The following is a 288,358-nucleotide window of genomic DNA, read 5'->3' as shown; positions in this document are numbered from 1 at the left end:
AATGAACTTAATTAAACTGTAACCTTGCCATTTCCCATATTTGGGGTGGTGTGATAAAATAATTTCTTACATTTTTTTATTCCATTTAAAAACGCTTTAATAAACACTTTCGAACTTTATACAGTAGTAATACATTTCAAAGGAATAACCACGACATCGAACATTTTGCTTCAAACCCTTTTCAAAATGTTGCCTCCTTCTAATGCCTACTGTAGTTAATCGGGGTGAGTATCAGTAAATGAGGGTGTCTACGTAGTGAATTTTGCCCCTATGAGGAATCCATGCAAAATTTGGTAGCAGTGAGCTCAACATTGTGAATTTGTACAGCCGGAGTAACATACAGTCACACATCCAAATATTATTTTCCATATAAGATTTTTGCATCCAAACATAATCTACGATCTTGACCCAGACAAAAGAGGAATCCTTGCAAAACTTGGTAGACATGGGTTGAACGGTGTGGATTTGTGTAGCACGACAAACACACACGCATACATACATTCTGCTTTATATATAAAGATTGGTAAATTAATCAAATTCAAATTATACAAAAATCTCAGCATGGCAATTGTGAGTGCCAGTGATGTTCCTTGATTAATTCTTTCTCAATCAATATACACACAAGAGTGATCATGCACAATACGTGAAACATGCCAATCTGTAAATTATGGGGCGATCCACATTTTAGAACCCAAATCCTTGAGGCTTTCAAAAGAAGTCTGTCAATAACTACATAATGCATAGGCCGGATCCAACCTGTCTCATCTACTCATATATTCCCTTGTATATAGAATATTGAGCCTAAACCTCAAGAGTGCCTATCTTAGGTTTGGTAAAGGACCTTTTTGAAGATACAGGAGACCTATCACAGGTCCTTTTATAATTTCTTTCAAAATGGGAAAGCCCTTGCACCTGCATGTCTCACACTAAACTGCTTCTCGGATAATTTGTTTAAAAGTCTGGGTTATTATTGCTAGAGTCACCAGATTGCCATTGTCCAAACAGAGAATATAATGGCGGTGTTATCAGATTTGTGCACAGTAACCGTCGTATCCAGAGTAGACTCATATTTGCAGAGGATATTCCTAGTTCAAAGCGGATAATTGACATTGGCATCCCCTTAGGCACAATACCTTCCTTCAAATAATCTCTTCAAATGTTGATAAATCTACATCTCTTAATTGGTGATGTTATTCAATGCCATATATATGAATGAGGAGATAACCTTTTTTCTATACATTTTAATTGCAGGCAAAAGGGAAAACCAATCAAATCTGTTATTAAAATAAGTTTGTAGAGGCATAAGTTGTAGGGCTTTCTTTTTGAGTCCTGCAAATAGTACGCTTTTATTGAGGTGTGCTGTTATAATGAGGCCCACGTAGTTAAGATCATCAACTGTTCCTAGCTTTTGATTTTTAAGCTATATTTAGCCCTTCTTCTTCCAGGCCTAAAAAGCATAATTTCTTTTTGTGCTTATTTATAACCAAATCATTCTTAGTCTCGTAACCTTGAAAGGCATTCAACAAACATTGGAGTACTACCGACGTGTAGTCGAACAATATAATAGCATCTGCATATGAAATCCAGACTATCTTCACACTGTTCACCTTAGGGGAAATAAAAGCGATGCTTTCAAAGGTTTTCCCATATCAGCCAAATATAAGTTAAAAAGGGGGGTCCCGGGGGGAACGCGAAGCGTTTCCCCCTTGCGAGGTTTTTGGCGCTGCACATGGTCAGCGAGTGGCCGTGGGGGCAGAGTGCCTCTCCGGGGTATTTAAGGGGCCAGGGAAGGTTCGGGAGGCAGTTGACGGTTGGACTTGGCGATTGTCAAGTCCTGTTGCCTGCTCCCGAGCCTTCCCTGTAGCTGGGCCTAGTGTGGCGAGAGTAGAGAAGGTGAGGCAGGGTCTGGTCAGGAGTTAGTGGCGGGTGGGGGTTAGGTATAGTGGTAGGTGGAAGTTTAGTTTCGGCGGACATATAAAAATAAAAAATTAAAATTAAAAAAAAATAATTGGGTTTTGGGGCAAACATTTGAATATTTGGGGGTATCGTAAATAAGTTACACCCCCCCTTACCGGAGCCGCCGCCAGCGTTTGCTGGGGTCCTGTTGGGCGGTTTGGGTTGGTAGCACGGCGTTGCCCTGCCCGGGTTTTCGGTGTCGGGGCGGGGAATATTCACGGGGCTTAGCATTACTCTGGTGGTCGGGGGGGGCGCCTAATTGTCCACTCACCTGGTGCCGGTTCTGCCCCGCACAGGCTTTCCTGGTTTGTGGGGGTTGGCGGCAGGGGGGCAGTAGCAGTGCTCGTGTGGCTCGGGAGTGGAAGGGTCCTGGCGCGCGGTGGCTGCCTTCTGACACAGGGGGTAGAGCAGTACCCTTAAAGGGGCCGCGCTTATTTGTTCGGATGACTGCAAGGTAGTGCGGTTCACCGCGTGAGCCACCAGGGGGCGGGCCGGTGCTGCATTTAATTTTTTGCATAGGGGTTTCCAGGTTTGTTTATAAAAAATAAAAAAAAGAGAAGGGGATTTGTTCAGGGTTCCAGCATCGGCAGTGGGTGGCTCCAGGGTGGGTACTATTGTATTGAGCAGGAGTGGAGCTAGGGGTGGGGGTTCCCTTTAGGGCAGGGGTATTTTCTTGGTGGGGGGGTAAATAAAAAAAAAATAATAATATAAAGGATAGCCGGTAATTTTGAGTTAATTAGCTCTATTAGGTTATTAGTGTTATAGGGCAATTTTCTTTGGTTCTCCCTCTGCTAGGGGTATTTTTTCCCCGGGTAGGTACCGGCTCAGGGGCGTAGTTAGCTAGGGAGCGGCTAGGTGCATATTTTAGTGCGCTATCAGACTAGTTGTGCATGATGGTGGGCCAAGGAGCAGACAAGAAGGGGCTGGTTGATGCTAGGGCTCTGAGGGAGGCCCTGGAAATCATCAGCAGGGCAACTAAGGCCCAACTGGAGGGGGCGGTGGAGGAAGTCATGGGCGAGGGGGAGGTAAGGGGGGGTAGACCGCAGCGTAGAGCTGCAGCTGATGGGGCTATCGCGGCAGTGGTGGCTTGAACCCCCGCGGCGGGGAGAGGGGAGGTGTGGGTACCCAGGGGCAGGAAGATGAGGAGGGAGATAGACATGAGGGCGTCCGGGGGAGAAATTATTTCGGGTGGGCAGCCATCGGGGGAGGGAGTGAATGATAGCCCTAGGGAAACTGGGAGTGCCCAAAAGGAGGTGGCTCTAGCGAACGACAGTGGGGCCACTGTTTGGGCGCAGAAGGGGGTGGCAGGGCAGAGGGTAAGAGGGGGAAAATACCTGCAGAAGAGTGCGTGTGGGAGAAGGAGAGAGAGGTCCACATCGATTGAGGAGGATGGGGGGGCGCGGAACGGCCCCCCCGGGTAGGAGGAGTGAGGTCGGAGGGCGCTGCGCAGCCCCCGCGGGTCATGTGGAGGTAGAGGGTTTGAGAACGGCCCGTCATCGGTCAGTGCACGGAGAGCCTAGAGGGTGCAGCACGGCTCCTAGCAATGAGGACTCCAGGGTGGAGGTCAGAACGCCTCGCCCGAGAGAAGAGGACCAGGCAGGGGTTTCCGCGGCCACGCAGAGAAGACGTCAAAGGAGTGGTGGGGCGGATGCCCCGGGCTCGCAGTAGGAAGATCAACTCGACTGGGGCACGAGCTTGCAGCCACAATGGTATTTGAGGGGTGATGAGGGTGGTTTGGAGGATTATGTGGGGCAGTGGGAGGTGGAAGGTTATAGGGCGGTAGGGGAAAGGGAAGATGGGAGAAGAAATTGGTGGTGGGATATGGAAAGGCAGGTGCAGTGGAGTCGGGGGGCAAGAGGGAGGGGGAACTGTTGGCTGGGTGAATCTGCTGACATGTTTTGTCCCCGCAGTAGGAGCCCTCTAAGAAAAGAGATGAGGAGCATCGGTGTGGATGCCAGACCACAGACGGCAGGCGTGGAAAGAGGTGAGCGGGAAAGGGAAGGGTCATCTGCATGGCAGAGAGGGGTCCCAAGAGGGGGGACGGGAAATGAAGTGCCTGGTTTGCAAGGGTTAAGGGAAGACGTGGGGGTACAGGCCATTGGAGCCTTGGGGGCTGAAAAGGGCATTTGCTCAGTGGAGGTCCAAACGGACAAGGTGGTGGAGCCATTGGTGCTCGAGGGGCAAGCTGGGAAATAAAAGGAGTTGGAAGTGAAAGGTAAAGAGAAAAAACTGCCATACATGGGGATAACAAAACCGTTGGGGGTGCACTTGATGGCAGCAACCAGGGAGAATATTCAGGCGGGGGAATTTGTAGACGTTTTTAAATTGCTCCATAGGGAAGTGAGAGCTAAGGAGGGGTCTAAAGAAGAAGAGAGGGAACTGGCTGCGCGCCCAAGGGTACCGGTGACTATTGAGAATTGGACGTCGGCATTTATCATTTATGCCAGTGTTTATTGTGAAAAATTCCCGGAGCGTTGTGTGGCCCTGCTTAAATATATGGACGTAATTAGGAAGGCTTTCACGAGTTTTGGGGGCTTTGCCTGGGTAAGGTATGATGAGGAATTCAGAGCGAGAATGGCGGAGGACAGTCAGGCGGTCTGGGGGGAGATAGACATGGATCTTTGGCTGCAGTGGATGGCCCCAACGAGGCCTGCCCCGACATTGCACACAGCAAGTGGGCTGCCGGTGCCTTTCCGGCCCTTTCTTGGTCGCCCCGCCCATGAGGGGGCAGGGGGAGGAGGCAAAGGGCAGTCCTCAGCAGCATGTTGGGCGTTTAATAAGGACGGCTGCACAAGGACCCTGTGTAGGTTCAGGCATGAGTGTAGCAAGTGTGGAGGAAAACACCCTCTTACTCAGTGATTCCAGCAGGGAGATAGGGGGAGAGGTTCAGGCAGAAGGGTTGTGGGGAAAAGCTTCTACGCCAATTAAAGTGGGGGTGCTGCTGAAATGGTTGCAATTTTACCCAGACAGAGAAGGGGCAAAGATTTTGAGTGAGGGGTTTAGTCAGGGTTTCAGATTGGGGTACCAGGGACTAAGGGTGCGCCGGTGGGAAGAAAATCTGAAGTCAGCCAAAGAAAATGTGGAAGTGGTAAGGCAATAATTGAGCAAAGAAATAGCAGCGGGAAGGATGGTAGGGCCATTTAATGACCTGCCGTGTGACTTAGTTATATCCCCACTGGGGGTGGTGCCCAAGAAAGCTCCAGGGGAGTTTCGATTAATGCACCATTTGTCATGGCCGGAAGGCATGTCAGTCAATGATTTCATTGCCTCGGAAGAATGTGGGGTTGTATATGCAAGTGTTGACCAGGCAGTGTAGATGGTAAGGAAAGAAGGGCGGGGGGTCTTCATGGCCAAGTGTGACATCAAGGCGGCTTTCAGGTTATTGCCGGTGCACCCGGAGGATTTTTGGTTGTTAGGTTTGCAGTTTGAGGACCGCATATACATAGACAAAGCCTTGCCAATGGGGTGCGCAATTTCCTGCGCGCTGTTTGAGTGATTCAGCTCCTTCTTACAGTGGGTTTTTTCATTTAACTCGGGTTGGAGGAGTGTGCTGCACTATCTGGATGATTTCCTGTTCATTAGCGGGGCAGAAAGATAGGGGGAGTGCAAGGGTATGCTAAAGTTGTTTCAGGAGCTAATGGAGGATTTGGGTGTGCCGTTAGCAGAGGACAAAACAGAAGGGCTTGCAGTGGTGTTGACATTTCTGGGAATAGAACTGGATTCAGTGGCTATGACCTCACGCTTGCCCCACGACAAGGTGAGCAAACTGTTGGTGTTGCTGGAGAGGGCGGTAGGGGCCAAGAAGATGACGCTGGTTGACATGCAGAGATTGGTAGGGCATTTGAATTTTGCATGCAAGGTGGTGGCCCCAGGTCGGACGTTTTGTAGGAACTTGGCGAAGGCTATGGCGGGAGCAAAGTGCCCACATCATCGGATAAGAGGATCGGGGGCAGTGAGGGAGGACTGCAGAATATGGCTGCGTTTTTTGGAGAATTTTAATGGGGTGTCAATGTGGTTGCAGGGAGACCCGGCGACATGTGAAGTACAGATATTTTTGGACGCAGCAGGAGCAGGAGGTTTCGGAGTATTTTGGGGATGGGGGGAAATGGTGTACGGAGAAATGGCCTGATCTGTGGTTGAAGGAGGGAAGGAGTATAGCATTCCTTGAATTTTTCCCATTGCTGGTGACATTAGAGTTGTGGGGGAAGGATCTGCAGGATAGGAAAGTGAATTTCAATGTTGACAACGAATGCGTGGTCCATGTGGTAAACAGGCAGTCAGCAAGGGATCAGAGGGTGGCAAGACTCATGAGAGAGTTTGTGCTGCGATGCATGGAATTTAACGTGGTGTTTAAGGCAACACATGTGCCAGGGAAGGATAATGGCATCGCTGATGCATTATCTCGTTTTCAATGGCAGAGATTCCGTGGATTGGCTCCAGATACGGATCAGGAGGGGCAGCAGATTCCGGAGGAGCTGTGGAAGATAGGAAGATGAGAGCGCTGGCTCTGGTGGAGGGTTCATTGGCCGGGGCGTCTAAGGAGTCATACAGAAGGGCCTGGGAGGATTTTATTGGAGGGGGAGCGCGTAGTTGGAAGGGTAGATGGGATGCGGAAGAGCGGAGGAGGGATGATGTCATGAATTTCCTCCTGAGGTGCATGTACAGGGGCTGGTCAAGAGCAACTATAGCAGGGAAGTTAGCAGGAATTGCTTTCTACGGGAAATGGTTCTGGGGTTTTCAGCCGAGTGGGGGGGAAATGGCGAGTAGGATGTTGGAAGGATGGGCAAGGAAAAGAAAGAGGGATAAGGACAAGAGGAGGCCGATATCGGCGGAATTGCTGGAGAGGTTGGTTAAGGCAGTAGGGGGAGTTTGTTGGTCGGTATGGGAGGGGGAGCTGTTTGCGACCTGTTTTACGTGGTTATTTTTCGGGGCTTTTCGGGTTTCGGAGTTGGTGGGGGGAAAAGAGGGGTCTGGGGGATTGCAGTGGGAGGATGTGCAAATTACAGAATGGGGGTTGAACATCAAGTTTAATAAATCCAAAACGGACCAAAAGGGGAAGAGTTCTTTGGTTTTGTTGGGTCAGGGGAGCAGGGACTTATGCCCAGTGCAGGCAGGCAGGTTGTGGAAGGAGCGGTGTGGGGGTAATACGGGCTTGGTGTTTAAGCATGAGGATGGGTCGCCGGTTTCAGCGTCACAAGTTTTGGGGGTATTACGGAAGGCTCTGCTAGTGGTAGGAGAAAAGGGAGAGGATTTTGGTACACATTCATTCAGGATGGGCGCAGCATCGGAGGGTAATAGGTTGGGTTTCTCGGAGGATAAGGTGAAAGGTTTGGGCCGTTGGAGGTCTGGGAGATACAAGGGGTATGTCAGGGAGTTTCATAAAGGGTTATTTTGAGGGAAGGTGGCAGAGGTTAGTTGGCAGCAGCGTGTGGAGTGAATGTATTATGGTAGTAATTTTGTAATTTCTTTTTCAGATGCTGTGCGAAAGGAGGGGGAGTTGGCGCAAGTGTGGATTGTCGGCCATTCAATTGTGAAATGGGCTGGGAAAGAAGCGGAGAAAAGGGTTATGGGCAGGCAACTGGGGTGTAGCTATAAGGATGTGGTGGTAACATGGCACGGGTTAGGGGGCCTGCGCTGGGACCAGTTGCTGCCTATGCTGGCAGGGTTGCGGGAACGATACGGGGCGCCGGAGGTGTTGATTATTCATGCTGGGGAGAATGACCTGGTGAGGGATACGGGGGTGGTTCTGCTAAGGAAAATGAAAAGGGATTTAGTCTGGGTGCGGGAAATGTGGCCTTAAGCAGAGGTGTTGTGGACTAAGTTGTTGCCGTGCCGCACAGAGTGTGGAGGGGAGCGAGGTGCGAGGGAGCGATAGAGCGGGCTAGGAAGGGGATCAACAGAGAGATGGTGAAGTTTTGTGCCTCTGTGGCGGTGCAGGTGATGGAACATAAGGAGATAGTGTATGAGGGCTTCATGATCTTTAGGGAGGATGGTGTACACTTGTCGATTTATGGGAACAATCACTATCTGGCAGACTTGTGCTCTTGGCTGGGTGATTGGTTAAAGAGTTGGAAATAAATTAAAGTGGTGGGGGCGGGGCAGAAAGAACACCTCAGGGGAGGGGTTTTCTGGTGCCGGGGGCATGGCCCCTTTTGATGTGGGGGGAGGGAAGCACAATGGGGGAATGACACGGGAAAGGATGGGGTGGTGCTGTTTGCACAAGCGGGCCACCCCGGGGGAACAGGTATTGAGCCTGGAGGGGCATGGCCTCAGGGAGAAAGCGGGACGCCTGGAAAAGGGGTAAGGAGACGGTAGGGTCCAATGGACAGTTAGGGAGGAAATTGTTTTATTTAATTATTTAATTGTTGGGGGAAAATGGAAAATGTGTAATTAGTTAATTGGTTGTTTAAATAATTTGTTAGTCTGTAAGGCCATGGAGCCAGGTAAGCGTTTAATTGTAAGCATTGGCCTGTCACATTAAAGCAACCTTTTCCACTTTTAAATGAGTCTGGGTTTTTGTGCAGTAAGCCAAAAGGCGCAGGGCCAATATACAACCCTGTTGGAGGCCTCTAAACATTTCAATTTCCTCTGTAAATCGCCCTTGTACATTCAATCTTATTTTTAAAAGGGTTGTTTTATGGAGAGAAATTAAGATATTAAGTCGTGGATGAGGAAGACCCCAACTTTTCAATTTTTCTACACAGTAAATGTCTGTTGACCTTATCAAACACCATTTTAAGATCAATACTAGCCATATACTTGGTCAGGGAGGTTTTTACACCATGGAACCTGTTGTATATAATTAATGACATAGCCATTAAGATTTGTACCAAGTCCCTTTTGGAATCATGTTTGCTGGCTTTTGAGAATGCCTTTTTCTAAGACCCACTTGGCCAACTCTCTTAAGGCAGTGCCGGGAAGATCTTTGTGTCCGCATCTAACATTGCGGTTGTCCTATAATTAATAGGACCTATACGATCACCTTTTTAAAAAAATGGATACTACGTACGTCGATATTTTCCAGGTGCGCGGGGTACGCCTTTGGGTCACAATCTGCAAAAATAATATATATAAAATATTTGCCCAAATAATTGGGTTACTCTTAAGAATCCTATCACAGAGGCCCTTAGGGCCTGGAGCTCTGGAATGACTGCTCTTCTTAATAAAATGTATAAGGTCTTCTATATCAAAAGAAAAATACCAACCCCCGGCAGGCTCTGTTCTAATATTTGTCCCCGGGGGAGGGGAATAAAGCTTTAAATAATAATCGAGCCATGTGGCCGAATTCAATTCTCCTGAAATACTGCTTGTGAGGATTTTACAGAATTAATAATTTTCCAATAGATTACCTCTGATTTGGTAGTCAAGGGGTTAATCATACGTGCTCGATCAAGCTGACTACGCAGGCAGCAATGGGCCTTAATCTTATTTGTATACACTTGTCATAGTTTACAAATGATTTCTTTCGATACAGTTGTTCCTTGGGCTTTTGCAATATGCCGTATCTGCAATCTCATATCCCGCTTTAACCTTTGTATATATATATCAAAATCATTTGCTCGATTACTCCACACATTTGCCTTAACACAACTCTTCCCTAAGTTATATCGGAGAAAGGTAATAAACCTCTCTGGAGAAAAACGTGCACATTTCCCCTCACAGGTCGCAGGTCTGGCTTAATTAAAATGATATATATCATTAAAATGCAACATTAAATGATTACCTCCAGTAGAAAGAGTTACATTCAAGGAGGAAGCCGAACATTTGTACGAACAAGGTCTTTGAAAACTGCACATAGCACGCTATGATCACAAAGATCCTCCACATTAATGGTAAATAACACACAACTTAAAAAGGGTCTCCGTTGAGATTAAATAAATTCCAATCCTCAAATAATTCTTGTCATTGTTTCCCTTTCTGAATTTGGCTTAGATCTTGTTATTAGAAAGACCCCTCCCCCCACCTTAAGTGTTTTTGGTGGTCTATTTTGGGTGGTCAAGTGTTTTTGTCACGCTCTGAAGCACTTGTGTACGAGCGCGATATAAATAAAATATTAATATCAATAAATAAAATATCAATATTAAGCAACTGCTATTAAGGTCTCCCCCAATTTGAACATTAAGTTCTAAACCAAGATCTGTGCCAACAATGCTGTGCGACAACCTATTGACGATGATTAAAAAAAGGACCAAAACGCTGCAATTCATCTCTTTTTAACCTTATTAGATCAGTATCCATAGCACCTTTTCGCAAATCCCTCTGGTGTTTCCCAGCATGGAGTAGGGCCTTTTAGATGCTTTGTCTGTTTTGGCATCCAAATACTTAAAAAACAAAACAAAAAAATAACTTGTTATTGCTTTAATGCAACAAAACAAGACAGCAGTGCAGCAGACACCAACATACTCGACACATACTATTTAACCGGATACACTGTCCCATACTCTTCGCTTTGTAAATATGGAGCTTATTCCCTTTCCCAAATTCAAGCTGAAATCATGCAGTGATGGAATATTTGCAGTGGTAGGAACCTGCTTATGGAATCTACGACCTCTGGCACTGCATCCGTCGAACAACTTGCTCACCTTCTTTAAATTGGAGAGAACATTCATTTTCTGTTACTTCCCTCCAACTAAGACACTTGGGCTTGCGCCTTGATGTATTTCAGCCAGCGTGCGGGGCGGTATAAATTCCCTCCGAAATTCAGGGAAAAGTGATTGCAAATTAGGGTAAGTTTTCAAATGTACAAGAATAATAAAGACCTTGGAATGGAGCCACATTAATGAGCACATTCCTGAGCTTTAGATCCCTCTTCGATCACAACAGAGAAGTAGGCACTTTTAAGGGCGTTTGTTGCGCTTCCTTCTCCGAAGCCGTAAACGATGTGTGAAATGCATGCAAGGTGTGAGACTGGCCCATTGTAACCAGGACTGACTGTGCTGAAGTATTTGCTTGAACAACAGCCTTGCCTCAAGTTATCCCCACTTTACTTCACCCAGAAAGCTTTGTCAGCACTTACCTTGTCTACATTTACTTCGACAGAGATTTACTTTGCCATGCATTTACTTATTCATGCCTTTACTTTGTCTGCATCTTGAAGCTGACAATTGATGTGATTATGGTTAGCTTAACTTTAGTGTTGGGGTCAGGGGGTCTCCCCCTTTAATGATGAAGTGAATACAAGGAGAAGTGAAAAACGGATCTAGGTGATCCGACCGCGGCTGATTTTGCCGCGGCCGAAATGTTTGCATGTGAAATGTTCGTAAATTTCCCATGCAAACACACGTTGCAAACCCCTACATACCCACACCCCCACCCACACCCACGACACACACCCCACCCACACCCCTAAAATACCCACACCCCCAACATACCCACACCCCACTTACCTGTCATTGCGTCGTGCTGTGTCCCTGCGGCGCCAGTTCCCTTTCACTTCCGTGATCGTGAAACGGCGCGCAGGGTCCTTTTTTTTCTTCTTTTTTTTTCTGGAGCTGCAGGGGTTTCCCCCGCAATCCCTGCTCACTATACTGTTAAGTATAGTGAGCAGGGGGTTGCGGGGTGCAATGCTACCACCAAAGGTTCGAACTTTTGGTGTTCGAACCTTTGGTGGTAGCATTTTTCAGTCTTCTTGTACGTTCGGACCTTTTGTTTTCAGTCCGATCGTACAATTCCATGAAAAACAGGAGAAGTAAAGGTATGGAGAAGTGTCGATGTGAATGTATGATTGAAGTGAATGCAAGCAAAGTAAAGAATCCTTCTGCCTCACGTGTTTCACAAGATGAGGAACTGTTGGAAACAAGCCTTCTCTATACAGGGTCTATATTTCTATGTCCATGATCAAGTTGGTTGTGTTAGGGGCAGTCTTAGGTCTGATCACCTGAGGGGGTGACTTTGCAGTGTGCTGATAAATAACTACCTCTCCTGTGCGATCGGAGTCCTCTATGAGAGAGTCCATTGGTACATCATAAAAGCTCTGAACAGGGACTGCACCGAATGAACAGGTAATCCATCTAGGTTTCAGATTGTAGTCTGCAGGAATTACTTTTTGACCCCTGGAAAGAGCCTGAATGAGAACGGTTGGGCTCTTTCTGTCAGGTTCTTTAGGATCACTCTAATCTGTCACGTCTGCAACAAATCCTGGGTTCACTGGCCCTTCTTCACTTGCATATAGAGACTCAGGCGTTGGGGTGATTTTGCCCCATCACTCCAACAACAAGAAACCAAATAGTGGAAATGGAGGCCTCCAACACCTGTTCCACTGGCCTACTTACACAAACCTCGACGCTTGACATGGTGAACCATTAAGCCATTTAGTCCCTTGGCTCTAACAAACCATCAAAACCCCATCCAGGAAAATATTGCGAAGTCACAATAGGATGATTCTGACTGCTAATGATGACAAAGTTCCAGAGGAAGTGAGCAAATACAGGAATATGATTCTCTAACATAACCCAAATCCAGAGGCATGAACTATTGGCTATTCACCATAATAAGACCCCATCCTGGATAAGGAAAAGCCAGTTCCAGAAATGGCACATTCTTTGGATTTGAATTATTTACAGAGTCCACACCCCAGAGGCAAAGATGACATCCTTATATTGGCTTGTGGAGGAGACCGAACAGGGATTCTGCTGAGAAATACCACTCTGCAAAACATATTCCAAAACATTAAAACAGTCCTGAGAACAGCATTCACTTTCCTGGTCACTTTAGTTCATCATGCCGCCATCTCGCCCCTAAGAATGGCTAATGGCCATTGATTACAGTGCTTTCTATTAGCAACCTATTACCCTCAGCACAACACTTTAAGGGACACAGGCCATGTAGCAAGAACTGTGTTTTTATCCCCTTTTTCGGCTCAAGTCCCAAGTGAGTAATTCGTAAAGAATATGAGAACTCTTGGGAGGCTTGTACAGGTTGTAATCCAGAATATGGGTTGTCGGGGGAAAGCGGCTTAGCAGTCTTTTGCAGAATGGTGAGTCTCAATGCTATACTGGGCTGTAGCACACAGAAGATCACTCCATAGAGTTATTAGAAATACAGAATCATTAGATTAATTGGGACAAGTTTATTGTGGTACCTGAGGATAGTTGTCTTTGCTCCCTAGAAATAGATCACACCCGAATTAACTTTTTCAGTATTGCAAACTGACATAATACAATTGCATGAGAGAAGGAGTGTCCAGGTCGGATTGAGCGGCATCGGCAACTGTACTAAAGAAATACCTACATATAAGGATCTGGAACAAGGATGTGTGTTGGCACCCATGTTGCTCAATCTATACCTGGCACACCTTCCCTGACGACTGGCGATTGCCAAGAATGAACTGCCAAAAATAGGGCAGGAGCACATTCTGTGGTTCGCATACACGGATGATGTGATCCTTTTAGATCACACATTCATGGGCCTAGTGAGAAGTGCATGTGAATTAAGTGCTTTCGCAAAAGAGAATGGCGTAGAATAAAACTACGAGACAACTAAGTACATACACTTCGTTATTAGCCAAAGACAAAATCGGCCATTGATTTTTTCAGACAGCACTTTTGAACAGGTTTTTTCCTATGTCTAGATGGGGCAAATTATTAGTGTAGGGAAAAAAAATCACAGAACAAATAGAAAGAAAGTGTAGGAAGGCTATGTTATTAATGGCTACTATTAATAAAATTAGCTGAAAGAACCACAGAATATAACCTAAAAGGTATTATACTGGCACATAAACAATGCGTAGCATCTACCATCCTTTATGACTTAGAAGGAAGTTATGACAAGAACTACACTTGGCTAATTGTTTTGGATAGGGCCTGTAAGGGTGCATAAGGACTCTGACACAAAGGTGGCATATTTGGGGCTATAAACATTTATTAACAAATAAAGCAAGAGAAAACCTATCTTTCCCTATTCTTAAGAGGGGATTCCCTGCCTCAACGAAGGATCTAAGGTGACTGTCAGGATTTCTGTTAAAGTAAAAGTGTCCACAGTCCTGGGCCAAGATAATTGTACTTCAGGCCCTTACACTATAAATTAAAGAATGCAATAGTTCTGTTCTGATCCCACAAGAATGGCTCCCTTCTCCTGTGTTGTGGTCGAAGTTACACTCAATGTTTCCTTGGTGGGCCATGAGAATGCCTCCCTTCTACTGGCGTTCTCTTTCAAACAACTTGTGGGATGACTCCCGTCCCCAGGTCAAAAAGTTCAAAAACAATCCAAAACAATGTTTACTTTGTAGGCCAGGTAAATGCCTCACTTCTCCTGGCGTTCAGTCTCAAAAGGCCTTGGGGAATGACTCCATTCTCCAGGTCACAAAGTTCCAAATAATAATCCAAACAGCCTGTGCGAAATGAGTCCTTTCCCCAGATCAAAAGGTCCAAATAATATTTACTTTATCAGGTTGGCCAATGGAATGCCTCCCTTCTCCTGGCATTTGGTCTCAGTCCCAAGAAAGACCTGGGGGCATGACTCCCTTCCCCAATCCGTTTGGACCTTTCCCCTGGTCCAAGTTACCACGAGAATGACTATCTTCTCCTGGTATCTCACCGCAATCTCTTACAACCAGGGGGAATGACTCCCTTCCCCATGTCTTCTCCTCCTTAGGTTTCATACTTGCAACACCCAGCTCTAAGTGTTAAACTCATCTCAGGAGGATAGTTCAGGTGCAACGTGCTCGCCTTGGTAACAAGATGACACGGAGCAACACAGGTTCGATCCCCGGGTCTGCGCTTAGAAACTTCTGGGTATTAAGCGCGTTATAAATAACCTATCAAATAAAATAAATAACCTACCATTATGAGAGCCAGCGACCCTGGATTCTCTCTCCTTCTTTGGTTTAACCCGCTTGATCCACTTCCCTGCGAGGTAGTGCCACAAGGAAGATTACTCGTATCGCTCTTATGGGTTTGGGATCCCGAACAAGGTTTCTCTCCTTCTTTGGTTTGGCCCACTTGGTTCACTTCCCTGCCAAGTACTGCCACAAGGAAGAGGACTTGTATGACACTCTTGGTTCGGGTCCTCAACGTTTATTACTCTCGCCTTCCCTTTATGTCCCATTGGCTGCCTCGATTGTCAAGTACTGATGCAAGGAAGATGGTCCTGTTTGTTATATTTGTACAGGTTTTTTTTCCTCCTGTAGCTTCCAGCCCCTACCGGCCCTAGTTCCTCTCCCGTTACCTTCTGTGATCTCGGGATGCGTGGCCGGTTCTTCCTGGGGTCTCTATTCTACTCCTTGTGCTGCGCGGGCATGGCCGTGTCTCAGTGCCTTCACCTAACGGATCTCCTGCCTGGCCCCTGGAGTGATGGTCTGGACGCTGCCTCTTGCGTTTGCATCACCGTCGGCCAGCCTTGCGCTACCGGCTGGAAGCTGTTGGGCAAAGGAGTCCAGTTGTCCTTTTGACTCTGGGAGCGGGCTGCTCCCGTCTATGTCCTGGCCTTCTCCCCATCTCATTCGTGCTTCTCAGGCTCTTGTCCTGATTGGCTGTGTCTCTGCGACAGGCAGTCCTTCCTTGGTGTTTATCGCATAAAGGGAGCCAGGACTCTGCGGAGGTCTATACTGCTACAGTTCCTTCTTGTTATTGATCTCCATTGATCCTGTGTTCCACCTCATCTCAGTACTTGAATTACCCATGTTCCTGATCTTCTTTGTCTCAGTGCTTTTCAGGACCTCCAGGTAGTCTACTTTACAACAGTACATAGGTCTACTGTGTACAAAGAGGTTAGCAGAAGAAGAATAGGTGGGAGTGTGTGGGGATCTGATGTTCCATCAGGGCTATAGCCTAAATGGTCGTCCTTCTTCCGGGATGGGTCCCCATGAGATCCTCCTGCATTATACCACTCCCAGGGATACAATCGGCTCCACCTCTCTGGCCTCATGGAAAGGGGCTTCCTCCTAGGGAGAATTGACGCCAACCAAAGGTTTGTCACAGGCCATATGGAGAAGACTTCTAGGATTACCACAATGTACCCCAGTAGAGGTGGGGTTGACCTCTTTAATGGGCATGACCATTTTAAAAAGGGGTATTTTATACATAAAGTCCATGTAAGAGCCAGTCTGCCCGCTGCTCAGATTATTGGGGAACACTATAAAGAATTCTGCAGAGTATACTTCATAGGAGTTTAAAGACTGAAATGAAAAAACATTTTTGAGGATTGGATGGAGCCCTTCATGGAAACTGGATGTTTTTAATTTGAAACAAAAATTTGCTAAAAAATTGAAACTGGAGGATTGGCAAAATAATTAGGAGCACATAATCACTTTAAAAAGCTTGAATGAGTGCTCTGGTATGACATTACATTATTTACAACCTCAGAAATATTTGGTACAATGCCCGTCACCACGTGCAAGGAGATTCGTCATGTTCTAAGGCTTAATCAATTGCAGACACTGACAGCATGTGGCCTTCATCAGGGTATCCCTTTATCACTAAGGTTTTGTGGAATGTGCAAATTAGAGAACCTAATGGAAACCAACAGCCATCTGATGACCCAATGCTGTATACTGGGGAATGGGTACTATGTGATAATCTCGAATATTAAAGGCCGTACAAAGAAATAAGACTGTTTTTTTCCGGCTGATTTTGTGTGTGCACCCTTTAATTTTCTAAATACATCAATTCCTCCCCCTGCCCTTTGAAGTGACTTGCGGTCTTTCTAAATCGGTCTTTTTCATTTTCGGAAAAAAATTAAAAAGACGATTTCACTTAATATTGCGAAATGTGTATATGATGCACTTTGAGAAGTTCGTACCTAAGCCGGATCATATAAAAACTAATTTGTTTTTGGTGACGCTGTATATCGGGAAACCATATATCGCTATCAATTGCACTGTTTAGATTATGCCAGCAAATTGGGGGGAAATGAAAAGTTTACATTAAATTAATTAATTATGAGGACACTACTACAATATATGGTGGACTAAAATGTGTTGGGATTTGTGCAAACTGTTATTAAGAAGTGCACTATCTACACAGAAATGTGTAGTATGTACGTCGAGCTGTAGACAAAGGGAATGCAAATATGTTATAAAGGTCATTATTGGATTTATTCTGTATGGTTGGAAATAGATGAAATAATGAACGAAATGCTGTACCGTAATTAGTTGGATGAAATATTGCATTGTTTAAGAAACAAATTAATTGTATTGTTATAAAATTATTTGTATTGTTGTGAAAAGTTCGATTGAACTCGAACACACTAATTATAAATAATAAACCAACGTATCCACATTTTAGTGTTAACACATTTCTAGTTTTAAAATTGCCCAGGCTAATGTCAGTGCCTCGATGCCCTGGGGTTTTGTGTGCTTAACAAATGTAAAAATAAAATATTAACAATGTCAAAGCCTAAAATTCCTTCTTTGGCCGAAGTATGTTAAGTGGAAACTTGCCAAGGTAACAATACAACCATCAAAACAGTGGTACGAAAATGGCCAGGGGGACAAGAAGGCCTTACCCTGTCTCATCCCAAGACATGCAATTCTTTACAAGTGTCTTAAACGGAGTCTATCGTGCTTTTCCTACCCTTAGTGATGTGGCTTCAAACGCAATGCCTTTCCTCACTAGAGGTCTCCTTGTTGCTGTACCTGTCACAGGAGCGGGTCAACACTGATATCTTAGCAGGTTGGAGTGAATTCTTCATAGAGTACTAGCAGAGTCAGACACACTGCCTCCTTATGTCCCCGTCTAAGACATTGCAGGGCAACGTTATACAATGGTACCAGTTCACCCTGTTGGACTGTGAAGCATCTCAATGGATTTGGAGACAACACTCGCTCATTTAAGAATAGCAGATTCCTGCCTGTCTCCTTTTTTAAAAATTTATTTTGGGTATTTGAGCGTGGACCTAGTTCAGGATGCAACAAAGAGGTTTACATTGGTAGGGGTTACAGATATATATATATATATATATATATATATAATGGAGATGAGAAGCTGTCAATTCAACAAAATATTAATGACCAGCACGCCACTTACGATAGCAGGGAGTAAGTAGCGAACATTTACTCTTTGTGTGTAACATGTAACCGTGCTCCAAGGGAGTGTGGGTCTCTTGGATAGTGGGGGCCACCACAGGTCCATGTTGCAGGGAGACCCACCTCCCTATGTACCACGGGGCGGACAGAGCCCTCAGCACTCTCACATTTCTAAAGTCTTTTCCAAAATCTCTGGCGGCAGCGGGCAGGCTCCGGCTCCACCGTACAATTTAGAAACCAGGAAACTGTCCGTGAGGAGCGTGGGAGCCAGAGGCCTGGAGAGGAGCTGCTGGTTGGGAAGCAGGTAAGAAATAAAATGTATATGTGTGTGTGTGAGAGGGCTGTAGATATGTATGTATGTATGTATGTGTGTATGCATGCAAGGGTGTGTCTATGTAAGTGCGTGTATGAATGAGAGAGAAGTGTGTATGTGTGGGTGTGAGTGCACATGTGAATGAGAATGGAGTGTGAATGATCTGGGAGGGTAGGCCAGTGAGGAAGGTGTTTCCTCTATCCAGGTGACTTATACGAGGGTGGATCTGAAGTCCCAGTCTAGTAGGTAAGGCTGGGTTTCTGCAGGAGGGATAGCTGGTAACATGATGTCCCCTTTTCCTTCCTTATGTGTGTTTTGAAGGAGAGGTGGCTGTCTATGTGGAATCCCAGAGATTTGGAGCAGGGTGTCGTTTTTGGGGTGAACCCTACGAGGTTCATGGTGGACAATTGGGTCTAGATTTATGGGTGTTCGGTGGTGTTGGTGAGGAGAGTGAAATATTAAGTCTTGTTCGGCTCATTTCTCTGTCTTCTTAACCTGCCACCCCATCTCACACGTGCAGTGGTGATGCTAAGCACCCACAGCTCTACTTCATATAGGCTAAAGAGTGGGACTCAAACCTATACAACACTTAAAACACAGTTCTAGGGATAAGATAAACACAAAGCTCCAACCAGGTGGCCAGACTAGGGCAGAAGGCGCTCAAGGGTGAATCAAGTGGGAGCCCCAGGCATAGCACAGAGATCATCAAATGTTGAGGAGATGCCTAAAGAAGCCAGCCAGTGGGGGAAGCTCATGTTTATGGGTAAATGAGAAAGAGAAACATTTCACATATTTCTTTATGCTGGATTCCTCTTGCCTCTACATACTTTATTAATAGATGATATATAATGCATTGACATAACAGGGAAGAAGCACTGAGTCGGGGTGTGCACTCTTTTTAAAAAACTTTATTTATTGATAGTGGTACACGTCGCCTCATCAACACAGCATTCCATACTTTTCAGTAATTTAGTTATCAAGTACAGAAACACAGTAAGACACAACGTTTACATAGCCGGTTCATTTCCAGGCCCTGCCGGGCTGCTACCAGCCAGCCCCAATTCGCACAAATATACTCTGAACGGAGCCCAAATGTATTTAGGTTTGCTTGTCCTCGGGAGTGATATAACATACTGTTCCTCACACTCATTAACATTCGCCAGTTCTTTAAGAAAATTATTAATGCGTGGCGTGTGTGTACTCTTCCATTTCTGTAATATACATTTTTTAGCCACTATACACGCAACGTTAAATAGTGTTCTAGTGACTTCTGAGATCTTCCCAATGTCCCCAAATAGGTATTTTTGGGGTGTTAGGTCTGCTGGGACTTGTGTAATTTCTACTAGAACGGTCGCCACTTCTCCCCAGAATCTGTATATGGGTGGGCAGCTCCAGTACATGTGGAATGAGTCAGCATGGTCGCGCCCGCATTTCTGGCAGCTGTCAGGGCCATTCCGTGTAAATTTAGCGATTTTCTTAGGTGTGTAGTGTAATTTATTTAATACCTTAAATTGGATCAGGCGGAGGCCTGCATTGATGGATACCCTCTTGGTTAGATCACAGTATCTTTCCCACGCCTTGTCAGATATGGTGGTTTCCAGGTCAGCTTCCCAGGAGGCTTTAATCTTGTTTACCGTTGGCACGTTTGCCTGCAGAACTGCGTAGAGCCCCGAGATACTGACTCCCGCCTGGGTGGACAAAGTCAAGAGGCATGGGTGTGGAGGAGGTTCGTTGGGGAATAGAGGCCATCTAGCCTTAAAAGCCATTCGCATCCTGTGATATTGCAGTATTTTCAACTGATCTCTCCCCATCCCAACCTTGAATTCCTCGAGTGTTATGAATTTGCCATTGGGGAAGATGTCTTTAATTTTGAATTCTCCCTTTGGGTCCCATGTTTTCTGGACATCAGGGTCATAAGATGGTGCGATGCCGGGAAAGTTCCCAAAGGGGGCTTCCGAGTAATAAGGAGTCTCTAATTGGAGCCTACGATAGATCTTAGACCATGCGTGCACTGTTGTGCTGACTGGGTCGAATGGGCAGTCATCTTTATGCTTAACTTTAAAGATGATGGAGCGTAAGTCGGTTGGGCGTGCTGCGTGTCTCTCTATACAGATGTGGGGTGAGGTGTTCAGGTCATCATTCCAGAATCTGCAAACTGGGCCTGCGCAACCAGGTAATATAATTCAAAGTCCGGGGCTGCTATGCCCCCTTTGTTGTATGGCTCAACCATTTTTTCCCATTTCATTCTGGCCGTCCCCCTGCCCCACACAAACTCTACAGCTAGAGATCGGAGGGCTGCGAAAAAATGCCCACCAGGCCATATTGGGATGTTAGTGAATATATATAATAACTTCGGTAGAATTACCATTTTTAGTATGGCCACTCGACCAATAAGTGAGATAGGGAGTTTTGCCCACAGCCGAAGTTTGGTGGATATAGTACTCAATAGGTGTTCATGATTGTCAGCGTAAAGAGAGGTTTTTTCCCCGGACACGATAATTCCCAGATATCTTATTTTAGTGGGGGACCATTGCAGGCCATGTGTGTTGTTCGGACACCGCGTAGTGGGGGTCAAGGGAAAGATCTCAGATTTAGATCTGTTGGTTTTATATAACCTGAGTATTCAGCAAACTTGTGACAAGATGTACATCGGGTTCCCGGATATACAGCAATGTGTCATCCGCATATAAGGATATTGATTGGGTTAGGCCGGCCATCTTTATGCCCCTCTGTCCCTGATGTTCCCTGATGGCTGCTGCGACTGGTTCCATTGTGAGGGCGAATAGTATGGGGGAAAATGATCATCCCTGTCGCGTGGCCCTACCCAACCCAAACCAGTTGGACAGCGTACGGTTAGTCAGCACTCTAGCCCCGGGGTCGGAGTACAGCAGCCCGACGCATCTCAGGAAGTACGGGCCAATCCCAAATTTCTCAAGCACTGTAAACAAGTACATCCATGACACTGAATCAAATGCTTTTTCAGCGTCGAGTGATACAGCTACCGCCTGGGCTTCAGGTTTTTATCTGGGCCATGATTCCAAACAGTCTCCTGAGATTTAGAGCCTTAGATCTGGTGGGAATGAAGCCACACTGATCTGGGTGTACTAATGTAGGCATATGTGGCAGGAGTCTCGTGGCCAGGATTTTAGCAAAGGTTTTGGCATCACAATTTATTAGGGACAGGGGCCGATAGGAGGACATCTCGTTGGGTGGTCGCCTAGGTTTCAAGAGCACTGTTATTATAGCCTCTCTCATTGATGGTGGAAGGGTTCCTAGTTCTATAGCTTCCTCCCACACCGACAGCAGCACCGGGGCCAGTTCCTCGTTTAGTTCCTTGTACAACTCTGCTCCTAAACCGTCTGAGCCCGGTGCTTTGCCACTAGCCAATGACTTGATTGCCTCTGTGATCTCATCAGCGGTTAGGGGTTGCTCAAGCGTAAGTTTGTATTCTATGGGTAGCGTCGAGAGAGTGATATTGTCGAGGTATTTTCTTACATCCTCAGCTGATCTCGAATCATGATTGGAGTAGAGTTCTGAATAAAACCAGGTAAATTCTCTATCCCCTCTTCGCTAGTGGCCACTGTGCGATCCCCTGTTAGTATGCTGGTGATCGGTGTGTGCTGTCTCTCGGCTTTTAACAGGTTAGCTAAGGTACGACCTGCTCTATTCCCTTCGCCATATCTGTGTGCTCTAGGCGGGGTTGACATATAGAGCAGTTCCCTGGTTGCTAGTTTTATGAATTCCAGTAGGCTGCAGTTGATGTCTGAGAGGGTTTTGTCATCATGTGTAGCTGTGTATCGCGCTTCCAGGTTTCCCAGGTGTTTCTCTATCTCCGCCAGTTCTACCCTGACTGACTTCAGCATACCCGAGGACTTAGAGATCAACATTCCTCTCACCCATACCTTAAAGGTTTCCCAGAGGGTGGAGTTCCTATCCACTGAACCCCTGTTGGTATCGAAGAAGTGTTACACCTCTATATGCAGTGCGTCGGCTACTGCTGGGTCCTTGAGAATGTCTGGTGGCATCCTCCATCTCTTAGTCGGGGGTTTTACGTTTACTAGTGTCATTTCCATTGTGATGGGTGAGTGGTCTGACAGGGTGCGGGAAATTTCTCACAGTTATCGATCTGGTGCATGAGGGTTGTGGAGACCAGCCAATAATCTATTCTAGACTCAGTGTCAGGCACGGAAGAGTAAAATGTGTACTGTCTCTTATGGGGATGTAGCGATCTCCAGGCATCAACCATTGTCAATTGTGATAGGATTTGTTGTAACATTGCTGCAGTTTTGGAGGGAGTCCGGTGTTTGGTAGTGGAACGGTCTAGCGTGATATCCAGGATTGTATTGAAGTCCCTCCCCATAGGATCTTTTCACACCCCGTGTAACCTATTTCATGCACCACCTCTATGTAGAACTCGGGGTCATCTAATTCAGGCCATAGGTATTTACTAACACCATCTCCCTCCCAGCGATGCTACCCCATACTATGACATAGCGACCCTGAGTGTCTACTTTGCTCTTGCCAAATCGACAGCCTACAGAGGGATGAATCAGAGTGAGAACACCTCTTGCCTGTGTATAATATTCAGTGTAATATCTATGTTGCCCCCAGTTCTTCAAGAAGTCTGTGTTTACCTTTCGGAGTGCATGAGTTTCTTGCAGCATGATCACCTGAGGATGATGCCTAGTGATGTAGGCTCCCACCTTGCTCGACTTAGTTTGGTTGTTCAACCCTCGAACATTCCATGTAAGAAGTTTCAACTTCGGCCCCTGACTCATTGCTCTAGTGTGTACCATGCCTGTGTGTTATTACCGTGTTTCTTGTTCCAGTATTTCTTGGAAGCATGTCATGTACAGCGGCGCGACCACCAATTTGAACTTGCAGGACCCCTCCAACTGGGTCCCTGAACCGTATCCCCCAAACTCAAATCCCATACAACTCAACATAGCGAAGTCTCATATGGCAATATAACCCCCCACCCGCATCATCTCCCCCAACATGATGATGCTGCCCAATAACTCTCAGAACCTTCCCCATGGGCATTCCCCAAAACTGATGGAGCTTTCCTTAGGGTAGCCTGCTGCAGCCATCCGGCTTACCCTATCAGTGGCTCACGGCTTGAAGCTACAATAAACCTGTGTCCAGAGGCCGTTCTCTGCAAGTGTTCCTGTCCTTCTGTGACGGGGGTTAGATGGTTTACTCCGGTCAGTCTGCTGCGTCTCGCCTCTCCTCTCCCTGTTGTAGTCCGGCATTTTGATCGACTGCCCTGTCTCTGGGAGGCAACGGGATAGAAGCCTCCACATATGTCATGGCTTCCTTGGGGTTTTCAAAAAAGTGGGCTCTACCACCATGTTGGATTCTGATCTTCGCAGGGAAGATGAGGGCATAAGGTACATTGCGCATCCGCAGTTGTTTTTTAACTGATTCGTAGGATCGTCGCTGCGCCTGTACACCAGCGGAGAAATCTGGGTATATATGAATTCTGTTATGCTCAAAATGTAGAGTGCCTTTCTCTCTGGACAGTCTGAGTATAGCATCCCTGTCCTTGTAGTTGAGGATACGTGCTATTATGGTGCGAGGTGGTGCCCCTGGTTTCGGCGGCAGAGCCAGAGTGCGGTGAGCCCTATCGACAAGGAAATGTTCCGAAAAAGATTCTGCTCCCAGGATATCCTTCAAAAGGTTTTCCACTTGTCGCTCCATGTCGCCCTTGCCAAATGTTTCTGCAACTCCAACAATCCGGATGTTATTCCTTCGAGATCTCGATTCTAAATCTTCACACTTACTTTGGGTTTTGCCTAGTTCTGTTTGGAGTTGGGCTATGTCGCGGCCATCTTGTGAAATTGTGTCTTCGTTCATGCTGATTCTATTCTCCGCTTCCGTGATACGCGAGCTCTCCTTCTCCACTCTAGCTTTCAGGGATCTAATTGTTGCCACTATGTCATCCAGTTTTACATTAACTGCCAGGAAACCGTTCTGGACCAGTGTTGCTAGGCACTCCAAGTGGTCTTCTCCCTGTCTGTCGGGTGCCTGTTGCATTCCATCGGCCACTCTGCATGGTTGGGAGCTGGGGAAGGAGTACATTGGGCCGGTTTTTTTCCCTCCTGTGCCCTTCCTCTCGGTGCGGCCCATGTGTTGTAGTGTATGGCCTTAGAGTGGACTGTGTTCTCTCACGTATTAAAATCAGCCTCGTATTGTTCCGTGAAAGGGAGCGGATAGTGTGGAAGCACTTCTTCCTCTACACCCCCTACCTGCACCAGGTATTTGCACCTTGCTTTGTTCCTTCTGTTGGAGCGGAGATCTCTGCCAGGCAGACCCCCACAGTCTAATCAGGATAGTTATCTCAATGTGGTCCTCAGTGGAGCGCCACCCTGCACCACTTTGAGGGCGAATGGAGTTTAGTCCAGTCCCTATGATTCAGAATGTCTTTAGGGCATCAGTAGCCACACCACGCCACAGCAGGGGTTGTTATTAACCAAGCAATGTTGTTTCACCATGTGTTGGGGGTGCTGCCCTCGGCGTCGTCCCTGCAGTGCCAGCGCTGGCCCACAATGGCTACTCAGGGCACTCCCAGTGATCCCCCACCACGTTTCGTGTGTTGTACACCCTGGGCTTTGTGATTGTCCGGTAGTTGTTTTAGCCCTTGCTCAAGGCGCACAGTAAGGAGCTTCCTCCGTGACCCTCACCCCGTCGGGTGCAATTCCCGCCTTGGTGTTTATTGTAGTGGCAGGGGGGGGGTCCCTTCCACACCTCGCCCGACTTACTTGTTGTGAGGGACAGGGTTGTGTCCCTCCGCGTGTCCCCGCTCCGCTCCAGGGTGTCTCGGTCGGAGCACCTCGGTGGGGAAGCAGGCCTGGTCCTCCGGCAGCGGCTGCAGCTTCCCACGCTGCGCGCCAGCTAGAGCCGTACACAGCTCCTCTGGCGGCTTCCTCAGGTTTCTGCTTCTCCCCCTTACTGCTTAATCAACTTGAGTCTCTCGTGTCGTCCTCCCGCAGCGGCTCCACGCACCAGTCTGGGGGGCCGCCGCCCTATGTTTCTTCCCGGGGCTCTGCAATATGGCGTTCACCGCGATGCCCCTCCCCCACTGCAGCCTGGTCTTCCTCGCCACACCTCCGACCCACATTGGAAGTTCTGCGGAGCCGCAGGGCGGCTACGCTGTTTCCTCACGGCCACAAAGCTCTTCGGGCAGGACAGCACAGCGATCCCGCCACCTACACGTCCAGCTTTTTCAGGGTTTGTGCGGGAGACCTTCGGACACAGGAATCTTCCTTCATTCAGCGTTTAGAACAGCATTGGAAGGATATATTTATACAGGATTTTCATTCGAGCCAGAGCTCGCCTTTCAGGCAGCCATGCTTGATGCACGCAACAGCGCCCCCCGGGGTGTGCACTCTTGACTGCAGGTTTAACACACGCATCTCAGAATGGCTAGACTAGCTTAGTGTCAAGGTGAAGGAGAGAAGATACTCTGCATTATGCAGATTCAGTTTTAAGAAGCAGCATTGCATGCAGTGTTGTGAGATTTCAAGATAGCCCCACTGGTGCTGGATCTCAGCCTGAGATGACAACCTTCAATTCAATGGAAGTCATCGGCCGCCCCCGGCCTTCCGATGGAATGACTTTCTCCTCAGAGCTCATAGATCCGACTTGGAAGGTCACATCCGGACAAATGCAGTATGTGTGGATAAACAAAAACAAGCATCACCGAGGCAAGGCTGGGTGGTAAATTCCCCCTTTTAGCCTCTTCTGGGATTCACACTATGAGATCTGGCCCTGTTGAGTGTTAAATAAGCACTCACCTAGTTTCTTATAACAGCGGCCCTCACTTATCCAAGGGGCTTCAGCTGCTGTCCTTAAACTCACCCAGTGCAGATCTTGAAAGCCTGTCTCTCTCCTCCCTCCTGTGAGGTGAGGACAAAAAGCAATTCTTATATTTCCTGAACGTTGCCCCTTCCAGAGAGGATAGAATCTTCTTCAGGAAGGAGTCATTATAATTTATAGGTGCTTTTTCAGGTGTTATGCAACATTAGTCTTCTGTTTCAACGGTGGGAGAACAGAACACCATTTACAGGTTACACATTTTCTGGTGAAGGTAAGCCTCGGGTGAAGAGTCGCTGCCCCGCCCTTAGATTGATCTTGGTAAGATAGCTCAGCGAGTTAAGTACCTGCTGTAGAGATCTGAGTGCAACCTACAGTCACTGGTTCAAACCCTGAGGTCTATACATGAGGTTAGGTTATAATTTCACTGCGTAGACACTGGAAGAATATGGTCAAAAGCACAATATAAAAATGCAATTTACTATAGTTTTCTCTAGTTTTTAGGATATTTTAAATTTTAAATAGTTGAATTTGTTGATTGAATTGCAAATGATTATGTTTAAAGTCTTCTCGTTTTTTCTTTTTCTTTCTTTATATTTCTTTGTTTTTCTGTCGTTTTTACTTTAGATGTCTGTATGTACTACTTAATGATTATATACTGTAATTTTTGATTAATTTATGTATAATTTATTTTGTAAAGTTGAATTGTTTCAGCTAAAACAAATAAAAAATATATTTAAAAAATGCAATTATTCCAAAAGAGCTTCTGAAGCCCTCTGCTCTCACAGAGGCTTTTTTTCTTACTCCGATTACGTGCACATTTCTTAATGAACAAAATGGACACGTTTAAACAGGACATCCAAAGATCCTCTGCAATCCCCTCATGTCTCCGTCACCAGGGGCTCCACTTTTCACCTATTGATTTAGCCAGTATTGCTAAAGACCTTTCCAGCTGCCTCCACACCCCTGGGCTTTATCCAGCTGTCTTCACAAAGGGACAGGTCCACAAAACAGCTTCATTCATTTGGGATTCAAGAAAGACGTCTATTGGCATGGCCACTCCAAAGGCAGTGCTCGCCGTGCTCCTGAGAAAATCTGCTCTCGCTCCCTCCAGGTGCCTTGGCCGATCTCCAGTCTGCCTTTGTTGGCCGAGATCCTGGAAAAAGAGAACCACTCAGATTCAGCTACTCCCAAAGAAGCTGCTGGACAATTATAAGTAAGCCTTTTAGGCAGCAAAAGCAACTGAGGCTACTACAGTGCAGGGCGTTATCCCATGGTTCTTGAAAAAGGGAAGGAACTGTGGCCGCCTGGTACTTCCAGGGCGCCGAATGGCTGCTGTATTGCTGAATCCCCTATGCAAGCATCCATAGTAGTCTTATATTATGGACAGGAATCAGTAGGAATAGTCAAACCCTGGGACCTTTCTCTTCGCAGACATCAAGCACCCAGTGACCATGATAACGTTAGGGTATTAGGATGTGTACTCCTCACCGCTGCCATAGGGGCTCTGAAAGGGCGTGCTTGGGGTTTGGTTAGTCAGGAAAGCTCAAGGTTGCTGTGCTGTTGCATTGGTGAATGCAAAACTTTGCATGTGAGTTTCTAGGTGTTTTGTGTTAAGAGTATCAAAACCTTTGTGTCCACAAAGGATACATTTTATGCACATAGTGCTACAATGCATTAGCCTGAGGGTTGTGGCATTTAAATTGGTTGTAGAGGTGTGAGTTTCTGTTTGTCAGTTGTTGAGAGTGGTGTTAGGATGTCATGTATGCTGGATTTAGTTGGTGTGTGTGTGTGTGTGTGGAGTTTGTGCATGAACATTTGAATGCTTAGTGAGAAAAAAGAGAGCAAGCATGGATTCCTAGGCAGTATTATGTTGGTCCCCAGCACCAGTTTGGACTAGGAGGGGTATCTGGTGTTGCATTTGGGACAGTCCTGCATAAGAAGTAGTGAAGAGAGTGGTTGTGAAGGGAGTGGTTGACGCCCGTCGTCGGGTGGCTGAAGTATGGTATGCATTGGGCAGCCAGGAAAGAAAGTCCCGTTGTAGAGTGTGCTGCATAGTGGCGATGGGGTGGAGTTGATGTGGCATTCCCCTAAAGTGGTGGAGTTGGGAGGGACGTTATGTCTATCCCATGAAAATTAGTCGTGGTCCAGGTTCGGTGGCTTCTTCTTATTGGACGGTGGTGTTGGTGGCCAAACATTCTGGGCAGCAGGGCGACAGCACAGTGCCCTGGTGGAGTCAGGTGGCCGCCTGATTCCAAATTGATGGGCCCCTCTCCTACAGCTTTGGACCGCAGTCCACCTAAAACGCTTCCAGAGATTAACAGTTCGGGGGGAGTTCCAGGACAAGCACCCATCCACATTTATGAACATTGCAATTAATCAGGTGTTTCCACTGTGGCCCTGATTGACCTAATAACAAAACGTGCTGATATGAGAAGTGTGTCTTCCCTATGGAGGTGTGGGGGTTAATGAACCGATCAATAGGAGTGTTCACAAGTGGAGAGAGAGTGCTCTAGAGGAGGAACATGAGAGAGAAGGGAATTAGGTGAGTAGGAGATGGAGGACACATGCGGAGATAGTAGGGACTAAGAGTAGCAAGAATTGAGAAGGAAAGGAGGCAAGGGGAAGTAGAGGCAAGACAGAAAGACACAGTAGGGACAAGGAGGAGCAAAGAGATCAATAACAGGGGAACCAATACAGAACAGGTCGTAAGAATGAAGGGGGACGGGCTGAGAGAAGAAAACACATGGAGGAAGGCAGCAAGGCAAGTGAAAAACTGTGCGGTAGCAAGGAAAGGGAGTGAAGGAGGCAGGCAGACAGATGAAGGAGAGGTGGGGGACGCCAAACACCTGAAGGAAGGAGAAAGGGCGGCAGGATAGGAAGGAAAGACGTAAGTGAAGGAAGAAAGAAGACAAATGAGAAGCAGACAAAGGAAAGCACACGAAAGAAGGAAAGAATGATGACCAAGTAAGAAAGGGAGAAAGGGGTAGAATATTTGAAAAAAGAAAGGAGGGAAGTGGAGGGAATAGATGGAGTGCAAGCTAGGCGGCCAACATCAAAAAGTAGATAACTTGGAGAAGAGGAAGATGCTGCACCTGATAACAGGATCAGAGGACTGAGGAGGAGCTGGGCACACAGGACGTTTCAGAGGCTGACGAGCCATTTGCAGTCTTGGTGGCAGAATGGAACCACCCCAGGGGCTGAGTGGGAGAAGCTCCAGCCGATCGCCAAACTTCACAGTTGTGATGGAGTTTCCTGCCTGGTTCTTAGAGTGGAGGGTTTGGTGACAATGTGGGATGAGGCGATCAATGGCTAAGTGATGTAGGATTCAGGGGTAGTATGAGGATGATCCCCTGGTCCTCCTACTACTACCCGCACCCCTGCCCAGGCTGCATGTCCGGGACCTGTCACCTGCTGCTGGTAAAAGATACTGTCGCTTTAAGGAATTCCTATAATGTTGTGATATGATATGATATGGCATTTATAACACGCCTATACACAAGTGTTTCAAGGCGCGACGAGGCAAGGGAGGGGGAACAAAGGGAAGACAGACAACGATCTTACTAGGACAGGTGTCATTCATATCGCGCAAGTGCAAGAGAAGGAGGAAAGGGAAAAGTGCGTGGGGGAAGGGAGAGTGGAAGTGCAGTACATGGGATAGCAGAATAAATAAGATAAATAAAAAGCAGCTAGCTGGTGGCCAGTGCAGGTTAAGTGCAGACATAGGTGCTGGTAGGGGGACTGTAGGGATACAGAAAGCAGTCCCCAGGTGCAGGGGTTGCCAGGCAGGCAGTGCAGGTGTGCAACTGTTGCTAGGCCTGGGCCCGAGATCAGGAAGGGTGGCCAGGTATCTAGTTTCAGCCAGGAGTTTATCAGGGGAGAGGGGGAGAGAAAGCAGAAGCAAAGAGGAAGGTTTTGAGGTGCTTCCGGAGCCGGAGATGGTTCTCCTCAAGTTTCAAGGAGGCAGGAAGGCTGTTCCAGAGGGAGGCCCCAGCCGAAGAGAGAGATCTACCACCAACTCGTTGCTTGGAGAAGCGACTGACCCTGAGGTAGTTGGAGGCGGATGAGCGAAGAGCTCGAGAAGGGAGATATTTAGGAAGAGAGAGTTGAAGGTGATGCAGCCCCAGGCCCCAGAAGGCCTTGTGGACAATGCAGAGGGTTTCGAACTTAATCCTCACAGCCACTAGGAGCCAGTGCAGAGATTTCAGTCCTGGAGAGATACAATGCCTGGGCTTGAGGCCAAGGACAATACTCGCAGTCCTGTTCTGGATAAGTTGCAGAGGGCGGCGAGTAGAGGTAGGCAGATTTAGAAAGAGGCTGTTACAATAGTCCAGCCTAGAGAGAACCAGGGCTCTGGAGACAGCAAGCTTCTGGGGGAAGGAGAGGAAAGGAAGAATACCTCTGAGGAGGTGCAGCTGGTAGTGTGACTTCTTAGAGACGTCAGAGATGTGAGAAGAGAAGGAGAGTGTGGAGTCGAAGATAACCCCGAGGATTTTAGCCTTGCAGGTGGGAGCAGGAAGAGGGCCAGGAGAGGTTGGCCAGAGAGCTGCAGGGAAGGAGGGAGAAGGTGTGCCGATGAGTAGAATCTCAGTCTTACTGGCATTGAGGCAGAGGTCACTGGCGGCACACCACTTCTGGATAGCAGACAGACAGTCAGAGATGAGGGAAGGAGAGGAGTAGGCCGAGGGTAGCCCTAAAATGAGCTCGGTATCATCCGCACAGCACTGAAAATTGGGGCAGAGAGCGGCGATGCGGTGGGCAAGGAGTGCCAGGTATTGGTTGAACAGCCAGGGAGAGAGGTTGGATCCCTAGGGGACACCACAGGTAGAGAAAAAGATATCGGAGAGGAAGGACCCAAGTTGGACCTGGGAGGGTCGGTCAGAGAGGAAAGTAGTCAGCCACGCCAGTGCCTGACCAGTGATACCCAGGTTATCACGGGGACGGTTGAGCAGGATGGCATGGTTGACAGTGTCAAAGGCAGAAGAGAGATCAAGCAAGATGAGGACGCATGGGGTGTTGGAGTCAAGGTTGGAGAGCAGGTCTTCACAGATGTTCAGGAGAGCAGTTTCTGTGCTTCTGGCAGCTCTGAAGCCAGACTGATGGTCATGAAGACAACCAACAGATTCAGTGTGGAGATTAAGCTGGGAGATGGCCAGTTTCTCCAGGAGCTTACCCAGGAAGGGAGTGATCGAGATTGGGCGATAGTGAGCCGGGCAGGCGGGGTCGGCAGAGGGTTTCTTGAGAAGAGGGTGCACAAGGGAGTGCTTCAGGGGGGATGGGAAGACTCCAGTGACGAAGGAGTAATTGCAGAAATCAGCCAGGCCAGGAGCCAGGGAGTCGATGTGGTCCTTGATAGATTTGGAGGAACAGGGGTGAACCTGTTTCGATGAGACTTTCATAGATCTAACTTATCTAGAAACCTCGGCTGCAGAAAAAAGAGGAAAGGCAAAGAAGGAGGCAGGGGGGGTGGCTGCACAAGGGCCAGAGGAGGAGCAGGGAATCGAGGGAAGGAGGCGATAGGAGAGTGAGGACAGGTTGTCCTGAGTTTTTTAAATGAAGTGAGAAGCCAGTGCCGTGCAGAGGGCCTGGGAAGGGACAGGAAAGGTGGAGACTGTGGCAGGATTGGCCAGTTCCTTGCAGATTTTAAAGAGTTCAGCCGAGTTGTTAGATGCAGCAGAGATGCAGGCTTGGATATGAGCTCTCTTCTTGGTGAGGATGAAGAGCCGGTATTGCCTTTGCAGCAGGCCAGTTTGTCAGAGGATGAACATGAAGCACGCCATTCCCTCTCGGCCACCCTGCACTTGCGTTTTAGGGTAACGAGGTCTGAGTCATACCAAGAGTTACACTTGGCTTTGGGCTTCAGGTGGATTCTCATGACAGGGGCAAGGATATCAAGAGTATCAGATATAGAAGAGTGGAGCGTGGAGAGGGCTGTGTCAGGGTGAGAGTCAGCCAAAGGTGGAGGAGGTGGTGAGAAGGTGGCGGCAAAAGCCTCAACTGACACGCGCTTCATAGGTCGGATGACCGAGAAGGTGGGTGGCGTGCAGGAGGTGGTTTGGCCTGAGCGTTGCGAGGGTGAGGTGGGAGGACAGGAGAAAGTGATCACTCCAGGAGAGAGGGTCAGAGAGGGGAAGATCTGAGGAGATCAGAACATCGAGCGTGTACCCTGCAGAATGAGTCGGGCCGGAGGGGTGAATGGTGAGTGAGAGAGAGTCGCAGAGGTCGTAAAAGAGTCCAGAGGGGGGACAGGAGGCATCCAGGTGGATGTTGAAGTCTCCAAGAAGGAGGAGTTGAGTGGTTGAGGCCAGGAGTGAGGAGGAGAGGTCCGCCCACTCAGAGAGGAAGGAAGAAATCTGACCAGGTGGCCGATAGATAGTAGCCACAGTAAGGGAATGGCTAGGGGAGAGAAAGAGTCTGCATACAAGGCATTCAAAAGAGGAGTAGGGCTGCGTAGGCCGGTCTAACCTTCTCTACACTCCGTACATTGTGCCCAGATCACTCGCTCGATAATAAGATCAAAACCGCAGTACTGCAATGCCCTTTATGCAGGTACAACAGAATATATCTTACAACATTTACAGATTTAGCCTAATACTGCTGCCCGTATAGTATCAAACACTTCCAGAGATGCCTGCCTCCAGTACTTCGGCATTTACACTGGCTTCCAATAAAGTGCAGAATCTGTTTCACACGTTTGACTATCCTGTATAGAGATAGTATGCCTCATTACGAATGTGGCGGTACAGTGACAACGGCGCCGGTTAGTGCTACCGGCACCGTTGTTACTGTACTGCCACATTACAAGTTATGCTCGCCGGTGCCACTCTGCATGCCTGGTCAGACCAGGCGTGCAGAGTGGCACCCACAAGCAGATCCCGTGGTTGCACTGTTATCAATGGTGCTGGTGCAACCATGCTCCCGGCCCCCATTCTGCCCTATGGGGCAGAATGCGGATCGGGAGCCCGCCCACACCGGCACCTGCGAATGGGCAATTACCGGCCCACTCAACTCGTAATGGGCCAGTAATGGCCCATTCGTGGGTGCCAATGCCGGTAGTGAGTTCGGCAGTAGCTGTGCCCGTAATACGGGCACGGCTACCGCCAAACTCATAATGAGGCCCAATATGTCTGCTCTGGAATATCTTAGACAAAGATTCAAGATACGCCTCTCTTCTCAACCATAAAAAGGTTTTAGTAGCTACACTACCTTTGTTAACCGATTCACAAAGTCTAGAGTATTTGGCAAATCTTAGTTATTTCTGCCAAACATTTGAACAATATACCAGTATGCATTCATTCCATCAATGATCTCCATACTTTTAGAAAAAGTGTGAAAACACTTCTGTTCTAAATTATGCCTTTCTTCCTTTTAGTATTTGTCGGTCTAGCGCTGAAAGACCTTCGGGTGGTTGAGCCTTTCCTCCCCCATTCAATGGAATACAATACTATACATCAGGAGGAGATGGAGGAGGGGAGAGGTGGTGACTCGGGAGGAGGCAGAGATGAGGAGGTAGAGCAAAGAGAACATAGAAGAAAGGAGCATGTGGTGAGGTATCAAGAGGCATCAGAGGATGGTAGTGAAGACCAATGTGTGTCACAATGCTTGCGGGCGTTAAAAGTATATAGAAATAAATAAATAAATGTTCGCGGAGAAAGCAAGGTGAAATAGAAATGGATCTATATAGGATTGTCCTGGCACGGCAAGAAAGGTAAGGAATGTATTGGGAAACTGAGATAGGTCCCCTACACTCAGCCATTTAACCGGCTTCAGTGGCCCAGTCTTTGGTGGAAGCTCTGAGGCCTCAACTGGGAATGGACATCCCACCTTCCTGCGGCTGCTTAGCCCAAAGGTGCACGCAGGACCATTCTGACTATATCCCTAAACTGGCATTTGCGTGTGCGTTAAGCCCAATGAATCCCAATGAAAGCCCTGTATCGGATGGGAACAAAATAGTACCCTGAAGTTCATGCATCCTAAAGTGTTGGACACCTAGATGAAACGGGGGCAAGGGAGTCACATGCCTAAAAATCACCAACATCCAAAAAAAAGAACCGCCCTGAAGCATTTTAAACCAAACCACTGTGCACTGCGAGTGAGTGACTGACCTACCCAAGGTGCTATAGCCCTGACCTGAGGATAGGACACACTCTGGATTTCAATTGTCGAGAAGCAAAGACCTCAGAATGTGTGAGGACCCTCGACCTGACCACTCTTTTGTTTAGACAGCTCTCCTGTTCATTTCTCTCTTATAAGGAGCCCCACACCATACTTCCGACGCGAGAAAATGAAAGTCAAGCAAGGATTGTGTAGAGGCGTCTGTTAAGCACACAATAGCTGCACTCCACCCTCTATGTATTAAAGGCTACTGAACGCTTCACCCCATGGTGTCACGTGTTCTTCCATGACTCCCTTCTTCTCTTCCCTTTTCCCCTTACCCTTTTCTTTACCTGCATCTGTTCTTCCCTCTCATTCTCAACCACTCCTGTCATTCACCGGAAACTGCTTGCATGAATGTCTCCAACTTCATCACCTCGGCTGACCACCCCAGCCTATCCCCTATCCTTATTCTCCTTGCCCTGTCTGCTGACTTTGAAACTATTGATCACTCTGGTCTCCTAAATACTTGCCAATTCTCTGTCTTTTGGAACAACAACACCTTTCAACTTACTCCTTTAACTGTAGGTGTCCCACAAGGCTTGATCTTGAGTCCCCTCCTCTTTGCACTCTACATCTCTGCTCTCCTCCTTTGGGTTCTTGCATCAACTCTTCATAGATGACACCAAAATCATCTTCTCCTTTCCTGAACTCTCCTCTGATCTCTCAAAATGTTCAACTGTCTGCCAATAAATATTGGATGGCTTTGCACTCTATGATGTTAAACTCTACCAAAACCGAGGTGCTCTTCTTCCCAGCCAACTAATTTCTCTCATTGCTTTGCCTGTCTATCCAGTTTCCACCCGACACTCTCCCCTACTCTTCTTCAGCTACAAACCTCAGCATCATCTATGACTGTTTTCACACCTTCTCTACGTTCATCTCCAAAACTGCAACGCCACCTCGCCTCAATCTCTGAAATATTAGAAAAATCAAACACCTTCCTTTCAGCACCGCCAAGCATCTCTTAATCCCTCTTCTCTTCTGTAAACTGGACTACTTTGCCAGCATAATTTTTGGTCTCCCCAACTATGCCTTCTGTCCTCTCGACAAGATCATTAACTTCGCTACCAGGACTCTCTTTGAACTCTCTCACTTCACACATACTTTCTCGTGCCATCAACAGGCTGGATGGCTGACGATGCAAAATAGGTCAATTTTAATGTCTTCTTCTGGTTCACAAATCTATCTATCCTCCTCTATCCAACTTTACAAGCCGTCTCATAATCTGCACTCTGCCTCCTCGACTACAGTTGTGGCTGCTCACCCTCGCTGTGCTTCCCCTCGTTTCCACTCTTTCTCTCTTTTTGCTCCACTTGCATGGCTTTCTCTTCCCATGGATATCCGAAAAACAGTCTACATCGGTTTCTTAAAAACTAAAAAACCTACCTCCTCACTGCTGAATTGACTTTTTAAACTACCTCTCATCTGCCTTCTAGCTAATATTTTCCCTTGCCTCTACCCTGCCTCTATCCCTCACTTTCTCTGCCTCCACTCTAGCATCATCCATTATGATCACATTCATAACACAGCTGGCCGTACCACCTATCTGCACTTAGAAATGTCTAATATTGATTGTCATGCATCTTTGTAAATCCGCCCATGTATTGTCCGCACTGACTGTTCCATTTAATCCCTTCCATAACCTGATCAGAATGTCACTTGAACTCACCCCATTGTAGGAAGCTCACTGCTTTCTGTCAAATCTGATTTCGTATCTATTGTGCACTCTTTTGTGATCAAAATACAGGGTGAGACCACAGATCAGGGAATGCCAGAGTGATCAGGCAACATGTTGACAAAATGGTCACCCCTCTTGAATGTTTTCCATGCCCCAACCCAGTCTCTCCATCATTAAGAGAGCACACCTAAAGACTGCCCTGTTCTAAGAAGACTTCCAGTTCCTAGCAGGCTGGTGCTGGGACCACTCAACCATCTCCTTTAAGTAGTAACCACACATTGACCCTTGCATCATAATCAACCAGTCATCCCGCCAAATGGGGGTGTCAGAGGGCATGTCTGTCAGGTCTGAAACTCAATGGATATTTAGTACTATTTAGTGAAGCCCGAGTTCCTTTATACGGTCAGGGAACTCTACGTGATTTGTAGCATCCTTTTAAGATATGGTCTGGGGCTGTTTGTCCTAATACATGGTGACACCATCATCCTTTTCAGTACTTAATCTCATACTTATTCTGTTGCAAGTTATTTCCCAATTGTTCATGCGCAGTATAGAACCTGGTAGGTTGACAAAACCCACCACCAATTAGTCCATTATGGGTGGTAAATGTAGTAAATGAGTCAGAGGTCGAACAGCTGGACTAGATTGGCTACCATCTTTGTTTTATATGAAATTTGCGATTTATGAGCCTCAAAATTGGCCAGCCATTTAACAGTTATTCTGTGGTGTTCTCTTTACTTTACTTCATTCGATTTATAACGCACAACCAAGGACCCTGAGGCTTACGGGGGCACATAAAGAGGTCAAACATAGATACATATGCAAGAGTCTCATATCATGGAGGAAAGAGGAGGTAGTCATCAACACTACGCCGGGGTCAACAATTCAGGTTAGTCCTTAGAAGAATAACAGCGTTTTTTGCTTTTTTTGTTTAAAGCGCTGATGTATTGCATTCCTCTTCCACCGCATCCATGGGGGAATCTACTCATAGTTTAATACTTAAACAGTTAAGGTCTCAACAGACTGGCTTGTGCCCGATTGCAGAGCTTAATTACAATGCCAGGATCGAGTTTAAAATTCTGGTGACCCGACTAATACCTTTGCTTCCTTAACATATAGACTGTGATCAGGATTTGTACCCGGAGACAGATCCACAATAACATCCGTTGGCCGATGGTTCTCATCGAACTTCTCAGAAAGACTCCCTTTGCCTTGCTGGCCTTGCAGAGCAATCTGAGTTGTTATAGAGATTGAGTTCCGAAGGGTGGACGCATGACATGAGAAGGATTGTGTGGTGGATGGCTCGGGCTGCGGCCCGTGCCATTCTAGTGTAGAATGATATGATATGATTGTTTATTTATATAGCGCCTATACACAATGTGTTTCAAAGCGCTTCAAGTCAAGGGAGGGAACAAGGGAAAATACAACCACATTCTTACAGGCCATGAACAGTAAGGATGTGAAATTAACTATCGTACTCGGCCTGATGACATTTCAGATAGTGCAAGAGCTAAGACATAGATAAGGAAGGGAGGGGGAGAGTGGGAAGGAAATGGAAACAGACAGGCGACTACCGTACTAGGCCTGACAACATTTCTGGTAGAGCCGGAGAAAAACAAAAGGTGAGGGAGAGGGGTGCAGAAAGGGAGGTTAGGAACAAAACAAGCGACTATCATACTAGGCCTGACGACAGTTCAGATAGTGCTGGAGGGGTGGTGGGGAGGAAATAAACAGTAATGGGAGGGTGGAGGAAACAGACGAGGTTGCTATCAATTAGGTCCAGGGACAACTCTGATAGACTAAGTGCATAGAAGAAAGTAAGGGGAGGAGATAGAAAAAGGGAGAAGGGAAAGGAGGAGAGAAAAGAGAGTAAGCAGTCAAAAAGAGTGGAGAAGGAAGAGTGGAGAGCGAATACAATTGGAGAAGTCAGTAGTAACACATAATGTTGCAAGCCAGGATAAACGATGAAGATGGGAACAGCATGATTCAGGGCCACCATGAGTATAAGATGCAAAGGAAGTCCTGCATGAGAGTTGAGAAAGAGTGACGCACCATGAATGAATGAAGTCCATAAAAGTCAAATCCAGCTTTGGCCACAAGACACTGATGGTGAAGGAAGGCACCAGGTGGGCGGGACTTGCTAAGTGGTGAAAAAGAGCAGCAGGCAGGAAGGTACCAGGTGGGCGGGGCTTAGGCCAGGTGACCTAGAGCCACTTGCACCTGCTCCCCATCTGCAAAGGAAAAGAAGCTGGAGGACTCCTTAAGTAGGGAAACAGAGCAGCAAGCAGGAAGGCACCAGGTGGGCGTGGCTTGCTAAGTGGTGAAAAAGAGCGGGAAGCAGGAAGGCACCAGGTGGGCGGGGCTTGCTAAGTGGTGAAAAAGAGCGGCAGGCACGAAGGCACCAGGTGGGCGGGGCTTAGGCCTGGTGACCTAGATCCTCTTGCACCTGCTCCCCATCTTCAAAAGAAAAGAGGCTGGAGGGTTCCTTAGGTAGGGAAACAGAGTGGCAAGCAGGAAGGCACCAGATGGGCGGGGCTTACTAAGTGGTGTAAAAGAGCAGCACGCAGGAAGGCACCAGGTGGGCAGGGCTTGCTAAGTGGTGGAAAGGAGCGGCAAGCAGGAAGGCACCAGGTGGATGGGGCTTGCTAAGTGGTGAAAAAGAGCAGCAGGCAGGAAGGCACCAGGTGGGTGGGGCTTAGGCCAGGTAACCTAGATCGACTTGCACCTGCTCCCCATCTGCCCATCTGAGTGGAAAATGTGGGAGGTGGCAGGCCGCTGGGAGTTGGTCCAGGGGTCATTGTGTCTGCTGGTTGTTTGCTGCAGGGTTTCTGCAAATAAACAAACTTACCTGCTATGTTAATGTTTTTTTTTAAACATATTTTATAGGTTTTCACAACATACAAACATGACCAACACACCCGACTGTTGCGGTTGCTTCCAGCATGACATTCGTTTCATTTTACATTTTACAGTCATCGCCCCTCTATCCCCTTTAACTCGAGCTTCCCCTCATTGCCTCAAATTTCTATCATCCGGGGGCAAATCCTCCTCGTCATGTCCACTAGTATCACTTTCGTTGGAGTCGACGATGGAAGATCCCGCCAGTGTGGCAACCATTTACCTCCAAGTGATAAGTGGGCCCACTCCCCCCCCCCCACTGACTGCATCATACCACGCCGTGGTCTCAGCGTCAGCCCATTTCAGGAGGTCATTCCACCACAATTCCACTCTGGGCCTGTGAGCTGCTTTCCACCCCATGGCTATTCTCCTTTTGGCCAGGATATATGCCAGGTCCTTGAGTTTACTAACGCGTTTTAAATTCCACGGTCTCGCGAATCCCCCCAACATGCACGCCCAAACAGATTCCACATCCAACTTAATGCCCTTTTCGGATAATCGTTGCTTGACTTCACCCCAAAAACTCCCCACCTCCGGGCTGGCCCAGAACATATGGATAATCCCAGCATCCACCTACCCGCACCTGGGGCATTTTTGTACGTCTGGGCACCCAAATCTGGCAATCCTTAAGGGGGTCATGTATTCCCTGTGGGTGATGTAAAACTACATCTGCTGCAACCTAGCATTTCTAGACACCTTTTTGTGGTATCTCTGGGCTCTGTCCCACTGTCCGTCTAGCATGAGTTCTCCCGCATCCTCATCCCACTCTTTTCTGAATTGGGGAAGCTCCTTGCTCACTCTGGACATCAGTACTTCGTATATTCGAGATATTTCATGCCCTCCCTCCGAGATATTATACATCGTCCCAATGGCTGCATCCGGCTGTTCCGCCAGTGCTGTCTCGGGCCATGTCTCCATTACCAGTTTAATTATTCTAGTGTACGTAATGTACTGCCATTTGTCTACCCCCGTATCCTCCACTATCGCATGAAAATCCAGTACCTTCCCCTCCTGCCATATATCTCTCAGGGTCACCAGGCCCACCGGCTCCCAGTATTTGCGGATCCCTCTCCTTAGTTGCTCATCCGCCCCACATAGCAGGGGGTCAGGGAGCAGGGGGTCGGGTTCCCCACCGCCCGGCATGCCTTCCGTCACGTTTCCCAGCCCAGTGCGAGTAATCCCGGGCACCCCCAGAGCTCTGATTTAGGTAACCATATTAGTTCTTTTAGGAAGTAGGGTTCGCATTCGCCCCTAAGTAGTCTAGATTCTGCCGTCTCTTCTTCCGACAGCCATCTGGCCACGTATTGTAGCAGCCCTGCCAGGTGGTACATCTCGAAGTTCGGCAGCTTAATGCCCGCTCTTTCGTACGTATTCTGCAGTTTCCTTAAGGCTATTCTGTTCCTAGAGTTATGCCAAAGTAAGCCTCGGAACAGGCTCTGGAGTTTGGTGAAGAATCGTTTGGGCAACATGCTCGGGACGTTTGCAAAGTAATGTAACAGCCTGGGTAGGACCACCATCTTGAACAGGGCCACCCTCCCCACCATGGCTAGGGGGAGTTTTGGCCAGAACTGCATACTGTTCTTAATACCTTCCACCGCCCTGTCTGTGTTATATTTGTGCTCTTCTGCAGTCGTGTGATATATATATTAATACCCAAGTAGCGGAATGTTTTGGTCTGCCATGGTATCCGCAAAGTGGGCAAACTACCCTGTGGGGCTCTCGCATACCTGCCCATGGGGAACATGCATGACTTGTCTGGGTTAACTGCTATACCCGATAGGGTGGCATAGTTCTCCATCACCTCTAGGACATATTGCAGGTTCTCCTCAGGGAAGCGCAGGTACAAAAACATATCATCCGCGTACAACGATATCAAGTGCGGTCCCCCTTTAGTTTGTACCCCTATTTCCTCGTATTGCTGTTTTAGACAAATTGCTAATGGTTCGAGGGCCAGGATATACAGCATCGGGGACCATGGGCATCCCTTCCTCGTCCCTCTGCTGAGCTGCCATTTTGTCCGATATTATCGCCCCCATTTTAACCCTGGCTATTGGAGAGCTGTAAACAATTTTTACGCATCGCAGGTACCCTTGTCCCATTTATTTATTTATTTGTAGCATTTTTAAAGCGCTCACACAGCCCACGGGCATCGAGGCGCTGTTACAGGAATTGTTTGTTTTTTAATTGCGTAATTGTTTCTTTTGTCTTAGTTGCATTATTTGTAATGCGCTTTAACACCCAGAGGTTTCTAAGCGCGGACCGGGGGATCGAACCTGTGCTGCTCCGTGTCGTCTTGCTTCCAAGGCGCGCACATTGCCGCTGAGCTATCCTCCCGGGACAATTCCCATACTCTTTCTGGGCATCCAGCATCCATGGCCACCTCACTGAGTAGAAGGCCTTTACTGCGTCTAGTGAGACTATTGCTATCTCACCCTGGTCCTCCTTTGCTTGTTCTATGACATGGTGCAGCCTTCTGTGATTATCCATTATGCTCCTGCCTGGGACGTAACCCGTTTGGTCGGGGTGTATGAGTTTGGAAATCACCTTTTTTAATCGGTTAGCCAACACTGTCGTTAGGATTTTACTATCCTGATTTAACATGGACAGGGGTCTGTACGACCAACAATCTGTGCTTGGCTTGCCGGGTTTAATAAGCGGGATGATCATCGCCTCCCTCAGGGACTCCGGCAGAGTCCCCTCTCAAAGGCTTCGTTGAACATTGCCAGCAGTGGGGGAGCACTTCCTGCCTGTATGTTTTGTAGAATTCGCTGGGGTGGCCATCCGTCCCCGGGGCCTTGCACGTGGGCAGGTGTAACACCACTTTCTCCAACTCCTCTAGAGTTATGGGGGCATCCAGGTTCTCCCTTTCTTCCTATCTCAATTTTGTTAAACCTATGTCTTCCAGCGTTTCCTGTATTTCCAGCGCTGCATGCTCTCCTGAGTCCTCGTACAGACGTTTATAAAACCTACAGAATCCCTCATTCACTCCCTCCTGGGTATTCCAGACCTGGTCCTCTTCCCCCAGTATCTCTCTGATCGCTGGCATCGGTGTCTCATTCTTATATAGCCAGGCGAGCAGCCCCCCCAGTTTGTCCCCCCCTGCATGCTGTCTCTCAACGTATTTTTTGTAGTTCAGATTACAGAGCCTGTCCCAGAGTCCCCCGCACGCCTTTTGTAATTGGCCTACCCATTCAGCATCCTCCTGTGAGGTGCTCTCCTTCCCCATAATTCCTTCTAGTTTCCTCTCGGTCTCATGCAACTCTCGCTCTATACCCCCTTGGAGCCCTCTGGATTTAGATATGGCCACCCCTATGACCACCACCTTGAAGGCTTCCCATAGGGTTCCCTCTGACTTTACGCTCCCTGTGTTGTTGTCGAAATACCCGGTTATTTCCTACCTGAAGTCCTCACGGAAAGCAGTATCCTTCAGTGCCTCGGCCCCAAGCCTCCACTTGGGGATTCTGGCTCTGGGAGGCTGGTGCCACCAGGCCAGGACTAGAGGGGAATGGTCCAATAATGTGCATGCCTTGTATTCTGAGTCAGTCATTTCCCCGGCCAGTTCCTGGGTAGCGAACATATAATCCAGTCTTGTGTTCAGTTTGTGTGGGGCAGCATAGTGCGAGTAGTGCCTGTCATTTGGGTGTTGCTGCCTCCATATATCTACTAGCCCAAAATCCCTCAGCAAGGCCTGTAATGTTCTAGCCGCGGGGGTGGGTTTGTCTAGCTTTGTATCCGACCTGTCCATTTTGGGGTGCAACGTACAGTTAAAGTCCCCTCCCCATATGACCGCTCCTCCTACGTGGAGGCTAATTTTGTGGTATAGTGTTCTGAAATAGGCCACTGTGTCTTGGTTGGGGGCATATGTGTTTATGATGCACAGTTCTCTATTCTCTAGCAGCCCCCGTATCACTACCATCCTCCCATCTGGATCTACTGTAGTTTGGAGCAATTGGAAGGGCAAATGTGGTGCCACCCAGGTGATCACCCTCCTAGCGTAGGCTGCATATGTCGCGCCAGTGGTGGTCCCTCTCCACTTTCTTCCCACCACCTCTTGTCTCTCTCTAGTGAGGTGGGTTTCTTGCAGCAGGGCTATATATATGTTTTGCCTTCTCAGGTACATCATAACCTTGTTCCTCTTCAGGTAGCTGTTGAGGCCTCTAACATTCCAGGTCACTATTCTAAGTTCTCCCATCGTCATCCTTATTCCTCTCTTGACCTCCACCCCTCTCGACCCCTCCTCCAGTTGACTTGGCCTGAGTATTAGCTTGTTCCCCCTGCTTTTTCAACATAAGCTCCCCAACTCCCCACCTGCCCCTGATCTTCCCAACTAACAACACTGCACACCCCCAAAACTCCCCCCTCCACCTTCCCTCCCAAATGTTGTCCAGCTCTATCCCTGGATTTCAGGCTTGCCCGCATTTGGTTGTTTAACTCGGCAATGCCGGTCTCAAGAACCCAGCAGGGGGTCGCAGTTCTAACGGCAGCCCAAATAAACTAGTTATGGGGGTTTAAGAGCAAGCTCCTCACACCTCCTGCAATTTGCCCTATTTCGCCCAGCATGGGCTCTCTTGCATATGCCACCCGGTTCTTAACTATCACAACTGGCATCACCCTATCTTATATTCCAGTCACAGAGTCAGGTTGGGCTGTGCCTCGTGGCCAGCTGCCTCAATTCTACTTATCTGCTCCGGCTTCCTTCTGGTTGTCTGGTTCCGACGGACAGTTCTGGGCATCGAGCCACTCCGTTGCATCCCCAGGGGAGTCGAACAACAGGGCTCTATTGTCGTGGTACACCTACCAGCTTCGCCGGGTACATCAACATGTATTTGTAGCCCGCCTCTCGCAATCTTCTCTTCATGGCCCATAGTTCATACGTTGTCTCTGCACCAGGAGTGTATAGTCCGAGTACGCTGTGATGTTTGCCGATGCCCTTTGTATCGTGCCTCCTTTCCGGAAGTGTTCAAGGATCTTCTCCCTCTCGATAGTTCAGGATTTTGGCTATTGTCGGTCTTGGGGGAGCACCTGGTGGTGGCCTCCTGGCCAAGGCTCTGTGTGCTCTCTCAATCGCGAAGCCCTGTGAGAGCACCCCTCCTCCTATTTCCTGCAGCAGCATCGTCTCGACATATTCCGTTGGGTTAGATCCCTACACTCCTTCTGGTAGCCCCACAAGGCGCACATTATTTCTTCGAGCGCGTCCCTCCGCTTCCTCTGCTCTATTCTCCAAGTTGCTCACCCGTTGTTTCAGGATGTGGATCTCCGATGTATGAGACGCACATGCCGCAGTGTTCAAGGTGATGTCTTTCTCAAGCTCGCCTGTGCGCTCCGCCAGTGCCCTTACATCTTGTCTTAGGAGGTTCATGTCCTCCTGAAATTCTACTTTGAGCTCCAGTGCCGCTTTCAATTCCATCATGGCGGACTCCAGCTTGGTTTCCCACGTGAGTTTCAAATCTGCAATTGCTTCCAGGATCTGCTGGTCATTTCGTGCCGTGGTGGAGTATGTAGAAGGGGTCTTGTCTTTACTCCTAGCTCCTTCCGCCGCCTGCAGGTACCTAGCAAACACCTCCAGCGTTGGTTGTTTCACTTTGGTCTTGACCTGTCTGCCGGCCATCATGCCACTGCCCCAAAGCTGTGGTTTGGCTGTCCTGTGTGTGCCCTCCGGTGTTACCAGGCCTATGTATGGCCTGCCGTGGCACCGCCGGAAGGCTGTGGTTTGGCCCCCTTTTTCTTTCCACCCCCCCGCTGTGTGTTGGCTTCCGAGTGGGTTGTGTCCTCCCACGTTACTAGCTGCAGTCGCCTCTACTGCCTTAGTGTACCTTGGTATACTGGCCCGTATTGGGCCTTATGTTGGCTACTCCCCCAGTTCCTACAGCTTTCAGGTGCCGGCTCTGAGGTGGGGTCAGCTGTGCTTGTGTGCATCTGCGGTGCTTCCCCCTGGATGGGTGTCTCAGGCTTGCCCCACTTCTATAAGGTCTCGTGGGTACTCACTGTCCCGCTGTGATAGCCTTAATAGCTATTATGTGCCTCCCAGTTGTCGCACCGTGGTTTGCCCTTTTCCGGGGCTCGTGTCCCCACCGTTGCGCTTGTGCATCTGGTGCGGTCACCTGCTAGCTGTGCCTCAGGATCTTACTCTGGTCTCTGTCCCTCGCAGGTGCCAATCTGCACTCTGGTTTGTTGGGCAGCTCCAGCCCCGCCCACCTCCTTTGTTTGCGGCGTATTTAATTAAGGATTCAAAGTTTCTTCCTGTTTACTACATAGGCACCCCGTAGTGTGAGGGCTCATGTCCCCCGTGCGACCCGCCTTTGCTGCGCCCCCTTTCCCAGCTGGGGGCTGCGTGGCTTCTATACGGCTGCCCTGTGTCAGGCGGCCGTACACGCAGGGGTGGCTCTTTCTCCCCCACTTTGTAGTTATCCTGTTCTGCTCGCCACGTGCACTCTGCTCCACAGGCGCCCCACCGGGTCTACGGAGCCAGTGTATGCTCCCGATCCTGCAGCCCGCCCGCTTGCTCTTCACCCGGGCGCGCTGAAATGTGGGACGGGGCTCGTCCCGTCCTACAGTAGTATTCGCCTCCGGAGCTTCAGCTGGAGTGTCTGCTTCTTCTCGCTCGCTGACAGCGTTTCTTGGGTATGCGTGCGCCCTGTGTTCGCAGCATGCGCTGCGTTCTCGGCTGGTCGTGGGTGCTTCCACTCAGGGCGCTCGGCGTGACCTCCTCCTCAACATCCGTCTCGCTCCTTTGTTCGGCGGACGGGTCCGGCCGCCATCTTTCCCGGGGAGCACCATCCTTTGCTCCTGGACAGTTTCTGCCGTAGCTGCTCTGCTACTTTGCGGATTTCAGCCGGGATACAATCATTTCATGCTGATGGGGTTCCCACAGCCGCAGGTGTCTTGCAGGTTGCAAATGCTCGAGCTTAGGGTGTCCATACACCGCAGGATCATCACGGATCGGCAGGAGACAGTCTGAAGCACGTCTTATGCCATGGCTGCTTAGCTCGCCCCCATGTTAATGTTAATGTTAAAGGACATTTGTACCATGCACTATCACCACCGGAGTGGTCCCCTGGTGCTCTAGTGGCTCTGAAAGAAGGGAAAGGGAGGGTGCGTTAGTGGGAGGAAGCTGGACAAGTGCAAGAGAGCAGTAATATGCTGTTGGCAGCCTCAGCCTGGTGGGTCCGTTGGCTGTGCCTGGGGTGTTTGTGGCTGGTAGTCGTCATGTACTGTTATGCAAGTCTATGTGTGTTTTGTTTTGTTGTTGCAATGTAGTGAGGTTTGTGCAGTTTGTTGTGCTGTAGGTTTGTGGTTGTGTTTGGTTTGGAGTTTGAGAGGTGTAAGCAGAGTGGGAAATTGTTAGTGGATTGGTTAGTTGGCATTTCTGTCTCAAAGTGAGGCGTTGGGTTTGCGTAATCGCCCTAGGTGGGATGTGGGGGCATTTCTGCACCTATGTCCTGATCTTGGCTTGTCCGGTGTTCACACTGTGCTGTTCATATCTGACCTCCCCTTCCATCAACTTCCTTCATAAACATGAACCTTACCTGGCATCCTTTTCTATTCATACGGCCATCATTCTCCGTCTCCACTACTTCATTTTGACGATGACGGATTGTGGATCCACCGAGCTGCCGCAGGAGGAGACTGGAGTGCCGATGAAGCTGCCTTAATTGTAGAAGAAGAACAGGTTAGCGGTGAGCGACCCACACTCCAGGCGGGTCATGTATAAAACCGAGGATTGGCTGCAGGAACCCTGCTGTACATCTGCAGTGGCAGCTTTCAGTGCTGCTAAATTTTGGGCCTGGTAGAGCAGTGAATGAGGGTCTGAGAGTTTGTGGGTTGGAGTAAAGGACCCGCGAGTGTCAGAAAATGTGGCAGCTATCGTGGTTGCTAGGGAAACCAGTAGTAAGAACAGCATTGAAGACAGAGCAGATTACTGCATCTTCCTCGTCTCAGAACCAAGAAAGCAACTTGATATTTTTCTTAATAAAAAAAAAGAAAAAGGAATAACAATCAATTGCAGGCAAGGAATTAAAAACCTTCAACAGCGTGTTCTTGACACAGTGTGCCCCAGTGAAGCAACAGTGGTGTTGTATGGTGCAGTATGTCCCAGTGAAGAGACTGTGGAGTGTTTTTTCTGAATTTAAACCTGGGTCTGTGCAGGATTGTTACTGTTGGATTGCAGCAGAGATAGGGGGAGGATGTCAGTGACAGTGCATCCCCCTGAGAGTTTCTTGCCTAACCCATGGGCACCCACTAAACCGTGGTGTGATTGGAGACAATATTGAAATAACTACTTGGGCGCAATTGAGTATGATGGTATGACTGCTATGAAGAAAAAGATGTTGCTTTTGGATTCTCTTGAACAACAAGGGCAAGAGAAATACAGAGAATTGCCACAATAACAGATACTCAAGGAGGAGGTGGCTTGGATGAGTATCAGAAAGCTCTTCTTCAGTTGGACACTTCTTATGCTCCCAAGACGAATATAGCAATACATTGTTACAATTTCTATACTCGTAGACAACAAGAAAATGAATTGGTGGAGGACTATGTAAGCGCTCAAAGGACACTTGCAAGCACATGTGAATTCACTGTTAGGATGGGAACAGATGAACTCATAAAGGAATTAATTATTATACACACAAATAACCCAGTTGTTCGGGAGAGGCAACGGATGTGTGGGAACCCCACCCACGAAGAGGCAATTGCGATCGTGAAAAAGGTGGAGCACACACAATTGTGTTCCCGAATGATAAAGGAAAAGAAATAGAGTGATGTGGCAGAAGTATGCAAAACCGACCCAAGTAAAGAACAGAGTCAAGTACATTTAAATACAAAGAGAAACAAGAAAAGTAGCACGAAGAAGGAAGACCCCCAAAAAAGAGGGCGAAACCAAGGGGGGAAAGAAAAGGTCCTTGGTGTTCTCAGATGGTGAGAAAGGGAGGTGCTACAGGTCGAGTGAGTGATTTCGCCAGCTCTAAACTATGTCCTGCTCTCAATCAAAAGTGTTCAAACTGTGGCCTAAAGGGGCATTTTGCTGTCTTGTGCCGCAGGTTGCAGGAGGAAGAAAGTGTCATGCATTTAAGACGGTGAAGAGGACGAGAACTCAAATGACGAAGTCCACGTGGTGGTCGTGCAGGAAGCTAGAGAGGATTATTCTCACATGAAATGTCCAAGTTGCAAGATCATAATTGATGGCTTCCAAGTGAAAGTAATGGTAGACAGTTGCTCGCCTTATACAATTTTGTCTGAAGACGGTGGAAGAAACTACAGAAGGCGGCCCTGAAAAGTACGCTCAAATGATCCAACATCAAGGAATCTGGAGGACATGAGGGTTCTAGGATTGCCATTTAAGGGATGTTTCAGGCTGTGGTAGAATATAAAGGAAGGTTAGCAGTGATCAATGTGTATGTGGCAAAGAAAGGAGTGGACCTTTTAGGGTGGTGGGATCAAGCACTGTTGGGAATCAGACTTGATCACAGGAGTGTTGAACCTGTGTTGTTTGTATACAACAATGCCACTGAGGAAGAACAATTTCCAGAAGTATTCAACTATAAGATAGAATGCTTGCAGGGATTTGCTCACAGGATTGTGTTGAAGTCTGAAGCAAAACCTGTGTGCCACAAGCTAAGGCATATTCCGATATTGATCAGAGGAGAGGTGGAAACTGAACTGGAGAGACTGCTTGAAGGGGGCATAATTAAGAGAGTGGAGGCAGCAGAGTGGGTCAGCCCCATCGTGGTGGCATGCAAGAAGAGCAGAAAGATCAAAATGTGTGTAGACCTTAGGGATGTTAATAAGAACATTATAGTCAACAAATATCCACTGCATATGTTTACAGAGATGTTAAACAGTGTCAGAGATGATGTGATGTTCACGAGCCTGGACCTATCAGCTGCGTTAACTCTACCGCAGATTGATGGACTTTGACGATGTTCATCATGCCAGTTGGTCTGATCTGCTTTCGCAGAATACCGCTTGGCTTAGCGCCAGCAGAATTTCAGCGAGTGATGAATACCCAGGAACAAGGATGAGGTCAGGGTGTTTGTAGGCCTCGCAGAATTTTATAACAAGTTTTTCAAAAACCTTGCTGCATTGTCAGAATCCATTCTCAGATTGTTAAAGTAAAGGGTGGAATATGAATGGGATGGCAAGTGTTAAGAAGCTTTGGAGTTGATGAAAGAAGGAATTTGTAATGCCAAGAATCTGGGTGGATTGAAGGTGGAGGAAGACGGCATTATCACTGTGGATGCGAGTGTGAAATGGTTAGGCGCTGTATTCTCTCAAGGTGTTGAAAGGAGAAGACAATTTGTCATGCATCCAGAGCGGTAACAGAATACGAAAGCAGGTATGATGCAATTGAGAGGGTGTTGCTGGCATGAGTTTGGGGAATAGGGTATTTTAGGAGGTATGTGGGGGTATGCGCTTCTTGGTCAGAACAGATCACAAGCCATTGGTTGAGGTGCTCTATGTAACAGTAATGATGAGGGCTACACCTAGGATTGCTAGAATGTGTTTGAAGCTCCAGGAGTATAATTTCAGGGTGGAGTATGTACCCGGAATTATGAACTGTGTTGCTGATTTTTTTGTCAAGGGCGCCATTAGAGGAGATAAGTGATGTGGTGATAGTGGATGAATAGGGGTTAATAGTGGCCTTCCTTGAGGAGGTGTTTGTGGATGAATATGCTGTAGTTAAGAAGGAGTAATGGAAGAATGGCTTGAAAGGGGATGTTGTCCTCACTCGGGTGGTTGAGTGGATGAAGAATGGATGGGCGAACAAGAAAGGGGTCACGGATGAGATTTTAAGCGGTTCTGGGAGATCAAGGATCAATTGACGTTAGAAGATGATCTTCTGTTGAGAGGAGGAGTCTTGGTGGTGCCTATATGTTTCAGGGAGACATTGGCTAATAAATCCCATGAGGCACACCCAGGAATTACAAGTACCAAAAGGAAGTTGAGAGAGAGGTATTGGTGGCCTGTGATGGATTTCATGGTGGAGAGAGTGATTGGGGAGTGCAGAGCATGTTGTAATTGTGACAAGGCATTGAAGACTCATAGACAAGAATTGTCACTGGCTCGTTTGCCTGTGGGCGCATTGGTCACATGTGGCGATCAACATTTTGGAACCATATAACATTTATGGAAATTAGTGTAGGCATTTCATTGTATTGGTCAGTAATTTTTCTGGATGGCCAGAAGTGAAGTGGATAAAGCAGATCTTGAGTGGTGAAGTGACCATGTTCCTGGAGCAAGTGTTTAGGAGAGAGGGTTATCCATTGGAGATGTTGAGTGATAATGGTACACAGTTTAAGAGTGCAGAAATGGCAAATTGTGCAGAAAAGAGAGGCATTAAGTGGAAATTCACGTCATTGTATAGACCACAGTCGAATGGTTTGACTGAGCGCTTCAATAGGGTCTTGGTAGTTGTGATTGAACAAGCAGTGAGGAATGGTATAGAGGTGAGGGATACAGTTTGGAAACTGCTGTGGAATATGAGGGTGTCTTCCAATTAGGTCACGCATGTATCACCGTTTATGTGGGGCTGAGAGACCAACACTGGTCTCAACCACGCCTGAGTCAACACTGTGGCTAAGGGTGGTAGAGGAAAGGAGGTGCAGAGAGGGTCCCAGGAATGCCCCTCTTCACCCACATGAATATGACGGCCTGAAGAGTGAAGGATGCCCAAAGTCACTCATTATTCGGACAGCCCCAAAGTGCACCACTGACTGGCATGTATGTGGAGAGGTATTTCCCTCAGACAGCCATTGCAACCTTATCCAGTGCATGTCCTCACAGATACAGGTGACTCGACAGTAATCATGGATCCAAACACCATGATGGACTGTATCAATTAAATACCAAAGAAGCCACAGTGCTGATGTCATGAGTGACACCATGACATAGCTGCGTTAGCCACGAAGAACACTCTCACCCCTGCACAGCTTACGCAAACACTCACTCGTATACACAAAGAGCATGCTTACACAGTTCTGTAGATAGAGGACAGATACATACACATACTGTCAAAGCTTTTATTATTTTCCTCATTAGGTAAGTGCAGCAACGCCAAACGCAAGGCAACAAGAGATCCTGAGCAGGCTTGCAGATGGTTATGCCAATTAACTCTATGGGATTACAGGAGTGTATATGGAGCCTGGTAGGACCATGTACGACTAACCTATAGGATACAGAGCACAACATACGTGTGTAGAAAGTTATTATAACTCAAATGAAAATCACAGAAGGCCTTAAAGTGCCGGACACCAGACAAGGGAAGCTGACACTGTCTGCACGAAGTGAGAAGACCGAGCTCACAGCCAAGGTCAGAGATAAACAAGCGCATTCCAAGCACCACATGACAAGTGGCCAGCTACAGGAATAAATCCTCATAAATGCAGTTCCAAAGAGCTTGATTTTTTGGTCCACAACCACGTGATGTGGCGGAACTAGACAATGGGCATTCACCTGCGGTGGGAAGATGAGCAGTTCTCAGCAGCCCAGATGAGACAACAAATATTGCACCTTGGAGCGCACTCTCATAGGTAAAAGTGGTGTTACTACCAGATACATGTGGGACACATATTCACTTCACATCACCTTGGAGAGGTGCACAGAGGGCTGAGAAACTAACTGGGTTCCAGGCCTGGGGAGACCCGCCTAACAAATTAGGAGACAGGAATCTAGGGGTGGATGGCAGAGGGCAAGGGCCAATGGTAAATGTGCGACCCTGCAACAATGTAATAGATAGTTTCATGGGGAAGGGGTAGACTAGCCACCTGACATGAGAAGGCCAATCAACTACGATCCCTATAGGGTATCCATAGGGTATACTACTCTGAGCACCCAACCAGAAAAGGGGATATGTTTTTGGGGGAGGGCCTAGGTGATGACGCCATTTGGTATCAAAACTGTGAAGCGCGTCTTGTGAAATTGAAAATTACCGAAAGAATCGTGATTGTCCTGTATGGTCCCTGTTGGGTTTTGTAATAAACGACAGTTCCAACTTATCCTTGGCTGAGTCGTCCTTTTATTCTGGGGAAACGGTTCTTGGGCCCTTGGGAGCCGATCGGGTAAGCTCCAAACCATCCCCAGACTTCTGGCATACTGGGTTTCTCACCAACAAGTTGCTAGCAGAGGTTGGTTAGGCTATGCCCTTTTGGCACAAAGCCCAAGCCGCATCTCCCGCTGCAGTGCCTGGAGGGCTGCGGGACACCTCGCGGGTTTCAAAAAGACGGGGAAAGTGCGCCCGTGCAAAGGCCATCAAGAGCCAGCTTCGAAATATCCTGCCCGCGCTCTGTGAGGAGTCCAGCAGACTAGAAAGGTGGCATGTTTGGGAGCTCCAGCAGCCGAACAGCGTGTGTAAGTATTGACCCAGCCACATGGCAACCAAGGCAAGAGGGAAAGTAATGGGGGTGCGAGGGCAGTACTGTATATTGCTAAGTATCGATGCAGTAGTGTCAAGTATTGTCAAGTAGGGAAAGGAGCGGAGTTAGATGTCATTTTTTGTGGTTAGGGCACATTCGGTCTTGACGTAAAAGGTTCTGCTGAATAACCTAGACTATTGACTTAAGGGTACGGAAAACAGAAGTTGTGTGAATATTGGATTTCCTGTGGTTTGGGCATTTTAGCTCGAGTCATAGATGATGGTATCCTCGTAAGGTTTAGCAAAGGGAGCTGGCCTAGATTGCGGAAGGTGATCTGTCTGGTAAAGTCTTGCTGAGAAGTTTTATCTATAAGGTGACGCTGTAGGTACAGATCAAACACAAAGAATAATGGTATCCCATGTTAGGAGACGGGAAGACAGCTGTGGGTTCATGTGGGATTTTCTTTATAAATGTTTGTGAAAGTGAGATCGTAGCATTGTGCGCTCTGTAAGTGATCTTTAGCACTATCTTGTTCAGAGAGTTGGTGATGTAACCCGTTATGTTTGTGCATAGGACTTGGAAAGCATGAGGTTTTGTGGACACAGTGTTCAGAAATTTTAGATTGGCAGAGAAGGTTGTCCAGTGGTGGCACGCAAAGGAGCATGCCTAAGATTGGTGGGTGTGCCTGAGAAGGCGGAGAATTGTGAGAGGGCGGTGCATGGAGCACACCTGACAGGCTCAAAAGAAAGTTGAAAGAATTGCCATTGTGTTGTGTTTTTGTCCTCAACAGTGGAGTGTCAAAACCCTCGACAAGTAAGAATAAGCACAATGTATCAAGGGAAGTGTGGGGGTGACACGCCCCTACAGCACCTGTGTAAGATCCTTCCGCCCAATAAGGACAAGATTTGTAAATATAGCGCAGAATGCATGAAAAGCACTGTGAGGGTGACATGCCCCTACAGCACCTGTGTAAGACCCTTCCGCCCTATAAGGACAAGATTTGTAAATATAGCGCAGAATGCATGAAAAGCACTGAGGATAAATTGACTAAGCCATGGCCACAATGCAGAAGTTTCTCCAAGGATGTGCCGCTACCACTATTGACACACTTGCAGGACACTTGTAAGGGGAAGAAATTAGCCAATCGTATGGCTATATTCGTACTCTGGAGGATGTTCCAGGAGGGCAAGGGGTAGGCAGCGAAGCATCAATGGATGCCAAGCCAACAGGAGACATTGTGGTGAGCATCCTCACCCTCCACTCCTCCACCATCTCCTGCGAACGAAAAGGAAGGGGACACAGATGATGAGCAAGGGCTTTACATACTACGGGAGCTAAGAGCAGCAGAAGGGTATACAAATTCAGTATTTCAACCTCCACCATATACTAAGGAGGAGGGGCAGAGAGGAGTTGGGCAGACGGACAGTGGGAAAGGAGCAAGCAGAGATGCACAGGCAAGCACGAAGGAGGGGCTAGTGGGCATAGCATCAAATGAATGGGAAGGGGGGCAGATACTCCTGAAATTGGAAGGGAAGAAAACAGTGAGAGGCAGCAGGGGCGACTTAAGAGATGGAGGGCCTTAAGGGGTGTAGTGAAGCAAGAGACTGGGCAGAGATAATGGAAGAAGTGGATAGAAGGGAGAAGGAAGAAGAGGAAAGACGCGAAAGAGAAGAGGAACAAGAGCGTGAGCAGCAAGAGAAGAGGAGGAGGGAGCTTGCAGAGATAGAGAGACAATGGGAAGAAGATGAGAAGAAAAAGCAAGTTTTAGTAAAGAGGGAATGGAGAAAGTGGGATATAGAGCGACTTGCAAGAGAGCACACACGAAAGCAAATGGGTGAGGCAATTGGGAAGGTAATTTCAGGCAGCACGACTATGGAATAGCTTCCCGAAGGATCTATGTGCAGACAGAAACCTTACGACTTTTAGGAAACGACTGAAAACAGTGCTCTGCGAATGAATGACTCCCGACTCCGGTTACTGAACTGACTCTTCTGCATTTCTGCGCCCTGATGCCGTTGGGCTCCGGCATATTACAAGTAAACAAATAAATATAAATAAATAAGAGGAGGAGCGTGCGATCAGAGACATAAATACATGGTGGACACTGGGCATGGGAGATGACAGAATGGGAGGGGGTAGACGAACAGAGCCAGACAATACGACTACACAGGATAGGACTGCCGCCGTATCAGACAGGACAGGCATGGGGTCCTGCGGGGGGAGGAGGCAGGGAAGACTTGATTGACATCGACTTCACAGTGAAGCCCAACATAGACACCACCTCTAGGAGACTGAGCTTTATGGATGACTTTTGCAGTAATATGGACACTGATTCAGAAGAGGACACAAGGGGTAGTGGGGACGCGAGAAGCATGCAACACAAGCACCAGTCAACGGGGAAAAGCACAGACAGAAGTGTGACCTGGGACATGGGAAAATGCACAGGGGGATCTAAGGAAGGCAAGGACAACGAGCACCGCCGTCGGTTGATTGCTTGTGCAACCTAGATTACCTAATTCCATATGTACAAAGGCTTCGGGATCTCCCAGTGTGACAGACAGGGGAGCTTGGAAGAACTTACACTGACATTAAAGATGCTGACAGGCAGATCAGGCTGACACGAGGAGCGGATGGGGAGATCAGATTCACACAGTGGCCCCTACTGGAAAAGGGAGGGAGCGACCTCAATATATACCATGGAAGCACATAGACAAAGAAAACTTGAGGTGTAGGCTACCCTCGTTAATCGCGGGTGCAGGGATATGGATATATGAAATGGAAAGAATGACAGCAGGACAGAAATTAGCAGTGGGGGATGTAAAGGGACTACTGGTGGCAATCCTCCGTGAGGCCACTGATGACGTATGGAGAAAGGGTGGGGCACCCAGGAGTAACCACCCAGGACATAGCGCACAATGGTTCACCATTTTCAAATTGCCAAGCGGCCATATGGCAAGCTCAAAGGACACAATACCCAGACACATCCGACATTAGTGTGATTATGGCACGCAAAATCGGGAAGACGAAGACCCCTTACACTATATTCAGACGATTCAAGAGCTTTGGCGCCTTGAAACACGAGAACTGTGGGATAAAACAGTAGCATTATTCTACCACATATTGTGCCAAGGGTTACCAGAACCGGTACAGAAACATCTTAAGAAATTAGTAGGTATGGAGGCAAAACCGTGGCCAGAAATACAGCTCACGATAGTACACCATTGTAGGCTACTGCAAGAAAATGTGAGGAATAAGCGTGAGGAAAGGAAACATGAGGAAGCGAAGTAAGTGTAGAGGAAGCTATCTAAATATGCCATGGAAAGGACACTACTGACAAGCACGGGAGGGCAAGGGCCACCACAGCCACAGTACGCACCCCCACCCACCGGGGGAGGATTCATGGGGTGGGGGATTGTGCAGCATGGGTCCAAGGAAGAGGGGGGCCACCTACAGGATGCGGGTATGGACCACAGATACATCATAACTAAGGGGGATTTCCAGGAGGGTTTCAAGGATACAGGCAGCAGATGCAGCAGGCCCCAGTGAGATTTTCAGGGTGTTTCCAAGGGCAGGGGGAGGGAGCCACCACAGTGCTGAGTATGTGGACAGAAAGGGCACATTTCGAGAGTGTGCAGAAGCAGGGGAATGCCACAGAATGGGGGGACGCAAAACCAGCCAGCATACCAAGGGGAACAGGATGAGTATTATACACATGACCAAACAGCAACAAGGACAGGTACCAAACACATAAACAGAGCCACACTAGCCCATGACACAGGCAACGCAGATGCAAGTGCCTATACCGCAGTATGTGCAGTCCCCACAGATGTCTCAGGTGTTAGGTAACACACAGCATGCATACACAGCACAGCAGATATCGCAGACACAGAATAACGCACAACCAAATGACTGGACTATGGTACGTACAGACTCCAAAGCAACTTGCCCCACTAGGAATCTGGAGGGTCACCATGCTAGGGAACAACCCATTTCTGGGGAACGGGACAATCTTATACCCTCAATAGGACAGCCCACAGATGGACTTGATGTCTTCCATCCTGTCGATTACACCCAACCCTGCGGAGGAGCCACGCATAAGAGTGACAGTAGGTGACAAAACATTTTCCTTTCTTGTGGACAAGGGGGTGACTAAATCCTGCATCCAGGGGGGGAGATATAGGTTGTCAAGCAATGCCATTAATGCTCAAGGATTTTCTGGGGCTATGGAAGTGGTTCCTTTCACAGACAATATTACACTTTCTATAGGGGAACATAATCTATCCTTGCCCCTACTTTACTCCTGACTGACACTGGTAAACATACTGGGGAGAGACATTATGAGCAGACTTAACATGACCATTTCATTCACGGACCAGGTGATAATGCGCTCCACACCAGGGATACACCTTCTCAATGTGAGGGAAATCATTCAAGCTTATTGTGGACAAAAGGTACAGAGGGGGCTGCCCGTGGACAATACGGGAGTGAGATGGCAATAGCATGGCTCCCAGGGATTCAGGGGAAGATGTGGTGCATTCCAAATCAGTACTTGTTCAGACCAGAGATACCATTAGATGAAGAGGAAGGGACGATAGGGCCACTGAAATTAGAGGCAGTAATCGTGGGAGATGAGTGGATAGCAGTACATGCTATAGATGACACAGGACGGCCATGGCGAGCAGTGATCGCCGTAGCTGAAGAATACAGGTTGGCCACAGTGATAGACAAAGTATTGTTCGACAAAAGATCAGACCATGAGATGGTATTCGAAATGAGCGTCACCTACTGGGTGAGGCTACATTACAGAGAGGTACCAAAGAGAATGGCGATGGCGCTGAAGGCACCGCCAACCTTTCTCAATGAGGATCTGGGCAAGGTGCCCAGCATCTTATCGACCGCTAGTCCCTATGATGTGGGGCTTCTGAAGGGGGTGCGGGTCGTGAAGATAAAGCTGAAGCCAGGATCAATTTTACCATGAGTAAAACAGTAACCACTTGTGAGAGAGGCGGACAAAGGTATCTATGAAACCATTGCAGCACTAGTGAAGCATGGCTTCCTAGTACCATCAGAATCACCATGCAACACAGTTGTGTACCCAGTCAAAAAGGTAACCGGGGTATTGTGGCATTTTATACAGGACTTCCGCCCTCTTAATCATATTGTAGAAGCAGAATATCCTTTAGTTCCGAATCCAGCGACAATTTAGTGCAGCATCCCAACGGAAGCTGCCTGTTTCACGGTCATAGATCCGAAGAATGTTTTCTTTTCTATACCACTACACTAGGACTCACAAGACTACTTAATTTCTATATAAAAATAAGAAGTGGAAACATACAAGACTTCCTTGAGGGTACTGTGAATCACTGTACATATTCAACAGGGTCCTTCAGATGGACCTAGGTAACATACAGATGGAGAGCACAGTCATACAGTACATAAATGACATATTAATCTGTAGCAAGACAGAAGAACAGTGCAAAAATGACTTAGTACATATGCTGACATTGTTAGCAGACAAGGGATACAAGGTAGACAAGGCCAAAATGCAGTATTGCCAAACAGCTTCCTGTACATTGGACAGATGATCTTCCAAAATGGCAGACGAGTGATGCCAGAGAGGACAGAGACAATACGAAAGACAGAAAAACTCACCACAGTCAGAGAGATGCAGCAGTTCTTGGGACTATATAATTATTGCAGGGCATGGGTATTTGACTACAGCACATATACCAGACCCTTACTAACTGCACTAAAGGAAGCACAGAAGGGGGGAGAAAATCATACGATGGACAACAGAAATAACTGATGCCTTTAATGAGCTGAAGAAAGCAATCTGCACAGCTCCAGTGTTAGGGAGCCCAGACTATCAAAAGGAATTCTTCCTGTTTTCCAATTTTGAAGGAGTAGAGGTGACAGTAGTACTGACATAGAAGACTAGCCTAGGGCACAAGCCACTAGCATACTGCAGCGGGAAGCTAGATCCAGTAATGAGACAACACTATCCATGCGAGCGAGCATTGGCTGCAGCCACATTCGCAGTGGACAAATCAGTGAATATTACCATGGGATGCAGCACTACTCTTTATGTGGAGCATGCTGTCACGACCCTCAGCCCTGATCCCCACTGGCAAGCCCATTGGCCAGGTGGAATCAGGGCTCGGATCACTAATAAGGCCTGGCATCCACTTCTCAGGCCCTCTTGGGGCCAGTCCTGGCGCCTTTGGCGGCAGGCTCATCAGTAAGGAAAGACATCTGCTTGAGGAACTACTTTATTTAGGCTTTCAGCCAACATGGAGGCATCCACATAGCTTGATTCCTAGAACCAAGCTATGCGGTCTAGTGTTTTGGGTGTGGTGTCCTAGGGACTACTTTACCTGGACTACTTTACAGTGGCTATTTAAACTACACCCGAACAAGACAACACGCTTCGCATTACTTTGCTTCTAGCAACGTGACGCTCACCGTGTCCAGCTTTCTCACGAGCCTAGTGAATTCCGGACCTGCAGAAAAACCAAGAACATCGTTAACAGCAGAATCTTACCTACATTCATCATCCTTCACTGCTCGCAGCTCCTAAGCAGCTCTGTTGGTGGAGTTCCCCGCCCGGATCGAAGGACCTGAGAAAAGGAGGAAGACATCATTAAAGGAGGTAGTGGAGACATTACAACCACAAAGCGCTTAAAGACTTACCTGGTTGGTTGCTTTTCGGCCGGCATAGCTCCGGAACTCCATCTGCGCTGGGAACTCACCGCGACCTACGAAAAGAGAAAAGCACAGGTCAGTTAGGACAAGACATTGCTGTGCTACGCAAAGCGCCTCATTACCGCATCATAGCGCTATAGCGCGCCATCATCTCCCGGTGAGAACCAGCATATCCAGTTCTCCAAATGGACACTCCGCGCTCCTAGGGAGATAAAAAAAGAGACATTTAGAACAGAGAAAAGGCATGCAAGAATTACGACACTACAAGGGCAGCAGTCAGTGAAGTAACTGGACCGCCCGCGCCCACAAAAGACAACGCGCCCCTGCCCAAAGAGCAGGACGGAGAGCCCACCGATTCTGAGAAGAGAACCTGGAGGGGCTGGAAACACAAGGGAGGTGGGGGAAAACTTACCTTGGTCGCCCAGTCCTAATATAGTCTTCATTTCCAGGCGGAATCCCATCGACACCAAGACCACACCAGGGAATCATTGGGAAGGGCACCAACGACCAACTGGCTGGGTGGCGTCCCCAATACAAGAACAATGATACTAAAGAGGGATACAATATACTACAGCAACACAAATCATGGAGCTGCAGGGACTGCACCCAGGGAGAAGAAGGACCTGTGGCTTAGGAGGGGATGTAAAGTATCTCCGGCAAATGCCCTATGGTGACAAAATAACACAGGAAAGGTGGTTATGCCACTCACATTATTGCACACAGCACTGACACAGCTACATTATCAGACACATACAGGGAAGCGGGTGCTTGCCACCCATATTGGAGAAACATGTTTCTGTCCTAACTTGGTAGAACACGTGGCTGAATTCATGAGTAACTGTCTGACTTGCAAGCACAGGACAATATATTGAGAGTTGTGAGAGGAGCCATACCCTGCCCGGTTGGTCTGTTCCAACACCTTCACATCGATTATGTAGACAGGATCCAAGTCTGTGAAGGGTACCGCTACATGATAGTGGTTGTATACCCATTTTCTTGGTGGATCGACTCTGGTCCCTGTTCTCATTCTGACGCCTCAGAGCAGCAAAATCTCTGGTCTTGGAAGTGTTCCCATGATGGGGCGTGTGTGAGGTCCTGCGGTCTGACAATGGTCCTCACTTAGACAATGAGATATTCCAACATATTGCAACGTTGCTGGGCATCCAACACAAATTCTCCTGTGCCTATCACCCAGACGCAAATGGAGTATATGAACGACTAAACGGCTGACGCAAGGAATCTATAGCTAAGACTAAAAAGAGTCTCAATAAGAATTGGCTACACTGTCTGCCTCTAGCTCTGTTTGCATTGCACAAACAGCCCGGGTCTGACCACTCTTTAACCCCACACAAGGTGGTAACAGGATGGCACATGCAACTTCCCCTGGCTCCTTCCACTAGGGCAATTAAGGCGGCACAGAACACTGCAGATGTATTGGGTCAAGAAATGTATGATTTTGTGACTTCCTTGATTGCTAGTGCTTCTTTTACCTCTCGCCACATTCAACAACATCAGGAGTGGCCTGAAGTCGGCGGAGAAGGCAATGGCATCAACAACACAGCGGACTTACTTAAACCACCACCTGTATATCTCGGAGTCCAGGTTCTCCTCAGGAACTTTACTCAGCGTTGGGAGGCACCCAGGTTCACAGGTCCCCACACCGTCGAGGCAGTGACTGAAAAAGCAATCAAACTAGTGGGGAAGACTGTTTGAAATCATATCAGCTACATCAAGCCCTACAAAGCTGTGGCCTCAACTGGCAACAAAATCAACAGGGCCAGCAATCCTCAGCAAGAGCTAGGAGACACTTTGGAACCAGCACTGCCAAGCAGAGGACACCCAATGGTTACTCGCTCACGGGCAGCAGAGTTAGGGCAAGGACTTGCTACACATCCAGAGTGAGGGTACACTATCTGTTCATTATTGTTCTCGCTACAAACACTCTTCATGAAAATATGACTGTTGTATTGCATAATTTTTCATGCTGGCCTATGATTTACACACTGATACTTTCCAGAGCCAATTTGTTCACTTCATCAGAAGGTCCAACAGATTCCGAGCACCTCCTCCTAGTGTGTACTAGCACATTTTATAGCATATTTCGTCCAAGCTTACCCACAACTCAAACGAGGAAGCCCATATGTCCTTGCAGTACTGAGAGACCCTAGAATTAGAACTGTGTGGGAACAACTATTTATCTTTGCTTTGACGGATTACATGATCCACAGGGCTTAAACGATTACAATACTAAAACAATAACAAACAGTTTTTGCGCATTTCATGCAGGCAACTGATATCTTCAAGCTGCACAAGGATCCAGCAGCATAGGTAAATGTAGGGAGTAATTAAAATATGCTTATCTTGTCTTGCCTCTTATTTCTAAGGGGGGTTTTGCATTTCTCTTTTGGTGAATATCTCTTGTGTCTAGAGAAACTGCTTTATCCTCCACTAACATTACCCCAACCCCAGCAGGTGGAACGACCATGTCAGGTGGACAGGGGAGCACTGTAAGCACGATGAGGAGAGGTAAGCGCAGTGCTGACACAGAAATGGGAGTGAGGGTGGACCTATATCCCACTGACACTGCTCAAGTGTCTAACAGCATGTGTTATAAACACATGACCAAAGTAGTTAGGGACACAACTGGGGAGAGCTCCTATGTCTGCTCACTAATCCCCTATGGTATGAGTACCTGCAGAACGTTCATAGCAACTGAAATGCCAGCAACAAGAGCACAATGCCTCATGTACCTATCCATATTTACAACCCGTGGAAGATTCCAAGGGAAAAAAGCAACGCTGAGATGGATATCTCAATCAACATTTCCCTATGAAGGCAGCTACATAAATACTCTTGACATGATGAACAATTACTGGCAGTTAGACAAAGCTAAACAAAACATAACTGATGGCCCGCAGAAAGACGAGACCAAAACAATAAGAAAGAATTAAATAATGAAAAAACTACCATGCCCAAAGAGGGAGGTCAAGGAGATAGGAGGAAAACCAGGATGCTGGGAACGATCACAGATGCTTGTGTATGGCCAAGTATATACAGAGGAGGGATGGAAAGATTGAGTAGTAGGAAGCAAAGCACACACCCTAGTACAACCACCAGTGAACACAGTTCAGAGAGAAAATGATAAGCGTCTGAAGGAATGGGATGCAAGTGCCAGGTTGCTCACCTGGGTAGAAAATGAAGCTGGACCTATGCCCATAATACCACTGAAGAAACTAGCATTGTGCTACAAGAATGAAGGTGCAGTAAAGGTTGGAGATAACATAGACTGTAGGTACACAGAAAAGCATCCAGCAATGAAGGTCGGCAAAGCAGTATTAATGGACCACTATTGGGAGTGTGTATCCAAGGCATGCGAGAAGCTGCCACCCAACTGGGGAGGGGTTTGCTCGTTGGTACACATTAATATGCCATCACTGGTAGTGCAACAGAAAGACATGAAGATAGATGACTCCCTGAAAATGGATACTAACACGAGAAAGAAAAGGTTAGTGGAAGTAAAAGAAAAGGAAAGAACGAAATGATCTGTGGAAGTGAGTAGAGTGAAAAGAGGCAACTATTTTTCATCAGAGTCAGAAGCATCACTAGACGATGTACCACCTGTACATCGGTTACTCAGCAGGATAGAACTGTTTTTCGTATCCGTAGTACCAGCAGTCCAGGCGTAAATTAACACAAAATGGTTGCAGATAACCAGGTGGGAGCTGATGCAGACAATAAACTCTACAGTAAATGGCTTCAATGCGATAAAAAGGTTGATGGCACTCCAGAACAGATATGTTCTAGATCTCTGCATAGCAATGGACGGAGGAATTTGTGCCAAGATCTGGAGTTCCTGTTGCATATTTGTACCTGCCAATGACAGAGAGAAGGGACACTCCCGGCAGCAGTGACATGCCTATCGAAGATGCATGCCAAGTTGGAGGAAGAAGCCAAAGGAACCGGAAAAGACCAGAGCTGAGTGGTGTACCTATGGTCCTGGATGCTGTCGTGGCTGGCGGATGGACTGAAAGTATTACTAGGGGGACTAATATTAGTACTAGTGGGGCTGTGAGTGGTGAAGATCTGCATTACACAATGCCACAAAACCACTGAGAAATCAATAGGGATGAAGGTGATGGTGAACGTGAACATGGGAGAACAAAGAGACAAGATAGTTGAAGAAAATAAAAACTTAAGGACCAGGATAAAAGAATGCCCGATGTTCCCGATTGAATTCTTAGAACACTTCAAACACTGTGCCTAAATGTATCTCATTGGGAGCTTGATGCTAATATGATGGTAATTCCACCCGGTGGTATTACCGTTACTGCAGGGATGACCACTGGAAATACCGCTGTTTCATGACCTGCGGGCATGTGCCCATCCTCCACCCCCAGCAGTAACGGTAATACTGACCGCCGGTATTACTGCCGATAATGGGCATCTGGCTGTAATACTGCCCAGAAACAATGGTATTACCGTTATCACTGGCACATCTGTTGGTATAACCGTCAGCGGAAATAATGTCACTGCCAGAATGGCAAGAACGGCGGTGGCCATCTTCAAAAACTAAATACACTCTGAATCTCCCATTTCCTGTTGCCATCCGTACACCATGCTCTGTCTCATGTAGTTGTTGATCATGGAGAGGAGCTGTTCGGCAGTAGACAGTGAAAGACCTCTACACAGAGGAAGGCAGCAATATGGTCCAATATCAAGGACAAGGCGGCGGCTGTGGACAACGTTCCACATAATGCAGAGCACTGCCATAAATGTTGGAATTACTTGAAGTAGAGGGCCCGCAGCCTCATCTCATGCCACAGGAGGGAGAGTGCTGCCACAGAAGGTAGCACTGTGTAATCCCACACCCTCATGCCATTGGAGGAGAAGGCCAGCTCCATCCTCCACATGGAGGGCAGTGAGAGGATCGGGAGCGCAGAGACCGGAGCAGGAAGCCACGGCAATGGCGGTAAGTCTATCATACCCCATTTGTATGTGAATGCAAAGGACAATAGCATGCGTTCCCTAGCATAGATGAGCACAATGGGCAAACACATGGCAATCACAGCAAATGCACATACACTGTAGGTGAAATGTGCATGCCAACATATGGAAACATGCAAAACACCCATGTGTGCCATGATAGTTCATGTTGGCAAGTCAAGCCCCAGCGCACCCACAACAACAAGAGACCTAGGCAGGCCAACAGGCCCCATGCACATGCATGCACTCTGTGCACCCTCAGCAGGCACTACCTCCACCTAGTAGTAGCAGCACTCATTGGCCTAATACCACCCATGCCAATCATACAAAATGTGCGTATGTGGAATGCACACAATGCCGAAAGCCTGCAGGCATGTTTGCAAGATGACTGACAGCATGTCATTGTACTCCAAACAGGTGCCCAGTCCATGGACTGTGAAGAGGCAGACCCTCCACTGCTGCCATACCACCTACCTCCACACCTGCACATGCCAAAACCATAAGCAGTGGGAGTAAACGGTGGAGCAAGGCAGAAGGGCCACTACATACCACTGCAGTGTAACCTCCAGCAGGTCCACAGGATTACGGCATCCTCACAGTGATGCCCAGTGGCCACTCCACCAGCCATGCAGGTGGTACAGCTGCCACTGAAGCTGACACACCCAAACCACAGCCGGCACCTGTGGCAATCCACATGGCTGCAGTCCCTGCTCTGGCTCCCATACGTCAGGGCACCAGCACACCTCCTCACCATCTTGGGTAGTACAGCCCCAACACCATCGTGTCATGGGCAGTGTCCGCACCACTGACGAGGAGGAGGAGCAGGACATGGGCTTACGCTCCCCATGCTTCAGCCCAAACCCCACAGCCCACCACCGCCCATGTACAATATTGAAGTCATATGGGCATTGTCATGATTCAACGTCTCCGCCCCTTTTGGACTGCTTGGAAGGTCAGATGCCGCTTTGTGGCGTCCATCTTTACTTCCAACATGGCCACCGCTTACTGGAAGGTTGCAGTCTAGACACTGGGGCTTATTTACGGCATCATCAGATAAGCGCCGCTCGGTCCATGTGTCGGCGCGTCTCAACGCTTGGTTCTGGCCAGCCGTGCTCAGCGCTAGCTCTTGTTCTTCCATTCCTGGTAGCACCGCCCCCGGGTGGTGCTGCTGCTGCTTCTCCTTGTGTCTCCTGGCTTCGCTCCTCTTGGTTTCATCACCTATTTATACAGTTTACTAAACACCCTTGAACTGTGATCAATTGTGTCTGTCTTTACTGTTGCCACCATGTGTTCCTTACCCATGCTAACATCTTGGAGAAAATTGTGACCACACAGTTGTAGAGTTTACTAGAAACAAATAATGCCTTAGACTCCGTCAAGTCAGATTTTAGGCCAGGTTGTTGCTGTCTGGAATTACCTTCTGGAGACTGCTTACATGGGTGACATCAGCATGCTTCTCATGCTTGACCTGTCGACAGCTTTCGATACAGTTGATTTAGGCATACTCAAATCAAGTTTGTCATTACTGGCTCATGTTTCTGAAGAGGACATTCAGTGATTTACCTCTTTCTTGGCCGACCCCTGTTAACAGGTCAAGGCAGGTCCGTATGTTTCTGAAGCTTTACCAGTAACATGTGGAGTACCACAGGGTTCCTCTTTATCACCCCTACTATTCAATGTGTACATTCACCCGCTGCTCAACATTTTTGCCCAATTTTATTTGCGGTACCATTCATACGCGGATGATACACCGATTTTTATTCAGTTAAAGCAACCGTTGGAGGCAGTGGAGCGAGTTTTAAAGTGTGCAAAAAAAATCCTATGCTGGAAAATAAAGTTCAATTAAACCCTTCTAAAACAGAGATCATTGGTTTTGGCCCTAAAAAGAAGTTGGCCAATGTGTTACCTCCGATTCCCTGTCCAACCTTGTTTGGAATTGCAACTAAATACACTCATTCAGTAAAGGAATCTGGGGTGCATTTACCAGTCCAGTATGAGTTGTAATTTACAAGTTAATCAAACGATGAAGGTGGCCCGGAATGCAGCAGTGTGATTGATATTTTCCCTATCACGGAACACACTGATCTCAGATTTCCAGAGAGGTCTTCACTCCAGTACAGTATGCCAGTACAGCAGCGGATACAGTTCAAGATATTGTGTCTTGTCTTTAAGTGCATCCATGGCCTTGACCCATCATACTTGACATCTATGCTTGTAACCCACTTTCCCACTTATACATTGCGATCCATGCGACATGGCTTGTTACAAATCCCCCCTCCAGAACTACCACTTGGGGAGACAGACACTTTTCTTTCTGCCTGGAATGATCTTCCGCCACAATTACAGTAAATTAACTCTCTAGCCACTTTCAGGAAGCAATTGAAAACGCACCTGTTTAGATACATCTCTAGGCTAGTTCGAGGCAAATAATATCTGTCCACCTGAGTAATTGCTTTCCACTTGCGCCCAGATGTGGTTTCTGCTAGACTCGCTCTGTGGATATGCACGTTATAAATATAAAAGTCAAATCAAATCAAAATCAAATCAGCAGTAATACTGATTAGTCCCAAGCAGGTCCTTATATCTTTCTTTGTTTTTGGAGGGGGTGTATCCAGGAAAGACCTCACTGTTTCCTGTTGTGGTTGGACGGTGTCATTACCTACAAAAAAATTAAATATTTTACTGCTGATAGGGCCAATTTACACTTTCTTGGATTTGCAGTTAATCCGGCTTTTCTTAATACTTTCATGATGGTATAGAGGTGGTATAAATAATCTTTCCATGTCTTGCTGTGTATTACAATGTCGTCTACGTAGGCTCCGTAGAATTCTGAATATGGTTGTAAGATGCTATCCATGTCTATTGCTCGCCAAGAGTGCACGGACAATTATTTATCACCAGTACATTTGCAGAGCAAAGAATATATTTTGAACGCAGATAGACGGAGCAATAACTCACAACCAGATACGCAGTTAGCAAAATAATGAGCACTTATACGGCTATTTATTCATAGCTAAGAAGCAACAAGTGATAAAAAAGAAATAAATCACAGAGAAGATAGAGAATTCAAAAGAAAATACATCACCTTGGGTGTAACTGAATCCCTCATCTCGCCAGAAGCGGCTGGAAGACACCGGTAACAGCCAGGCAGAGAGCACAACAGCCCACAGAAAGGTCGGAACAAGGCGTACCCCCTCCGACTGAGGTCTTTGTGTTTTTTCCCCCACCTGACCTCTCCAGGGCTTCCCAATATATGCCCTCCTCAAAAGTGGTGGCAATTTCTCGAACCTTTTGGCATTAGCACTTGCGCATTACTGAGTGACCGTTGGTTGCCGGCCGGATCAACCGACAGTAACCCCCAAGGAGCAAAGCTTCCCTCTTCTGAACACCACGGAAAAACAATTCCATAACTCATAGCAAGACATAACAAAACCAGTTTTCCCAGCACAATGTCCTTGACTAAGGTCTGCATACCAGGCTCAGCAATGGATAACATTGAAAGCATGTCTTTTAGCAAAGCAAGTGCAGTTTTCACTGAGGCATGGAATAAATATCCATTATAGCTCTGAGTGCCCCCAGAATGCACTGCGCATCAGCGCCATGTTTTAGCTCAAGCATAACACCATGCAAGACTTAACCTTGGCCTCAAGCCCGGGGAATGCATCGCTCCAGCTCTGAAATCTCTCCACTTGCACCCGGTGGCCGCGAGGGTCGAATTCAAGACCCTCTGCATCATCCACAAGGCTTTCTGGGGCATGGTCCTCTCTATATCCAACACTTTCTTCTTAAATACCTACCTTCTAGAGCCCTCCGCTCAGCTTCCTCATACTGTCTGTGGGTCAGACACTTCTCCAAAGAGATAGTGGGGGTAGATTTCTCTCTTCTGCAGGTTACCCAATTTGGAACGGCATCCCTGCCCCTCTCAGACATGAGCCGGACCACCTCAAGTTCCGGAAGCTGCTCAAGAACTTCCTCTTCTCTTCTTCCTTCTCTCTCCCTCTCCTCTGCTAATCTACCTATCTGCTCATCCTGACTGGTGACGTGGTTGCCCTCAGATGCACACAGGGTGCCCCCCCACCCTTGACCAGTGACCCTGCACCGCCTTCTGGCCTACCCAGCCGTCACAACCTGGGACAGCACACGTTTAGTGCTCTGCTGTCCTCACACTTACTCAGAGCTCTGCTGTCTTGACTGCACTGCCTCCTTACCTCTTCCCTGCACTTCTTCTCTTACCCTCTCCCCTACACTTCCTCATGGCACTTGCACGATCTGAATGTCACAGAGCCTAGTAAGATCATTTGTCTTGTCATCCCTCGGTCTCCCCTCCTTTGTCTTGTGGCTCCTAGAAACACTTGTGTAAAGGTGTGTTATAAATACCAAATGATATCATATCATAAGTCTTTGAAATGTTGCAGGGACAGCATGTAGCCTAAAAGGTAGGACTTTGAATTGAAACAACCCATAGGGATAGCAAAGGCAGTTTTTACATTATCAGGCAAAGGAACTTGCCAATATCCCTTTGTGAGATTGAGTGTTGTAATATATACAGCATTACCCAGCCAATCTATCAGATAGTCGATACGGAGCATTGGGTAAGTGTCAAAGACAGAAATGGCATTTAATTTATGAAAATCTATAAAAAATCTCCAACTTCCATATGGTTTGGCTACTAAGACGATTTGGAAGGACCAAGGGCTGTTGGAAGGTTCAATGATGATGTTAGCCTCTAGCATGGTTTCGACTTCCTGAATTATGGTTTCTCTTCTAGCCTCAGGTAACCAATACGGTTTTAGGTGTAGCACTTTACCTATGGCAGTGTGGATATGATGATAAATACCCCTCACTCTCCCTGGTTCTTCCCAAAATACATCAGTATATTACCTTATAAGCTCATATAGATCTTGTTTCTGATTGTAATTGAGGTCAGATGAAATTAGGGCCTTTCTTTCCATGTCTTCTTATAAGAGACAAGATAATATTATGGCCGGAGACTCTGTGGGATTTTCTCTCCACTCCTTTAGTAAATTGACATTATAGATTTGTGTTTTAAGGCGGCAGTCAGGTTGTGAGATCTTATAAATGCACTGACCTCTTTTCTCTATAACTTCGGATGGTCCATGCCATTTGACCACAAGATTATTATCTGAAGTAGTCAAAAAAACAAGTACCTTTTGACGTATTGAAAAGGATCAGAGGGAAACCTTTTTATAGTAAGATGCTTTTTGTTGCCCTTGAGCCTTCACCATGTGAGTCTGTACCAAAGACTGTACAACCTTCATGTGTTCTTTCAATCTATTTGCAGTCTGGGAGATGGGGATTAGAGCCTCTTCTCTCTCCTTCCAAGTTTCCCACAACATATCCAGGACATCCGTGGTTCTTGTCCATAAAGGAGTGCAAACGGGGAAAATCCTGTCAAGGTCTGAGGGGTTATCCAAACTGCAAACAAGGCCCAGGGTATCATTTGTTCCAATTTTTACCATCTTGTTCAATTAACTTTCAGAGTACGGTTTTAAGAGTCTTGTTAAATCTTTCTACTAGGCCATCTGTCTGGGGATGATACACTGAAGTTTTTAGGGGTAGCAATGTACAATAGTTCTTTAACTTCCCCCATAAGCTGGCTCCTGAAAGTCGAACCCTGATCCGTTAATATTTTGTTCGATTACCCTGTTTGGGATAAAAAAGGGAGCAAAAGATCTACTGTGTCTTGTTGGCCCTCAGGGGGATGGCCTACTGGTAACGTGTGGCATAATCTACAATAACCAGAATGTATTTATTCCCCAGTCTCTAGGGGCCCCACAATATCCATACCAATCCTAGAAAATGGAACCTCAATTTGGCTCCCTTCAAAATGTTTGGTCTGTTCTAAAGAGCCCCAGTTCCTATGCCCCGCTTCCACAGATCACCTCTCTCTGCAGACCTGAGCGTCTCGGCATGTTCTCCGAATAAAGTTCCTTGCTGCTTGCACAGGCCTTCCTGCTGTTACGCTCACCTGATTCCCACGGGGGCGTCGATCTCGACTGGCCCACTGTTGCTTCCACCAGAGTAACACGTAGAGCCGAGATGACAGACTGGACAGACCCACTTAGCTTCATTTGTTGGACTTGTACGAATATCTTTCTGCAATGGAGAAAGGGAATTAACTTCCCGTAATCTGAGCATTAACCCGCCTTCCCACTCCCCTTGTCTGCCCACAGAACACTCCTGAAGTTCCCTCTTAATCTCACCTGAAGATTTGGAAAGATGAGCTCTCCATCCTGCGTCGAGCGCAGGGGCGCGTAGACGACCAGTTACTTCACTGGCGTGGAGGAATTGGTGAGTTCCAGTATTGACTCTAAGTCCAATTGTTCGTAAGAGTTCAAAAGTCTGATCTTCACTCTGCCAGATTCCTTGCAGGTTGCGGATTTAAACCACCAGAAGAGTTCCAAGTGGCAATTGGTAAGATCCTGGTAAGTCTATTGTGGTTCTCCCCTTTGGGGCCGGGGTACAGCGATGATGCAGAATTAACTGCGCCGACCCGAAATGAGGTGAGTACCCCCCTGTGGTAAATCAGGTAAGTCGTTGGGGTTAGGTTGTATTGTCCTTGTTTTTTCCCCTTAGGGGCCGGGGTGCGGCGGTGATGCGGAATTGACTGCGCCGACCCGAGATGAGGTGAGTACCCCCCTGTGGTAATCAGGTAAGTCTTTGGGGGTGATTTGTATTGTCCTTGTTTTCCCCTTAGGGGCCGGGGTGCGGCAGTGATGCAGAATTGACTACGCCAACCTGAGATGAGGTGAGTACCCCCCTGTGGTAAATCAGGTAAGTCTTTGGGAGTGGTTTGTATTGCCCTTGCTCACCTATCTGTTCTTGTCTCCCCCACGTGTTGAAGAATGGCCTGGAGATGCTGGATTTGCGATGGAGTAAAGGAATGCAGCCCCGGTTGGTGAGTTCAGCGCGGCTCTGCGAGGTGCGTGGCAATGCACCTGAGAAGGCTTCTCTCTTCCAGATCGACGATGTGCTGGATCAAGGATTCAGGTAAGGGTTTTGTTCTGACCTCTTCTCCTTCTCCTTTTCTTGTTCCAGGTGTTCCAGGGCTGAAGCGGGCGTGGCTGAAGACTGGAGCTGCTGAAGACACGGTGAGCGTTACGCTGCAGCAAGCAGAATAACGCGAAGCACGTGTGGCTGTCCGGGTGTGGCTTAAATAGCCTTGGAAGAAATCCCAGGTAAGTATTCTTCCACAGCCCCACCCGAGAGGAAAGGAGTCCCTGAGGTAAAGTAGTCCCTTTTAGCCTCATTTGGCTTGTGGCTTCGTGCAACATGGTCTGCATCAGGTAGGTATGCAGCATGGTCTGCAACAGGTAAGATTTCTGTAATGAGCCTGGCGCCCATGGCGCCAGGACTGACTTTATTCTTATGAGCCTGGCGCAATAGGCGCCAGGACTGTAGCCAAAGAGCCCCTAACTGGGGTTTTTGGGCATGCTTCAAGTGGCATGATGCCTGCTTGCGGGGTTGCTGGGCCTGGTCTGGCTTTCCGGGGGCAGGCATTGTGACACCTGCTGCTTCTACTGTCGACTCTTGTGCTGGTGGGTTTGTCTCCTTTTATACGCTTGCAGCTCCCTGACAGGCTGTAGGTATAAATGGGTAATCAGCCTTGCTTGACCACAATTAAAGGGACATGCCTGACCTTCACTGCACCTCTCAGGCATCTTTCTCATCCCAGTAGCAGAGTGGCACAAGATTGTAGTCTTCATTGCGCTGTATTGCCTCTTCTTTGTCCCAGTACTGTCAGGGTCTACATGTGGGGAAACAATGGGTGCTGACTTACAATAACCTATAAAGGTCAGGGAAGGGATGGGTTGGTCATCAGTAGGGAAAGGGGGATACCATGTCTCACCCAAGGGCTTCCCACCTCAGTCCCCAAGACCCTCATTCGCTTCTTCACCCCTAGTGTCTGGATCCAAGAGCGATGGCCTTTCTCTGGCCACCTGCGCAGAGGATGCAAGGGGTTTACGAGTGAGAATGCCATTGGGTTTCTCACAGCAGGGAGATGGGCTGGGAGACATGGCGCAGGAGTGCTTACAGCACCTGCACTAGCACATTTGAATTTGTGGGCTGGGACATGCCGTGCAGCATACCCACAGTATGCTGGAAGGTGCCTGCTGCCAAGAAATGCAGGAGCAACACAAGCATCAGCAGTGGTGTTAAGGCTGTCCTGATGTTGATCCTGCTCTTTGTTATCGTGGATTAGGGTGAGAAGCTCAGCGATGGTCTCTCTGTTCAGCCGGTGCAGGGTGAGTAGATGGTTGTCGGTTAAGGCCCAGGGTGAGGGCCTGACCGGGGGTATGGGCAATCGACTTACATCGGGTCTCCTCTTCCTCGTCCCACTCCTCCTCTTCCTCTGCGTCCTGCTCTTCCAGCCTCTGCAGCTCAATGCAGAGCTGGAGCAGCTGCATGTCCAGTGGCAACATGCTGGTGTTGGGAAGTGTGTTTGAGGAAGGTGTTGGCCTTAAGTACCCTTCCGGAGTGGCTTGGGTGAACCTGTGGCTTAATTTCCATCACCTGTATGCATTAACCTCCACCTTTTAGGTGGAAGTAAATTCACTGTGCTTTTGGCTGTATTACCACCCAATTTTAACAGTATTGCTGCTATATCCCAACTTGTAATACAGCAGTAATACCATTTTGTGGTTTCGGAGTAATACCGTCAGTGTTAATACCATCGCTGTTGAATTTCGACAACTGTATTTTTGGCAGTGTTACGTTACCACCAATGGTATTACCATTGTCTCTTAATTGGGTGGAGCTTTAAATGTGGCGGCAATACCGTTACTGCCACTTTTAACATATACCACCAGACTTGCAATGATCCCTGGGGTCTCCATTTTTCAAAAATGTCAAAAAACAACCACCCAAGTACTTATTATAGACCACAAGCTCTTAGGCATTTTAATTAATTTAAACATTTTGCTTTGTAATATAATATCCAAAACAAAGGCTATTTTAAGATTGTTGCCTCATTATAGTCCCTGCCTGGAAACTTTCCCTTGCTTTGTCCTCTTACCTCTGTTCTTTTCTAGATCTTTATCTCTTGAATTATGTTAGCTAGCAAGGTATTTTCTTTGCAGAAGATCTTCGAAATGTGGTTGGTAGTTTGGCAGGACTGCTTTGTTTTTTAGCTTGAAAAAACAAGTTATTTTAGATTGCAGGCAGCACTCTTTCAGGAAAGATATCCACGTGCATTCATAAGATTAAGAGATTTATATTTTAGTCGGATAGGATGTATATTTGAATGGCTTCTATTCCAGATGCTCAAGTGGTACAATTAATGATTCTTGATTTTTAAGGTACAAGTGAGGACGGTTTGTTCCCAACATCTTGATTTCAGCATGTTAGATGATTTGTTTAACTATGTTATCTTTTGTTATCATAGCTCTATATAGCGCAGCTATCACTCTAGGGTATCTTTGTCCTGTTCCTGAACACCAGGAAAGTAGATCAGAGAGAATAAGAGTGGAAAAACGATCTAAATCATTGGGGATATAAACAAGTTTTGAGAGCCTTACGAAAATTAGGGTAATCATCAATGAGTCTCAGAGTCGGGGACAGGGTGTTGCAGAGGCGGGACCCCACCACAGAGAACGCCTGACCTCCAACAGTCCTTTTTTAAATCTGGGGTACACATAAGCGTCGGTGGTCAGTAGTGCGCAATACCCGACCAGGGGCAAAGGCAGTACCCTTTTTTGGGAGGTACGAGGGCCCCTGATCATGGAGTGTGCAATGGATAATGTACAAAGCCTTAAATTCACTCTTCCCTCGATGGGTAGCCAATGGAGTTTATTCAGAAGGGGCAGGGCATGGGAAAATTTTGGAAGGCCCGCCACTAGCATCTGGAGATGATATTTGGGCTGATCAAGCAGAGTGGCATTGCAATAATCCAAAATAACCATAACTGCACTGGCAACCACTGGGCCCTTCATCTTGGCAGTTTCTTTGAAGTTTTCATCTTAAAAAATACAGAACTACGTCTGCTACTAATTTGTAGTTCAGGAGTGAGAGTGGCAGAAATCCTCACCCAGAAGTCTTTTACTCACTCAACAGGGAAGGAAGGTTGCCCAAGGAAGGAGGCCAACATTCATCGGTCCATAGGGACCAAGCCGACGGGGGGGGGGGGGGGCAAACCAACCACCAGGATCTGAGTTTTACTTCCATTAAGCTTGAGCCTGCTTTGAATCATCCATGCACCAATATCTGCTAGACATCCACGCAAGCAAATTGCCGGCTCCCTAGGACTAGGGTCAACTCGCTGAATGAGTTGGCTGTCATTGGCATATGCATAGAATTGACAGCCATGGTTTTGTATGGGTTAGCCAGGGGACGGACATAAAGGTTAAACAGCAGCAGTGATGTTGCCAAGCCCTGCGGGACTCCGAATGACAGTGCCACAGGGGGCAACCTGAAAGGGGACAGGGACAACATCTGAGAACGCTCTGATAAAAAGAATTTCAGCCACTCCAGTACCACCATAAGTAATACCGACCTCCATGAAGCGTTGACACAGAATAGTATGGTCAGTGGTGTCTAACGCTGCGAAAAAAGGTCGAGGAGGATTAGAAATCCCAACCCAGCCTGTTCCCTGATTCTAGCCAGGTCGTCCATTATTGACACAAATACACCTTCTGTGCCCATCAGGGAGTGGAAGCCTGGCTGATGAGGATGTAAGATGGCAGCTTCCTCAAAGAAGACTTGGAGATGTGGGGTAACAACAGCCTCCATAACCTTCATCAGGAATTTGAGGAGGGAAATAGGTCAGAAGTTGGATGGAAATGAGGGATCAGGGGTAGGTTTTGTTCAACACATGTGTTACGAGGGAGTGTTTTAAAATGGAAGGGTTTTCTCAAAGCATAAAAGAACAGTTATCGCTATCGCTATCGAGGGTGAAATCTCGCAAGTGACATTCTTCAGCATTTCATGAGGAATGGGATGGAAAGGAGAGCAGGATTTCCAGTGAAGGATAGTCTGTGTATCTAATCAGGAGTGACAGGGACAAAGGTCGAAAAAGTTGCTTGAATTGTCAGGGGCCCTGAAGATGAACATAGAAAAGACGGAACAGGTGACCCATTGCCTTGCAACGCGATATCTGTCCTGATGTGCAGGATCTTCTCCATGAAGAAATATGAGAGAGTATTACATAGGATTTGTGATGGGGGTTCTTTGGAAGCAATCGTACTAGTAGAAGAAAGCTCTCTTATTACTGAAAACAGCTCTTTACGTGGTTCAGTGCTGGCAAGATCCTGATATCTTAGACGACACTGCTTCATCAGAGTTCTGTCCTCGTCACAATATTTAGAGCACCAAACTCTCAGCTTGTCCATATAAGAGTCTAGAGGAGCGTAGAGAGGCCGTAAACTAGGAAGTAGATTTTTTTTGTCTGGAGTTCCCTGCATTAAGAGGAGCCAGAGTCTCGGCTGCCTCGGCAAAGGTTGCTTCTAAAATGGTCAGGTTATCGAGAGCAGGACTGGGTGTGGCCGCATCAAAATGAGATTGAATTAGAGTGGAGAGCCACTGGAATCCACTTTCCACCAGGAGCGCCTAGGGATGTTAGGCAGGCAGTCCAATAAAATTGACAAAGATAAAAACATTGAAAGAGGCGCTCAAAAATGGTCAGACAATATCACAGGAAGGCAGGTATGCAAGGTAATTGTGTTTTCTGCAGCAAACATAAGTTAAAGAGTATGGCCTTTAATGTGAGTATGGCCATTAACAAATTGGAACAGCTGTTGGTCTGCCAATAAACCAATTAATCTATTGTCATGAAGGATCGAAGGATCATCAGGCCAGAGATTAAAATCCCCCATAATGTAGAGGGAGGGATACTTCAGCCATAAATCTGTGATCCAGTCCGCAAATGCTTTTACGAACTGAAGATCAGAGCGAGTAGTGCAGTATATCATTAAAACGTACAAGGTCTGTATGGCAGAAATGGAATCTCTAATAAGCAGCCATTCTATCCCCGTACAGAGAGGGATAGCTATGCAGGCAAACTGAAGGTAGCGTTTAGGTAGAAAAGCAACTGGCCACCATGGTGGGCTGCTATTCTATCAACATGAAAGATCGCATAATCAGACGGGAGGGCTTCAATCAAATCAGAGCTATCCGAAAACCATGTTTGAGTAATACAAACTAGATCAGGATCATGGGTAAGTAATAGATCACACATGTGAAGTCGATGGCTAACAAAGGACTGATTGTTGATTACTAACCATATAGTGCTGGAGAGGGTTTTGGATGGATTGACACTGGAGAGAACTATCTTTTTACTGGGAGTACTTAAGGATTTTGATTCTGGGCAGCTCTCTACTAAGATTTCAAACCTTAATAAAATATCACTTGAAAACAACACAACACCAAAACACTTTGTAATGTGTTGCAAACAAAAATACTAAGCAAATTTCCTAAAAGATATTTTTTATGATTTCAAATGAGTGATAACATACGGATAGTAGACATTACTGTACTATGCCCTACTGTAATAAATTATTAGTACCCAGGGAGAAGGCACCAGCCAATCAGGTGCTGAGGAACGCTGGAAGAATCTCACCATACAAGGCTGTGTTCCTTCCTATGGCCGGGTCCTTCCTCCACGAGCCCCTGTTACTAGCCCCATGTCACGGTGCCCTGACAGCGTCAACCCTCCACCTTCCCCGCACTCAGTTTATGCGCCAGCCTCCGCTCTGCCACTTCTCGGCACTCTGCCTCCTGTCTTTATAGAAATGAAAGACAGTTTTTCTTTTGGTTGTCTTTTATTTCCAAGACTCCTCTGCAATCTGCATGCATGGTGTGGGACACCTTTTAAAAAAAAGACTTGCTATTATCATCTTGGACCTCAGGTCCAGGATGATAATGTTGCCGGCCACCACAGGGTTAAAACAAGCCCCACCCACTAAGGGGCGGGCGGCATGATGCATGCCGTGAGGGAGGAGGTTCAGGGAAGGCGCGGTTGGTGCCAGTTTTAGGTTGGAGTTTTTTTTTAAAACCTTTATTTAATTCTGACATGGCATTTGAACAATAAACAGACATAATATATTTATACTTTTGGATGTTAATATGCAACTTGCTGACAGACCGTTCTGCTAGTGAATAGAGTTCACAGTTATTCATCAATAAAGTCTTTCTAGTCGACCTCTTAGTCTGACCTTGATGATTGGGCTTGTAGGTATGATCTCAGTGGGGCCCATATGTCCTTGGGTCTGGAGTGGGGTTGTACTCCTTCTACATACATCTCCTCGTTTTCCTGCGTGATGGCCAGATGTCTAAGCCATGCTTGGAGCGTGGAGGAGGAGGTAGATTTCCAGTTCAGGAGTATTAGTTTCTTGGCTATCGCTCCTGCCACTGCGAATAGTCTGCGTGTCTTGGTTGAGGCTTTACCGATGTCTCCAAATAAGTATTTTTGTGGGGTTGCCGGTATGTGGATCTTCAGAATGTCTCTTATTTTCTCCGCCACGTCTATCCAGAACTGGTGAATCGGAGGGCAGTTCCAATACATGTGCTTTGCATCTGCTTCGATTGCCCCACATTTGGGGCATCTTGGTTGTTTGGTGCGATCAAATTTGGCCATCTTTTTTGGGGTGATGTGCAGTTGATTCAGGATTTTGTATTGGATTAGGCAGAGGTTCATGTTGATGGAGATGGCTTTAGTATATCTACAATAGTGTGTCCACTGTTGTTCACTGATCTGAGTGTTAAGATCTTCCTCCCACTAGGTTCCCATTGTGTTGGCTGAGGGGGTGTGCGCTTGCACCTTCTTGTATAATTCGGAGACGTTGCTGTTTAACCCTTCCGTGGTGAGAATATCTGTGAGGAATTTGTGTATCGGGGGTTCAATCGGAAATGATGGCCAGATTGCCTTGCATGCCGCTCTCAGTCGATGATACTGCAGTGTTGGGATCAGGCCTTTACCTGTTCTCTCCTGTAGTTCTGGTATAGTAATGAATCGTCCTTCAGGAAAAAGGTCCCCCAGTCTGGCTCCACGTTCCGGGTCCCAGCGGTTCTGTATTGTACGATCTAGGGTCGGTTCGAGATCGTGGTATGCCCATAACGGGATGTGCGGCCAGTAGGGCGTGTCGCATTGGACTCTTTTTAGCATCTGCATCCATGCTCGCGCTGTAGTTGACACAGGGTCCGCGCCTACCCTTTCTTCCTTGACTTTCGTGAACAGCATACCCAGTAGGTCATTTGGGGCCGCAGCAACTCTTCAGCGTGGATATGCGCATGCTGTTCTGTGTCTTTGAACCAGAATCTGGCAAACTAGGCTTGTGCCGCATAGTAGTAAAGCAAGAAGTCCGGTGCCGCTAGGCCCCCTGTGTCACAATGTTCACATAACTTGGTCCAGCTGGTCCTGGGTGTGTTTCCTCCCCATATAAAATGCGTGCTACTTCTTTGTAGGTTTTCGAAGAACTTATGGCCTGGCCATAGGGGTATCCCTCCGAAGAGGTATAGAACTTTGGGGACGATCACCATCTTAAGTAAGAATATTCGGCCGTACATGGATAACGGGAGTTTTGCCCAGAGATGAAGTTTAGTTTCTATTTGCATCAGTAGTGGGCCATAGTTATTTGAATATAGTGTGTTTTTATCCGTTGCCATGATAATTCCCAGGTATCTGGCAGTGGTGGGAGACCAGCGGAATTGGGTCATCGATTCTGTTTGTGAGACAGCTTTGGTTAAGGGTATTATTTCAGACTTACTTTGGTTTATCTTATATCCGGAGTATTTTGTGAATTCCGCAATGTCTTGCATGATCGGGGGGAGATGTGTTTCTGGGTCTTGGACATATAGCATGGTGTCATCTGCGTATAGAGAGATGAATTTGGGTCTGCCCATGATGCGTATCCCCCTCCAGGCGTGTTTGGTTCTCAAGAATGCTGCCATCCCCTCTATTGTAAGCGCAAATATCGGTGGGGACAGGGGGCATCCCTGTCTCGTTCCCCCCCTGTAGTTCAAAAATATCGGAGATGGTCGAGTTGGTTCTGACTTTGGCTGTGGGGTTACAATATAATGTCTGTCTGCATCTGATAAATCCTGGGCCAAATCCTATTTTTTGGAGTGTGGCATACATGAATCTCCAGGAGATGGAGTCAAACGCCTTCTCGGCATCTAGGGTTACTGCAATAGTTTTCTTTTCCGGATCCATTTGTGAGGAGATTGGAAAGAATATGCAGAGATTCAGGGCAGTAGAGCGAGATGGGATGAAACCGGACTGGTCCGGGTGAATCAATTTATTCATGTACAGATTCAGTTTGTTGGTGATGGCTTAGGCTATAATTTTTGCGTCCACGTTGATGAGGGAAAGGGGTCTATAGGAGGAGGGATCGTGGGGTGGCTTGTGTGGTTTCAGCAGAACTGAGATTATAGCCTCTTGTAGCGTCGGTGGTAGCATTCCCCTCTCCAGCGATTTCTCCCATACTTTCAGGAGTCGAGGTGTTAGTTCCTCGACGAATGCTTTGTATAGGTCTGTCGTGATGCCATCTGCACCTGGCGCTTTGCCCATCTTTAAGTCTTTAATAGCTTGTACTATGTCCTCTTCTGTGAGTGGTGTGTTTAGGGCTAATTTGTCTTCTTCCGTGAGTTGCGGGAGTGGGTAGAAGTCCAAGTGTTGCTGTAGTTCATCTGGTGTTTTCTGGTCTTTGTTCCGGTATAGGTCCTTGTAGTAATTGAGAAACATGTCATTCATCTCCTTCTGGTTTGTAAGTGTTATTCCCTGTTCATCTATGATACTAGTTATTTGCCCTTGTCCTATTTCTGCCCTAATAAGGTTGGCCAGCAGTTTCCCTGATTTGTTAGCCTCTCCATACCTCCTGGCTCTGACTGGACGCATCATGTAATGCACCTCTTGATCCGCTAGCGTTTTCAACATTTCCGTGGCTTCATGTAGGGGGTTCAGCGTGTTTTGTCCCGGGGCATTGGTGTATGCCTCTTCTGCCTCCTTTATGCGGGATTCAGTTTGTGTCAGATTTGAGCGTATCTCTTGCAGTTTACCGTGCACTGTGGCGATTAGTATCCCTCTCAACCATACCTTAAATGTTTCCCATAGCGTGATGCATGATGACACCAAAGTCTTCATTGCGCTCGAAAAATGCTGTTATTTCCGTGCGGAGTGTTCCCACCAGCCCCTCGTCTCGTAGGATTTGCGGTGGCATCTGCCACAGCCGAGGGGTTCTTGGTGTGGGGTCAAGAACCATATCTAGGATGACTGGGGAATGGTCTGAGAAGTTGCAGGGCAGTATAGTACATTCTTTAGTGTTTTGGATACTGTCCATGGAGCATAGCCAGTAGTCTATGTGGGAGCTCGACCCATGAACGTATGAGTGGAATGTGAACTCCTGTTTGTGTGGGTGGAGTACTCTCCAAGTGTCAGATAGTGGCAGTATGCGCATGGCCTGTTTGATAGTTGCTGCTGCCTTTGTCTCTTTTTGGTTACTGGTGGTGGTTCTATCCATCTCAGGGTCTAGGATGGTGTTAAAGTCCCCTCCCCAGATCACTTTTTCCTCTCCTACGGGTAATATTAGTGTTAGTATCTGGTGGTAGAACTCCGGATTGTCTATGTTGGGGCCATAGGTATTGAGGAGTATCATGTCTTGTCCGTGGATTGTTCCCCATACTATCACATATCTACCTTCTGGTTCGCATTTGGTTTTAGTTATCACGAAGCCTACCCCTCGGTGAAAAATTATCGCTGTTCCTCTGTTTTGTGAAGAATAGTCAGTGGTAGTCACCTGTTGACCCCAAGTGCGGCTGAGGGATGTTACCACCTTTTCCGTCACGTGCGTTTCTTGTAAGAAGAGGATATCGATGTGATGTCTAGCGGCTTAGGCCATGATTTTCCTGGATTTGATTGGATTGGACAGGCCTCTTATTTTCCAGGACATGAGCCTAGTGCTCTTTATCTTATCTTGAGTGGCCATTCATTCTGGTCTTCGGGATGTGTTTATCGTTTTCATTGTTAGAGTATAGGTCTTTCAGGTTTTGCCTTGTCAGGTTTTTATAATTAGCTTGAAGTAAACTAGGTTTTTGTGTTTTGTAACAAACTTTTATAACTTTGAACCCAACTCCTAACCTGGGTCCTTTGCTTGAGCTTCTTGGTGTAGATGTGCGTGGTGATTTAGAACCAGTCTTAATCAGGCACCAGGCCTGTAACATTTCCCCCCCTCCTCCCTCACCAAATCCCCCAATCGGGCAGTGTATCCCTATGAACTAATTGCGACATTGCAAGGTGTGGGGGGCTGTATGGATGTGATGTTTTCGCCTATGTCATCAAGTTTGGAGTAGATCGCTAAAAAGACACTCTGCATTGCTACCATATATGGGGTCATGTTTTGTTCTGACGGGTCTAGAGCGGGGCCCCCCTGGATGGGTGTTTGGGCAGGTTCTGTAGTTGACATGGAGGTATTTGCAAACGCTTCCATGGGGCCTCGTATTTTGTTTTTCGTGCCTCCCATCAATCTTGTGTGTTGTCCCTGGCTTCTCCCTGTATCCCGATGTTGGGGGGTGTTGTAGGGCGCAGTGTGAGGGATTTTTGAAAACAGCCCACTTCTGGGAGCAGTCACACTCGTTGTGTTGGAGTGTTTCCCCCTAATCTTGTTGGTGAGAGTCTGGGGTGCTGGTATTCGGCGTTATGTGTAGTGGTCTACGGTGGCAGCTGGAGCACCAATCCACCCCCCGTTGATAGTAACCTTCCCTTCACGTACCTCGTGGCTTCTGAGTCCGGTCTGATTTATCCCTCGTGGCTGGGGGAGTGCCGCATTAGGATTCCGTTGTTGTGCCGTGTCTCTACCCCAGGTGTTGAAGTCTCGTTGTTGATTATGGGTTGATTATGGGTGGAGGAGGACCGCCGTAGCCAGGGCCCGTCTTGCCCCTTCCAGTAGGCGTCGGCCCGGGCCGCGGGGGACACGGCACGCCGCGGGCTCGCGTCCTCGCAGGCCGTACCGCGTCTCACCCGCAGTCTGGGGCTGCTCCGTTTTCGCGCCTCCCTCTGGGGTCCTGTCTCCAGGTGGTGTAAGTAGCATAGGCACTGATTTTATTTATCTGCCGGCAGATTTTCAGGAGATGTTGGGCTGTTCCTCCGGCCGCAGTTGGGGTCTGCACTCACCCTCCCCCACTCGATGTGCCGTTGTAAATGCAGGGTCTGATTTGGCGCACAGCTTCCCAGCCGTTAACCAGGGTTACGGGCGTCTATTCTTCGGGTTCCCAGCACCGATTTCACCCCTAATTTGGAACGGGTTGTCCCTGAGGCAGCTGTTGGTGAATCGTGTCGGTAGATTTCTCGATATTAGCGCAGCAAAGCAGGATTTTCGATCAAGGATTTCTGTCAGCCACAGAGATCACGGGTTAAGCGGCCATCTTGTTCGGTGCACAACAGCAAAAGAAGGTTGATGCCAAAACCCCCCAGCGTGTGTGTGTGTTTATTCCCTGCCCGATCCCGGGCAACACTGGCGACGAGGACCATCTCAGCACACACGTTGGGGTCTTCCGTGCCGGCAATCCGCCGAGCTCCTTTGGTCCCTGCTGGCCGTTCCTCGTCCTCCGGGTGATGCCAGCGATCCCACTGAACCCGCTCTCCTGCAAGGGCAATCTGCCCACCCTCCGCCTCCTCCTGCACACGCCAGCGATCCAGCTGGGCACGCTTTCCAACACGGGCAGTCCGCCCTTCTTCCGCTTCCTCCAACATACTGATAAGCCCGCGGGGCACACACTCCAGCACGGGCAGCCTGCCCAGCCTCCTCCTCCACCTGAGCACGCTGGAGAGCTGCCATGCTATGCACAGCCACACCCCAGCGCTCTGGAGGCCCAGACCGCTCAAGCGGCCCCAGGAGAACAGCCGACACGCACAACGGAATACGACCATCCCCATGGAACACTAAAACGCCCGGCTCCCGAAACACATACACAGCAAACGGTGAGTGGAAGTCAAACCCTAATAACTCACACGTGCTGTCTTTCCACACCTCCAAACAAAGGAACTTTTGTCCTGCAGAGGAGATCCATACCCAAGACATCTGAACCTGAAAGGCCCACGTGATCCTACCCAACAGACACACGGCCATGCTGCCAATTTGGAGGCCCTGTCCACACAAGAGTCTGAGTCCAATAAATCCAACCCCGCACCAAGCACCACAAAGGACAAATCAGCCCTTTAAGATGAGCAACCCAGCGTCGCCCCAGCCTGCCCACGCAGTCAAGTCCATCCAGCTACGGATGCCGCTGCCATTCAACACAACACCGCAAGCCATGAAAGGGCCAAGGTGGACCTAGTGGATGGAGGAATTCTAACATTTCGTGAGAGGGTCAGGGGATGGCGACTCCCCCCACATACGGGACATCTTCCTCAACCTGGTGAGGGGGGATAAAGACCATTGTCAAGACCATCCCAGCAGCTGACCAAAATGACTTTGCAGCATTAATCAAAGCCCTTGACAAACTACTCATAATCGAACCGAACCGCGATTATGAAAGATACCTTTTCAACAAGTGTACGCAGAAACCACAAGAGACAGTGAACAAATTCATAACTCACCTAATTCGACGCGTTTTCTCTGGAGGAAGCAATATGCCTTAGAGTCATAGAAGGCTGCTTATCGCCCGCGCTCAAAAAGCAGTTGTTAAAGAAACCACTCACCATCCCTGAAGTCAGCGAGCTTGCTCGCATATTTGAAAGAGTCGATGCACAAGCCGCGTCCATGACCGGCACCAGCAACCCAAAATAAGATACAAGTGAACTCACAGTCGCTGTCCAACCACCTCGCCAAAACGACAGAGGATCTTATCCATACAGGCCACAAGCCCAGCAACTACCACGTCAACAGAGACAATGCTACCGGTGCGGCATGGCATTTCCACACTCAGGATCCTGCCCAGCACTGTCGCAAAGGTGCACGAACTGCGGAAGAGAAGGACATTTTCAATCACTATGCAGAGAATGGAAGCCTTTCCCCACGATACCACCCCAAGCACCGGTCAGAATGCCGTTCCGCCCGATGCTCCCTCAACACGGATCGCAAAGATACCACCAACAGAACCAACGGCGATATGTAAGAGCTGTTGACGAATATCAAGATCCCAAATATCCACAGGCATTTGACTACACAGACTGGCCGCAACATCTAATGGATGAATATGACATCCCTCCGGAAGGGTATAGTGAGGACGCATACTATCACGATCCACCAGCAACCGCACACAATATGCATTACGACCCACACAACCAAGACGAGTATGTCAACCTCGTGCTGGACAATGAGGAAGCCAGAGAAGCCCCGAAAATACCAATCAAAATGGAGAACTGCCTATTTCACTTCGTGGTAGACTCAGGCGCCACCCTGAACATTATGGGCGAACAAGAGTACATGAGAATCCCAAGTCCACCAGTGCTCGAGCCCTCACACTCCAGAATCTTTCAGTGGGGCGCAGCCACACCATTACAGACAATCGGACATTTCAAGCGCCATTTTCTCCTAAACGGACATCAAGTGGACACCACCATTCACGTCATCAGATCTCTCACCAACGGGAGATGCCTCCTCAGTTATCACACTGCCTCTCGCCTAGGTTTGATCGAGATCCACGTAGGAGCGGGTGACACCATAATTTCTACCACGATCCGCCAGGAGTCAAAGGAGCAGATCAGGGCGACAGTCCACGAGCAATCCCAAAACCTAATCTCAAAGGCGGACTTCGCACAAAAATTCCCAAACATATGGTCTGGCCTAGGCAAACTCAAAGGTCCCCCAATCAAACTACACATACACCCCAATGTGAGACCTGTGCCACAACACCCGAGGAGAGTTGGTTTTCTCCTCCAGGAGGCAGTGTCACAAGAACATGAACAACTACTCGCTGATGACATTATCGAACCACCACCAGGACCAAACCATGGGTTTCCTCCCTTGTCATAGTGCTCAGAGAAGGGGGCAGGCAACGCTTGTGTGTTGACAGGAGGGTAGCCAACACCGCCATTCAACGCGAGAGACACCCGGGTCCATGCATCGAGGACATGATAGTGCAACTAAACAATGCTCGCATGTTCTCCAAACTCGATCTAAGACAGGGCGACCACCAACTGGAATTACACCCTGACTCCAGAGCAATAACAACCTTTGCAACCCACAAAGGCTTATTCAGATATCGTAGACTAAATTTTGGCATCTCCTCAGCCGCTGGAAGCGGTGCGACAAATCATCAGGCCAATATGAGGAGCCCTGAACTATAGCGACGACATCCTCATTTTCAGCGCGTCAAAAGAAGCCCATGACGCCGCCCTGTTTGCCACCTGTGAAGCAATACAAGCCGCTGGTTTCACGCTCAACATCGAAAAATGCCGCTTCAGGAAGGCGATGCTCAAAGTTTTTTGGACACATTTTTTCCAGTGGAGGGATGATGCCCGACCCTGAAAAAGTGGACCTCACTATGAATCAAGAACCACAACTGGCGGCCGATGTCCGCTCCTTTCTGGGTATGACCGGATACTGCACTAGGTATATACCACACTACTCATCCCTCACAGAACCACTCAGGAAACTCCTACAAATGGAAGCAACATTCGACTGGACTCCTGGATGCCAACGCGCTTTCAACGACATCAAGCAAGCTCTCACCGAGGCCCATCGCCTAGCATATTTCAACCCGACCTGGCACACGGAAGTGATAGTAGATGCGAGTCCAGTTGGCCTAGGTGCAATTCTAGCACAGACAAGCCGAGCAGACGTCAGCCCCAGGCATGTGGTAGCACATGCAAGCAGAGCACTATCCAACCCTGAAACTGCCTACTCCCAGGCCGAAAAGGAAAGCCTAGCCGCAGTCTGGGCCTGTGAACATTTTCAGAACTTTCTAATTGGAACAAAATGTACCCTGATAACTGATCACCAAGCATTACTATTACTATTCGGCAATCCAAACACCAAGATGCCTCTGAGAATAGAACGGTGGGACATCCAGCTTCAAGAATACGATTACGACATCAGTCATCGACCCGGGGGCGATTTAAACCCCGCCGACTACCTGTCAAGACATCCAGTGGGGGCCACACTAACACGAAGAGGAGACGTCGCATACGTCAACTACATAGCGGCAAACTCACTACCTCCTGCGCTCTCTATAGACACGGTCGCAGCAGCATCGGCTGCAGACCACACTATCTCACTCCCCATCAGCCTGACATTCGCCAACAAGCCGAGAGACCACCGACAAGCGACGTTGGCCCACCTGGAGGCGTGCAGAGAAGAAATCGAGAGACTAGCGAGAGTGCACAACGAATTAGCTGTAAAAGACCACAACATCCTACTCAGGGGTTGCCGCATCGTAATCCCAGCTGCCCTGAGAAAAGAAGTTGTCCGCACCGCACATGAAGGACACAGAGGACCTGAAAATACAAAGAAACAACTGAGGGCGGACTGCCCGTGTTGGAAAGCGTGCCCAGCTGGTTCCATTCCTAGATGCCGCAGTAGTGAATGGGTAAAGAACTGCCATGCCTGTCAGTGCACATCCCCAGCCGAACCTCTGGCTCCTCTACAACATACACAAATACCAGACCACCCCTGGGAAAGAGTGGCCATAGACTTTTATGGACCCACAGAGTCAGGCGAATATTTCTTACTCCTGATAGACGAACACTTGCGATTCTCCATAGTGAAAAAACTAGCCACCACAGCTTTTCCCCAAGTGGCCGCAGTACTAGAGGAAGTACTCCGCGAATGGGGAATCCCCAGAGTGATTAAATCAGACAATGGGCCACCTTTCTGTGGATATGAATTCACAGCGCTGGCGAAACATCCAAGTTTCAAACACATGAAGATTACACCTCGACACCCGCAAGCAAATGGGATGGCGGAACGATTCATGGCATCAATAAAGAAAACAATCCAGAGAGCCCGAATCGAAGCAATCAACCCCCATCAAGCACTATGCCGGCTCCTCAGAGACTATCAGAACACGCCACACGAAGCCACGAACAAAAGACCCACGGAACTCATGGTCCGGTACAAGGTACACACACGCATCCCACGAAACCCGTCAGCTACAGAGGACCCAGATGCAGAAATACTACAGGGGGACGCTGAAGAGAAACAGAGCTCGAAGCAAGACCCCGACACAAGGCGTGAGGCGACTCCAAAAGACTTCCAGATCGGAGATGAGGTGCTGGTACAGCAACTCATGGTACGAAAGACAGATCCTCGGTTTGCTCCGAGACCCATGAGAGTCACGGCAGTAAAAGGAACAATGGTGACAGCACAAGACCACGACAAGGCCATCATGAGGAACTGCCAACAATTCAAACACTACATCAAAAGAAAAGAGTGCGAGTCTCCCCCGAGACCTAGCACCCCAGAGCCAAGGGCCCCACGAGATGACTTGTGAATTCCGCTGAAGGAAGGTCTCAGTGGAACGGATCGCGGCGAAGATGTCCGAAACGAAGGAGAAGCAGAGGTCTGCCACGAGAGACCACAGCGAGTCATCAAGAGACCAACACCACTAGTCGCAGAATGTTAAGAGTACGTTTGGACATTTGTCCGGGGGTGGTGTTGCCTGCCGCCGCAGGGTTAATACAAACCCCGCCCACTAAGGGGCAGGCAGCATGACGCATGCCGTGAGGGAGGAGGTTCAGGGAAGGCACGGTTGGAGCCAGTTTTAGGTTGGAGTTTAATAAAGAAGGTTGATGCCAAAACCCCCAGCGTGTGTGTGTGTTTATTCCTTGCCCGATTCTGGGCAACAGATAATTGCAATAATACGCATGGCGGCAGGCTGGATCGGTTTATAATGACACCAGGGATAGGGTTTAAGGCCCTTGCTTCGCTGAGGCCTATAACGTGGGCCCTGGGCTGTTACCGGCTTATCTAGCCTACTGACACATGTATTATTAATTTTCTGCAGTTATTACAGTTATTTCAATTTAAAAAATCATTGAGAAATAATTAAATACTTTCTGGATGACTGCTCTGAAACACATTGCCATCTGCTCAGGGTTGCATCAGGTCAGGCAACTGACCAGTCTGTTTACATGTTTTACTGTTTTACAGTTTTACTGTTTGCGGCTAAACCCACCAAACAGAACCCTTCTGTGAGGCTTAGAATAAACTACAGCGACATCGCCGACTCCACACGTTAAAATATTTGATTGAGAAAAACGGATAGATACTTTTTATAATAAGCAGTTTCCAGTTTCTTAAGATAAACAGATCTACTCCCCCCTTTCTTCTTCTCCTCCCCCCTCGAATAAGGGAGATACAAGACACGCAAAGGAGGGTGGACAGTGGAGATAAAAAAGTCAGACCCTCAAAAGCCACCAAGTCTGTGAAGTGTATGACAGCTCAACAAGACACCCGGCACCAACTCTACATCCCGTTCACTAATTCAGTTCACCAGCGGCAGCCATAGTGTCTCTTTTTTCGTAGTGCCATTTCTGCTTAGAATTTCTTAGAACTGCTCTTACCAAACGTAGAACCTCATTATAGGTTTGGCAGTATATCCGCGGATCCACCGCCAAACTCGTTTACTCTTGCTGCCACTCTGTCCCGTGACATTACCACGGGATCATGATTAGTTGTAAGGCAGTGCAAACCCTCATTTCTGGAGTCTATTGGATTCTCTGGAGATTTTTTGAGGATTTTTACAGGAAAATTGGAGGATTGAACACCAGCATTTTGTTGGAGGTGAATCTTCTATTTTGCCTCTGAACTAGAAAATCGGCAGCGTGTTTGAAGTGGCTGTGATTCTGTTACCACCCAAAAAAGTGGCAGTATCAGAATTAATCGCACCGCAGACCTCATAATGCGGTCCATAATATTTTCATGAGAGAAAATCCTTCCCAGTTCCTGAAACCGAGTTCTCTAACTTTTGCAGTATTATGCTTGTAGCCCCTTAAAACCAACTTCTGTGCAACTACAAAATCTCTTGCTGCCACCTCCTTCAAACCCCACCATAACTCCCAAACCTGCTTACTCCACAGCAATGGGCATCATCACAAGTCTGGCGGTAACCGGGCCCGTAAAACTGGCAGGTTGCCGCCGGACTTGCAAATTTTACCGGCGCCTGGTTTGTCGGAAACACCGGGGCATAACAGCTCCGGCGGTCCGGGAAGTCGCCGCGCGGGTAAAATGTTAATCCCCATTCCCATAGAGTCCCACAGAACTCTACGGGAGTGAGGAACACGGAAGCACCGGCACCGTTATTAATGGTGCCGGTGCTTCCATGTAAATCTGCGGACGGGTGCTGTTCCGCCCGCCAGGTCTGACCCTGGCAGGCAGGACAGCACCCGCCCGCAGAGTAGTACTGTGCCGCTCCGGTACCAACGCTGTCGGTAGACTTACCGGCACTGTTGTTGCCAGACCGGCACAGTCGGAATGAGGCCCAGTGTCATGATAGGAGCGGACAGCACTAGACACCACCCCTGCTAGAGTGTCCATGCATACGTCCAACCAGAAATGCAACACCTCCACAATCATAAGGATTGCCAACATCAATAGTCATGCAAAATGTATATATAGAAATTGCAAAGGGAACAGTTCATGGCAGTTTCCTAGCATTTAGGACTAGCATGCAGAGATTATCTACCCAGAATTTAAAGAGGAACTCCAGCCGTTTTGAATACAGAAACTTGGGGATTACCTGTGCTGCCACACCATTCCCTTCACGGGGTGGTTGAGGCGTCTGGCGGTATAATTAATATGTTGCACCTCAGAGCAGAGTAGAGATAGGTGGGGCACATGACATGTTCACCAAGAAGACTTGTTGCCTGTGTGCCCCGAGCGGAAGTCTCACACATGGTCCTAGCCCATATTTATAGGGAGTGACCCCCCAGCTGAGATACAGGGCAGACCCAGGCAAACGATTGCAGGAAAGGAGCTTCCCTAGATAAGGACAGTTTCAGGAATTGTGAATAGACTGGAGGAAGATCCACCTGCTCAAAATGTTGCCCAGGATCCTTGGTACAGTGCAATTCAGAGCATAGCTATGAAAAGAGGGGCCATGTGGAAGGGCTGATGTAATTTTGGGCTACATTCAATCAGAGCTAAATGTGCAAAGCAGCAGTATAGTAGTTTGAAGGGGCATCGGTGGTGTAAAAGATTTCAAAAGAAAAAGCTTCTACAAAGGACAAAGGGGAGGAAGGGTTTGGGTGAAAGCTGGGGTTGGCTAAGTAAAGCCTCCAAACTCCAAAAGTGGCAGTGCACAAGTAAATGACAAGACTAAACATCTAAATCTAGTTTTCTGGTTTTGGAATTGATGGCGAATATCTGTGCAAAACACGTTTGTGACAAGTTCATTTGTGTTCGCCAACCCATTGCCGGCAGCATGATGTATTCCTGAATCCGAGCAGGTACTCTCCATGACCAAGGAGGTCAGCATTCCAACCGTGCAGAATGCTAATCCCTCACGCACTTGTTTTTCGACAGTTGGTAAAAGTTTGGGCAAGACATTGAAACTCTATGGCAAGACCATTATGCTTCACTTTCTTTTACTACAACAGCAGCAGTACAAACACTTTTTTACAAACTGAAAACCAAACAGCATGAATTGAAAACATCTGAGATTCTGTAGATTCTCTTGAAAATGTCCTCTGCTGGGCACCGTAAGGCCGCTCCTTTCCATGGACCCTATACGCCCCGCCTAATGCTCAGACCTTCATCCTTCTTTGCTACTCTTGCAGATGTTAAGTGCATATTTGTTCTTCTCACATCTATCTGGATGAACATTAATTCAGCATTACGTTTATTATGCTTGATTAAGTTATTGCTAGGCTGGGCGAAGCGCAGGCTTTTATTGATAAGAGCGCAGCAACGAGATGCGAGACAAACGCACTGGGCGCTTCACGTACATAGGCGCTGCTGCTTCCACAAGAGGAGGTAACCGAGAACGGGAAAAGCTTGGTTTCACACTTGCCTAACAGCGCAGGGCAGAAGTGAGCACAGGGCGTAGCATGCCGGCGCTCCGCGACTGCCCTGCTGTACACAGACTGCTGGCGAACGGGCACTAAGACCTGTAAGGGTGTCGAAGAAGGAAGCTGACACAAGGATAGCATGATTGTTGCTATAGACCTTTATTTATGTAAAATAAACCCTCACTATCCCTATCTTTAAGAGGGCTTTCCCTGCCTCAAACTAACACTAAATGATCTGCCAGAATGGCTGTCAGGGTCTGGAAAAGATCTGGGTTATGCTAATGTCTGGACCGCCCGGACTCAGGGCTAGCTAGCTACATTGGTTGTAGCCCCTAAACTTCTATCCGGGGCTACAGTCAAAAGACCCAGGGCCATAGCTCCTTCAGCCCCCCTAGCAACGCCTCTAATGGCAGTCTGAATTAAAGTCTGCTGTCCTGTGTCACAACCTACTTCTATCCCTTACACTACAACTAAAGACTGATATAATCCAACAGAAAGTTTCTTCTCCAGGAGAATGACTCCCTTCTCCTGATATATGGGGGGCGTTCCCATAATGTTTTCTTGCAAAAAAGGTACCAGGGGGAATGACTCCCTTGCCCTGGCTTGCAGCAATCTAACAAAGTTCTCTCCCCAGGAGAATGACTCCATTCTCCTGGTATATGGGTGGTGTTCTGAAAATGTCCTCTTGTAAACAAATGCCAGGGAGAATTACTCCCTTCCCCTGGATGGTAGTTACAGCACTTGTACAGTCAACTCTCTGGACCAGGATAATATCTTCCTTCTCCCGACTCTGATCTGCACTCTCCAATGCTAGGGGGGAAATGTCATGATGCCTGCTCCCGAGGAGCCAGGTCAGGCCCAGCGTCCCCGGAAGCAGACTTCATACTCACCAAGCAGGACCCAGCAAACCCCTATAGGGGCTCTTTGGACCTTGTCCTGGCGCCTTTGGCGCCAGGCTCATAAAAGGCATCTGTCCTGGCGCCATAGGCGCCAGGCTCATCATGGCAGAAAATATGGTAATGCTTGGGTGAACTCACCTGAGGCAGACCATGTTGCATACTCACCCGAGGCAGACCATGCTGTCTGAAGCTCCAAGCCAACTAAGGCTGGGGAGGAACTATTTTCTTTCAGGAACTCTTTTCTTACTCGGGTGGGGCCAGTGGAAGAACACTCACCTGAAGCTCTTCCAAGGCTATTTAAACCACGCCCGGATGGCCACACGTGCTTCACGTTATTCTGCATCTGCAGCAGGACGCTCACCGAGTCGGCTCCTGCATCCTGGCTCCTGCCACGCCCGCCAGCACCTGGAACACCTGCAAGGAGAGAAAGACAAGCATTAGGACATTACCTACCTTCATCCAGCATCCGGATTTTTCACTCCGTCGATCCTGCAAAAGAAAGTCAAGGGTTAGAAACGCATCTCATCGCTCGCTGCAGCGCCGCTTCCACTTACCTTCACGTGGCGCTGTCTAGCTCTTCAGCGGTCATAGGCAACATCGGCCGCATCCCAGCACCTACGGAAAAGAAAGACAATAGTTAGAAGCGCTCCGCTTCTCACGCTGCCGCGCCGCTTCCACTTACCTTCACGTGGCGCCGGCAACCTTTTCAGCGCCCATAGGCGACATCGGTCGCATTCAAGACCTACGGAGAAAAAGGACAAAACAAGGTGAGCAACGAACTAGTTTCAAAAGGACAGATTACTCACCTTAAGTCTTACCTGAATTTTGTTGGGATCTCAGTTCCCTTTTCGGGTCGGAGCGGCTTTTCTGGCTTTTCCGTACCCCGGCCCCTATGGGGAAATAAGACACACTCCTTAAGGTATCGGAGCAAACCACTACGGCACACCTTCATTAAAAGTACTCACCTGAGCTTACCTCGGCGAATCCATTCCTCCACACGGATTCCTCACCAAGTCCCTAAACAAAGGCCAAGGGACAAATAAGACTTGATCTTTTGAACTATATACTTACGGCAGCATTTTGGTAAAGGCAAGCAGACATCGGACCCTCGCCAAATCCGAGATCCAGTGAAGTAACTGGAAATCTACGCGCCCCTGCGTCAGAAGCAGGATGGAGAGCTCGTCCATACAGAAATTAAGGTGAGAGTCTGCGGAAGGCACAGCTAGGGTTCGAGGAGGGTGAGAAGGGGAAAAAGGGGGGAATCTCACACACAATCTAGCAGACAGTTAACTCCCTTTTCCCATCTACAGAAGGATTATTCTACGGGCCAGACAGACGAGGTTTGGGGGTCCAGTCCAGTCCATCTTCCAAGCACTACGCTTTACCGTGGAAGAAGTTGTAGCAGTCCAGAACGGGTCGGCGCCTCCGTGGGAATCAGGTGAGCGTTACAGAACGTGAAGACTACCAATTACTTCCTACCCAGGTGCCATGGAAACTTCCGCGACAGACCAGCTGGCCCAGCTATTAGGGGAATTACGGGCCGAAGTTCATTCCGCTCGCCAGGAGACGAATGCCCTCAGGAGGGAGTTAATTGTGTCAAAGGAACGAACTGATGATCTTGCCCGCCAGCTGTTGCAGAGTCAAGCTGGTCAAACTACTCTACCAAGTTCAGGGAGTGGTTTCACCCCAGTGGCGTCAACTAATCCAGTGCAAATCAATCTACCTGGAAACGTGCCACTGGCCTCGCCTGAACGTTTTGCTGGAGATCCCAAAAGATTTGCAGTATTTATGAATCAATGCCGATTGCATTTCCTCTGCAGACCTGGGGCCTTCCCGAATGACCAAACCAAGGTAGCCTTTGTACTTCCTTATCTCAGCGGCAGCGCAGCTGATTGGTCAATCCCATTGGTTACTCAAGACGACCCGATCCTTCAGAACTTTCAAGCCTTCCAGACAAGTATGGAAAGACTTTTTGCGAGGCATTCTCAGGGACAGGCCCTGGACAACAAACTCCTATCTCTACGACAGGGTAATCTGGACCTCTAAACTTACATTGCTACCTTCAATAGGTTAGTTGTGGAAACAAGATGGCCCGACGATAAGAGAATTACGCTATTCCATCGAGGTCTACGTGGAGAACTTAAAGATGTCTTGGCCCAGGTCGTAAATCCACCCCAGGACTGCTCGGACTATATTGACTTAGTGGTCCAACTGGATCACAGGCTTCAAAACAGAAAGGCAGATCGGTCCAGGTTTGAAACCCGGGTTTTTGCCAAAGCCCAGGTTCACCCCAAGGGTGTCAATGCTACTGAACCTATGCAGATTGGAGTAGTCAAGGGACCTTTGACCCAAAGGGAGCGTGAAAGAAGACGGAAAATGCAATTGTGCCTCTACTGTGGAACTTCAGGACACCTCTTACGAGACTGCCCTGTAAAACCGCCCAAAAAGGCGGTAGGAGCCACGGATAAAGATCTTGTAGAATCTGAGCCGGGAAACGACCACGCCCGACAAGCGTAGAGGTCCGCTTGCCGAGCTTAAAAACCAACTCTTTGACCTCGCACTGCACCATGCCAATGGTCCTTGTAAATCCAAAGCAGCCTGAACGGTTGCATACAATTAAGGCATACATCGATAGTGGGGCTATAGGAAACTACGTGGATCGTGAATTGGCTTCTAGGATGAACCTCCCTCTTTGCCCTAAAACCAATAAAGATGTCATCACCACTGTGGATGGAACCGAAATCGCCTCTGGGCCGGTAACTCACTACACCACGGAAGTGACATTGCTGGGTCAAGACGGGCATCGGGAGGCAATGGTGTTTGACGTAATCAAGGCTCCGCAATTTCAAGTAATTCTAGGAATCCCTTGGTTGGAAACACACAATCCTCAAATTGATTGGCGAGCAAAGAGGATAACCTTTCCAGAGTGTGTACAAACCTGCTATTCACGAAATACAAGCATTGGCCTAGCTACCGTAACTCCTGTCAGTTTGCAAATACCGCCAGAGTACCAAGAGTTTCAAGACGTCTTCCAAAAGGAACAGGCCAATACTCTACCGCCCCACAGGTCATACGATTGCCAGATAGATCTACTACCCGGTGCAACACCCCCTTGCAGCAGGATCTAGGCCCTTACCGAGCCCGAGAATCTTCATATACGACAATATCTGGACCAGTACTTAGCCAATGGTTTTATTCGCCCGTCTAAGTCTCCTGCATCCTCGGCTTTATTCTTCGTACCAAAAAAAGAAGGTGATCTCAGAACTTGTATAGACTACCGCGCACTGAACCAGATAACTGTCAAAAACAGATACCCTTTGCCTTTGATCCCTGAACTCCTTGACCAAGTGAAAGATGCCTGCATATAGACCAAGCTAGATCTCCGGGGGACTTACCATCTAGTGCGAATCAAAGAAGGCGATGAATGGAAAACTGCATTCCGCACTAAATATGGGTTGTTCGAGTACCAAGTTATGCCTTTTGGACTGTGCAATGCACCGGCTGCCTTCCAATATTTCATGAACGATGTCCTCAGGGAACTCATCGATATTTGTGTTATCGTATACATCGATGACATTCTTGTATACTCCTCTTCAGAATCTGATCATCGAAACCATGTCAGGGCAGTCCTCGAGAAATTGCGCCAACACAAACTATTTGCTCAACTTGAAAAATGTGTTTTCCATGTCACGGAAGTCGAATTTCTAGGTTTTATCCTGACACCTAAAGGAGTCCACATGGACTCACGAAAAGTGGATGCTATCCTCAAATGGCCATCACCCAGCTCGGTAAAAGGTGTTCAAAGCATGCTTGGCTTTGCCAATTTTTATCGCAAGTTCATTCCGGAGTTTTCACGGGTGGTTCAACCCATCACTGCACTCTTAAGAAAAAATAAACGTTTTGAATGGTCTAAAGAAGCTGAGCAAGCCTTTCAAGAACTAAAAGCTAAATTTACTTCTGCACCCGTATTGAAACACCCGCGCCCGGATCTCCCTTATATCGTCGAAACCGACGCATCTAGTCTAGCTATGGGAGCTGTCCTTTCTCAAAGGGACCCAGAGACTAACCCACTGCATCCCGTTGCGTTCTGGTCCAGAAAATTCTCGGCTCCCGAAATTAACTACGCCATCACGGACAAAGAACTGTTAGCGATTTAATCTGCTTTTAAGGCCTGGCGACATTATCTCCTTGGCGCAAGACATACCATCACAGTGATCACCGACCATCGGAATTTACAGTACTTGAAAACCGCCAAGGCTCAGTCATCCCGACAGCTCCGTTGGGCTCTGTTTTTTGCTGAATTTGATTTCATAATCACCTACCGTCCTGGCTGTAAGAATGGCAAAGCGGATGCTCTATCCCGAATTGGAATGGGGGACACAGTCACTAACTCAGAGCTTGTGCCGATAATTCCCGAACAGAGGATCTTAGGTATGACTTCTTCACAATCGCTAGAAAATATCCAAACTAGAGTTAAACAACTCCTGGACCCAACAGACTTGCAGGACTGGGTTCAAAAGGGATCTGATTTTACTATAGATAACGATTTACCTTATTTCCGAGGACGATTATTTCTTCCACACACGGATTTACAAAAGCTAGTTGTTTCTTGTTATCACGATACACTAATAGAGGGACACCCCGGCATTGCCAAAACTGAGAAAAAAGGTGAAAAGACAATTCTGGTGGCCTTCTTGGCGAAAAGATGTAAAATCATTTGTGATGTCCTGTGGTGTGTGCGCCCAAAATAAAGGCCAAAAGAAAAGACCAGCCGGTCTTCTTCAACTATTAGACATTCCACCATCGCCCTGGCACACCCTGTCATTGGATTTTATTACAGACTTACCCCCCTGTTCAGGATATAACACTATTCTTGTTATTGTGGATTTATTCTCCAAGATGGCACACTTCATTCCATTAAAAGGTTTACCTTCAGCTTCGGTTCTAGCTAAAGAATTCCTTGAAAATGTTGTCCGGTTATACGGATTTCCGTCTGTACTGATTTCAGATCAAGGAAGCCAATTTATTTCCCACTTTTGGCGTAGATGTTGTCAATTGGCACAAATCGATGTAAGACTATCAACCAGTCATCACCCCCAGACCGATGGTCAAACAGAAAGAACGAACCAGACTCTCGAACAATATTTACGTTGTATGCTGCAACAATCTGAAAGTAACTGGAAAGACATTCTTTGGATAGCTGAATATGCATATAATAATTCTGTGCACTCTGGAACTGGGCAAAGTCCTTTTTACACTTTATATGGGCTTCACCCTCGAACCTCTGACCTGGATCCACCTCATGATCTCGGAACACCCGCAGTGGACCAGCTGCATACCGCAATTACCAAAGCCTTCAAAGAAGCAACTGAACATTTACAACAAGCCAAGAAAAGATACAAGAAAAGTGCTGATCGGCATCGAAGTGAGGCACCTCAGTACCAGATTGGGGACCAAGTCTGGCTGGCTACCAGACACTTATCACTCAAAGGACCTATTAATCCCAAATACCTGGGACCATATTCCATTACGGCCATAATCAATCCTGTGGCCGTTAAACTGGATTTACCAGCTCATATGCGAATACATCCTGTTTTTCATGTGTCACTTTTGAAACCTGTGCAACCTGGAACCAGACTAATCAAGCCTCCAGAACCCATTCAAGTGGAGGGAGAACCTGAGTTCGAGGTGAAGAACATTTTAGATTCTAAAATGATAAGATCAAGGCTTTTCTATCTAATCGATTGGAAGAGTTACGGGCCTCAAGAGAGGTCATGGGAACCCCATGACCATGTACATGCTCCTTGGTTAATTAAAAAATTTCACTGGACCTTCCCAGACAAACCAAAACCCCTGGGGAAAACAACCTTGGGAGGGGCCTTGGGGGGGGAGTGCTGTCATGATGCCTGCTCCAGAGGAGCCAGGTCAAGCCCAGCGTCCCCGGAAGCAGACTTCATACTCACCAAGCAGGACCCAGCAAACCCCTACAGGGGCTCTTTGGACCTTGTCCTGGCGCCTTTGGCGCCAGGCTCATAAAAGGCATCTATCCTGGCGCCATAGGCGCCAGGCTCATCATGGCAGAACATATGGTAATGCTTGGGTGAACTCACCTGAGGCAGACCATGCTGCATACTCACCCGAGGCAGACCATGCTGTCTAAAGCTCCAAGCCAACTAAGGCTGGGGAGGAACTATTTTCTTTCAGGAACTCTTTTCTTACTCGGGTGGGGCCAGTGGAAGAACACTCTCCTGAAGCTCTTCCAAGGCTATTTAAACCACGCCCGGATGGCCACACGTGCTTCGCGTTATTCTGCATCTGCAGCAGGACGCTCACTGAGTCGGCTCCTGCATCCTGGTTCCTGCCACGCCCGCCAGCACCTGGAACACCTGCAAGGAGAGAAAGACAAGCCTTAGGACATTACCTACCTTCATCCAGCATCCGGATTCTTCACTCCGTCGATCCTGCAAAAGAAAGTCAAGGGTTAGAAACGCATCTCATCGCTCGCTGCAGCGCCGCTTCCACTTACCTTCACGTGGCGCTGTCTAGCTCTTCAGCGGTCATAGGCGACATCGGCCGCATCCCAGCACCTACGGAAAAGAAAGACAATAGTTAGAAGCGCTCCGCTTCTCACGCTGCCGCGCCACTTCCACTTACCTTCACGTGGCGCCGGCAACCTTTTCAGCGCCCATAGGCGACATCGGTCGCATTCAAGACCAACGGAGAAAAAGGACAAAACAAGGTGAGCAACAAACTAGTTGCAAAAGGACAGATTACTCACCTTAAGTCTTACCTGAATTTTGTTGGGACCTCAGTTCCCTTTTCGGGTCGGAGCGGCTTTTCTGGCTTTTCCGTACCCCGGCCCCTATGGGGAAATAAAACACTCTCATTAATGTGTCGGAGCAAACCACTACGGCACACCTTCATTAAAAATACTCACCTGAGCTTACCTCGGCGAATCCATTCCTCCACACGGATTCCTCACCAAGTCCCTAAACAAAGGCCAAGGGACAAATAAGACTTGATCTTTTGAACTATATACTTACGGCAGCATTTTGGTAAAGGCAAGCAGACATCGAACCCTCGCCAAATCCGAGATCCAGTGAAGTAACTGGAAATCTACGCGCCCCTGCGTCAGAAGCAGGATGGAGAGCTCGTCCATACAGAAATTAAGGTGAGAGTCTGCGGAAGGCACAGCTAGGGTTCGAGGAGGGTGAGAAGGGGAAAAAGGGGGGAATCTCACACACAATCTAGCAGACAGTTAACTCCCTTTTCCCATCTACAGAAGGATTATTCTACGGGCCAGACAGACGAGGTTTGGGGGCCCAGTCCAGTCCATCTTCCAAGCACTACGCTTTACCGTGGAAGAAGTTGTAGCAGTCCAGAACGGGTCGGCGCCTCCGTGGGAATCAGGTGAGCGTTACAGGAAATTCTCCCTTCCACACATATCATTGCAGCGTACTTGAAAGGATTCAGTTTTCTCACTAGGAGAATGACTCCCTTCTCCTGGTGTTTAAGAGTTCTTTCCCAACTTGGGTTTTATCTCGGCACTCTTTCACTGGATCAGTAAATTCCCATATCAGGGTTCAAGACCCTTCTCTTGTGATTGGTGGACTTATCTCTACCACTGGTACAAGGAAGATTTCCTTGGATGCACTCTTCCCTTCTGTTGGGGTTCCAGATCCTTGATGGCCCTCTGATAGGCCTTTCACTTGGCCTGACATGAAGCAGAGACCTCCCTCCTCCCTACCGGCCTACCCGTGCTTCCCATTACCTTCTGGCACTTGCTTGCATGGTGCTGGTCTCTCCGGGAACTGTGGTTGGTCTCCTTCCCACTTCCTGCAGCCGTCTGACTCATTACTGCTTCTGCGGTGGCTCTGCATGTTGTGGCTCCTTGCAGTCTCAGCACTGTTAGGGGACTACACAGTCCACCTCCTCCTGGAGGTCATGCCAGTGCCTTGCCTGCTTCCCGCTGGGTTTGGTCCTGCCAATGCAGGCCCCATCATGCACTCCCTCAGACACTCGCCAGCGTCCTCTGCCGAGCCCTCTCTTTGGGTTGAGATCGCTCTTCAAAATTCTCGGGTTCTCTGATGAGGAGGGAAGATGAAGACCTTGGGGGTCATTACGAGTATGGAGGTAGCCATGGCGCTATTAGCGCCATGGCTGCCTCCAAACCCGGGTCCGGGTCCGTTCTCACTGAATGGGGACTTACCGGGACATTCTGACCTATGCGGACCCGGTAAGTCCCCATTCAGTAAACCATTCCCCATTCCCATTTGAGCCCCTTTGCGGGCCCGTTAGTAGCTCCAGGGTCCCTTAACGGGTCCCACAAAAAACGGCTGGTCAGAACAGCCGTTCCTGCTGGGACCAGCTAAGGGACCTCGGAATAGGGCGGTAAGGGTTTACCGGCACCAGCATCCTTACCGGTGCCCGTAAACCCTTACCGCCCGACTCGTAATGACCCCCCTTCAGTCCTTCTTCTATTTCCTCTTTATTGGGTTTACTCTGCCCTGGCGTAACATCAACACCTGCTGTTGATGGCTCCTTGATATTCCTCATACTTCCTGTCAGCCACCTCGTCTCATTACTAGCACAGTCAGTATTCCTTAGCTTTTCTGTGCTCTTCTTCGTCCTAGTACTTTCTGTCTTATTTGGTACCCTTGTACTGCAGGAATACATTGGTTTACTTTCAATATAGTGGTTTGAAATGGAGGGGGCGCGGGCTAAGGCATGTGGGGGTGTGAAGTTATACAACAGGTTATACCCAAGGTGGTCATTATTATCCCCAGAAGGGAGTCCCTCCCCACGAGGTCCTCCCACATTAAAGTACCACCAGGGGAACTATTGGGTAGCGGCCGCACATCCCCAGTTTTACAGGAAAGCACTCCCCCTCGGGGAGAAGTGATGATGCCTGGTGAATCGTCACAGACCCCATCTGGCCGGTGACGTCAGGCATGCGTGCCGAGGCCAGCTTTTTGGTACTCGTCTCAGTGTGAGTGGAGGTCTCAATGCAGCACACGGTGTACGAAAAGTAAAGTGAGTCTATTTTGTTGGTATCACGTCAAGAGTATTTGGAGGACCTGAGTGTGTTACAGTTACATGGGCCGTGTGTGGGCCTAAACGGTAACTGCAGGTGAAGTGGGTGATTGCCACTTCATTGTCCAAACAGCCTGGTGAGTCCCTTGAGGGCAGAAAAAGGCAAAGGGCGATGCCCTCAACAGGATATTCCCGCCTACCTAAGCTCTCCTATACCCTGTATGCTTGCATTGCAAGTACCTCTGGCACTACAAATAAAGAAATAAAGTATAACAAAAAGAGCATGGAGTGTTCCAAGCAGGAGGGTAGATTTTGGAGTAGGAGGAGGAGCTAGAAGAGAAGTATGGCTACTCTGACCTCCCTTCTTCCCTCAGCCTCCAGAGCGCAATGGCACAGACCCTGCAGGAGGCTATGAAGGAGGGATTTCATCCCATCCAAAAGAGGTTAGATTATTGAGGTCTGTCGTGGTAAACTCCAAGGGTGGAAGGGCCACCGTGAAAGGACATGCCAACCTTCAAATGCTAGACCGCTTACACACGAGGATGTAAAGGGGAGGAAGAAAGTCTGGGAGATGCGTGCCTCTCAGACCACATTGGACCTCGAATATCACAGGAGGCCTCGCCTTCCAGAAGCAGAGAGTGTAGTAGATCAGCTGCATGCAGAACTTGGTAAGTGCAAAGTGTCCAGCCTCTTGATGTAGTGGTAAAAAAAGATCTGGATCAGTGGGGATATAAACAAGTTTTGAGAGCTTTACAAAAATGAAGGTAATCATCAATGAGCCTCAGAGTTGGAGGCAAGGCGTTCCAGAGGCGGGGTCCCACCACAGAGAATGCCTGACCCCCAACAGTCCTTTTTTACAATCTGGGGTACACATAAGCATCGGTGGCCAGCTAGTGCTCAGGGGAGGAAAATATGGAAATTGAGGGCCCTTCAGCTCCGTCATAAATAGCCATAGTGCAGCTGGACTTCACATCAGGGGGAGGGTTATCCTCCTCTGAGGAAGAGACCAAGGGCACTAAATGGCGTAAGAAAGAGAAATATACGGATCAGACCCATGTGTAACTTTCTGAGTCGGATGACATGTTCGACGAGACCCTGATTAGGCACCCAAGATCCTCAGCATGGACCCCCTTGCAGAGAGTGGCGACATGTATGGGAGTCTGCCTGCATACACATCTGGATAAGACGGTCAGGCAGCGGCTAAGAGCAGAGTGCCCCAGACCAAATTTGACGGGCAAGGTTGCTGACACATCAAACCTTGACCCGAAGCTTCTGACATTCATGGCGAAGAGCCAGAAAAACCCTAAAAAGGGGATCAACAGATCATGGTGCATATGCCAAGATAAACAGTTTGTAGACTAGGTTGGGGAGCTAGATGTGGCAAGATAACAACAGGCAGGCGTTGGACGAAGCAGGAGCTGGGCTTGCACATCAACTGCCTGGCACTCCTAGCAGGTTCCTTCACGATCTGCTTTCCGATTAGGGGGAAGTAAGGGTCTGTGTGCGCCTGAAGATAGAGAACATCCTGGTGGTCAGATATATAAATCATCTGGGGAGAACCAGACTCAGTATGCTAGCAGCGATGGTGAATGATTTCAGTCATAGCGAAATACTTACCAGGGACGGGCAACATGGTTGCCAATTGGAATTCACGCTAGCTGATGGATTGCAGTGACTGGAAGCTGGACAGGATGATGTTCTTGTAGATAGAGAGAAGATGGAGGCCACTTCATGTGGTTTTATTTTCTTCAAGGATCAACAATCAAGTTCCTCGATACTTCAGTTGGAGGCCGGATACAAGATGCAGAAGCGACGGGTGCCTTCTTACAAACCTGGGAGGAGACAGGCAGTTACGCCTTTCCCCCTTCACAAGCTTGGTGACTGCTACTGATGAAGCTCCTGATGGATATGCCTCTGATTTTACCCTCATTTCCATGGTTGCTGAAAGGAGCAATGGGTGGGATTCACGCTTTAGTGATAGGGGTACGCTGCTACTGGTAGTCTGCAGTGTTTCAGGTCAATATGGAGTCTGCCAGGAATTTTGTGGCAAGCTTCGGAGTGTATCGCAGAATCCTGGGCGCCCAGTGCTGCGAGAAGTTATAGAGCTGGGTGGGCCAAATAGAGTAAATGGTGCATGGAGCAAGGTCTTCAGCCCTTTTCAGTGCCTCTAGTGCAAGTACTGAATTTCCTAGCAGGTCTTTTCCAGCAAGGCATTGGGGAATCGTAGGTGTCTACGGGTCTGCTATCTCTACAGGACACGAGAAATGCAAAGGGAGCCCAGTAGGGGAGCACCCGGCGGTATGCAGGCTAAAGGGAGTTACACTAATAGACCCGCGGAACTGAGATATAATTCTCTCTGGGATGTTAATGTAGTACTGAGAAAGATGAGGAATGACTGAACAGGGAGGCGCTATCTTGGTCAAACTGCCCATGCTGTTATACCTGCTGCCCAATGAGAGGGAATCAGACGTGAGAGCATTGGCATATAGAGAAATAGCTTTTCTCTGTACATACCCTTCCAAATTGTAACTGCAAGACCATTTCATATCCATATTTCACGGATAAGTCTAATCTGTGCGTAGCAAATTGTCAGAGAGCATACGAGAGGATAACTGCAGCGCATAGTCCAGCAAACGTGACGCAATTGATAACAGTGCATTGAGCTCCTTATGGGTCAGCTTCCACTGCCACCATTGCCAAATGGGTCAAGTGGTTTATGGCAGAAGCGAGCATTGACATAACTGAATTTGGAGCGCTTGCTGCAAGGGCACTAGGACGTACAAGGCTTTTTTGTGGGGGCAAGTCAGTCAGCGCACTGGTCAAGCGATGCAACATTTCAAAAATTCTATTTTCAACCATTAACGGACAGGAGTGGCACCTGCAGTGATCGATAAGCTTTGAACTAGCATAATGCTTGCCTGCGGTCTTGCCATCTAGTTAACTTTATCCACACTAGAATAGCGTAGGGAGTCTTTATTCTATCAAAAACACGGGGGCAAGCATTGCCCTTTATGTTCTGTTAATTTATGCAAAGTGTTTCAGTATTTCTGACTTTTGTAAATTAGACCTCTCCCTTATTCAATTTAATGTTCTGCTCCATTGATTTCAGGTGCAGAGCTGAAGCAAAATACATGAAAACTTAGAGATGAGAGTACCAGTTGTTCATGGAGTTGAATTGTTCAAGACAGTTTAGTATGTTGTCAATTTCGATGAGACAGATAATCTGTAGTCGAGAACAAGTGAAGAGAAGAGATGTTGTTGATCATCAAAGAAAGAGGAATGGCAGACCATTAGGCGGGGCCTATCGGGTATCGTGTCCTGCAGAGGATGTTTTTTGTAGAGAAACTCAGATCCTAAATTGTTTTCATTTTATACTGTTTGGTTTGTAGTTTTTTTTTAAAGTGTTTGCACTGCCGCTGTTGAGAGTAGTAAAGGAAAGTGACGCCTAATGCTCGCCGTTGTGTCTCAAATAGAATGAAAGCAAAACAAAAGAGTTGATGGCTGGAAGGTTTAGAATAAATCTTGACCTCTGGCATTGCTCTGGGCAGCCCTCCAGACCATCGTTCTTCGCCTGCCAAGCCATTACAAAAGGGGAAAAACCATATGCAAATCAGGCTTGGTCCCACCCCCAAAGGGGTAGTCCAGCCCGAACTGCTAGGTCACATCCCTTTTGCACGAGACCACAAGCATCCCCAGACATGTTTCAGCCTTGTTGGGCGTCATCAGTGAGGAGTAGCTTGGGTCTCTAGGCCCAGCAGGCAAGGGACCCACGTCTGGGCATACCCTTCCCACTCGGGGTGACAATAGCAAAACAAAAGAGTTGATGGCTGGAAGGTTTAGAATAAATCTTGACCTCTGGCATTGCTCTGGGCAACCCTCCAGACCATCGTTCTAAGATTAAGTCTAAACCTTCCAGCCATCACCTCTTTGTTTTTGCTATGTCACCCCGAGTGGGACGGGTATGCCCAGACGTGGGTCCCGTGCCTGCTGGGCCTAGAGACCCAAGCTACTCCTCACTGATGAGCCCCAACAAGGGCGAAACATGTTTGGGGATGCTTGTGGTCTCGTGCAGAAGGGATGTGGCCTAGCAGTTCGGGCTGGACTGCCCCTTTTGGGGTGGGGCCAAGCCTGATTTGCATATGGTCTTTCCCTTCTGTAATGGCTTGGCAGGCGAAGAACGGTGGTCTGGAGGGTTGCCCAGAGCATTGCCAGTGGTTAAGATTAAGTCTAAACCTTCCAGCCATCACCTCTTTGTTTTTTCAAATAGAATGAAGACACACTGCGCTATTCTAGTCTGGGTAATCTTTATTAGTAGGGAAATGGTGGTTGCAATTGTTAATCATGTACAGGGAAGATAACCCCATATGTATAGTGTAGGACCAGGGACCAGGTTTATTTGACCTTCACCGCACACATTCAGTGAATCCCCAATCCACCTCTGTCGTGTGCAGAGACAGATCAGATTAGTGTCAATCTGCCCAAAGATAGTTTACAGTTTATTTCATATGCGCATTCAACTCAGTTGGCTTTCCCTGATGCTCAAAGGGAAATCGAAATACCAAATAAACCATATATTGGCCAAATGACAGTGGCCAAGGAAGGTATTGCTTGATGGGGGGGGGGGTGACTTGCAAGCTTGGGGAAATTAGAAGCACCCAGGCATGGGTCAGGGGTGGCACTGATCAAGGGTTTGGGTCCTGGGCTTAAAAACCCCATGCAGAAATTTCAACAAAACGGTGTAGCCCTAACAGGATTCACACTGGGCTGAGGTTAATTGTTTGCCCAGTCTCTTAGTTTATTTTAATCAGAGAGTTCAGAAGGAAAAGGTATTTCTGCAACAGACACGTGTCCAATGAATAATGGTAGTAGCCAATTTCTTTGCCACGTCACAGGTCACTGGAACGCGGTCATTGGCATTTCAAAGGCCTTAGTTCAATTCGTAATGAGGAATTTTTTCAAAGTAAATTCATTCATGATCTTTATTTCTTTTCAAATTTAACAGTTCTCACTATTCGGTGATGTTTGCTTGGTTGACTCAAGAAAATGTGTTCAGATTTTTTGTGGTATTGCACTTTACAGATGTACTCAATCGGAGTGTTATTAGGAAGCCTAACCAATGCTTGTAGGCAAGAACGCCGTATTTTATCTATCTCATTGTTTAACTTTAATTGCCCATATTTCTGCACTGGTAATAATTGTAATAATCTTAGCCATGTAGACTTTCAATATGGAGTTGACTGAGTAACCCCCAGTTTGTGTGCAAATGCCCTAAGGGCTCCTATTTGCTTGGCTACTTTCACTTTAATGTTGTCTAGTTGTCGTTGCCAATTTAACTTGTTGCCAATAATTATTCCTAGATATTTGTATTCATTTACCACTTCTACCCTGGCCTCTTTTAAAGTCCATTCAGAACTCACTTTATTATTGCAACGACCCAGTCTAAAAACCATAATCGGAGTGCAGTTAGCAGCAGGGAACTGGGAGAACTGTGACTGCCATTGCTGGTGGGAGCCTCTTTTGTGGAGCACTAATCATCCTCAAGAACCACCTCTGTTAAGACGGAGTTCTGAACTCTGACCTGATGGGCAGAGGTTCAGAAGGTCAGCCTAGTTTCTTGGAACAGGGTACCCTTCTGGACAAGCCAGACCAATCAGGGTAGCTATGGCGGCAGTCAAGACTAGGGGCCTCATCACTAGTCTGGTGGTAACCCTTAAATGCGGTGGTAGCGCTATTACTGCCGCATTTAAGGGTCCGCCAGATCATGGCTTTGGCGGATTTCCCTGCCAGCTCTGAGCTGGGGGGAAATCCGCGGAAAAATTGCTGATTTTCAGGTGCAATTACCGCTGGCGGAAAAACCGCGGGCGGTAATAGCGCAAATTTTCCCCATTGGGCCCAATGTGGAATGAGGAATTCCCGAATGGGCCCAATGGGGAATGGGCAATAACCCTTCCGCCAAACCCCTGATCCGGCGCAAATAGCTCTGGGGTTTGGCGGTAGAGCTATTAGCGCTGGCAATACCGCCCGACTCGTGATGAGGCCCTAGGTCTCAGGAGGGGTGAGAGTGACTGAAAGACCTCAATGAGCGCACAAAGCAAAGGACACTTACAAATCACTATCAGTCCGGTGTATATATATTAAAAATACAAATAGATTTATTTCAACACACAAATCAAATCACAGTAATACTTTTAAGTCAACACAATCCTATCTAAATACATATATACAAGACCAATGGGGTCTAAAGGGTTAATGCATGAAATGGGTCCACAATCTAAAATGGGAAGGAAACAGGCAGTGCAAATAGTGTTTAGTCCCTTCTGCATCCAACACACTCCTAACTAAGAGGCAGTCCAATCCCTAAGAAGAGTGGAGCCTATTGCTCAAAGGTACTTGCAATGCTGGCGCATGCCGTAATGCAGATGGGCAAAACGGGGTCTCTTCAAGGGTCTGTAGCAGCTCAGGAAGGTGGGTGAGGTGATGAAGAATAGGTTACCACTATTAAAGGAGGGCTCCACGGGAGGGCAGAGTCGATTCCAAGAGTTGGGAATAGTTAGCTAGTTCGCACTGGAAGTGGAAAGGAGAGGGGTTCCCAGGGGCCATTTGTGCATATTAATGGATGGAGGCGCTAGGGGCCACCGGTTAGGGTTGTGATTAGTCACTGGCCCCCGTACACTGGAGACCAAACTTCGGCAGTCGAGTCCACTTCGGTTGCAGGTTCAAGTGTGGCAATTTGGCGGCTCTCAATTTGATGGCTCTGCGGCTTTCAGCAACGAAGATACAGTGTTTATTCCCAAATGGGACAGTGGCGATTTCTCCGCTCCTGGTGAATGGATCAGGCCAGTTTCACTTAAGCAGGCTTCAGGGGCAAGAGGGGCACAAATGCAGCGCACCTGCAAAGTTCGTCACAATGGTTGGGCGACACAGTAACCGTATATACTCCCGTTTGGGCGCAATCACTTTGCTCCATACCTTGGAACGCCAAGTGTATGAAATTCGGTGTGAGGGTGCCGTGAACACAGAGCTAGCGACGTACCAAGTTTCAAGTGTCTCCTCAGGGCAAAGAGCCTGCGTAAGCTGGTCAGCCCACTGTTTGGCCCAGGGACACTTCCGAGGAGGCTTACTTGCAGGGTTTGATGAAGGTGCCGAGAATAGTTGATCCCACTATTCCAATAGGTCGAAGCGTCTTCGCAGACCTTCTAGGATGACCAGATGCAGAGGGGTCCCACAGGACCACAGCGGGCTCAGGGTGCCAAACTTTACAGCGGGTCACCAGCGGTTCCTCGACTCAGCTTCTTAGTTTCAGTATACTTGGATCCTATCCTTCATTCAGTGAGAACTCCAGAGATCGACATGGTATGGATGTGTGGGCCCTTCTCTTATCCAGAATCTCCTTCGTGCCAAAACGAAGAGGACCCAATGGAAGATCTGCTCACTTTTAGGCACACCATACGTGGACCAATGACGGAGCACGTTGGTCCCAGGCATTCACAGCACCTCAGACTCTCTGGCACCCAGGATGTGTTTTGCAGCCAGACGTTCCAGCCCACATCCTGGAGGCACACACAAAAGGGATGTAGAAGCCCACGAAAGCTTGGCGTTTCGCGGGAGAATGCATGCCCAAACAAGGACTGACCCGGGTCGGCTCGACCTGGGGAAGATGAAGGGGCAAGATGGCCAAAGGACAGGACGAAGAACCTTGTGACATGGCCGTTTTGGAGCAAGGCCACATATTTGTGCCAAACGCGGTAATCACGGTATACCTGGCAGGAAAGGGTTAAAAATATACAAAATGATAAGCTGCCACTGGCCCTGTCCACGGCACATCTGCACTTCTCCTAAAAAATCCATAGAGAGTATTTAGGGCCTTTGGAAATTACTATTAGACCCAAGTGCACTGTACTGTAAGGTACATCGTACACTTGTTACATGTTGCTGAAAAGTTGCAACATTGGAAAGGACTAAGGGAAACAAAGTCTCCCAGTACTGACTGTCCTTAAGGGCTTGTCAGTTTCTCCATAATAAAGTGAGCGAAATGGCCAGAGGAGTGCAGCAGAAGGCTGGGCTCCTCTGGTAAAGTCAGACTATGGTGTTTAAATAAAGCAAAAAGTTGGGGAGTTCACAACTGGAGGGAAAATTACACATAAAATGGAAATCCTTTCTAGCAGCCACCAGGCACAAAGTACCAACTGAGTGAATTTAGAAGCAGGGAACTGCATGTACTGTGGCTGGTGTTGCTGGTGGGTGGGTCTTTTTTTTGCTTGTTTTTTTATATTTTATTTTATTGGGAGTTTACATGTATTAAAACGATGATATCAGAGAAACAGACAATTGAAACAATACATCAGGGAGGAGACAGCATTATGCATAGAATGTTAATCATTACATTTCATTGACAGGAATCAGTGATGAGCTGATATTGATGGTTTCTAGTTCATGGTTTTGGGTTTGGTTTGACAGTAGAGATGGGGACATATTAGGGGGCCTGGGTTTCGCCGCGTGGCTTCTAGTCTTGCGACCATTTGCGATGGGGGTGGGGTTTGCGAGGGACGGGAGATCAGTTCTTTGTGCACCAACGAAGTGCGGGTGGTTGGCGGACAATCCCGGGAATTGTTCAGCGTAGTCCAGAAAGGGGGACCAGGTGCTGTAGAATCTTCACATGTTTCCTAGGTGAGAGGAAGATATTTTCTTTGCAACTGCCGTGTCCCAACATTTCGTCCACCAGATAGTAAGCACAGGGCCTTCAGTTTGCTTCTACAGTCGGGCAATGGTGATTTTGGCTGCCGTGAGAAAGTGTGTGATTAGGTCCGCTAGATGCCCCGTCAGTGGGAAAGCTCCATTGCCGGTGTCCCCAGTAGTACAATTCCTAGATCCCATGGTATTGACAGCCCCGTGATCAATCAGATCTGTTCTAGGACCTTCCTCCAAAATCGGGTTGACTTCGGGCAGGTCCACAGGAGGTGGAGTAGTGAGCCCATTGCTTTACGACTCCTCCAGCACTGTGACAATAGTGCTGGGTTGCTTTAATTCAAAGTTTCTGGGGTAATGTACCATCTATAACATACCTTCACAGCCCCCTCCTTATTTGTAACACATTTGGAATCTTTATGCATACAGGCCCAGATGCGTCCCCAGTCCTCCAACCCCAGTTCTCTTCCCATCTCCCTTTCCCATTTAAGCATATAGTTCTCCTTCTTGGTGGGGTCGCCTTTCTCTAGGAGTCTGTAGAGGAGCAAGATTTTACCCCTCAATACCACTGATGCTAAGGTGCATTCTAGAGCGTAGAGATCCCTGTCCCCATGTGTTCTTGTTTTGTGTTGTGATATCCAGTGCCTGAGCTCGGCGTATCGAAACCTTTCTGTTTCTGGGAGTCCGAATTTTGCTTTACATTCCTTGAAGCATAGTGGGGTCCCGTTGGTGAAGAAATATGTGATTTGACTTAATCCCCCTTCCTGCCATTTACGGAACCCTGTTGGATTGATCCTGGGAGTGAAGTTCATGGTTGTTCCATACCGACACAGCGGCGCACTGCCTTACTCCAGCACTGAACCGTGTTTTTGGTGGATGTTAGTGGGCCGGTGCCCTGCAAGATGTTGCGTGGTGTGGTAGAGTTCCGAGCAGAGATGTGCTCCATGCTTCCTCTATTTGCTTCCACCGGGGTTGGTTATTGGTTACCGACCAGGCAAAGGATTGTGATAGTTGCGCGGCAAGGCAATACCTAGAGATGTCTGGAAAACCAAGGACTCCCTCCGCCGGGCCCCGGAGCATGACTCATCTGGCTATTTGTGTTTCTTTCCTGCTCCATATGCATCTCAGTAACCCCTTTTGTAACTTTTGGAGCTCTCCCGCTGGTATGGTTACTGGGAGGGCCAGGCTTTGGTAGATCAGCCTTAGGACTAAGTTCATTTTCAGGGCCGTAATTCTCCCAAGCCATGATACCTCTTGTTTGTGCCAGCGCTCCAGGTCATTCAGTAGGTCCCTGAATAGCTGCAGGAAATTAGCCCGGTACATTTGCTCGATTTTGTTCGGTATCTGAACCCCTTAATAGGTGATTTGGGATCTTGTCCAGGGAATGGGACCTGTGTTTGTCAGTGCTTCTCTGCGCCCCTGCGAGATATTTACCCCCAAGGCCTTTGATTTAGTGTAGTTAACCCTAAAGCCTGACGCCACTCCAAATGCCGAGACCTCCTGCCAGAGAGCCTCCAGGAAGCCATCAATCTGTGTTAGGGAGAGAAGGACGTTGTCCACATACATGGAGACCTGATACCAGATGCCGCCCACCGGTAGGCCTTTAATTTGTGGATTTTCGCAAATTCTGGCCGCAAACGGTTCCATGGAGAGTGCAAATATTAAAGTCAACAGGGGGCAGCCTTGTCATGTGCCTCTGGAGATAATGAGTTTCGAGGAACTTGCGCCGTTTATTCTCAGGGATGTGGAGCGGTGTTGGTAGTTGACAAGGACACATTTGATGAATCTCGGGCCAACACCAAAGTGGGTTACCGTATCGCTTATATACCCACAATCTAGTAGGTCAAATGCCTTGTGAGCGTCGAGCGATATTACCACCAGTTCTACCCCCATCCTGGAGGTGCTCTCAATTAAGTTCAGGGTACGTCTGATGTTATCTTGCATGGTGCGGCCTGGGATGAACCCCGTTTGGTCCAGGTGTATTAGATCGGGGAGGACCCTCGCAAGTCTGGTTGCCAAGATTTCAGAGAAGATTTTACCATCATTGTTCATTATTGCTATGGGTTGATAGGAGGCACAGTTCTCCAGTCTTTTCCTGGTTTTGGGATTAGCACTGTTAGGGATTCCTCCATGGACGGGGTAATACCCCCTGTGGTCAGGAAGGAGAAAAAGAGTATCACGGGATGAGGGTCTAAGATGTAGGCATATGCCATATACAATCGCACAGTGAACATGTCAGGGCCTGGGGCTGCAATTTTCAGGGATTTTATTGCTTCTGTCACCTCTTCTAGTGTGGACCTTGAGGGAGGCCAGCTGGGGTGGCTCATTACCTCTATGGGTAGCAGCCAGATAACTGGTTTGCAGCACTTTCTCAGTTGAAGCCCTCGAAATGACCTCCCTGTTGTGGTCCATCATTGCCCTCATTTTGTCAACCTCTGTGCACAGTAACGTTCCATCTGGGTCTCTAAGGGCCTCATTACACAGATGGCGGAGAACCATGGCGCTATTAGTGTCATGGTTCATGCCGGTAAAATACCGGCACCGCCTTGGCGGAAAGGGGAATTACCGCCCCATTCCAAGGTTGGCGGGGCGGTAATTACCCCTTCCACCATTGCCCTTCCCCATTCCCATTTTTGGCCCACAGGGCTCAATGGGAATGGGGAAGGCGCTAATTACGGTACCGCAAATTGCGGTACCGTAATTAGCTCCCTGGGTCCCTTTGCGGGTTGGTTTTTAACGCCTGCAAAAAGCAGGCGTTAAATCCCCCAACCCACAAAGGGACCTCGTAGTAAGGCGGTAAGGATTTACTGGTACCAGTATTTTACCGGTACCGGTAAATCCTTACAGCCATCCGTGTAATGAGGCCCTAAGTGTTTGGATGTTGTTTCGAGTATGTAACTTTTTTAGTTTATATACCAGGACCTGGTTCGCCTCATTGCTGTTCATATAATAGTATTGTTTAGTGTATACCAGAGCCCGAGCGGATTCGTCTGCTAGGTGCATTTCCAAACTTGATTTTGCTTTTTTGAGCTCTCTCCCTGTTTTTGTGGTTTGGTGCCTCTTGAATTCCTTTTCCAGTTCTGCCACTCTATCCTCTAGTCTCGCTTGTTTTAGTTGGCCAGCTCTCCTTTGCACTGGGGCGCAATTGATCAGCACTCCCCGCACAACTGGCTTCATGGCGTCCCAGATCATTGCCTCAGAGCACCCCAGTGAGGAATTTCCCCTGAAATAACAAACGAGGGCCTTAGATATTTCCTCTTTAATTACTGCATCTTGAAGTAATGAGTCTCGCAACTTCCAGTGCCTTTGTGGCTGCTTTGGGAGGCCCTGTATTCGCACCCGGGCCAATACTGGGGCATTGTCTGACAGCACTCTTGGTTGAATTTGAATCACTTCCAGGCAGGGGAACAGCAAATTGGACATAAGAATCAAACCTATTCTAGAGAGGTTTTTGTGGAAATGGGAGTAAAATGTGTAGTCATGGACTCCTTCATTAGAGAGTCTCTGTGCGTCTGCTAACCTTGTTTCCCTCAGAATTTTGGCGAATCCTGTTGCTCGAGTGTAACCTTCCCTTGAAGATGGTAGGGTTGTGTCATTGTTTGGGTTAGGGACCAGGTTGAAGTCTCCTCCTATGAGGAGTCAGCCTTCCGCAAATGTGATGATGTCTGGTATGATGGTGCGGAGGAAGCGGTCTTGTGCACTGTTTGGGCAGTATATGGAGGCAAAGGTCAGGGCTTGCTCAAGCAGATGACCCTTTACTATTTAATATCTCTCCATTGGGTCTCGCTTTACGGTAATCTTTGTCAGTGGCCTCTCCACGCTAAAAACGTAAGGTGACCTCTTCTTCATTTGCCCCGCTGTGGTGAAATAGCGCTTAGTGAATAAGCTAAAGTGTGTACGCTTCTCATTGGCCGCCAGGAGGTGTGTTCCTGTAAGCAGACTACATCGGCAGAGAGCCTGGCTAGTCTATGTTCTACCGATTTCCGTTTCCCCAGAAAGTTAAGGCCTTGCACATTCTAGGTCACCATGCATAGTTCTTTAATAGTCAGCTGCCATGTTTGTTTCCGTGTTGTCCAGCCCCTCAGCCCCCAACCCGGGCCTCTGCCCCATGGGTAGAAATTAGAACGCCCTATATTGCTTTTCATCCAGTATCGCTTGCCTAAGTGATTCGCTGTTGCTGCTCCTTCCTCTTAACCCCCCCCCAACAAATTTCTCACCAACAAACAGATAGCACATGAGCCCAGCCCACAACCCTCAGGGAAACCGGCTCAGAGGCCGACAACCAACCTTAATAGAGACAGCTTGTGCCTCTTGATGACATAGGTAAAACACTAAAGTTGCGCCAATACTGCTGATCGTTCTGCTGACCACCAGCTCTAGGTGCACTTCAGGATTACGTCTGCACCCGTTTGTGTCCCCTTAGCGAGTGTTCAATAGTTTTCAGTTCAGGCAGCTTGCTTGGCACCCGAGGTGGCTCCTGGGAGTTCAGTACTACAGCCCTTAGAATAGGTAATTCTTGTTTTCAGGTGAGTTATTCCATCTCAGTCTCTGTCGCTTTCCTTGCTTTTGTATGTTGGGCCATTGATCCTTTGCCTCCTTTCCACCTGGATCCAGGGCTTCGTGGTGCCTTTCGGTGGGGCCTCACTGGCTGCTGCACCCCATTCGTTGCTGCCGTCCTCCCGGGCTGGATTCAGGAGTTTTTCCCACCTCTATCATGGTATGTATTTGCCATTGCTTGCCCTCAAGATTGAAATTCAGTGTGGTAGGGAAACCCCAGCGGTACAGTACTTTCTTTTCCTGCAACCATTCTGTCAACGGTTTTAGGAACTTCCTTTTCAGCAGCGTGGTTGCGGCTAGATGTTGGTACAGTGTGATGGAGGCGTCTCTAAACCGGAAGCAAGTGTAGTTCCTGACTTCTTGCATTATCTCATCTTTGATCCTGTAGAAGAGAACGCTTGCTAGGACATCTGGTGGAGTAGTTAGTGCTAGTCTCGATCTGGTACAGCGCACCCTGTCCAGTTCCAGTGGGGTGCTGTCGGGAAGCATCAGGGTGAATCGAAAGAGGTCCAGGGTGAAATCGCCTAGCTCCGCATCCAAGATGGTATTTGGAATTCCACGCAGGCGGAGCGGTTTAATGAGTCCTCCTGCTTAAGTTCCAAGGCCTCACATCTGGCCTCCAGTGCAGTGATCCTGTCTTTTCCTTCCCCAATCTTGTAAGACTGGTCGCACAGTGTAGTTTTAATTTCAGTAGTTCTACTTTCAACCACATCCATGCGTTTGTCAAGGCTGGTGATTTATTCAGTAGCTTCTCAGTGCTTTTTTGGTATTCTTTGGTCATAGCTGCAAGGTGGTCCTGAAGGTCTGTCTTATTTACAGCTTGTGTAAGAGGAGTGTTGGCAAGCTCAGAGTCTCCTCCTTGGGTCAGTGCTTCAGTCCATTCCCCCCTTTTCGATTTCTCCATGGTGGTCGCAAGAGCGAGGTGGAGATGTCCACTTGTTTTGCTATTTTAGGGGTTTGTGCCATCTCTCCTATCGGTGTCAAAGGAACGCTCCCTCTGTCTGATACGAGATTGTATCTTGCATCATTACTTTATGGTAGTGGATCAGGTCATAACTGCCTTTAAGTGGCTTTGCTCCATGGCATTCTGTTGCTCCCCCTTATTTTCGTGCTTAGGTGAGCTTCATGAAAAGTTCATGCGGTCGGCTCAGCCTCCTTCTAGCTCCTGTAAGTCAGGTTTGGTGCATAATTCGCCCCAGGATAGCTGTGCTTTGAGGTGGCCTTCCACATTTGGGGAGCAGGCTTCGGTGTGCAGACGCTTTGGAGACCTTTAGGTGGCTTGTTGACATGGTTCAGCGTCCTCCTTGAATGGAGAATGTCAGGGATCGATGTTGAGATTGCTAACTGAGCTCAGCTGCCCCGTTGGCCGGGTCCCGCCAGATTGCCCCTGTTCCAGTTGGGGGGGGACTGCCTATGTCAGCAGGAGAGGATGTCCAGACCAAAAGAAACTCTCAAGCTTGTTCATATGTTAGCCCTAAAATGTCATATTCCTCGTAACGGTTGATCTCAGGCTTATCCACTTGGATAAGTGCACCACGATCAGGACTCTGGGTTGGAGCAGGAAGAAATGGGAGGGGTTTCACCTTCAGGTCTGCTCTGGGACTTGCCGCTGCTGCCTAGTTCTACCGTGCAGTCCTAACTCGCTGCACATGCTTTGGTGGGGGAGCCGCTCAGTGGTGTTGCGGTGCAGTCAGGGGATATGTACCTCTATAGGCAGGCTGGAAACCGTGCTGGGGGGTGGGGGCAGCGGATCTTAATTGGGTCTGCGATTAGTGCTGAGAGCGCTTCAATATGCCCTCCATTCGAGTCCCGTTCGCCATCTTGGGTGCCGCGTTAGAGAGCAGGAGTATGATACCGTGGCTCAGCATGTGAGAACGGGTCACCAGGGTGGTCCTGCTCCGTTACGCCAGTCTCTGTCTGTCCTCCGTCTTGGTGTGTAGTCTTAAGGCAAACCACGTGTTTTAACAGCTGTTAGCCATCTGGCTGTCGGGCTAGGCCCGGGAGCTATCGGGGAGCCATGCCATGCACTCTGGCTCCAATCCAAACTACGCCCCCCTGGTGGGTGCGTCTTTTGTCAAGCACTAATCATCCTGAAGAACCACCTCTGGGCACAGAGCGCCGGTTGAGTGCAGTCAGCAGCAGTTTGCTGCAGGCTCATGGCTTCACCTGTTTCATAAAGGGACATGCAGGTCCTTGGAAAATAAGCTAACCCGAAAGGCGGGGAAGCTTAGTTACTCGGCCGACCCACCTTGAACGGTATGAACTGTTTACCGTGCGATATGTTTATGCCTGGCAAAAGACGTTCAAGGTATAATGTGAGGAGTACACGACAAGCCCATGCTCCTAATTTACCTATGATGGGCAAAAGAGTACACACCAGATTGCATGTGGAAATGGGACAAAATGGAACTGATATTTTGACGAACGCTCAGCCAGACTTCATTCAATCTAGATAGTGCGTGGATTCGATTGACCCTAAAAAGCCAGGGAAAATGATGACATTCTTCCCAGTAAAACCTCCCTTTACTTGTGTCCCTCTCATAGTTACAAAAAATCATATGGTGTCAGTTCCTATTATGCTGCATCAGGCAGATATGTTGCCAGATGTACCTTTTGACTTGCCACAAAGTGAGCCAGACAACATGTAAATAATAGACAGACCTTTGGCTGAAATTGAGGATTAATGAGTGGTCAAGATGTAAGCAGATTATCCAATACCCTACAACTATTTATCTCTCGCGCAACGACGATTGAGGAATCTGGCCATAAGGAAGAACCTACATGTCATATGCAAAGTTTGATGCCTATCGGGGAGAAAGGTAGATTAATAGTGGCAGACTATAGCATCTCATAATCACATTTGGTGTTGCTTGGAGATAATTCTTCACTCCAAGCGCTATATACTTCTTCACACCAAGCGTTATATACCTCACGTTGCAAACCCTTGTTTGCTTATACGATCAGATCAAGGAGGACATTAGATACGGCTGTGTTGGGCAAAACCTAAAAAAAGGAAATCAACAAAAATAAGTTCTAGGACATTAAGGAGAAAACCTCCATGTGGAGTTTGGTGAACTAATGGCTATATCTGGGGATGAGTCGAATGATGAGAAGTCAACAAACAAAAATGGTCCATCGAAAAAGAAAAACCTTTCTCATGCCTTGGGGATTAAGAAGAAAAAAGGGTCAAAGTCATAAAATCAAACGATGGAGACACAGTCGATCTTCCCATTTTTACTAAAGGATTTAGTTGGTACAAATCATGATGCAAGTACATTAGTTCAGGAAGGTCAAGTAAACTTGAGTATCGTGCTGAAGAAGTGGTTTGTGGACTTGGGCAGTGATAGAAAGGGAGATATTGTGACTAATGGCGACAGTACACTGGTCGATGACCATTCCACATTCCACTTCTACTGATGCTTTGACAAAATCTCCTAAACTATCAAAACAAGTCCGTTCTTATCTTATCCCTACTAAGTGGTTAAGGATACGTTTTTAAAACAAACGTACGCCTTGGTGATTGAACAGATCGTTAGAGACTCTGGCTACATCAACAGTGCTGAAATTGTTTTTACGATCCCAGCTTTGAGAACAGTAAGGTCTACTGACATTAAGCTAGTTGATTTCTTTTGTCCAGAGAGTACTGATATTGTAGCGGTATATTTCAATAGCAGAATTGGGCGCAGTTTAATTTTGAAGGAGGCTGATTCCTTGCAGACTTTAGGTTTTGATGTATACAATCTCTCTATTCTAGGGGGCGAGTGTGAGAAGGAGGTTGCACACACATGAATTGAAGGAAGGACTTACTCTAAAACAAAGAACATAAGTGAACCTATTAGCAGTGATGCTCTGTTGCATCTATCGGGTCAAGGAGAGTTCTTTGGGGTGGTCCCATTTTAAGAGTGGGGACCAAGTCCGAAGACTGAAGCTGGATTGCGGCTTCACTTCCAGTTCGACCTAAGACATTATTCAGCCACCTGAATCTTTAATGACAATAATATTCGAATATTGAGTTGGAATTCTCGGAGCTTCAATAGTTTTCTCTCCAAAATTCTTTATTCCATCATATTTTTTTTTACAAGAAGTGTGGTTGACGAGTCCTCCCTTATTTGATGGAATTTCAATTGAAGTAAGGGAGCCAGGCGGAGATATAGTTGAAGTAGGCTTATAAGTATAGAAAAGGGTGACTTTTTCCTCTTTTTTAATTTTTTATTTTTTTAAATATATGTTTATTTTGATCAACAGTTGCATAACAAATACATTCAATTTTTGTCATGAAATATCAACTCAACACGTGATTATGTAGAAGAATTTTCCAAAATGTTTTGGTTAACAACAAAACTCCCACTTACCCGCCCTTGCCCCCCCCTAACCCATTCATGCCGGGTAGCAATGAGGCTCTGCACGGAGACGCTAATCGCCATCCATTGTATGTGGCGTTCCTATAGAGGATTGTTTTTTTGATAAATTCTTTTTATTGGTTTACAACAACAAGGCGGCCATACCCGCCGTCCAACAAACAACCAGATACGGGCTTGACACATTCAGACAAGAGGTATATCGGCCAAATCTAACCAGCAAAACATTGCACATGTATTAGACAGTGGTCAAGTGGATCAGGTCAACATGGAATGGTTGGGCACGGGCCAGTTCGTCGGGGGGGAGGTGGGCTGGTTGGAGAGTGGTTCCGCCGGAAGTGGGGCGAGGGAAACAGTCAATAGTTCCGGAGTAGGTGGTGAGTCCATCTTAGTCATAAAATGCCGGACCATTTGCCCCATACTTTCATGAATTTGCCAGGGCATCCCCTGGCGGCGTACATGAGTTTTTCCATGGACACACACCTGTCAATCTCATTGGCCCATCTGTTAATGGTGCGCCCATAGAGCGCCCCCCCATGTGGTGGTTACCAGTCTTTTAGTAACGCTGATGGGATGTTACTAGTAAAATGTTACTAGAAAATTCCCCATAGGGCCATAGGGCGCCCCCCATGTGGTGGTCACCAGTCTTTTAGTAACACTGAATGGGATGTTTCTAGTAAAATTTTACTAGAAATGTCCAGAAGGGTGATTTGCAGATAATTTCCAGGTATGCTTTCATTGCCCTTTTAAAAAATGGCTGTACATGTCAAATATGGCCTGGGGGCCTGCTGGGGACGCTTTCACACCAGGCCTTGTATTCTAGGTGCAGAAGAGCTGATGAGGCAGTTGGCACCCCTCCTGGCTCAGACGGCACCACAGGAAGATGCTAATTCTGATTCCCAAAGGAGACCGTTTCAAGGCTCCTCCCTTGGGCACAGGGCACCATGTTGATCAGTGACAGTCAGGGCATTGGCGGTGATAGTGGTTCCCGGCTTGGCAACTGGGTGACACACTGATTAGGCAGGATAAACCAAGTATGTGGCTGATTAAAGTAGAGGCCATGGGGAGGGGTGCCGCCGTGGTAAGGGTTGGGCCAACTGGCTTAAAGGCGCTCTGCTCTAGTGCTTACTCAAAATTCTATGGGCCTCATTACCACCCAGGCGGTAGGGGGTTAATGGCGCTGGTAGAGCTGGCGGCGCCGTTAACGCCCTACCACCTCATTATGAGGTCTGCTCGCGGGTCCTGCGAGCTGACCTGGATGCAAACAACAGGCTTGTCATTAACAGGCCCGTTGTTAGCATCCTCCCCATTCCCATTGAGCCCTATGGGGCTCAATGGGAATGGGGATGTACCGGATCCGGGTTCCTTGAATGGGGAAATACTGGGCCCTGCAAGGTCGGAATGGCCTGGTATTTCCCCATTCAAGGAACCCGGACCTGGAACCCAGTATTTGGGTAGGCATGCCGCTACAAGCGGCATGGCTACCTCCATACTCGTAATGAGGCCTAAGTTTGGTAAAATGTGCCTCACAAGTAATCTCCTTCTTGGGGACTAGCAGGCCACACTGACAAGAGGAGGTTGAGAAGGGGTGAAGATATGTGCATGTGGTGAACTGTTGAAGGGGTACCGAAGGATAAGTGTAGTGAAGAGGATCGGATAATAAAGAGAGAGTTTGCCTTGGGCTTGAGATTGTTGTAACTCTTTGAAGAGGTAGAGAAGAAAAAGGTGTTGGGGACTGGAGTCTGACTGTGAAACTGGAATGGAAAAAGTGTCACCAAGTCAGACCTGCAGCCCAGGGCAGGTGACCAGTCTCCTGAGGAATATCTGGGGGTCACCTTGGCATTACACAGCTCTCCCTGCTACTCCTACCCTGACCAAACAGGCACGGCCACGAGGAGCTTGAGCCCCTGGCGGTGTGACCTCCCCATGAGCCCAGGAGGACCTGAATCAATGGCATCAGAAGCCAAGAAACAAATGTAGGGACACTCAAATTCTGCTACAGACTGAGATTGATGAAGACTTGAGAAATAAAAGCTGCGAAAAGATTCCTGATGGATGCAAAACAAGAATCCAAAAATATTATCTTTAGTAGAGTCCTGAGATTTTGTGTTGAGTCTAGATGCATTGAGAGACGTTTGTTGTTGGAACCCTAAAGATATGTGACACTAGGTTTGAGTTACATTTTTCCTTAGTTTGACCTATCTTCATAACCTAGACAGATTGTCATATTCGAAGGGACACCATCCAGATTCTGAGACTGTTTTTGTCTGTGAAGAACCATGTTCCCAAAAATCGAGACCAGTCATTTAAAGATCGTTCCAGGGGAGTGGGGAGTGGGGGAATTGGAGTGGGGGAATTTCTAAATTATTTTGGCATCAGCAACAGCCATAAATACATATAAACTTAGCTTGTCTACTTCCGTGTCTGTGTGGCCTTGATCCTGCTCAGCTTCATAACACCCGTGCCCTCCTCTCTCCATGCACCACTTCATTTGAGGTATGCCCTGGCACCCTGAGGGCAAGGGTCACAGGGTACAGAAAAGGCTGGGCTATAGATCAGCTCCTCTCCGTTTCATCACCCGATGCTCTGTCCATGCCCTTGTGACCCTATTCATGTTCCCTTCCTTGCTTGCTGGCCCACTCTAGCAAACCAGCTGACTTGCTAGATCAGGCTATGGTGCGCCGCTGCTACAGCAGGACAGCACTACAAAGTGGTAGCAATGCAGCAAAGGATAGCGGGGGAGGGTAAAATCGTGTAGCAGCTCACCAGTTGTGCAACTCACATATTTCAGCCACCTGCCCTTCCCAGCCTCACCACATAACTGGGGATTGTCAGGGCTAGAAGACTGGAGGGTAGTGGGGTTGTTGGGCTCAGAAAGGTCTTGCCTAAAACTAGGCTAGTAGCAACAAAGGGCTCAGGAGTGAGTGGAAGTCGTAATGCTCCATTCCTCTCAAGTGATGTAGATATGAAATTAGCAGAACTAAAAGCAGGAGGGAGCCGTGCGAGCCGCATCTGTGCTTCTCAATGTCTGTCCAATTGCCTTACCAAGTGGACAAACAATTGATCTGACAATTGACGCAGATCCACCGCAGAGATCAGTATGTGTCCCTATGTAGCTTGGCAGTCTTTTTTTTACCATCATGCCTCCCCACTGTTGAGATACCCTTAGTACTCCCATGAAAGTGGATGCGTTGTCAGATTGCACCCACTCACATGCCCAAGCCCAATAAAACCAACGTTATCCTCGTAGGAGCTAAGACCGAATTCCACTGACAATTTACCTTCAGCTCAGATGCGGTTTGACATCCCTATAGTTCATGCCCGTAGAGTAAATAATCTCGGATTCTTCTGGCTGTACGACCTAGGCCTGGAAGGAGAGGTAAACCAGGTGGTGTGCCTGCCCACCATTTTAAAACTTTTTCACAGAGCGGCTCCATTCATTGATCCCGAGTATCTGCCTAGTGTAGTTGGCTCCTTGATAAATTCCCAAACTGTCTATGGTAAAGTTCCATATGTAGGCAGTCCAGCCTAACAATTCAAACAGTTACAAAACATTCCAGATTCAGCAGTTTATCTGATCTTCCACCTGTCTTGCAGTGATCCGACCTCTGTCTTGCATCAACCACTTCATTGGCTTCCGGTCGACAGACGGATTGGTTTTAAAATCCTCTGTCTCACTTTTAAATGTCTCCACAATCGTGCCCCAATCTATCTCCAGAACAACCTCAACAGATATATTCCCGATGTATGTTAAAAGAACGTATCCCAAAAGATCGAATTACAAAATTACAGATCCCACTTGCATTTGGTAATTCGATCTTTTGGGATTTTGCCTGGTTGTCGCCCGCACTGCCTTTGATTTATGCGGGGTACTCCCCTGCAACACCCGCAGCCCATAATACCGAACTGTGGTTGTGGGGGACACCCCTGCAACTCCCGCTCACCTGTTCGGTATTATGGGCTTCGATATAATCTGCTATGCCGAATGCACACTAAACGTGCGTTCAGCATTTTAGATTCGATCTTTTCGTCCATTTCCATATATTCCATCACGGAAGACAAGATTTTGTTGGTTACTCTTACTTTTAATTTCATGCATTCAGGACAGTGGCGCTTCTCGGTAGCCTATCCCAGATTATGAAACCCCTATCGCATAGTATTTGTGAGATGGGCAATTATGCAAAGCTACCAAGGCTTGGCTGTTCTGTAAGAGAGATGCTTTTTGGGCAAACAGCGTTACTATGGAGTAGTGTTGTTTTGTAGTGTCGTTTCTCACGCCTTAAAGCAATTTATGTGTCTGTGGTGCGCTATAAACCACTAACACAAACACAAATCCATTTAGCACAGCCTGGACCAGCCAATCAGTGTTGCATGTCACCCCTGTTGGGAGACATGGTGGCCCTGATTCATGGATTATTTGCGCCAAAAAAACAGGATCTGTGCGCCATTCTGCCCGCAAATCTCTTTTTAACAAATGGGGATTTGTGGGCAGAATGGCGCACAAATCCCCGTTTTTTGGCGCAAATAATTCCATAAATCAGCTCTGGTATCTCCCAGTGTTGTTGTCCTGGTCACATGGGGGAACCATGTGACCAAGCAAATATCAGGGACGGGCCATTTCCGGCTTGTCAGTCGATGCTAACCTGACTCCACTGTCGTTCCTTGGTGCACCCTGCTGGTACAGCACCGTGTGCAGTAGGCCCAAGGATGGGGCCCTACACAAGGTTGGCGCCCCTGCTGGGAAATGCCGCCCTCTCAATGGTCTAGCCATGTGACCATGGCTGAATGGTGCAACTCTAGCCTGAGTGCCCCCAGAGCCGGGGCTGCAGTGAGCTGGGTGCCCCCAGCCACGTGGTCTGCTCCGGTGACCCTGGGTGGGCAGGGTGCCCCCTGCTCCTTTGTTTGCTGCATAGGCTGTGTAGTGTGGGCTTCTCCTTGCTCTTGTTTCCTACCTCCTATACTATGGAATGACTTACAGACAGATTTGTTGTGGAAAAATGATTGGCCGTAGGCATTTATTTTCTACAGAAAATAACACAAACAAGAATCATGATAACAACATGTGTCTGTGCTTTTGGGCACACCGTGTCCAGGGTTAGCGATGCCAGCCTTCTCCTTGGTCAGTCTCGGTTACCCCTTCTTCCTGAAGTTTTGCAGGGTGGGTTGGGTGGCAAAACGCTTCCTTCTCCTTTGCCCAGGTCCCAAGACGCCTACCCGAACGAGGTGAGCGTCTTGCCTGGTTTGTTTTTCTCCCTTGTCCTTTGGCCATACTTATACCCCCTCTGTCCTTTGTTATTCTCCTGGGGGCTGGGCCCTCCCCAGCTCCCCTGCAGGTTTCCCCTCACACCTTGCCTGTTGTTGGGGGCTGTTGCCTGGCAACGCTGAGGCAGTGGCGCCAACTGGCTGCCCCTCCCCATGTTTCTTCGCGCCATCTCGCCCCCACCCCGCGCCTAACCTCCCAGGCCCTCTATCGGGCCGTACTTTGCACGGCCCGGGGCCTGGGGCATAGGCTGTGTAGTGTGGGCTTCTCCTTGCTCTTGTTTCCTACCTCCTATACTATGGAATGACTTACAGACAGTTTTTTTGTGGAAAAATGATTGGCCGTAGGCATTTATTTTCTACAGAAAATAACACAAACAAGAATCATGATAACAACATGTGTCTGTGCTTTTGGGCACACCGTGTCCAGGGTTAGCGATGCCAGCCTTCTCCTTGGTCAGTCTCGGTTACCCTCGGGCATCCGTTCCTGGACACGTGCCGCCACACCTGAGTGGGCGTTGCCTCGGCCGCTCAGGTTCCCCCCAAAAGTACCCGTGTCTACATCCCCTCTCCTCTAATGCCCTGAAATTAGTGTCTGCAAAATGCCCCCTCCTGTGTTCTATGTGGTATTGTTATTGACATGAAAATCTCTGTTTCCCTCAGCCTGGGATCCCTTTAGATCCCCTGTTAACCTTCCCTCTTTCCAGGCCATCCCCTGTTACAGTATTCCGGTCTACTGGCTCCCTTATTCTACCGGCCCTTTAATATGCTATCGCATCTTTTTTATCTGCCCCTTCCACCTAGCCCCAACCTTTCAACTTATACTTTATTAGTGGGCTGACTGTTGGGTCTATTACCCCTGCTATTTCCGTGGTGTATGTAGCTGCGACTAGGTGTGCTGCCTCCAATTTTTTCCCTTTGGCAAAAAAGCCCCTTCTAAGGATTCACATTTTTTGTTGTTGACCCTTCCCTTCATTTTTTTTACCCGTCTACAAAATTTACATTCTGCACATGCTATCTGCGCTGCTTACCTGTTTCGTAACTTTTTTGGGCGTTCCTGCCCAGGTTTCCTTTGGCTCGCCCTGTTTCCTTTAGCTTTACTTATTTCTTGGATATCTTTTTGTTGCCAACCTTCCCTTCTCCTCCAGTGGAACCCATGCCTTTACCGGTGTGGGTGTTTATTTTCCTGTCATATCTGTGGCCATAAACTCCTTTTTCAGTCAACCTTATGGCTAAACTCTTCCTTAATTCCGGTGCTTATTCGTGGAACCCATGATTTTCCTGGTCTGGGCGTTTATTTTCCTGCCATACACGTGGCCATATTTTCTTTTCCAGTCTGCCTTTCTGGCTAACCTTTTCATTTTTTCTGGTGCTTCTCTTGGAACCCATGCCTTTCCCGGTATGGGCGTTCTTTCCCTCTGCCATACGCATGGCTATGTTTTCCTTTCCCAGCAGCCTTTATGGCTAACCTTTTCATTCTTTCGGTGCTTATTCATGGGACCCATGCCTTTTTTGGTATGGGCGTTATGTTCCTGCAATACACGTGGCCATCTTTACCTTTTCCAGCCAGCCTTTATGGCTAACCTTTTCATTCTTTCCGGTGCTTATTCTTGGGACCCATGCCTTTTCCGGTATGGGCGTTATTTTCCTGCCATGCAGGTGGCCATATTTTCCTTTCCCAGTCAGCCTTATGGCTAACCTTTTCGTTCTTTCTGGTGCTTCTACGTGGAACCCATGCCTTTCCAGGTATGGGCGTTATTTTCCTCTGCCATATGCGTGGCCATATTTTCCTTCCCCTAGTCAGCCTTAATGGCTAACCTTTTCATTATTTCCGGTGCTTACTCGTGGAACCCATGGCTTCCCTGGTGTGGGCGTTCTCTGCCGTACGGTTGCCTGCTGTTGCCCCAGCGCCATCCTTTCTTCCTGGTTGATAGGCAATTGCCATATGACTGCTCTTATTGAACACCTTGGAAATTCCCCCTTTTCTGCCCTTCTGCTTATGCTCCATGCTCCCAGCTGTGTTTTTCCCCTGCCACCCCCTTATCAATTTATCAACATAATATATCGACATAATATTCGCCCTCCCAGTGCATGCATACCCACCTTTGTGATTCCCAGTTGACTGGCAGCAAGCGAAAAGCTGATTTTATATCTACCTTTGCCATCAATGCCCCTTTCCCTGCTTTCCTGTCCACCTGTACTGCATCCTGAAAATCTGCATGGGTCATTGATACTGCCTCTTGTGATATGTCATTGTTTACCGATGCACCTGGGGGGAATGATAAGTGATGAATCAGCCTGAACTCGCCTGGTTCCTTCTTTGGGACCAGTCCCAGTGATGAGCATATATATTCGTCAAAAGGGGGAGACCTGGATGGTCGTCCTATCCTTCCCAGTTCTACTTCTTTCCTGATCTTCTGGCCCACTAACACTCTGTTTTCTAAGGCGGATTTCAGGTTTTTCAGGATATTCTGGGAAACTTGAAGCCCTCCTGGAAGCCTCATCTGATTGTCTTTGCGATTTCTTTGTCTGGGAACACCTGTAGCCACTTTTCCATTCTTTCAACCTTGACTGGCGTGGCCCCTTTCTCCATGTTTTTCTCAACTCCGTTCTTCGAGAACCCTGTGTGCGCTGGATGTTGTTCTGGTACATTTTGCTGTGCTATGTTCGCCCCTACAATTTTCGCATCTGTGGCTGAATTTGCATTTCTTGCCCCAGCTGCATGGTACCCCGTTTTCAAAGTTTCTACATTGTGCCGCCTCTAACCTACTTGGCCCATTGGTACTCCCCCCCCCCCTTGTGCTTTTGGCAATATATTGTTCTGCCAACTTCTCTGTGTGTTGTATTGCCTGCTCCGAAAACTCTGCTCCCTTGCTCTGTCATAATTGCTCTCATATCTTCTGTTACCGTATCTATCATCGTTTCTGTAATCGTTCTGCTAATATTGCCTCCTTTGATAACCCCCCGAACTGCTCTGCTCCCTGGCGTCCCATTTTTCTTTTAGCACATTAAATATGTACAGATTGAAATTCTCTTCGTCCCAACCTATGTCTGGGAAGCAATCCATTTCCTTTCTAAATTCATGGTCGTATTCTTTCCATGCATCCCCCCCAATGCTTTGTAAACCTTTAACACCCTCTGTTGGTATGTTACCAGTGACAACCCGTCTTCTGGGTATTTCTGCAAGATAATGGTGGACATAATTTGGAAAGCTGCTGTCCAATTATCGAAGTTCCTCACTACCGGTGCCCTCCTCAGTAAGCCTTTCTCCTCTTTTATATCCTCTAGTGCTACGTTCTGACCTCTCTTCTGTACATCTAGCAATGAAAAAATATCTATAAATTCTTTCCTCCAAATCTTCACCTTCGCTTTCTCGTTAATGTACCACGCTTGGGCCTTCATCGAACGCCCCTGTGCGTCCTTCCCAAAAATATTAGTTGTTTTCGCTCGAACCCACGACCCTGAGATTAAGAGTATCATGCTCTACCGACTGAGCTAGCCGGGCTCCGACCTTGGCCCTGTCATATTTTGTCATTACTGTGGCAGGTTCTTGTACTGTTATGCTCGTGAACCCAGTCGGTGCCACCGGTATGCTGGTGTTCGCCCCCTGAGGGGTAGCTCCTGGTAGCACCCCTTGACCATCCCCCTGTGGGGTGGGTACCCCACTGCCTGCCGTGCCTGATCCCTCAGCTCCCTGACCGCCTCCAGCCCCTTCTGCCCTGGTCTTCTTCTGCCTATCTTTGCGTATTACCCCCTTCCATCTCACCCAAGCCTTCAAATGCTCTCTTTCCTCATCTTCGCTACTCTCCTCCTCCTCGGATGTTACTGCCGTTTGCTCGGCCCTAAGGTTTTTTTTTTTTTTTTGTCTTTTCTCTTTCCCCTCTTGAGCTCTGGGCGACTTACCCTGAACCGTGATGCATTCTTTTAACATTTTGACAATTTTTTCCCCAATGTTATTATCAATTTTTTCTTTACCTTTTTTGCTGGTTTTCTTTTGCTTCTTCTTGGGCTCCTTTGGCTGTTCCTGCGGCCCATCTGCCACTTCTCTCGCCCGCTTCTGGCCTTGTGGTATTGTTGCCTCATCTTCGCTGCTGCTGGACTCCTCCAGTAGCAAAGGCGACATTGCCCTTGCCTTCTCCTCCTTCTGCATCAGCTCCAGTACCCATTGTGCTCCATATTCCTTTTCTGCTTTCTTAGCCCATGCGCTAATTTCCTGCGCCCTTCTAACCCTTGCTTCAGCCATTGCTCCGCAGATTTTTTGATCTGAGATGTTCCTCTCTATGTTGCTCTTCTTTTCGTCCTGAGATCTTCCTCTCTATGTTGCTCTTCTGTGTGGAGCCTGCCCGGGCTGTTGGTCATTATGTTAATTGCCCCTTTTCACAATAAATCCTGCTCCCAGCGTGCCTAACAAAAACAAGCGGGGGTTATTAGTATCGCATGGGTGCTCCGGCGGGCCTTTCACAAATATGACCCCCTGCCGAAATCTGGGATCGAACCAGGGGCCTTTGGACCGCCCGTCACACGCTCTTCCAACCGAGCTATTTTGGAACCTTCCCTCGTTGCTCGTGCCTCGTAACCAGCCAACCTTTGTTGCTAACTCTCAAGTTGTGAGTGTCAATTCTGCATCAATTTCATGCTTCTGCAGAAATATTTCCCAAAGTGAACCTGTGACCTTGGCTTTACTATCACCCCGTTCGAGCCAACAGAGCTAATCAGTCAGCTCCTCTCCCAGCAATCCATATGGCCCTGACGTGCTTCGTGCACGCCGCCTTCCTATCGAAATTTAGGGGCTTGGCACTTACTGACTGTGCCACGGGAACTGGCGCCTGTGTTCACGCCCTTCCGACGCGGCACGTCTTGTTGCCGAACTCCGCGGCCGCTGGCTGCTGCTTCCGCTGGCGGACCTTCGCTGTCTTCCCGCCGCTGCTCCTGTTGGTCCGTCAGCGCTCTCCGCCTTCTGAGTCCTGCCCGCGGCTCCTGGAAAAACCTGCGGCTCTTGGTGAACTCCCCGCTGCTCCAACCCACTCGCAGCTGTCCCCTCCAGGTAATCGTCTCCACGCGGCTCCGGCTCCCGACACCAGTCTTCTCCCTGCGGCTCCGGCTCCTGACAACAGTCTTCTCCCCGCGGCTCCGGCGGTGTTCTGCTGTCCGCTCGTGGCCCTCTTCTCCCCGCGGCCCCGGCTCCCGACACCAGTCTTCTCCCCGCGGCTCCGGCTCGCGACAACAGTCTTCTCCCCGCGGCTCCGGCACCCGACACCATTCTTCTCCACGCGGCTCCGGCTCCCGACAACAGTCTTCTCCACGCGGGTCCTGTGGTATTCTTCTGTCCGCTCGGGTCTGTTGTAGCGCCGCTGTAGAGGGGGAGAAAACGAAATCCTGAAAAGCCCGTAGAGGCAAAACGACCAAAACGCTTCCTTCTCCTTTGCCCAGGTCCCAAGACGCCTACCCGAACGAGGTGAGCGTCTTGCCTGGTTTGTTTTTCTCCCTTGTCCTTTGGCCATACTTATACCCCCTCTGTCCTTTGTTATTCTCCTGGGGGCTGGGCCCTCCCCAGCTCCCCTGCAGGTTTCCCCTCACACCTTGCCTGTTGTTGGGGGCTGTTGCCTGGCAACGCTGAGGCAGTGGCGCCAACTGGCTGCCCCTCCCCATGTTTCTTCGCGCCATCTCGCCCCCACCCCGCGCCTAACCTCCCAGGCCCTCTATCGGGCCGTACTTTGCACGGCCCGGGGCCTGGGGCATGAGCGCAGCATTGGTGATCCATGTCGGGTGATCCTGACACATGCTGAGGCCCGTCCGGTGCTCTTGAGCGGGCCCCACAACAATGGCGACGAGGACATCCCGCCCGGAGGCTGGAGCTTGCGGGCTGGGAGCCCACGTGTGTGGAGGTGGCGTTTTGCTGCTCTGTGGTGACCCAGGGCCCCGTGCTCCCTTTGGGCACAGGCCGCCTGGCGTCCGCAGGTCGGTGTGCGGCATCGGCCGCTGAGGGAGAGGCGCAGCGGGTGTGCCGCACAGTGATGGTGCTGCCAAACAGCTGAGGCGGCCCCGTGGTCCAGCGGCATGGGCCGTGGCGCTGCGGGTGTGCAAGGGCCGCCAAAAGAGCAAGTAGCCCCACGGGAGGCGGGCCCGTCACCACCAGGGCCCGTGATCCAAAAAAATACAACATTTTTCAATCAGCTGCGGGAGAACAAAGGTCCCGCTTTGGGCCTGGGGCAGTTGCGTGTGTGAAGACGGAGGCTGCTGCTAGAGCGCTGCAGAACCGGCCCACATCGGCCCCGCACCTGAGAGGAGAAGCGGCCCCACAGAGACTTGGGTCGCTGGGTGAAAGTGCCTCGGTAATGCCGGCTTTGGGCCCGGCCCGGAGTGGGCCTGCCGGAGGTGTGGCCCCATCGTTGAGTACCCCTAGAACAAAGGAGGTGGGCGTGGCCCAATCAACCCGGGCCCGCGGCGGTGAACAATAACATGGAGGAAGAACAGGGGCACTGTGGCCCACGGCGGCCCGAAGAAGGGGGGGAGAAAGGTTGCATGCCCATCTGCCGCACAAAGAAACAAAGGAGGCTGCAGTCGCTGCAACCAGGTGCGTGACACGGGCGGCCTCTGCCGTGAAGAGAAGGGGGTGTGGCCTAGGCAATCCGGGCCTGCGGCGGTGAAAAACAAAGGAAAACACGTTGGACAATAGTGGGATGCAGCCCCGCAAGCAACAAGGAAGGTGGGCACGACGATGACCCTGCCACACAAGAGCACTGCAGATACCCAGCCCGTATCTTCAAGGAGGGTAATGAGAACATTAATGCCTGCAGCACCTCCATGCCTGCAGCACCTCCTCCATCTGCCATCATGAGGGAGCACGGGCAGCATCAAGCGGGCCCATCAACATCTGGGCCTGCAATAAAAAATTTTTTTTAAAAGTCGGAGCGTGCCCATCTCGACACCACAGGCGGCCTGGTGCCTGAAAGAAATTTGGTACTGTGACTGGAGCGACCTTGAATATCATGGGTGGAGCCTGGTGGTCCGGCCCATGTCGGCCATGTGGAGGAGTGTCGCAGCCGGCAGACGAGCGGGCGGGTGGGGCGGGGGTGCCTCGGCCCGCAGTCAGAGGATGGTACCGCGGATGCATCCGCCTGAAGCAGAGCAGGGAGGTGCGTGTGCCCCAACAAGCCCTGTATTCATCCAGAGGCCTGCAACAGTCACGGCCTAAAAGGGTGACAGCATGGAGGCCCGCAGCAGTGCAAGAGAAACAACGGGAAGACCGCGCGCCCTGTGATGAACAAAGGAAGCGTGTGGTGGCCCAGTCTTTACTTCAAACAGCAGAGGCCCATCGGGGATCCAGCCCCATGTTATCAAGGCCAGGTACCTCATGGAGAGGGAAGGCAGAATGCCCTGTGGCCGTACAACAGCAAAGAAGAGGGCCATGTTAGTATCACTGCACAGTGTCATCGTGCAGGCAGCCCTACAGTGTAATGCAAGACTTACTGTGCTGCCCTGTCACCAGTACCTCATCACAGGTGCCCCCCCCAGACTGTGGACCTGGCCGATGTGGCCCCTGGGCCTCCCCAGGGCCGGCTTTGCCGGCCTTTGTGACTGTAGTGTGACTGTCCTCAATGACCATTGGTGAGGATGCAGACAGGTCTCCTCTTACCCCACGGGGCACAAGATGGACACAGTAGACACCCCCAAGAAGGCTGGGAGCCGGCAGACTTGGACTGGCTTAAAATGGCCCAGTCAGTGGGTAATGTAAAGCAGGGAAAGTCCGGATAGGGGAAATGCGTTATGCGGTGCCAGGGACCTTCATTGGTGCCGTTCAGTGATATTGGACCCATTCACCCAGGTTAATAAAGGGTGCATATGTGTGGGATTTATGGTTTGTAGTGTTATGGAAAAGGAGGAGTGTTGCATGTCACCCCTGTTGGGAGACCTGGGACCTCATTGGGAGGTAGGCAGCCACGGAATGAACGGTGCCGTAATGGACCGGCATCGTTCATTCCGGGCCGCCTTATTACGAGGTCTGCAGTGGGTCCCACTAAAGAACACCTGGTCAGACCAGGCGTCCTTAGCGGGAACCGCTAGCAGACCAGGATGCTAACAACAGGCCCGTCATTAATGGGCCCGTTGTTAGCATCCTCCCCATTACCATTGAGCCCTATGGAGGCTCAAATGGGAATGGGGATGTACCGGGTCCGGGTCCCGCAAAAGGGATTTAACGGGCCCTCCAAGGTCGGAATGGGCCGGTAAGTCCCCTTTTGCGGGAACCGAACCTAGTATCCGGTATGGGGGTAGCCATGCCGCTAAAAGCGGCATGCCTAGCTCCATACTCGTAATGAGGCCCATGGTATCTCCCAGTCTTGTTGTCCTGGTCACATGGGGGAACCATGTGACCAAGCAAATAAAAGGGTCGGGCCATTTCCAGCTCGTCAGTCGATGCTAACCTGACTCCGGTGTCGTTCCTTGGTGCACCCTGCTGGTGCAGCACTGTTTGCAGTAGGCCCAAGGACGGGGCCCTGCACGAGGTTGGTGCCCCTACTGGGCAACGCCGCCCTCTCAGTGGTCTAGCCATGTGACCATGGCTGAATGGTGCAACCCTGGCCTGGGTTCCCCCAGAGCCGGGGCTGCAGTGAGCTGGGTGCCCCGAGCCACGTGGTCCGGTCCGGTGACCCGGGGCTAGCAGGGTGCCCCCTGCTCCTTTGTTTGCTGCGTGAGCGCAGCACTGGTGATCCGTGTCGGGTGATCCCGACACATGCCTGTAAAGACTGGTAGGGGGTGTCTGTACTTCTGCTCTCTATATGGTAGAGGAGAGGCACTGAAGACCCCAGCCAAGATTCTCTATAAGGTAGCAATGGACGAGCAATCAAGGCCTAGCTTCTCAGGAGGTGATGCGGGCTGGTTCTTAAGTACAGTGTAGTCCCCAAACCCCCACAAAGGAATGTCCACACACTGTATTACTGAAAACACAGTCTTTATATAATTAATATTCAAAAGTATGTACACGATCACAATAACGCACTTTGTATTTGGAAGTCAATAATGATAAATATATACACGTCTAGAGTGGTACCACTAATGTTATCAAATCTCATTAAAGTGCATCAACTGTACGGTTAAAATGTCACACAGATCAATAACGAGTAAACCAGCAATAGAGATAGGCAGGAACGTAAGATGGTTGAAACAATAGGCAGAATGCTGACCTCTTCCACTAGGCACAGTTCTGTGTGGAGATCCCCCCACCGGGCAACCTGTAAATAAAGATATATAACACAAGCCCAGTCCATATATTGTCCGATAGTCTTACTTCTTCCTATTAAGGTTTTACCCCCCCAATGTACTTGGTGGAGTAGAGTTCTCCGACAATGTGTCGACCGATCCTTCTTGAGTGCCTCCCTTTCAGGCGGGAGTCACGGATCGTCGAGAGGTGTCGGGGAACTTGGCATACAGTGTCGGGGAATCGACGGCCCTTCTTGAGTGCCCTCCCTTTAAGGCGAGAGTCACGGGTCGTCGAACGTCCGACGGTGAACAGAGTGAACTACGGCAAGGAAGTGGCAGCTTCGTTCCCAGCGGTGCTCGTCGACGACAGAGCCTTGGCGTCCTGCAAGGAAGAGGCGTGCGGGGCACCTCGGTGACGATAGTCCTGGACCGCAAAGAGATGATGAAGAACTGTGGCCTAGCAAGGGCGTCGAGTCGTCGGCGTCTCTGCGGTCTGTAGGTGGCGGGAAACCCACCGGTAGATGCTCCTCGGCGCGTCGATGGTCGGGCCTTCTTCAGCGGGAGACAAGCGGGTGATGATGCAGACGAGAGCGTCCGATGATCAATGGAAGTTCTTAGGCAAACGGGAGCACGGCAGCTCCGGTCAGCGATGGCGGTCGTCGACAGTGGCGGACAACAGTCCGGGTGCTTCTCCTTGGAGTTCCGCAGCAGTCCCCGTATCGGGTCGGCAGCCTGTCGAAGGTCTGTCGACAAGGGAGCGTTGGCAAAGATCAGCTGTGCACGATGGTCCCTCGTAGCTCGGGAAGAGGGCGCCTTACCAGGTCCTCTCTGGGTCAGTCATTGGAGGCACAGCAGCTTTCAGATTGTGAAGGAGAGCAGCAGCAATTCTTCTCGTCCAGCAGGGCTTCAAGGTCAAGCGTCAGTTAATCCAGTTACTCGTTGTAGTGGACTTCAGCTTCTGGCCATGATTCCTAGCAGTGAGAGGTCCCCAGATATACTGTTGATCTCCCATTCATTCCGCTGGGTCACACTCAAGCATCCAATCACGACTATGGGCATTCATGCAGGCAGGCAGCCAATCAGGCACACGAGGTATTCAGGCCATTCACTTCTCTCCAGACACTCACAACAAGTTATGTATATTGGGACAAGTGCTGAGCCATTCAACACTCCAAGCTGCATTCATACCGGTTTCGGGCAGGGTTGTCTCAGTCATTGTGTCAACCACCAGATACTAGACACCCATAACACAGAATGCATATTCGTCACAAACTCTATTCACCCAGGTCTCACCCACAGGAGGTACCCACAACATACATCACCGGGAAGGCTCCAGCTAGTCTGACTGGGCCTTCACAACAACACCATATATGGCACTTCCATCCAACAGCCAGTCAGGGGGAAGGGACAGAGTCAGGGCTTCCCAGGACTTTGGGAAAACAAGGTAATGGGTAATAGAAAGCAAGAGGCCACCGGGGCCATCTTGTTTTTCATCAGGAATCAACTGATCCCAATGGCAGGGCCGGGGTATCCCAAAATGGAGGATACTCCGCGCACCTGTCAAATTCAGCATGGAGCTGCCACCAGCCCATACCCTGCTCTGTGAGCCACCCACAGGTGCCCAAAAACATACACTAGGGGCACAGGGTTGTACCCCCACCCAGGGGTGCCATAAGGGTATCCCACGGGTCTGTTCACCAAACCAAAAGAAAGAGAGCTACACTGCCAGGAGTCCCACATGAACTCCTGCGCGGAAAACACGACAGAACACACGATGAAAAGCAGTAAAGGACAAGGATACGGAGGCCCTGTCCCTCCGATGCATTTCCAGCATCACAGTCGCCCCCCCCAGACTGAGGTGGAGGGTGCCTAATCTTCCACGGGATAGACACCCTCATCCATACGGTCAACATACCTTCTGGAAAGGCCATCTGCATTATCGTGACTCTTCCCTGGTCTGTGCTCTATGGTGAAGTCTAGCCCTTGCAGGCTACTGGACCACCTGAGCAGTTTCGGGTTCTCACCCTTCATCTGCATAAGCCGTTTTAGGGGCTTATGATCTATTTGGACCTTGAAGGTAGACCCCGTAAGGTAGGGCCTAAAACGCCTAAGGCTCCAAACTATACTAAAACACTCCTTTTCAACAGTAGCCCACCTAAGTTCTCTACCCTTGAGTTGTTTACTGATGAATATGATAGGATGTTCTCTCCCTTTGTCATCTAACTGGGACAAGACAGCTCCAATTCCGGTGTCGCAGGCATCCGTCTGGACGATAAAGGGTCAGCTGTAGTCAGGCGCACACAAAACGGGGGCCCGACACAGACTTTCGTTCAAGCCTTTAAAGGCCCTCTGACAGTCTTCAGTCCAATCGACCTTCCTAGGCTGCTTGGGTGAAGTCAGAGCTGTCAGTGGTGCAGCTATGGTTTCATAGTCCACCATGAAATTGCGATAGTACCCAGTGAGACCCAAAAAGGCTCTCACCTGGGTTTGAGTAGTGGAAGTCTCCCAGTCCTGTACATCCTGTACCTTACTGGGGAGAGGTTGGATTTGACCCCCTCCTACCTCATGACCAAGATACGTGACTTTCCCCTGAGCTATCTGGCACTTGGTGGCCTTGATAGTGAGGTTAGCCCTTTTTAAGGCCCGCAACACTCTACCCAGATGTGTCAAGTGCTCTTCCCAGGTGGCACTGTAGACGGCAATGTCATCTAAATAAGCCACACAAAAGGCTTCCAGCCCACTTAGAGCATGATTGACCAATCTCTGGAAGGTGGCAGGGGCATTCTTTAACCCGAAAGGCATGAGCCTAAACTGGTAGAGTCCCTCTGGGGTGGAGAACGCCGTCTTTTCCTTGGCATGGTCCATCAGAGCTATTTGCCAATAGCCTGAGGTGAGGTCAAAGGTGCTACTAATTTGGCAGCACCTATGGTATCCACGAGCTCATCAGCCCGGGGCAGTGGGTGCGCGTCAATTTTGGTGACGGCTTTGACTCCTCGGTAGTCCACACAGAACCTCCAATCCTTGGTACCGGCCTGGGAACTTGCCTTGGGGACAAGGACCACTGGACTGGACCAGGGACTGGTTGAGGGTTCAATAACACCCAGATCCAACATCTTTGTGACCTCAGCCTGGATGTGGTTCTTAACCGTATCTGACATTCGGTAGCTCCTGCTCTTGACAGGCACGCTGTCACCAGTGTCAATCCCGTGCTTACACCACGGTGTAAGGCCTGGCGTCAGCGAAAACAGAGAGGCATACTGCTGGAGCAAAGTCCTGCAGGCTCTCTGCTGCTCGGTTGTCAAATCTGGAGAGAGCTGCACCCCCTCCACTGAGCCATCCTGAGGGTTGCTATGCAGCAAATCAGGAAGGGGCTCACTCTCATCCTCTTCTTGCTCTGAAGCCAGCAAGAGACATGAGATTTCTGCTCGCCTGTGGAACGGCTTGAGCCTATTAACATGGAATACCTGAGGGGCTACCCCTGGGATTCCCATGTCAACCAGATAATTGACCTCGCCCATCTTGGAGACTATCCGGAAGGGTCCAGTCCATTGATCTGCCAATGCCCGAGGCTTGGTAGGCTCCATCACGAGGACCTCCTGTCCCGGAGTCCACTCCACTTGCGATGCTTTAAGGTCATGCCAGTATTTGTTCAATTCCTGGCTGGCCTTGAGATTCGCGGTTGCTAGTCCCATCATCTGTGTCATCCTCCGTCTGAGGCCTAACACATAGTCCCCCACTTGCTTGGCGGGACCGGGAGGGGCGGCTTCCAAGCCTTCTCTGATCAAGGCGAGGGGCCCCCTTACGGGATGTCCAAAGAGCAACTCAAAGGGGCTGAAACCAACAGCCTCTTGAGGTACCTCTCTGTAAGCAAACAGCAGGCATGGCAGGAGGAGATCCCATTTCCTCCTCAGGGGCTCTTCCAAAGCACCTAGCATGCCCTTGAGAGTTTTATTAAACCTCTCAACCAGACCATTGGTCTGGGGGTGGTAAGAAGTGGAGAACTTGTAGGTTACCCCGCACTCTTTCCACATGGTTTTCATGTAACTAGACATGAAGTTGGATCCTCGGTCAGAGACAACCTCCTTGGGGAATCCAACTCGGGTGAAAATGCCCAGGAGGACCCGGGCAACCACCTTGGCAGTAACAGTCCGAAGGGGTATAGCCTCAGGGTACCTGGTGGCATGATCTACCAAAACCAGGATGAACCGATGTCCACCTGACGTGGGAGGGTCAAGGGGACCGACGATGTTGATGCCCACCCTCTCAAACGGTGTGCCAACCACTGGCAATGGCTGCAGTGGGGCAATGACACTGCCTCCAGTCTTGCCAGACAACTGACAAGTTGGGCAGGTCCTGCAGTGGGACTCCACTTCTACTCCCATCCGAGGCCAGTAGAAATGGGCAGAGAGCCTCTGCTTAGTCTTCTTGGTACCAAGATGACCAGCCAAGGGCACCTCATGTGCCAACTGCAGTAGGAAGGGCCTGTAAACCTGGGGTCCCACCAACCTCTTGAGGGCACCAGGTTCAGGCTTAGTGGGCTCACTAACAAGGAGCTCACCCTCCCAATAAATCCCGAAAGTCCTAGGCACTTCGCCTTGTGCCTGGGACAGGGCCTGTTTCCTCAGACCCTCGAGAGAGGGACACTCTCTCTGTCCTTTACAGAAGTCTGCCCGGGAGGGTCCCCCTTCAGCTAACAAGCATTGAAGATCAGGATGATCCTCCGGGTTGAGAACCTCTCCCACAGGAGAGTCTTCTGGCTCTTCTCCCACAGGAGTTGAGACAGGGTTTACCACTGGACCCAGCCGGTCCGGAGGATGGATCCCAATGGGTGCTGTAGGAACAGCAGGAAGAGAAGGGGCTCCCTCCACAGAGGTGGCCTTCTGGCTCTTCCTTCGTCGTGCCTTAGGCCGCGCCTTCGGCTCGGGTACCTGACTCACAGCCAGACCCGGTGTCACCTGTGACCTAGTGACCGCAGCAGCAGTCATGGGAAGACCATCCGTGATCAATCCCAACTCGACTAGATCGTTACCTAATAGAATGTTAGCGGGGACGTTGTCCTGAACCAGGACAGGAAGCTTTGCTGTCTTGTCTCCAATTACGAGTGTGACTCGGGCTACAGGCGATAATTTGGGAGGCCCACCAGCTAACCTGGTGGTTCTCAGAGGAGCATCTACATAGTCCTCTGGCTTGAGCAGGGTCCTGTCCACCACTGTCATGCTTGCCCCTGTGTCTCTCAAACCAGTAGAAGGCTGGCCATTCAGGAGGACACTTCTCAAAAATCTACGGGTGTTCTGTGGGATAGTCGCCAGTACTTCCGCGTACTGGTCCCAGGCCCCAAGGGACACTAAGGAAATCTCTACGGGAGCACCAAAAGTGATCCCGTAGAGGAGGGGAGGGCCGTGGCCTCCACCTCAGACATGGGGTAAGGGTAGGTCAGGCTGACAGCCTGTACTCCGAGTGCCTTACCTTTACACTTGGAGTCACCCCTTTTGTCATCCAGAGCCCCACAGTCCCAACAAGTGCCGGGAGTGCGGGGTACGGTACTGGAACCACTGGGAGCCTGCTTTGCAGCAGGTGGACCACTACTCTTATTCCCACCCACAGATGACTTATCCCCACTAGATTTTTGGGTCTTAGGAGAGGAGGGTTTAGGTTTATTCGACTGTGACTGCTTTTGGGACTCCTCAGCTTTCTGAGAGGCCCCCTTTTCTTTGTCCTTGTCCTTCCCACTGGAGTCCTTAAGGGACACCCAGTGGGAGACTCACTTGTCAGCCAACCTATCCAGCTTAAAGGGATCCAAAATGTTCTGGTCAGCAACATACTGACGCAGCTCCGGTGAACAGGCTTCAGAAAAATGCTCAAAAAACAACAGGTGGGACAATTCAACAAAAGTTGTCACCTTGTAACCGTCAGTCCACCCCATCATATTCATGTGTGCAGCACTCACCCAGTCGACCCAAGACACATTCTCTCTTTTCTTAAAATCCCTGAACCTTTTAAGGTATTGGGTAGGTGTCTTGCCAAACTTGGCAATCAAAGCAGATTTCATACACTCATACTGACCCCGTTCTTCCACACTCAGCTTCAGAATACAGTCATATCCAGTTTGAGGCACTCTGCTTAGCAAACACTTAGCCCAATCTCTTTTGTCAACATCATGAATTGCACAAGCCATTTCAAACACTTCAATCCATTGGAGGATATCAGAACCCTCTGAAAACACACCAACCAAATCCTTCATAAATTTAGTGGCTGGGGACCTGACACTCTCACTGGGTTTCGCTGAAGTCTCCACTCGAGCTTTCTCTAGCTGGATTCTCTGACATTCAGTGTCCTTGTCTTTGAGTTCAAGATCCCTATTCTTGAGTTCCACTTATTGAGCCAGCTCCTCTTTCTTAAACTCAGCATCTATTTCCAACTTGCGATATTCAAAGGCCAATTTCATCCTTAATAACTCAAGTTCCAAGGTATTGCTGGGGTTCGGAACAGAGGCAGCAGGAATGGCGGCATTCCCAGAAACAGATTCAGTAGAAACCCCAGGGGCAGAGTCCTCATTGGTTGCATTCCCCCCCTCATCAAGAGTTTCACCATCGGTCTGGTAGTCCACCAGGGCAGCTATCAGCTCAGCCCTAGACTTATCCACAAAGTCTAACTTCCTGGCTTCACAAGCACTCTGGAGAGCCTCTAAGCTCATCCGAGTCAATTTACCATTTGCAATAGACTCCATTGCTTGTAATGCAGTTATTTTGTACACACCCAAACCTTAATCGAATAAAGTGCAGATATTGTGTAAGTGGCACGGTTATACACTGATTCTTAAAACCATAAGCATCCCACCGCTGCCACCAGTGTAAAGACTGGTAGGGGGTGTCTGTACTTCTGCTCTCTATATGGTAGAGGAGAGGCACTGAAGACTCCAGCCAAGATTCTCTATAAGGTAGCAATGGACGAGCAATCAAGGTCTAGCTTGTCAGGAGGTGATGCGGGCTGGTACTTAAGTACAGTGTAGTTCCCGAACCCCCACAAAGGAATGTCCACACACTGTATTACTGAAAACACAGTCTTTATATAATTAATATTCAAAAGTATGTACACGATCACAATAACGCACTTTGTACTTGGAAGTCAATAATGATAAATATATACACGTCTAGAGTGGTACCACTAATGTTATCAAATCTCATTAAAGTGCATCAACTGTACGGTTAAAATGTCACACAGATCAATAACGAGTAAACCAGCAATAGAGATAGGCAGGATTGTAAGATGGTTGAAACAATAGGCAGAATGCTGACCCCTACCACTAGACACAGTTCTGTGTGGAGATGCCCCCACCTGGACAACCTGTAAATAAAGATATATAGCACATGCCCAGTCCATATATTGTCCGATAGTCTTACTTCTTCCTATTAAGGTTTTACCCCCCCAATGTACCTGGTGGAGTAGAGTTCTCCGATGATGCGTCGACCGATCCTTCTTGAATGCCTCCCTTTCAGGCGGGAGTCAGGGATCGTCGAGAGGTGTCGGGGAACTTGCCGTTCGGTGTCGGGGAATCGATGGCCCTTCTTGAGTGCCCTCCCTTTAAGGCGGGAGTCACGGGTCGTCGAACGTCCGACGGTGAACAGGGTGAACTACGGCAAGAAAGCGGCAGCTTCGTTCCCAGTGGTGCTCGTCGACGACAGAGCGTTAGCGTCCTGCAAGGAAGAGGCGTGCGGGGCACCTCGGTGACGATAGTCCTGGACCGCAAAGAGATGATGAAGAACTGTGGCCCAGCAAGGGCGTCGAGTCGTTGGCGTCTCTGCGGTCTGTAGGTGGCGGGAAACCCACCGGTGGATGCTCCTCGGCGCGTCGACGGTCGGGCGTTCTTCAGCGGGAGACAAGCGGGTGATGATGCAGACGAGAGCGTCTGATGATCAATGGAAGTTCTTAGGCAAACGCGAGCACGGCGGCTCCGGTCGGCGACGGCGGTCGTCGACAGTGGCGGACATCAGTCCGGGTGCTTCTCCTTGGAGTTCCGCAGCAGTCCCCGTATCGGGTCGGCAGCCTGTCGAAGGTCTGTCTATCAGGGAGCGTTGGCAAAGATCAGCTGTGCACGATGGTCCCTGGTAGCTCGGGAAGAGGGCGCCTTACCAGGTCCTCTCCGGGTCAGTCCTTGGAGGCACAGCAGCTTTCAGATTGTGAAGGAGAGCAGCAGCAATTCTTCTCGTCCAGCAGGGCTTCAAGGTCAAGCGTCAGTTAATCCAGTTACTCGTCGTAGTGGACTTCAGCTTCTGGCCATGATTCCTAGCAGTGAGAGGTCCCCAGATATACTGTTGATCTCCCATTCATTCCGCTGGGTGGCACTCAAGCATCCAAACACGACTACGGGCATTCATGCAGGCAGGCAGCCAATCAGGCACACGAGGTATTCAGGCCATTCACTTCTCTCCAGACACTCACAACAAGTTAGGTGTATTGGGACAAGTACCGAGCCATTCAACACTCCAAGCTGCATTCATACCGGTTTCGGGCAGGGTTGTCTCAGTCATTGTGTCAACCACCAGATACTAGACACCCACAACACAGAATGCATATTAATCACACACTCTATTCACCCAGGTCCTACCCATAGGAGGTACCCACAACATACATCACCGGGAAGGCTCCAGCTAGTCTGACTGGGCCTTCACAACAACACCATATATGGCACTTCCATCCAACAGCCAGTCAGGGGGAAGGGACAGAGTCAGGGCTTCCCAGGACTTTGGGAAAACAAGGTAATGGGTAATAGAAAGCAAGAGGCCACCGGGGCCATCTTGTTTTCCATCAGGAATCAACTGATCCCAATGGCAGGGCCGGGGTATCCCAAAATGGAGGATACTCCACGCACCTGTCAAATTCAGCATGGAGCTGCCACCAGCCCATACCCTGCTCTGTGGGCGACCCACAGGTGCCCAAAAAAATACAATAGGGGCACAGGGTTGTACCCCCACCCAAGGGTGCCATAAGGGTATCCCACGGGTCCATTCACCAAACCAAAAGAAAGAGAGCTGCACCGCCAGGAGTCCCACATGAACTCCTGCACGGAAAACACGACAGAACACACGATGAAAAGCAGTAAAGGACAAGGATACGGAGGCCCTGTCCCTCCGATGCATTTCCAGCATCACAATGCCGAGGGCCGCCCGGTGCTCCGGAATGGGCCCCACAACAATCATGATGTTTACAGGGCCCTCTGGCCTGGTTTTGACAGGGGGCTGCCAACATGTTCCTCAAGAAGCGGCAGTGTGTGATGTGAGGCATTGGGCAGAGAGTCCCCAGGACCCTCATCACCGAATCCCAAAGTCCCTGCCCAATGTGGGCAATGAACAAAAATGTAGCTCCCCTGCCAACCCCTACCCTGCCCTCCAAGATGGCTTCCATGTTCCACCTTTATGGGTGCTTACGGCCTGCTGGGTGCCCAAAATAAGAGTATGCGCTGTGAAGAGAGGCGAAGGCCTCCTCTGCATGGTGCACCCACCCACTTTGTTCTCAAAGACAGCGCCTTGTGACAAACACATGGCTTGCTCCCAGGCAATGTCCTGTAGCACACCCGTGGTCTGCTCCTGGCGACGTCTCCTGTTGCTCACATGCGGTCTACAGAAAAGCCCCGTTGTGTGGCACACTCACGTGGGCATATGTTTTCTGTTCTGGCAGGCAGTGCCCTCTGGCACACACACGGAAATATACGCTGATCTGGTAGACACTGTCCTCTCCCGTGGCACGCATATCATGTCTAGTCAAAGAAGGGTATTTTTTCGCAGTCATGGATTTCACAGCATAAACAGCAGCAGAAAAGCTGGAGCACTTTAATATAAATTATTGATATGATTACTTTGTAAGCCAGACACAAACAGAGTGGAAAAACATGATGCGTAAATGAACATTTCACTCTGACTGCGGTTTCTATCGCTCATTGCCGTGAGCCCCAGAATGCGAAAAGCAAGCAGCAGTAGAGCACCCAGTCCCCCCTACCCCTTTCTACCCTTTAGACCAGGGGTCAGGCAACACATAGTGCTCCTTTCGCTAGCAATTTTTGCGCCAGTCAGTTCGGAGAAATGTGAGAGCAGCACTTGCCATAAATAGAGCACAATGTTTTTGTTTTCACTGGTATTTTGCTGCTAATGTCATTTTTTGCATGGGCCAATCAGGGAACACGTTGCTCTGAGCTTTACTGTCCTGCTTCACAATGACCTACCTCTGGTGGGAGTTGGGTATTGTAGTGAGTGGATGTGTAAAGTGTCGGACTGGGACATGCAATTGTTTCGGGAACCAATTAAAAAGTGGCCCACAGTTGCAAGTGGCAGTTCATTCCTTTTGTCACAGACTGTTTGAGTAGTGCCCAAGGGGAATTTTTTTGATAAAAAGAGATGCAAATTGTGCATTTTAACGAATATTTATCAGTAACAATGGTGAAAACTACTAGCCGCATGGTGATGTAACTCATCAAAAGTGGGCCACATTGGCCAGAAAAACTGGCCCACACTAGCATTTTGCGTTCAGGCATTGCCCTGTTACCCTACAGGCCAGCCCGAGCCTGCCTGTGTAGAAATTCCATTAGCTAGTCCAACACCTCAATGATGGTTTTTTCTCTCCATTTGTTCTGACATTTTTAAATCAAAATCAACTTTTAGCAATGGGCAGGGTTGTCATCAGTCTTTGACCACTGGTAATCGCTGGGACAGCCAGGCAGGGGATCCATAGCCTTCACTACTTTTGGGAACAATTTCATCTATTTAATATTTATATTTGCCACAGTGCCCTAAAACTGACTTCCCTTTGCAGTAGCAAGGCTGTATTTGTGTGAAGCAGAGAGAATAAGACTGGTAAGAAAGCCGGGTGAGTTAAGCTCGCCATTCGAAGGTTGTGTGCAAACTGCAACCACAAGTTAAAATTCCAATGTGGCGACCGATCATATGAGTACCAGCGAGTACAAAAAAACCTATTTACATACTTAGTAGTGTAAGAAAGGCATGGTATCAAAGCAAGACAGACACAAGTGATCACAGTTTAAGGGTGTTTATTAAACTGTAAAGTGGGTGAGATAAACGCCTCATCTAAACCTAAATCTAAGATGGGAGCAATCTTCGACCATCCAATATTAAGAATACAGTCCCAGTGGAGTCTAGACAATTAAAAAGGGCCTATTCTAGTGTAAACCCCATTTCCTGTGAGGTTTCAGCATGCATAGGGCTGAATGTCCTGGTACAGGGACAGGCTGGTGTTTTCATAGTCCTTTCTCTATGGCCGCACCCCTCGCCACGGTGTGTGGTATGGGCACGCAAAATTCCAGGACCCGAGATAGTAGGTTCCACCAGCAGGGGGAGCGGGGCCGCAAATAAGGTGATTCCACCTCAGGTGCTGAGGGAGCTCCCCTGCTGGTGGGCGAGAATGGAAGCGTCGAGCCTGTTCGGCAGAGTTGGCGTATCAAATAATGCAGCATCACTGTTCACATCTTTTCTTACTAATGTAATATCATTGGTGACCGTTGGGGACTTCTCTCCCAACCTGAGGTTATGGTCTGCATTGTCCCCCAAGGGTCTTGCGTTTCCCCCTTGTTGTTTATCCTCTTCATCATACCTCTTCATGATTTACTGATAGATCTGGGTGTGGTCCGACGAAAATATGCTTACGGCCTGCAGATCAAATTCAGTTCAGGTCATGATTGTCAGTTCATTACAAATACAATTAATTTTTAAATAGGTTGAAAGATAGATGATTGATAATTGGCCAGGGCTTAATCCACACAAGTCTGAATTTCCTTTACTTTCTATAACAAAATTCCTTCAAAAAGCCACCACTATCTACCCAGAAATATCTCTCTCAGGATTCTCAATCAAGATCCAACAGAAGGTAAAAACTCTTGAAAATACTTTCAACTCTAAGCTTTCCATGTTGACACAGATTAATACTATTTCTAGGAACACCAACTACCATCTCACGCTATTAAGGCCACTCCTAGAAGCACATTGTGCTACTATCACCAGAGCTGCTATACTCCCCAAGATTGATTATTGTAACACACTTTATGCTGGATCCTCTGAACAAGTAATCTGACATCTTCAAATTCTCCAAAACACTGCAGTATAAATAGTTACTAATACTTCCAGATGCTCAAATGTAACGACAATCCTGCAATTACTATGCTGGCTCTGGGATTATCTTCAAGCTTCTTTCCCTTACCCGCACAGTCCTATAAAGAAATGTGCCTACTTACTTCAAAGCATGGTTTAAACAGCATATCACCACTGGCCCTCAAAGAGCCCAACTCACGATGCACAGCACACATCCCTCGCTTCAAACGAACCTGCCGGTCCTGTCTGTTCATGGCGGCTCAACGCTGGATTGCCTTACAAGCAAGCATTCACTTTTACCGTTCAGTAAAAATTCCGAACTATCTTACTCTGATTTTCGCCATCAATTGTGATAAGCACCTTACTGATTCCCTATTCATTTTCATTGGAAATTCTACTATCATGAGCGCGGAGATACCCAGGGGTTCTTGCCCCTAATCGTAATAACAATAGTAATTTACTAATCTATGGTTTCATAAAATGCTGTAATGACACTTGTCACGCGATTATGCAAATTTTCAAGCCGGCATCACATTACATCTATGAGTTTGACGCCTGGAACAGAAATAAATATCAGTTTAGCGCCCACATTGTGTTGCTACACTGTTTTAACCACTGCCATATCTAGCATTAGTAACTCACCTGGACTGCGTGATAGTCATCCATGCAACTGGCAACTATGACATGGTGCACATCCATGAATCTGTAATGTTCATGCTAGTCTTTCTTTGTGTTTGCTTATAATGCACATGAAGTGACGTAGTCACTACTCAAGTGAGCAGCATCCCGTATATCGCTATGAGGTCGCTAATTGTTATCAGGTAGTCCTAACTGGTGTATAATAGGTTTGCATATATTATATAAGATTCAGAAAACATTTTGTAAAGCTGTTAGCCCGGGGGCCAACCCCCAATAAAATATATATAACATCTGCTTTGAAGATCGTGTTCCTCTATTGCTGTTGGCCTGCAAACAAATGATCCAAACTGGACCCAGAATCGTAGGGTAAAGTATGAGCTTTTCCCTTAAGATAGATAAGGAGCCTTGCCACCCAACTGGGGGCCCCATCAACAAATTAACATCAACAAATTACTCTCATGAATATGTATGTATTGTCCCTCGTGGCTGACCATTTACTCCCCTCCACAACCTTGTCAGAACGTCCCTCAAGCTCACCCCATTGTAAGAAGCTCATTGCCCCCTGTCAAATCTGATTTCTTATCTATTGTATGTTCTTTTGTGATCACAAGAGCAATGTTCCTCAGGTATATAAAAAAATGAAAATATCCAAACTCTGAGATCCGTGCCACCATCATTCTTGTGCTATGTATCACCCCTTTGGTTCTATCTTTGGTCAGAAGTGAACATCCTGGATTTGCGCATTTCATTAAAATGCACAGGAGGGTAACGCCATTGATCTCTCAACTGAGCATGACACTCTGCTGTCAGTGATCACCACAGATGCAGAGGAAGCATTTGAGTGTGCTTGGCAGCGTTATGTCTGGGCTGTTCTACAGCATATTGGCTTTCTAACTCAAGTTAGGAGGGAAATTCAAGCACTTCATAAAACACCACAGACAGCCTTTCTCATCAATAATCAGGCACAGCTAAATTTAACATCACACAAGAACACGAAAATGGTGCCCTCTGAACCCACTTTTATCCATTTAGCAGCAGAAATATATCATGTGTTGGATTTCCCAAAGCTGTATTAGAGTGGGGTGAATATATCAGTATGCCGATAATCTGGTGCTCTTCCAATCCCAGGTGAGATTTCTATATCGTTTTTTATGCTGTGAGAACTAAGAACTTTTGCAAAATTGCACTCCACTATCAACCAAATAAATGGGAATTACCATAGCATTTCTGCTGGACTGCCCATGTTGGCGGTACAAAGACTTATATGCAAATGGATATTTTCCATCTTTGAAAGGTATAGTGAGCAAAAAGTGATGGCTGCGAACTCTCAAAGTGGGAACAGAACACAGGACAGGTTATCATACCATGTTAATTCTAGAGAGGGGCGCCTGCTACCATTTTAAAAAATATTTGCAAGGAACTTGGGGTTGGTCACCCCAAGTTACCTGGGGGAACCCAGACGTGTACACCCTGCTCACTGTGCTTAGAGAAACACAGCTCCACCTCACTGATGAGTTCCACAAAGGCTGAAACACGTGTATGGGGTTGCTGTTGGTACTCTTGATCAGAAAGGAATTGCCATAGCATTTTGGTGCTGAACTGCCCATGTGGGCGGGACAAAGACTGATCTGCAAATGGATATTTCCCATCTGTGAAAGGTACAGTGAGCAAAAAGCGATGGCTGCGGACTCTCAAATTGGGAAAAAACCACAGAACAGGTTATCATGCCATGTTCTTTCTAGAGAGGGGCATCTGCTAAATTTGCAAGAAATAGCTGTTTTGACATGTGGTGAAATTGAGCCAAATGCGAAATGGCGGCTAATTTTTCAGCGCACGAAAAACACGATTACGGAAAAACTATAAGAAGTTGGAATCTGGTTATTAGTTTCTAGCATGTACGGTTCAGAAGTTACACCGGTTTTAGTAAAGGTCGATTTTTCTCAAAAAGGGTCAAGATTTTACAAATGAGATTGCGCTTTTGAAGATTTACCAACAAGGATGGGCTTATACTAGGGGCTATGAAGATGCAAGGGTTCTTGGCCAGAAGCTGCCAAAACAGCACAGCCAGGCTGTTGAATTGGTTAGGCCCTGTGGAAGTTTAGGGGTTAAAATCAGGTTGCAAGATTTTAAAGGCCCGCTGAGAAGAGTTCAGCTTTTGGGTTGGGCTTCTGCTTCAGGGTTCTGGAGTCTGATCTGGGTTCTGGAGTCTGGATATGGGTTCTTCCTGCAGAGCGCTTCACCGGTAGATCAGTGATGGGTGAATGTGTGTGTATTTCTGGGTCCTCAACATTCCCTATTTATCCATCTTCCAAAGGGGTGGGAAGGCTGATTATACTAAGCCCAACCCTCTAAGAATCTGATAGGTCAGAGAATTCCCTCTCCACTGATTTGAGAAGGGAACAGTGTGTCATGATGTGTCATCATGTGTCAGAGTGACACTGTGTTTATGGTCCAGAGAAGAACCCTCCCCTCTGTTTTTAACTGGTTAATAATACATATTTACATTACAGATTAACTTAAGGTACGTTTCTGTCAAAGTCTCATCCTCCTACGTGTTTTGGTTCACAAATGACAATTTTTCGCTCTTTTGGGCGGTTACTTAGTGTCAGTTCTGTACCAATTTTTACACATACCTGCACATATCATCTAGGCATATCCCTGTAACTTTTCATATTCCTAACATAATCACAATAGCTAGAATATGAACATTTCTGTGGTTTGGTCTCTGAATATCGCACAGATTCCAGATTAGTTTTAAACCGTGAGCAAACGTTTCATTTTAATAACCTATACATTCCATATTTTTATCAGTTCAGTACAATTTGCTATAAGTCTTTTTCTCAAACATATTTTCTGTGCTTTCTGAATCCACAAATGGTTTGTCCCCACCTCCAAGGTATTGGCTAGGCCAGAGAGTCACATGGGCTTGTCTTCCTGGGCAGTTGGTTTCTGTTCACACCCAAATTAGCATTTTCTTTCAGTTCAAGGAGCCCAGTGTCTCTTTCCCAGAGAAGCAGACCAAGTCTCCTCCTCTTCTCATTAGCATCCAAATGAGATATCCTCTCCTTTTGGTGGGAAGGAACAGGGTGGCGTGTTCTCAGTGGGGGAAAACCTCTTTGAAGTTTTAGCTGAATCAGGTTACCTTATAGTAACTTGTGATATTGTTCCTTGTTAAAATTAAAGTTACAATTTTTAAAATAAGCAAACATATCTTCAATTCCAGTCTTTTTCAACATGAAAATTAATAGTGGCACCCTATATTACATTTGATGGAAGTCCCTTCTTTAACCACAAGTTTAACATGACAGGTTTAGAGATCGCCAGCTTCTGACAGTAGCGGTATTGCGCCTATTTTCAACATATTTTTCCCAAGCAAGCACCTTTAAATATGGATTTTCTTCTGATAAATGTACTCCTGCTGACATTATATTTATGTGTATTCTTGAAGTAGAATGATGTTTAACCCCCAACAAGGAGGTTGTTTCTTTTGTGTGGTTTGTGAACCATGATTTTTGCAAATTTGACAACCAAGAAAAACGGATTTCAGAACAGCTCTGTGTTTCTTTTGCAATAAGCATTGCTTTTTCAAGTAGTTTCAGGCTGCTCTGTGGGTAGCCCAATGGTGGGTTTTGGCAGTGGTCTTCCTGTGTTACCACTGGAATAGGCAAAAGTGGATTGGCGGCCTATTTTTCAGGTTTTTCCTGCGCACTTCTGAGTGATTTTAGCACGCATCATGCTTTCTGGCTGCCATTCTGATGTTCCTGATGCAAGCAGCGCACAGGAATGTTACGGGGCCTGGACTAGTGGTTAAAACATCCCACACTTTTTTACAAATAAATCTGCCATCCTAATTTGAAGTATCTTGGTGTTTGTTTATTTTATTTATTTAAATGTTGTAAGGTACAAACATCAGCAAAGCCCTTTGATAGCACTCCGACAGCAAAGGGGGAAGGGAGAGGGGACTCTGATCTTAAAAGGCTTTGCAGACATTTGGATCAGTAAAGGTGATCAGTTCAACGAAGTCTACAAGAGGAACTTTGAGAAGAAACTAAAAGCAACACACCTGTACGTGACAATAACAAACTATGATTATTTGTGGCTGGCTGGATCATCTATATCAAATCATCTATATAAAAAGAAAAGTATTTCAAAAAGGACAGTTTTAGTTTTCTTTGCTATCGCTAGGGAGAATCTTCAGTCAATAATTTACACTTTTTTGTGTAGAAAAAAACAACATGGAATTGCATAAGCTAAAGTGATTGATATAAATCAGATGTAATTTCCTATTCGGCTAGTGTATTTAAAAATCGTTAAGTGTTATTTTGGGAGGAGGTTGGGTGGGTTCAACGTGACCATCGGTGAGGGCAATGCTGGGTGGGGTCAATCCAAGGCTGTCCCTGCACAGATATGGAAAGCTGATCTTTTTTAAAAAGGTGTGTCACCGTCATCACTTTTGAATCCGGGCCCCTGTAGGACTCTGATGTAAAAGTGAGTGCTACCCTGCAGAGTGTATCTATGTAGGGTAGTGTTAAGATGGATTTCTGAACTCTGACCTGGAGGGGCAGAGGTTCAGAAGGCCAGCCTAGTTTCTTGGAACAGGGTAACCTCTGGACAAGCCAGCCCAATCAGGGTAGCGATGGCGGCGGTCAAGACTAAGTCTCAAGAGGGGTGAGGGTGACGGAAAGACCTCAATGAGCACACAAAGCAAGGACACTTACAAATTACTCCAGACAGGTGTTATATTAAAAATATAGACATATTTATTACAAGGCCTTTGTAACATCGACCATAGCAAAGAATCACAATAATACTAAAGTACATCAACACATCACAATCAGTACAATATATATACAAGACCGTGGGGTCTAAGGAGTTAGGAGCACGTAATATGTAGACCACTTAGATGGGGAGGAAAACAGGCAGTGCAAGTAATCATTAGACCCAGTTCGACATCCGAAATACACCTAACTAGGAGGAAGTCTGAGCCCTACGAAGAGAGGAGCCTTATGCTCAAGTGTACCTGCACAGGCTGGTTCCAATGGACGAAACAGGGCCTCTTTGAGGATATCAGGCAGTTCAGGAAGGTGAATGAAGCGATGCAGAACAAGTCCCCACTACTGAAGCAAGGCCTCCACTTGTGGGCAGAAGCACGGTGAGAGTGCAGGATAGAGTCGCTATTTTGCAACAGCGGTAGAAAAGAAACAGGCTCCTGCGCGAGGGGCCACCGGTTAGGGTATGGACTACTCACCGGTCCCCGACGCAGGCAGACCCAGACTTCTCCAGTTCAGTTCACGTTGCTGGCAGGTTCAGCTGCGATGATCAGGACGTCTCGACACCGTGTAGATTCTGCGTAGCAGGATCGAGTGTGTCCCAGATGGAGCGGACGTGCATAGGTTGTTACCACAATAGGGCAACACGGCAACCGCGTTTACTCTGGTCCGGGCGCATTCGTCTCACTTCAGACCTGGGAATGCCAAGTGTACGAATTCGGGGTGAGGATGCCGTAGACGCAGAGCAAGCAGTAGACCAAGTTTCGAGGGCTTCCCCGAAACGGCGGTGGTGGCAGAGCAAAGCGTCCTGCGTAAGCTGGTCAGCCCACTGGTTGGCCCAGGGACACTTCCGAAGAGGCTTACTTGCAGGGTTTGATGAAGGTGCCGGGAATAGTTGATCCCACTATTCCAATGGGTTGAAGCGCCTTCGCAGACCTTCTAGGACGATCAGATGCAGAGTGGTCTCGCAGGATGACAGCAGTTCAGGGTGCCAAACCTTCAACAGGTCACCAGCGGTTCCTTGACTCAGCTTCTTGTTGCAAGATACTTGGCTCCTTATCCCGTGTTCGGTGTCAACTCAGGAGATCGACATGGTAGTGGTGTTTTCAGCCTCCTCTTATCCAAAGTTCCCTTCACGCCAAAACGGAGAGGGCCCAATGGGAGATCTGCTCACAAACACTCACACCATACGTGGACCTATCACGGACCACTGTGGTCCCAGGCATTCAGGACACTCTAGACTCTCTGGCACCCAGGATGTGTATTGGGAACAGAGATCCCAGCCCACATCCTGGAGGCACACACAAGGCAAAGCGTGGTGTTTCGTGGGAAAGTGCATGACCAAATAAGGACTGCCCCGGGTCGGCTCGACCTGGGTGAAGGTGAAGGGGCAAGACGGTCAGCGGACAGGACAAAGCACCTCGTGGCATGGCCATTATGGGGCCAGGCCACTCATTTGTACCAAACGCGGTAAGCGCGGATAACATGGAGAAAAAGGGTTCAAAACACAAGAGAAACGATAGCTGCCACCAGTCCCGTCCGTGACACACTTGCATATTTCATAATAAGTCCAGCGAGTGTTTCTAGGGCCTTTGGAATGACTATAGACCCAAGAGCGCGGTAATGTAAGTTACAGTGCACTCTTGTTTCATGTTGCTCAAAAGCTGCAACATGAGGAAAGGACTAAGGGAAACAAAGTCTCCCAGTACTGACTGTCTTAAGGGCATGTCAGTTTCCCCATAAGAATTGAGCGAAAGTCCAGAGGAGTGCGGCAGAAGGCTGCGCTTCTCTGGCAAAGTCTAGATCAGGGTGTAAAACAACAGCAAAATGTTTGGGGGTTGCCACATGGAGGGAAAATTACATACAATTATGAAATCTTTCCTAACACTCGCCCCTCCCAGACTAAGGACAGGGGGAACTAATCCACCCCTGGATGAGTTTCTTGTTCAGGTCGGTTAAACATTCTGGACAACCCATCAGCATTGCTATGTTGGACACCTGGCCTATGCTCAATAGTGAAATCAAAGCCTTGCAGACTTATGGACCACCTAAGCAACTTTAGATTCTCTCCCCTCATGTTCATTAGCCGCTTTAAGGGCTTATGGTCAGTTTGCACAGTGAAGTGGGTCCCATAGAGGTAGGGCCTCAGCTTCAGTAGGGCCCACACAACAGAGAAACATTCTTTCTCCACTGTGGACCATCTGAGCTCTCTGTCCTTAAGCTGGCGACTAATGAAACCAATAGGGTGTTCCTTACCCATCTCATCTACTTGTGATAGTACAGCTCCTATCTCAGTGTCAGAGGCATCTGTCTGCACAATAAAAGGTCTTTAGTAATCAGGGGCCCTGAGTACAGGGGCCTGGCACAAGGAGTCTTTTAAGCCATTGAAGGCCTTCTCACACTCTTCAGTCCAAGTTACCTTCTTGGGGTTCTTCGGAGTGGTGAGAGCAGTCAGAGGGGCAGCTATGGTGCTATAGTCTGCCATGAAATTTCTGTAATACCCCGTGAGTCCTAAGAAGGCTCTCACTTGGGTCTGTGTAGTGGGGGTAGGCCAGTCTTGTACTGCTTGTACTTTACTGGGTAGAGGCTGTATCCTCCCTCACCACTGAGTAGAGGCTGTATCCTCCCTCACCACTGAGCCTTGTCCATTCTGGCATTTACTGGCCTTTATGGTCAAGTGGGCTTTCTGAAGAGCCTGTAGCACAATCCCAAGGTGTTTCACATGGTCTTCCCAGGTGGCACTGAAAACTGCTATATCATCCAGATATGCAAGACAGAATTCATCCAACCCATTCAACACATGATTCACAAGCCTCTGAAAAGTGGCAGGTGCATTCTTCAACCCAAAAGGCATTACCCTGAACTGGTAAAGATCTTCCGGAGTTGAGAATGCTGTCTTCTCCTTGGCATGTTCTGCGAGGGCTACTTGCCAATAGCCTGCAGTGAGGCAAAACGTGCTGAGGTACTTGGAGGCACCCAAGGTATCCACCAGCTCATCTGTTCGAGGCAAGGGGTGTGCATCTGTCTTGGTGACAGCATTCAGAGCCCTGTAATCCACGTAGAACCTCAATTCAGAAGTACCTGCTTTTGGAAACAAAACCACAGGGCTGGACCAAGGACTACTAGAGGGTTCAATCACCCCAAGATATAACATTTTGTTGACCTCCGTCTTAATGTAAAGACATCCTGTATCCCCTACTTTTGGTAGGTACACTGTCTCCTGTGTCAATGTTATGTTTGCACCAAGGTGTCAAACCAGGGGACTGTGAAAACAGGGGGGAAAATTGCATAAGCAAACTTTTCACCTCAGCCTGCTGATCAGAAGTCAGGTGAGGGGCCACTCGGACACCCTCAAAGGAGCTATCTGAAGGACTGCTTTGAAACAGGTCAGGGAGAGGTTCAGACTCCTCTTCCTCAACATCGGAAGCCAATAGCAGTGCTGCGATTTCAACTGTTGGGATGAAAGCCTTCAGCCTATTTACGTGGAACACTTTTGGAGCCTGTCCAGGCCTTCCAAGGTCCACTAAATAGTTGACCACACCCAGGGGCTCCACCACTGTGTAAGGGCCTGACCATTTATCATGTAAAGCTCTAGGCCTTATGGGATTCATGATCAGGACTTGCTGACCAGGTGTGAAGTTGATGAGGGAAGCTTTCTGGTCATACCAATGTTTCACCAGGGCTTGTCCTGCCTTCAACTTGTCACTAGCCAGACCCATCAGGAGTACCATCCTTTTTCTGAGCCCTAACACATAGTCTACTATGTTGGTAGTAATAGGGGGAGTGGGCATCTCCCATCCCTCCTTGACTATGGCTAAGGGTCCCCGCACAGGGTGACCAAACAGATGTTCGAAGGGGCTGAAGCCAACACCCTCCTGTGGTACCTCTCGGTAGGCAAACAGTAAGCATGGTAAAAGAAGATCCCATTTTCTTCTCTGAGGTTCTTCCAGAGCCCCAATCATACTTTTTAACGTTCTGTTAAACTGTTCCGCCAGACCATTGGTCTGGGGGTGGTATGTGGAAGAGAACTTGTAGGTGACCCCACATTCTTTTCATGTAGCCTGCATATACTTCGACATAAAGTTGCTGCCTCTGTCAGACACAACTTCTTTAGGGAAGCCAACCCTAGTAAAGATGCTGAATAAAGCTTTTGCGACTGACTTGGCAGTCACAGTTTTCAATGGGATGGCCTCAGGATATCTGGTGGCATGGTCGATCAATACCAGGATGAACCTATTGCCTGAGGATGCTTGGGGGTCAAGGGGACCAACAATGTCGATCCCTACCCTCTCGAATGGTACTCCCACAACTGGGAGTGGTACCAATGGAGCTTGGATTGTTGAACCAATCTTACCAGATAACTGGCAGGAGGCACAACTCCTGTAGTGACTTTCTACTTGCACCCCCATCTTGGCCCAGTAGAAGTGCATGGATAACCTTTGCTTGGTCCTCTTAATACCAAGGTGTCCAGCAAGGGGCACTTCATGTGCCAGCTGCAGGAGGAAGGGTCTTACAGCAAGGGGAACCACCAACCTCCTATGGTCTCCTTCTGTAGACTCTGTGGGCTCACTATACAGGAGTCCACCTTCCCAATAAATCTGATGCTTCCCAGGAGGTTCACCCTCAAGCTGTGAGCAGGCCTGTCTCCTTAGGCCTTCCAGAGATGGGCACTCACGTTGGCCTTTACTGAATTCTTCCCTGTCTGGACCACCTTCTAGTAACAGATCGTTTAGTTCAGGATGGTCGTTGGGGTCAAACACTTCAGGCATCACCACCGCCTCGTCAGGTCCGGGTGATTGACCAACTACCTCCACCGCAGTGGTAGGCGAGTTAGGGGGAATATTCTCTTTCCCTCTTCTTGGTTTCTTGACTCCTTTAGCCTTGGGTTTCCCCTTTGGCTGGGGCACAGCATTGGTCTTGGCCAGTGCTGCCCGTGTTTGAGACCTTGTGCAGGGTCTGTCAGCAGTATCTCCCACAAGCCCTAAAGCTCTGAGATCGTTGCCTAACAAGACCTTTCCTGGGACACTCCTCTGAATGCTCACTGGAATCTTGACTGCTGTACCATTGATAGTAAGATTTACAGGTATTACTGGGAACATGAGAGGTGGACCGTCAGCCAACTTAGTGGGCATCAGAGTAGGACTGGCAACTTCCTCTGAGTCTACCAAGGTAGAATCCACTACAGTGCGACTGCACCCACTATCCCTAAGAGCTGGAGTATCTACTCCATTGATCAGCACACTGTCTTTAAAGTTGTGCTTGGTGTTATCTGGAATCCTAGCATAAGCCTCTGTGACTTTAGGCTCCCAGGAACCCAGGGAAACTAAAACTATCTCAGCTTCTATCCCACTGGGGAAGGAGTCTGAGGAGAAGGATGCTCCGGTAATCTCTTCTTCCTCGTAGGAGGAGAAGGCCAGATTAGCAGAGTGGACCCCCAAGGTTTTGACCTTACATCTGGGATCCCCCTTCACGTGGTCAATTGCTCCACAAGCAAAACACGATCCATTGGGTCTGTTTACATAGGGAGGCTTATTATAACCAAAGTTCTGTTTTGGAGGCTGACCTCCACTACCCTGTGAGTTCTCTTGTGTCTTACCCTTATTTTTCTTTTTGTGGCCCTTTTGGGAAGAAGATTTATCAGTTTCCCCACCCTCCTTATCTTTGGACTATTTCCCTTCCTCCTGCTTACCAGGATGATTCTTGTCCTTATGGCACACTCAATGTGACACCCATAAATTTGCTGCAATGGCAAGCTTCTTAGGATCTATCTCCTTTGAATCTGCCAAATGCTGCTTAAGCTCAGGGGAAGAAGATACAAAAATAGGTTCCAGCTTGACAGGACTTATCATACCTTCAAAGGTAGAAACCTTATAACCTTCGACCCAGCCAGTCAAGTTTTTTAAGGATTCAGTTACATAAGATACCTAAGTACCACCTTCTTTTTTCTTATACTCTCTGAATCTTTTTAAGTATTGGGCAGGAGTCTTTCCAAACTTTAAAATGAGAGTCTGCTTCAACATTGCAAAATCTGCTCTCTCAGCCTTCGACATTTCCATAATGGCACTGCAGCCAGAATGGGGCAGTCTGCTAAGTAACCAGATTTAAATATTAGGGCACCTGGCAAAACCCTGAAAGACCCAGGTAGGTATACTTTACTGAACAAAAAACACAATTTTTCAGGATGAGAGGTCCCTCAACTCCAAAATATCAAAATGTATACATGTCACTACACATACATTCTTTCACAATGGTGTATTTTAATAATCTTCAGATAGAGTACCTAGGGGTATTCTGGAGAAACAATACAAATGGGTGTGATCCGTAACAAGAGAGGATCTTAATGTACAAAACATACAACAGCAAAAGATTATTGTCGGTGCAGTTGTGCAATGAGGACAGAAATCAACAATCATTGACATAACAGAAAGAAGTCACAATAACAACAGTGTTTGAGCTGTACACTGTTCATGTGATGTTTAGTCGTTGACACAACAGTGTTTCGGCCTAGAAAATCTGTAAAGTGCAGCTAGGTGAGCAGGCCTTCATCAGGACGTGTGGTGAAATGATAGTAGTCCCGGGTTATCTATCTATGAAAAACAAAAAAACAAATGGAGTACAGTGAGTGGAGGAGGGCCTCAACGTTAAAATGATGATTCAAAAAAGCTCTCTATGGATGCTAAAAAAATATACAACCAAGTACTCTGGTGGAGAGGCTTGTGTCTTACCAAGGGTTAATCCACTGCCAAGGTAAGACGGGTCCATTCTGAGTACAGGAGCCCAACGGCCATTTTGCTGCGCCGTAAAGAACCAACCAGTATGTATCTGTGGAGCCTGGAAAAACACATAGGACACTGTAAGAATGCCATCCAGGTCATGGTATCTAACACCATGTCTAATGTAATAGGGTAAGAGTTTACCTCAAGTGGTAACAAGTGTCTTCTATGTTCCACTGGCGGAAACAAATCTTGCGTGAGTTTCCCTCCTGGTGTGTCTGTAGTGGACACGACATGTGTGCAAAACATATAATGCACAGTTGTAATAATCACCTATTCTATAGTCATTCAAATAAAAAATGGGCCGGTGCCGGCTCCAAACATTAAAGGTGTGTTTAAAATGAACATGCTGATCTCTCCATGCGTGTGCACCCAATCAAGCTAGCGTGCACTTTAGAGTGGCTAAAGCACGGCGGACAAACCAGTAAAACAGTAAAACAACAACTAATGGCCGCTGGATGGCTCAGTCGCTATGTATGTGGGAAGCAGACTGATACTGTCGGAAGTACTAAGACGTGCACAAGCGCACGTGAATTTGCCAGTGTGTGCTCTACGAAGAGTTAACACACGTAGAACAAGGCAGAACTTACTTCCTAGGAGTTGCTACGACTCGCGTAGAATGGCATCTCCTCTGCAATGGTAACGGTGAAAGCGAAACTGTAGTCACGGTGACCGCGGGTAATCAAACCCATGGGTCGCACTGATTGGCCACGCGGTGGCGCGCCCCTGGTTGCGCGTCATCGACCAAGTAGCCAATCAAGGTAGGTCGTGCTGATCCCGGGGAGAGGTGCACCCTGCACTACAGGCACGTAGTGCTAAACCGCCTGAGTAAAGTGTTAGACACGGAACAACCAAAAGAACATAGTGTGTGGTTGTCGTGTAAACACAGGTAAAAACAACATAACGTACACATGGATCGGCCCAGATTATGGAATACACATGTTGACCCACTGTGCTACCCATCTACTGTATGGTGTATCACTACGCCGACTCAGACGTACAACACAAGCCGGGGCGGAATTGAGAAACCGGTGTGGGTATAAGGGTTGTATTAGACCCGAGCTATGATTCACCACACATGTGCTGATGAAGGTGCCCCCTGTGGAAAAGCTGTGGTGAATCATAGCTCGGGTCTAATACTACCCTTATGCCCACACTGGTTTCTCAATTCTGCCCCGGCTTGTGTTGTACGTCTGAGTCGGCGTAGTGGTACACCATACAGTAGATGGGTAGCACAGTGGGTCAACATGTGTATTCCATAATCTGGGCCGATCCATGTGTACGTTATGTTGTTTTTACCTGTGTTTACACGACAACCACACACTATGTTCTTTTGGTTGTTCCGTGTCTAACACTTTACTCAGGCGTTTTAGCACTACGTGCCTGTAGTGCAGGGTGCACCTCCACGGAGGGCACCTCCCCCCGGGATCAGCACGACCCACCTTGATTGGCTACTTGGTCGATGACATGCAGCCAGGGGCACGCCACCGCGTGGCCAATCATTGCGACCCATGGGTTTTATTACCCGCAGTCACCGTGACTACGGTTTCGCTTTCACCGTTACCATTGCAGAGGTGACGCCATTCTACGCGAGTCGTAGCAACTCCTAGGAAGTAAGTTTTGCCTTGTTCTACGTGTGTTAACTCTTCATAGAGCACACACTGGCAAATTCACGTGCGCTTGTGCATGTCTTAGTACTTCCAACAGTATCAATCTGCTTCCCACACGCATAGGGACTGAGCCATCCAGCGGCCATTAGTTGTTGTTTTACTGTTTTACTGGTTTGTCCGCTGTGCTTTAGCCACTCTAAAGTGCACGCTAGCTTGATTGGGTGACCACGCATGGAGCGATCAGCATGTTCATTTTAAACACACCTTTAATGTTTGGAGCCGGCACCGGCCCATTTTTTATTTGAATGACTATAGAATAGGTGATTATTACAACTGTGCATTATATGTTTTGCACACAGGTCGTGTCCACTACAGACACACCAGGAGGGAAAGTCACGCAAGATTCGTTTCCGCCAGTGTCGCGTAGAAGACACTTGTTACCACTTGAGGTAAGCTCTTATCCTATTACATTAGATATGGTGTTAGATACCATGACCTGGATGGCACTCTTACAGTGTCCTATGTGTTTTTCCAGGCTCCACAGATACATACTGGTTGGTTCTTTACGGCGCAGCAAAATGGCCGTTGGGCTCCTGTACTCAGAATGGACCCGTCTTACCTTGGCAGTGGATTAACCCTTGGTAAAACACAAGCCTCTTCACCAGAGAGCTTGGTTGTATATTTTTTTAGCATCCATAGAGAGCTTTTTTTAATCATCATTTCAACGTTGAGGTCCTCCTCCACTCACTGTACTCCATTTGTTTTTTTGTTTTTCATAGATAGATACCCCGGGACTACTATCATTTCACCACACGTCCTGATGAAGGCCTGCTCACCTACCTGCACTTTAGAGCTTTTCTAGGACGAAACACTGTTGTGTCGACGACTAAACACTATTGATGAAGTGTCAGATTTTTAACATGCAGACATTTGGAGTAAGACCCTATTTTCCGCTAGCAACCCCCCAGAATACACCACAGTGTCCTAACACCTCTTAAAACATGCACAGAAAAATCACCAGAATAATGATATTACTTATGAACAGTGTACAGCTCAAACACTGTTGTTATTGTGACTCCTTTCTGTTATGTCAATGATTGTTGATTTCTGTCCTCTTTGCACAACTGCACCGGCAATAATCTTTTACTCTTGTATGTTTTGTACATTAAGATCCTCTCTTGTTACCGATCATACCCATTTGTATTGTTTCTCCAGAATACCCCTAGGTACTCTATCTGAAGATTATTAAAATACACCATTGTGAAAGAATGTATGTGTAGTGACATGTATACATTTTGATATTTGGGAGTTGAGGGACCTCTCACCCTGAAAAATTGTGTGTTTTGCTAAGTAATCAGGCAATCTTATCAGCATTGTCAACTTGTTGAACTTCACATGCATACTCAAATGTATTCAGCCAGTCTATAATGTCATTATTTTCCTCATACACACTGAGCAAATCTTTTGGATACCTTGGATGAGAGGAGGCCGTAGACCCATGTCCAGGACCCTTGGATCCATTGGTAACTTGAATCTTGGCCAGTTCCAACTGGTGATCCCTGTCTTTCTGTTTTTCTGCCTGTTCGATTTTTAGTTTGGCCATATTGAAATCAAGCTCCTTCTGCCTAAACAGCAGTTCTTGCTTCTTGAATTCAAGTATGGCCTCCCCATCAGCACTGGCAGAGGAAACATTGGACATTTCATCCTCCCTGTCCTCATGGTCGCGGTGGACAAGTCCAGCGGCAGAACTGTCAGTTCTACTAGTGAGAGCAGCCCCACCTCCTTCTGCACTGTCCTCTGAAGTTATAGCGCTAAGCTGAGCTTCTTGCCACGCCATGATTCTTTGGATCATTTCCATTTTTGTGCCTTGCGAGGAGACACCTCTTTCAGCACACATCTTTTTCAATGTTTCGGATTTAGAAGCATTTAAAGTTAACAAGGTACTTGTTTCCATACTGTTAGATAGAAATATGGCCTTTAAAAAGTTAGACTACGACAATTCACTACATATCCTGTTAGGAATAACTTGAAATGCCTTAGCTCGTGCGCAACGCTGGATACCTTCAGTCGTATCCCACCGTTGTACACCAATTGGTTAAGATGGATTTCTGAACTCTGACCTGGAGGGTCATAGGTTCAGAAGGCCAGCCTAGTTTCTTGGAACAGGGTAACCTCTGGACAAGCCAGACCAATCAGGGTGGCGATGGCGGCGGTCAAGATTAAGTCTCAAGAGGGGTGAGGGTGACGGAAAGACCTCAATGAGCACACAAAGCAAGGACACTTACAAATTACTCCAGACAGGTGTTATATTAAAAATATAGACACATTTATTACAAGGCCTTTGTAACATCGACCATAGCAAAGAATCACCATAATACTAAAGTAAACCAACACATCACAATCAATACAATATATATACAAGACCGCGGGGTCTAAGGAGTTAGGAGCACGTAATATGTAGACCTCCTAGATGGGGAGGAAAACAGGCAGTGCAAGTAATCATTAGACCCAGTTCGACATCGAAAAACACCTAACTGGGAGGAAGTCCGAGCCCTACGAGGAGAGGAGCCGTATGCTCAAAAGTACCTGCACGCGCTGTTGCCAATGGACAAAAGAGGGCCTCTTCGAGGATATCATGTCAAGGGTTTTGACCCATGTTGAATCCTTAGACTGGGTAGATGTGGGGATGAGCTGTCGCCGCCCACATTCACGCCAGAATCCAGGAGAACTGCGCAGTTGGCACAAGACCACTCCAAAGATACAACCTTCTTGTGGGGGGTTCCACATCATGCCATCAAAACAATGTTAAGCAAGGGTCCTATACTATCAAGCAAAAGACCACTCTATTGAAATGCAGTAATTCAAGACAGATCCCAAAAATTGATGCAATACCGGTACTCACCACTATCAGAAAGCCGGCGTTTTAAAACCACCAGACTTTTGTGTAAAACTGAACAGAGGAACCGAAACCAGGCCAAGGAAAGACTTGCTAAGAGGTGGATACAATGTAAAACTATATTCTGAAATGACTTGAAGGAAGTAATTATTTAATGTATATGTAAAAATTGGAAGTTTTGATTTAAACTGGGAACTAAAGTGACATTTAGCTGAATTCTGCCTGACAACAACCCCCGACAGGAGTTGAAACTTGATCAAACTGCATTCCCAGGCCTGGCTGCCTCCTGCTTCCCACCCAAAGGAGATGACACCTCTCTGATTAGATTAGGGGAGGGGCCCCTGCAGGAGGTTGAACAAAGCCTTGTCCTGGACTCAGGCAAATGTTATATTGGGGGGGCCGTAAAGTGGCTTCCTCTTGGGAGAAGTGGGAGGAGAAGTGCCTCTGGGAGCCACCCGAGCTGGAGGCAGGGACAGACAGAAGCTTCCCCCATGTGCTTTGGAACCTAAACCACACCCATCTGGGCCAGAGCATAATTTTAAAAAAAGATGGATAATTCATAGTACGGACTTGTCAGAATTATATAAGTAATATCATTATTCTGGTGATTTTTCTGTGCATGTTTTAAGAGGTGTTAGGACCCTGTGGTGTATTCTGGGGGGTTGTTAGCGGAAAATAGGGTCTTACTCCAAATGTCTGCATGTTAAAAATCTGACACTTCATCAATTAATGTCCATACTCCTTGCGCACATGTGTGTAATTTTTGGTAAATGTCAGATATTGGTAAACCAGTCAGAAAGTGCAAAATGTTGTCATTTTTTAATGCAAGCCCCCAGGAAGATCAGAGGCGTACAAGCATGGACCATAAGGAATATATAATGTGTCCATGTAATTTCAACAAATTGTGTATCTGGGAAATATGTATTTGAATCAAATATAGATTTGTGGGCAAATTGACCAGGGGAGGATCCTCTGACCCATAAACAGACCTCATCATGATGACAATCTATTTCCTTCCCCCAATCATGGTAGAGGGGAGAATTGGGCCAATGACAAGTAGAGAGGGGCAGGCTCAGTTATGCCACACACACACCCACTTCCAAAACACATAAAAAGAGACTGCTGGGACAGGTAGAGACATTAATTTTCCATTTCTGTGGAGCATTTTGACGGCCGACATCCCATCCAGACAGAGACCAGAACCAGAGACCCATAGACTACAGAACTTTGAACCTAGAAGGCCCACTGCAAGCAAAAGTATTCTCAGCAGGCCTTCAGAATCCAGCAAACCTAACCAAACTATTCAACAGCCGGGCGAGCTGTTTGAATTCTTTGCCAAGTACTTTTGCCGGAACCGCAGACCGAGACCCCTGTGAGCAGAACCAGAGATCCGGATCGCTGTCAGCAGAACCGGTGCCTGATTGACCCGCCGAGCAGAGAGAACCGCCGCTGGACGTGTTGACCAGATCCGTGACGAGGCCCATTCATTTCAAAATTAGGAGTGAGTATCCGCCAGAACTGTGCAGAACCCAATCTCTTAGTTAAAATAATCTAATCCAAACTATTTTAACCTAATTAGAACAGCCTCCTAGAAATCGTGTCATCTGTCATTTGTAAAGCTGCACAACTGTCACCTGTCAATTCTGCAGCTGCAAGCTGTCACCTGTCATTTTGAGTTTTATTCTAAATCCGAAAATCTACCTTTATTAAATCGTCCGTATCTCTATCTTTTCCCGCAATCGCGATTTACGCACTCGCAAAATTTGCCGCAATTTGACATTTTGCACAATTTCAGCCACGTGTAAAAATCAGCAGCTTCTTGTTTTCCTTTGCTAAAATTCGTTTTAACCTGCTGGTTACACATAGAGCATTGCTAAAGTGAGCCTGAACTAATATAAACTAGATATCACCCACCCTGAACCTCTAGAGGGAATTAAAAGCATTTTTAGCACATTTCTCACTTCATTGTCATCACATTCAAAGCATTTTGGGCCTGTGTTTCAAACCTCCACCTGTTTTCCTCTAAGCTTGCTGGGGGGGAACTGCATTTCGTATTGCATTTTGTTGGGATTCTTGAAGACTGTGTGCTCTCCTTCCATTTCTTACATTGCATAGGGGGGGGGAGTGAATTGTCAAGGAAAAGTGATTACGTTGTCTTTTGTTGAAGCCATATCAAGTTATTTTCTGTACTGCATTTCATTCATCATTGCGTTTCCTTGAACCATATAAAGCATTCTTTCCCACCTTATTCTTCTGTTCCTATTCATAGGTTACCTCTTGCTGATTACTGCTCATATTCACAAGTGTAATATCCATTATCAATTTATTTATAGAAGTGTGATAGATATTGTTATTTTTCTCAAATAAACCTTTTAAATTTGCAAAACAGACCTACTTCTTGGCTCAGTGGGGTTCAGGGGGATTCTAAGAGAGGGGTGTTATATAAGGGTTGTCATCCAGAGTACATGAACTGGACCTAAAAATATATCAATAAGGGTTTCCCTCAGCATCCCAGACTAGGCATTGACTTAGCTGTAGTGTTGAAGTGAAGCCGCTTAACAATCAGGTAGTTCAGGAAGGTGAATGAGGCGATGCAGAACAAGTCCCCACTACTCAAGCAAGGCCTCCACTTGTGGGCAGAGGCAGGGTGAGAGTGCGGGATAGAGTTGCAACAGCGGTAGAAAAGAAACGGGCTCCTGCGCGAGGGCCACCGGTTGGGGTATGGACTACTCACTGGTCCCCGACGCAGGCAGACCCAGACTTCTCCAGTTCAGTTCACGTTGCTGGCAGGTTCAGCAGCGATGATCAGGACGTCCCGACACCATGTAGATTCTGCATAGCAGGATGCAGGGTCGAGGGTGTCCCAAATGCAGCGGACTTGCACAGGTTGTTACCACAGCAGAGCAACACGGCAAACGCGTTTACTCTGGTCCGGGCGCACTCGTCTCACTTCAGACCTTGGAATGCCAAGTGTACGAATTCGGGGTGAGGGTGCCGTGGGCGCAGAGCAGGCAGTAGACCAAGTTTCGAGGGCTTCCCCGAAACAGCGGCGGTGACAGAGCAAAGCGTCCTGCGTAAGCTGGTCAGCCCACTGGTTGGCCCAGGGACACTTCCGAAGAGGCTTACTTGCAGGGTTTGATGAAGGTGCCGGGTATAGTTGATCCCACTATTCCAATGGGTCGAAGCGCCTTCGCAGACCTTCTAGGACGATCAGATGCAGAGGGGTCTCGCAGAACGACAGCAGTTCAGGGTGCCAAACCTTCAGCGGGTCACCAGCGGTTCCTTGACTCAGCTTCTTGTTGCAGGATACTTGGCTCCTTATCACTTGTTCGGTGTGAACTCAGGAGATCGACATGGTAGTGGTGTTTTCAGCCTCCTCTTATCCAAAGTTCCCTTTGCGCCAAAACGGAGAGGGCCCAATGGGAGATCTGCTCACAAACACTCACACCATACGTGGACATATCACGGACCACGGTGGTCCCAGGCATTCAGGACACTCTAGACTCTCTGGCACTCAGGATGTGTATTGGGAACAGACATCCCAGCCCACATCCTGGAGGCACACACAAGGCATGCAGAAGCCCATTGTGTTTAGCGGGAAAGTGCATGACCAAATAAGGACCTCCCCGGGTCGGCTCGACCTGGGTGAAGGTGAAGGGGCAAGACGGTCAGCGGACAGGACAAAGAACCTTGTGGCATGGGCATTTTGGAGCCAGACCACTCATTTGTGCCAAACTCGGCAAGCGCGGATAACATGGCGAAAAAGGGTTCAAAACACAAGAGAAACGATAGCTGCCACCAGTCCCGTCATGACACACTTGCACATTTCATAATAAGTCCAGCGAGAGTTTCTAGGGCCTGTGGAATGACTATAGACCCAAGAGCGCGGTAATGTAAGTTACGGTGCACTCTTGTTTCATGTTGCTCAAAAGCTGCAACATGAGGAAAGGACTAAGGGAAACGAAGTCTCCCAGTACTGACTGTCTTAAGGGCATGTCAGTTTCCCCATAAGAATTGAGCGAAAGTCTAGAGGAGTGCAGCGGAAGGCTGTGCTTCTCTGGCAAAGTCCAGATCAGGGTGTAAAACAACAGCAAAAAGTTTGGGGGTTGCCACATGGAGGGAAAATTACATATAATTATGAAATCTTTCCTAACATGTAGCACTTGCAATTTACAATAAATCTGGCAAGGGAACACAGGGCTGTTCTTTCTGACCGTCTTTCCTGTCTGCACGCGCCTCCCCTGAGAGCCTACTGGTCCGGGTCACCACTGCAAACCTCAAGATGGCTTCTTTCCCATCATTCTCTCCCGACTGGGAAAGTAAGAGGCTTGATGCATGGAAAAGAAAGATCTCTGGCTCAGGCACCCTGGGTCTGAGAGTCATCAACGCCTCCTGTGGCAGGCCAAATTCTCCTTAAGCCTTTGGGCTGCCATCTCAAGGACTGCAGAACCACTCACTGAGTGAGATATGAGAGCGGGATTTGAAGCAAGGCAAGGAGGAATCCCAACAAATGCCTCAGTCAGGTGTGGATACGTCAGATTGCGTGGCTCGTATGATGGCCACAGGGACGGTGTTGAGAAGGTACTCCTGGTTGAGAGCCTAAATTAGGGTAAGGCCCAAAGTTACTTTAATTATGCAAAAACAGAGGGAGGGCTGGGAGTGCCTCTGCCGGCAACAAGTCCCGGTTTTGTGAGTCTTACCCAGATTATTTAGCTCACTATCTCTTTCACAGAGGAGAAATATCCATAGCATATCAGTCTTTGTCCTGCTCTGCCATGGGGCAGTCCAGCATCGAAATGCCAGGCAATTCTCCTCTGAGGAGGGACACACAGTTTGTAGGTGTTGTTTGCCCACCCATTGACTGCCCATGGCCATGCTAATCCCTATGGTCAATCCCACCCAGTTTCTGCCCCTCACTGCCCAAAACACCTCCACATGTGAAAGCTTTGAGCTCCTTTTAATCAAGCCTTACCATCAACCTTTGCAATCAAAGTGCCTACCAGTGTTTTTCCAAAGGAGTCTTCTGAGAGTTAATGACTTAATTGTAGTTGTAAACACACGACTGGTGTAATACAAGTATCTTTACCATGTCTGCCTTCAGCAACTCGATTTATAAGCACTATGCTTGTCCTTCACTGAAGTCTTGTTCAAAACAAGCATGGCAAAGCCAACAGTTTTAGCTTGTGTATAGGTAGTAAGCATTTGCCAGGCACTGTTATTAGATTCCCAGGTACTCGCACCATTTTGCACCTGCTGCCATCAATGGCCCGTTAATACCACTACGGCAATGCCTGGTAAATGCTTTTCTGACACTTACATAAAAGCTCAAACTGTGGGCATTGCCATAGCTCTCAACTCACCCGCATTTGGCGGGTGTCACCCGCCAAAGCATCTACACACCCGCCCACCCGCCAGCTCATCTGTTTCACCCGCCTTGGCAAAGGTGGGAGCTACGATTAATATTTTTGCCGGGACCCGATTTCGAGATCCCGAAATCGGGTCCCGGCGCGACTCTTCCTGCGCGAATGGAGGCGTGAAAAGCAAGTGTCATGCTTTTCATGCCCCCATTTCCTCCCCCTTCCCCTCCCTGGTGCTCTCCTCCAATGAGAGGATTGTGCCTGGGAGCATTCCTCCCCACCCCCCTCCCGTAAAAGGTCAGCGACATAGAAGTAGGACTGCCGTTTCATGTTTTTACGGCAGTCCTACTTTTATGTTTATGGCCTTTCTGGGTTTTCACCCACCTTGGTATCAAAAAAGGTTGAGAGGTATGGCATTGCCAATGATTGTTTAAAGTGGCTTGTATAATTTACAAAGCTATTAACCTTGCGGACACCCACCTATCTGGCAGAGAATCTGCGTCTCTCGTTAGACCCATGGTGCTGATTTGTTGAGTATAGAAATTCGTATATCAGGGAAAGAAAAACACATAAACAAGGCTTTCCGTATTATGCTTATATATTCTGGAATTCCCTTCTAGTAGACATTATGCCTTTCTCCATCCATCTTGCCATTCAGGAAATAATGTTATTGTTCTGTGGTAAAAAGTGAATACTGTTTTTTTTGCCCTATGATGGCATTGTTCATTCTGTAAACGTATTGTACTTTTATTTATCATGCTCTTAAAACAATATTATGTGTTTATAGTACCGTAAACCAGTATACTGTATGTTGCTCCATTTCCCTTTTGGGTTAGGTTAGCGCCTATATTGTACTATTGGTGACCTGGCATCTTAGAAATTAGGCTGTAAAATGCACCATTTCAAGCCATAACTACACAAATGTTCTCGGGGGGGGGGGGGATTTGGGTGAAGAATCCCTCTGCTCCCAGACCATCCTATATATGTTTGGGCTCCTTCATTATGCTTGGTCGTGCACTTAATTTAGTGCAATATTTAGGCCCCTCCACTGAAATAACCATGACTGCCCATGAATTTAGAGTGCTGGTCATTGTACCGGCCCTTGTGCCGCCCACTTCCTCTGGCATCAAAATCTGTTTCTGACACTGCCCCAAGTGGAAAGAAAACTGGCAGTTAAAGAGACTAAATTAAGTCAAACTCAAGCAACACCGTTTGATAAAACAAACTGGCAAACTAAACTGATGCAACACCTAAGCCCAGGAGAAGGCTTTGTTGGTCAGATCTGCAGGAAAAGCATGGTGGCTGCTAAGTGTGTACAAAATTAAGCAGGTGCCTTGAAATGGCAGCCTTCCTTGACAATATCAAACTGTGGGCATTCGTCTTCCTCAATGGTTAATCCCTTCAATAAACCACAACTAGGTTTTCTACTTTTTACAAGAGGATGAGGCACGTGATGGACACCTCACTTCAGCCTCTGTATAAACCTCTAAATAGCTTCCAGCAATTTCGAGCTCTGTAATTACATCACCATATCCAACGATCTGCTAGCTCAAGGCAGTAAGTCTTAGTTCTATTAGAATTATTTTTCCACACATATGCATGTGGCTTAAAGCAACCAAAGCTTATTAAACTACATCTCCCATGGGGCTTTGCCAGCAGCGGTTTTGGTTTGCACACATATACAGACTGCGGTCTTCTGTAGCTGCTGGCAATCCTGAGGTGCTGGTGGCCACGGTGGATCTGCTTTTGCGTAAACCTTGTTTGCAGTTCCACTGATGATGGTGATCTCCCGGCAAATCATCTCTGAACAAGTGCAATTCAGGTGTCTAGCGGAAAGCCACAGAGACCAGGATAGTGCTCCTTCCCAGAAAAGGCGGAACCGCGTATGCATGCCCCCAGCACTTCCCAAGCCTTACCTCCACGTCCACTCTTCCTCGTCCCAGTACTTACTTCATGAGGCACCTGCCTCCGACACAGGACCTTCTTCTATTTCTTTAAATCTCTATAACTCCTCCCCCACATCCATGTCACTCAGTTTTAATTTTTCCTGCCTCCGGCAGGTTGGACTTTTTCTTCCCGGTGCGGGGCACCAGGGAGCACCGATTGCTGGCCCCCTGGGGGGGGCTGTGTGGCGGGGCCCTCGGCTCCCTCAGGTGCGGCGCTGCTCCTGGGCCCCCTGCGGGGCTTGGGGTCACAGTTGAGCTGGATTGCCTCGCTCGGTTCTTTGCTGGGCTCCGGACCGCAGCGTGAGCATTGTGTCCCGGGTCCTGCACGGCCCTGGGAAGGTAAGGAGAGGGGAGGACTGGGCTTGATGTTTTTCCCCTCTCCTCCTGTTTTGGCCGTCTTGATTCGACTTGGCAGTATGGGCTAGCCTTCCCTTTTGTTGTGAGGCCTCTCTGCTTCTTGTCGTGGGGTGACAGTGGCAGAGAGTCTTTGGGAGTGCGGGGGCTCTGTTCTGTCGCAGGCATGTCACATACCACCTGCTCCTCAGACACACGGCCCAGGATGCACCGGATGTTAGCTGCATTATCTGGGGGAAGGTAAGGAGAGGGGAGGACTGTGCTTGATATTTTTCCCCTCTCCTGCTGGTATGGCCATCTTGACTCCTTCAACATGCCGTTTTCCTCGTGCCTTGTGTGCACATCTTTATTGGAAATGATGGCAAGCACTTGGCAGTTTGGGCTAAGCCTTCCCTTTTGTTGTGAGGCCTCTCTGCTTCTTGTCGTGGGGTGACTATGACAGAGTATTTGAAAGTGCGGGGGCTCTGTTCTGTCGCAGGCATGTCACATACCACCCGCTCCTCAGAGACACACGGCCCAGGATGCACCGGATGTTAGCTGCATTATCTGGGGGAAGGTAAGGAGAGGGGAGGACTGTGCTTGATGTTTTCCCCTCTCTTGCTGGTATGGCCATCTTGACTCCTTCGAAAGGCCGTTACCTCGTGCTCTGTGTACACATCTTTATTGGAAATGATGGCAAGCACTTGGCAGTATGGGCTAGCCTTCCCTTTTTGTTGTGAGGCCTCTCTGCTTCTTGTAGTGGGGTGTCTATGACAGAGTATTTGAAAGTGTGAGGGCTCTGTACTGTCACAGGCATGTCACATACCACCCGCTCCTCAGACACACACAGCCCAGGATGCACCGGATGTTGGCTGCATTCCTTGCATGCTGCCTGTGAATACGGCGCAGATTTGGACACGTCTGCAAGCGGCCGGAAGGGTACCGGCCTGGCATAGTCTACACTTCGGGTTCGAGTATCAGCGGTGCTGACTCGGTCCTTCAACCTTCCTAGACCGACGCATTGGAACGATCTAGAGCATGGGGCTACCAGCTACTGGATACAGGGCTCAAGCCACCTCTCAGTCATGTAGCGTGTTAGTGGTGTGTTTGGGTCTGTGCTAGCTATGGACGCAGACTCCTTGTCCTGTCCTCTTCCTCTAAACTGCGCGAGGGAAAGTCGGAGTTGATTTGCTTTTCCCTTGTCCGGCATGGGATTATAGAAAATGCATCATGGAAGTAACGGCCATGCAGGGGGTTCCCAGTGTCTCTTCTTTTAGGACATAGGTCCTCCGGTGCCGACGTGTTGCTTTCACGCCTCCTCTCAGACTTGTGGGAAGTGATAGGGCACATGGTGGCACATGTCTGTGCTTAGAGGGGTTCTCAGAGCCCCTGGTGCCGGTGGAGGGGGATGTCACTTCAGTGGGTTTTCCAGTATAGGCATACCTCAGGTAGGGGGTTGCCTTTGATGTCGGCTATCCGGGATGGATTGCTTTGCCCCGCTTTGTGACAGTACTCTGCCCTTTTGACGCCAGCCTGGTGGCTCCTCTGTCAGCTGAGGGGGCCATAGTCTGCTGGACTTCTGGGCTGTCCAGTATCTTCCTTTTGATAGGTCAGATCTTTTTGTGGGCTGACAAGCATGCTGTTATATTGTGGCGCAGGCCTGTTTCAACGTCCTGTGATTTCCCTCTGGTGCAAGTGCAGTGACTGGCGGTTTTCCCTGGCTCCTCGTCTCTATCTTCTCGGAGGTGTATGGGACCGGTGGGGTTCGGCTTCCTGGGTAATGGGCTCCTTCTGGAGGGGGTATCAGTTGCCGTTCCTGTCTCCTCCTGTCCAGGTTTGCATGGTTAGGACTTTGGTACCCAGCTCACGGTCCAAGTAGTTGGCCATGGGATCCGTTCTCTCCGAACGGTTGTTGTGGGTTACCGTCTTGCCCGTTCCTCTCCCTGTTCAGGGTCAAGTTTTCTACTTGCGGGTGTTCCTGGTCCCTATGCCTTCTAGGATGTGTCACCTGCTTATGGGTCTCAAGACCCTGCACTGCTTGTCCGGACGTCTGGGGAGAGCGTACTCTGGATGTTGTGCAGGGGGGGCGCTTGCTGGCTGTTCTGGGCTGGGTTCTCAGAAGGCAGTATGTCTCGGCTCGCCTGTTGCTGAAGTTACGGGGCACGTGGCATCTTGCATGTTTTCCAGTTCCTTGAGCCCGTCTTCGGTTACGTCTCCTGGTGTCTTATACTCTCTCCCACTGGCTCCCGACATCTCAGCTTTCGTAGTTTTGTTTTCAGTGTCCCCAGCGCTGCGAGTGTCCCTGTTATGGTGGCGGGGGGTTTCAGGTCTACAGGCTGAGGTGTGCTTGGTCCTTCCTCCTGTGGCCTCTCCTACTACCAACACCAGCAGAAAGGGTCCACATTGGGGGTCCTCTCAGCTCAAGGGTTGTGAGATCTGGGGAGAGCCGGCGATCATCCAATTGGCAAGAGTTGTGCCATTGTCCAAGCTCTGGTGTACTTCGAGGAGTTGCTGGACGGTCGGCGGTTTTTGGTCCGATCGGACAATACGACGGCTTTGGCATATGTCAACTGCAAAAGGGGTTCCGGCCACTCCTTGAATGCTCTGGCAGCGCTGATAGGCACCTGGGAGGACTCTCATCTGGTGTCTCTGGTGGCCTCACGTATCAGAAGGGTGGACAATGTTCAAGCGGATCTTCTCAGACGCCGGTTTTCACTCCTCTGCGGAACTGGTCCTGTTGGCCCAGGTCTTTGCGGTGACCTGTGTCAGGTTAGGGTCCCAGGTTCTAGACCTGTTTGCATCCCCGGCCTCAGCAGAAGTTCCCCTCTTCTGCTCTAGGTTTCAGGCTGAGGGGATTGGGGGATGGACGCCCTCTCTGTACAGTGGCCTTGGGGTTTTCCTTTATGCCTTTCCGCCTATTCCCCTTCTGCCCCGGGTGGTTTGGCGCATCAGAGTGTCCAGGGTGACTGTGTTGTTGTTAGCTCCGTTCTGGTCCCGCCGGAGTTGGCTCCACTCTCTGTTGGAGCTTCGGTCCTAGGAACCTTGGCTGGTTCCGAGGTGGCCGTGTCCCCTTCAAGGGGATCTGCGGTTGGAATTCCACCAGATGCAATGGGCGGTGTGGCTATTGCTCAGTCTAGGTTGATATCTCTGGGGTTCTCAGATCCTGTAGTTGGGTCCAAATGGATGCTCTTAGACCCTCCACTCTGAAGGTGTTAGGCAGACTCTGGGGCCATTTCCGAGACTGGTATGGGCGGTCTGGGATGCCTCCCCTGCGTTCTGGCCTCTGCTATCCTTCAGTTCCTCCAGGAGGGGTTTTGACAGGGGCATGGCAGTTTTTCCAGGCTTCGCTCTCAGTGGGCCTCCATGAAATTACTTTTGGGGGACTCTGACGGTCACTTGGATGGGGAGGTGTTGGTGGGGAAATTGATCCAGGGTTTTTCTTTTTCCCGTCCTTGTGCTGATAAAGGGCTTTCCTCTTGGGATCTCCCTCTTGTATTACGGTTCCTTCACGGGCCTCCTTTTAAGCCCATTTCCGAGATTGATATCAAACATCTTACACTGAAATCCATACTTGCCAACCCTACCGATTTAGGCGGTAGGATACCGCTTTTTAAGCAGTCCTACCGCCTACCGATTTTTTGACATGAAATACCGATTTTTTTTTGTAAAAAAAAAAAAAAAAAAAAAAAATTTTTTTTTTACATTTTTTTTTTTTTGACCACGCCAGCTCGGGGAGTTTTTCAAGGGCTCCCCCGAGCTGGCGCACCGGGAGAATGCCCGGCATGCAGGCTTTTAATGTCAAAGGCACCCACGGCGGTGGGCTAAAAGCGCCCTTCCGCCGCGGGTGCCTTTGACAAAAGGCGCCATTAGCCCCCCACCACGCCAACTCGGGGAGTCTTTCAAGGACTTCCCCGAGCTGGCGTAGCGGGAGAAGGCGCAGCATGCAGGCTTTTAATGTCAAAGGCACCCACGGCGGTGGGCTAAAAGCGCCCCTCCACCGCGGGTGCCTTTTGGTCAAAGGCGCCATTAGCCCCCCACCACGCCAACTCGGGGAGTCTTTCAAGGACTTCCCCGAGCTGGCGTAGCGGGAGAAGGCGCAGCATGCAGGCCTTTGATGTAAAAGGCGTCCACGGCGGTGGGCTAAAGGCGCCCCTCCGCCGCGAGTGCCTTTCACAAAAGGCGCCATTAGCCCCCCCACCACGTCAACTCTGGTGAGTCTTTCAAGGGCTCCCCCGAGCTGGCGTGATGGCAGAAGGCGTGGCAGGCGCCTCATTGTCATTGAATGCACCCGCGGCGGCGGGCTCATTCAATGACAATGGGCTGCTGACGCGCCCTATTCCTATCATTACCTCCTCGACTGACTATTTTTGAAACTTTAAGATTCCTACAGATTTTTGGTCACAGAATGTTGGCATGTATGGAAATCTGCTTTTCTTATTGCCCTCACTTCTGCCCGTAGGCTTGGGGGAGATTGGGGCTCTCTTATGTCACGCTCCTTTCCTGAGGGTGCTGCCAGACTCGGTGGTGCCGGGGTGTGGTCCGATGTTTCTCCCTTCAGTTGTCTCTCGGTTTTCACACCTCTCAGGGTCTGGTTCTCCCTGACTTCTTTCATGATCCAAGAACGCCTGAGGAGGTGGCTCGGCTTAACATTGATGTCTGACGGGACGCGTTGGAGTATTTGGCTTGGTTTGCTTTTTCCACCAATCTGATAGTCTTCTGATTGCTTGTGGTCCGGCTGGGGCTGGGCATTACGCATCTGTGGTTTCCAATTTCCGGTGGTTCCGGGTTGTGATCTCTAGGGCCTATGTGGCTTCTGGCCTGCCTGTGCCTGCGCACAATCAGGGGCAGTCTGCCAGGGATTTGGCGGCTTCCTGGGCCGATGCAAGGAGGGTTTTTCTCTGCAAGAGATTTGTATGGCTGCCGCCTTGGCTGGTCTAGGCATTTTCATCAACCGCTATGGGTTGAGTTTCTCCCACTCGGGGGTTGGTTCCTTCGTGGTTGGAGTTTTGTCTGTGGGGATGTGATTTAAGAGTTATTGTGGGTGTGTTTTGCTGCACTGTTTTTGGCTCTGTCTCTCATTGGGACCTTTTCCCCGTTGCTGCTTTGGTATACCTCATGAAGTAAGTACTGGGACGAGGAAGAGTGGACGTGGAGGTAATGCTCTGATTACTTACCGGTAATCTTCATTACTCCTAGTCCTACTCTTCCTCGTCACAGTACTGACGACCCTCCTCACCCTCCCTCCGGGGAAGGTCCCATGCTCCGGCTTGGTAATATGAAACTGAGTGACATGGATGTGGGGGAGGAGTTATAGAGATTTAAAGAAATAGAAGAAGGTCCTGTGTCGGAGGCAGGTGCCTCATGAAGTAAGTACTGTGACAAGGAAGAGTAGGACTAGGAGTAATGAAGATTACCGGTAAGTAATCAGAGCATTACTGAATGGTGGCGTGCACCTCACTGGCATTAACTCGCTGAACTCTGGCACGTGACTGACTTGGGATAACCTTTGACTGGGCATCAGTGAATAATTGACCACCCGGTATAAAGGACTTGATGGAACACGTCATGGAAGTAGGACGTGACTATCATTAGCGTTCCGGATGAAAGAAAGCTACGCATTGATGACTTTCAGGGCATAGCACGGACTCACACAGTAGAACGTAAGGGATTAGACCTGATCACATGACATTGCTGACCCTTAGCGGGTGCACGCATGCGTTGTCTAGTATGTGAGTGTTCATGCATCGATTGAGCAGCGTGTACTTTAGGTGCAATTAGACCCGTCCAAAAAAGTGAATCGATTATTTTTTAATTTTATTTGTGTGGTTTACCCCCGATCCCCTTTTCCTTTTATGTATTCGCTATCCAGGTTATGCAGGGTGAGCATTGCTGACGGGGAAGTGGCGGGCAGCTGCTCGTCTCTCTCTGTTGTACCTATGGGGGTCCAGACTAGCCTTACATATATAGAGGTAGCTCTATACGTTCGTGCTTCTTCTGCAGAAAACATATCTTGCTGATGGATTTCAAAATGTAGAAAACCACAACCTTTCTGGTTAGGACATATTTGAAGAATTCAGTGAGAGCCACACACACAAACACACACACACACACGCACGCCCCCATACCTACCCCACCCCCTCTTCCTGTCCCCTCCCCTCCTTAGAAGAGAATGCATACTGTAATATAGCCAGTGGTGGATTAAGCCCTATGGAGGCCCCAAGGCAGTCGAAATGTAGGGGCCCCCTCGCAAATTATCTCCTAATACGTTTTAAATTTTCTGCACTTTTAGGGGCCCAAAGGCCAGTGCTTACTTTGCCTCTTTGGTAATCCGTCACTGAATATCGCTTGTGATGATATTACAAACTTAAAGTTAGGAGATGATGAGGCTGGGGAAACCATGGAGGCCAAGTGTCACCACCCAATATGTGATATAGGCATTGAGGCAGAAAAAGGAGGGTCCTCTTGTGTTCCCTAAACGATCTCTAACCTACTTCTGTCCCAGCGAATTTACTAGCAGCAGGACCAACCAATATTATCCACCGGTTTAGTGTGAGACAAACAGCATGCCATGTTCCTGGTATTGCGAACAGGAGCGTAAACGACATATCCATGGGGTCTGTTGAGCATTGAACTGAATGGCAGTGCTGTGGACAACTCGGCAGGCTGCAGCAGTTACCTGAGCTCTGTGCCTGGTAAGAAGGCTGGCACCCTAATTAATGCCTTGTTCCCAGAGGTACGCTCACAATTATAAACCAAGGAGACCGAGCGGAGAGCGTTTCTTTGAATTCCAACAGTGAATTGGCACGAAGTGAGCAACACGTAACAGCCATCTGTCATTCATGGACCAAGGGGTGGGACCACGGGAGGATAAAAGTTGCCCGTGGTGTAAGTTCAGGGTGGAGGGCATTGGGTCAAGAACTAGGGTGACTGGGAGACGTGAGGAAAAGATAGTAAAGCAGAGGGAGAGAAATTGAGGCCACTTGGAACTGAATGGTCAGCCCTAGAATGAGGGAAAGAGGGGAGAGCTGGTACGAAGCCTTGATGTCAAAAGCAGAGAAAAACAGAAGAAGATAAAGCCTTGTAGTGAAAGAGGAGACCCACATGTTGCAGAATAAATGTGGAGGTGAGAAGGGAGAGTAAAGGTGGGTGCATAAAGTGAGTAAAAGGTTAAGGTGGCAGCAAAGACCAGTGCAAAAGTTCAGGAAAAGGCCAGAGAGAGAGAGGTGAAAAGCCAGAATCGCCCTGGGGAGGAGAAACCAAGTTAGGAAGGGGGTGAAGCAGGAGCGATCATTGTCAGGCTTTGAGGAGAAAGAGAATGTTGAGGAGATCGACCAGAAGGACCAGAAAATGTGTCAGTCCAGGAAGATGATGAAGGCACTAGAGACAACCTACGGTTGAAGTAACTGTGTCCGGGGGATTTGCCAGTATTCAAGGGTGCAATCCTAACACCTTATGCCCTGATGAGATCTGGAGGGATATGACAAGAGTGTCACTCTCAGAAACTGAAGCAAGCCTGGATCCCACGTGTCAGGCACAGGTGGGGGTGGTCAGGCCACCTAACAAGTCCTCAGCATCCTCACTACAGAAAGTGCAACAGAAAGATCCAAGCCAACCTTCAAAGAAGCACCTTCAAAGAAGGACACTTAAAACCCCCCAGAGACTGTGAACAACTTTGCTTGACCACACAGAGCCAGAAATCCAAGCAAGTGAAGGATGAACTAATGACCATGGTCCTCAAGCGAGCTGGAATTTCTCATATTGTATGGGTCATTTTTGGAAAACCCCTCATTCTGATATTCAGTTCTCCTAAAGCCCTGGGCACATTTGAGCATTTGGGCATAACCCTGCTGTATAAACTCTCTGTTAACAATCAATGGGTTTCAACAAGTATATTTCCACCAGCTCAGAACCACATTCAGGTGTCTTCTACTGAAGACACAGGGGCTCATACACAAACCATATTGAAAGCATGAATGATCTGCCACTTTTCAATTGAATGGCTGATTTCACCAGCCCATTACCCAGAGGAGTAAAAAAATGGGTATCCTGCGAAGGTACATGGATATTTCAGACACTTCCTTTACTGACCCCGTAAAGTAGCAATCTCCTTCTGTTTGCTGTGACCTCTGCCATTCACATGTTACGATCCTGGATGTTGAGCAAAGTGCAAGGAGCGCATTGCTGGCAAGTGCAAGCTTGACTACTTGATTGCATCCACACAGCTGTCACCATTTACAGCTGCCTTCCTTCAAAATCCCCAGAATGATGAGTGATATCACTTGGAGCAGTGTGGGCATTCCAAGTGCATCACTACTAGTCACGACCGGCCAATACATCATGACCTTTAGAATGAACACATATACATACAAGTATGCATTATTTAGAAACATAGTCTTTCAGGCATGATGGCATCTTGGCAGCTCTAGTTGGAACACAGCAATTTGCACATAAGCACAGATGAGAGTCGGTGCATGGCACAAAGTGGTGTTTTTCAAAGATTAATGACTGTGTCAGGATGCCCTGCAATCGAGCGGAATGTCAGAGGGCTCAAAGCTGGTGGGTGGCAAGTCTTGATGGATCTTTGTAAACTCCTTCTGCTCTTTCTGCAGTGCTCATGATGAGCTGCTGATCCACGACTACACTCTGAGATTTCCTGACCAACTGGCACAAGGTAGAATGCCAGTTCCCCTGCCCTTAAGTGATACAAATGGTGGTTACAGAATTAGGACTAGTGTAGTATGCCCAAAACATGTGCTCCAAGACCTTTCGCCAGCAGGCCCCCCATTCACTGCCACTTTTAAGTAAGCGATTGGCCCATTCCATTGGTCGGGGGTGGTATAGAGTCCGGTGAGTCCTTGTATGTCTGATATCTGTAGTCTGAAGGAAAGACCACATTGTGAACAGCACCCTGTTGACAGTAATCATTTCACTGTAAAACCCCTCCGTAAAGATTGCATAATTTCCAAGGTGGTAGCTTCTTTTAATGCCTTCAATTATGATCAGGATGAATCGTGTGCCCCATCACAAGGCTTTAATGGCCCCCCCATTACAGCGACTACTACTTTGATTCAAGGCTCTGATGGAACCATGACCGTTCTGAGTGGAGCCTCCCTATGGATTGACTTATCACTCTTAAAACATTACACACAGGACCTGACCAATCTCGCTGCCAAAGTAGGAATACCAGTTCACCAGAAGGATTTATGTAGCCTTCTGTTTGTCAAGCTACTACAGCGCTGGCCCTGATAAGCAAGGCACACTATGGATTCCATCAAACCTTTTAGAGGAATAACTTTATTCTTGCACCCTTCTAGGTTTCCCTTCCATGATACACAGTTCATCTAGGCCCTTGTAAAAAGGCCACCACTTTCAAGGGTATTCTTGTATGGACATCCACTCACAGTCCATCCTCTTATACATTTGAGAATCACAACCTCTACTGTCTCACTGCGTTCCCACATGTCCTCAAATATGGCTACAAAGCCCACACTGGCAAGTACCACGTCCTGTTCAGTGGTATTTAGTGCTTTCTAAATCGTAAGAAGCCTTAATGGGGCTGGTGATAAACTGAAAACAAGACAATTACACTGAATAGAACTGCTTGACCCACAGTAGTCAGTATTTCTCAAATTGTGTGGCGGGGATACCTATTCACCCAGACAGAACAATTTAAGTCCCTGAGGTGAATGCAGGGATGAATTCTTCCATTTGGCTCCTTCACAGATGAGATCACGGCCATTCTGACTGTCAATACCAAACCCAACTCTCAGGTATGCTTCTAGGCGACCTTAACCTTGGCCTATCCGACACTAAGGACCACCTGACTTCTGAGGTCGCTACCACACTAGCTAACTTAGGCTTCCAGCAACGCATAGACAAACCAACCCACATCAAGGGCAGAACGCTCGATTGGATCTCCGATCTCAATTGTAACACCACCATAAGTGCCAATTATGCCTGCGCCTGGTCTGACCATCACACCATCATCTTCCATATACCAGCGACCAACCCACACACCATTCCTACGATAGCACCTGCTGTCCCCACAAGGAACAAAAAAGACATTACCAGGGATAAACTACTCCCTCTCATCCTTCGCATCTTAAATGACTGCGTGTCGCATTACAACGACCCCACAGTCCTAGTAGATATCTTCAATCAAACATTGTTTAAAGCCATTGACAATATAGCACCACTCAAACTACGGAAAGCTAAACAACAAGCCCACTTGAACTCCTGGTTCACCCCGCAGCTACGAACCTTACGTAAAGAAAAGCGTAAAGCACAATCACTTTGGAAGAGCCACTCATGTGACTCGAACAAAGATTGCCTCATTATCACCACCCACAACTACAAGGTTGCAATCCTTCAAGCCAAAAAGGAGACTTACAATCTACGTATCTCCCAAGCAGAATCCAACACTAAGGAGCTATTTAAAATCCTTAAAGAATTGGAATCCCCTCCCCTGCTCCTGATACTTGCATTAAAGACAGCGAGTGGTGCAACAACATCCAAAACGCCCTCCTCAACAAAATCACCACCCTGCAAGCAAAAATTAACGCCAAACAAACCACCTTACTCACCAACCTCCCTACCAAACCTCCCATAACCCCCTGGACCTCCTTTTCGCACACTCCTTTTAGCTTTACCCCACTCACCATCCTCGAGGTCGAAAACATCATTTGCAACTGAAAACCATCTAACTGCCAAGGCGACTCTTGCCCAGCACCTATCATTAAGGAAGCGGCACATGACCTTGCTCCTTTTATAACCACCTTCATTAACTCCTCATTCTTAACTGGAACGGTACCCAATAATTTAAAGGACGCATGGGTTATCCCTCTCCTATGAAAAACGACTCTAGAACCTGAAACACCAACCAACTACATACCTATCACTACCGTACCGTTCTTACTAAAAATACTTGACAGAGCAGCATAACTGCAGATTCAGAACTACTTGGAAACTAACAACCTCTTCGGCTCAAGACAATCGGCGTCAGACCTAAGCACGGGACTGAAACAGCCCTTTTAGACCTCAAAACCCAAATCGAGGACATTAAAGACAACGGTAAACTGGCCCTTCTACTTCTACTGGACCTATCCGCGGCCTTCGATTTGGTCAATCACCAAATATTATGCCGACATCTGAAGTCCACCACCCACTTTTCAGTCATTCCTTGACAATAGGAACATGAGAGTTTTCTCGCCGTCCTCATCGGCAGATCCCACACCAGTCCCTTGTGGAGTCCCTCAAGGGTCTTGTGTCTCCCCAACTCTCTACAATGTCTTCACCAAACCACTATTTGATGTGCTTGACTATCTGGGCGTCAGCTACACAAATTATGCCGATGACACCCAGATACTCATACCCATCACTGTTGACTACATTGCCGACTCCAAAGCCCTCAATGACATCTACCTTGTCATCCAAGCTTGGATGGCCCAACACGATTTGTGCCTCAACGATGACAAGACTGAGCTTCTCATTTTAGGTACGCAACAGAGACTCAACAAACTGAGTTCTCTATTCGGTTCCTTTAACATTGACGATAACCTAATCAAAGTATCCAAAGATACTAAAACTTTGGGCATTTATCTGGACTCCTCCCTGACTTTCACTAGACAAACCAATGCAGTAGCTACCACATCTGCTTACACCTGCAAATTGATCTCAGCCTGTCGCCCATTCCTTACCACCCAGAACTGCATCACCTTGGCCAGGACCTTGGTTATGTCCAAACTGGACTATTGCAATGTTCTGTACCAAGGCACTAACCAGGGTAACCTTAATAAACTTCAGATTACCCAAAATAATGCCATCAGAGCGGCCCTCAATATCCCTCGCTCGGCTCACAGTTCAGAAAATAGGAAGAATCTCAATTGGCTGTCAGTCGCCCAAAGAATCTCACTTAAAGCACTGGCCCTCACATACAAATGCGTAAACCATCAAGCCCCAACGTACCTCGCCTCACGATTTACACAGTATAATCCATTGCGAGCACTTAGATCGGCACAATCCGAAGGTCTTGCGATCCCTAGATTTAAGCTCCAATCTGCGGGGGGCACCAGCTTCCCAGTCCTGGCGGCCAAGCTTTGGAACACTGTTCCTCTTTCTATCAGAACCCTACCTTCATTCAACCTATTCAAACACAAAGCCAAGCTCTGGCTAGTCACTTCTCACTAACAATCGTTCCTCTGATCATGGCTGGACCAGTGGGTCCCTGTTATGCTCTGCTCCTTCATTACTGCTTTGTGTGCTGTGTTGCTCTGAATTGTAACGCCAATTGTATATTTTGTTCACAATTTATTGTAACCACTGCAAATATATGCCATGCCTGTAACGTTCTTCTAAGATATGCGCCCGGTTGCCCTTGGGCCTGGTCTGCGCTATATAAATAAAACAAATACAAATACAAATACAACATGACGATGGGGGGCTAGCTATTCTGAGCTCTCAATCTCCTGTATCACTCCCCATATAAGCATCATTTGTTTTGTTGCAATTATATTTATTTACTTAATACACTCACAGCAAATAATGCTGTGTATATACGACATAAAAACATCATCAATTAAACACGGATACAGACTGAAATAAAATACATCAAAGTACATAAAGGTAAAACATAAAATGGTCCACTCCTGTTAAGGACTGTCTCTCATCCTGTGTGCCTGGTCCTTACATGTTCTTAGTTCTCCTAGCTCATTGGCGAATGCATCCGGAAATTCCTTGCTACATGCATCAGAGGTCTCCGACACACTCACCGGATTGGCCACACTGGTTTCAACATGGATGTGGTATTCTTGTTGTTCTTCCTGTCGAAAGACGCATCTTTCTCTGCCACACATATCCATGCATCACAAGGCCTATCTTGTTATGCAATATCAATGTGGACATCCTCAATAAGTGAATTTGTAGCCCTCCTTATTGGACTCTTGAAGGTCTTCTATTGTTCTGTTTATCCTCAACGTGGACGTGTGTTTTGGTATGATCGTCCACTCGGAACCATAGTCTACATTCATTGCAATATCTGTGCCATGTCTATGAACAATATCAGTCGGTCTCTTGGTGCCAGCTCTGGAGAGCTCAGGTACATGACCAAGGTTCCCCCACGCTACTCTCCTCATCTGACTTCATGGTTTAGTCATCTTGATTGTCTGTCAGGAGCTCTCTGCATAGATGTGAAACATGTACTTGTTTTTTACACATACGGCAAATGGTACTTTTTGCGGGCACAATAGTCTACTGGCCAGATGGTGTGGGTGACCACATTTAAAACATTGGATGGCTTTTGTATTTTCTGTCCTCACAGCTTGCTTGGTTTTGCTCTGTTTAATCTTGTTTGCCACATTTTATTTGAGGAACATACATGGCTGGTTGCTCGATGCGCCGGGCAACTAACACTGCAGAGCCCAGCAAGTCAGCTCTGTATTTTGGGGATGTTAATTCATCTGCCTAGCTGGTCTCTGATCAGTGCTAGAAGTGTTGGGGGTGTTGCTCGAGCCACGGTGAGCTGCCACATACTTCACGTCTGGCTCATTGTGCCCTTGTGATCGCTGCAAAACACGAGTGTCTTTGGAAGCTGTTTCTACTTTGTGTCCCTATTGTTTCTCTAGCTAGGGGACTGCTTTCTGTTAATCACCGAACTCTCCTGACCTTATTCCTTCCCACTCTGGCAGTCATAGATGCTACATCCTTCAGTGCACATGTGTAATTATAAGACTTCCTTAACTGTTGGCAAGAATTTAACCAGAGTGGCAGTCAGGTCGTTATTGAACATCCCCTTTCACCTGTTCAAAAACACTGGGGGTGGACCTGGCTCAGGCAACAATGGGTTAGGTGGTGTCCAAACCTGCAGCTCTTTTTTAAAGAAGTTTGACCACTCTCCAATAACAGTACAGTGTGGTCTAATATGCACAGTTTGGAATTGTATTTATTCATTTACCCCCCCCCCACCTTTATTCCTTTAATATGTGTTGCTGATTGCTATAGAGGTCCAATTTGCTGTGCATGTGCACGCATGCTCTGTTTTGCTGCACTATACCACGTCTTTTAATGTTGCTGTCCTTTCGGTTTGAGTTGATGTCATTGCCAGTACATCAACATGCGCAGGAACGGGGACAATGTGTGATTGGCCTAGATTTCCACCAATATGGCCGTGCATATTAACGTCTTCATTCCCATTGGGGAAAAACTACGACAACTGCCTTGCAACGCAGTGCGTCACATGATCACGGCAAGGCCATATGGTCTCACTCTCCATAAAAACCTTCCTGGTGCATCACCACAGCCCGCTGGGGGAGCGCATGCCTCGTTGCCCCCAGAGAGACGGTCACAGGCCATAGTCACTGTTGTAACAGTGCCAGCACTCCAGCCTGTGTGGTGTAGGCTTGGGGCCAGGCTGCTTGGCACACTTTGAGTAGCACAAAAAAATCACATCCACTCAGTGTGTAGCTAGCCCGCAACTGCCTCTCTGTCACTGGAGGGTGTTCCGGCATTTATTATACATCACCATGCTCGTGTCGTCTACACAACATTCCTCTTCTTCCCCGTTAATCAAACGAAACACATAGGGCCTCATTACGAGGTTGGAGGTAGTCATGGCGCTAGCGAACAAATTACTCATGTTCTTTTGGAAGAATTATTCTTTATTTGGCTAGTAGTGCCATGACTACCTCCAATACCGGTACCGAGTCCGCCCTCGTTCAATGGGGATTTACCGGTCTAGTCCGACCTTTGCGGGACCGGTAAGTCCCCATTGAAAAAGCCATTCCTCATTCCCATTTCAGCCCCCATAGGGCTCAATGGGAAGGCGCTAATAACGGTACCGCAATTTGCGGTACCGTTATTAGCTTGAAAGTCCCTTAATGGGCCAAGTCCATAACGCCTGTGTCCAGTGTCCTTAACTGGTGTCCTTAACTGTGCCCGGTATCCCTTTGCGCCCACCTCGTAATGAGGCCCATATATTTTTACAGCGCGCCATTCAAGTCCTTATGAGTGCACATAGTCACCTAGCTTGTCTGGAGGCTTCAAAGCTGCTCTCAAGTGGCATCGGCTGTGCTGCCAGCCTGTTGGACCTGGATGAGGTCTGGCCAGCTGTGGCTCTGCTTGTTATCGGTCTGGGCTGCTACCGTGTGCTGATGTGGTGGTTTGGCACCCTCCTTCCTCCTGGTCTGGGTGTCTCGTGTCGACAGGGCTGACGGCCAGGTGCCAGTATCCTCCTTGATCCTGGTCTCTCACTGTCGACTCCTCCTCTGTTGTTCCTCTGTATTCTATTGGGTCTCTCCCTTCTTTCCAAAATGTCCTGGTAACTTTCTTGAATCATGATGCATTTCTGGTGATCAGTTTTCTCTTTCGGCTTGCAGTGATCATCGTTCTTCCATTATGTCACTGTCCAGGGCTCGGCCTCAAACACACCCAACAGCTTAGTCCTCGATGGCTTGCGTAAGACTAGCGCTTGTGACCCCATTTTGGTGTGCAACTTCCTTGCTCGTCGCTTGCGGCACATGTACTCATTTAACCTTACGCTCTTGTTGTGTGTCCCAATGCTGTCTATTGATTTAGTTTGATGGGGAGCAGGTGCAAGTGGATCTAGGTTAACTGGCCTAAGCCTCGTTCACCTGGCGCCTTCCAGGTTGCCGCTCTTTTTCCCAATTTAGCAAGCCCCGCCCACCGGGTGCCTTCCTGGTTGCTGCACTCTTTTTCCCTACTTAAGGAGCCCTGCAGCCTCTTTTCCTTTGCAGAAGGGGAGCAGGTGCAAGTGGATCTAGGTCACCTGGCCTAAGCACCGTCAACCTGGCCGCTCTTTTTCCCCACTTAGCAAGCCCCGACCCACCTGGTGCCTTCCTGGTTGCTGCTCTTTTTCCCGACTTAAGGAGCCCTCCAGCGTCTTTTCCTTTCCAGATGGGGGGCAGGTGCAGGTGGATCTAGGTCACCTGTCCTAAGCCTTGCCCACCTGGAGCCTTCCAGGTTGCTGCAATTTTTCCCCACTTAGCAAGCCCTGGCCTCCTGGTGCCTTCCAGGTTGCTGCTCTTTTTCCCCACTTAGAAAACCCCGCCCACCTGGCACCTTCCAGGTTACCACTCTTTTCCCCCACTTACCAACCCCGCCCACCTGGTACCTTCCAGGTTACCGCTCTTTTTCCCCACTTAGTAAGCCCACTTGCTTCTCCACTCTTTTTGACTGCTTACTCTCTGTTCTCTCCTCCTCTCCCTTTCTCCCCACTTGCTTCTCCACTCTTTTTGACTGCTTACTCTCTGTTCTCTCCTCCTCTCCCTTTCTCCCTTTTCCTATCTCTTCTCCTTACTTTCTTCTATGCACTTACGCTATCAGAATTGTCCCTGGACCTAGTATGATAGCAGCCCCGTCTGTCTCCTCCCCCCACCCTTTAGTTGTTCCTCACCCCCAGCACTATCTGAAAGTCGTCAGGAATAGTACGATAGTCGCTTGTTTTGTTCCTCCCTTCCCTTTCTGCACCCCTCTTTTTCCACACTTAACAAGCCCTGCCCACCCGGTGCCTTTCTGTTTGTTTCTCTTTTTCCCTACTTAAGGAGCCCTCCAGCTTCTTTTACTTTGCAGATGGAGAGCAGGTGCACGTGGATCTTGGTCATCTGGCCTAAGCCCCACCCACCTGGTGCATTCCTGGTTGCTGCTCTTTTTCCCTACTTAGCAAGCCCGGCCCACCTGGTGCCTTCCTGGGTGCTGCTCTTTTTCCCTATTTAAGAAGCCTTCCAGCCTCTTTTCCTTTGCAGATGGGGAGCAGGTGCAAGTGGATCTAGTTCACCTGGCCTAAGCCCCACCCACCTGGTGCTTTCCAGGTTGCCGCTCTTTTTCCCCATTTACCAAGCCATGCCCACCTGGTGTCTTCCAGGTTGCTGCTCTTTTTCCACTACTTAAGGACCCCTGCAGCCTCTTTTGCTTTGCAGATGTGGAGGAGGTGCAAGTCAATCTAGGTCACCTGACCTAAGCCCCGCTCACCTGGCACCTTCCAGGTTGCTGCTTTTTTCCCCCACTTAGCAAGCCCCGACCCACCTGGTGCTTTCCTGGTGGCCGCTCTTTTTCCCTACTTAAGGAGCCCTCCAGCCTCTTTTCCTTTGCAGATGGGGAGCAGGTGCAGGTGGATCTAGGTCACCTGTCCTAAGAGCTGCACACCTGGTGCTTTTCAGGTTGCTGCACTTTTTCCACACTTAGCAAGCCCCGGCCTCCTGGTGCCTTCCAGGTTGCTGCTCTTTTTCCCCACTTAGCAAGCCCCGCCCGCCTGGTGCCTTCCTGGTTGCTGCTCTTTTTCCCTACTTAAGGAGCCCTCCAGCCTCTTTTCCTTTGCAGATGGGGAGCAGGTGCAGGTGGAGCTAGTTCACCAGGCCTAAGCCCCGCCCACCTGGCACCTTCCAGGTTGCTGCTCTTCTTCCCCACTTAGCAAACCCCGCCAACCTCGTGCCTTCCAGGTTGCCACTCTTTTTCCCCACTTAGCAAGCCCCGCCCACCTGGGGCCTTCCTGGTTGCGGCTCTTTTTCTTACTTAAGGAACCCTGCAGCCTCTTTTCCTTTGCAGATGGGGTGCATGTGCAAGTGGATCTAGGTCACCTGGCCTAAGCCCTGCCCATCTGGCACCTTCCAGGTTGCCACTCTTTTCCCTCACTTAGCAAACCCCACCCACTTTGTGCCTTCCAGGTTACCGCTCTTTTTCCCCACTTAGCAAGCCCACTTGCTTCTACACTCTCTTTGACTGCTTACTCTCTGTTCTCTCCTCTCCCTTTCTCCCTTTTCCTATCTCCTCCCCTTACTTTCTTCTATGCACTTACACTATCAGAATGGTCCCTGGACCTAGTATGATAGCAACCTCGTCTGTCTCCTCCCCCCACCCTTTAGTTGTCCCCCCCAGCACTATCTGAAAGTCGTCAGGCCTAGTACGATAATCGCTTTTTTTGTTCTGCCTTTCCCTTTCTGGACCCCTCTTTTTCCACACTTAACAAGCCCCACCCACCAGGTGCCTTCCCGCTTGCAGCTCTTTTTCCCTACTAAAGGAGCCCTCCAGCCTCTTTTACTTTGCAGATGGGGAGCAGGTGCAAGTGGATCTTTGTCACCTGGCCTAAGCCCCACCTACCTGGTGCTTTCCAGGTTGCCGCTCTTTTTACCCACTTACCATGCCATGCCACCTGGTGCCTTCCAGGCTGCCACTCTTTTTCCCCACTTAGCAAGCCTGCCCACCTCATGCCTTCCTGGTTTCTGCTCTTTTTCCACTACTTAAGGACCCCTGCAGCCTCTTTTGCTTTGCAGATGTGGAGCAGGTGCAAGTGGATCTAGGTCACCTGGCCTAAGCCCCGCTCACCTGGCACTTTCCAGGTTGCCGCTCTTTTTCCCCACTGAGCAAGCCCCGACCCACCTGGTGCTTTCCTGGTGGCCGCTCTTTTTCCCTACTTAAGGAGCCCTCTAGCCTCTTTTACTTTACAGATGGGGAGCAGGTGCAGGTGGATCTAGGTCACCTGTCCTAAGCCCTGCTCACCTGGCGCCTTCCTGGTTGCCACTCTTCTTCCCCACTGAAGGAGCTCTCCAGCCTCATTTCCTTTGCAGATGGGGAGCAGGTGCAAGTGGACCCAGGTCACCTGGCCTAAGCCTCGTGCACCTGCCGCTTTCTGGGTTGCTGCTCATTTGCCCCATTTAGCAAGCCCTTCTACCCTGCTCCCCATCCACCCCCCTCCTCCAGCCTACTACTGCAAGAGTCTGTCCTGATACATTCTGGTTTCACCATCACTGTCTTGTGGCCAATGCTGGATTTGACTTTTATGGACTTCATTGATTCACGGTGTGTCACCCTTTCTCAACTCTCATGCTGGAATTCTTTTGCATCTTGTACTCATGGTGGCCCTGAATTATGCTGTTCCCGTCTACATCTTGTATCCTGGCTCGCAACATATGTGTTACTACTGACTTCTGAAAATTGTTTTCGGTCTCCCCTCTTGCTTCTCCACTCTTTTTGACTGCTTACTCTGTGTTCTCTCCTCCTCTCCCTTTTCCTATCTCCTCCCCTCGTCCCCTTACTTTCTTCTATGCACTTACTCTATCAGAATTGTCCCTGGACCTAGTATGATAGCAACCTCATCTGTCTCCTCCCCCTCCCCTTAATTGCCCCCCCCCAGCACTATCTGAAAGTCGCCAGGCCTAGTAGGATAGTCGCTTGTTTTGTTCCTGCTCTCCCTTTCTGCACCCCTCTTTTTCCCCCCTTAACAAGCCTCGCCCACTTGGTGCCTTCCTGGTTGCCGCTCTTTTTCCCTAGTTAAGGAGCCCTCAAACCTCTTTTACTTTGCAGATGGGGAGCAGGTGCACGTGGATTTTGTTCAGCTGGCCTACGCCCCACCCACCTGGTGCCTTCCTGGTTGCTGCTCTTTTTCCCCACTTAGCAAGCCCCGCCCACCTGGTGCCTTCCTGGGTGCCGCTCTTTTTCCCTACATCAGGAGCCCTCCAGCCTCTTTTCCTTTGCAGATGGGGAGCACGTGCAAGTGGATCTAGTTCACCTGGCCTAAGCCGGCCCACCTGGCGCTTTCCAGCTTGCCGCTCATTTTCCCCACTTACCAAACCCCGGCCACCTAGTGCCTTCCAGGGTGCCGCTCTTTTTCCCCACTTAGCAAGTCCTGCCCACATGGTGCCTTCCTGTTTGCCGCTCTTTTTCACTATTTAAGGAGCCCTCTAACCTCTTTTCCTTTGCAGATGGGGAGCAGTTACAAGTGGATCGAGGTCACCTGGCCTGGGCCCCGCCCACCTGGTGCCTTCCAGGTTTCCGCTCTTTTTCCCGACTTAGCAAGCCCCACCCACCTGGTGCTTTCCAGGTTGACACTTTTTCCCCACTTAGCAAGCCCCGGCCACCTGGAGCCTTCCTGGTTGTTGCTCTTTTTTACCTACTTAAGGAGCCCTCCAGCCTCTTTTCCTTTGCAGATGGGGAGCAGGTGCAGGTGGAGCTAGTCCACCAGGCCTAAGCCCCGCCCACCTGGCACCTTCCAGGTTGCTGCTCTTCTTCCCCACTTAGCAAACCTCGCCAACCTGGTGCCTTCCAGGTTGCCACTCTTTTTCCCCACTTAGCAAGCCCCGCCCACCTGGGGCCTTCCTGGTTGCGGCTCTTTTTCCTACTTAAGGAACCCTGCAGCCTCTTTTCCTTTGCAGATGGGGTGCATGTGCAAGTGGATCTAGGTCACCTGGCCTAAGCCCTGCCCATCTGGCACCTTCCAGGTTGCCACTCTTTTCCCTCACTTAGCAAACCCCACCCACTTTGTGCCTTCCAGGTTACCGCTCTTTTTTCCCCACTTAGCAAGCCCACTTGCTTCTACACTCTTTTTGACTGCTTACTCTCTGTTCTCTCCTCTCCCTTTCTCCCTTTTCCTATCTCCTCCCCTTACTTTCTTCTATGCACTTACACTATGATAGCAACCTCATCTGTCTCCTCCCCCCACCCTTTAGTTGTCCCCCCCCAGCACTATCTGAAAGTCGTCAGGCCTAGTACGATAATCGCTTTTTTTGTTCTGCCTTTCCCTTTCTGGACCCCTCTTTTTCCACACTTAACAAGCCCCACCCACCAGGTGCCTTCCCGCTTGCAGCTCTTTTTCCCTACTTAAGGAGCCCTCCAGCCTCTTTTACTTTGCAGATGGGGAGCAGGTGCAAGTGGATCTTTGTCACCTGGCCTAAGCCCCACCTACCTGGTGCTTTCCAGGTTGCCACTCTTTTTCCCCACTTAGCAAGCCCTGCCCACATGGTGCCTTCCTGTTTGCTGCTCTTTTTCACTATTTAAGGAGCCCTCTAGCCTCTTTTCCTTTGCAGATGGGGAGCAGTTACAAGTGGATCGAGGTCACCTGGCCTGGGCCCCGCCCACCTGGTGCCTTCCAGGTTTCCGCTCTTTTTCCCCACTTAGCAAGCCCCACCCACCTGGTGCTTTCCAGGTTGACACTCTTTTTCCCCACTTAGCAAGCCCCGGCCACCTGGAGCCTTCCTGGTTGCTGCTCTTTTTTACCTACTTAAGGGCCCTCCAGCCTCTTTTACTTTGCAGAATGGGAGCAGGTGCAAGTGGATCTAGTTCACCTGGCCTAAGCCCTGCCCTCCCGGCGCTTTCCAGCTTGCCGCTCATTTTTCCCACTTACCAAGCCCCGCCCACCTGGTGCCTTCCAGGTTGCCGCTCTTTTTCCCCACTTAGCAAGCCCTGCCCACATGGTGCCTTCCTGTTTGCCGATCCTTTTCGCTATTTAAGGCGTGAGGTGTCAACCAGTAGTTGTGGAGGAAACAAAATAGTTTGAATTCCCATTGGGCTGCTTGAACCTTTGCAATCATGAGGGCCTTATTTAGCCTTTTCATGAAACCTTCGGCAGCAGCATTCGCTTGGGGCCATCGCGACATGATGCTGTGTTGTCTAATCTAAAGTCGTCCATGTACTTTGCAAAATCAGCTCCTTGGAATGGCGGTCTGTTGTCACTTTTCAATTGCTTGGTCAGACCGTGTCTCGCACACATCTTCTCCATGGCTGGTATTACGACCTCAGGTGCCATTGAGTGCATTATTTTGACACCAGGGTAGCAGGAGTGTTGGTCGATGGCAACTAAGAGGTAGGTGCCCTCTTGTACTGTGCAGAAATCAGTGCCTACAGATTCCCAGCGTGATGTGCCTCTCGGATTATTTTGTGTGCTTTTGGGCCGTGGTGGGGCTCCCATGGACAGACAAGCGAAACAGGCTGTGATGACTTCCTTGACTTTTTTATCAACGTGGGGGAACCATACTCGGTCCCTGATCCTTACCTTGGTCCGTACCATGCTTTAGGGGCCTTTGTGTGCTAGTGCTATTATTCTTCCTTGTAGTTTGGGTGGCATCAGCAGGTGAATCCCACTCAGGATGAGGCCTTCAACCGTGATCGACATTTCATGGCCTATGGTAAAAATGCCTGACGGAAACTGCCTTGCCTCCGCGGTGTGGTTGCAGTTATTCTGAAGGAATGAGTTCCATGCTGCTCCCAGAATGTTTTTTTTTTCGTCAGGGTGCAGCATGGGCCATTGTTGGTGGCTTCGATCAGTTTGGATAGTCTCAACGTCTTTGGTTTTGCTGCTTCCATGACTGAGCATGTGTGTTCTTCCATCTCTGCTGATTCTGAGATTTCGACTCCAGTAGCCTCTGGTGGATGCCTGGATAAGAAATCCACTGGTTGTCTGCGCCCGGCTTGTATACAAGATCAAACTCGTACTGCTGCAGTTGAAGTAGCCATTTTCACTCTCGTGCTGGTGGGTGCGGTGCCGAGCCTGTGAAGATGGGGATTAATGGCTTGTGGTCTGTGAACGTGTTGAACGTCTGCCCATACAGGTAAAGATGAAAATGTCGACAATCCCACACGACGGTGAAGGCCACTTTTTGATGTGTGAGTAACGTTGTTCGGTGGGGGTAAGGTCTCTGGATGTATACGCCACAGGTTGTGTGTCCCCCGCTGAGGTGGTTTGCACCAATACGGCCCCTAACCCAACTGGACTTACATCCACATGCAGTTCTTTGTGCAGGTGGGTGTCATAGTAGGACATCGTTGTGCTGGTCGATAGTCCGTCTTTGACACTGTTGAATGCCTCTTGGCACTGTGTGTCCCATTGCTATTTTGTTCCCTTTCTGGTCAGGGCCCTCAGTGGCACTGATAGGGTGGCCAGTTTGTTCAACCTCCCTCTGTAGGTGGCCATCCCCAAGAAAGTGCAGACTTCAGTGGGTGTTGTTGATGGCGCCGCTTCCTTGATGTCATCCACTTTCAATGGGTCTGCTGACACGCCCTTGCTATTGAATATGCATCCAAAGAACGTAAGTTCCTCCTTAAGAAAATCGCATTTGTCTCTATGTATTTATTTTAATTTTATTTATGAGCTTATAAAGCGCTGAAAGCCCGAATGCATCGAACGCATAAAAACAAGAACACGAAATTACAACATAAAGTGGTACAAGACAAGGATACCAATCCTAGCTGACCTTCCTAAAAGGGTGGGTCACCCCTTACTTGAAAAGATATGTCTTTAGGCTCTTCCTGAAGGCCATATAGCTGGATTCTAGTCTAATGGCTAGCAGAAGGCTTGTGTATGGCTGGCCAGCTTTCTCCAGCCTGTCGAGAACAGCTGCCAACTAACCATGTGCTCTTCCTTGTCCTTGGTGTGTACTAGGATGTCATTGCTGATGATGAGGACTCCGAGGAGGTGTTGCAGGACCGTGTGTATTGTTTGTTGGCAGACTCCTGCCACGGATGATATCACAAAATGTTGTCACTTGTACCTCCTCAGCCCCAGGTGCTTCGAAAATGTGGTTATGTATCTCAAATCTTTGTGTAATTTAAGTTGATGATGACCTGCATTCAGGTCTATTTTGGAGAAAATGTTTGACCCTGTGAGGTCTGCGATTATCTCATTGAGGGTTGGAGTGATGTGTCTCTCCCAGATATTGGCTGCATTAGGGAGGCGCATGTCTATGCATATTCTGATTTTTTCAGGCTGCTTCAGTTTCTTCTTCACCCCCATTGGGGAGACCCATGGTGTTGGTCCTATCACTTCCTCTATGATTGCAGTACTTTCTAGGTTGTGCAACTCTTTGGCTACTAGGTCCCTCATGTAAAGAGGTTTCTGCCGGTGCCGCACTGCATGTGGTTGTATGGTTGGGTCAATGTGCAGCTTTATTACTTTTCCTTTGAGGCATCCGATCGCTTTGAATAGCTTGGGATATCTTGACATGAGCTTGTGGATTTCATTGTCTTCTGCTGAGAACCAGCTAAGTAAGCATTCAATCCCTGCGTCCACAACGTAAATTTTTGGTTGGATTGTCGGTCCCCCTGCTCTGCTGAGTGTGGTGCGGGTCTGTCCAACTACTAGGAGGGGTTTTCTGCTTCTGTATGTGTAGAGATGCGTGCCGGTGGATTCCAGCATTGGACGGGAGTTGAATGTGCGTATGGTGGGTCATCACATTTACTGAGGCATATGTATTAATTGTCATTGTGATTTCCCGTTCCCCCACCATAATGCTGCATCTGAGTTTTTCTTCTTCTTCTCTCCCTGGTTTCTTCGCACTAGTGCAGAGATTATGTCTACCTTCCCCTTCGGTTTCTTGGCCTAGTGGGCTGCAATAGCTGCCATCGTCCGGTCCGCTTCCTTTTCCGACTGTGCCGATGAGGAGTCGTTCTCAATCTCGACCAGGTTTCCCAGGGGGACGGTGTTGGCCAGTAGGGTTGCCCGAGGATCTGCAGACCCTCGCGTAGTGGTCCAGGGGGCCATATGCTCTGCACATGGTCCCTTGTGCTGGGCAGTTGCGATGTCTGTGTTGTTGTGCACCACACCCCCTGCAGTCGTTGGGGCCAGGGAGCCAAGGATAACTGTCGCAGTTCTCTTCTGGATGAGTTGCAGAGTGCCCAGGGCAGAAGCAGTGAGGTTGAGGAAGAGGCTGTTGCAGGGGTCCAGCCTAGAGAGACCAGGGCTTTAGAGACAGTGAGATGCGGGGGGAAGTGAGAAAAGGTAGAGTGCCTCTGTGGAGGTATAGTTGATAGACTTTTTTGAGATGTCAGAAGTATGGGAGGAGAAGGAGAGAGTGGAGTCGAAGATGACCCGAAGGTTTGAGGCCTCACAGGTGGGGGTGGGCATGGGGCCAAGGTAGGCTGGCCAGAGTGAGAGTGGGAAAGCGGGAGCACGGGTCCCAATGCGAGCAATCTCAGTTTTACTGGCATTGAGGCAGAGGTGGTTTGCAGCACACCATGACTGAATAGGGGACAGAGAGTCAGGTATGAGTGAGGAGGAGGAAACGGCGGAGGGTAGCCTGATGGATAGTTGAGTGTCATCCGCAAACCCAGGAAATTAGAGGTGAAAGTGGCAATAACACATACCAAGGTAGCCATATAGACGTTGAAGAACCAACCAGGGGGATGGGTTAGATCCCTGGGGAACGCCGCAGGTTGAGAGGGTGCTAGTCGAAAGAAAGGCTCCAAGTTCGACCTGGGATGGGTGGTCAGAGAGAAAAGAGGTTAACAAGGCCAGAGTCTGACCAGTGATTTCCAGCATGTCACGAAGACGTGTGATCAGGATGCTGTGGTTAACCATGTCAAAGGCGGAGGAGAGGTCAAGGAGAATGAGGACAGAGGGAGTGTTAGTGTCAAGATTTGAGAGCAAGTCTTCATAGATGTTCAGAAGAGCAGTTTCTGTGCCTCTGAATGCTCTAAAGCCGGACTGATGGTCGTGGAAACAACCGATTAATTCTGTGTGGAGGTGCAGCTGAAAGATAGCCAACTTCTCCAGGAGTTTGCCCAGGAAAGGGGCGGTAGAGATCGGGCAATAATTTGCCGGATTGGAGGTGTCAGCAGAGGGTTTCTTGAGCAGAGGGTGCACAAGGGAGTGCTTGAGAGCCGTTGGGAAAATTCCAGTGGAAAAGGAGAGATTGCACAGGTCAGCCATGCGTGGAATCAATGTTGTCTTTGATCGTTTTTTGAGGGGCAAGGGCCCACTACATAGACCAGAATTTTGTGGCAACCTCATCAGGCGTGATGGGTGAGAGAGAGGAGAGTGGAAGTGGAGGTGGGGCCAAGGGAGGCACTGATGTAGGTATCTGCTGTGATGTGGTGGGAAGGGAGGAAAGGATGTCTTGGGTTTTTGTGGTGAAGTGTGCTGCCAGGACCGAGCAGAGGTCCTGGGTGGGTGTAACAGAGGAAGAGGCTGCTACAGGATTGGCCAGTTACTTGAAGACTTTGAAAAGTTTGGCTGTGTTGTTCGATGCCACGAAGATGCAGGCTTGAATAAAGACTATTTTCTTGGAGAGGATGCAGAGTTCATATTGCCTTTGAAGGAGGCGGCAGGCCAGTTTGTCAGATGGTCCACCCAACAAGTTCCATTTCCGCTCAGCTGCCCTACACTTTCAAGGGCAGTCAGATCGGAGTTGTACCAAGAGTTTCACTTTTTGGAAGGCTTCATTCGGACCCTCATGACAGGGGAAAGAGTATCAAAGTGTTGGAGATAGAGAGATTAAGGTTAGTGAGGTCTGTATCAGGATGGGAGTCAGCCGCAGGAATGGGAGGATGAGAGTAGGTGGAGGCAAAGGCAGCCACTGTCACTTTTTCATGGGTCTGGTGACTTTGAAGCCAAGTGGCTATGCCGTGAGTGTTGCTGTCAGAGGAGAGGCGGGCTTCAGATTTGTTGATAGAAGAGAGTGGTTGGTCCACGAGAGAGAGGTAGTGAGAGGGATAGAGAGTGGGATGTCACTGGAGATAAGAGCATCCAAAGTGTGGCCTGCTTAGTGAGTGGAGCCAGATGGTAGGATAGAGAGGGAGAGAGAGTCACATAGATTGTGGAAAGGTCCTGAGGAGTCAGGGGAGTCACCCAGCAGGAGGAGTTGAGAGGAGGAGGAAAGTAGAGAGGAGGCCAGGTCGGCCCATTTTGAAAGGAAGAGAGTGGGCTTTCCAGGAGGCCAATAGAAGATGGCCATAAGGAGAGATGATTTAGGAGAGAGAGTCTGCAGACTAGGCACTCGAAGGAGGAGTAGGCCTGAGTAGGGATAAGAGACACAGGTATCCATTCAGGGAAGATCAGCGCTACTCCACCGCCTTTCTTCTTTGGTCTGGGCGCAGAAAGGATTTTGTATCCTTCAGGGAGGAGAGTGTCAAAGCTTGTGACAGAGCTATCCTTGAACCATGTCTCAGTGATGGTGAGCACATCAAGATCCATGAGTTCAAGACGATTGCAGATGTCCGTTGAGTGTTTTACAGCGGAGCAAGTTTAGCAATGTGGAGAAGTTTGCCATCCTTAAAGGTCCACCACAGGGGACAGTGTCCCCCCCGAGTGTGGCAAGAGGTCCAGAGGGATAATAGCAGGTGATGGGTGTCAAGGCCGACAAGGGTGAAGGCTTTGTGCCAGGCCGTTTGGCACGCTTCGCGCAGTGTAATAACATCACATCCACTCAGTGTGTAACTACCCCGCAGCAACTGCCTCTCCGTCACCGGAGGGCGTTCTGGCATTTATTATACATCACCACACTCACGTGGTGATGTCTACACAACAGTCACTTGAATGGAGTGCACCTGAAGCAAATTCATTATTTATTGCATCCACATAGCTCCCACCATCTCCAGCTGCCTTCTCTCGGGTCCCCAGAATGTAGTGATGTCACTTGGAGAGGTGTGGGCATTACAAGTGCCTCACAACTAGTGATGGCCCCACAGCACAAATGTTATATTAAACCCCCTTAATGGAGATCAACAATCTAATAACCGTGTGTTGTTCTCCCTTCGTCATTATTAATCACACTGGGCAAAGTGGTAACATTGTCTCAAATATCCTAAAGTATAGCCCTGCTTATAAAGTTTTCTGGTGTTTTCTCCCTCTTCCTTTCCATATTGAAGAGTACAGCACTAATCCCAATGTCAGATACATGGGTCTACAAAATTACCTTTTTAGTGCAATATGGTACTGTGTTTATGTCCATATTCATATTTCATATCACATATATATTATATCCCACGATTTAGCATGACCATGGCCGGGCCAGAAATGTAACCATTGAATCAAAGAATCTGCAATGATGCATACTCTATGCAGTGGTCGAAGTGAACGTGAACGGTCGGGAGCGGTGTTGCACTACTTTTATATTTTTACTGTTAACAGCTCCACTAGTTTCTGCAACAATTTTCACCCTTCCAGAACTTTTCATTTTATTTTTTTTGGAAAACTCTTTTTATTGAGGTTTACAACAAGTCAACTGAAAAGAACATTCCCCCCCCCCAATCGACAAGCATTCAAAAACAATAACCGCTTCATTCCGAGCGGGTCCCGTAGGTCCAAGAGTTTCAATCGTTGCGGGCACAAGATTACTCTGTAGTCCTCTTTAATAAAAGTCATTATGTCCCCCCAATAAGCAGCAAAGTTCTGCACTTTATCATCCATGGCGTAAGTTGCCCACTCCAGGGCCACTATTTCCCAAATTTTCCGTAGCCAATCCTGGCACAATAGGGTCTCAGGACTTTTCCACCTCTGCGCTATTAGCATCATAGCCGCAAGAATCAGGACCACTTTAGCTTTCTCCCTTCCTCTGCGTTCATCCCCCTCAGAGGCCCCACGGATGCCCAAGAGGATCTGTACTGGTGACCTACCATCCCTCCGACCAAAGGCCTGTTCCTGTGCCTTTTGTACCTCTTTCCAAAAAGGTTCAATCTTTCCTGTCAACCCGCATCCCCTACAACAGCTACTCGATTGCGCCGGAAACATCTGATGAAGCCGGGCGGGGGTGTAATGACACCCGAACAAAATCTTATACAACGCCTCCTATAGCTGGAACGCCCTGGCCAATTTAGGTATCCTCCTCCATAACCTCTCCCACTCCTCCTTACCGATGGCCCTACCTGTTCCCATTTCTGCATGTAAGCCCACTGCGGATCCGTATGTGAGCTAACTAAAATCTTGTATATATTAGAAATAAGGCCCTGTGTTCCGTCGTTAGTTAGCAGGAATCTCTCAAAGCTCGTGGGATCCCTTGTTGCTGCCCTTCTGATCCCCGGGTACAGAACCCAGTGCCTTATCTGTGCATATCTCAACCTTTCCCCCTCCTGTATTGTGAATTCTCGCTTACATTCCTCAAACGAGAGCAATTCTCCTCCATGAAACATATCACATAGCTTCCTACAGCCCCCTTCCTGCCATCTCGCAAACGCACTTTTCTCCTGACCCGGGGTAAAGTCTTCATTGCCAAAGATGGGGGTAAATGGCGAAGGATACGTAGTGATTCCCCTAGAACACACCAATATATCCCAGGTGTCCGCCATCAGCTTAGTTATTGTGCTTTCGTAGAGTTGCCGGGGTCTATGGACTTTTGGGAGCCAAAGCACTTCTGCCAACTCACGATGGGCCACCGCTCTATCCATTCTCACCCAGAGTTTATCCTTCTGGCTTTCCTCCCCTTTCAACCATTCCCTAATTATTCGGAGCTGAGTTGCTTCATAATACCTCCGAAAATTTGGTAGGGCCATGCCTCCCTCCCCCTTCGGAGCCATCAGTAATCTACCACTCACCCTGGATCTCTTCCCTTCCCAAACAAAATCTTTAGTCAGGGTGTCCACCTCCTTGAAAAAGCTCGAGGGGACCAGCTGCGGGATCGCCTGAAATAGGTACAATAGCCGAGGGAGTGTTACCATCTTTACTGCCGCCATTCGCCCTAACCACGATACCCTAAGACCTCGCCACTTTTGGTAGTCCCCCTTAATTGCTTTAAGGAGAGGGGGGAAATTTGCAGAGTACCTCCTCGCTTAGGTTGCCGTAATTCTCACTCCTAGATATCTAATCCCTCCTGGGCTCCACAGAAGTTGAGTGCAGCTCTTTAGCTCATCCCGTTCCCTTCTCCTTAGTGTAAGATTTAGGAACTCAGACTTGTTAGTGTTAATCTTAATCCTGAGACCTCCCCAAATGTGCCCAACAAGGCCATGCTAATCTGAAGCGATTCGCTCGGCGCTGTCAGCATGAGCAACATGTCGTCGGCAAAGGCTGTGACTTTCTGCTGTTCCCCCCCAAACGGGATGCCCCGAATCCCCACCGTCTCCGTTATTGCCTGCAGAAGAGGCTCCAGATAAATCGCGTAGAGAATTGGGGATAGCGGGCAACCCTGTTTTGTTCCCCTCTGGAGATTTACCCTTCTGGAAGGGGCCCCATTCACCATTAACCTAATGGAAGGGGCCTTGTAATTAGCTTGGATCATGGTCATGAATTGTCCCCTGAGACCCATCTTCTCCATCACTCAGAACAGGAAGGACCACTCCACGTGGTCGAATGCCTTTTCGGCGTCCAAAGCCACCAAGACCGCGGGAGTGTTCATTCTCTGAGCCTTTTCAACTAAATGGGCTACCCGTCTGATATTATCCGCAGTTTGTCTGCCTTTGACGTAGCCTGCTTGATCGGGATGTATCAGGAGAGGGAGAATGGTATCTAACCTATTTGCCAGAATCTTTGTATATATCTTTGCGTCAATATTGATCAAGGCAATGGGTCGATAGGCTGCCCTCTCTTCTGGGTCTTTATGTGGCTTTAGGACAAGGGTTACCTTCGCTTCTGCCATAGAGGGGGCAATTCTCCCCGACTGCCGAAATGAATTATACAGGGAGGTCAGTTGAGGGGCCAGCTGTGAGACAAACAATTTATAAAAGACTGTAGTAGAGCCATCTGGGCCTGGTGCTTTGTTGATTGGGAGGGCTCTAATTACACCTCTAACCTCCTCTTCCGTGATTTCCCTGTTAAGGGCCTCCCTTGTCTCCCAACCTATTTCCCATAACTGTACCGATTGTAAGAACTTTTCCTGCTCCTCACTACTGGGATTTTGGGATGCATACAGGGAATCATTATACTCCGCCAGAGCTTCCTGGATTTCTTCCCGCTTTGTGACTCTCCCCTCCGAGGCCAATTTCAGCGCTGAAATTGCATTTTTCGCCCTCTTAAACCTGAGTAACTGTGCTAAAAGAGTGTCTGCCTTATTTGCCTTGGCGTAGTATTTTCGTCTCACCGCCAACAATGCTCCCTCCGCGTTCTTGGTATGTAGGAGTTCCAACTGCCCCAGCACTCTCCTATATTCCCGCATAGCCACTCGAGAAGGAGTCCTAACTGCCGCCTGCCTAGCTACTTCCACCTCAGCTTCTAATTGGGCCTCCAAAACCTTCAATTGTTTCTCTCGGAAAGCAGCTGCTGCAATTAATTCTCCCTTAATGGAAGCCTTAAATGCGTCCCACCATACTCCCTCACCCGTATCCTCCTTCCTGTTGACCGCAAAGAAGACTTTGATCTTCTCTTCAATGCTCCCACGCACCGCCGGTCCCTTAGGATCGCCCTTGGTAATTTCCAGCCCCATACTCCTCTCACCCTTCGATCCAGATCCAGCACAGCCGAGACTATTTATGGTCCGCTATCATTATCGGGCCTGTGTTCACCTCCCGAATTCTGCCCACTAAACCTACCGATGCCCATATGTAATCTATTCTGGATTGCGAGCCATGAACTCCAGAGATGAAGTTATAGCCCTCCTCTTCCCCCTTTAATTCCCCCCATACATCTCTCAAACCCAACTCGCCAGTCTTTTCTTTCAAGCCGGTCGACATAACCGCCACTCCTCCCCTTACCCGATTGCCATCTCTATCCCTCTCCCTATCCCAATCTATATTTAAGTCCCCCATCAGTACAATCTGACCCCATGCTTGTTCTTCCAACACACGCAATAGAAACTGTTCTTGACCAGTATTGGGGGAATACACAACTGCAATAGTGTAAGGAACTTCCTGGTATCTCCCCCTGACGACCAGAAATCGCCCCTCTTTGTCCCTTACTATTGTATTAACCCTGAAGTAAACCGAATTCCTAATGGCCAGAGCGACCCCCCCTCGTTTTGCTTTGGCCCGAAGCATGGAGAATCTGATCAAATCCCTGCAACTTCAGTCTCCCCTGTTCCTTGCTCACGAGATGCGTTTCCTGCAGACCCATAATATCAGGCTTTTCTTTTCTCGTGAAGTGTTCCAGTTTTTTCCTCTTTAGAGGGAAGTTCAACCCCCTCACATTATGTGTTAGCCACTTAAGATGTCAGGACTAGATGACAAATCCCCCCTGTAAGCGTTTATTCTCCCGCTCTCCCCTCCCTTGAATGACTTGTCAACCCCTTCCCCGGTCTCTCCCTCAACTCCCCCCTCTAGTCACCACACTCCCCCCCTGGAAGGACAATCCCTTCCCGCTTACTCACCACTCCTACCTATGGCATTCCCGCCCTTTCCGTTCCCAACATGGCAGCTCCCACTATGACCCCTAAGGTCAAATCTCCTTTTAGAGGCCAACCAACCCTTTTAATACTAGCATGACTCAGGAGTCAGACACAGGGTCGTTTCTCTCTTCGCTTGGGTTTTCTTTTCGCAGCTTCTTGTCCTTGCCGTTTCTTCTCCTCCTTTTCTCTCCCACCATCGTCCATTCCCAGGCTTTCGGCCTGGGGCGAGCTGACCCACTCTGCGTTCCTGAGCTCGACACGGTTTCATCCAGGTCTATTTGGAGGAGATCAGCTCCTTCCTGCAGGGACGTGATGCGCCTCGGGGCCCCCTCCCAATCAAAGAGAAGGCCAAATGGGAATGTCCACTTGTATCGTATACCCTTCTCGTTGAGAACCTTCAACAACGGGCCCATTTGTCTCCTCTTCAACAATGTGGTACTTGCCCGGTCCTGAAACAGTGCAATTTGCTGTTCTTTGAACTTTATGGGTTCCCGCTGTCGTGCTGCGCGCAGCACCGCCTCCTTCTGGGCGTACCTAGTAAATGCTGCCAGTACATCCCTAGGCCTCGCCATCTGACCTTTAGGCATCCGCCCAGTTCTATGAACTCGATCTAACTCAATCTTCTCGGGGCTCCCTTCGTCCAGGATTTCTGCAAAAATTCCCTGAACCATCGCTTTCAAGTCCTTGTCCAGTACCGACTCAGGCAGCATTTTCACTCTGATATTGACCCTACGGGTCGGATTTCCAAATCTTCCATTTGAATTTCGAGATTTCGTGTTGCCACATCCAACCTCGCAATGGCCTCGCTATTGGCTGTTGTTTCTGCATCTACTTCTTGGAGGCCCCTTTCCAGCGTATCCGTCCTCTCCCCCAATTGCCGCATTTCCTCTCTTATCTCCTCTAGGGCTTCAGTCAGATCTGCGCACATCAATTGAAATTGAGCTTGAAAAGTTTTCGCCAGATTGGATTGTAGCGCATGCAGCTCCCCCAGGAATTCCAATCTAGACATAACAGTAGGTTCTTCCGGGGTCCCTCGGGCCGAGTCCTCCCCCAACCTCTCTTGAGAAGCCCCATGCCCCTCCTTTGATGTATGTACAGGCCAGATTGCAGGGAGAGTGCCTGACATGTCGCCCGAAGCTGGAGCCACCTTCCCCCCTTTTCCTTTGGCTTTCGTGGCCATACTGCTCCCTTCCCCGTCCCTTGCGCTTAAATAGCTCACTCAGAAGTCTATCCTTGACCAATTCTCGTCCCACGGACCCTCCTCTGGGTTGTGGAAGAGCTGTGATATGGACGTAAACCACCAGCAGACCGCAACCGGGGGGATGGGGGTGGAGAACTGCGGATCACCAACCACTGCTGCTCTAGTCCTCACATCAGAGTTCTCCCAGGTTGCACCAGTCACTCTCGCTCTGCGCCCAGTCTTCGAGCAGGCTCACGATGAAATCTGCTCCACTTCGTTGGGGCAGACCCAGCCCAGCACCAAGACTGTCCCAATGACGCCCTTCTCAGAGGCCTCCGTCACTCCACCTCTCCTGCTGCCTGACAGTACTCTCCGCTCTCCCCTATAAAAGGGCTTCGGCAGGGTGCAGGCCTCCACTGCCACCCAGACCACTCCCTTTGTACTTCAGCTTTTCCCTGCCGCTGTTGGTGTGTTGGTGTCCCCTCAACTTCCATGCTCTTCAGCGGCTGCCTCCTTTCCCCTGTTGTGGGGTTGTAAGGTGTCTACCCACAGCAGGGCTCTCCTCTCCCCTGCCACCTGCCCAGGGGAGTGGGTGTATCCTCCCAGAATGATCCTCGACTCACCCACTCCCTCTGCTCTCCTCTAGGCCCGCTCCGTACCTCTCCGTCAGTGGTGTCTCCTCTCTCCGAGCTGCGCTGCTCCAGCTCGTTGGGGCCTTGCCAGGCACTCCACCCCCTGACACCATACTCAGTGGGGGGGGGGCGAACAGCAGGCTGCATCCACGGGTTCACCCGCTCCTCCCGGCGGCCTTCCCCGGAGCCAGTCCGCTCGCCACTCCGTCGGCAGTGGCGATGGGGGAGGGGCAGACTGCCGAACTCCGTCTGCGGGTTCTCTCTCCCCCGCAAGCCGCCTCCGAAGCCCCTCGCGGCTCTTCCTCCTTGGGCGGCTTCTGTCTCTATTCCTCTTAATTACCCCCAGCGCTGTCCTCCACTGCCGGGTACTCCTCCGGCTGCTCGGCTCCCTGCGGCCGCACCCGCAGCTCTCTCTCCGGCTGTGCCGCTCCTGAGACCCGCTCCAAGCCGCTCTGTGAAGCCAGCCGGCTTCTCTCCTGATCACTAGGTCCCAAGACGTTTTCCCAGGCAAGACTGTGGTCCGTTAGCGGGGCGGTAGGCACTTTCCCTCAGTCGGGTCCGGGGAACGCCGTCGGCACGTCTACTCAGTGCCGGCGGCCATCTTGGAATCATCCAGAACTTTTCTTTATGACGTTAAAGCACACTTCTCCATTTTACCGCCGGATATCAGGTACAGCTAAACTGAAATCTGTTTCAACTTAATTGACTGTTAACCAGCATGACTGCAAACACTACTTTTTTGATACACTTCTATAACTGACTATGCAGTTCACTTGAAATGATATGGCATTTATAATGCACCTGGACACAAGTGTTTCTAGGTGCAACAAGACAAGGAGTGGGAAACTGAGGGAGGACAAAACAACGATCTTACTAGGCCTTGTGTCATTCAGATCGCGCAAGTGCAGGGAAGTGGAAGGGGAGAAGTGCTGAGGGGGTGGAGGGAGTGCAGGTAGTTCAAAGTGCGGCCAGCGGGTGGCTCACTGCAGGTATATCTGAAAGTGCAGCCTACGCTGGCTCATAAGTGGGGAGAGAAGGGACTGTAGGATTGCAGATACAGTCCAAAAGAGCTGGGGGAGCCAGGAGGCAGTGCGAGGTGCAACTGGACATGCAGCGACCTTGGGCCAAGTTCAGAGGGTGGCCATGTGTCCAGTGCGTGGAGCAGTCGGGACATCAGCAGGGGAGAGGAAGAGAGAAAGTGCAAGCGAAGAGGATGGCCTTGAGCTGCTTCCGGAACTGGAGGTGGTTCTGTTCAAGTTTGAGAGAGGCAGTGGGGCTGTTCCAGAGGGAGGCCCCAACCTAAGATAGAAATCTGCCCCCAACTCTCTGCTTGGAAAAGCGACTGACCCTTAGAGAGTTGGAGGTAGATGAGCGGAGAGATCTAGAAGGGAGATGTTTAGGAAGAGAGAGTTGGAGTTAGTGCGGTCCCAGGCCCCAGAAAGCCTTGTGGCCGATGCAGAGCGTCTTGAACTTGATCCTTGCTGCCACTGGGAGCCAATGAAGGGGTTTCAGAGCTGGAGAGATACAATTACTGGGCTTGAGCCAAGGACAAGTGTTGCAGTCCTGTTCTGGGTAAGTGGGGAGAAAGGTTACACCCCTGGGAAACACCACAGGTAGAGAGAGAGATAGAAGAGGGGAAAGACCCAATTCGGACCTGAGAGGGTCGATCAGTGAGAAAGGAGTTCAACCAGGCCAGGGCCTCATCAGTAATACCCAGGTTATCATGGAGGCAATTGAGCAGGATGGCATGGCTGACCGTATCAAAAGCAGAAGAATGATCAAGGTGAATGAGGACAGAAGGAAGGTTAGAATCAAGGTTAGAGAGCAGGTCTTCACAGATGTTTAGGAGAGCAGTTTCTGTGCTTCTGGCTGCTCTGAAGCCAGACTGGTGGTCGTGGAGACAACTAACATATTCAGTGTGAAGATTAGGCTGGGAGATGGGCAGCTTTTCAAAGAGTTTTCCCAGGAAAGGAGTGATGGAGATCGGGCAATAGTTAGCCGCAGAGGAAGGATTGGCAGAGGGCTGCTTTAGGAGTGGGTGCACAAGGGAGTGCTTAATGGGTCAGGGGAAGGTTCCAGTGGCAAAAGAGTGGTTGCAGAAATCGGCAAAGGCTGGAGCAAGCGTGTCAATGTGTTCCTTGATGGTTCTGGATAAACAGCGAAGAACCTGTTTTGATGAGACTTTCATAGATCAGACTTGTCTAGAAACATCATCTGGGGTGAACAAGGGAAAGGACGAGAACGGAGGAGGAGAGGCGGCCACAGGCAGGAGACAGGCACTTCTCTTTCATTGACATGCACCATCATCAACATTAATAAAAACAAAGTTACAAATAATCAAAATGTAAGCGTTTGCTATGGGATGTCATTTCACCAAATGCCAGAGGTAGCAGAAGTGACATCACATGACACTTGACCTCTGCTTAAATCACAGGAATTGATGTCATTTGACCTCACCCCAAAGTGACATCACGGAAAGTGATGTAACATGACCTTTCACCCATTGATAAAACAGTAAGTGGCACCATATAGCATTGTTTCTAAGTACACTACAAAAAATATGGTAATGATATCACTGTGATATACATTTCATACAAGAATGGATCACTATACGTATCGTTAATATCAGTGTGTATCGGTCCATATTACCAAATTACTGTGCATGCAAGCAGACGTTGAAGGCCAAATGATAATTATGTGTTATCATATAGCACGTAAGCTTAATATAGAACAAATATGCATACAATATCACCGATACTCATTTATTGACCTCAGAAGGATGAAAGGATGGGTTGGCCTTGCTGGTATTCAAACCTGTAACCTGCAGATCACACACACATTGCAACAGTGCACGCTCAATCCAATGACCTATTTTACCGGCCGGTAAAATGAGCAATTACATGACTGAATGTTCTCAAAACCAGGAAGCAAATTACACTCTATAGTGGATACCATTAAACTGGTAACTGAGATTTAATAGCAGGCCAGTTCATCTGCAGGTCTGGTGCAAAGTTGGCCACATGTCAAGCCTGCTTGGATCTACTTTTCAGGCTTTAGAGGTTGGCAAAATAGGGAAAGCAGCGTACTCACACAACATGCCGTACTCTGGGCACTCATTACCTCATACATGCAAACAAATATCACGAAACAGCATGCCAGGGAGATGGGAAAGATAGACACATTACAACAAAGCATTAATTGTTTCACAATGAAATCAAGGGCTACTTGATGTGCTATGGTCACATTTTTACACTGTACCCAAGCTTTTAGGCACAAGGATTCTGTCAAGTGACCGAAGACACTGAGATGGAAAGTCTAGTGATGATCATAACATAGACAATGGCAGAAAAAACATGGTATGATTGCAACTTTGCGAAAAGCAAAATACATAGTCCGAAATGGATGTTTATTATACTCTAAATGTTTTGGGGACGTTTTTTTTTCTGCATTGTGAATTTGAGGTGTTTAAGAACAGACTAAATCAGTGACTCACCCCCTCAAGTGTGTCTGAAATAAACATTTAATGAGTCTAGCAATTATTGTATAGAATTTCAGAAAGACAAATGATTTGTTATTTCTATTCTTTCTTACTTAGAGTCACTGCTCTGAGTGTTACACTTGTGGAACCCCCTGTTTTTTTTTAAAAGGGGACCAGAAGGATCGCAAGGGAGACCTCAGGGGCGATACCCAAATGGCGTCCCTGAGTTTGCTGATTTTATACAATAGAAATTACAATTAGAAAGCATTGCAGTTAATAAACCTGTAACAGGAAACACTGAAGCAATTTGTAGTAGAAAAAGTGGTAACACAAAACAGGAAACCCTGACTACACACTAAAATACAAAGTGGAATCATAAGTTCCCTATAAACACATGAACATACATTCAGACAAATGTGCCTAATACAATCAGCCAATTCAAGTCCACTGCTTCGTAACACTTTCTTTAAATATTAGGTTGCTTAAATCAGCAGTATTGTTAAAGTGAGTCTTGCGCAGTAATGGTGCTGCGTGATTTAAGGTTTGGTTTGTAGTGGGATGGACTTTAATTAGATTCTGAAAACAGTTCAGCTGATTGTTCATATCGAAATTAACTTTAACATACCTAATGCCTGTCGTGTTTACTAGCTGGTTGTTTTGGTGTGTTTGCAGTTATGTTAAAAGTATTATTATTATTATTATTTATTTATTTGTAATCAGTTCATAATTGAACTCATTACAAAAGCAACAAAGTGCTCATTCAAATCATTATTAATAACTTCATATACAACACGTACATAGAAAATAAAAAGGCGTAATACATGCAAATCTTAATTCATCACATATTCTAAAAACGTGTTTAGTGATATTGGTGATATTAACATTTCATAATTACACTGATTTTGATTTCAAAATGTATAAAATCTTTAAAAAATTTAAAACGTTCTTGGAGGTTGTAAGTATTCATATATTTCCACATCAGTATCAAGAGTTCTTCAACAATTTAGTTGGCACTTATTCAAAATGTTTTTTAACATGGCATCATACTCTATATAGGGCTATGTGCTTTGACCCACATTCTGTGTTTAAACAGTAGGTCCAAAATTCAGACGTTTTTATAGACTCGTAGTCATGTGACAGGTGGCCTAATAAAGTCATATAGATGTGTCCTAACTTGGAACATTCTGTCAAAAGATGTCTCACTGTTTCCATACATCCTGGCATTTTACAAACTCTACATATTCTACCATCTTTAGGAATGTTTCATTGCGCACCACGGATAGATCTCACAGGAAGCTGGTGTGTGCGCATCAACAGTTTAAATCGCTGCACGTCAGGATCCGGGCAAAGCAACACATATCTTTGTGGTTTCATAAACTTATGAGAAACTTGTGCCACAACTATAATTGTGAAGTGTCTGCAGGTGTTCGTAATTGTTGACCCAGTCCCATTTTTTCAAACGGCGTGTAAATGCCCCTTTCAATTTCAAAAGGTTTGAACAGGGACCGAAGTCGAGTTTCCAGTCTAATTTATGGAACAGGTCTTTTACTAATTTCAAGTACCTGTTATTTTTCTCAGGTGTATGCTCGAGACACTAGTTAGCACCTAACTTAGTATGAAGGGGGCATACTGGGGAGGTTTGGGATTTCACAAAAAGTTCCCCTCTACATTTAAGTGCCAAAACTTTTAGGGACAATAATCCTAGTTCTAACCGTATGTAGTCAATAGGCGCTGAAGAAGCAAGCCCTAGGACACATCGCCAAAAAAAAACCTTCTAGTACCTGCAGCCACTCCAAATTTTGCATCTCAAAGGCATCTAGCACGTATAATATTATAGGACAGAACCACTGTTTGTAAAGTTCAAGAATGCCTCCTAATGTGAACCCGGGATGGTGGTATGCAAATCTACGTACCATAAAAGATATATGTTTAGCTTTGTGGGATTTGCTTATTACAATTTCATGGTACCCTTTTTTATTGGACATTTCAATTCCCAGATATTTATAGTTTTGGATATACTCAATATGCCCAAGGTCAGTAATAAGGGGTTGCATCTTTATGTTACGAGTCGTAACAAGCATGGTTTCGGTTTTTATTAAATTAATAGACAACCCATGACCTTTGGCATAACTAGCAAGGGCGTTTAACATAGACTTAATGCCTGAGTAAAAATTCACATATGACCAAGCCATCAGCATAAAGCATGGCTGCGACAGTACATTGATCAATCCTAGGTGGACACTTTGTACTAAGAGACATCAGAGCCAGAAGGTCTGCAATATATAGGTTAAAGAGGAGGGCCGCCAGTATGCATCCCTGCTTCACCCCTCTCTCTACCTGTATGCATGTCACCCGACAAAAACTGGTGTCACCAAGACAAATCTGTGCAGTGGTGTCTGTGTGGAGGGCCACAATAATTTCTAGCAGTCACTCATAACAGCTAAGGGTCTGCATTTTGACTTGGTCAAATGCTACCCAAAAGTCAATATAAGTAATGTAAACTGATGGGTTGTTCTTAGATTTAGCACGCTCCAGCAATCAAACACTATGAGTGGCACACGAGCCTTGGCGAAAACTAGTCAGAAATGTATGCAAATTGTGATGTTCAGTGACCAATGCTTGTAAGTGCTTTAACACAAATCCAGCAAAAACATTTCCAGTAGAATCAAGCAAGGAAAGCAAACAGTAGTTTTCAGGGGATAATCGATTGCCAATTTTGAACACAGGCACGTAAATAGCTTTTTTCCACCTTCATAAACATGTTGCATAGTACATTGACCCATAATTTGTAATCACCTTTGAATAATGCAGCTGAGTGGCCTTTTGGCCCTGGTGCTCTAGAGTTGTTTAATTTAGTTAAGTGGCCTTTCATCTCAGGGATACCAAAGGTCATAGGCCAATGTACACATTTTAATTGGGAGATTGGTTCTGTTTTGTCATGTTTCTTCCTTTTTTCTTAAATAAAGGAAACCCATACACTCTCCGAAATCGGATTAATGATTCATCGATCAGTAATCGGTCTGGCAAAGTTTAGTATACCCCACACCTGTTTAGTGTTGTTACGATGCAATGCCTCGACCATCTTTTGCCAATTCACATTAGAACCCATTCATTTCCTATGTTTCAACCAGTTATGGCATGAAGTTTACAGCCTGTGTGATTCAGTGTGAACTTCTTGCTTTGTGGCACCACATCTTTTTAACCTACGAATCTGCTTGCGCAATCTTCGTTTTCGCTTTTGGATTTCAATATCAGAAGCGCGTGTATGCTTCTTTTCAGCCAAAACCAATGGGTGTCTCTTTGGTTTTCCACACTCGTAGGTGAACCCCTTAAGCCAATCTTCCATCTCATTCCCTGTGTGCAAACCCAGAATGTAGTCATCAGTATGGATTGAAAGTACCATCTCCTTACGCGCCTTTCGGATGTTTCTCTCTGACCAGACAACACGAGTGCCGCTCTGGTTAGGTATCAATCCGCTAATTGCTTATTGACGCATTTTCATTTGGTCTAGCTCTAGGGTCAGGCTAAGGGTGGCATGATCGCTAGACGGATTCCTGTTAACAGTTACATTTTTAACAGTGTTGATCAGTAGGGGATTACCACATAAATAGTCTATATTAGCTATTTTCGACCCACAACTCCAGGTAGTTCGCCAGGGGATATCACCAGGTGTGCACCCATTAAGTGCAACTATATCCCATTGCTTTAGAAAGCGGAGCCATTGTTTGCATTTACTGATTTTTGTACCATCACGTTCTTTGCTACAATAGTAGAATAAGACTCCTCATTAGAGTATTCTCCACATCTCGCATTCAAGTCTCCACCCAATAATATCAGATCTGTCTCAATGTTCTCGTACCAGTTAATGATAATGGAATCAATTAATTTGAATACACGATCAGCATTAACAACACCAGACAGATCATATACATTAATAATGAGGATACGTTGATTATGATACGGTTCTTAAGTGACATTTCTACTGCCAACACATATTCATTATCATCAAGGTTCAAAATCACAATTGATGGTATTTCTGGTCTTACCCCGATTATGACGGCACCAAATGGATGCCCTTTCACACCAATGATTGGTGAACTACATACCCATCAATATAAATAATCTGCATTAACCACGTTTCCTGAAGCATTAGTACAGAATATTTTACTAAATTGTTAAGTGAAGGACCCTTTTGTATAAAGTGGGAATGGCCATGAGTCTTTCATGAAATAACATCGAGATTTCACTTCTGGGTTATTTCGATTCCAGGTAACCACTTTTTTCAGCCATTGTCACCCTTTTTTGTTATCGTATTCATCAGTGAATTTTTTGCATGGGGCAGGCCTAGCTATTGTTACCCCTTTTAATGATTTTTTACAATGATCGCAGCAGGAAGTAGGAGTTTGGGGCACACAGGGCTGATCTACTTTGTAACCCAAGAATTCTAGAGCTTGATTTCTAATAAGTGTCGCTGTCATAGGTACTACACAATGGACAGAAGCCATCCCACCAGCCACCCCTCTTTCTGGAGCAGTCAAATCAAAATTGCACAATGTCAATATACATAAGGAGGGTATTTTTGCACAACTTTTAAATAACGTCTGCCTATTGATATGCATTTTAATCCTCACCTCGGTCCTCAATGGTGGGGAGTGATGACCAATCTCCACCTTGGATTCTCGTAGTTCAGTAGTGGCACAAAGTGGACTATGCAGGACAATGGACAGATCGATAGACGCATTCACTGATTCATTGGAAATCAAGTTAGTATTGTTGGAGCTGGTTATTTTAACTTTGTTCTCTTGCAAGAGCCAGCTCGTTAGGGTCCCAGTGTTTTGTTGACGACGTTTCCGTCTTCTTGATGCCTTTTTCTTTGCTTTTCTTGTCCGCTGTTTCTGGTTTACTACAGTCGCTATGGTGAAGTTCATTGGTTCGGCTGGGTCTTCCTCAGGTGGTGTGGCAGCCATGTCTGGTCAGTGTGCCTTCTCACCTTTATCTTTAATTCCTTATTTTGCCGCACCTGTTTGTGTGTAGGATATCTAAGGGGTCATTCAGGCTGTTCAGCCAATTGAGACTCCAGTACTATCACCTCTTGGGACTGATTTGTAATGGTGGCAGTTGAAGTAGATACAGATTCCTGTGTAGGGGATAGATGGGGTTAATTATTAATGGCCTGAGCATTTTTATTGTGCTGCAGTAATTGCACAGTTAAAGACCCTTGTTTCTGAACATCTTCATGTATCCGTCCACAAAGCTTCAAGAATATTTTAATAGCAAAGTTTAATACTCCCAACGCAGGGTCATCACTTAGATGTTCGCACCCAGGAGTTGATTTGGCCGTTGAGTGATCGTTAAACACCACAGGCTGTTTTTCCGGGTCATCGTGGATGGTATCATCGCCCACAGAGCGAGTAGTTAAAAACATTTTATGTGAGCCAGATAGTCATGTACTTATATTTGCTTCGGCTGCATTCTGACTTATATGTTCGTTTGCATCTTTTATGCTAGTCTCGCTTTGTGGAGGTGGTGCAACCGAGTTTGCGTTACACATGGAATAACACAATTCGAGCAACGAGTTGTTGTCAATGCCATCAAAATCCTCACAAGTAATGTTTAGGCCAGATTCTACTTGCGGCAAATTATTATGCTCCAACGAGTGCAAATCTGCTGGTAGAATAAACCTTATCGGAGTGATGGATGTGGCAAATATTTAGGAGTGAAGATGTATCCAGCAATACAATGCACCAAGGCACACTCACGCCACACTCCTGTCACGTGCGCTGCCCCGCTTGCAGTGCTGTTATAAGCACAAATCCTCTTCAGTTGCAGGTTAAAGCAAAGAGCACAGAGCAGGACTCTGCAGTCCAAAGTAGCAGAAAGCAGAATGGAGCGTGCCACTTCAGATAGCGCTCCAAGTTGAATCACAGAGCAAAAATAATGGATACAATTAGACTCCTGCACCAAGGCACACCCATGCCAAACTCCTGCCGAGCACACTGCTGCACTTGCAGTGCTGTTATAAGCACAAATCCTCCTCAGTTGCAGGTTAGAATTTAGAGCACAGAGCAGAGCTCTGCAGTCCAAATTAGTAGAAAGCAGAATGGAGCGTGCCGTTTCAGGTAGGGCTCCAAGTTGAATCATGTTCCAAAAACAACAGATACAATTAGACTCCCTCACCAAGTCACACTACCGCCACACTCCCGCCTGTAACCGTACCATTGCCAATGTTTGTAGACTTAACCTTTTTAAATAAAGGCCCTACCCTGTCTATGCTTCTGGAATAGTCACACTGCTAAGGAATGTTTTTGGTGGAAAAGGTGTGATTGCTAGACTCTTGTGCAAGCCTAAAATATGCGATGAGAAAGTGAGCATGCTAGGACGGTAAATGCTAGGGGGGGTAACTGAATAAGGTGATCGATATTTAGTAGTGCTCGTTAATAGAACAGTGTCTATGTTTGTTACGACAGTCCTTTTGGTTAGATATATCTGTTGCTGTTTGTAAAATTATAATAAAGTTCTGATTAAAGGACGGTGCTAATGAATGGTTTTATGTTCCGTTAGGTGTATTGTGATGATTTATAAAGCATCATGATGCCTTAGGAATAAAAGGCGACGGTGTATGCGTGGGTAAGCAGGGCCAGCCACAACAGACAACACCTATTGTCTATATGTACGTCACAGTGGTGACCGGCCCCGTGCAACATGCCCCACTCCTCGTGCCCCAAACAACTTGTGATGAAGGGTAGTATTGCGCTGGCACCCAATGGGCCTCATTGTGAGGTCGGCGGTGCGACCGGCGGGTTGCCACCGAGCCCCTAACGCTGTTTCCGCTGCCTGATATCCCGACGGCAAACAGTAACTCCCCATTCCTGTGGAGATAAGACTCCAAAGGAATGAAAACACTGAAGCACTGGCATCGTTATTAACGGTGCTAGTGCTTCAGTGAGAAGTCTGCCGGTAGGGCCATGAATTTTCAGCAGGTCAGGCCTGCCGGGAGTTCTGTGGCCCCTACCGGCAGACTCAGAGTTTGCCAGTCCAGAAAGGGTGGCAGTACATTGCTACCGGCACCATTATTTTCAGACCGGCAAACTCATAATGGGGCACAATGGCCCTCATTCCGAGTAGGGCGGTAAGGGATACCGGGCACCGGTAAGGGGACCGGTGCCGGTAATCCCTTACCGCCCTACTATGAGGTCCCTTAGCGGGTCCATTCCTTAATGCCTGGTCTTACCAGGTGTTAAGGACGGGACCTGTTAAGGGACCTGGGCGCAAATAACGGGCTTGGCATACGCCGGCCCGTTATTTGCGCCCTCCCCATTCCCATTGAGCCCTATGGGGGCTCAAATGGGAATGGGGAATGGTTTGGTAAATGGGGACTAACCGGTTCCTCCAAGGTCAGAATGGACGTTAAGTCCCCATTGAACCAAACTGGAGTTGGTACCAGTATGGGAGGCAGTCATGGCGCAAATAGCACCATGACTACCACCATACTCGGAATGAGGGCCAATGTCTCCTTAAGCCACTTCACTTTTCAACCGGCCCACCTACACTGGAAATATGGTCACAAACTGAAGGAGGTGCGTGACATGTTTCAAGTTCCCTATCTAGCTCAGTTTTGTGAGTTAGTGCCACTACACCCCACTTCAACAGGTAGTCGACACCGGAGCAAGCAGTGGACTTCATGAAAGGAAATAAAGAAAGGGAAAAAGTAGACCTGAAGTTTTCATTAGGCGAAATATTGGTATATATTGAAGCAATCTTGCCTGGACTCCTTGCCCAACATCATAACTACAGGGCTGAGGATAATCTGTCAAGTGCTTGCGCGCCCTTCATTTTAAATGTAAACAACTTGCTTCCTCTTCTGATCCAGCTCCTGTTAACGCCGGTCTAAAACTGCACACTGTTCGCACGCCTTGTACTCTTAATACCTGCCCGTACTGGTATATTCCATTTGACTTTCTGCTCTACCAGGTTCGCACTGGCCTATAAGGCAAAAGGCAATGCCCGAATCCAGGGGTGTTGCTAGGTCTGGAAAAGATCAGGGGCTAAGCTAATGTCAGGACTGGTGGGATTCGGGGCTAGCTATAGTCATTTGGTTGTATCCCCTGAGTTTCTATCCGGGACTATAACCAAATGACCCGGGGCTAAAGCCCCCTCAGCCCCCCCTAGCAACGCCTCTGCCCAAACCCAAAACGCTAGTGTGGACAGTTTTTATTGTTCAAATTGGACCACTTTCTTTGACCAATGTGGGCTAGTTTGATGAGTTACCCATGCGCCTCGTGTTTTTGACTTTAAAATTCACAATTTGCATCACATTTCAAAGAACTCCCCCTTGGGTGCTACTCAAACAGTCTGTCACAAAAGGAATGAAGTGCATTTGTAACTGTGAGCCACTTTTTAATTGGTGCCCGGGCCAATTTGATGCCCCCGTCCGACCCTGTGCCCTACTGATAGCGATCTTGTTGTCCATGACTCACTTCTTGAAGGTAGTTAGTTGGTCATGGGTTATGAGGAAGTCGGTCACAGTGAGTGTGCTGCTAAAGCAGGCCCCATTTTGGAATAGCACCAACGGTCGAGTTTCATGTTGCAGGTGCTCCGTCTTGCCAATGTCTGCGATGGGTTTTGTGGACACAAAGACTAGAAATGTATTTCACAGCAGTCAGAGAATATGACAGTGCTGCTGAATAATACATGCTACTTTACTTGGTGGGCCAAACCATGCATAAAATCAAGACATTACTGGGACAGACCATTCATACATGGCAGCCAAAGACGCTTTGGAAGCCTATTTCAATCTCATGGTCAAGGCTGATTGTGAACATTTTATGCTGCGTGAAGCCACGCGAAAGGACAAAGTTAACGTCCGGTTGTGCCACCGGGCACTTATTTGCACTCTGCTTTATGAACAGGATGCCGTGGATTGAGCTCAGGTGCTGCAAGTGTGCTATTTCGCTAAACATTGCATGGAAATACTACAAAAGTTAGCCAACTCTCTAAAGCAGATCCTGGAGCTAGTGAGCTATCATGAACCTGCCTCATGTGGCGCATTTGAAAGAGAAAAAGCTTTAAATCAATCAAAGTAGTGGAGGTGATTGAGATATCAAAACCTGTACCATTGAAACCAAGTTGTCGACCTCACTTGGGTGTTATGAAGGAAAAGGACGCAGCCACTTTAAGGGGAAAGAGACTGCGGCAGGAAAGGGGAGCCAGGGGAGGACTGGAAGGGGAGGGGTGAGGGGAGGGACATGGCAATATGTACATGAGTACTAAAGGAGTTGGAAGCAATGAACCGTTGTCCATGTGCTTCATGAATAGATGCGTGAGTGATCCGTAACAACTGGCGACGAACTAAGGTCCACGCCCCGCCGTATCGAGGATGAGGAACTTGCCACGACCGACCAGGGAACATTCCTGCGAGGAAATGGCCTAGTGGCCCCCAAAAGCCTAAGAAAAGCCCTGGTTATCGTTGCACATGAAGACGACAGGGGTATTGCCAACACAAAAAAGATACTATGGAACCAAGTGTGGTTCCCATATATGGATACAATAGTCGAGGACACGCTTAGGCACTGTATGCCGTGCCAAGACACAGCAGCAAACAGTCCCCCATGTCCGCTACAAACAGTACCCTTACCGAGGGACCCTGGTAAAGGGTAGCGCTGGACTTCTATGAACCTCTAAAATAAGGGAGTCATCTACTAGAGGCCAATGACAAATATTCACACATTCCCCTGGTAGCGCATGTCTAGTCCACTGCGTTCCACCAAGTGGTGGGAGTAATAGATGAACTGTTTAGTGAATGGGGGGTCCCGAACACGGTTAAAGCAGACAACGGCCCACCATTCCAGGGCAAGACTTTCGGAAGTTCGCAGCACATCTGGGGTTCCACCACCAAAGGATTACGTCACTTTGGCCGCAAGCCAACGGTATGGTGGAACAATTTATGGCCACCATTGTTAGGCAGAATCCTGTGCAGTGCCCGTAGGGACCACTACACACAATTAAGACTACAGGTGGTGATACAAGTTTTACCTTTGGTACAAGCTTGTACTACCATGTCATAGTGGTAGCAGTGGCGGAGCAGCCAGGCCTATCTCAAGAGTATATGAGCAGTAGCAGAGATTACACAAAGGGACCACAATTACTGTGACTCAAGCAAACACTGACTCAAGGTTTCAGGTAGAAAAATATAAGTACATTTATTTTTAAACCATTCGTTATAAACACAACACTTCAATAAAAACCACACGTTAAATATACTACACCTAACCAATTCACTTTGTACAGTAAGTCTCAAGGTAAGTACCCTGTGTTGGAATGAACCGGTGTTAGTCACAAAAACACGTTACCACGGACATGAATGCGATCACTTTTTGACAGTTCGGTCTACTAAACAAACGCGTATCCGTGACATGAAATGCTACCGGGGCAAAAACACACTTAGCACCTGAGATAGCCAGAGGGAGTTGGAGGCAAAAATCACAGGCAATATTTTGGTTAGGCAGGCAGAATCAAGAAACACTCAGAGACAGGAGTTCAAAAATCAAAGGGCCGGAGCCAGGGTCGAAAGACACCGGGGCCAGTTGCCGAAGATCCCACGGTCTAACAGTTCACAATTCAACAGAGCCAAAAGTACTTCGATATTGTCAATGTTCGGAAGCAAAAGTTATAAGAAGGAGGGAAGACAAGGTCAAGCCTTGGAAATGTAGAAAAAGGGATTCACCCAGTTTCCTCAACAGAACACAGTACCTTGTTCCAATGGTGCAGCTGGTGCCCTGGCAGTTGTTCCTGTTGGTTTCCCGCAGACCCACGATTCCTGGAGCTTCGTTGAGAAGGGAGGAAGTCTGAAGGGCGTCTGCACCACACAGGGATGAGGCCGGCAGCAGCGACACGGAATAAAAGGTGCGCTCCTTAAAACCAGGAGAGGCTCTTCAGGTGGCTATCTGGACCACTACAACAGTATGCAGCCATTTTGACCACGGAAGAGGATCCTCTGGCTGTAGAAGATGAGCTGGTTATCCCCACCAGGCTCAAGGGAAGAAGACTCCGGACTGGATCTTCTCTGAGTCGTTGAAGGGCAGATAGCTCAGGACTGCAGCAGGGCTTCACCGGGACGGGGTAGTTACAGCAGCCGTCGTTCTCTCTGCTTCTCTTCGGTTCCTTGTAGTTCCAGTGGTGACTCTCTGACTTCTAGCCCAAGAGACCTGCCTTTTATGCGGAAAAACCCCCATTCACGCAGCCTGGCTGTGAATCACCCAGCAGGGAGGTTGTCCAGCCCAGACAACTACCCTGGCCAATCATGACAAAGTGCAACTTGGGTTTCCTAGGATACCCTCTGCAGGGGGTGACTACACCCCTCCCTCACATTCAGCCCACCTAGACACCCAGGCGCCTTGAGGAGGGCTTCTGGGCAGAAGCCCGCCAAAAGACAGTGAACAAAGAAGGCGAACTTAGTTTGCCACACAAGAAGGACTTTAACAAAAAGAAATGGCGAATAAACCCAACCAGAGCCAAAAGAAAGATGATTTGGTCAAGCGGGTTTATGTTCGAGGCTAATATAATAGCCAAGAACAGTACCACGTTTATCTAATATAATCGCGGTAGAAAAGTTAGGGTAGATACCACTTCCACCAACCAAGTCTAAATGTTAAAAGAGCGAAACAATGCTCTAGGAGGTACAGATAAAAAGGGATACGAGTTAACCCTTTCCAGTACTCCATGGAAGATTGGGTGTACTGGATCTGTGGTAGATTGACTAAGTAAAGTTAATGGTAACTTTACCCTTTTCTGGGGGACAGTAGTCGCCTCAGAAACGGAGTCAAGAGAAGTCTCAAAGACAACCATGTGCCACGGCACTGAAGGTGCGGGCTCACACACACAAAGAAGGGGGCTACTGAAGTGGTGTACTTCGGAGTCCACAATCACAAAAACAGATGGAAACACATAGCAAAACACAGGTAAGAGTGGGGAAAAAGCTCTCACTCTTACCGGGTGGAAAAAAAAATAAACTCCATAAGTCCAGCAAAGCTGCTGGGGGACTCACTAGGTGAGGGAAATTAGCCATAAATGAGAATTCTCCCAAACAACTATCAAGAGGACATGCCAGAAAGCAGCCGCAGACCTGATGTTGATGCCCCAGGCCATCTCTCAAATGCTGAGGAGTTACCAGAACACGCCACACGAAACAACTGGATGGACACCCATTGAACTCATGATCAAGTACAAGCCAAGGACTCGGCTACCACAGAGGAAAGATTACACCCCAGCAGAAGATGCCCAGATTCGAAAACAGGAAGCCGAGAAAAGGAGGAAAGCCAAAGAGTGGACAGACCAGAAAAAGGAAGGCGACAGAACCGCAACTCCCGGTCGGAGAAGTAGTACTCACCAGGCAGAAGCAACAAAGGAAAACGGATGCGAGATACGACCCCCAGCGGCTGCTGGTCATCGACGTCAAAGGGCCAATGGTAATAGCCATGGGAGAAGGTGGGGAGATCACCTGAAATGCCTCCTTTTCCCGCAAGCTGTTCCATGCGGACTCCAAAGAGGACGCACACATGACAGAAGAAGAAAAAGTAGAAACCCAAGGAGAGGGAATTGTGAACCTCCCACTAAGAGCATCAGAGGGAGAGACACCGTGAATCGCCAGGCTGCCCACAGCAAACCATACAGAGGCCCCTCCGCCTAATCGAGCAGATGAAGGTCACAAACTTCCCTGATAAGTAAGGGTGGGTGTGTTATGAAGGAAAAGGACACGGCCCCTTTAGAGGGAAAGAGACTGCAGCCGGAAAAGGGAGTCAGGGGAGGAGGCAAAGGGGAGGAAAGAGGGGAGGGACACAGCAGTACGTGTATGAGTAATAAAAGAGTTGGAAGCAAGGAACCGTTGTCAGTGTGCTTCATGAATGGATGCGTGAGTGATCCGTAATATCGGGTACAGCAGCGCACTCCCCACAGTCGTTTGACTACTGTCGAGAAACACGACCCTATGCAGGACCATGCCCAGGCGAGGGATAGACCTACAGTATAAATGGAAAGCCAAAACATTCTGAAAGAGTCTGCATGTCACGGTTTCCACTACAATCCTCAAGAGGCAATGCAAACTCAGCCCAAGGAAGTTCAACGGTAGTGCAGATTGAAACATTCCCTAACGAACCAGGGAGAAGACACACAATAAGGGTAGGAAGTAGTGTTTTTCATTTCAGCAGTACTGTGTGCAGGGCGAAAACAACACTGGCTCAACTAAGATGCATAGCAGGGACGACATTAGCGGCGACAGCGCCACAGGCAGCACTACAAAAATGTGGCACCCCTCCCACATCTTCCTTCCATTCGCCCCTCACCATGCCGGTGTGGTGGAGGATCGGGGGGCACCAACCTTTTCAACAGGCACTGAGGCGAAAGCATCAGCTTTCTTGTATTATTAAATGTGCACCTCTTGCTAGAGAAAAACAAGTGACCAATAAAGTGAGAATGGCTGACAACGACCCATATGCTATACAAAGAGAAATGCTTGCTTATTATTCCTCATGCACTTGGAATGATGAAATAATAGTTCTGAAGCAGTGCTAAGCATTTCCCTTATACAAGCAATTCATTTAGCATGGAGTACACTTCTTAGATTATGTTCATTGACTGTTTATTTAGCTAATTTACATGTTTGTGCCTTATACATGCTTCAGTCGAATTTAATAAATGCTTAATTAATGCATTTTGGAAGCAGTTTAATTGCTTCGTCAATTATTAAAACATGCTTTATATTTTGACTGTGGTACCTACACTTTAGACGTGATAACGCATCAGAATTTTCCTACAGTGAGGGCAGTTCTATACAGTGTCATTTGAGTGCATCTCACCTCCCCCCATCAATTGTTTTGTAATATTAGTGGAAGATATAATTTAAACATATGCACAGCATGCAGACACACAAACAACAGCAGATCGTTGTGCATGCAAGATCTATCCAGGCTCTGTGTCATAAAAAACATGCAAACCCCTAATTTGCATATGCATTCACACCAAAAGATGTGGAATCTACAGGGATTCTGGAAGGAGAATGTGGAATGGTGGAGAGGACACTGAAGCTGGCGGTTGGAGAGACTGAAGCATCCTCCTTCAGAGACTCCTTTCATGTCCCCTTTTATATACATATATAAGACTCAAATGTATCAATAAACCCCTTTACTACTTATAACATAATTGTTCCTCTTTTATACTACACTTGGCAATGAGGAAGTCTGTCTTCAGACAGTTCAACTAAGTAAGCACTTGAAGAGTGGAACGTTTGGTGAAGAAACCAAAGATTTGCAGGTGAGCGGCAAGAAAGAAATCCAGTTAGTGTGTACAATCTATAAAGAAGCGCTGTTTAATTGCACCTGCAGAAGCTAGTTTAGACATTGTAAAGCACTCGCCATATACGTTAATGTGCAATTACCCACAGCTGCCGTTATCGATTCGTGTGACCGCATCAAGCCGTGTATTATATGTAAACACAGTGTCGAGCGGGTCGCAAGCTCTTAATGCAATAGCAAAGGAGACGCATTACAAAAAAGGATCCGCAATGTCATGAAGCATGTGATCTGCATGTAGCCATTTTGAATGGGTTGCTTTTAACAATAACAAATCAAAGGCCACTGGGAATAAGATGTACGGCGTAGTGGCACTGTTTATGAGCAAACAACAGGGACAAAAATAAACAATAACGCCGCGGATGGAAAGTGTACAATAACATCCGACCTAGTGCACAGAATTCTACTAATAAAGCGACTGTAAAAAAAAAAAATACACAGAGCATACAATAAAGAGCAACTAATCTGCTCCTACTCCTACTCGTCCCAGTACCTAAGGAAAAAGAGAAATAGTATGCAGGAATTTCTATAAATATATTCAGACTAACATTTCTTCAGTATAAGAAAATAGAAATTATAAGGAGGGTGTGACTCCTTTGTCAATGTAAGAAGTGACAGTAGCAACCATTGACAACAGAGGCACCGGTGATCAATCCACAGCCAGAAACATGACAATGCACACTGTTCCACCACCAGCCATGTTTTTGCTTGAAGCTGGAGAACCAAATCTACCATGGAAGAGATGGTTAAAATCATTTGAACATTATGTTTCAGTAGTCTGCGGAATGAACTACAGTGTAGAGAGAAAAAAGTCACTGTTACTCCATTGTTTGGGACCAGCTGGACAAGAAAAGTATGAAGACTTACCAAACCTACCAGATGAAGGGGATATGAATGAATACGAGAAATGTATTGCCAAATTGAATAAACATTACGAAAAGAAATTGAGCACAATTCTGGAAAGATATAAGTTTGGTAAGCGATTGCAAGAAAGTGGGGAAGTGTGGAACAATTTATAACTGTCTTAAGGAAACTAGCAAAGAATTGCAAATTCGGACCGCAATTAGATGAGAGACTCAGAGATCAATCAATGCTAGAGTGTAATAGTGCCAAGATTAGAGAAAGACTATGGGCTGAAGATGACCCTGATTTGGATGTAGTACTACGCATCGCTAAGGAAGTTGAACATATGGACAATTGTGCAAAGACTTTAGAAGATAGAGTGAAAAGTACTACTTTAAAACCAGAAACTCCTATCAATGCAATTCAGATGACAAGAGCTGTTAATGGAAACAGTCATGGGAACAGTCAAAGTTCTGTGATGAAATGGAGAGAAGAACCCAAGATGCAAAGTACATACAAGTACAGTGGTGATATGAAGAGTCGAGGGTTTGGACATGGATATGGAGGATATAACCAAGGGCGTTTCATAAATAGTCATCGACCTCAAATGAGTCAAAGAGGTAGAGGAAGAATCAGAACGTGTTTTAGATGTGACAGTCCCATGCAATGGGCTAACAGTCCTGAATGTCCAGCTATCCATATAATCTGCAAGAACTGCAATGGAAGGGGTCATCTGCACAAATGCTGTAGGATAGATAAAGGAAACATGAATTGGATTGGTGGTGCAGAAGAATATGAAGAGGAAGAATGTGTTTTTGTCGTTAGTGATGGTGCAAATAAAACTGAACTTGAAAGTCCCAAGACCATCATCATAATAAATGGCTCTCCAGTAAAAATGATGACGGATTCGGGAGCGAAATACACACTATTGCAGGAAGCAATTTGGAAAAAAATTGGTCCGAAATGGTTAAATGAACCGGACATTAATCCTAGTGCTTAGGGTGGTGTGAAAATAGACATTATTGGATGGTTTGAAGCAAAGTTGGCTTTCAAGGATAGAACCACCAATGGGAAAGTGTATGTGTCAAGAAAGGGAGCATCACTTTTACTCAGCTGGACACACCAAGCATGGCTTAAGGTTAGATTGGATGCAAGTGCGGAAGAATCTGTTTATGTGATTGAATCAAATGAAATGACTGCAGAGACAATAAAGAAGGAGGTATTCAAGGATGGAATAGGTTTTGTAAAAGGTATTACACACAGAATACAACTCAAAGAAAATTGCAAACCAGTCGCACAGAAGCTGAGGTATGTGCCTCTAGCCACGAGAGAAGAAGTTAAAAAAGAATTGAAGAAACTGGAGGAGCAAGGCATAATTGAAAGAATTGATGCTGCAGAATGGGTGTCACCATTGGTAGTAGTGAGGAAGAGCTCAGGAAACATCAGAGTGTGTATTGATCTTAGAGAACTGAACAAATGCATCATTCCGGAAAGACACCCACTACCCAACATTCAAGAGTTACTATCAACTATGGGGTCTGCCAGAGTATTTTTGACCCTAGATCTCACTTCTGCATATCATCAAATTCTGTTGTATAAGGACTCAAGGCCTCTGACTGCGTTCATAACCCCGGAAGGTTTATATCAATATCAGAGAATGCCATTTGGTCTTATATCAGCAGCTAATGTGTTTCAGAAGACCATGCACCACATATTTTTTTGGTGATGAAGGTATAGTCTTCTTTCAGGATGACATTCTTATATATGCCAATAATCAATCTGAGCAAGATAGTAGACTGGAAAAAGCATTGAGGAAATTGCACAAAATGGGCATGACTTTAAGCAAGGAAAAGTCAAAAATACATAGGAAACAAATTGAATCTCTAGGCCATGTTATATCAGAAGAAGGGATTGCACCAAAACCAGATTTGATGTCTGCAATCAATACTATGGCAACCGCCAGAAATAAAGAACAACTGAGAACATTTTTAGGAATGCCTGAATACTATTCTAAATATGTAAGGACATTTGCTGATCACACAGCCGTACTAACATATCTCACCAAGATGAATGTGAAATATGAATGGAATGAAAACTGTGAGAAAGAATTCAATTACATAAAGAATGCTTTAACAACTGTGTCAGCACTGAAAAACTATGTAAGAGGACAACGTACAATGATTACAACAGATACCAGTAACGTAGGTCTAGGGGCAGTGTTAGCACAAGTGCATGATGGAGAAGAGAAAATAATTGCGTTTGCTTCACGGTTGTTAAAGGGAGCGGAAAAGACATATTCAACGATTGAAAAAGAGGCCTTAGCTATTGTATGGGCAGTAAACAAATTCAGGAGTTTTGTGTGGGGAACACAGTTTGAGATACACACAGATCACAAACCACTTGTAAAACTGTTTATGAATAAAGGATTAGATAAGGAGATGGGTCCATAGAATGCAAGAATTCAATGTAGTGGTTAAATACATCCCTGGCATAAGGAATTATGCTGCAGACTGTCTATCTAGGCTTACAAATGTTCAAGAAGAATGTGAATGTGAAAGTGAAAGTGAAGAAAGTCAACAAGAAGCAATATGTATATTGCAAGACACAGCTATTTCCAAAGATGAATGGTTGGAAGAGATGAATAAAGAGACGAAAATGAAGTTTATGATAGAAAATATCAACAGTAAACATATTCCCATCACTAAAATTAAAGAAGCAGAAGTACAAGGATTATGGAGTGTCAGAGATGTGCTAAGTGTACAAGATGGATATTTACTTAGAGGAGACAGACTAATTCCACCAGAAGACATCAGAAGGAAAATAATTGAACTGGGACATGAAGGGCACCAAGGCATTTCCAAAACAAAGAGTAGAATAAGGAATACGTATTGGTGGGCAGGATGTGATGCACAAATTGAAAGGAGCGTAAGAGATTGTATCCTTTGTAATAAGTCAGACAAGAATTGTGTGAGTAATGAGTACCCTATGGTTATGACTGATATACCAAGTAGACCCTGGATGAAAGTAGGTATTGACATAATGGGTCCAGTGTGGAGTGAGGGATATCAAACATTTTGTGTGGTAATAATTGACATATTGACGAGATGGGCAGAAGTAAAAATGATGCTGAGTGTCACGACCAAGAATATCATTAATTTCATGGAAGAGATATGTGGTCGTGAAGGTTATCCAGAGGTTATTTTATCAGACAATGGGCCCTAATTTATTTCCAGAGAATATTTGAGAGAACAATCAATTAACCATATTACTAGTGCGATTTATCACCCACAAACTAATGGTGTAGTGGAAAGATACAACAGAATTCTCAAAGATGCTATTAGATGGGCATGGGCCAATGGAGTGAGTTGGAAAGAAGCAGTCAGAAAGGTGGTCATAGCACACAGGTTTACTCCACAAAGTACTACTGGTGTATCACCATTTGAATTGAGCAGAGGTAGAAAAGCAACCACTAAATTATGCCCTGGGTGGATGACTGAAGTGCTAAATATGGCAGTAATAACCAGTGATGCGGCAGATATGATTAGACAGAGACAAAATAGTAATAAAGCATGGCATGACAAGAGAAGATTTAGGTTTAACAAGAAATTGGAAGTAGGATGTTTTGTGAGAGTAAATCTACCAGAAGCTTTGAGAGTGAATGGTCAAATCCTAGCCAAGTTATTGAGGTGTTTAAACATGCTGTAAGAACAAGTGACGGAAGAGTATGGAACAATGGGAGAATTATGGGAATGAATGGTAAAGCCAATGGTGAGAGTGTGGACAAGATTAATGTTGATGAAAATAGAGTGAGCCAAGAATTTTCCTTACCAGTAAATTCAATATATGCACCAACTGGGATACAAACTTCAGTATCAAGGTTTGGAGAAAGTATCAAAGACCGAAGTACTTAATGGACTATGGAGAGTGAAGATGTATCTAGAAAGAAGAGGGATGTGTAGCATGGTAACATCTGCTGCTGCACTTGGTGTGGAATCTACAGGGATTCTGGAAGGAGAATGTGGAATGGAGGAGAGGACACTGAAGCTGGCGGTTGGAGAGACTGAAGCATCCTCCTTCAGAGACTTCTTTCATATCCCATTTTATATACATATATAAGACTCAAATGTATCAATAAACCCCTTTACTACTTATAACATAATTGTCCCTCTTTTATACTACATACCCGGCTAGGGACAATCAGACTTTGATCTGATTGGCTCACATGGGGTCGTTACCAGCACAAGAAAGACTTACCTGATTATGAGGGACGGGCGCATGCGTGACTCGAGTTACTTCCCTTTTCTTCGACTGGCTGCCATGGGAAGGGAGAAGGGACTACGTGTAGTCCCTTTGCCTTGATCCATGGTGGCCATTTTGTTTGTTTTCTTTTTATCCATATCTTTTCAATTGCTGCCATGGAAAGGGAGAGGGGACTACATGACTACAGGGGACTAACACTGCCATACTGCCACTTGTAATCTGGCGGTAATTCTGCCAGACCAATTGGTAGTAACAGTAAATCTGTTTGGTGGTATCGCCACAGATTTACTGCAGAGATACCACCAAACCTGTAATGAGTCCCAAAATATGCTTAACTAATATGTTTGTACATGCATAATAAAGTAGCCTTTCATAATGCCTAACTAACCTTACATAATATTAATTGTAAGGTAACCATTTTTTAAAAAAATGAGCATGCTTTATGTTTATTTCCCCCATCCTGCACGGATGGTCAAGGAATCACCATGCAAAGTAATGTGTGCCTAAATAAATCACCCTTTGGATATTGATATTTTATTTGTATCACGCTAATACACAAGTGGTTCTGAGCGCGACAAGCGAAGGGAGGGGAAGAATGGAGGACAAAACAATGATCTTACTAGGCCCAGTGACATTGAAAACGTGCAAGTGCAGGGGAGAAGGGAGGGGAAAAAGTCCAAGGGAGAGGGGAGAAGTGGAAAGTGCTGAGCAAGGGATAAAAACAACAATAGGTGGTAGTGCAGCCAGCAAGGTGGCAAGTGCAAGTTTAAGGCACAGACAAGGGGTGTCTGATAAGTGCAGGTAAGGGGACTTTAGGGTTACTGATACAGACCCAAGTGCAAGGTTTGCCAGGAGGCAGTGCGGGTGTGTAGCTGGGTGGGCAGGGACCCGGGCCTGAAGTCAGAGAGTACCAGGTGCATGGTGCCGAAGCAGACAGATCAGAGGGGAGAGGAAGAGAGAAGGCAGAAGCAAAGAGAAAGGTCTTGAGGTGCTTCCAGAACCGGAGATGATTCTCCTCAAGTTTTAGAGTGGCAGGGAGGCTGTTCCAGAGGGAGGCGCCAGCCGAAGAAAGAGATCTACCCCCAACTCGTTGCCTGGAGAAACGACTGACCCTGAGGGAGTTGGAGGTGGGGGAGCGAAGAGCTTGAGTGGGAAGGTATTTATGGAGGGAGAGTTGAAGGTATTTCGGACTCAGACAGACTTGTGGACAATGCAAAGGGTCTTGAATTTAATCCTTGCAGCCACTGGGAGCCAATTAAGAAATTTCAGGGCAGGAGAGATATGATCCCAGGGCTTGAGGCCACGGACACGTCTCACAGTCCTGTTCTGGATGAGTTGCAGAGGGCGGAGAGTAGAAGCAGGCAGATTTAGAAAGAGGCTGTTGCAGTAGTACAGCCTAGAGAGAACCAAGAGCTCTAGAGCCAGCAAGCTTCTGGGGGCAGGAGAGGAAGGAAGAAAGAATACCTCTGAGGAGGTGCAGTTGGTAGTTTGACTTCTTAGAGACCTCAAAGATGTGAGGAGAAAAGGAGAGTGTGGAGTCGAAGATTACCCCAAGGTTCTTAGCCTCACAGGTAGGAGCAGGAAGAGGGCCAAGGGAGGCTGGCCAGAGAGTGACAGGAAAGCAGGGTGCAGGTGTGCCAATGAGGAGAATCCCAGTCTTACTGGCATAAAGGCAGAGATCATTGGCGGTGCTCCACTCCTGGATGGCAGACATGAGAAATGAGAGAAGGAGAAGAGGTGGCAGAGGGAAGCCTGTGGGAAGCCTGAAAACAAGCTGAGTGTCATCCGCATAGCACTGAAAGTTGCAGCAGAGGGTGGAAATGCGGTGGGCAAGGGGTGCCAGGTATTGGTTAAAACGCCAGGGAGAGAGGTTAGACCCTTGGGGAATACCACCCGTAGAGAGTGAGATATACCCAGGTTATCATGGGGGTGGTTGAGCAGAATGGCATGGTTGACTGTATCAAAGGCAGAAGATAGATTGAGTAGGATGAGGACAGAATGGATGTTAGAGGTTGGAGAGCAGGTCTTCACTGGTGTTCAGGAGAGCAGTTTCCGTGCTTCTGGCAGCTCTAAAGCCAGACGGATGGTCATGGAAACCGCCAACAGAATCCGTGTGAAGATTATGCTAGGAGATGGCCAGCTTTTCCAAGAGTTTGCCCAAGAAAGGAGTGACGGAGATCGGGCAATAGTTAGCCGTGCATGAGGGCTCGGCTGTGGGTTTCTTGAGAAGGGGGTGCACAAGAGAGTGCTTCAGAGGGGAGGGGTAAGCACCAGAGGCGAAGGAGAGATTGTAGAAGTTGGTCAGATTAGGAACAAGGGTGTCAATGTGGTCCTTGATGGATTTAGACAAACAAGGAAGAACTTGTTTTGACAAGACTTTCATAGATCGGACTTGTCTAGAAACCTCATCAGGGGAGAACAGAGGAAACAAGGGAAAGAGGGAGGGGGCGGCTGCAGAAGGGCCAGGGTTGGCAACACTCTTGCTTCGCAGCACAAGGACAAGGACCCCACTGTCTTAGTAGAGGCCTTCAACAGCCTGATGATCAAAGCCATCGTGAGTATAGCCCCACTAAAAATTTGCAAAGCTAAACAACAGTCCTACCTGAACTCTTGGTTCACCACGCAGCTTAACGCTCTGCGCAAAGAAAAGCGCAGGGCCGAAGCTCTCTGGAAAAGTCATCCCAGCTCAGCTAATAAAGCCTCCCTCCTGATCACCTCTCTTAACTATAAGGAAGCCATCCTTCAAGCCAAAAAAGAGACGTACAATTCACGCATATCCCAAGCAGAATCTAACACAAGAGAATTATTTAAAATTCTCAAAGAATTAGAATCCCCCTCACCTGCCCCTGACGTGTGTACCAAAGACAGCACTGGTGCAACAATATACAAAATGCACTTCTCAACAAAATAACTACTCTGCAATCCAAAATCAACGCCAAACAAAACTCCCTCCACACTCCTCTGCTTACAAGACCTTGCAACCTTAAATAACCACCCCAGACACCCCTGTGCCTTTCAGCTTCACACCGCTCACCGTTCTGGAGGTTGAAAAAATCATCTGCAACTTAAAACCATCCAACTGCCAAGGGAACGCATGTCCGGCCCCGATCATTAATGAATCGGCTCATGACCTTGCTCCTTTCATTACCACTTTTATCAATTCCTCATTTCAATCGGGAGTGGTCCCCAACAATCTGAAGGATGCGTGGGTTATCCCTCTCCTAAAAAAACCTACCTTAGACCCTGAGGTACCAACCAACTACAGGCCCATCACAACGGTCCCATTTCTGCTAAAAATCTTAGATAGAGCAGCGTATCTTCAGATACAGAACTACCTGGAAACGAACAATCTACTAGGCACTAGACAATCCAGCTTTAGACCCAAGCACGGTACGGAGACAGCCCTCCTAGATCTCAAAACCCAAATTGAGGACTTTAAAGACAACGGTAAACTAGCCCTGCTACTACTATTAGACTTATCTGCTGCCTTCGACTTGGTCAACCACCAAAGCCCACTTCTCCGACAATGCCACTAACTGGATTCAATCATTCCTGATTAACAGACATATGAGGGTTTTCTCTGCATCCTCCTCTGCCGACCCTGCGCCAGTCCCCTGCAGGGTACCCCAAGGATCGTGTGTATCGCCCACCCTCTACAATGTTTTCACTAAACCCTTGTTTGATGTGCTCGACTATCTGCGTGTCACCTACATTAATTAGGCCGATGACACCCAGATACTCATCCCCATCACGGGCGATTACACATTAGACTCGAAAAATCCCTAAATGACATATACCATGTCATCCAAACCTGGATGGCACAACATGAGCTCTGTCTTAATGACGACAAGACAGAGCTCCTCATCCTAGGTACACAGCAAAGACTCAACAAGCTGAACCCCATGTTCAGTTCCTTTAATATCGATGGAAACTCCATAAAAGTCTCCAAAGATACCAAAACTCTCGGAATCTACCTCGACTCCGCTCTCTCCCTACACAGACAAACGAATGCAGTTGCTGCCACCGCTGCATACACTTACAAGCTAATCACAGCATGTCGCCCTTTTCTCTCCACTCACAACTGCACTATCCTTGCCAGGACTTTGGTTATGTCCAAATTGGACTACTGCAATGCATTGTACCAAGGAACCAATCAACGTAACCCAGACAAACTCCAGATCATAAAAAATAACGCCATAAGAGCAGCCCTAAATATCCCCAGATCAGCCCACATCTCGGAAACCAGGAAGAACCTTCACTGGCTGTCAGTCCCCCAAAGCATCTCACTAAAATCGCTTGCCCTGACTTACAAATGCATGAATAACCATGCCCCCATCTATCTCTCCTCACAGTTCACGCAGTATACCCCATCTCGATCTCTAAGGTCTACCCTTAGCCAGAGCCTACTGATCCCTAGATACAAGCTCCAAACAGCCGGAGGGTCCAGCTTCCTAGTTCTGGCAGCCAAACTGTGGAACTCTGTCCCCCTTACTATCAGAAACCTTCCTTCCCTGAATTTATTCAAACACAAAGCCAATCGCTGGCTAGTTACATCAGACAACCAAGTTGCATTCTGAAAACTTGATTACCTATGTACTTCTGTCTCTACCTCCAATGTGTGCTGATTACTTTGTTCAATTTAAATGTTATCTGAAATGTCATATTGTTTGTAACCACTGTTTTTAAGATATGCGCCTGGTAGCCTCCGGGCCTGGTCTGCGCTATGCAAATAAAATAGATACAAATGCAAATAGGGTTAGCGGATAGAGAAGGGGAAAGGGGAGGAGAGGACGAGAGGGTGGACAGGATGTCCTGTTTATTTTAGATGAAATGAGAGGTAAGGGCCGTTCAAAGGGCCTGGGAGGTGACAAGAGAAGTAGAGACTGCGGCAGGGTTGGCCAGCTTCTTGCAGATTTTAAAGTGTTCGGCCGAGTTGTTAGATGCTGCAGAAATACAGGCTTGGATGTGGGCTCTCTTCTTAGTATGGACAAGGAGCCGGTATTGCCTTTGGAGAAGGCGGCAGGCCAGTTTGTCAGAGGATGTACAGGAAGCCTGCCATTTCCTCTCAGCCACCCTAAACTCACGTTTAAGGGTAGCTAGGTCAGAGTCGTACCAAGAGTTGCGCTTGGCTCTGGGATTCAAGCGGATCCTCATGACATGGGCAAGAACATCCAGATTATCAGAGATTGAAGAGTAGAGCATGGACAGGGCTGTGTCAGGATGTGAGCCCGCCAGAGGAGGTGGAGGAGGAGTGAAAGTGGCCGCGAAAGCCTCAATTTATACACGTTTCATGGGCCAGATGACCGAGAAGGTAGGAGGCAGTGTTGGAGTTGGCTTGGCCTGGGGGGCAGAGAGGGAGAGATGGGAGGAGAGAAGGGAGTGATCACTGCAGGAGAGAGGATTGGTCAGAGGGATGGAGAGGGGGAGGTCAGAGGAGATCAAAACACCCAGAGTGTCCCCTGCAGAGAAAGTCAGGCCGGAGGGGAGAATAGAAAGCAAGAGAGAATCGCAGAGGTCAGGAAAGTGTCCAGAGGAGGAACAAGGAGCATCCAGATGGATATAGAGGTCACCAAGAAGGAGGAGTTGAGTGGTTGAGGCCAGGAGGGAGGAGGAAAGGTCCGCCCACTGTGAGAGGAAGGAGGTGATATGACAGGGTGGTCTATAGATAGTAGCCACGGTAAGAGAGTGGCCAGGAGAGAGAGAAAGCCTGTAGACAAGGCATTCGAAAGAGGAGTAGGTCTGCATAGGAATGACAGAGACGGGAATCCAAACTGGGAAGATCACGGCTCCACCCCCTCTGGACCGTATGGATCTGGGTGTGGAGAGGATCTTGCAGCTGTCAGGTAGGAGAGTGTCAAAGCACGTGACAGAGCAGGCCGTGAACCATGTCTCGGTGAGACCGAGGACATCGAGGTCAAGTTCTTTCAGGAGGTGACAGATGTCAGAGGAATGTTTGCCAGCAGAGCGTGAGTTGTGAGTGGCAATATGGAGAAGGTTGCCATCCTTAAAGGACATCCGGGGAGGGGTACAGATCAGTGGTACACCCTGCAGAGGTGTAGAAGTAGGTGTAGCCCGAGGGGGGGGCAGGAGAGGAAGGAGGAGAGGGCAAGGTAGCAAAGGGAGAGGGTGAGGGGGGAGGCAAGGAAGCCGAGAAATGGAGAGAAGGGACAGCAGGAGATGAAAGGAAATTGATGAGGCGTGGGAAGCGTCTATCAAAGAGGAGGAGGTTGGCCTGAGGGCCTTGGACCAAGACAGTGCCATTCAGGTAGACATTATTGATGACCTTAGAAGAGTGGAAGGGGGCCTGGAGGGACTCCCAGCGGGTGCCACCATTGATGAGAAAAGAGGAGAAAGGAGAGAGCACAATGAAAAGTCCAAAGATCTGGCGAGGGAACGACAAAGAGGATGTCGGTGAGGGTTTGCCTGGAGGAAGCACTGGTATAAGAGATGGGGAGACCAGGGTTAGAGAAGATATTCATTTGAACTTCTACCTGCCAGACATAGTGAGAAGGGAAGGATAGATAATGGAGGAACGGTTAGAGAAGGTAGGAGAAACAGAGAGTTCCATGGGTGAGGTAGAGAGAGAGAAGTGGGGAGAAGCAGAGGAGGGGGGGGTCAGGATAGGACCAGAGGGGCGGAGTAGCACAATGCAGTCACTGGGCCAACCAAGATCAAGAGAAAAAGCATGCAATACAACCAGAAGGGAACAGCAGAATTCAAACAAAGTTAAATTCAAATTGGTAGTAGTAGGTGAAAAACACATCTAAATTCAAATTGGTAGCAGTAGGTGAACACACAGTACAATCACAGACTCTAAGCGTGGGAGACAAGGTGAGAAAGAAAGAGGAAGGGAAGGTCTGAGGGGTAGGAGAGCGTCCAGTTGGAGGGGACTAACCCATAGTTATAGAAGTGAGAATGTCACAGTAGTCCAGGTTCCACTGAAGGGTGTGGGAGCAACATCCTGAGTGCTCAAGTGAGGGGGTACAAGCAATCCCCTAACAGCAGACAGGGGTCTTCGGAAGGGGGCCTTTGGTGAGGGGTCCGGTTAAAGCCTGCCGGTCCCCGATTGGTGGGTTGAAGGCAGAGCAGGCCAATATGTGAGCCCTTATGTCGGGCTGACATCATGCAAGAAGGGGGCAGCCATCTTCAAATTGTGGCAATGAGACCCGCACCAATGTTGAACAACAATACAGGGCCCAACAATAGGATATGGGCAAATGCTGGCACTGTGTGCAGAGCGGCAGGCACACACATAATGAAAAAGATATTGCCAGAATAAATGAGCAAATAGTTGATTTCTTTTCTTTTTCTTTTCTTTTTGGTCAAAAACTGAAAACGGGTGAGGCATTAATTCTTTAGAGGTTACACATACCTCTTTGCATGAAGGAATTTGGCAGCAGCACCGCCTCCAGGCGAGCGCTCGTGATGGTCAGGAGCAGATGAAAAGCTCCGATGGAATCAGGGAAAAACAGCAGAGTGACCCTTGGGTTATAAAACCTGTAGTCATGATTTCACACAGCATGCATCATTATGTACCCTTCACATTTATCATCAACCACCATTCGCATTTCTTAAGGGACAAAAGTCATGAATAGACCCTCTCCCTCCCCTCAATGTTTAAATGCTCCCTTTATAATGCTCTATTATAGTCCCATGTTGACACAGAACCTTCCTGCTCCGAGCTTTAACTTTCACAGGAAAGTGTGAGTTCAAAGCTGGAAAGGCTTTCGTCAGGCTTGAAGCAAGGATGTGTACAGGTCCTGGGACACAACCTATCAATCTGAGATGGTATTGCAAAATACGGGACGGTTGGCACCCTATCCAATGAATCCAAGACAGCCACCACCAACAACAGCAGTGAATAGATATTTTTATTTTTATTTATGTATTTGTGATTTGGTTTAACGAATAAAACCTTTCACAATCACAACACACATTATACATCTAAAAGAAGAAATTAAGACATAATTGACATAAACAGAGAAAAACATGAAATCCCATAACCGAATAAAGACATGCTACTTACTTACAATTTTCAAGTATATACAACATATGTTAGTTTTAAAATGTATTTTAAATAGCTTAAAACTGCAATGGATAAAGATATTTGGTGTGCTTTAAGAACTGTTTCCCAAAATTGATCGGTCTGTAAACTTAGTTCATTATTTAGAAAATGGATAAAACAGTCCCTTCTTTTTGAAAACTGTTTGACATTTAATCAACAATTGTTTAGAGTTTCAATATGAGCGATACAAACACGGCATAATCTGGATGAATCTCCGAAGATTGCCTCTTAGACCAATCATTTTGTTTGTTAACAATAAATTCAATTTAAAGCTCATAAAATTTATCCTAAAAACTTGTGAGTGTTAACGTAATAAATAAAGATAAATATTGTTAAACAATATCACTTCCACCAGAGAATGAGAAAACAAGTGTCACTTTGTAATACACTCTCTAGTGCTGATCCAATCACGGGACTACAGTTTTATTTTGAACAGTTCTTTTTTATTTCTAATTCAAAAAATAGATCGATTTAGAAAGACCGCTCCGAGACAGCTCAGAGAGGTCTTTCTAAATCAATCCGTCACGCACCTGTCACGTACGAGTGAGAGCTAAGAGTGAGAGTCACACCTGCTTGCGGTCGCTGGCTGCACATTAGAAGCATCTTCATCAGAACTGGCGACCAGGATGCTGCAAGAGCGATGATCGCCCACCATTACTAGGTAAGCCAAGTTGTGCTGTGTTACACGTGGGCTGCATTTTTGCATAGTGACAAGTGCTCACCATCACTAGGTGAGCCCAGATGGGCTTTGTTATACTTGGGCCTTTTACCACCTAATAAATGGCTGCCGCTGCCAGTACAGGCGCTGGAGTGCCTTGCAAGCCTGCCCAGTTGTTTCACTGATTGGCCGAAGCATCCTCCTTAAGGCCAATCCAGGGAGCCAGCCTCCTGGCCAAGGCCCACTATTAATGCCCCTGTCGGCCTGATTCATCCTAATCCATCACACCGGCTTGTGGTCGCTGGCTACACATTATAAGCATCTCCATCAGAATTCCCGACCACGAGGCTGCAAGAGCAATGATCGCCCACCATTACCAGATAAGCCCATTTGGGCTGTGCTACATGTGGGCTGTGTTTTTCATCTGAACCTTGCAACGAGCATTCAGCATCACTAGGTTTTCCCAGTTGGCTGTGTTATATGTGGGCTGCGTATTTTATCAGAACCAAGCGATGAGCGCTCACCACCATTAGGTGAGCCCAGATGGGCTTTATTATACTTGGGCCTTTTACCACCTTACAAATAGCCGCCGCCAGTACAGGCACTGGAGTGCCTTGCAAGCCCATCCAGTTGTTTCACTGATTGGCCACACAATCCTCCTTAAGGCCAATCCAGGGAGCCAGCAGGTGGAGCCACCCCCTGCACAAGGCCTACTACTAAGGCCCATGTCTGGCCTGGCCAGCCGTGTCCGCCAAGCCCTGCCACACTAGGCTCTGTACTTTTCACTCTGGACCTTTTTTCTGGCTGCATCCAATGTCATCTCGAAACGCTGCCTCCCCTAGGCATTTCGGCACTCTGGCCCCTGGCCCTGCTGGTAAGCAGCCGCCTCCTGTCTGGCCGACTGTTTTTGCTCGTGGAGCCACAGCAAGCCCCAGCCTGCTCCAAACCTCGTCCTGCAACCTCTATGCTGCGTTCATGCTGATTCTTCCTCCCCACCCTTACTAAACCACTACTCCCCACTAGCTTATTCCCCTCCCGAGTCTCACCCTATGCCTACTTTCTTATTTCTTGTTACTTCCATATGTGTGCCTTCAACTGCTTGTCATGAGAGCTGTGTAGCACATCACTGCTTCTCTGGATAGTTTGATTGGCTTGCTCTAAATCCCCCTGCTTCATTCAAATTCGTTTGCCTGTATTTTTAGAAAATCAATTCTGGGCATTTTTAGACCTGCTTGATTATTCAAATGTGGACTGTTTGCCTGTATTTTTGGAAAATCGATTCTGGGCATTTTTAGATCTGCTTGCTTATTCAAATGTGGACTGTTTGACTGTATTTTTCAAATATCGAATATGGGCATTTCTAGATCTGCTTGCTTATTCAAATGTGGTCTGTTTGCCTGTATTTTTGAAAAATCTGATTTGGGCATTTTTTGAAATTTGCTTGCTTGCCCAATTGGTAGCATTTCTTACTATATTCTTGTAAGTCAAATCATGTTGCTCTAACCCTCAAGCTGTGCTATATGTTATGCCTTTTTCATTGAATTGGGTATCATAATTTGAGTACTACTTGTATTACAGCTGTGTGCATTGTTATGCCTTTACTGTACCTTGTTTATCATCTCGGGTTGCTCACTTTATTGGCTGAGCCTCCACATTTGAATGCTCATATGTTCCTGTTTCCCGCTTCATTTTCTGTAACCTAGGCCCTATCCCTGATTACCCTTTTTTATTGTTTCATCTGTTGTTTCTGACACTTGGCCCCTTGTTCTGCTAGGCCGCCTGTTGACTTCCTTGTGCTTGTGTAGTCCCTCTAGCTGCTCTCCACCCCCCCTCGAACTATAGTGCTCTCCATCTCCCCTATCTACTCTAACTGCTGCTTTATCACCTTTCCTACCACTCTCTGGAAGTCTGGAAGGCAAATATTTAGGAAAGCACTCCTGGCCTCCAATCCAGGCTTACCCACAGCTGACACCTACATCAATGCTACCTCCAGATAGACTATCACTGATATCCTCTTTGCTGTACCCTCTCCTGATCTATGGACTCCCCATACGGTCTCTGTCCTCTCCCCTTTTTCTTCCTCGCCAATTAAAGGTGGTATCGGAAGGGAAATTCTCCTGGCACACTTTTCAACTTCCAGGTGCATCATTAATGTCTACCAGAATGGCACTATCATGGCCCAAGGCTCTTAGCCCATCCTCCTCCTTCTTGACAGCCGTCATCCGTCTCTTTTAACTTCCTCCCCTCTCCTTTCACCCGTCTGCCATCCCTCTGGCCAACTTGCCCCCGTCGATGGTAGTACCTCGTCCCTGTACGCTGCCTCGGAAGAACTTAGAAGGGGGCAATCAGCTTCACTTAGCTACCCTCAATTCTCGCTCCACTGTCAAACACTCCTCTGACATCTGTCACCTCCTTGAAGACTTTGACCTTGACGACTTCGCCCTCACTGAGATGTGGTTCAATGCCTGCTGTGTCACTGCTTTTGACACTCTCCTTCCTGAGGACTATTAGATCCTCTCCAATCCTAGGTCTAACCAGTCTGGAGGTGGAGTGGCCCTTGTATTCCATGAATGAGTCCCTGTCTCTATTATTCCCATTCAAAACTACTCTTCCTTTGAATGTCTTGTCTGCAAGCTGTGCATCTCTCCTACCCTCTCGCTCACTCTTGACATCATCTATAGGACCCTCGGACCGATCCCCCTCTTCCTCTCGGAGTGGGCTACCTTGCCTCTTCTCTTCTGACCTCTACCTCTAAGCTTCTCCTCCTTGGAGACTTCAATATTCATCTTGACTCTCCTGATGTGGTCACTTTACACTTCGGCAACCTCTGGGACTCTCCCTCACCATTCTTCCCTCTGGTCCTACCCACACAGTCAAACACACCTTGGATGCTTTCATCTCAACTGACATCTCACTCTCTAATTCTCTCACTACTCCTCTCTCCTGGTCTGACCATACTGTCCTTTCCTCCAATCTGGAGCTGCCAGGCAACCTGATTAAGCCTTTACCCACCTGCCAGTCTCCTTCGTCCTCATTTGACTGATGAAGCGAGCGTCAGTAACTGTTTTCGCTGCCTCCTTCATTCCCCCCACTCCTGCTAATGACTCACACACTGACTCAGTCCTTGCTAACCTTCACCTCTTCATCTCCAACAGGCTCGACATCCTTGCTCCTGCCATGATGATCCAAATGAAGCCTGCAAAGTTGCAGAACGGAATTGGTTGGCTTCTAGCACATCCATTGACAAACTGGCTTGTCGCCTGCTCCAGAGGCAATACAGACCGTCTCCATCTGCTCCAAGAAACAGGCCCACATCCAAGCCTGCATCTCTGAAGCCACAAACAACACATCTGAACTCTACAAAATCTGCAAGGAACTTGCCAATCCTACTGCAGTCTTCACTTCTCCTCTTCCTTTCCAGGTCCTCTGCATGACTCTGGGCTCCCATTTCAAAACCTCATCCTGTCCTCACTTGCCTATACTCCCTTCGCTCCCCTGCCTGCACACAAGCCTCCCTTGGCCCCACTCTCTCCTTCCCCCTGCTCTCGCCCTTCTCATCCATAGCACCGGATGTGGTCGCCAAAATAGTTTCCTCTATGAAAGTCTTCCCTAAACAGGTACTTCCCTGATCCTCCAAAGGTCTCAAGTACAATATTGCCTCTCTTGTTCCCTCCTTGGCTGAGTTCTGTAACCACTCTTTTGCCACTGGCTCCTTCCCTTCACCCCTCAAGCACTGCCTTGTGTACTCCCTCCTAAAAAAGCCATCTGCTGACCTTTCCTGCCCGGATAACTATCGCCCTAACTCCACTACCCCCTTCTTGGGCAAACTCTTGGAGAAGATGGTTATCTCCCAACTGATCTTTCACACTGAATCTACTGGTCATCTCCATGAACACCAGTCTGGCTTTAGAGCAGCCAGAGGCACGGAAACTGCTCTCCTGAACGCCCATGGCGACTTGCTCTCAAACCTTGACTCTGACTCCCCTTCCGTTCTTATCCTCCTTGATCTGTCTTCTGCTTTTGGCACAGTCAATCATTCCCCCCTCATAAAGTGGCTCTGTGATAGTCTGGGCATTACGGACTTGGCAATGGATTGGTTGACCTCCTTCCTTTTGAATCAACCCTCCCAAGTGCAACTGGGCCCTTTTATCTCCACCACCTCATTCTCTACTTGCAGCATCCCTCAGGGCTCTATCCTCTCGCTGTGGCTTTTCAACATTTACTGTGCCCCTCTGACCCACTTGATCTCCACTTTCTCCCCTCATTTACAGTGTTATGCTGATGACACACAGCTCTCCTTTAAGCTCCCATCTTCTATCTCTTCACCTTTGTCCCTCATTCCTGACTGTCTGACTGCTATTCAGGCATGGTGTGCTGCTACCGATCTCTGCCTTAATGCCAATCAGAATGAGATTCTTATCATTGGGATGCTTTCCCCATCCTTCCCTCCTACTCTCTGGCCACCCTCCTTAGGCCCCCTTCCCTCACCCTCGCGTGAGGCCAAAAAAAGTTGGTGTCATCTTTGACTCCTCTCTCTCCTCATATCGCTGACCTTGCCAAAAAGGCCCACTTTCAGCTTTATCTCCTCAGAGGCATTCACCCTTTCCTCACCTTCCCCCAGAAACTTAATGTCTCCAGAGCTCTGGTTCTCTCTAGGTTGCACTACAGTAATAGCTTCTTCCTTAATCGTCCTCTTTCCTCCCTCCACCCTCTTCAATTAATCCAGAACAGGACTGCAAGACTCATCCTTTGCTTCAAGCCCAGGGACTGCATCTCTCCAGCCCTAAACACTCTCCACTGGCTCCCAGTGGCTGTATCACCCACACGGCTGTCTGGGGCCTGGGACCACGCTACTCTCCCTAAATACCTCCCTGCTATAGTGCTTCGGCCCTAACTCAAAATCACTGCCGATGAGATTATCTCAAAGCACAGAGTGGGAGATAGATCTCTTGCCTCTGCAGGAGCCTCCCTATGGAACGGACTCCTTGCTTCTTTCCGACTTGTGCCGGATCTCCTTAAGTTCCAGAAGCTTCTCTAGACCTTCCTTTTCTCCTCCTCCTTTCCTCTCCTCCCTTGCTGATCTCCACCTGCCATTGCGACTGGTGTCCTGTGTCCCGTATGAGTCTTACTGCGGCCAGGCCCTCCTTTAACCAGTCCTCCCCTTCACCCTTTACCAGCACTTGTCCCCGGGCACCCTTCCCTGACCAGCCACTGATTCTGGTCCACCCTTGTCCCGGCACTTAACTTACCTTTACTCCTGGTTCCCTGGCATTTTCCCTCCTGGGCTCCCACTAGCACTTGTTCAGCCCTTGGGGCCCCCACTTCCTCCTCATCTCGCCCCTCCCACCCGCACTTCTTGTTACTGTACTGCCACAGTCTGAATGTCACAAGGCCTAGTAGGTCCGTTAATGTTATTTTTTCTCCAATGTCTCCCCCAAACCCTCTTTTGTCTTGTGGCGCCTGGAAAGACTTTCTACTGTATAGGCGCCATACAAATGTTCAATAAATAAAAGTATTTTTTGTGTTGTTGGTATGTGTGTGTGTGTGTGGTTGTTTGCGAGTATGTGTGTGCGAGGACAGGGAATGTTTCTAGTGGGGAATGAAAGGCGTGTGTGAGCGGCTAAATGCCAGTGTGTTTGCATGTCTGTGTGTGGTGAAGGTTGAGAGGGAATGTGTTGGGCGACCAAGAGAAGCGGCAGGCGATTAAAAGGAGGGTCCATGGTTGAAATCCCCTGAGGTCCCAGAAATCCCACCTTCACGGGAGAAGGTGGGGGTGAGGGCGAAATCACCTTCTCAGGGAGTTGTGGGGTATTGTGATATTTCAATATTTTTAATGCCACACAAAATAAGCCGAAATAAATCGTCTTTTTTGTGTTTGGCTTTGAAAAAGCGGAAATAAAACATAGAACCGATGTAAATAGCAGACTTTACACTTTTTAAACAACGCTGCCTAACATAACATCCAAATGACAATCAAGTAAGCTTTGAATTAAGCTACCAGGACACGTCACGTGTTGGAGAAAACCCGTGCGTCACCCCTGTAAGCCCCTTTTGAAGTCCCTCACGCACAGAAGTCAGCGTGGGGCCATTTAATACCTGCGTGTCCTTAATTTCCCCTCTTTGCTGTTAAGGCTCATCCCATTGCATAACCAATCCCTACTGTGAAGCCTCACGCGTCACCGGCTCTTACTCTGCTGCGCAGTGACAAGCCTGTCAGCAGGGGCTGAAGGAAAGCAGGCCGCGGATTAGACACCATTGAGGAAATAAATGTACATCAACGCAGACTCCTACGCGCAGGACAAAGGGGGCGGGAGGGGGGTTAACAAGTCTCTGCTGTAAAAGCGTCCATGTTTTGTTGGACTTCATGGATTCTGCAAAGGAAATGGCATGTCTCTTATTGGGCCAACATGAATGATATGCAAATGTTACAGATAGTGATATTTTGGAAACATTTATGTATCATGGATAATTTTTTGGGATAAATATTCCCATTTCTACGCTGCCGCGTAAATCGGCATTTATTTTCAACGATTTATTGAATTTATTTTAACAAGCATAGTGGGAATCCAGGGCAGCCAATCAGAAATGCTTTCAACTGGATCCAGTTGTGCAGTGTCAAGTGCCCAGGATAATGCAGCTCACAGTCAGTGAACACATGGAGACTATTCTTTTATTAAGGAGATGTGCTCGACACTCTACAAAAACAGGAAGTCAGAAGATCGTGTTTTTCCATCGAAGGTCATGCCATGTGGCAGGTTCCATGTTCACCTGGCAGGATTGCGCTCCTGAGTAGAATACTAGCCGCATAGATTTGGCAAGTCCGGTCGCTCTCTTTGTTACGAACAAAAGGTGGCAGGGTGGTAGAGTTGAATTCATCCCGTTAGGTCGAAAGCAATGTGTGTTAGTTAACCCGTTTTTCCTTTTCAGGAGTGCTAATATTTCTATGTTCACTGTTCCGCCTGTTATGGCCTTGGTTAGGCCTCCCATGCACACAGGGATTCACTCAAGGATAGACGGGACACAGAGCTCTGGACAACATGTCCTGCTTTATTCACCTCGTACAACATCTGCCCTTAACCTCGCCCTTCCCATGTCACTTTCCCCTCATCCCAGTCTCCCGCCTCCCTCTGCCCCGCAGCACGTCAACGTGACATCTCCCCCCATTTTAAACAGTCACTAGATCTCCACAAGCCTAGGGTGAGTCATTATACCATTTCCTCAATTAAGCAGCAAGGCTTGTTTCGAGCTCGCTGTGGGCGCGAGCAACTCGGTTCAGGAGGGCTGCCACTGATTACGTAGTCCACATAGTCTTCTTGATCAGAAACCCCCGGGTCTTCGTGGTCCCCTTGATATGGGCCGTCCGATGCGTAATCAATGGGGCTGGTCACCCGGCCACTTAGTCGCTGTGACCCTAGGGATGGAATTCCCTTGAAATGTGATGAGTAGCGGGTGACGGACCCTCTTGTTCCTTGCACCGTGACCATTGATCCTTTCTTTGCTGAGACAAGCAAAGGTTCTTCATGAAAGACAGAGGTGTGCCCCTGCGTTTGTGGCTGTGTCATGGCCACCACGTCACCCACCTCGATCTGGGGCGCACGGGCCCCTCTGCGCATATCGGTGCATGCTTTCATGCGTTCCTTTGCAGCATCGTCCCGCTCTATGACCTCTCTATCCAAGTCCGGTCTGCTGTCAGTCGTCTTGGCTTGAGGGATCCTTGTTTTGATGTCTCTCCCAAACATTATTTCACCTGGGGTTTTCCGGTGGTACTATGTGGAGTGCCCCTGTAGTCCCTCAATAGTTGATGCAGCACTTGTTCATACGGTTGCCCCGTGAGCCTGGCTACTTGTAGAGCTCTCTTTAGGTTGGCCATGAATCGTTCTATTATTCCATTTGCTTGAGGTCATAGTGGAGTGATCTTCCGATGGTGAAATCCCATGTACTCCGCTAATTGTGCAAACTGGTGTCCATTGAATGGGGGTCCATTGTCTGTCTTGAGCACCCTCAGAATCCTGTATGCAGAGAAGAGGCGATCCAGCGCTGGTATTACATGGTGGGCCGCCATTGATCATATTAGTTGTGCTTCAGGGTATCGGGAGTATTCGTCCATTAATGCTAGTACATGCTTCCCCCCTTCAATGGGTCCACAGAAGTCAGCCACCACAGCCTCCCAGATCCCTTCGGGGAGCTCGGACATGTTTAAGGGCTACGGATGTCTGTTGGGGTGATGAGGCTGCACGTGGGGCATGATTTCAGTGCTTCCTCCACAATGGAGTCAAGATGCGGAAACCAGACCTTCTGGCGTAACTTGCACTTGATAGACATGATTCCCCTATGATTTTCATGAGCTAATTCGATGATCTTTGTCCGCAGGGATGATGGGATCCTCTATTTGCAGTCCTTCAACAGTAACTGATTGTCTGAGGATGCCAGTTCTTCTTTCACCTGTAATAGTCATTTAACTTCAGCATTCACGGCGTCGCCTGCTGCTCGCCCTCTTTCTCTGGCCCTGCTCCACAGACCGGAGTCAAGTCCTTTGCGGATGATTTGGCAGGCTATGTAATTTTCTATTTCACGGGCTATTACTTCTGTATCCATACCTTCTGTGGTGGCTTGATGTATGAGATACTGGAGGTACCTGTCTGCCACTGATGGTTCTGCCATGCACCTTCCTCTGGGCTTTCTGGAAAGAAAGTCTGCAGGGTTTTAGCCTTTGCCTGGCTGGTGAATGATCTTGAAGGAGTAATCTTGCAACCGTAATCCTCATCTTGCGATGCGGGACGGCATCTTCGCTTGCGGGTTGCCATATTGAAATACCAAGGCTTGGTGGTCAGTTATTACGCTAAACGGTTTGCCGTATAGAAAGGGGTGGAAGCGTTCTCACGCCTGAGAGTAGGCCTGCTCGGTGGTGGAGAGGCTCCTGCTGGCGCACACAACGATGTGGGTCTGAGATGGACCGTTGGGTCCACTTGAGTAAGTATGGCTCCAAGGCCCACTGGGCTTGCATCCACCGTTAATTCAGTTTTGCGGCTGGGATCATAATGGGACATGTTTTCGGCCTTAGCGACCCTCTCCCGGATGATTTTGAAGGCCTTTTGGCACTTGTCTGTCCAGTTGAATGTGGCTTCTTGCTTGGTCAGCAATCTTAAAGGCTCACTCACCGCGGCAAAGTCCTTGATATAACGTGTGCAGTAGCTGGCAAGTCTTAAGAACGATCGCAGCTCTGACACATTCGCGGGAGGTGAGGTTTCGTTAAGAGCGGCAACCTTTTTGGGATCCGGTGTCATGCCTCTCTCCGAGAAGATGTGCCTGAAGAATCTTAGCGTGCTCTTTCGGAATTCGTATTTATCGTGATGTAGCGTGAGATTGGCAGCTTCTGGCCCTTTGCATACCTTTAGAAGATCTTCATCATGTTTGTTGGCATCTGTTCCGAAAATCAAGATATCATCGTAATAATTGAGGCAGTTCGGTATGTGCTTGATGACGTTGTGCACCTCGGCTTGGAATATTTCCGTGGCTGAGAATACACCGAAGCTTACCCTCTTGTAGCGGAATAGCCCCAGGTGAGTGACAAATGTGGTGATATTTCTGCTCTCGGAGCTCAACACGAGTTGATTGTATCCCCTCTGTAGGTCTACTTTGGAGAATACCTTGGCTCTGTTCAATAGGTGGATCATGTCTGTTATGCGCAGAGCCATGTGCCTCTCCCTCTGTATTTGCTTGATTGGGTCGCCTCATGTCAATGTATAGCCGAATAGCTTCCAATCCTTTCTTAGGGACAGGCACTATCGGGGACACCCAGGTGGTGGGGCCTGTGGCAGGCTCGATAATGTCCTGCTCTAGTAGCTTGTGAAGTTCATCCTCCACTTTTTTTTGGATATGGATTGGGATCTCTCTATAATGTTGCGCTATGGGGCGTATTGATTTGTCTATGTGGAGTTTCACCTGCTTGTTCTTTAGTCTCCAGATGCCCTTGAATAGGCAGGGATATAGGTTGTTAATCATCTCGATGGGGTCAATATATTTATGGAGCATGATGTTATACATGATGTGTATGAGCCCCATGTCAGCAGCTGTCTTGAAACTAAGGACACAACCACTCTATGTTTCGGTCACCAAGACGTGGATGGGTATTTTCTTTTTGTGGCCTTTGTAGCGGCAGAGACGTCAAACTGTCCTAGGCATTTGAAGGGCGCCTTAGCACCATATGCGTAGATGTCCACTGTTGCGGGGTTTAGTTTTGGTTTTTGAGGTAGTTCTTTGAAGACTCTTTCACTAACCACGTTCACCGTGGCCCCCATATCAATGAGGAATTCGGTTGGTTGTTCATTCAACTTGATGAACAGTTTGGGACTGTGCGCCGTAGCGGTAGAATTTCCCAGTGCATATACGTATGCTTTCTTCCTTTGGTTGCTTCCTGGTGAACTGGGGTCTGAGTCGGACGGTGATTGTTCCTCTAGGTATCGTACATGACGTATGGATCTGCGTTCTGGCCTTGAGCGCGTGATGTATCTTCTTTGTTCTCTTCTCTCCCTTCTTTGTCTGTCTTCTCCCGAGTCCCTTTCTCTCTGTTCGTATGGGTCTGACTTTGTGGCCTTTGGGAGGTGGGGCTGGGATGGGGTGACAGTGGAGGGTTGGTTCTCGTCTTGGGTCTTGGTGGCGTTTCTCTGGTTCTGCCTCTTCCCTTCTCTCTGGAGAATCTGCATACCGATCTGAAGTGACCTTCTTCATCGCATGTGACGCAGCGCTGGCCAATGGCAGGGCAAGTGCCATCATGGGGGTACTCAAACTCACATCTGTAACAGAATGGCTCCTCCGATCTCTTCTCTAACTGGAGTCTGTGTACGTTTTCGGTTGGCGTGGGATTGTTAAAGCTCTTCACCTGCGAATCGACAGCTCTCTCGGCCCGAGCCAGGGCCAGTATCTCATCCAGTGTGCATGTCATACGCCCGCAGTGGCGTGTTTGGCAACGTTGGAAATATCAGTGCAGGGCGATATGACACATTGGAATCGGCTATAGAAGTCAGGGTGAAGGTCTAGACTTCTTCCAAGATGGCCGCCTGACATCCGTATATTAACACACTACGCGGTCTACGTAGTGCGTTGTATCTGTCATTCTTCTGGGTATTCCGCTGTTGCCCTCGGCAGCCGGTCCAGCCTTCCAGCTTCCTCTACGCCCAGTTCGGCTCTTTTCTTCTTCGCTGGTATCATCTACCATTCTTCCTCCTCTGTATTTCCTTGACTCTTTGTCTCCTTGGTGAGCCACGCCAGCCTTCTGTTGCCGCTCTTCAACTCCTGGCTCACAGTTACCTTCCCTTTTCTCCGTTTTGTTTCTGAGCTACGTTCTGTAGTCACTATTTTGTACCTCTGTACAACCTGTTATCATTCTGGTATTCCTTTTGTCTCTAACGCTACCTCTCTGTACTTTGCTTACCTATTCTTTCCTTTGCCCAGATGCCATACCTCTTGAACTACCTTGCAGTGTTCCAGTCTCGCTGACTAGTATCCTCTACTACTGGACTTGTGTTCCATACTCCTCTCTATTTGGAACCATTTACTTGACTCGAGAGATTCAAGGAGTCAAACATTCATCACAAGGCCAACCAAGACTCCAGGAGTATATCATCAGCAGGGTTCTTTGGTGCCATTAAGCTTTTTCCCTACAATTGGGGCTGGCACCCTGGGGTTCCCTTTGGCTAGGACTTTAGATCCTGCCAGGGCGGCCTCCGGGGGAGCCAGACCTTACTTGCACACCAAGAAAGAAAAGAAGCCAAAGGAGCCAAAAGAACTACGGAGACCGAGACACCGGACATCAGAGACTCCAGACTATTCCTCTGAAGTAAGAGGTGAGAAAGGGTCACGGGAGGGTACACCTGAGTCATCCACGTTTGACAGTGCGGGCCTTTTGTAGTAGTTTTCGCCTGAATGTTTGAGACTCACACCCTGTGATGATTTGCGATCGTAACGCCTCAGTGTGGGAATAATTGGCGAAGTCACAGTGTTTCATTTTTGTGCGTAATCTCCTTACGTAGGTGTCCATTATTTCCCCTTTAGTTTGTTTGGTGCTATGGAATAGATGGAGCTCATAGTCCACATTCGTGCGTGGGGTGAAGTAGGCTGCCAAGGCGTCTTTTAAGTTCTGGATGGAGTCAATGGAATCGGGAGGAATCTCGTCAATAATGTCACGTGTGGCTGGACCCACCGCAAGTTTCAGAATACATTTTTGTCTTGCATCTGCTATGGGCCCTGTGGCCCCCATGTATAGATCAAAATCTCTTATCCACCTGGCCCAACTGGGACCCATGTCACTGGTGTCTGTTACGTCAAAGGTGCCTGGCATCTGGGCTGCCAGCGTGTCCGCCAGTCTATATAGGGCTAGACCGTGTGCCTGCAGCCCTTACGCTGGAAGTCCTTGACCTTGGATTTATGCCCCTTGATTTCCATCGTGGTCAGACATTTTTGGTGTTGAATGACCTTATCAGCTGGGTACTTTCTCCTCCGACTCCCTTTGGCAACTGTGAGAACACAAACACTGTGTCGTGGGCTTGAATGACGGTTCAAGTTATTGGCTCCTTGTGAAGATGGCCGCCTCCTAAGGCACAGGCACCATCAGCGTTATATTTATGAGATGTGGGGCCCTCTACCCTTGGGCGTGTCTGCAGGGTTGTGGGCCCATATCCTCTCTTCACAGCATGTGCCTCGGCTCACCACCGCAGCACAGGTATCAGGACGCTGCGTATTGTCACGTGCGCCTGTTTCAAAGCACCACCGCGGCCGGGGATAAGAACGCTGCTGTTGTCCACATGCACGTGTTCCGTCTCACCACCGTGGCCCGGGCCATCTCTCCGCCTCCTCTGGGGTGGGTGAATCAGCCCCACACAGCCCTCTTGCGCCTGGATCAACGGCCTCGCCGTGACGCACCTTTGAGTGCCTAGTGATGTGCGGTGCATCCAGGTGACCGCTCGGGGTGTGTCCGCTCCCTCGTGGTCTGCGACGGCTTTTGAACCACCCGCCTTGTCTCCAGTGTTATGGCCTTGGTTAGGCCTCCCATGGACACAGGGATTCACTCAAGGATAGACGGGACAAGGAGCTCTGGACAACATGTCTTGCTTTATTCACCTCGTACAACGTCTGCCCTTAACCCCGTCCTCCCCACGTCACTTCCCCTCTCTGATCCCCCCGCCTCCATCTGCCCCGGAGCACATCAACGTGACACCGCCCAATGCCAAAAGCAGTGTTAATAGTAAAGAAAGACACATCAACACATGTTGCTTTCCACCCTTGTCTTAACAATAAGACCCACATTCAAAATGTTCTCCTCACGTGTGTTCTTAGCGGTCAGTTTACAAATATATAACGTTTTCAAACGCATGCAGAAACGTGCCCACTTTCTTATATTTGTGCAGAAGTCATCCAAGGTTTCTTTCTGTCTTTGCTAAACTGCCTGATTTTACCACTTGCTCTGAGATAAGTCATATTCAGGAGATGATTAATCTGAAAATATAAAGCAGGTGAGATGTACAGACACTTTTACCGCACTGCTTATTCTGAGAATTGGGGTACATTGGAGATCTCTCCAGCCTATAGTTCGTGATTTCTACTCCACTTTAACTCTAAACACAAATAGGATTTACTAAGAGCAGAATTACCGCCAGCGGTAAATCCTCAAACATCTGTATAGTGTACTATGGACTCCAAAAAAGGGGATTAAAAGCACATCACTGCAACTCATAACCTGACAGAACCTGCCAGATTGTGATTTATGGTAATGGTGCCTGTGTGATGGTATTTGGCGCTTGGATGTTGTGGTCTTCTCCCAACACAGGGTATGTGTGAAGAATGGATCATGAGCTCTGAAGTAGTGGGATTCCCTATGGTGAATCCCTTAGATTGTGTTGGATTTGACAACCTTGCCCAACAATTGTAATTGTGTGTGTAGAAAGTGTAGTCCTGTGCTCTGTACTTGTGGATAGGTCGAGCGTGAGATGCCATACAGATGCTCGCCTTGTGTGAGTGGGTCTTGTGACCTTCTTTAACATCAATGAGCCTGTAGATAGAGGAGTCTTGTGCTCTCTCTGTGCGTGTCAGGAGATATCTGGGCATGCAAGCACTGCAAAGTTTATCAGCTGAGAGCAGTTAAATTACTTGATGGGTTTTGATGGTAACAGTGTCTGGATTTGTTGAGGGGGGGGCTCTGGTAGAGTTCTTGGTGCCCTTTACGTGAAGTTCTTTGAGTACACATACGGTGGCGTAGAGACGTTGTGCTTCGACATCTATTGTTTCATCTGTGTGTTAGGTATTGTTTGCTGTTATGAAGTGTCTGAATTTCAGATTACCCTGTTTGTGTGGAGAGTTTGCGGTGTGTTTTGTGCCCAAGAATTCGGTTCACTAAGTAGGGAGTGGCCTGAGGAGGATGTGTACATTTCAGGGGAGTGGGAGTTTTAATTCTTCCTTGCACGCTGATATGTGTAGAAGTATGGAATTATCTACTGGCCATTGAGTGAAGAGTGTAATTTATTTATTGGTTGGTGTGTGTATGAGGGTTGTGCATAAGCATGGCCTGGTAGACTTACTGTTCTCAATGCCAATTTCTGATAGAGTGCTGGATTGGTTTCTCAAGGGTCCCTTGTCTACTTTCCTAGAGACTGAATGGCCAATAGCTTCACACTTTGCAATCAGTTGTGAATTCCAACTGGCATGGGATCTACCAGTTACGTCCCTTTACGGCGGCGGCGTTCCCAGTTGCACCCAACATGTCAGCCAAAGCAACAGAGGTGTGTCCCAAAAACATTTAAAATAACTTTGGACAAGCTGGAATAACCCTGGGAAAAAGACGAGCTGCATTACCTTTCAGAACATGGTTCCTGTATCTCTAGGACCGCACCCAACAACCAGGATATATCAGCAAATCTTTGTCATGCCTCATTGTGATATTAGGGTTTCACACACTGCCGTTCGAAGAGGATGGGGCCAGTAGAGGCAGTCTTTGCTTTAGAGCTGGGCCCTGCTGGAAACTGATCCTTTTAGAGACAGGGAACTAAGTTTATGGAATAGCTGGAGGGAGTTGGGATGTCAGAGACTGCATGTGACCCAAAAAGACACAGGGAGGACCTTAGACTAACGGCCCGAACCCAAAGGGAGATACCGCCCTCACGACATGCACTGGAAGCTCAATATGAATAGGGTCCCCTGGAAAGCACAAAGACACTCAAACACACCACTCTGCTAACTCTTTCCTCTGCATCAACAAACAATAGAATGTAGCTTTACCCCTCAATTAATTTGGCCTAGCTGCACACATACTGATACACCACCACGATCACCTCAACAGTCTTTAGAACGCAGCTATACCCCTCAAAATCGGCCTAGCTGCACACATAATCCCATTCACAAATTCCAGCGCAGCCAGAATGCAGGTACCCAAGTCCATTGACCTTGCTGCATACATTCTACTGATCTAACACAACCACTGCACCACACCTAGCACTAGTATGCAGCTACACACCACTTATTCCACACTGGCTGCACACATACCGTGTGCACCCAAGCATGTTTTACTACATTACTCTCTCCACTGACCTGGACTGTGGTCCCACAGCGCTTTGCAATCATACCAATGGTAAAAGGCGCTTTACAAATGCCCAATAACATAACAACATGTGCACTAATATCTCTTTTTTTGATTATGACACACACTTGGCCAGTATATCTGTGAGAAATAGGACAGAGAGGGGGTAATTCATGGAATAAATGTGCGCCGAAATTATTGGCGCAAGCTGGAGCAAGCCTGAAAAAGCCGGCGCACGCGTGCGATTCGTACGCGTGCGATTCATGGAAGGCCCTGCGTGTGTTTTTCCCGGGATGTGCGCCAAATCCGTGCGTGGTGCACACGGGTGCACACATCACTTCCACACCCCGAACGCCCAGCGAAAGCACACAATGTTAGCACACACATCAAAAAGGGGACGGAACACAGGGCGGAACACGCGGAATGGGAAACAACGCATGAAAATAAGGGCGTAACTGGGGAAGTACTGCTGGGAAGTACACGGAATGCCCACATGCACGCGAACTACACTTATTCATGGAATCGAATAGGGAAAACCTGTGCACATCAAAACACACGCACACGCACAATTACGTCTGACACACGAAAGCCGGCGGAAGCACCCCCGTGCAGCATAAAAGTGCGTGCAAACAACAAACAAGCATATACAGCTACAATGTATGTCCCGTTCCTCCGGGCAGTGATCATGGGACACCGCAGGAGGAGGAGAACAGCCAGGCCCTGCATTTTTCTGCCCAGGACCAGCCTTTTTGGGATGCCTGATGACCAGGTCTATGGCAGGTATAGGTTTCCACTTCATATCATCCTAAAGCTGGTCAGGGAGTGGGAGGATGAACTCACATCACCCACCCTGTGCTCCCAAGCATTGAGCCCCTTGGAGAAGGTGCTCAATGTACTGCATTTTTTGGCCGCTGGGTCATTTCAGCGGACAACTGCCATAGTGGGGAGTGACTCACAGCCCACGCAGTCATGCTGCCTACACCATGTTTTGGCAATCATCACTGTGCGCCCCTCAGTCCGCAGGCACATATACATGCCCAGAACACCTGCAAAAAGGCAGGCCGTGGTCCTGGACTTCTATAGGGTGGCACACTTCCCCAAAGTACTCAGTGCCATAGATTGCACCCATGTGGCCCTACGTCCACCTAGGGCCACTGAGAACACCTATCGCAACCGCGAGCACTGGCATTCCATCAACGTGCAGGTGGTATGCGATGCCATGGGAATCATTACCTCTGTCTATGCAAGCTATCCTGGGTCCACCCATGATAGTTTCATATTCAGAATGTCCACTGTGAGCCGGGCCCTGGAAGCGGGGAAGCATGGCGACACATGGCTCCTAGGTGAGTACAAATGCCTGTGCACATGCATGCATGTCACACACAGACAAATACACAAGCCCAACTAATGACAACCATTATCACCTTCTCCAGCATGGGGTCTGGCATGGATTCACATGCTCATGAATATTCCCCGTCGTCAGGCTGGGAATCCTCGGTAAGAAAAAAAATCAGTATCAGTTTAGTTTCTGATCTGTCTTTCGTAGTAGTAACCAATCACTGATCTCTGCGTCATACTGACCACAGCCAATGACTGCCCTCTACCTAAGCCCCGCCTCTGGCAGCCATCTTCAGATTTTTACCGCACGTTCAAGTGTTGGGAGTCCTCGTGCTTAGCTCTCGAGCTTTTACTGCGTGTTTCGCGCTTTTTCAGGTGAATTTTCACATTTTTTCGGTTAATCGAGCCTCAAGCTCCACCGTTTCTTCTCCCGTTAACGGCTACCCGTTGCAGGATTTTCCTACGCCCCTCAAGGGTGAATATTTTGTCAAATCAACTTCTTGGAGGATTCCAGAAGATTCACGGCCTACTTCGAGATGGCCCAGGATGCGAGTTCGTCGCCCGGACCCAAGCTGTTTCGCAGCTGCCCTGGATGCGGGCTGCAGAATGTGTTTAAGGAAGACGAACATTCGCAATGCCTCTACTGTCTTCATGGGGACAAGACTCATGTAGAGAAGGACTGCCAGTTCTGCAAGAACTTGTCGGAGCGGACCATGAGGGACTGTCGATCCCGTCTCGCAAGCTGGTTGGAGAAGGGCTCGACGGGTGAGAAGAAGAAGAAAGGGTCCGAGCGGGCTTCTAAGTCCTGTGCGGGCGCCCCGGCGATGGGGGCCCAACACCAGGCCAAGCGCCGCGAGTCCGCTGGCTCCAGGAGCGCCGAAAGGTCAGGCTCTTCGGTCGCCAGGCAGGGCGCACCTTCCCCGGCACCGTCAACCACGCGCCAACGCTCCGGTTCGGGGAAGAGAAAGTCCGAGACCCCGGGTAAGCTTCGGGAGAAGCCCCGTCCGATCTCGGAAGAGGGGGAGCGAGGCGTCACCCCTCCCCGAAGGAGAAGGCCCGGGACGCACCTAAGGTGGTGAAGGCCCCTACCCAGCAGGCGAAGGCCTCTATCGAGGCTATCGCGGAGACTCTGGCCAAGCCGGCAGAGTCACCGCCAGCGGAGACTGCCTCCGGGACTAGAGTTTCCCTGCCGCCAAGGAGGGAATCCTCTTTTCAGCCCATCGTCATGGCCGCCATGATAGAAGAAGCGAGGGGGGGCACGGTGGCCTCCTCGAGCTCGCAGTCAGCCTCGGAGGAGGAACTGACCGAGGCCGTGAGGAACCTCGAAGTCCAATTCGAGAAGGTTCGATCCCGTCAGGAAGATCCTCAGGAGATAACCGAGGAAGACGACGATGGTGAGGAAGAGCGGCCTTCCCTTCCGGCGCAGCCGGATCCTAGGCCTCAGGATGGCTCGGCGGCCATTTTGTCTGGCATCCAGTCCTTATGCTCTGAGATAAGGACGAGATTCCCACGGCCCAGGCCGGAGGACCCGCAACCTGGCCCGTCGGGAAGTCCTCAGAACAAACGACGGAGGACCCAACCCTCTCCTCCGCTCGCCCCCATAAGGCCTACAGTTCCCTCCTCATCCTCCCACGAGTCGGGAGATGACGGTGCGTTGGGCTCGACGACGGGTTCTGAGGGCCCGACGAGATTGGCTCATTCCACGCCATGATCGCCAGGGCGTCCGAATTGTTCCAGCTCTGCCCGGAGGAGCAGAAAAAGGAAGGTTTCCTCTATCAGCGCCAGGAGGCCAAGAGGAAGACGGTCATCGCGGTGCCCCTAATTGATGACATCTGGGAGGAGGGCCTGTCGGTTCTCAAAAACCCCTCCACAGCACCAGCCAAACGGGACCGGTACGAGAAGAAGTACCGGGTCCCCGAAACCGCTCCCCTGTGCCTCAGGGCCCAGCCAACGCCAGACTCGGTTGTCTCGGCGGCGGCGAAGAAGAAAGCGGCGGGGTCAGGAGCCTCGACATCGAATTCCCTGCCGGACGGCGAGGGAAAGAAGTTGGACGCCATGGGGCGGTGGGTCATTTCGTCGGCGGTGACGACGATCAAGTGGCCAACGCCCTGGCGATCGTGGCCCGTTACGACAGGGAGCTCTGGTTTAAGCTGGCCCCCATATTGGACTTCCTGCCGGACGACAAGAGGTCCGAGGCCCTGGAAATACTGCAAGAGGGCGAGGTGGCGTCGGACCACGCCATAACGGTGGCAACCGATATTGCCGATACCGGGTTCCGCCAGCTGGGCAACGGTGTTTGCCTGCGACGACGGGGTTGGCTCCAGGCGACCGACTTCCGTCAGGACGTCCAGACCAGGGTGTTGGACATGCCGTTCGACGGCAGCAACTTGTTCGGGAAGGCGGTGGACGAATCCCTCCAAGCCATAAAAACGGACACGGAGACGGCCCGCCCTAGGAGCCCTTCAGCAACGACGGCCCTTTCGGAGCTCCGGAGGCAGACAGGGTGCCTCCAAGGGATCCAGCGGTGGCTCGACGTCCTACAGCCAGGCGGCACGCTCCTCGTCTCAGGAGGCCTACAGGGGTCGCGGCAAGCAGGGAGCGCCTCGTCGCCGTTGGCAAGGTGGCCAGGGCGGCAAGGCCACCACCTCCAAGCAGGACTGAACCGGCCGTGGTCTCGGGCCCCCACCGAAACACCCCAGTGGGAGGCCGGCTGACGAATTTCGTCGGCGTGTGGAAGTCCATCTCCACCGACTGTTGGGTGCTGGATACCCTGGCAAGAGGACACTCTATCGAATTCCTGAAGAAGTGCCCTCACGTTCCACCGGTGGCCAGGAAGGAAAATCACATCCCGCAACTGCTGTTGGAAGTACGGGCGATGCTCAGGAAAGGCGCCATCGAGCTTGTCCCCAAGAGGCTCCGGGGCTCCGGGGTGTACTCAAGGTACTTCCTCGTCAGGAAGAAGACGGGCGGCTGGCGCCCCATCCTGGACCTTCATCGTTTGAACAAATACATCAGATCACAAAGGTTCAGGATGGTCACCCTCCAGCACGTACTGGGACAGCTGGAGGAAGGCGACTTTCTATCGTCGTTGGACCTGGAGGATGCATACTTCCACGTTCCCATCCTCAAAAGTCACTGAAAGTTCCTCAGGTTCGTCGTCCAGGGACGCCACTACCAATTCAGAGCACTGCCGTTCGGATTGAAGTCGGCCCCCAGGGTCTTTACCAAGTGCCTAGCACCAGTGGCGGCGCGGCTGCGCCTGCAGGGGATTCACGTCTACCCCTACCTGGACGACTGGCTCATCCGCTCAAGGATGAGGGAACTCGCCGTCGAACACGCTGCGAGGACCGTCCAACTAATCACAGACCTGGGATTCGCCATAAACTACCCAAAGTCCCACCTGGTGCCGTCGCAGGTGGCCCTGTTTCTGGGAGAGAAGCTCGATACAGTGAGGCGCCTGTCGGCCCCGTTGGAGGAACGGACAAAGACCATTCTAGGCAAAGTGCAGCACCTGCTAGCCACGGACGTGGCCAGGTTGAGGTACATCAAGTCCCTCCTGGGGATGATGTCCTATTGCATCTACCTGGTGCGCCTCTGCAGGCTACGGATGCGCCCTCTTCAAGAATTTCTCGACGCCCGTTGGATGCAGGCGATGGGCACCTTCGAAGACAGGGTCCCTCTCAACGAGGTGTTCCGGCGGGCGATTCAGTGGTGGGGCGTTCCAGCGCACCTCACGGCGGGCAAGGACTTTCAGACACCGGCGTACCAGGAGACGGTGACGATGGACGCCTCCCTGGAAGGTTGGGGCGCCTACACCGGAGATCTCCACGCAAGAGGCCTCTGGCTCCCGGAGGAGAGGCTCCTGCACATCAACGTCCTGGAACTCCAAGCCGTGTTCTGGGCTCTCAAATCGTTCCTCCGGTCGCTCAAGGGCAAGGTGGTGCGGATCTTCACGGACAACACCACGACAATGTTTTACATACGGAAGCAGGGAGGCACCAGATCCCCAGCCCTATCCAAGGAGGCACAGGATCTGTGGCACTGGGCGGTCGCCCAGGGGATGTTCCTGGTTCCCTTCCACCTGGCAGGAGAAAGCAACACCATCGCCGACTTGCTCAGCAGGGAGCTGAGCGCGTGTCACGAGTGGGAACTGCGCCAGGATCAGGTGGATCAACTCTTCCGACGATGGGGCAAACCCCAAATCGACCTGTTCGCAACAGCGACGAACTCGAAGTGCAAGAGGTTCGCCAGCAGGTTTCCACAGCCGAGAAGCATGGGCGATGCGTTCTCGTTCCCCTGGGACGGCCTATACCTGTATGCGTTCCCTCCGTTGCCGTTGCTGCTTCGACTCATCAGCCAGCTCAAGAGGTCCCAGTGCAGGATGATCCTCGTCGCACCGGCGTGGCCGAGGCAGATCTGGTTCCCGGACCTTCTGGACTTGTCAACGTCCCCTCCCATCAAGCTGTCGGCGGACGCGGACTTTCTCTCCAGAGAAGGAGGCGCCATCTTCCACCACGACCCGGCGTCGCTGAACCTGCAGGCTTGGCTCCTGCAGCACTAGAGTTTGGAGGCTACGATATACCGGCCGATTGCAGAGAGGTTCTTGCAAAGGCCAGGGCGCCCTCGACTCTCAAATGCTACGGTCATAAGTGGAAGAGGTTCTCTGTCTGGTGCCGAGCACAGAAGATCAACCCCCTACGGATTACGGCCCCTCAAGTGCTGCCGTACCTGCTATCGCTGGCAAAGGCTGGGCTAGCCCATGCCTCCATTAAGATTCATCTGGCGGCGATCTCCAGATATACCAGAACCACAGGACGGACGTCCCTGTGGTCCCATCGACTGGTAAAAGAGTTTATGAAGGGACTGTTCCGGTCGTTCCCGCCGGTGAAGGCCCCGGGCCCGGCGTGGGAACTTAACGTGGTGCTGACCAGGCTCACGGGGCCCCCATTCGAGCCGATGCACTCCGCACCGATGAAGTTTGTGTCGTGGAAGACTGCATTCCTGGTGGCCATTACCTCCGCACGACGAGTGGGAGAGATCCAGGCCCTATCCTGCAAACCACCGTACTTGACTTTCCATGCCTCGAGGGTGGTGCTTAGGACGCACCCCTCCTTTATGCCCAAGGTGCCGTCGGACTTCCATCTTAACGAGCCCTTGGTGTTACCTGTTTTCTTCCCGTCTCCTTCGTCACCGGCCGGGAGGACTTTGCACTCACTGGATGTGACTAGAGTGCTGAAGTTCTACGTGGACCGCACGAAGAGTTTCCGGAGGACATCACAGCTGTTCGTGAACTTTGGACTTGTGAATCAAGGGAAGGCTCTCTCGAAGTCTTCTATTTCCAGATGGCTCTCCGGCTGCATCATGCACTGCCACCGGTTGGCTAACCGACCGCTGCCAGGCCGTCCGAGAGCCCATTCGACCAGAGCGATCGCTGCTACTACGGCGTTCCTATCTGGTGTGCCCCTGCTGGACATCTGCAGGGCTGCTACGTGGAGGTCGACGCGCACCTTCACGAGATTCTACTGCGTCGATCGGGATTCCAGGGAGGAGTCCAGGGTCGGCCAAGCAGTGCTGCGCAACCTGTTCGCTTAAGGTGAGCCTGGTGAGGAGGTAAGAGATGCTTAATGTTGAGTTTTTTGTGTTGCTTAATGTTGAGCCTTTTGCCACCCCCTGTGGTTGTGCATGTGTGTACTGCTATGTATTCTTGTATTCATGAGCATGTGAATCCATGCCAGACCCCATGCTGGAGAAGGAACAAGTTACTTACCTGTAACTGTTGTTCTTCAGCATGGGTCTGGCATGGATTCACATGCGAACCCTCCCGCCTACCCCTCTGCGGCTCTTCACTTGGTCATACTGCCTCTTCACGTGCTACCAAATCTGAAGATGGCTGCCAGAGGCGGGGCTTAGGTAGAGGGCAGTCATTGGCTGTGGTCAGTATGACACAGAGATCAGTGATTGGTTACTACTACGAAAGACAGATCAGAAACGCAACTGATACTGATTTTTTTTCTTACCGAGGATTCCCAGCCTGACGACGGGGAATATTCATGAGCATGTGAATCCATGCCAGACCCATGCTGGAGAACAACAGTTACAGGTAAGTAACTTGTTCCTTACCAGGGGACAGTGCCTACCCTCTGAGCACCTACATGATGACGCCAATACGGAACCCCACCACACCACCCCAGGTAAGATACAACGCAGCCCATATTGCAACCAGGGCCATAGTGGAGCGCGCATTCAGAGTGCTCAAGTCACGCTTCTGCCCCCTTGACCGCTCTGGTGGACAGCTACTATATGCACCCCCAGTAGTGTGCAGGATCAATGTGGCAGCATGTGTCCTGCACAATGTTGCAACACGGCATGGCGTACCGGTGGACATGGTGGTGCCCCCACATCCCCAACCACACGCACGGCCGCTGCGCATGGGAGGGGAAAGGGCATGTGGCGAGGCAGCCCGTACCCAGCTTGTGGCCACATTTTTCACCTAAACTCCAACCCCTGCGGAGTGCACACAGGCCGGCACATACCAGGTCACAATTGATGATGAAAAAAGGGATAGTTAACTGTCACTACCTTACCACCCCGAGAATGTGTCCATGGAAGTGCCACATTGTGTGCATCCCTAGCTAATTAAACACAACCAATCCCATGTGACCAAAGGGAACACATGCAAGGTGCTTTCTCCACCCACCCCCCCTTGCTAAACAGGGCATGAAAGTACTGGTATGCCACCGAAACCCTCCCAACACCCCTGAACCCCGTCAGCCACACCATACCATGGTATGCAACGGTAGAACATCAAACCATATGCACAACACATGACACAATAGTCATGAAGTGCCACGTGAGAAATGTAAATAGGCACCAGACAATTACACCTGACATGGAATCTGAAGAAATTACTGACCAAAACCTCACACCATGAAAACAGTGGCACAAATGCATGCCACCAGTGGTGCAAGCAACAAAAGTCAGAATACCTGTTGCCATGCACATTGGACAATTGAAAATTGGCATTTCAAACACCGCTCACTGGACAGCACAGTGAGTGTGCATTGCATTGGGGAAACCCCTTCAGCATCATTTTAAAAAAGGGCATTCAACCAAATAGTACCCTGTCATGCATGTACATGATCAATGACTCAGAAGGGAACATGGATTGTCGTGACACAGCATGCCTGAGAAGGCAATCTGGGTGCACGTGTGTGCATGGTTTCAATGTAGGTGGGTGGGGCGTTGCCCAAGTGTATTTGTCAGTAGGGACATGCATCAGATACATGCAAGTGAAATGAAGTGAGTCCCAGTGTCCCGTACACAGCACATGTGAACATTGCACTCAAGGACCCCGCTGTGTGTTAAACCACACCCATCCCCTGACACCTCCAAATAAAGCACAACATTGCATCAGCCATTGACCAGCAGAACATATCAGGTACAGAGTACCCCACATCAAAAATGGCAGACAGTGACCCATCACTGAATCATAGAAATTCATAATACGACCTACACACAAAGTTCATCAAAGCACATCAATGAGGGAGGTAACAGGGAGAAGAACAGTATATTCCTACATGTCCTTCAAACAGTCCACAATGTGAAAATGAACTATCAAATCGAAGTGGATATTACACGTGCCTGGAACAATAAGGGAGAGTCTAGGGAGGGAATGTTGGCTAACAAAACTAGGTTAAGCCCGTCGTGGTGTGAAGGGCGTCTTTGTTTGCTGTTTCCGCTGTTCACGCTGGTAACGTTTCAGCTTACTTCATACCAGCGTGCTAATACGGCGTGTGCTGGTGCATTTGTCCAGGTCGGGCTATTTTGTGCTGAACCAACACTTGTGGTGTGTAAGAACACCTTTTCAGCTTCTTTGAGCTGTTAGCTTACCTCTCTTCGGCCCGCCCGAAAATGATACGTGGTAATAACACTTTAAAATCAGGGATGCCCCCATTTACTTATCTGCACTGTACTAATGGTGTTACTCCTCCTGCTGCGGTCACAAGGGAAAAACTGCGCTTAAGCTCCACTCCGTGTTCGAACGTTATGAAGCCCAAAGTTACATCTCGCCCAGTTCAATGTGGGCGCGTGGACATGCACCCTTTCTTTCGCGCATCAGGTTTTGTGAACAATGTTAGTTCATACAGTGAGTCAACGGCAACAACAGTGCCGGCCGGTTTGGACAAAATAAAAATGTTGGCTCCAAGACCTCCTTACATGAAATTCATGTCAAGTCCAATGCGGAGGAGGAAGATGTTAGGGCGGAGTTTGCTCACCATGTTTCAGCGTCCGGTGCCTTAGTTACGTTTGCAAAGGAAAACGTATCTTTAACGGACAGCATCTTATTAAATAACGTTTTACCTGTTACTGGCTTAGCATGCGATAAGCCACCAGCCATCTCCACATGCCTATCAAGCAAGCCTGTGAACTGCCATGAGGCTTTAACTCTCCCGAGTGTGGACATGGCTGTTATTGACCTTGATATAAATGCCTCTTGTTTTTCCTCACAGTCTATGGCAGAAAATGTATCTAAGTCTCCTAATTTATTCACGCATTCTGGTAATGTCAATTCTGTGGATAGATTATCTTTTCTGGCTCCAACTCCCCGAAAAAAGGGGAGGTGTAGGTTTTCTGGCTGAAGGGTTGATTGAAAATCAATATGTAAACTCTAGTATTGCTTTAACATCTATGAATACTGCTATTTTAGCCCTGGCCAAATTGTTTGAAGTTCTGGCAAATAAGGCGGACACACATTCTAATCAACTTAATCAGTTAATAACAGGACAATTGTCTGTACTTAATAAGATTGAAAGTATGAGAGAACTCATTGATCTGTCTGGCATGAAAAAGTCAGTGGGAACTCAAACTTCAGGGCTGGTTGATGATCCAGTAAAGCACTACCAAGCAATTCCTTTGATAGTTAATCCTATTATTGACTTGGTAGGTGCTGTAAAAGATGTCTCAGAGAACCAGTTAATAACTCAAAACTATTCCTTGTTTGATGGCACAAATTCTAAAACTTGTGATGTTGTGGTAAAGATGGTACCTAATAAGGCTGTCAGTTAAAAAAAAAATCAAAAAATATTAAATCAGCTAGTAATGGTGGCACTAACATCAAATCCTTTATCAAAAAAATATCAGCCCCTGATAATGCTACCTTTACTACCTCCAAAGCAATTACAAAAAAAATACTTACTTCAGTCGCAGGCTAAGAAGCCTAAGCTTGCGCCGCCTGCAGCTACAGCTGTCACCGTTTATAGTCCACCAAATAATTTGATAAACGTAGCAGCTGATATGTTGAGTCACTTGCCCAATGCTCAGCCAGTAATCAATTTGTCTTTACCTGATGATACAAGAGCATTAAATATGGCAGAACGGCGTAAGGAGATAAGGCAAGCAGTGGACGAGCATATGGCATCTAAACCGGCATTAAAGAAGCTGACTTTTGCTAATCTTGAAATGGCTAAAAGTTATGAACCTATAACCTCTAAAGTACAGCAGCCCCACAGAGCAAAATCACAAATTACATCGGTCACTAACTCACCTCAAAGTGAGCAAGATGCGGAAGGGTATATTAATCCACAGATGCCAGTTTTGGGCCCTGCTGCGTCGAGAGATATGGAGAATTTAATTCAGACAGCATTAATGAAGTTCTTTGCAGGTTCTGGCTCTGCTCAAGCAAATGAACACACCATGAGGTCTGCTATGCCAAATAACACGCCCAAACCACCAGTTCAAAAATCTCAATCCTCTGGCACTAAGCACCCAGCTATACATGCAATGTCTTTTAGTTGCAGGCCGAAGCCTGCTCCGCAATATAAATTGAACCGCGCCTCTGTCTTAGCCATATTTAGTGAGTTCCCCGTGCTTGATGACATTGGAACCATTGACATTGAGCTGGTAGAATTCCGGGATCGTTCGAATTGCTCTTCTGTAACACTCAGGATAAACTTGAGGGTTGTGGTCAATGCAATTTGGGCTGTTAAGTCCCAGCTCTTCGACCTTGGCTTTATTCTTGCTGAAAATCCTGAGGTTACAGATACTTCTCTCATGCGACAGCCCCATTTTCAACATTCGAGTAATAACCAAGAGGCTGCTCTACATACATATAACGGTATGGTCGAAAACATTCAAGGTTAGCTTACTAACCCCATAGGGTTGTCTGTATCCTTTTACAGTTGGAACTCCAGAGGACACAGACATTTACTAAGTAATCAGGCTTTGCACTTGCTAGACTACGATATCATTCTGTTACAAGAATCTTGGTTTACGAGTAGCCCAGTGTGGGACAACCATGATCTTGTTTTGACCCCAGCAGTTAAAGGATCTGTGGGGCGCCCTTCTTCTGGCCTATTAACGGCCGTTAAGCAATCTTCGGCTGTAAAGGTGCAGCATTGGTTCTATCCACACCCTTTTTTACAAATTACAAGAATGGCTGGTCCAAACTTTTCGTGTGCTGTTATAAATCTGTATTGGAACCCTGTGGGCGTTGCTGAGGATAGATTTTTGGAATCCGTGAATGAAGCGTTTGATATTATAATGCTTGATGGGCAGTCGGACTGTGTTGTTTTGGCATGCGACCTGAATTTGCATTGCTTGGGACCATATTGCAAAGCAGAAACACAGCGACTTGCTAAGTGGACAAGCTTCATTGTCTCCCGAAGTTTGTTCATGCTAAATGGTGCTTTTCCCCAGGATATTCCTCCTAGATCTACTTGGCACCGCGCCCATAGTCAGGGAATCATTGACATCATTTACGTTAACGCTTGCATGTTAAATAAAGTCAAATCATTTCATGTAATTCATACTGACGCAAGCGATCATAAAGCGCTAAATGTAACCTGGTCTCTTAACTTCACTGCGTGCTATACACAACCTCACATGCTTAAGGGTTCCTATAGAGTTAACTCAGCCATAAATCGCCTGTCTTGGACGATGTCATCTTTGACAGCATTTAGAACCTGTTATGAGGCGGAGTTAAAATTTAAGTCTCCTCAGACAGATAATCATGAAGTTGTTTATCGTGATCTGATGCAATTATTTCAATCTTCTTCAGTTACACATAACCAAAAACAATCGCCTCATTTGCATTTGTTTGATCAGCACATTAGAGCCAGGAAAGCATTGGCACGGGCTGAAAAGAGGGCCACAATAAATTTGCCTAATGATATACGCTTGGCAACCCTGATCAGTATTAAAACCAGGTATAGGAATTGGTCCAGAGGTATGCAAGCCTCATTATACCAAATAGACGGAAGCATTATGCTTAAAATTCTAGCGACTAAAACCTCTGCTCAATCTTGGTATATTATTAACCAAGCAGTTGCAGGAAACCAGGTTGCAGTCCAGACAAACCCCGTATCTGAAGAGGCATGAGCTCTGTACTACTCTAACCTTTTCTCTGCACCTTTAGAATTGGCAGGTGTACAGAAGCCAGAGGGCCAACCTGATGTTCAGTTACTGTTCGATAAAGATGACATTTTGATGTTTATTAACCAAGCAAGTAATTCCAGAGCCCCTGGCCCAGGTGGGCTATCAAATGCTCATATGAAGCAATTCCCTGAAACTTGGGCAGACATTCTGTGTCTTCTGTTTGACAATATCATTTTAACTCAGAAAATACCTTCATCTTGGAGGCAATCCATTCTCATTCCTGTTTATAAGAAGGGTGATCAGGCTGACCCGGCCAATTATAAGCCCATATCTTCGCTTGATGTTCCAGGCAAAACCTTTTGCCGCCTTATTTTTAGAGATTTGAATGTGTGGTCTAAAAACTCCTTCAAGCGTGATCCATTTCAATCTGGATTTGTTAGTGGCCTTGGCACTTTGCCGAACATCATGACCATTAACATGCTTAAATCTCAGTACGCCAGCCGAAATCAAAGTTTGTATTTTGCCTTTATTGTTTTTCGGTCGGCATTTGATTCGATAAATCGTGATCTTTTATTTCAAAAGTTGGAACGACTAGCTTGTCCGCCTGCCCTGCTGGCCCTGGTGATTCAGCTACACACGAACACTTCCATCCGAGTTCGACTGTCATTAGAAGGTCTTCTGTCGTCTTCAATTGCCACTTTTGTGGGCCTCAAACAGGGGTGCATTTTGGCATCTTTTTTATTTAATTTGTTTATTTTGGACATGGGATTCTCCTTCTTGGCGGTGAATTCGGATGCCCCGGAATTGGGAGGCCATCGTATAGCTTTGTTGCTATACGCTGATGATTTAGTTCTAGTCTCCCAAACTCCAAAGGGACTGCAGAATTTAATATCTGCACTGTCTGATTACACTGAAAAAAATCAGCTTACAGTAAACCTTGAAAAATCGCAAATCTTGGTTTGTCAGCCAAGAGTGAAGCCAAGATGCATGTCTAATATCTGGTTTATTGGACAGCAATTCCTGGAATTGGTCCCAGAATATAAATATTTGGGTCTTCTTTTGTATAACACCGTTGTTGACACTAAATATGTTACAAATTTACAACAGAAACTTGCTTTATCCATTTCACAGGCGAGAATATTACATTATAAGTATGGGAAGTTTACTATGAAACATGTGCTAATGTTTTACGAGCAGAAGGTAATCCCTATTCTTCTTTATGGAGTGGAATCTAAGTTATACATCCATGATAAAATGTGGGATAGGCTAGAGGCCGCATTTTGGAAAAAGATTCTGCATCTGCCAAATTGTGTTCCGATGTCTATTCTACGTTTTGAATTAGGTTTTAACTCTTTATCCAGTAGAGTGAAATGGAGATTATGCTCCTTTTTTCGAAAATGTTTATGCAGTATGGGAAATAATAACATCTTGAGTATTGTAGCGTGCCATCTGTCTTCCTCAAAACATGCATTCCCAACCATGTGGCGGAACTTGGTCCTTGATATTCTGGTGGAGGCTGATATCTCCTTACAACTATTACTCGAAAACCCAGGCCAGGCTGGAAATGCATCGGAGGGACAGGGCCTCTGTATCCTTGTCCTTTACTGCTTTTTATCGTGTGTTCTGTTGTGTTTTCCGCGCAGGAGTTCATGTGGGACTCCTGGCGGTGCAGCTCTCTCCTTTGGTTTTTGGTGAACAGACCCATGGGATACCCTTATGGCACCCAGGGATTGCGAGAAAATGGATCAGAGGCCGCGCATGCAGCAGGTCTTTAGGCTTATGTTGCTGGTGGAATCTCTGCTCCAATCAGAAGCGGGGGATGTCGGAGCGGCGGGGTCAGGCACACAAGGAAGCGGGAAGGACAAGGGGGGAAACCGCGCTACGGGCGCACAGTATGTTCTTTTGAGGGCACTCAGACCATTTCTAGCCGGTGGGCTACGGAGTAGGAGGTGAGCTACACAGTCACCTTGCTAGGGATGGCCTAAAAATTATGAATAATAATGAATAATGAAGGGAGGGAGGGCTGGGAAGCACACTGTGCGGTAAAGAAAAGGATATGCACGGCTCCAGAATCAAAGGTGCGCGGCCGCACAGCCGCGCACATTACAGGGAACATTGCTTAAGAGGGTAATTGGCAAGTTGATACACCCAGACCAAACAGGATATGTCCCCGGTAGAAATATCACAGACAACCATAGGAGGCTGCATCATATCATTGATCAAGCCGAGGGAGACTCGGGCGAGCTGGCTATCGTGTCGTTGGACGCGGTTAAAGCCTTTGATTCAGTGCGGTGGCGTGGTTGCTGGCAACCCTGAAAGGATATGGGATGGGACCAGGATACATCAGGTGGGCCCAGCTGTTATATAGCTCCCCGATTGTGAGAGTTTAAACAGGAACCATAATTTCAGATAAATGGCAACTCAGTAGGGGGACCAGACAGGGTTGTCCCTGGTCACCCATGTTATATATTCTGGCATTAGAGCCTCTGGCAATTTGCCTGAGGCAACAATACGGAGAGGTGGGGATTCGCACGACAGGAGGAACAAACCTGGTATCACTGTATGCAGATGACATGCTCCTCTACTTGCGCTACCCGGAGAAGAATCTGCAATATGTGCTGGAGGTGATGGATCGCTACACCACCCTCTCGGGCATATCGGTGAATCCCGGGAAGTCTAGTTTGTTCCCCTTGGGAAGGTATAAGAGTATCCCACTGGAAAGGCTACCCATTCTGCAGATACCCTGGCAGACCGAGACGTTCAGATATTGGGGCGTAAACATTTACCATAGTATAGAGACAGAGCACAAACACAATACGGATAAAGCAATTGATGGAATTAAAAATAACATGGTGTTCTGGTCTAGATTACCCCTTGCTATGAGGGGAAGAGCAGCGCTGCTCAAAATGTTGGTCTTGCCCAGAATCCTGCATTTTTTTGTGAATGTCCCGTATTTGATCCCCAGACGCTTTTTTGTGAGACTTCATAGCCTGTGCAGGGGCTTCATATGGCACAACTCTAGGAAAAGGGTGGCCCTGTGGAAACTACAGAACACATGTGACAAGAGGGGCATAAACCTGTCGAACTTTGAATTGTATTACTTAGCGGGACAGCTGTTGTTTGTGGCTAGGTGGTTGTCTGCAGAGGACTCGGCAGAACCTAGGCTTCTGCAAGGTGATTCAGCCCCATACTTCCTTAGAGAGTCAGTGTGGCTGCATAAAAACTAAAATGGCGGGGATGGGGAGACTATTGGTGCTGGGCTGGGAAGTCTGGCGCAGAGCACGGAGGACTGTGGGCGACCCATACCCGCACTCTCAACAGGTCCCGCTGGCGGTGCTATGCAGGGAAGACGCCCAACTGTTCAAAGGGGTCCGCAGATACTGGGAACCGGTGGGCCTGGCTACCCTCGGAGATATATGGCAGGAGGGGGAGGCACTGGAATTTCAGAGGCTGCATGAGGAGACAGGAGTGCATATAGGCCAATATATTACTTATACCAGGCTCATGAAACGGGTGAGGGAGAGGTGGCCTGAGACGGTGCTAGCGGAAGGACCTGATGCCACCCTAGAAATGATGTATGATGTCTCGGAGGGTGGGCACGAAATATCTCGAATATATGAGCTCCTGAGCACGAAGGCAGGGAAGGAGCTGCTTCAACTGAGGCATGACTGGGAGGAGGAGGTGGGAGAACCCATGACAGAGGGACAGTGGGATAGAGCCCAGAGATACCATAAGAAGGTGTCCCGGAATGCGAGACTCCAGCAGATCCAGCTGTATGTCACCCACAGAGCCTACCTGACCCCGGAAGAATAGCCAGGTTCGGAGGCTCGGCTATACAGAAATGCGCCAGGTGTGAGGAGGAGGAGGCAGGGCTGCTGCACATGTTCTGGGCTTGCCCTGAGGTGGAGAGATTTTGGGAAGAAATAAAGACGAAAATGGCCAGGGGAGGAGTGGTGCTTGACGAGAGGTCTGCTTGGGCATGCATGCTCGGGTGTATCCCCAGACCACGCAATTCGAAACACATCAGCAAGATGAAGGACCTGGCCTATATCTTAGCCAAGCGTAGAATTGCAATGTGCTGGAAAGCGGCCCATAGGCCCAGAGTAGAGATATGGTGTGCAGACCTCATGAAATGGGCAGAAGCAGAAACCGCGGTGTGGTATGTAGCTATCACTAGAGGGGGAGAGGACGAGGTGGGCCCCTTGATAGCCTGGAGGCAACTGGTGACCTCAATGGCAAACCCCCACCAGGTCAATCATGAAACGGAAGACTCATACAAGTTGACAAATACTGAGAAACCTGAAAATGCTCAGGTAGATGGCACAGAGGAGACGGCTCAAGTTTGTGGGGAGGGAGGGGGAAGGACGGGGAATGACACTGTATAATGTGATGTTTTGATACAGACTATGAACGTCCTAAATGGTTGTAATGTTCGGTGTGTTGTTTGTTTAAAAATAATAAAAATCGTTAAAAAAAAAAAACACTAACACCCAGGACATCAAAGATGATGTCCCAAATTACTTCATTGATGACATCACATATTACTACTGCGTAACAATGCAAATGGAACATCGGTATAAGGGGTACCGCTTACACTCTAATTTACAACATATCAAAGGTGATCAGTAACCTTGTAATAAACTACTCCATGTTACATACAAGGTGCTTATTATAATTTCATCCATTTTTATGCGTGAAAATGTTTCATGATGTTACATCACCGTATATAGGTTATTAATAATTCCTCTTTTAATGTATATGAAAGAACTATAAACCTCCTTTAACAGACATATTTATGTAATGCATATTGATGTGTGTCATTATCAGCAGCGCATGCTGTGGATGCAAGTGATGCACGCATTGACTAGGGCATGCGGCTCGATCATGACTCCAGCCCCACCAACCCACCCCTGTTATCCACTGCACCTACCCTGCATCCTACTTCAGTGTCCACTATACTATACCCTCATAATGTGACCAATGGCCAGTACTCGTGGTTTGCAGCCATGGTAAGTCTCAACAATCCATTGGGCATGGGCTTCGGCCATGCCGCATTTCCCAAAAGCAAATCAGAGTAGACATTTGTCCTTACCGAGGGCCAGGCCCATTTCCAAGGCAGAAAAGTTATATCACGATTTTGTACTTACTTTTTGACACTTTCAAAAAAGCAAAACACAGGACAGATTGCAAAAGCATGCTTTCAGGTCCTCGCGTAAATTGGTTGCAACCCCATCCAGCACTTTGTGCTGCAGCCGCAAGCACAATTCTTTTTCCCATTTAAACCTTTGGCTTCGGCCATGCTGCATGCCCCAATAAGTGGCAATGTAAAAGGTGCCGAAACTTCACAGTGACAACATTCATGGTGGCAAAATACAAAAGTGGTAAGGTCCCACAATGGCAGCATTCAAATTAACAAAACCTCACAGTGGCAACAATAATTTGAGCATATTATGCGTCTATATGGACAATGTAGTTTAACGCATGAGAGTACATAGATGAGAGTACATAGATTAAACCTAACTATATTCAACACACAGCCTCATAGCACTGAGGTCGAGCGTATATTTTAGCTCAACAAGAAAATTGCATAAGGACTACCTCATGTACTGTATTTGAACAGCCATGTTCTGTATTTGGTTAATGTATTTATATTATTTCTTGTTTTTAAAGCAAACTGCACATTACTCCATGGTAAGTATTTTATTCAATGTACTCAGAGACGTTGTGTGCAAATCGAAATGTAATATAACTACTCACCTCACAAATAAGAAATGACAGCCTTTAAGAGCTATAGAAGAGGAGACGAATCATCACATCCACTAAAGTCCAGTAGCCATGTGACTTAGGCCCTACATCACCCATACATCCTGCAACCACTCACCTTAACAGTATGACAGTGGTCTAGTGGCTCCAGTGATCCGATCAACATAACAGGGAAAATGTTTCAAAGGGTGCAAAGAAATTTTTATTTAAAAATAATAAAACCTGTTACCTCACGGCAGCAACAACAAAGTTGTCGAATCACAAATGATCAAAGGCTACTCCCCCGTGGAACGCCTTGTCACAGGGGTCAATTCCTAACAAAATAACGTGGGGAACTCATTAACATACCGATTGAATGTGGCATCACCAAATATTGGCATATCAAGGGGCCGTCTGAAAAAAAGTGTAGTGACTCCTGAAAAAGGTGGGGAAACTCTGTCCACCCGCATGTACCCTCGACTTCAGCCCTACCTTGTCGAGCCTCTCCTCAAAATGCCTCAGCATGGTCTGGCTCATCTTTTCTACAGTCCCTTTTTGGAGGGTGGACGCGGTCCTCCCTGTGTGTATTCAAATAATTAAAAAAAAATTAAAAGTGCTCTGTCTCTTGGTAATGAGAGCTGTGCACGGGATTCGAACCCAGCTTGTGCGGTTCAGAGACAAGAACCGTGGCCATGTGACAACAAGAATCTCAAAGCAGATGGCTGCATCCTATTAACTCGCTGCTATACAGTATACGGCTATTTTATGACAAAAGGTGTGCGCCTTTTCTATTTCGCAAGCAATGTATTTAAGAAAACATGTTATCTTGGCAAATGGTTCTTTGTGGTGCGCACTTTCTTGAGTTGGGAAATACACCCTAAAATGTATTATTTCCATGTCTTTCACTTTACGTTCACTGCGTATGATGTCACGTCTCACTGCTTTTGTCGGATTCCCACCATTTCTTTTTTTTAGGACTCAAGCCCTGGCTTCAGCTCTGTTGTGGTAGCAGAGTGGGCCACTGTAGGCTGCTGTCCCTTCTTAAGGTAGAGTTCCCACACCTGTGCAAACTTTCTTTGAGGCAATGACTTTTCTGTGGTGCTGGAAGCAGTCGGATTGGCTCCTCGGCCTTTCTGGCTTTGGCCAGGCCGAAATCGTCCCTGGGGAGTGGGGGCCGATTTCTGGCCATGCCTGGGCCGGTTTGGGGAAAATAAATAGAATTTTTATTTTTATTTTTCAATTATTTTTTTTTCTTTTCAAAAAGCCTTTCATCCTTCTTAGATCTACAAATGAGTACCAACACAGGTTGGGTGATATTGTATGCATATTTTTTTCTATAAAAAAGAGCTTACGCGTAAGTGCTATACAATAACATTTTATCATTTGGCCTTGGACGTCTGCTTGAATTCACAGTAATTTAGTGCACTTAGGAAACAATGCTATTTGATGACACTTCCTGTTTTGTCAAGGGGTGAAAGGTCGTGTTTCATTGCTTCCTGGGATGTCACTTTGGGGAGGGCTCAAATGACATCACTTTCGGTGAGGTCATCAGAGGTCAAGGGTCGTGAGGCGAGGCTTGGCCCACTTTTTTGAGGCAACGGGTGGGCCACCTTTTTTTGGGTGACCGGTCCTATTTCTTTTCCCAGTCCGACCCTGGCTGGAAGTTCTCGGTTGCGTCTTTTGGTTTCCATCTGGGAAAAGGAAACAGGTGTATATAGAATTTAGTACTTTATCATAGATCAAATTTTACAGTTAGTTTAGAGTGTATACAGTTTAAAGATCAAATAGTTGGAATTTAGGATTAGAGTTCATATTTAGAGTTAGAGTTTGACTTTAGAAACTAGATTATAAAGTAGTTTGAAATTTAAATGAGTCACAGCTTTCACAATTAACTTGCTATCATTTACCGCATCTAAAATGATTGTCTGGAAGGATGGGCTTGAAGTTCCGATTTTCCTTGAGAGAGATAGCTGATACTAAGCTATCTGAATCCCGAGGACTTTGAGCGGTGTGGCAGCTGTGGGATGAAACTCTCTAGATTCATGGTGGACAGCCATGTATGGATGGGGGTGTGTTCAGTGTAATTGGATATGAGGAGGAATTTGGTTTGGGTGGGATTTAGTTTGACAATTTGCACTAGACATCACGGTTTTTATCAGGGTGAAGCAGACGTTCAGCCCATGGAAGAGAGTTTGAGGTAGATTTGAGTATAGTCTGCCTTTTGAGGGATGTATATGTTGTTGTTGCAAGGAGGGAACGTAGGGGCTCCATGAAAAGGTTGACTATCAAGGGTGAGAGAATGACCTTGTCAACTCTACAGGTAACATGTAATTGGGTGATCTCGAGGTATTTGCCTAAAGAAACTGATGGCAGTCGTTGAGGAGGATGGTCTCACTGATTACCATGAGGTTGTTTGGTATTTCAAAGAGGGGTTGATGATCCATTGTGTCAGAGGCTGCAGAAGGATTGAAGAAGACCAGGAGGCAATGCTGGCCATCACTGAGAATTGTCTAGCACATTAGATGGTGGCATCTCTGCTACCAACTGACTCCCCTAACCCTTGGTAGGTTTGTAGGAAGTTGTTGGTGTCAATGTGTGCTTGAAGTTGTGTGGCAACTGCTCTTTTGAGGATCTTGCCAAAAAAGGAAGGTGTGTCATGGGGGTGATGGATTCTGGGATCATCAGGGTTCAGTATTATTTTTTTTGGAGTGTGGTATTTGTCCGATTTTTAAGGTAATAAGACATGTTCCTTGGGTGTGGGATGCATTGGCGATAGCCAGGAATAGATGGGATGCTTCCTTTGGCAGTTGGAGATTGCCACTATACAATCGGAGTAGATTGGGGGATGCTAAATTGTTAGTCCATTCCTGCATTGATAGAGTTTTGAAACAGGTCCATGTCCTTGTTTTGCACGGTGGGATGAGTCTGACGGTATATGCAATGTGGTTGTTTTAGCAGATCTTGTCAATGAGGAAATTGTTGATGGTGGTCAATTTCTCAAAGCAATGGGGGGTAAGAGGCTTGAGAAGAGAGCTGATGCACTGTTTGACTGCCTTATAGTGCCTCATAAAGAGCTTTGCTTTTTTGGCTTGAGCTGTGGTCTCCAGGTATTAAATAGTACATGGTTTTCACTTTGTGCTCTTTGACACAGTTCAGGAAAAATTAGGTTTTGGACTTGCACCATGTTTCTAAATGACTCATCGACTGATATTACCATGACCAAGGTGCTGGTGGTTTTTATCAGATGGTTCATTGTTTCTCTAAGGCATGTATGTTAATGTAGGTTTTCAGGGTGTTGCTGAGAGCTTCTAGTCTGTAGTGGCAATGTTGTACCTGGTCCTGATAGGCAAGGGGTGAAGTAAGTGACATACCTCTCAAACTTTTAATTTCTCAGGGCGGGTGAAAAGGAGAATTTTGTTTGGTGCGGGTGAGAGCCCATTGAAGTGCATTGACAGATGGGAGGCTTGGCAGGTGAACAAATTCATTACAAGGCGGGTGACACTTGCCTAAAGCATGTGAGTTGGGAGGTGTGCAGTGAGGTATCAGTGACTTGTTCTGTAGTGAAGTCTTTGTAGAAGCTGAGTATCTGCTTGGTAAGCTTAAGTTGTGTGCGGTTGGTTGGGTGACGCAGTCTATGGTTAAAGACACAGAAGCATGATCAGATAGGTCAAGAGATATAGGTGTGTTGTAATGGGGGTTGACAAGACTAATGATGAGGTTTAGAATGTTCCTTTGGTTGTGGGTTAGGTCAGTTATGGGCTGGGTAAGAATAATTGTGTCCAGTGGGCTGAGCAGTACTTCCTTCATAGTCCTGGTGGCCGTGCTGCTTAGAAGGTTGAATTCTCCAAAGAATGTGGGGTTGGCGCATGTGAGGGACATGGTAGTGACCTGGTTTGCAAAGTCTCTGATGACGATGGTATTGGGCTTGGGTGGCCTATTTTTGTTTTTTTATTTATATTTGGTTAACTTAACCTTTTACAATGATACAAACACAAACCTTCAGCTAACTGTTCACATTAGCAAACATACATTCCTAATCCATAACACAATTAAATCAGACAAGAAACACTTAACACACTTAAATATAAAACCCATCAGCACCTAAATTATTAATAATTTGATTTTTTTTAAAAAAATGAACACCATAGAATACCTATAAAACAAAATGTATCAGTCTCCTTACTAATTTCTAACCTGAGGCACACAAATTGGATTACCGCTTCGGTGTCCTATGGAGGAGGAAGACCCCTTTAGCTCCAATAAGCACGCCAAATTGTAGCCACCATTGACATTTCAACCACGATCCTCTCCTAGATAAATAGTGACATATCACACTTTTTAGTATTTTCAAAATATCTGCACTTACTAATTGGCATATATGTTCTACTCTAATGATGAATTGTATCATTGGTGTGTCCCTAAGTAACTCAGATGCCACTCTGACCTCCACCAACGAAGGTGGTAAGGAAGGCATCAATTCTTAAATGTTTACATTATTTATATTTAGATCCAGAATTAAAGGGTGATTTGCATTTGAGATAGGATTTCCTTATATGTTTATCAGATGATGTCAGATAACGCCTTCCAATCTTTAGGCAAGGCACCTTACCAGCCCTGACCAGCTGGAGAGTGTATTCCACTCCTTGGCTTTCCTGGGGAAATCTCATCCATTTGCAGTCTAGAAGCCCTGTGGGAAAATTCCTTAAAGTTTTAAATGTTATGTAATTTATGTTTGAAAGAATGCAGTACATTCATTAGAGCCTGAGACCCTCTATATCAGCCCCAATTCTCCATCGGTACTAAACTAAGGGGCGGTAACCATTCTCCTATAGACAGACATATATTTCCACAATTGAGTCTGGTCACGGAAAACAAATAAAGGAGTGGACGTACCCAAAAGGTGAACCCTTCAAAGCATCTGCCATCTTGTGGCCAGTGTCAAGGTGGAAGTGACACCTTACGTGGTTTGCTTGGCATGATTTTCTGATCTGGTGTATACGGTCTGGGAAACATGGGAAGCAACGAGCTTGTTATCACTCTGGAACATACAGTAGCATAACACAGAGACAACGAATAAGTTACAACACTAATTATGCCATTTAAGAAATAGATTGCAGGTGCAAAACGAATAGTAAGGGCGGTAATATTAAACCACTATAAGTTCAAATGTTTGAACTTCCGAGCCATGAAAAATGAAAATGAAAACTGGCCAATAGCAACCCATTGGACTTACAAAAATGTAAGATTCATCCAATAGCATGAAAGCTGGCTATGTAAAGACAATATAAGCATAGTAAATGCAAGAGAATCTGCATAAGCTTCACTGGGCGCTTTCTACGTTGGAGCATACAAAAGTATGCACGTATGTATACAAACGTACTGCAACATATATACATGTTGTAATAAGTTAGTTAGAAGTGTACTCTCTTTAACACTGAGGTGCTTATAAGGGAAGACCCCTTGTGTGCAAGGTAGGAATGTGTTTCAAAAGCGACCACAGCAGCCCCGTTAATACATCCTGAGAACTAATTTGTAATGCTGTGGTCCAGTTGTGTGCCTTGATCAGCCAGCTGTATGCTTTAAGGCGCGAGCACATCTGCTCGTTTTCACAATGACTATTGCTGAAACAACGCTTTGCAAGGGTGTCCATAAACCTTCCAGTTACCAGTGCTTCCATTTCACGCTACTGAAGCTGAATTCCTACCAGCTGCAATGGCTGTGCAGGAGTGCCTCTGGATGTGGCACTAGACTGGCTTCAGACACAGTCTTCATGACAGGTTGTTGCCTAGGAAAGGCTGGTTGAGTTGGGACAGTCAGTCACTCACTTGTAACTTTCCAATAAGACATGGCATAGCAGATATGCATGGTAACGAACCCAATTACAACTGAGCATTTTTCTTACTTCAACAAACCTATGTGTATTAGAGAAGAAGAACTATCAAAGTGGCACTGACAAACGATTTGATATGCTAGGTTATGTATAACGCACTTAACACCCAGAGGTTTCTAAGCGTGGACCCGGGGATCAGACCTGTGTTGCTCCTTGCCCTCTTGCTTCCAAGGCGAGCACGTTGCACCTGAGCTATTCTCCCGAGAATTCAATGGAACTAGAGGAGAATTGTCCTCTGGGGGTTCTGGTACAAACCTTTCAAAGGCAGAACGCAGAGGCACTGGCAGGAAAGTGACTCACATAAGCATTGCTTTTTGGGAGGTGTGCTTCAGTTCTTCCAAGGAACCCATTTGGAGATGCTAACCAAGATAGCTGAACCAGAGAAGCATTAACTATTGGGAGTTGTGGTACCAGCACACCAAGAAAACAGTGGAAAGACTGACAAAGACGACTTAACCAGAGAAGCATTATCTAATAGGAGCTCTGGCACACCTGTTCCGAGAACCTCGCACATGAGGCGCTGACAAAAACAAGTGAATCAGAGAAGAGTAGTTCATTGTGAGTTCGACTTTCTAGCTGTTGCTCTGGAAGGCTGAAGAGATAGAGAGAAGGCCAGACAAAACTAAACAAAACATTGACTAAACTCCAAGAGTAAGGGGTAGTTGTGCATCGGTGGAGAAGGGGTAGAGGGGCGAATGTGACATGTGGCGCGTGCCACAGCATGCCACCAATCTCTGGACTGGCTGATGTAAAATGTACAGTTTAAGGGATTTCAAACACATTCAACAAGTGAAATATAACCTCTCAATCATTGTGGGATTGTTTTATATCAAAACACTTTCAGCAAATGCATAGTTTAAAGCACTTATCATGCCACAGCATGTCACCGCTCTCCGGACTAGCTGATGTCAAATTTACTGTTTAAATGACTTCAAAGACATTAAACAAGTGAATAAAAAGCCTCACAACGATTGTGAGATGTTTATAAATCAAATAAAAAAAAGAAACTAAATTCTGACAGCTTCCTAGAACTCACAAACTCATGCTCTGTAATCTGAAGTTCCACCACTCCACCAATGCTTTAGATGGGAAATCATTGATGCTAGTTCTTATGACTTATTCAGACAGCAGGGCCTGAAAGTCCTTTTTCGGTGTCAATTCTAACGTGGCATGCCACCTAGATATTTCTTTATATCTGCTTCAAATCATTTTTTTAATTGCTTCAAAATTACTTCAGGCATCTCACCTCTTAGTCTCTTGTCTTATATTACATACCTTTCAGCAATTGAACAGTTGAAAGCACTTGGAACTCCAGCATGCCACTGCATGTCACCGCTCTCGGGACTAGTTGATGTCAAATTTACTGTTTAAATGACTTCAAAGACATTAAACAAGTGAATAATAGGTCTCACAATCATTGTGAGATGTTATAAATCAAATTAAAAAAATAAAGAAACTAAATTCTGACAGCTTCCTAGAACTCATAACTTCATGCACCTGTAGTCAGAAGTTCTACCATCACATCAAAGCTTTAAATGGTAGATATCTGGTGCTAGTTCTTATGACCTATTCAGACACAAGGGCCTGAAAGTCCATTTTCAGTCTCAATTCTAACGTGCCATGCCACCTAGATATGTCTTTATATCTGCATCAAATCAGTTGTTTCATTGCTTCAAAATGACTTCAGGCATTTCACCTCTTAGTCTCTTGTCTTATATGTCATACCTTTCAGCAATTGAATAGTTGAAAGCACTTGGAACTCCAGCATGCCACAGCCAGCTTGTCACCATTCTCGGGACTAGCTGATGTCAAATTTACTGTTTAAATGACTTCAAAGAACTTAAACAAGTGAAGAAATAGCCTCACAACCATTGTGAGATGTTAGAAATCAAATTTAATAAAAAAAATCCTGTGCCTCACCTTGCGGCTGCTAGCTGTCTGTCTCCTGTGCATTACACAATATGGCCTATGTAGAAGTAGGATCCTCTGACAGCGAGTAAAGCAGAGAAGGTCCTTCAAGCATTCTGCACGACCCCTTTCAGGGACTGCTGATGGAGAAAGCAGCATGGGCAGGCCTAGGGCCTTTACCCCATAAGATAGATTGTCTCCTGTGCTGGGTCGCCTTCTTGCAAGGGCCGACAGCTGTGAGGCCCAGAGCCTACAGGAGACAATGGCAGGAGGAACATAAGGCCAGTGGTGAACCACTGTCCGAATCACACAAAGGACACACAAAAGAGAGGCATGCTAAGGGAAAGGCGTGATGGATGGGACAAGGTGACATACCCCTTAGCCCACAGGAAGACCAAGAGGGCACTGAATGGGATTCCAGCAGCACTGAGAGTTCTCACCTTTCTGTGAGCTTGGCCACTCCTCAGGAAGGAGAACCGTGCAAAAGACACAATAACAGCGTTTAGAAATGCAGACCTGCTACTCCACCCGAGATCATCGTAGGGGAAGCCCCCACTTAAGGCCAAAAAGTTCTTGAGCAAGCGATTGCGCATGCCTCTAAATTAGGAGGTGAGAGGCTAATTGAAGGCACAATATCCCAGACCTTCTCCGCCGGGTAAAGTAGTGGACACTCTGGAGGTAGACTAATTCATGGTGAAGCACACCAAGGGCCTGAAAGGGCGTTGACCGCTCATGGATAGCATGCCGGGACACTCTCCCCGATTCCGTTGGTCCATTGGCCAAGATAATTGAAATGCTGGAAGAGACCAAAGAGGCCCTGCCTATGGATGTGCAAATTCTGGCTAATTGGGCACAGAGAGCAGTTTGTTTAATAAGTAATGCCAACTGTACGATAGCAGCGGAGTGCAGACAATCGATTTTTAGTAAAGATCGACCTGAAAGTCAGGGAGTTGGCATCGTCTGAGGCTGTTGCAGAAGCTAAAGGGCTTTTGTTTGGAGAAGCTTTTGTCAAAGACATGTCCAGATTTGTTATCACCTTTGCTGCTCTGGACAAAGGTCAGACATTGTTAAAAAGAGTGTTTGTGCCCTTTGTATCTGCCAGGGCGGCAGAAGCAGAGGTGTCTCTGCCAGCCACTGAGGAGGCCAGAGGCCCTATAGAGGAAACAACTGGTGACAGCAGGAAGACAGAAGGCTGAATCCTTCCTTCCCCTCCCGTGGAGGAGGCAGGGGTCGGGGTTGGCTCTGCAGCAGCAGGTGAGAGTACAGTTGTATGCACACAGCGCAGCAGCAACCAATGCAATTCCCGCATTAGGTGGTAGGCTAGCGATGCACCTAAGCGCTTGGGAGGAGCTTACCGCAGACTCTTGGGTCGCAGAGACTGTGCAGGGGTGTTGTCTGTAATTTCTAAAGAGCACAAACTAAACTGGAGCACCCTTTCACAATTTCAGAGTGTTAGGCAGAATCAAATGCAGTACCCTTTGGGAACACTACATGCAATTAATACTACACGTGTCAGTACAATTTCACCTTTGGTACAAGCCTGTACTACACAGTTATGTGGTAGCATTGGCTGTGCAGCCAAACTTATCTCAAGAATTGAAGTGAGCAGTAGAACAAGTTACACAAAGGGACCTACAAATACAGTGGTTCAAACACTTACTCAAGGTTCCTTGGTAAAAGAATACACATTTATTTACACAGTCAATTAGAAAACATTACACTAGCTAAAGCAGCTTAATATCATACACTAATAGACCACAATACACAACCGATAAGTTACTGAACAAGTTCAGCTCCCCTGAAGTGGAATCAAAATGGCACTTCAGTTACTTTAAAAGGGGGTAAAAAGACAAGGTTGTAAGAGATGCAGCCCAAATGCATTCATAGGTAGGGCAAGGGGTTTCAGTTAACTACAACCAGCAATTCAATTCGATAGGCCTGGGTCAAAGTCAATAGTTCAGAGTCTTTGCATAGGATAGCACAGTTCTGGTAGATAACGGTTAAGTCTTTGCCATGGTTTTTAGAAGAATGTGGCTAGGTGAAAAGTTAGACGAATGTTTAGGGAAGGACCAGCCTTCAAAGAGGGGAAAGTTTCACAAACTTTCTCCGTGGTCGAAAAGATTTCTGGACCGCGTTTGCACAGTACCTTTAAAGTGAAGAAGAGCTGTAGCTGAGGCAGTTGTTCCTGGCAGTTTGAGCAGACCTCGCTTTTCCTGTGCTTCAGTCGTGGGGACAAGAAGGAGGATGTCGGGAGGTTCCTACACTGCCCAGGGAAGAGGCCACAAGCTTGGCTAAACATCGGTTTAGGGTGTGAGTGCCTTAAAGACCACAAACTGGTATCCCTCCCACTGGCTATCTGGTTTTCCACAGCACTCTGTAGAAAATTCGACCAGGAGGGGACAGTTTCCAGGAGGCTTGTGAGTTGGTTGGTCCCACCAAACTCAAGGGAAGAAGTTAACCTTGAAGGGCTTCTCTGTCGATGTAGTTTCAGGCAATTCGGACCTGCAGCAGGGCTTCACCGGTCGTCCAGGAGTTTCAGCAGTGCTCTTCCTTCAGCTCGTCTTCGGTTCTTTCGTTCCAGTGGTCGACTCTGCTTTCCACGTCCCAGAGACCTGCTTTTAAATAGTTTTCCCCCATTCATTCCAGCCTGGCTGTCACTCACACAGCAGGGTGGCTGTCCTTGCCGGACAGCCAGCCAGCCAATCACACCAGAGTTCATTCAGTTCACCTAGGAGACTAAGCACACAGAGTTTCGGACACCTCCCTCACATCTGTCCACCCAAGACACTCAGGCACCAGAGGAGGGCTTCAGCACTGAAACCGCCAAAGGCCAATGAACAAAGGGACCAAACTTGGTTAAACACAAGAAGGACCTTTCGAAAAGAAACAGCGAAAAAAGTTGACCGGAGTCTGTTTTTACAGATAGGTCTTGGGCGCAATCTTGAAAAACATGGCTGACCCGATTTTTTTGCTACAGTTGTTCGTGGTCGGGTAAAATCATGGTAGTTTGATCTAAACCACTGCCACCAGCCATTTAAAGTAGGAAAGGGTAACATTTGACTGTTACATGAGTGTTTTGACTCAGGGGATGCTAGGCAACCCCTCCAGCACTCTATAGGAAGCAGGGGTCAAGTCCTAAAAATTAAAGTGGGGGGACTCAAAAAATGAAATGGGATGTGACTTCACTGGAAATTAGCATATCGAGGTGAAATATGCACATTTCATTAAATTGGCCTTGCTTAACCACCCAAATTGCACAAGACAAATTCATAAAATCAACACACACACACACAAAACCAAGAGGATATTTTCTTCTAATAGAGTTTTTGAAAAACGTTAAAAAGGTGTGCATGTTTTAAACTCCAAGAACCAATACAAATGTTTCCCTGGGACTTGGAGTGCCAAAATGGGACATTTCACCTTTAGTTGTTTGTTATTTTTCATCAGGTTATATAGTGCCATGGTGAAGTGTCCAGCCTGCAAACAACTGCGTTTCGATCCCCGAGGACAGCTTTAATTCATAAATTCAAATATGACATTCAATGTTTCTCATTTTAGCTGAAGGGGACTGAGTCCACCCTCTGAAAAAAGTGGGTGGACTCTGTCACCCCGCGTGTACCCTCGACTTGAGCCCTGATAGGAAGATGGTGTGTGCTGGGTCAGTAAATATAAAGAGACTAGTAAAGTCAATTTAACTTTACATGCTCTGGGAGACAGTAGTCAGTTCCAGAGAAAGTGTTTAAACCTTGGGGAGTCTGAAAGACACCCCTGTGCCACTGCACTGAAGGTGTTGTGTGACACAAAGAAAAAGATGATGCCTATGGAGTTGCGTTAAAACACCATAACCAAAGAACACAAAAGTAAAACACACATCAAAATACATGGAAGAGTGGGAAAAAAGGCTCACACTCTTCCCAGGTAGAAAATTAAAATCCTACAAATCCAGCAAAGTTGCTGGGGGTCTCAAAAGGTAAGGGAAATGAGCACATTTTGAGAATTCTCCCTAACACAGAGGAGGAACAAAGCCTCATGGACAAGGAAGTAGGAGAGTTTCTAAAGAAATTGCCGTTAAGGCCAGCGCAGCAGGTGGCGCAACACTTCCTAAGCAATGTCTTACTGGTGAAACAGAAGCAAAAGGTCAGGCCGGTGATAATCTCAGACAATTTAACGGCTTTCTCATTTACCGACAGTGGAAGATGGAGGAAATCCATCTCTTCAGGGACATTTTGGAGAAAGGGCACTGGCTACCCTGAATACATTTGAGGGATGCCTATCTAGCAGTACCCATTCCTGAGATGCACCAGCAATTTTTAGAATTCCTCTGGTGATGACAAAGGTGGGAGTTTATGTGTCTCCCTTTTCGGACTAACTTCCGCACTGTGGTGCTTCACAAAGCTACTCAGGAGTGAGACTGATTTTATACATCGACGATATGTGTCTCATGGCGAACGATCCGATGCGGCTGCCAAAGCAAATGGTCCCAATGATGGGTCTCCTAGAGAAACTGGGTTTTCTCATTAATTGGGAGAAATCCGAGACCAGGCCATAGCAGAGAATGGAGTTCCTGCGGTTTATCACAGATTCAAAGCTGGGGCACTGTCTCTGCCCCTGTACAAAATGAACAACCCTTTGAAACATCGCAGTATTGACTTTCCATTAAAGACTAACCTTTACTTGACAGACTCATGTTTGCTCAATCACCTCTTCTGTTTAAATGTTCTTTTAACTAACTGATCAATTTTCCATCAATTATATGTCATAAGTTGCATTCGTCAGTAATTTTACAGTCACTTATCTAAGAAGGAATCTGCTGAACCTCCAAGGGAACCTGACAGCAGGTGCGGACACTAAACAGGCAGACAAGACACGGCTGATCCCTGCTGGATTTGGAGGCGGTTCATTACAGGTTTTGTTCTTCGCTATACCCTGTTCGAGATGGAGTCATTCTTTAGGAAGCTACAGCGAGACAGTGAAAGAAAGAGGACTTGGGGCTAAGGAATTGTGAGGTGATAGGACCATAACTTTGTGATTCATGCACTAGGACAAGTGTCATGCCTGAGGGGAATAGAGTTTCAAACTGCAAAGACTACATTGACACAGAAAATGTTTCTTTTCTTTGATTTCTGTTTAATGTGTTTTTTCTTTTTAAGATTGCTGCTTGAGTTTTAATAAAGACGAGTATGCATAATACGAGCCTCTGTGCCTTTAATAGAATCATGACTTTCCTGAAAGAAAGTATGGACAATCTGGACTCTATCACAGTACCAAATGCCTCAATGGAGTTTACCATCAGACAGCATTTCTGGCTAGTCACTTTTTCCTTGCAATGTATTCCATATCGTGTCATGGAGTGCCCCCTACATTTCTCTGTCAACAGAGCTGCCAAGTCTCCCTAAAATCGTGGGAGTCTCTAGCAAAAGCAGACAGACACCTGCACTCTCGTATTTGAGCAGGATTTTCTTTCTACATCTGCAAAGATCTTCAGCTGTGCCTCAGATAGTCCCTTTGTTTGTGGCAAAACTGGGTTGAAGTAAGTAACACACTGCCGAACAGAGCACTCAACAGCAAATGCTGGTCTGACTGGGGCTAAGCTGTGTCCTGTACACCTCGACTGCTGAATTTCCAGCTGATCTCAGTGGCAACCTTGGACAAAGAGGGATAAATGGGATAGATAAGATGATCATGTTTGTAATTTCAGCACAGGTGGTATGCGAGAGGCTACACAGCCCATGTGATGGTCTGACATACATATTCTGGCACACAAACATGACTGTAGTGTCTGACAGGACACATTCTTGCTTTGCTTCTAAATTTGATTAGAAACCACATCCTGCAGTCTCATATGAAGCACAGTTTAGGGTTTCTAAACCAGACCTTTCGTTTTTTAATGTTACATCAGGAAAGGAGAGGACCTTGCAATTCTCTTATTGATTTCATGTGCAAGTTCATCACTACCAGGTCGGTGCTGCGGACCCCAGTCAACATCAAGGGTTAGGCTTCACGGAGGGACTACTTCACCTTAATGTCTACTTTCCTCAAGCCTCAGCCCGAGAAAAATCCAGACACTTCCCTATAGACTGGTCCCTCTGAATGTCGCTGTGGCTCATATGTCTCACACTCTGCCCAACCTCTATTGTCCTTCAAAGGCATGCATTAAATGGACAAATGCACAGCTTTATGGAAGAAATGGCAGCAATTATATGGCTTTTGCACTAGTCCATGTTGCCAAGAGAGTAACAATATTCTTATACTGCAGGCCCATATGAAATCTAGCTTTGTCTTAAAATCTATGTATCATATGTTTGTCCTTCTGTAGGATGTTGATTTCTTGGAGTCATAGATGTGTGTGATGTGTTGCATTTTGATAAATCGTTCATTTTGTGAGGCCCATTGCTTCTGAGTCACATTTCACATGTTACTGTGTGGGATCTCAGCAGTGGGTCAAAGAATAGAAGAAAAGCATGACAGGGTTTAGTTAAAAACAATATTTCAAGAGACACATGGGCTAGATGGAGCCTGGGGTACCGTGTTATATTAAACAGGTCAGGCATTTCAGGAGCCACATAAGGAAGAAGGAAGGCCCTTTACCCTGCAATAGGGGGTGCAGACAGTGGGGGCTCCGAAAGCATTGATATGAACAGAAATGCGACATTCACAAATAGAGTCTGAGGTGTTCCTTGGTCTGTTGTGTTGTCGTCATGTCCACCTTTACAATTTTCATTATCCTATCATGATCGTGATGGACCCAAAACCCCTACTGCCAATTTTCCAAGGGTCATTTCTTAGCACAGCACTCCCATTAGAGCACTTGATTGCAACTGTCAGATTACATGGTCACTGTCCATTTCGATACAGTGGCTGGCAACCCCATGGACTACCTGCTGGGTTATCCAGGTCTTCGGGCGTCGACATCAGAGCCAGTGGAAGTTGAGGCGAAAGCTCTGGTTTGCATGGTCAGATCGATGACTCCTCTAAAATATATATCACTTTGATTGTCCTGCTGCTATTTAAATTAGTTTTCAGCTGTGTGAACATCGTGATTGTCCTGCTGGTGTTTAAATTCATTTTCAGCTTTGTGCCCATCTTGATTGTCCTGCTCCTGTTTACATTTATTTTTAGCTGTGTGCATAACCTGCTTTTCATGAGAATGTGTTAACAAGTCCACCCCTCTGTACTATGTCTAGTCTGCTACCGGTCCCTCACCCTTCCTCAGTCCCATTGTCCCTCTGTGCTGTTATTCCCCGTATCCATACACCCGCTACCTTCCCTTCCTCTGCATGTTCACTGTTTTTCTGTGCATATTACCTCCCCCAGCTCCCATTGTTTTTCTCCCAGTCTTGTTCCCTGTCTCCCCCTCTCTACCTTCTGCTCTCGCTGCGCCTCTGTGGCCTCAGCCTGGTTAAGTGTACCTCACTCTCTGCAGTTTGCTACAGCGCTATCTATCTCTCCTATCTTCTCAAACTGCTTCTTTATCTCTTATCCTTCACCCCTTACTAAGTCTGTCAGGAAGAACCTCAAGAAGAGCATACTGAGCTCTAACCCAAGCCTTCCAATTGCAGGCACCTACCTCATTGCCTCTGCCAGAGAGAATCTCACAGACATACTCTATGTCGTTCCCTCACCCGTCCTATGGACTCTCCATATGATTGCTCCTCTCTCTCCTTTCTGTTCTTCGCCCATCAATGGTGGCACCCGCTGGGAGGTCTTTCTTGCCCTCTCCACCTCCAGGGTCATCATCAATGTCTATTGCAATGGTACCATCATGGTCCAGGGTCCTCAACCCAACCTTCTACTCTTTGATAGGCTCCTCCCCCACCCTATCATTCTCCCTCTGCCTTTTGCACCAGCTCCTTCAGCTGCTCTGGCTCCCATGCCAGCTGGGCCCGCCTTGACTCCCTTGCCACCTCCTAACCACCCTTCCACCCTCGCCATGGCTTTCTTGCCACCACCCCACACATTGAAAACCCCATCTGCCTTCTCCTCTTGGGTGAACCAGTCACCCACTAACACTGTATCTGGGGCTCCCTTGCCCCCTGTGGTGCCACCCGCACTGGCTCCCTCCTCACCCATTATGGTCCCGGCTCCCTTACCATCCTCGGCTCCTCTGCCCCTTCTATCTCTGTCCCTTAGGCACTATTGTCACATAGGGGGGCACACTGTCCCCTGCTCCCCCGTAAGTCTTTCACTGATTGCAATCTGCTCCACATTGCCATGCTAAGCACTCGCTCAGCTGTCAAACACTCCTCTGACATCTGCAACCTCCTTGAACTCCTGGATTGTGATGTTCTTGCCATCACTGAAACCTGGTTCAAGGATTGCTCTGTCACAAGTTTTGACACACTTCTCCCAGAAGGCTACACAATACTCTCTCTCCCATGACGAAACAGACCAGGTGGGCAGTGGAGTAACTTTGCTGAAAAAGTTGGGGGGGGTGCATGACATCTGAAGAAACGGTGCCCTAGCCAAATGAATGGGGACAAAATGGTGTGCCATGAAAGTTGGGGAGACAAACACCCCTGTCCCCCCAAAATTACGCCCATGCAGGTGGGGGAGTAGCATTGATCTTCCATGAGTGTATCCCTGTGTCTGTCATTCTCACTCAGGCCTACTCATCCTTTGAGTGCCTCTCACCAAGCTCTTCACTGCTGCTGTCCACCTTCTATCGGCCACCTGGTCAGCCCTCCCTCTTCCTTTCATAATGGGCTGACCTGGCCTCCTCTCTCCTTTCTCCTCTTCTCATCTCCTCCTACTGGGTGATCCCAACATCCATCTCGAATCACCTGATAAGACCTTTATGCAACCTTTGCGACTCTCCCTTAACGTCTGGCTCAACGCACTGCGCTGGCCACACCTTGGATGCTTTCTTCTCAACTGACATTACGCTATCCCTCTCACTACTTGTCTCTCGTGGACTGATCATGTTCTCCTCTCTTCTCACTTGAAGCTCTCTTCTCCCCTTGCATAGGTAAGCCCGGCACTGCCTCCCGTCTACAAGGTCATCCGACCCATGAAAAGAGTCTCAGTAGCTGCCTTTGCCTGCACCTATTATACTTCTTCCACTCCTGTGACTGACTCCCACCCTGCCACAGCCCTCTCAAACTTTAGTCTGGTCTATGAAAACCTCCTCCAAACAGATGGACCCTGTCCCTCCAAAATCATCAAGGACAACATTGACTCTCTCACTACAGCCTTGGCTGACCTCTGCAACCTCTCCTTCGCCACTGGAGTTTTCCCCACCACTGCTCTTAAGCACTCCCTTGTGCACCCTCTCCTGGAAAACTATCGCCCGATCTGTATCACTCCTTTCCTGGGCAAACTCCTGGAGACGTTTGCTATTTTCAAGCTTACCCTCCGCACTGAATCTGTTTGCTCCTTCCACGACCACCAGTCTGGTGTTAGACCATCCAGAGGCATGGAAACTGCTTTTTTGAACACCCGTGAAGATATGCTCTCAAATCTTGGTTCAAACTCTCCCTCTGTCCTCATTCTACTTGACCTCTCCTCTGCCTTCGATACAGTGAAGCACAACACACTCATCGCACATCTCTGTGATACCCTGGTCAATTCAGTCGTCGTGTACTCCAACCAACCTCTGAACAGCATCCACAGTAGAATCACTCACCTGCGACAGCAATGTCCGTTTCAGCACCAGAGGCTTAGGCTTCCTCATAGGTGTACTCAGAGACACCCCTGGCCAGGATGGTCTGTAGCACCAATGGATTCTCATGGGCTACCACACCACGTCCTCCTCCACTGCATCCAGGGCTTCATCACCTGCACAAATAAAAAAAATATGAATACAGATGTTAATAGCATAGGCCACACACATAGGTAATACAATGATATCAGCCAACACATGAACCTGCCATGTCACACATTACACCGTCAGGCATGCACGCAGTGTCAATAAAACGGAAGGGGTGTCTGAAAGCAGACATGAATGCATGTCAAAGGGCAAAATAACACATATACTGCATAGCACCTGCATCACACACAAGCATGTGACTGGCATAGTCCTTCCACAAACATGACTGATGCCAATACACAGATGGCATGTAGCATAGCCATGCCAGAATTGTTAACCAGCCTCAGATGGAAGTTGAAAACTACTGACCATGAGCCATGTACAATGCATGTCAGATGACATTTCATGGAATTCACTATTAGAAAACACACGTGTCACAGGGTGCAACAATGCTAGGGTGTAGTAATACAGTGAGGGCAGGCATACGGATTCAATAATGCTAGGTCACATTGACATCATGCAAGTGAATAGGCATATTGAAGGGGATAACAGGGTTTAGAAGTGTGTGGGTGCAGTGCAGTACATGGGTAAAGCCTCAACTATGAATAAAAACACAGATCCAGTAATGTCAATGTCGTGGCCTGATGGCAGTGTAAGGGTAAGTGCCGTCATCATGTGTAAAGGGTTGGTAGTGCGTTGTAGGGATACAGTAAACCCCACCCCCAAGGGTGGGGGGTGGCTGGGAGGCAGTGCATGGGTTAAAATGGTTGCTCAGAGGACCGTGTTGTAGCAGACAGTGTGGGCAGGTGGCAAGCGCATTCTCTCAGTCATCTGGGACTACAGCACGGAAGAGGAGGACAGAAAGCATAACACATGAGGAAGCATCAGAAGTGCCTGCAGACCCGGAGCAGCTAAACCTCCAGTTACATAGAGGCATGGAGGCTGTACCAGAGGGAGGCCCCAGCTCAACACAGATGTGAACCACAAACTAATTTCCATGAGGAGCAACTGACCCTGAGGGAGTAAGAAAGGGATGATCAAAGACCATGAGAATTAAGTAAATACTGGAGGTGGAGATGAAGGAATTGCTGGCCCAGGACCCATAGGGACTTGCTAAGAATGCACAGGGTTCATGAATGAACACTCATAGCCACTGTGAGCCTGTGCCATCATCACAGTCCTAGGGAGATACCTTGCACCAAGCCTAAAGGACTTCTCACACAGTCCAGGACTGGCAGAGTTGCAGATGGAAGAGTGTAGAATCATAGAAATCCTGGTAAAGCCTGTTGCAGTAGTCCACCATAGGAATTACCAGTCCTCTTGAGACAGTGAGCTGCTGGGGGATGGAGAGGAAAGGAAGAATGCCTCTGAGGACGAGCAACTTGCAGGGTGACCTCACACAGATGTCAGTCAGTCATGTGACGATGTGATCTTCCACAGGCTATCCGCGACCACAGGTTGGAGCAAGAATAGGGCCAAGAGAGGCTGGTCAGAGAGTGTCATGGAAGGAGGGAGCAGGTGTGGTGATGAGGATTGCCTCTGTGTGCAGCACGTGGTTTGTATGCAGTCTGCATGACAACAAGCACGTATTAGTCCAACATCACATGGGTCACACATGGCAGTCATGACAATGTAGCCTGAACTGGCAGACAATCATAACACATTACCCAAGCAACATACACATGGCCTGTACACACACGCATCAGCACTCATCGGGCATTCCCTCATACATTGGCAGGTCTCCCACTCCTTGGATCTGCTCCACTGCAATGAAATCACTAGCGATCTCCTCATGTCCAGTGAGTTCATCGTCCTCTGGTGGTGACCCACTGCCAGTCACCAAAGTAGAGGTGAACTTTTTAGCCAGCTTGTCTTTTGCTCTGTGTCAGAAGTCATTCAAACGCTTCACAACATCCCCAGCTGTGCGCCTCTCATAGCACAAGGCACTAATACGGTCCGCGAGACACTGCCAGTGGGTCATACACTGAGCAGGTGTATGTGTGCTCCCTGTCTGCACCAGCATGTCACGGCTGTGTTCCAACATGTAGTCCACGAGCATCTCCAGTTCCTCATCACAGAAACTCCTCTTTCTCGATGTGGGGGACTCCTGTGCCGTGTCTGAGGTCTTAGCCTGTACCGCTGGAGCATGCTTCTGCTTCTTGTGAGGTGGTGCAGACCCTGAGTGGCGTGTACGGCTCTGGTCAGTAGGGGCTGTAGTACAGGTGGACTGGCCTGTGGAATCAGCCACCAATGTAACTACAGAAGGTCAGCTTGCAGGTATCAGTAGCTGGGTGCTGTTACCAGGACTATGCGCCACACGTGTGTTGGCTTTAGTGACAAGGGACTGGGCCCCTGAGTCACACTGGGCCGGGACCAATCCAGTCCTGGCTGGGTGACCCTGAGCAAGGGTGCCGTTTGCTACAGCTGCCCTTGCAGCTTCCAGACCCTGGCCGGTGTGAACAGCAGATGACACTACTGCTCCAGA

Source organism: Ambystoma mexicanum, chromosome 2p (genome assembly GCF_040938575.1).
Source record: "Ambystoma mexicanum isolate Mex_15411 chromosome 2p, UKY_AmexF1_1, whole genome shotgun sequence".
Lineage (NCBI taxonomy): Eukaryota > Metazoa > Chordata > Amphibia > Caudata > Ambystomatidae > Ambystoma > Ambystoma mexicanum.
Note: the sequence above shows the minus strand (reverse complement) of the source record.